Source organism: Typopeltis vanoorti, chromosome 17, assembly GCF_054136105.1.
Source record: "Typopeltis vanoorti isolate ZY-2024b chromosome 17, IOZ_Tvanoo_1.0, whole genome shotgun sequence".
Classification (NCBI taxonomy): Eukaryota; Metazoa; Arthropoda; class Arachnida; order Uropygi; family Thelyphonidae; genus Typopeltis; species Typopeltis vanoorti.
In genome coordinates this window covers 59622411-59910768 of record NC_143565.1, presented here as the reverse complement: position 1 = coordinate 59910768, position 288358 = coordinate 59622411, and the positions used below count along the sequence as shown (strand labels likewise).

The 288358-nt window shown below is 35.1% G+C and overlaps 1 protein-coding gene across 1 annotated transcript; it reads left to right on the top strand.

Moving 5' to 3' along the window:
• Positions 1–198543: 198543 nt before the first annotated feature.
• LOC150097434 (zinc finger BED domain-containing protein 5-like) lies at positions 198544–199050 on the top strand. The gene has a single exon (XM_090406917.1). The coding sequence runs from the start codon at positions 198544–198546 to the stop codon at positions 199048–199050; it is 507 nt and encodes a 168-aa protein (XP_090263043.1).
• Positions 199051–288358: the final 89308 nt, after the last annotated feature.

The following is a 288358-nucleotide window of genomic DNA, read 5'->3' as shown; positions in this document are numbered from 1 at the left end:
GCTGCATGAGCAGTGCATTTTGGATATTTCTGGAAAGAAATACTTCCCTTGTTAGACCTTAAAAAGCTTTGAAGTTTCTGAACTAGGTTACAGAAGTCTAATCCCGCGTCTTGTGTTATAGAAGGGATGCATGTCAAGACCTATTTTCTATCATCAGCATAGTAAAACGAAGGGCCTTGTACATTCCATGATGCCCTTTTTTTTTGTATTACAATTTAGAAATATCTTGTTTTCATTGGTATTAAGAGAGAATCAGTTTTAGAGAAGGTACATTTTTTATGTACGGTTTTCTCCCAGAACGTAAAGTTATCCATTTTAGCGTAATAGTGTCCAACGTTTGTTGTTGAGGATGACAAAAATATTAAAGAAACTGAAGCGTAAACGAGTATGATTAACTTTGATAAAGTTATCGTTAGTAGTCGCCAACTTTTTTTTATTGAAATAATATTACGAGAAAGGGAAGTTATTTCTTTTATTATTTCAATAGTAAAAGAAATAACTTCCCTTTCTCGTAATATTATTTTAATTTTGTGTTGGTAACCATTAAGAAAATTCAAAAAGTTCTTCAGCGGTCCCGAAGTACACAAAAAAACAAAGTCCCTGCATCTCTAACATATGGATGGTTCTCAAACATCTTCATAAAGGAGAAACTGCTTTGAAACGATAAAAATGTGCCGTCGCATTTCTCCATGCACAGGTTAGCAGCGGGCGCAGGTGGTAATAAATAGGATTTACTGAGAGATTTGTTGTGCCTTGCTACCTTACGACAGGAATGCAATATTTTCTGTGAAATCTTACTTAGTTGTTACTACACCTTATAATGCTAAGTACATTTTTGATTTCATTCCCAGTCTGCATTACTATCAATAGAAAAAAAACAATAATAATAAACGAATATAGCGAATTTATACCTCCTGTCCTCATTGCTCCACTGTAATACTGAAGGAAGAGGAGGACATCAGTTCAAATGTTTGCATCCATCTCTCTCTCTCAGCAAGAATCTAATCAATCAATGGCTTCAGCCCCAAACCTTCGGCTTTCCAGCCATTCACATTCACTGCCACCACTACCACCACTCACCCCCGTGATTCCTTTCGTAAAAAAGAGGGTTCCCTGTCGTAGCGAGTCACTCTAACAAAAGAAAGCTGTGGACTAAAAAGCTAACTTACTGACCAGAGGAAACCAATAAATCAAAAACGTGACCGCAGACCTGCCACTTATTGATATGTTGCAGTGACCTCATCTACCGACACAATGACCCGGAGGAGGCTACCATGACGACATCTTGGGTGATTAGGCAGTGGGGAGTGCAAGAAAAAGTTCTGTACAATGAGTCATGTGTCAGATGGGATGCGAGAGGACGAGCCCTGAGACTTAGCGTACATATGCTTGAACATCTTTTTCGCTCTTGTCATACAGGCTGTTGATTTGGGGAAGTGCATTTGAAACTGAAATGTTACGTTATGTGAAAATTCTCAATATTTGGTTTGCTTGTTTCATAAGTGTATGACACTTCTTCCGCTAAGTACCATCTCGGATACTTTTATCAGAGCAATTGCATTTCTAGTGGATGGCGTTCATATACCTGTTGAATAAATTTAGGATTTTACTCATATGCACCTAAAATATACTAGATTAAATGGGAAAATTTTATTTCTCTTAATTGACATCTAAAACTATCATTTAATAATAAAGAAATGGGTTTGGATTTAAGCATTCTATACATAATATATTAATTTCAAAGAATGAAAACAGACAAGAATAACACCAGAAGGAAACGTTTTCTTCTTTAAGTTAAGGGATATTACATCCCATATTGTTTCATAGCCGAATAAGAAACTCAAAGAGTTTCATGCCAAATATAGAAACTATATAAAGTTCGGCGAGTCCAAGCGTAAGCAAATACCTGGATAGTGCAACACATAGTCCATTTGGTAGTGCAACACTGGGGAAACTGTATTACTGTTCTACATTATGAGAGAAAGTCACTACTCAGACCGGTTTCAACCTTTATTGAGGTCTCATCAGTGAGTAGGTAGACCTAGATAATACCAAGTTTGTAGCGAACAGAACTTACATACGCTACTATAAGAATTGCCAAGAAGGTGTCACAATAAATTACTAATTGTATGAAGAGCCAAAGGCTTCAATTCCGAATTCAAGAATTGAAGAATTGAAGGCTTCAGAATTGAAGCCTTGGCTCTTCATATAATTAGTAATTTATTAGGACACCTTCTTGGCTATTCTTATAGTAGGGTGTGTAAGTTCTGTTCGCTACAAACTTGATATTATCTAGGTCTACCTACTCACTGATGAGACCTCAATAAAGGTTGAAACCGGTCTGAGTAGTGACTTTCTCTCATAATGTAGAACAGTAATACAGTTTCCCCAGTGTTGCACTACCAAATGGACTATGTGTTGCACTATCCAGGTATTTGCTTATGCTTGGACTCGTCGAACTTTATATAGTTTCTATATTCGGCATGAAACTCTTTTGAGTTTCTTATTCGGGTATGAAACAATATGGGATGTAATATCCCTTAACTTAAATAAGTTTACGTTGCCGAATTGAAGCCTTTGGCTCTTCATATAATTAGTTTTCTTCTTTGTTTAGTAAAAAAAAATCTTAATGCGGTCACGTCACATTCGTTTCGCATGCGACTAGACGATAGCATATCTACGTAAATATTTTTACCGGTTAATTTTATTTTACTCTCTTTTGGCTGGTTATGCTCTGTTGGAGTTAAGTCGAATATCTATGAAGCCAATGGAGTTTAGTAGAAAATATAAAATCTAATTGCAATCATCATAACTTCAAATTGCAAACATCATAGAAAATACATAAAAGAAAAACTGTAATATCGAGTGAAGCGAGATGGTAATCGAGGAATCATGAATGATCAGAGCGCCTTCGTTATGAAACAGAAATGGCGTTCGCAGAAAAAAACTTCTGTGATTATTGTGCGACATGATAGAAGTAGCAACAGAAAGAATGAAATCATTTGGTTATATTATTACGGCTTTTCATATCTCAACGTATATTTACCAGTTAGTATGATCTGTATATATATATATATATATATATATATATATATATATATATATATATATATATATATATATATGAGTAAAACCTGGTTTAAAATTGCTTGGTATTTTTAACATATATATATATATATAAATATCAATCCTCCTCCGTAAAGTCTAAATTTCAACACGACTTTAGTGATCACAAATTTACTGACTTCTCTATTACCACTTACAATATTTTTTTGAGTATTTAAACAAGTCACGTGGCTTCTCACGTCACTCTGAAATGGATTTCGAGCCTGTTTTCAACATCCTGAAAAAACTGCAAGTTAAAGGAACGAAAAACGTTTTTTTCCTGAACATATAATATAACACAAATGTTATTCCTTGTTAAAAGAAATTTCTCTCTGGAATAACTTAAACTCCTGACTTCCCTTGTTACTGATGCATGTATAGCTTCCTCGGAACATAGAACGTTAAGATTTCTCTTAAATAGCAGATAGCATTTTTATCCAGAACTAACTCCATCTTGCAATAGTTCTTATTCAGATGAAGACCTTTTTAGTCGCTTGAAATCAGCGATTGTCGAAAACTGAACAGTTTCCATTATGCACAGTCGACTGGAGTTAGAATAACAAATTATGAAATTGTAGCGACAAGACTTTATGAATTTTAAATAAAGCAGATATTTAAATAACACAGATATTCTCTTGTTCAGCTGTCGACAGTTTGATTCATGAAACACAACTTCGAATTTATTACCAGTTTTGTCAAGTGGAGTTTTTTCTATTGCTAACTTGTGATAAATTTTTGTTGAAATGCTGGTGATAACGATGTATAGACGTGAGTTTCGAGTTACAACTAGCCTTCATGCCAAAGTATTATGAAATTAAGAGACTCTACGGTTTAAATTAAGTGAAGTACCATTGTTTGCCATAAAGTAAAAATATTTTACTAGAAAATTCAGATGCAATAATCCTTAAATGAAGAAAGACATAGATTAGTAAAAGAAGTTGCTTGCCTAACCAGCGAAATCCCTACGGATTCATAAAACATCCTTGTTTCTTGTATCCATAAAGACGAGCATGTAGTGCTAGTGGATGACGTATACTCTACTGTTTGACCCATTTAATGGGTTATTATTACATTCTTTACTATATGGAAATTGATATGTAGAAAACGTTTTAACAGGAAGAGAGAGAAATGTACGCTGGAATGGCAGTTCTTGATTTCCTTAGCGAACAGTTTTACGATATCCCGCTTTAGAATAAAATGCTTTAGGACAATTGAGAGTAGAAATCTCAAGTGTCACCATCTAGTAAAACACGATTACGATTTTGGAAACATTTATTAGATGCCTTACTACTACACAGAGACATTCTTGCTTACAATACTTTCATGTTACTGAAAATGTTTTCTGCCTCCGAAGCAGCCGTTTTCTAGTTACATGAAATGCCACGTAGAACTTTAGGCGGTACATGCATTTCGTCTCCTGGTGATACACCACTACCTTGTTTCTTTGGAGTGGCCTGTTGCAACGTTTGTCCTTAAGAGCAAAGGTTCCGTTTCATGCGTCCCTCTCTTCTCCCATGCAGTGCAAATGACACATTTCAAGGATATGAAAATAAATAAATGTAGGGACTGAGCCTCTCAGCAACATTTGAACACTAGTACTTCCATAAATAAGAGAATTCTTGCAAAACGATGGTCAAGGATTTTAAAACTTGTAATAATCTGTCAGTCATCCTTCCTAACATATTCCAACGTGTTTTGTAGTCTAAAATGAATCGTAGATATTTCCTCACCCTTTATTTATTTTTTTTTTCCAAAATAGAACAATCTTTCTTATACTGATTGGTTTTAGACTTCTCCCATCTGCCTTCAACATTCTCTGTTGAAGGCTTCCCGCTGCCAACCTTCTTCAACCATCTTCATTAGATTACCTCTCCGTGTTCTCTCTAGTCGTCCAGACTTTCGTACTTTTGTGTTTCATCTGCGTAGTATGTCCTACCCATTTCCATTTTAATTTTAAAATCTTTCTCTTGTAAGCAACACTTTTGCTTGTTTTCTTCTATCGCCAGTCCTTATTTTCTCTTGAAGTCCGATGTTTATCATGTCTCTATAGTTTGCGTTTGATTTTTCTCATGCTGCCCAGCATTTGTTTGATATTCCACATTACCAGAATCTCATTCGTTACTTTATCGTATTCAGATTCAACATCGACTTCGTTGTGACTTTCGCTACTATTCATTGCATCCACTCTCTTTCGATTTTTTTCGGCAAAAAACGCTTATCACAACACAATGAAATGCGTGGTTGTAACCCAGATGTCCGAAAGGCTCGCGAAAATTTCCACATTTTTCATAACTGCATCGTCATCAGTAGTAGCAGTTACATCTCTTTCGAAAAAAAATCTTTCAAATCTCTAATATTTCTTTAACTAAAGAATCGGCATTTCCTGCCCAGCAATTCTATGAATTCTTTCTTATTAGAACAAGATATAAAACGAACCTTCCTTTTAATATATTTAAAGGTTCGTGTATAATCAGTTTCTTTTTCTTTAAGTGCTATTTCCTGACGGAATTCAGTGACCATCTTTGCAAATTTACTTCTGTCTTTAGTGGCTCTGATTAAGGGATCTGTGTTCAGTTTAGTCCAGTTTTTTATATAGTCTAGCCATGACAGTTTTCTTATTCCAGGTTTTCTCATTCTATTGATTTAACCTTCTAGTATTACCTGAAAAATGTTATATTTATGGTTTCTCATTAGATGTCTTAAGTAGGCAGTTTTTCTTCTTTTCACAGTATTGATTAACTCTCGATTTTTATTTATTCTTCTCAGTACTTATTCTCCACCATTTCTGTCCACGGGATCGTGAGCATCCTTCTAAATATCTACATTTCAAAGGCTTCCAGTTTTTTTATTGTATTTGCCTTTAACGTCCATGTTTCAACTCCATATAGTAAACTTGACCATACGTAGCACTTCATCATTCGTACTCGAATGTCAATGTTCACGTCTTGCATAAAATAGGTTTCATGTTGACCGTCTTGCAATTTTAATTCTTAATCTTATCTCCATTTCACAGTCCGAACTTTTATTTTGCCAGGATCCGAGGTATCCGAATTTGTTTATTTGTTCAATTTTATTTCCATTTAGAATTAAGCCAGCTGTTAACGAAGGATTATTGCTTATTATCATAAGATTTGGTTTTCTTTATTGTTAAATTTTAGGTTTATTTCTGTGTTTCTTTGTTGACGCATTCTAGGAATAGTTGAAGGTCTTGAACATTTGTTGTAATTAAAGTAGTATCATCTGCATAGCTTAAGTTATTTATTAATTACCTGATTATAATTACTCATTCCTTGACAAATAAGACTCCTCTTTCAATTTTGATATTACTTGTCCTAATGTCTGTTAGAATAGCAGCCTGGCCCCAGTAGAGGTTTTTAATGATTCTAACATCCTTATCATCTAGGTCTACCTGTTCTAAGATGTTTATGAGTTTGCTATGCTGGACATTATCAAAAGACTTTCCGAAATCAATTAAACAAATATAAAGGTCAGTTTGCTGTTCTCTGCATCTTTGTGCTAAGTAGCGCCTTAATGTATTCAGTCTAAACTTGTTCTTATTTAGATATTTCTAGGATTAACTCCTTCATTAGTCCTAAGTAGCATACGATGTCATTTTTTCATCAATCCCAAGAATTCATTAATTTTTTTGTGAACTGAACATTGAAGTCATCATGTTTTTGTAGTTCCTCAATTTCATTACCTTTTTATTTCATCCAGTTTTCTTTGGTTTGTTATATTTTAGATTTTATCTCGACCTGTATCTTTTTATTTATGCAGTGTGCGTTGTCCTATAAGCAGTCATCCAATCCTTCTGCTTCTGATATGTACTGTAACCCAGTATTTCTGTACTTATTTTTAATAATTCTTCTTTTAGTTTTCTCCATAATTCATTTAATTCTAGTTCGTCATTATTAGAATTCCAAGCAATTTTTCTATTAAGTTCTAATATAAGTTATTTTTCCATTCTAGCGTTATGCAAGTTTTTTAAATTTAGGTTTTTTCATCAGTTTTGTTTTTTGGATTTTCTTTAGTCTTAATTTGAGTTCTGCTAGTGGATTATGGTATGAACAGCACCAGGATATGTCTTTACACTCCTTACACTACTTTTAAAACGTTGATTGACTAAAATGTAATCAGTTTGGTTTCTGACTATACTTTTGATATTGCGAAGATTTTCATGTGTAATCTTCTGTTTGGAAGTTCAAATGATGTATTTGTAATTATAAAGTCTTCTTCTCGACAAAATTGTATCAAGATATCTCTAACATTTCTTATCCCAAGTCCAAACTGACCTACTATCCACACGTTTTCGTTATAGTCTCTATCGGTGATGTTTCTTTCGTGTTTCGGTGCATATACTTGTATAAATTTGGTGTTGATTGCTTGTCCCTTGAATTGTAGGAGCATGGAATAAATATCGGAGAATGGAATAAAGTTGAGTACACTTTCGAATGTTTCTTTACTTAATATTCCTACTCCAAGTCGGTGAGTATTATTACTGCTTCCAGAGTAATATTCATATCGGTGGAGCAGCATTTACCTGAGCTCTGCCATCTTATTTCACTCAGGACTAAGATTTGTATTTTTAGTCTTCTCATTTCTTCAATAATGTTTCCCAGTTTTCCGGCTTCAAATATAGTTCTAACATTCCATGTTCCTATTTTGATTGGTTCGCCGGAGATTCTTAGCACCCTATCCCATTTAAGGGACGCCGGGAACTCGGGGCTATTGTTCTTTTTATTTGCCATGGTGTTTGGTCTCGGGGACAGGATTGAATGTAGTAGTTTGCCCTCTTTCTTTCTGCATCGCAGTACTATGGCCATTAAGGAAGTTCTAACCATGCCCCTAAGTATCCAATCTTGAACTTTGATGATGTCATTCATCTTCAGCCTCAAGATCAATAATGGTGTGCGCTGGTGCCTGCATCCATGGAAGTTGATTCGCCATGTCTGGCTACTCTGACTTAGTTTTGCCTGTGGGTCGACACAGTTGACCGGGGTGTGGCTGCCACCTGGTTGCTTCGAGAAGCCATAAGTGAGAGTTGGGTGCTTGGTAGGAACCAATCCTCCTGGGCTATCCTAAGATGCTACCGTCCAAGATAGAGAGGTACTATCCTTTTTTATATTTTTTTCATAATAAGTTTATGTTAATACCATAGCAGATGATGGTAACTGGGCGTCTTTAAGAAAAATTTTCGCGCTTTCTCTTTACGACTGAATTAACAGAAATTCCATCTATTGCTGCAAGTTCAGCAACAAATTCATCTACTTATAGCACGTGCTGTTTTCAATAAATAAATAAAATAATTATTTAAATATTTTTTTTTTTTTTGGAAGTAGATGGCACTCTTGCGCATCATCTCAGCTTTCTTTTCATATCATGGATATCTTCGAGATAACAACGAAGTCCACTTGTTGATAATGCTTTATAATGTAATGTTTTGAAACATTTTTGATGAAGAGGTCTGATTTTTGTCTATTTTTAAATACTGCGAACATTCTTAGTATGTTTTACTCCTTGTTATGAATAACTATAGTACAGTAGACGAATTAGTTTATATTCAAAAATATTTATTAATAATTATTTTACTAAGCTCAATTTCACAGCGCATACGAACATATACGCATGAAAAAACTGGGATTACGATAAGATCGGTCGAGATTATTAAAAATAATCGAAATTTTTCAGAGTATTAATCTCGAATTTCTTGGTAAATATTTCTATCCTTCCGATAATTGGGAATGTTAAAATTACGAATTTTCCTACCGGAAGAAACCCTACTTGTAGTTACTGGTCATTAAAAGCCAGGCGGTCTATAATTAATGGATCTATAAATTCGTATTATCTCTTTGCTTCAATGCGTCGATATTTTACCAAAATACGATCATGCCTAATTCCTCGCAAGAAAGATGTCCCTTCGCTTCACTTTTGATGGCAGTTTGATATCCAAACATGATCTGATTTCACTTCATGGGCTGACCTGCACCTGAAGCCTTTAACAGCACAAGCGCATCTCAATCATGGCTTTTTTACAGCCAGCCAGACCACTGAGTGTGCGTTTCCTCGCAAGATCACCAATACAACTCTTAAGACTGCATAAATCAGAAATCCGTGCAACTATGGAGTATTGCTCACATACTTAAGGTAGTGCACATAATGTCTCACTCACTAAAATTGCTTGAGGCTATTCAGAAGAGGGCGACAGTTAGAATTGACCCCCCCTCTCTCACACACACACACACTAAATACCTCTCTCACATACTTTGGGTTTCTGCCTTATACCTCTTCTACACATACCTTAATGAACAATGATCTGCTGAATAGGCCACTATCATTCCTCCACTTTCTTTCAAAACTGTACAAGCATGAGTAACTGCTGATCAACAACCATTTACGATTCAGACTTATCTTACTCTTTTATAACATCTATATCCCTGTTCTGTCGAACAACATCCCTTATTCTGTCTTCCTCAAAGACTACTTCAAAAACAAATCTAAGAGCCCTTTCCTACACACATGATGTTGATGTGCTATAGGTATTACGATCGTTCGTGTGTGGGTCAGATTAAAAAACCCTAAAAATCTGTCTTAATTCGTTTAGCGGTATCAGATTAGAAGTGGTACTTTAAGTCAGATATTTCAACAAATATATGTAGTTCAAGATATTTTGGAGTGGGACTTTTTTTTTTTTGCTACGATCACGGACATAAAAAGTCTGAACGAAATCACCGGCGAACCTTTTGAAAGCAAGTGACAAAATGTGACAGGGATGAAAAAAAGTTACTTGTGGATGGAAATGCTTAACAGAAGTTATTAATTCTTAGAGACTAATGGTATTATTTAATATAGTACTGTTGGATTATAGGTTACACTTAATACAAAATTATTAGAAGGAGAGAATCGAAATACGTGAAAGTTCTTAGTTATATAGTTATTTTTTTTATACTACTGATGCAAAATTATAACCGCAAATGAAATGAATGCAGATAAGTCTCCGAAAGCATTTCCAAAAATTAATAATATATCAATAATGCTTTAAAAGTCATAACCAAAAATTACAATGAGCAGGGAGAATCTTTTTAAATAACATAGAAATGTGACAAAGCACATAAGAACTGAACTAATGACTACTGCTAATCGTATTCATTATTTAAATTCTTTAATGTTTACAAGATAACCGCAAGACAATGCGGTTATGTTGTACGACATCGTCAGAATTCCAAATGGTCTAGCAGCGGAGCTGTCAGGCGTACGAAAACTTTACTTATCTTAACATTGATAGAAAAATTAGCTATAGTCGTATACGCTACATACCAAGAAAATACTTCAGTGTCACGGGTTCGCCGGTCCAACCACAGGTGAATTCGTAGTGTGAGCCAACCGTACAGCTCTGATTTGACAAAATGAGAACTTCATTCTGGTGATGAAAATGATCTTTCCTTACCTCCTCTAGTCTGCAATAAGAAAGCGGATCTCGCGTCTGCCAATGAAAATCATCCATATCTCTAAAGACACGCTACATTTATACCATGATGGGATTTGAATCTACAGTCAGTGCTATTCACTCTCAAAATGTTCTTCTAAGTTATTCACTAAACAGCCCCTTAACTCTGTTTACTGGTTATAACAGTTTTGGCTTTATACATTTTATAAACCGCGATAACAACAGCCGAAGGTTGAGATTTTCTCAGTTATGAACAAATGTCATTTCCAGAAAAAATACCTACCGAAACATAAATATGTAAAAAAGGGACAAAAATAAGTATGAACAGAAAACGTTTTAAAATTAGAGATATAATCAGGAGAAAATCGTGTCACAGTATAAGAATTTGTTTTCAAGAGCCTTCTTACCGTTTCGATGTGTCGGTGATTTCTGGTTGATGTGTGAGCCTATCTAATAATTGCAATTTTCAAACCTTGAGATTTTTTTTCTTGATTAGTGAATACAGTAAGGAAACTTCTTTCCCTGACATGATAAAAGTTGACTAAATGATTAGTCATTTTCACCAAAAGTTTCTATAATTGAACAAAGTGTCGCTTTTGGGTAAATTAGACATCGATTATTGATACAAAAGTCATATTCCAAAAATTACTAAAAATGACAAAACTCGTGCACTTTTACTGCTCTCCAGAGAAATATTTCCTTGTGAATTTATGCAGTCGGAAATATTTATAATTTCCACGTTACTGTTTATATGAAGAAAGCAATTTTCGCAGATGAATGCCTTAACCCGCTGTAAGATATGTCTTTTACGGCTTTTCGTCTGTCACTCCCGTCCTTTGCTTTCTCTTTCCTCAGTTGCATCAAGAGAAATAATCCTAACTTGGAATATATTGCAGAGTATATTCCAGTATATTCATATCTTACAGCGATATTCGTTTACGACTGATCAGCACCACCGGAAATTAAATCCTTTAATGTTAGCTTAAACTAAAATAAATGAGCTCAGACTTCTGGTAACCACTTCGCTCTACATTTCCTAAAGGCTTGCGAAAGACATTTGTTCGAACTACGCAAGCTTTTGTTCAGTATTTAAAAATATTATTTGTTTTTTAGTCTCAGTCTCCAAAAGTTAGATAGGGCTAAATGGCCTCGCCTACTCCCGTATATACGGGAATAAAAAGGCGTTAGCTGATTTTTTTTTTTTATTTGTTTTTTAAATTAATATTATTTATTATTTTTTTAAGAATATTATTTCCTCATCTAAGGAGGTGGAGAAAGATGATATTCTGTTTCTTTCCATCATTAAAAGTAACTGTGCAGTTTACTACAGAGCATCGAACTGTTTGTACGCTATTAACAGCTATGTTTGGAAAAGTCATTAAACAATATTTGAATTAGAACTTAAGGGTTTTTTAATGTTAAGAACAAAATTATTACTATTGGAAAATGAACTTACACTTCTCACCTGAGAGAGCAAGATTGTTAAGCAGGTAAGTTTTCCAAATGGATAATATTTTAAATCAACGTCATTTTATGTGGAGATCTCAAATATGACGTTTTGTGATTTGTGCAGTTCAAGAACACATTATTTTTCGTTCCTGAAATAAATTATTATTTGAAATAGATTTTGAACGCGAAATCTGAAAAATTTTAAAGTAAGTAAATTAATTAATTTCTAACGAATTTTATTCTTTAAAGGGAGAAGCGAGCAAAATAATTTTAAAACTCGACGGGCATCCGATATCCACCCAGATCCGTCACTCTAAAATTTGGCTCATGGCTCTCAATGATTTGATTCACATTCGGGGAGAAGAACTACGATGGACAACTGCTGCCATCTCGTGGTTTTAACCTGGATACTCGTATTATTATAATAGTCGGTAACAATGTGTTCTTGAAGCACAAAACGTCATATATTTGAGATCTCGACATAAAATGACGTTGATTTAAAATATTATCCATTTGGAAAACTTACGTGCTTAACAATCTTGCTCTCTCAGATGAGAAGTGAAAGATGGCGCTAATAACTTGTTGGTTGGAACAAAACAATGAATATTAGCTGACGCTGTTGATTTTATCCACATATGTTTGAAACGTATATCTATTTCTGCGATTTGTAGAATACTTTAAAGTTCAAATGATTTCCTTATCACTAAACTCTGTTAGGCGGCTCTCTTACCATAATCAAAAATCACTTAATAAAGATAGTAAAACAAAGGAATGAGAAAGGGAGATTAAGTTCCAATCGGTCAGTAGGCTGTATTTCTTACAGTGACAGTCAGTTTTCTCTTCGAAAATCTGCTAAGCAATCCGTTTCGCTATTTCAACTTTCAAATATGAAGCTCAGGTTTTCCTATCAATGGCGTTATTTCGAAATCCCAATTCTTAAATCGAAGCCATTTTTTGAAGCTATCTACTTTGAGTGTGTGCGTGTGTGTGATGGTTCCACGAAATATACTCACATAGAAAACGCCTTGTCCTGTGCATGAATTGTAAATCACTCTCCATTATGTCATCAGAGTTACTTCATGAAGAAGCATATCCGAACTTTTTAATATGAATCTACCCACGAACGTCTGTCAGCCTGCAGGAGATTAGCCTTAACACCATTGGTGGACTAAGGATTAAATACTCTCGAATCCTGCACTACAACCAGACATGGAACTTTTCAAGCCACGTTAGTCCTCTAATAAGCAACGATTGGTAAACTGAAATATTTCATAAAATATTTAACAATGCTGTTAAAATATTGGGAATTTTAAAAGTTGACAAACTTATCGGCATCGAACGTAAGTCGTGATCAAAGGACATGTGTTCCAGTATCACATGGAACGAACGACGTAATATAAACAAGAATGCTGTACATACATTAAATAAGTGTATTTACGCGATTTTAATCTTACAACAATATTCTGCTGCTCCTGAACTTTTTCCACTAATTTTTTTCAGAGATTATCAGCTTCATGATGAAACTAATAACACTAATGATAATTAGTATTTCAGAAAAGAGTGCTTGTTTTTATCAGTAACCTGTATTTCTCTCACACACGTATCTTCTACATTTCTCTGTCTAAAATTTAAAGAGAATTTAGGATTTATGATAACTATAAAGCTGATTTATTCCCATCTCACAACGTAAAATGAGAGAAATTTCTGTAGACTTTTGCAACATAATTTTCGTACATCGGCTGCTCTTTCTCTGAAGAACAGAATAAGCTTGTCGGCTATTTCCTTTCATGTTACAAGCCATCCCCGTCCTACAAGAATAACGCAAAGGAGAAATAGCACGAAAGCTCTTCATTCTTTTCCACCTCCTTTGAAAGAGAACGCCCACAGTTCAGGTCTGCATTGCTTTTAAAACAGACTGCAAACCTCGATCACCCAGCGACCTCTGAGATCTATGTGTGTACGTTGTATGTTGTTTACAGAAATCGAAATGAAAAACGATGTTGGTGTCGCTCATATTTTGAAGCAATCTACTTCGTGTGTGTGTGTGTGTGAGAGAGAGAGGATACTCCCATGAAAGACAACTCAGAGAAAACGTCTTGGCCTGTGCATAAATTGGGAAGATGCTGATTCTGTCTTCGACAATGAATAGCACTCTTAGTCATAGTACCGTAGCCTCATGAGGATGAAAATAGCGCTATAGCGAATAGAAATGATTCCTTTTGTCTCTTGAACACGGACAGCAGAATTTTTTTCGGAGAAAATGAACATGAAAATTGTTGCTCTAGCACGAAATTCACGAGCTTGATACTCAAGACATGATTATCTATAGATAATTTATTTATTTTCCTGATTTGGTATCACGAAATCCTGATTTGACTAATACAAGCATTTTTCAACTTAAAGTCGATATTTGATATTTCGATATTTTATGAATTTTATGAATAGTCAGTTTTGTGCTAAAAATCCAATAGGATAATTTTTCTTAAATCTAAAAGTTCTTCTGAAATGAAAGTGACCTTTCCATTTACCTTAATGTGTGAAAACTTTGTTCTGAATACGCTCATTACTTCCAGAGTTCCAGACTCTGGAATTCTCAAGTACGCAAAGCAGAATTGTTATTGGAGATATTTGTAATCTTGGTACGTTTATCTTTGGTTTTTAATATTTCTTTTCTCAATGTTCCTGGACTGCTTTTGGCTATAAGAGGACTTCTAAATTCTTTATTGAATAAAGCTGATAAATTTAAAATGTATAGTCTGTGGCAAGCTAATGATAGAATGGATAACATAGGAAATTCCGTTCATACTATTTCTGCCTCATGCTACTGTGCTGGCTATGCTTTATTTTTTCATTTAAAATTCTTTGAGTTTAGTTCATTTCTATGAATATCGTTCTTCATTATTCTCATACTATTAAAAATTTCAAATGGCAGTACATGTATTTTTAAATTATTATTATGCTTTAGTTTTCACGAGAGTCAATCTAAATGGAAAGGCTACAGGAATTCTAATCTTTTGCTTACCTAGTTGGCCGATTCATAGCATTTCCGACTTCGACGAACCAACTACAAGTTAGAAGTTCAGTGTGGGCATAGATGTCTGTGAATATATTTAGGTTGTAGGTGAATTTCACCGCTTACCCTGCCTCATTGAAAGCTGAAAGTGACTTGAAAAGAAAGTACCATGTTTGATTTACTCCAGCAGGGATTCCCGTTTATCTTAGGCTTAGCTGACCCACAGTACTACATACCGTTACGAGAAATATGCAATGCGTAGCAGCCATTTGTTTTCAATGACTGTTTGGAGGTGACTGGAAAAACTTATATTTGTTGTGCTTAATGGCGTGTAGAATCGTAGGTGAGCAGACTAGATTTACAGCTAACTATAGGTTTTAAGCCAATATTTACCTCGAAGTTACATGAAAATAATATATGCACTACAGGAAAATGACTTGTCGTGGACACTTGTTCACGTTGACTTATCCATGTTGACAAAAGTATTTGAAGTGCCATGCAAATTTCAGATCCTGTCACATGCAAACATTCAGCACGTGTCTGCGTAGGTCTGGTAATAGGTGAGATGTGCTGCATATTTTGCGCCGTATTCGATATCAAGATTCCACATTCAGCTGAACTGACACTTTCAACGTGGGATTGTAGCTGAGTGTCACATCAGTGGCCTTTTATGTCCGTGACATTGAAACCCGCTTCAGTATATCGAAATCAATCTTTGTTTATGTCATTCGATAAGTTTTTACTATGATAAAAGGGTTAACCCATTTCGTCGTCGTGTACTATAGTGCTACTCTAGTAAACATTTGTTTTTATGAATGGATAAAGATTTTCCTGGAGGACATCTTTCGTCTCCTTGAGTCTTGCTAAGCCGTCTTCAGTTGAAAGTTCTTAAAGCATTGAGGAAGAACTCTAGCTTTTTTATTACTGACTAGTGGTGGTTTCTTCAGGATGGAAACGTAAACAAACAATTTCAAATTAAAGTTTATCTGAAATAAACCGTTAGAATTGTAAGCGTCAGAAAGGGACATAAGCGATGCGTAGTAGTCATTATTTTCAAGGGCTGTTTTTGACTGGAAAACCTAAATATGCTGAGAGAAGTGTTTAACGGAGTGTAGACGTTTCTAACGAGTCTCATCATATGAGACTCATGATAGCAGTGTATTCCTTGAATTCTCTGTCTAGAAGACGAATACGTCTTCCGGGAAAGGAAAGCTGTCTTCTACTCAGGGCATGGTAGCTAAATTTCAGTTGGTTAACTTGCAGATAACTCATGTAATCCATACCAGATGAGTTATCTGCAAGTCTAGTTTCAATGGATATTTACTGAAGATCAACCCACACTCAACGTCTTCAGGCTTAATCTCCTCACCATTCTTTTCAGAAAATGAGCATAATTCACACACTAAAAACGGAGATAGACTAAAAGAACTCCAGTTTATCCTCTGCCAGTACATCCATAACGGATATTCTCAGAACACTGTTCAGAAATTCTGTTTTCTCATGCCGCAAAATCTCGATATTGAGTACAAAGCGTTTCCATCCCATACATCGGAAATATCTTCAAGTGTGTGCTGCTCTGCTCAAAAAAATTAACTCCAGAGTGGCTTATAGTGAACCAGATTATCCGTAGCCTTCTCAAGTCTCCCCAAAACTATAACCATTTCAAAGACATTCAAGTGTTTATAGAATTCTGTGTTCGTAAGATCTATCATAGATACGTCTTCTTAATTTCATTTTAAAATCTGCATAGAAATCAAAAATTGAATCTCTTCTCATCTTACATAACACGTCATATGATTTCTATGATTCTGTGGGATAATAGCTCTGATTCACTCTCGTCATTTACTTTGAAGAAGTCACTTGTCTCTAGTGCATGAAGTTAGCCAGTTCATGATCCATGAAAATGCTACCGGCTGATTCAGCAGAATGTTTTTTTACTAACTAATCTAGCAGTCGTAAATCTCATTAATAAAATGTCCTTAATGCATGTTTTGCAGGTCATGAGGAGATTAAATCTCGGGTATTTCTGATCATTTAAAATGATCCACCAATTTTAGTAATAAGCGCCTCCATAGAACCATTTTCCATAGAACTAAATATATCCACAGAGATGTGGATATATTTAACAATCTTTTACTATAAGTTATACAGTGATGGGCACTGGTATGTGGAACTTCTTCACCGGCGATTACAAACTGTTTCTTCGTGATGATATTGCGGCAGTAACTTATGATTTTCGATTTTCCAGTTTTTTCGAAAGTAAATATTAATAATTAAAAATAATTATTTATTAAATTATTAATAATTAAATAATTAAGGATAACTAAATTACATATTAATTATTAATGTTAAAACCTTAAACAAAATGATTAATAGTTTTAGATTTTCAAACTAACATTTTTAGCTACAGCACTCTGAAAAGTGTTAGTATCATTATTACAATGGAAAGCTTGAACTGTTAATAAGCTGACATGAGAATGGACAGACTTTCTTTTGTTAGTTTTTTTTTTTTAATTTTACAAAATTTTAAAGCTTTTTTACCAATAGCATGTGCAATTGAATTTAACAAAAGAGGAATCGCCGTATGCTTGGTGAAAATTAAACTTGTATGCTTGGTCAAAATTAAACCCACTTTAATTATTTGCAACACTGCTTTGTTTTACGACAATTAAAAATCAAAGAATTCAAAGATGCTGTAATTTCAATGGCAAGCCATTTGTTCATTTTTCTCAATTTATCATTTCCAATGCCATTAGTATCTTTTTGTTATACACCGCTTGAAAAAAGTCAATAGACACCATAGTGTGAGGAACAAACAGCCAAGGCGCCTACATTAATAAGTTGTACCGCCTCCTTTCGCTGCGATGACTGCAGCAATCCTATGGGACGTATTTTCCACAAGCGTACGATAGTGATTCATGGGAATTTTGGACCATTCTTCCTGTAGTGATGAGGTCCTGGATTGTTCTGGGGCGAACGTCCTTTGACTTCACCCGAAGCTCCAGTTCATCATTTCATCCCACAGATGTTCAAATTTTAGGAATGATATATAAAGAATTCGCATTACTAGTTAATGGAATAATTACAAAGAATTTAAGCACCTCCATAATTATCTAGTTCAGGTTGAGAAGAATCTCATTTCCCCTACACACATTTTAATTTTCTTGGTGGTAGTAGCAGCCGAACATTTTATTCATTTGATGTGAGTAGTAGGGGGGTGTCACTTTGAACAAGATCAAGATAAGATAAGGATTCGTGACGTCATTGGCTGATAAGATCAGTGACGTTATTGTGTGATTAGATAGGTGACGTCATGAGTATGGAATGCTTGGAATTAAGCTGGGGGATACATCTGTCTGTGACGTCAAGTTTGTCTTTTGGTTCGCGTATGGAATTCTGGGTAATTGTTCGCGTACAGAATTGTGGGTGATGGTCAGAGATAAGATAGAGTATAGAATCCTTGGAATTTCCCTGGGTGATGCACACATTAATGACGTCATGTTGTGTCTTTGGTTCTAGTATGGAATCCTGGGTTAATGGTTAGAGTATGGAATTATGACAAGACTAAAATGTTGATAAGATAAGAATTAGATAAGTGACGTCACATTGTGTCTTTGGTTCGAGTGTGCAATTGTAGGATGTAGCGGTATTTGTTAGTGACATGAGATGAGTTTTTTTGTTCGCATGTGGCATTATCGGTAATGATTAGAAATTGAAATTCTGGGAGGATATTTAGTCAAGTGTTGGGTCATTGGCTCCAGAGTGGAACTATGGGAAAATATTTGCCAATAGATAGTAGTAGACATTTTCTAAAATAATTAACTACTGGATATCAGTGGTGTCGCGAGCGCACACACACACACACACTTTTTATCTTTCATGTTCACATTTTCTAAAATAATTAATTACTGGATATCTGTGGTATCTCACCCACTCAAACTGGACTTCTGACAAGTGAGATGAGTATTTTGTTCGCGTGTGGCATTATGGTTTTTTTCCCATTCCCAGCATTAATTTCACAGTAGTGGTATTTTTTTTACTCACATTATGTTAAGTATTTTTTCCAACACAAATAATAATTATTTATTAATATTTCAACTGAATATTAGGTCTGATACTATAATTACAACTGATAACCACAGAGGTTATCAGTTTGAGATAAGTGACATCACTAACTGATATCCATAAATGGAGAGGTCACTCATCTCCCTTTGACTGAGCAGGCCTCTTATGGAGGAGAGGGGGGTGAGGGGGGTCATTGTAGGGAAGACAACCATCACCCTCCTCCATCTAATCCTGTTTGGTTCCTCTGCTCATTACAACCCTCTGATAACTGTAAAAATGGAAGAGGAGTAAGCAACCATATGAAGTTGTTCATTAATTAAAAATCTACGACAGTTTTTCACATAATTATACCATACATCAGATGCTATGACTTTTAATAAAACCAAACAGTCGCAAAATATAAAAATAAATACTTAGAAATAGATTAACTAAGTCTAATTTCCTATGAACTTTCGTTTTTTTCCCATCCCTACAATTTCTGACATATCAGTGACATAACTAGACATGCAAAACATCAGAAGGCTGGAGGAGCAAGTAATAGGAACTCTCGATGCTGTTTTCTAAATTAAGAGAAGATACATTTTCTTTTCTTTTCACACAGTTCTACATGATAAAAGTTTAAAATCATGTGGCCGCCAGTCAAAACGTTTTCAACTCCTACTGTTCCACATGCAGAACAAAAAAGGCAGAGGTGATAGCTAATAAGCAATGTAGCTTTTTTTTTTAATGAAAAAAGTACCAGTGAATTATTTAGTCATGTCAACCTTCAAGTATTTCAAGAAACTGTGTTAACTTCTTTCAAAAAAATAAAATAAAATAAAATTTCAGCTACAGAAGTAGCTTTGAAGCATAAGGAATCGGAGGTAAAAGCCAGAAGATACAAAAAGTTCATCTCCAAAGCATTTTCTGAATGTCAACGAAGGAGACTTATAAAAGTATAATTTGAAAAGCATATTTTGAATTTTTTTGGTCTGTTAATATATAATAAAAGATTATTAGAAACATAAAGATGTCTGTTTAATTGTGCATGCGAAAAATGTTTTACAATTGCAAATTACCAAGTCGTAGTAGTGCCGTCTGTTCACAAATTAACAGAACCTCGCAAAAAAGTTTAATGGTGATTTTACAGGAGAGACAGCACTTTACCAGCAAGAATACGGCAAGAAAGCAAAGAAGGAAAGGAGACCACTCTCCTTCTTTGGTTCATTTCGTTTAGACACAACTGACTGTTGCCCCTCAGATAAGATAGAGTATCTTGTTTGGAACTCGTAGCAGAATATTTAGTATGAAAAGTATAGTATCAGACCTAATGTTCAGTTGAAACAATAATAAATAATTACTTTATTTGTGTTGAAAAAAATACTTAACATAATAAGGATAAATTCTATAGAAAACCATTGGAGGCACAGAGATATGCTTTGCCCTATGATGTCACAAATTAAGATAAAATCACATCAACGTCATATCCACCAGCATGTGAAAACATACCCATGAATTCTCGGCACGAATGTTACATTTTGAAGAAATGGTCAGGGTAAACACTACTATAAGGAATAACACATTAAGATTCTTTTACGTGACCAGCTATTTTGATGTAATGTAATCAAGAAACAGTGAGTAACGAACATTTTTTTTTATTAAACTCATTGGAAAATGTTGAATGTAAACTAAATCTTGTGAAATATTTGTAGGTAATTACATGTTTCCAATTATTCTCTGTGAATATACTTGTAAATAATATTTCAGCATAATCTCATCTCACCTTTAAAAAGAGGAGAAAAGAGGGGATATTAATAAACCCTCGTCACCTTGTGGTGTCGAGGGTTTATTAATCATCGGACCTCAAACCATTCACAGGATAAGGTGGACAGCCCTACATCACGGTGTATCCTATGTCTGTAGTGTTGAGTTCTCAAGGCTGGTTTGCCTGCTTTGCGGGATGAAAAACCCCAGGGTAAACTGGGGGAAAATCCTACTGTCCACGCCCAAGACTGGCTCACTTGGCTATGGCTGAGGAAGATCCTTCAGCTCCTCACGTCACCGACGGTAAATCGAACCTAGGATATTCCTTCCCCAGGCATATGGTTGCGAAGCGCACAGCCACTAGGCTAACTGCACGGACTATTTAAGCAAATTAAAATATGCATTTGTAAACTTAAATGAACAAAGTTTGATGTCAAAAAAAGAGTTAACATTTAAATAGGAAAAAGTTTTAAGATCTATAAATTGACAACTATACGAAGACCATTTGTGTATATTTTGTGGAAAGGAATCATTAACACATATCACAATATTGGTTGAGTTATATATGTAAAAAGATTATTGGAAACAGATTTCTGCTTAGTTATGCATGCAAAAAAAATTAAGATTTGTACTCAGTTATTCTGTCAGAAGTTGATATATCAATTCATAATTTCATCCCTTAATACAATTCTGGCACTAAAAACCAATAGGAATCATGGTAAATAAATGGGGCTGGAATATCACTGTCATCCCTGTCTGTTCTTATCAGATGTAGATATAAAATATTACACACCCTAAAATCACCAAATCGTACTGCCATGTGTTATCACTACTATGAAATTAATGCAGGGAACAAAAGAGAGAAAAAGTGGGGAAAAATGATATCTAGTAATTAATTAATTTTGTTTTTTTAACTGAAAACACTAATCGTCTCCTTAAAATAATAGAATTCAATTCTGAATTGCTCGGAGTTCTGTGAACTGATAAAAATGACACCCTTTTTTGTCACTAAGAACCAAATAGGAGAGGATAAAAATCAAAATTAATAGGCAAACCTCTTCATGAAAAAACGATATTGGTTGTCCATTGTATCCTACTGTAAACATTTCATTAATATACTCGAAAACCAGAACTGATAATCTCAATTAGAATGTTGGTGTCATTAGCCTCACAGAAGGACCAAGCAGAAACATCAAAAGGGAGGATATGAGTTATGATTTTCGACACCATTGACTTTTAGACTCACATAAAGATAACACTATAGTCTGAATTTTTAAATGTTTGGAACTTAGTAACATAAAAATTAACAAAGTGTACTACAGAGCTAATATTCAGTTGAAATATTAATAAACAACTATTTATTTGTGCTGGCAAAATAAGTTTCTAATAAGAAAACGCTAACGCAGAGTTCAAGCTTATATTTGTCTGATTTCCTTTAGTTAAAACTTACTAATGGTAAAGAAAAATGCGGCAGTTCTAAAGAACTGCCGTAACTTTGGAAGTTGTAACAGAGGAATTAAGTTGAAAATTATAGTATCAGACCTAATATTCAGTTGAAATATTAATAAATAATTATTTATTTGTGTTGGAAAAAATACATACGTGAGTAAAAAAATATCACTACTGTGAAATTAATGCTGGGAACAGGGAAAAAAAAAACACTGCCACACTCAAACAAAAAAACTCATCTCACTTGTCAGAAGTCCATATTCTAACCATTACTCAGGATACGATACTCCGACCATAACCCACAATTCATCACTTGAACCAAAGACATAACATTACTTCATGTATCTAATGTTATCTTACCAACATCTCAATCTAAGTATGGAATAGAATTTCATACTCGAACTTTTACCCACAATTCCACACTTGAACCAAAGACACAACATGACGTCAGTTATGTTGTGTCTTTGATTCAAGGATTCCATACCCTAACCATCACCAGCTCGATGACGTCTTATCTTTATCAGTTATCCATGTCTCTAACCATCATCCACAATGACATACATTAACCATTACTCAGAATTCCACACTTGAACCAAAGACACAATGTGACGTCTATGTCACCCAGGGAAATTCCAAGGATTCCATACTCTAACCATCACCAAGAAATCCATACGTGAATCTGTATCCACACTCGAACCAAACACACAAAGTGAAGTCACTTATCTAATTCTTATCTTATCAACATCTGAATCTTGTTAGAATTCCATACTCTAACCATCATCCAGAATTCCATCACCGAACCTTTACTCACAATTCCACATTCGAACTAGACAATGTGACGTCATTTGCATTGTGACATTGTGAAACATGGACACTCCTAAACGAAAGTAGGCCAAATAGCCATAATGATATTAGATAAAATTACTACTGCTGAGTGTCATCACTGGGTAAAATGATTGACTGATTTGGCGTTTCATGGTGCAAAGACACGGATTGCAGCGGTATATAGGGTGTTGGTAGGTAAAGAAATAAATAGTTACAATTATACTATTCACTATTTTATCAGAAGATAAAATAGTGAATAGTATAAAATATACAATAATTGTCCAGACACTTCAATAATCGATTTGATACCAACAGACGAACTCTAATATCGAGTATGTTCATCTTGAGCTTTGATCATCGACTGCATCATTTGAGGAAGGCTTTCCAACAATGTGCCGTAGACATCAGGTAGAATTTTCTCCATCAAAGCACCTCTAAGTTCAGCTGTAGATCAAGAACGTGCTGTTCTTATCTCAATCGCCGCTCAATTTCGTCAGGAGTCTGGGCTGGCAGAGAAGTCGTTTTACACCCATCTCTTCATACCATTCCATAACAGCTGCAGCTTTGTGGTATTGGCATTGTCATCTTGATAGTAACACGGATTCGTTCAATAAAAACCAGTGTGGGCAGCACCTGATTATACAGAATATCAAGGTACTGAGTTGCGTTCATGGAACTACGACAACAACGACCAGTGGTCCTACTTCAAACCAGCTGAATGCACTTCACACCATTACTCCTCCACCACCAAACTTTACCGTGGGTAAAACACACTGTGGTAATAAGCGTTGACCAGGCTGCCTCCACACCCTGTAATCAGACTGGAAAAATGTGATCCTTGGTTCATCGCTCCAGAGTCTACTGGTCAGTTGTCTAGTTCACACGCTCTTCGTACCATGATTGTATGATTGTGTGACTCAATGCACTTTGTACAGAAGCTTAATTCTGCTTTCTCTTGTTGCTCTTTTAATATTAAAAATTCGGGAGAATATGAGGCTGTTGCTCTGTTGCTTGTGGCAATGTGTTTCGCCCAAAGTATCTGCAATAGTTTGGAATCCACAATAATACATCCATTATGTTCCAAGGTTATACAACTGGTGTGTTCTGTATCAAACTTTCATCTTCCGTATTTTATCCCAGATAGGTTTTTCACTGATTGTTTGATTAAGCAATGATGAAAATTGGATCCAGGATTGTTTTTGATTCTGACGTCTCACACGACGTGCTTTGACCCGAGCACGTTTAAATGCTATTACGTTTGTTGTGGTATATTATCTACGAAATATATCCCTTGCTCTTTCTAGATCTATTTTGGCTGCTTGGCACTGTGAGTTCCACCTAGGCTTTGCATGATCTTTCTGAAAATATTGCGGTGGCTGCATGGACAATACAATCTATTCCATGCATTACTCCTTCATTAATAGGTGTTTGGATGACTGCTTCAGTATTAAATTTCGCAAGATGGGAAAATTTGTCCTAGTCGGCCTGGTTCATTTATCTCATGGGCATCCGGGAAGGAGGATATGGTTCCTATGAAAACAGTTCTGGTGAGAGGAAAATGATCGCTTCCATCAACATTCCATGTGAGCAGTGGGAAAAAAAAGGCAGGGGAATAGACTGTAAGATCGAATGCTGCACAAGCTGGTAGGCATGTGGATGAAGGTATTTACTCTGTTATTAATAAGGGAGCGGTCATGGTTGTCGAACATTCGCTCAATGATACGATCTCGTCTATTCGTGTTGGCGCTACCTCACAGTGTTATATCCATTAAAGGGATGAGGCAGTTGCATTATGAGATTGTTAAGTTCCCTTTTATTTAGTTTAGAACTTGGTGGTAAATATATCATGCATACTGTGATAGGCTACCCCACAGCTAGGCAAGTCACTATCGCTTCCAGAGTAGTGTTAAGCAGAACATGATAAAATGGCGTATGACTACTCATGAGATTAGCTACTCCACCATGTGCAGGACCATCTCCAGTTCTATCTCTGCAATATAAGAGTGGTATTCGTGATGGTAGCATCCTCTTTGGGTTTTAAATAAGTTTCCTACACACACACACACACACACACACACAGAAACAAAAATGTTTGTGTTTCTGAAGCAGGTACTTGATATCATCGATATTATGGCGAAATCCAAGTTCCATTGTAAACATTTTCCTATTGTTTAGTTAGGCTTCGTAGATTTGTCTGGATTCCGGAAGAATCCAGACAGGGTGAGGACTTAATTTTGTTTAGATTTTGGGAAGTATGAACGACCCGTATCCATCTCCTCTGGAAACATATCTAATATATCAGGATCACCGGGTAAGTTCAAGTTGCTTTCAGTGGATACTGAAGTATACAGTTTTTCTATGGAAGGGTCGGGTAGTTTGTCTTTAAGTAATAACTTTGCTATAATTTTTTTTCACAAGTAGATCCTCATCGACTGGAACCATTTTCGGAGGGGCTCGGTACATCATGCGTTTGATGCGCTCAACAGGAAAACCGTCATGATCGTAAAGTTCAGAGATAGTGAAATTATCAAACGGTGGATTAGGGATGCGAATTTGAGTTGCCATTCACATTATCTTTACTGTTATCTTCTCAGCATAAGAGGATATCTCAGATCAGTCATGGTGAGAGCTAACTTTCTTCTTGCATCGTGATATGCTCTGTGCTGTTTTTACTTTTTTGTATTTCTTTCTCATCTTTCCACTTCTTATATGCACGGGAGTATGCTGGGTGATCTTCCTGACAGTTTCCACATTTAGCTTTATTAGCAGAGCAAGATTGGTTTTCATGCTCTTTACTACCACATTGAGCACAGGTAGCTGAGCCGCCGCGACAGACAGTTTGGGACTGTCCGTATTTCTGGCATTTGAAGCATCTTAGTGAATTAGGGACCTAGAGTCGAACAATACAATTGCGATACCCTGCTTTAATAGATATTGAAGGCTTGGAGTATAAATGTAAAGATATTTCTGGTTAGAACCAGATGATCATCCCTATCGATCATGATGTGCCTCATACCCGTAACCTCCTGATCTTTTAACTCTGAATATGTTTCCTCCTCAGGGACATCTAGGAGATTCCACTCTGAGATTTCACTCCTTTACAGGAAATTAGTGATTGTTTTATAGGATGTAACTATTATTGGTATTCCACCCATTGATGTTGCTCTGAATAATTTTGCAGATTGTTATTGACATTCAGCAAATTCACCGTTGGCAGAAAGTCGGCCACCTGTGCTCGATGTGGTAGTAAAGAGCATCAAACCAATCTTGCTAATCTTGCTCTGCTAATGAAGCTAAATGTGGAAATTGTCAGGAAGATCACCCAGCATACTCCCGTGCATATCAGAAGTGGAAAGATGAGAAAGAAATACAAAATAATAAAATAAAAACAGCACAGAGCATATCAGGATGCAAGAAGAAAGTTAGAGCTCACCATGACTGCTCTGAGATATCCTCTTATGCTGAGAAGATAACAGTAAAGAAAATGTGAATTCTAAGAGATCATCACCAAAATGTAGTTTCTTAACTGTTTTTGGGAGAATCAGCTCTTCTATACCCTTTTGAATGAAGGTGAAATTTTCCCTATTGGCGTTTCACATGTAGTAGCACGGATGATTAGAAAACTGGTGCATTTATTCTGGTATCACTTGTCTTTTGTTTCTCGCTTCTGTTGCCGAAAGGTGTATCAATGATATAAATGCTTGGTTGGGGCTGTTAGGGTACCTGAAACGATTGACGATGAAGGATTCATGCTCGAGTGGTGTTTATTTCTAAGCGCCAGAGCTCACACAGAGCCACACATGGATGCCCACTCACCAGCAAGCAATGACTGTTCTCGGAAGTGGAAAGCCAGAGCCTCATTGAACACTATGCCAGTACCACAGCAAGCCTTGTGTCCCAATTCTGGACCACTGGGTGAGAGACTACTGCAACATCTTTTGGTCCTTGCGGACAAGCCCACTATCAGATCGATCCTGGCCTGGCTATCCAGGACCTCCCGCCTTGAGGAAGCAGAGGCTAAAGTGCAAGGCAAGTCTTTGGATCCCACCGTTGGCAGTATGGAAAATAGGATATAAAAAAATTGTGGAGAAGTAGAGTGAAGAATACGTTAAGAAAAGCAAAGAAAAAGAGGATGAATGAAAAGGACCAGTGGCATCACTGCGAGATTCCCTCCATCACGAAGAGGTGCCTTATTTGGAGGTGGGTAAAATGAGAATGGAACAGTGCAAAAAATAGTCAGTAATGAACACGGTGCAATACCGACGGGGCCTTTTTTATCGAACCTTTTCGCTTCTTCACGAAAATCGAAACATCAGTTTGGTATGAAATTCAGCAATAAAAAGGCAGACTATAAAATTAAGCAGTGACATTGAAAACGCTTAATTGCACATAGAATGGAGTACTTATAGAATAAGCATAAGATTTTCAGTTATCTAAAAAGAATTAGAGACAACTTTGCAAATTTGTTCCTTTGCAATATTGTGTGTATAAATTGTGTGTTTAAATATGGAAATAGACAACAGAATTAGCGAAACTGGTGTGATTGGAAGTCAACTGAAGAACTTTAAATAACTGCATATACAAGGCGGTGTTTGAAACAGTTTTAACATATGGATCTTAGAGGGCAGTGACTGGAGACCACAGATATGAAAGTTCTGAGAAAGATTAGTGGAATGAACAGAAACATTAAAAACGAGGATATTATGACACTGACACAACAAAACATGCAATTGTTGCCAGGATGGCAGGAAAAAGACCTAGAAAACCACCAAGATCTAAATAGACGGATAGTCTGAAATATGACAATACTGGAGTTCTGATAGACAGCAGATGAATTCTGATAAAAAATGTTCATAAGAAGTTAGTAATGCTGTAAACGTTGCATGTGGCACTATCATAACATCCTGCATACCCAGATAAATCAAACAATTTTTTGGCATAAGTGAATATTGCATTTTTGTAATTTATCGCAATCATCGATCTCTCTTTTTCTCATGCACTGATTGAAATATTCACTCACATGAATATCATCGATAGAATTATGACTTTCGCAAAGAATTTCATGGAACCTGAAGTAGAATGCCAAACACTTTTTTATTATTTGTTAAAAAAGTTCTCACGATTGTTCCTTACTTTCAAATTACTTCGAGTACTAAATTATTTTTGGGCATTTTCCAATGACTTCTGTTATGGTAATTCATTTTCATTCTTCTGAGCACAAGTGAAAGAGAGAAAAATAAATAGACACAGATAGTTGATCATAAATCTATCAGGTGATAGGAGCCCTCTTAACATTTGAAAGTTTACATAACGTTAACACTGAGGTGCCTTTGGGATGTTTTATTATCTTAAAAAATTGAGATGCACGCTCTCTTCAGTACCTCATGAGTAACATTTTTTTCTGCAGTAATTTTCTATAGTTTTAATCCACTTCATCACGTGAAATTGTGAAGAGAATGGAATAGAACGAGCAATGTCCTTCTTTAGATGACCCCCCCCCCCCCATTTATTTTGTGTATTTTCAGCTATTTTTAAATAGATGAGTCGCTGTACTCTTTTTGTACCGAAACAGACATCAAACAATTAGAACTGCACAGGCTAAATACACATGCATGTAGAAAAGTGTACGCAAAAATTTATTTATTTTAAATGTATCAATGGAAGTCAAGGGGAAGAAAAGCTATAAATGCACCGAATCGTAATGAAGTGATTAAGTTTTATTTTTATAATCTGAATAGATTATAAAAATAAAACGGTTACTGCACGTTGCATATTCTGTTTCAACTGAACTTAAAAATCTTTTTTCGGTCTTTCAAACACTCTAAATGAAATCAGAACATCATCTCCTTAGACGTGTTTAGAATTAATTAATGTAATTAGCAAACAGTCTCTTGTTGACTCTGTAGTTTACGCAATCATGTGAACTGCTGTAACAACCCACGCTGGGGTTAAATACCTGTGTTAGCTGTTGTCAGGAATTTTTGTACTTACAGAAGCAATGCAATGATGAAACTGATCCTTCAGCATTTAATTCCAAATATCTCATTAATTTCTAATGCTGAGTTGAGAGGTTCCCACAGTCACTGGATTAATTCACCATAACTGAAAGGTAAGTTGATATTTCCGTGATAGTGATTCATTATCGTTCATTCATCCCCGTGCTTCTTTGTCTTAACCAATGTCATTACGAATTCTTGCATGCTGTTTCTGTTGTGAAATGTGTAATACCGCACTGTTCACCTTTCATTACGATTTAGAAACTCGCGCATTCCACCTGTTGGTTTCTCTCTTTTTCCGCTGGAAATTCAGAGACGCTTCAGATAATGGTGTCTGTGTTGATGGAGCCCACTTGGTTTCAAAAATGTTGAAATGCAAACAAGATATGACCGAAGCAGTTCAAATATTCATTCTGAAATGAAAAGCGATTTTATGCACTTAACCTAAGCATAAAGGATATTAATACAACATGGATAAATAAAAATGCTACTTTTATTAACTTACCATGAGCTTAATAAATTAAAGACTTAATTCTGTATATTAGTCAAGTAAATATTAGTTTAATATCCAACGTTTCACTGACTGATATCTGTCAGCCTTTTCAAAGGAATACACTGGTAAGCAATAGAAAGTAACAAAAAACTAGGAAACAAACCGACAATTCTAAAAAGTATATAAAGTTATCACTGTGCGTGATACAATGATATAATACGCGTGTCGCAAGCGCAACGTTTTATTTGTTGAGATATTTATTTTAATTTTCATGAAAGTTCATTTCTTTTTGGTTAAATGATCTGATTAGAGTTTTCCATATATCTGGTAAGATTAGGCCTTGATTCTTATTTAAGTTACCTGTTGAAGAGGCAAAGTTTGGTAGAGGCAAAGTGTGAAGAAAGGCCTGCTATATCCTGTCTGTTATTTTTTACATAGCCTATGTGTTCTTTCTTTCTTGTATCAAAACTTCTAGATGTCTGTCCGATGTAATTAATACCGCAAGAACAAGGTATGCTATAAACTCCAGAGTATTTGATACAAGAAAGAACACATAGACTATGTAAAAAATAACAGACAGGATATATCAGGCCTTTCTTCACGCTTTGCCTCTACCAACCATAATATTGAATGGGATATGAGTCATATGCCCTACATAGAAGACAACTACCATTCCAGAACATTCAAAGATGTTACAGTCGCCCGTTCAACAGGTAACTTAAATAAGAATCAAGGCCTAATCTTACCAGATATATGGAAAACTCTAATCAGATCATTTAACCAAAAAGAAATGAACTTTCATGAAAATACATTAAATATCCCAACAAATAGAATAGAACGTTGCGCTTGCGACACGCGTATTATATCATTGTATTACGCACAGTGATAACTTTATATAATTTTTAGAATTGTCGGTTAGATTCCTAGTTTTTGTTACTTTCTATTGCTTACCAGTGTATTCCTTTGAAAATGCTGACAGATATCAGTCAGTGAAACGTTGGATATTAAACTAATATTTACTTGATTAACATACAGAATTAAGTCTTTAATTTATTAATACTAGTAGTCAAGAAAAAGGTCATAATATAATTACCATGAGCTTATTGCTACTACGGTTTGCTATTCGTGTTTGATGTTTAGAAGAATAGGCAAGCAACTATTAACACTTTTTTTCTCTTCTATACGAGTGAATGATTGAAGCCAAAACAGTCTGGTTGAATTGGTTTTGATGAGATTTGATTTCGAATCTTTATTGATATTTCTTGAGTCTTCTTGGTTTTGATTGCAAACAATGCTAGCTAGGTAAACGATACAAAGTGTTACAAACATTAGAAAATACTACACTACACCAGAAAAGTATAAGAAACACCGGAAAACATGCAGCTATTGCAGTAAGCATTAGCACTACTGAGTAATTATATTATGGTGTTGTTGCACAGTGAACTGAGTACCAGATTTACCGTAATTTTGGCAAAATCACTTCAAGTTATAAACATATTGATTGTTGCATTACAAGTCAATGTGACATAACTGTGAGGTGACTACAATACATACTTTTTTACTCGATAATGAAGGCACAAAAATTCATCCAAGAATTTTCTTTCTGATCGTTTCTGATCATTTCCATAATTCTCCTTTTTTTGATTTCTTTGTAGGGAGACTAGATAATGTAGTCTCCCCAGAAAGTAAAACAATATCTAGTCTCCGTCTTAGACGGAGATTAAAGTGTTTTTTTTATCCACACTACTTTTCAATTTCAGTTCATTTCTCTCAAAAGAGAAGTGTCCTTCGATCTCATAGGATTCGTAATTACTTATGGAAAAACAAAAACTACATGGTAATGCACATAAAGGCATAATTTAACTTTGAAATTCTCCGTTCTTTATTATTACCTTGTTGTTAAGATGAGTAACTAAATCAGTGTAATAATAATAATAATCTATATTACTTACAATGTGTAATATAGATTATTATTATTATTATCTTAAGCTTTTCGAAAAGCTCTGGTTTGCTACGAAAACCAGAGTGGTTTTCGTAGCCGTAATTTTAGGTTAAGGTGGTTATATGCCAAATTATATATTCTTCTGTGTGAATTGCGTGCTCTCTCCTGAACGGGTGGATGTGGGAAAACCCTACCACTTTCGTATGAAACCGGTTAACTCGCCTTCAGCGGAAAAGACCAGATAAAGCTTTTCGTGGAACAGAAGAATTTGAACTCAAATCTCTCCTATGCAGATTCTAAAACTAAACCCATGAGATAACAAAAATTGACACGTTCGAATGAACTGTATTTCACAGCAGATGAATTCGGGCCCTTTTGAAATGAAAAGCTTGACAATGTCATAAAATAAATGAACATTCATGGAAAACAGTACTATTGTTCTCATCAGCAAATTTATCTAAAAGGGTAATGTTGGAATCCACTTAATGAGTGTATAATTTGTATAATTTTACGTCGCCGAAGGTAAGCCTTTTTTTTTTTAGCTCTTTATTTCATTATCTAAAAGGGTTTATTTTACTGCGGCTGTACTTATACGTACTTCCTTCCCACATTGCTGAAGCACGTGCTTTTGCATTGAAGGGCCATATTATTATATTTTGCCTCCTTAATATAAATAGCTTATTTCATCTCGAACCATGCAGAACCAACTGCATACTGTTGGGTTGTTAGTGGGTGTGTTGGAATGAAATGGAAATTATTAATTCGAAATTCGCAGATGTTCCAGTAAGAGAGTCTCAAATATCACCGTTCGATCTTCTGTCTAGTTTTTATGCAAATAAGGAAAATTTCTGTAGGAATATATTTTCGCACAGCGGGCGTAGGGAGGCAGGATAATTCTTGAAATATAACTTAAATGTTTAGTTGGTGCTCGTTAGGTAGGGTTTTAATTACATGAAACTCGATGCAGAATTCAGTTCCACATCTTGATTGCAGATCTCCTCACGCTTTAAGATATTTTATTTCAAAACGAAGAATTAAAAATAACTTTCGGTTTTATTTACGCTATTCATGAATAGTCAGTTACTGAAAGCATTTAGGGCTTTTACTTTTCCACAGTAATCTTTCTCCTTAAAATTGCTTCTATCAGAAAAAGTGGAAGGTTTAGGAATTCACTTTAAATTCCCTTCGGAACTGTTTCTACATCGAAGAACAGGAATTTGATTAATGAAAAATACAACTCGCTTTCAGCTTCTGAAAAGCAGTTGTACCGAGACGACGGCATGCGTACAAGGTAGCTTGTGTTGTGTCGTACATCCTGGCTTTGAATCCGCCATCTTGTTGGAACGTTATTTTTTATTTAAATTATCCGTTTTTTTTATTAATTGTTGGTTGATTACTGATCCAAATATAGAGAAATTTATATTATCCTGCGCCACCCTATTCAGATTAGTCTATATAATATAGTGAAATCAATCATCAACTAACTTTTGCAATCTCACTTTTATAGGCCGAGGTTAATATTATCATTTACGGCTTCCGCAAGGTCCGATAAACTTTATGAGCGGTGCAATGAAAGAGAATCAGGCAAACACCAAATTGGAATCAATAAAACAAAACATTTAATGCAGGGTTACATAACATGTACATTAAGTATAACTTTGAAAACAAGATAATGCAAATCAACTTAGTTCAAATACTCATAACAAACATAAAACATTAGGCATCAAACATTCAGCTGTCAATTCTATATTCTTCCGAATAATTTAAAATGGTTCACACAGTTCAGTGTTCCAGAATTTTACAGCAATTATTCTTAAGGTAGAAATTTCTAATTCTCTCTTAGTCAACAAACACAATTTAATTATGAGGCAGTTATCATTTCAAAGGGGAAACACTTTCAAGCTCCATACTTTGGCTATTTTTAGTAGAACGCCACAGTGAATGTTAAGATATATCAGGCGGAGCTAACTCTTATTTCTTCACATTGAAATACAAAAAGGACTGCTCTTACCGGGTTACACCTTTCTCACACTGGATTTACTATAGGCACAATTAAAACTGTAGTTAACTATTACTTTGAAGCAACACTATTCAAAAGAAATATTCACTATAATAACTGAAATATTAAACATAGAGTTTCACAAGTCTTGACGCCCTCGTTTTAGGTAATCTACTTATTCCTTATTTTCTTCTATGCATTAAATTCAGCTTTGTTCTATTCTTCCTCAAAACAATTGGAATCCGTCGTAATTTTAGAATTCCGTAGAAATATTCCGAATTGCCTATTAATTTCCCGATCCTTTCTTAATCTATTTACGGCATTTTCCCAAATCTCCTTACTGCCACCCGTTACTTTACTCCTTGCTGTCCTGAACGCTTCTCCCCTATTTACTTTCGTTTTCCAATTAAAATCGTTCATTCTTCCCGCCAAAATCCGGTTCTAACCAGTTCAGCTTACATCTACTGGCTTCACTCCATATCACAGCCGTTCACGTTCTAAACACGCGCTGACTAAAATTAACTCCGTTCCCTTGACAACAGCCAATCAAATCTAATCAGAAGAATTACATAAAATTATACCTTACATACAGAAACAAAATAAAAGGATAATTTACGATGGGAGTGACGATTTTGATGAGAACGGACGTGTTACTTTAGACTGAGCCTGATTACATTGCATACAAGGTTTCTCAGTAATCTCACATTGCACTGGTGCTAACACAGTGCGATTCCTACTGTCTCCGCCTCTGCACGAAATGTGCAAGAGGTTAAATGGCCAGCAGGCCCCACCCGCAATGAGGACCAGTGGTGGTATTAAGGTTTTATAGGGAGTTAGGTTTCTAACTGTGGCCAAGTGAGATACTGATACTCCTTTTCCCAAACCAGTAGGTTCTAAGAAGACTTTGCTAGTAGACTAACTCAGTTTACAGGACATTTGCTGGCAGGCTTCAAGCCTTGCTGGATTATACATTGCTAGTAGTCCGTCTAGGTCTACACGATACTTTGCTGGCAGGCCCCCGGCCCTGCGGAATTATTATACGCTTTTAACCCATTTCTGCTGGCAGGAAATCGCCACTTTGAGATGGACAACATCAAAGATCACATCCAGATCCTTAACAAGGAGCAGTCTCTAGAGGTACTCAAACTTATAATAAGCAAATTAGAAACTGACTGGCCAGGATTTATAAAAGTGTGCATTCACTCTAATGATGGAGAGGAGGAGGAGAATGAGATCTCACAAGAGGATCTCATTGCTGCTCTGTCACCAAAATCCCCCTGTCAAAACATCTCTCAAGGAGAGCACTCTAACAAAAGAAGAAGAACCGTAGAAGACCAGATGGATGAAGACACACCAACATTAGAAGTCCCAAGGAACACCGAAAAGGTTCCACCAGTAATACTAAGGGACAAGGACAAATGGATCACTGTCACAACAGCCCTTAGGGAACACAAAATTGCATATTCCTGGGCAAAAAATCACGATGAAGGAGTCAAAATCCAACCAGCCTCAGTCACTGACTACAGACAGCTGACAAGATTAATGGATAACAAGAGTCTTCCATATCATACTTTTGCTTTACCTAGTGACCGAGGGTGTCACCTGTGAAGAAGTCACCACTGATCTTATGAGTCGGAACCTAACACCAGTGAAAGTGAGCAGGATGCTCAGGGCAGATAAACGGCCAATGCCACTGATACTCGTAGAAATTGATAAGATACAGAAAGAGATTTATGAATTAACAGTGATATGTGGCCTCAGAATTTCTACTGAACCACTAAGGAAGAAGTCGATAGCTGGGCAGTGCCATAGGTGCCAAAGGTTTGGCCATGCCCCAAAACTTTGCAAGGCAAATTACAGGTGTTTAAAATGTGGCAAGGGCCACCAGACTGTCATGTGTACAAAACCAAGATCCACTCCAGCTAAATGCGCCAATTGTGGAGGACGTCCCCCCGCAAACTACAGGGGATGCATTACACACCCAAATAACCGAGGGTTACAAAAAACTACCCTTCCAACACAATTCAGCGATGCTCAAGACAGCCGTGATAGTCACACCTAGCCCAAACTATCTCTAGCTCAACAACTCAAGAAAGGAAACAAATGCCTAAAACTTATGCAGAGGCAGCACGAACAAAGGCTATTCCATCTCATGACTATGTAGGCTCAAATCTAACATCAGTACTAATTGCCTCACTAGCTACCATGTTACAAGAATTCAGTATGACGAATCCTTCGTCGTCCTCCACGAAAAGATTCCTACAAGGTATCCACTCAATTCTGACAGCCCTCAACAATGTATAGAAGAAAATTACATCCCACCTCTCTCATGATCACTGCATGGAATGCCAACGGACTCAGCAATAAAACTCTAGAACTACAAGAGTTCTCTCACAGGCATAATCCTGACATAATACTGGTAAACGAAACACATCTCAGACCAGCAAATAATCCCAAATTACGGAACTATACTATGTACAAAACAGATAGACTAACCGGAAGCGGAGTTGGAACAGCTATATACATTAAAAACTACCTAAGCCACAATGTTCTGACCAATCCCCAAACCAAGAACCTAGAGATAACAGGCATTGAAGTTAATACCAACAATGCTGGCAATATCAAAATCTATGCTGTATATAATCCACCCAGCATTCCATTGGTGGTATCTGACTTGGACTCCATTCTCGGCTTCACTGACTCCATCATCATGGCTGGTGATTTTAATGCCAAACATACAGCCTGGCATAGCTCCACAATCAACGAAAGGTCGAATTCTAAATCATTACTCAATGCAAAATTCTATTGTTGTAACCGGACCCACAGAGCCCACCCATCACAGCTCAACTGGAAGTTCAGAAGTACTTGACATAGTTGTCCTCAAAAACATCAGATACCAATATCAGCTGGAAACAATAAATGAACTTTCATCAGATCACAACCATATTCTGCTTCAACTTGGTACACAAGAACAATTCTCCCCTCCCCACTCTTTCATATCTTGGGACAAACTCTCCAGAATCCTACCTGATCACATTGGCCCAGTCCCTACTATTCATACTAAAGAGGAGATAGAAATGGCTGCAAACAACTTTATCAGTCAAATCAAAAATGCAATAAAGTCAATTACCCAAACTACAGTCTTTCACCCTAGTGGACGGATCTCCGAGGAAATTATAGATTTAATTAGAACCTGAAAAACAAAACCAGAAAGAGGTATCATAACACAAAAGCCCCTCAAGATAAAGCAAATTTGAATAAATTAAACAGACAAGTACGTGAAGCCCTCCAGACACATCGAAACCAAGAATGGGAATTAAGCTAACAAAATTAAACCCTGAGGACAACTCCATATGGAAGTTTCTGAGAACCTTCCCCACCAAAAGACAACTTTTACCCCCAATTCAAACCTCGAAAGGAATAGCTCACACTGATAAAGAAAAGGCAGAGGCTCTGGCCGACAGCTTGGAAAGTCAATGCAACCCCTCATATGAAAATTTGAGCATCAATCTCATCTACAAGATTCACCGCCGAGTTAGGCAGGCCATAACACAACAAAAAAGATGACCTAGAACCTCTCACACCCACTTCTCCAACAGAAGTTATAAATATTATAACCCACCTGAACAACAATAAAGCTCCAGGCTCAGATGGAATTACAAACAAAATAATTAAACTACTCCCCAGAAAAGCCATTGTACATATAGTCAACATAATTAATGCCATCCTCAGACTCCAGTATTTCCCTTTAACATGGAAAATAGCAGATGTCACACCAATCAAAAAGATGGGAAAAAACGCTCAACTCCCTAAAAACTACAGACCTATCAGTTTTCTGTCTAACCTTGTAAAGATTGCAGAAAAAGTAGACCTTACTAAGCTTCAATCACAAACGGACCAACTACATATAATCCCAAATGAGCAATTTGGATTCAGAAAAAACCACTCCACCGTTCAGCAGATCCACAGGCTGATCGAATACATCTCCAAAGGCTTCAACCAGAACCTTCATACAGCTGCAGTCTTTTCAGATGCTGCAAAGACTTTTGATAAGGTGTGGCATCAAGGTCTTCTCTACAAGCTCATCACATTCAATATGCCTACTAATCTAGTTAAAATAATTCACTTTTACCTCAGAGACATATATGCAAGTCAAAATAAATGAAACTGTATCAACCAGACGCAAGGTTCTGGCGGGAGTGCCGCAGGGCTCACTCTTGTCCCCCTTGCTGTTTTTTATCTATATTGCTGATATCCCTCAAAACCCAAGCTCAACAATCACTGCATTATATGCTGATGACACTGCATTATTAGCAAGGTCTCTCAGCCCCAAACTAACTATTAAGAGACTCCAAAGCAGCATTCACACGCTGGAAAGATGGTTTATGGACTGGAGAATTCAAACCAATCCACAGACTGTTCACTAGAAAAAAATCCTCAAATCAAGGAAGATATACATTTACTAGGTGTTAAAGTCCCATGGCAGAATACAGTCAAATATCTTGGAGTAATTCTGGATAAAAAACTACAATTCACCAACCATATAGAACACATAAGTTCAAAGACATCCAAAGCAATAGCGCAGCTCTACCCCATGATCAACAGAAAAAGTAAATTCGATACTCAGAACAAACTGCTCATATACAAGATGGTAATACGCCCAGTCATAACTTATGCATCTCCTGCATGGAGTCATACTTCGGAAACAAATATTCAGAAGCTGAAGAGAATACAAAACAAATGTCTGAGAATGAGTTTGGACGCTCCGTGGTTTATCAGAAACTCCCAAATTCACAGAGACGTCAGCATTCCTACATCACATCTCTTCTTCATGACCTAGCTGAAAAGTTCTTCAATAAGACAATTAATCATCCGAACCCACTGATCAAGCAAGCTTCAGACTATAATGAAGCAGATTTCTGCAAATACAAGAGACCCAAGTCAATTCTATGCTCAGCTGAACACAGTTAATCTCACTGCCCTTTCAGGGCGAGCTTAAAGCTCAATAATTCTCCACCCAAAGAACTTTCCTTTTCAGATGGAGGGGAATATGAAAAGCATTTATGCTTCACCCATCAAGTCAGTACCGTTATGCATATAATATACATTTAAATTTACTTACACACAGTTTCTCATAATAAATTTTACAGAATAAACTAAATAAAATGAATGACATTTTAACACAGAGTTCTTTCATTACTAATACAAATGAGTCTGTCCTCCCGCGATCAGTCTTCGGACTCCATGGAGGTGTCACGAATTATAATAATATCTCAAAATTATATAATTAAACAATAATAAACAAACTCAAAGTAATTATGTGAATAATAATTTACAAGCAAGAGATTGACATCAAATAATATTTACAAGTCTTGCTTAAGTTATGGCAGATTATGTTAAATATGAATGAAGAGTTATAATTCCCAAATATCTTCATTCACAATTTAACACTTGGACTAGAGCAGGGGTCGCCAAAGTAATTTGCCCGTCGACCCCTTCAAGCGTTTCTTGACTTTTTATCGACCCCCGCCTATATTTTACTATTACGTAATTATAATAGGAGACAAGCAAAAAAAAAAAAAAAGAGCTTATGTGAGTTTTTAGATTGTTTATTTTATAGTTAGTGTTTATTGTATGTATAATATAGTATATATTATTATAACTATCACTAGTAATATCACTGGTATTACTAGTGATATTAATAAACTACTGGTATTAATATCACTGGTATTACTACCAGCGCGCTCAACTCTTCAACATAGAGAAGTTTAGTTCGTGAATGAATAACGATTGAATTATAATATGTATGTTGATGAATTTTAGAACATTAACGCTCACTTGTATGTCGATGCGCAAAAATGAGACTGGGATCGAATCAGAGTGACCACCCAGCAAAAATATTTTGTACTAACTTATGAAGGAAAAAGGTACTAGATCTGAAAAAAAAGTACTAAATTGTCATTTACTTTCTTGTCACTCTATTTAAGACATTTTACGATATTACATCATAGATGAACTCAATGTCAAACCGATAAATTAACACATGTACAACAAAAATGAAAAGAAAAAAAGTCAAAACTCACCTCACTGTATCATCTATGAGTCCAAGAGCTGCAGTTATCAATCATCATAACAGAAGTCCCAGTTGTAACTCTAGCACTTCACATGTGTATTAATTTACCGTATAATTTTTAGTCTCATTTTAGTGTTTAAAATAATTTAACATTAACTTTTCAGTTATTTATTATGCTATTTACATATATACAGGGGTTCCCACCCACCAGAAAAACACTGAAAGTATTTATTCATTATTTTTATCAGATTTTGCTAAATTAATTAACTCTTCAGAAACAGTAAAATCTGTAGCTGATGAATCTTTCCATTTTTCTTTTGTCAAAAGGAGTCCATTCATCAAAGGAGTTTTTTTTTTTTGAGATTTCGTTGCGTGAATCTACAACCAACGCATTTTTTATAAGACAGTTACATTTAGTGCGTCCACACTGTATTTTCTTAGCAATTTCACTATCAGGAGCAATTGTTTTCAATAGAGTTGGAAGAATATCCATAAGCCACAAAAGCAGATTGTGTTCGGCATCCAGGGCTGTTCCGTGGGTTTGCGACTCCTGATTGCAAAATTTTTGTGCCCCCCCCTTTCCATTAAAAATTAAAGGATCCTGAAGTACAATAACACGTTACGAATCATTTTATTATACTGCACATTAAGAGGAATGTATATTAAAATAAAGAAAAAACACAAATAGTAAAAAAAAATATTTTATATAATAAACAAACATACTCCTATAATGTAACATGGAACACGACAAGAAAAGAAGACTCTCAGAATAACTCAGCGTGCAATAGAACTTAGGTAGAATTTAGGATTTGTAACATCAGCAAAATGGAACATGTTAGAAACACGGAACTAAGAAAGAGATTAGGCTTAAAAGATATGGTAACTGCAGTATATGAAAGCAGAATGAGATAGGCAGGTCATATAGCCAGACTCAGGAATAACAGATGGACATATAGAATATTCAACTGGCAAGGAATAAAGAGAAAACCAGGAAGACCACCTATAAGATGAGAAGATCCACTAGTGAAATCTATGGGTCCAAAATTTCGTTGGAGGCATCTTTGTAACCTGCACTCATGGAGAAATCCTGAGTAAAACACAGGTCCATCAAGAAAAAATCTCAAGAAACTCCTAAATATTTGTTCATTCTGCTGAGAGCAGTGATTAAAGTAAGTTGTGTTGAATTCGTACTATTTATTTAACTACCCAGCGACTCAGCTCCCCACTGAAATCCCTCACATTGGAATGTTACAAATATGCACAAAAGTTCAGTGTATTATTCATTCCATATTTTTTATGAACGTGTTCAATTATTTCGCCACTAAATTGTGCCACCGAGGTTCATTGTACTCTTTGCACCCCTGAACGGAAGGGACCTGCCTGCATCATATGCACATAATCTTAATTCTGCCTCTTTAATATGTTTTTCCGACTGGTATTTGGAACTGGATTTAAACAATGACATTATACCTGGTGAGCTTCTTTTAGATTCTACATTCTGCTAGTGTTTTGGAATGTTTTCATAACGAATCAACAGACATTTGCTACCATTAATGCTTATATCACAAAATTTACATTAAGCAGTGTATCCTTTACTTTTACTTGAATAAATCAAGGATTTAAGAATGGGATCCTCCAACCATTCTTCTTTGAATTTTTGCTTATATGATTTTTTCATCTTTGTAGATGAACCTTGTAAACCTGAATCTGAATCATAACTATTATCACTTTCTCTTTTATCTGAATTACCTGTGTCAGAAGTGGTTTCTTGTGAGTGGGAAGGGCTGGCATTGAGATCTTCACTTTCAGTGGTTCGTTTATGTACTTTACTGACTCATGCACTACACGTTTTTTTCCCCTGAGATTTAGAATCAAATTTAAATTTAGAATGTTTTTCTTGTCCATGTTTAAAAGTAAAATCTAAATAATAATATTTTCGATGAAGAATTAAACTAATTTTTGTTAATAAAAGTAATAAAAACACTGGACTTCTTATAACACGTGAGAAGTGTTTGAATAGCGAAAAATATATTTTCATTGGCTCATGTCAGTCGGATTGTGTGAGTGGGGGGGGGGCGAGAAAAGACTAGCGATAGGAAAAAAAGAGAAATCATTCTTGTGTCACTGAATGTGACACATGGGGAGGTGAGAGAAGAGAAAAACATTAAACTCATGTGTCTAACTCTGATGTTGTTGTTGTTATTATTATTATTCGGAAGGAAGAAAGTACTAGATCTGTTGGTGAACGTACTATAACACTAAAAATTTATAAAACGTACTAGATCTAGTACAAAAGTACTAGATGTGGTCACCCTGGATCGAATACTTGTATCAGTAAATAAGAACCACGCACGTGTTGCAATTTCGCTCCAACTGCGCCAGCCGGCAGGAACCACCAACATCCGTTTATTGGTAAATACGTCATTTTGGCCTACTTGATTGGCCTCAGCAACTATTTTCATGACCTTACTCCATCTTACAGGTCCTATTCATGGACCTGTAAGATGGAGGTACTGATACCACGATTTACTCTTAATTGCGTTATCATTACCTCCATGTCTTTTGTCATGGAGGTAATCCAAGTTAACCGAATTAAATATTACCCATACAATGATGTCTTATTTTTCTGTCGACCCCTGAGCCCGAATCGACCCCTAATAATGTCATATTGACCCCAGGGGGTCGATATCGACCCCTTTGGGCGACCACTGGACTAGAGTTTGTGAACTCCCGCAGACGTCTTTGGAAACATTTTCAGTTTTATTCCTTGCCACATTTATCGCGGAAGATGTCTTGTGGCAAACTGCGAATTTTATGCTAACAGATGTCTAACATATTACTTTCCTTAACGTCTGAGTAATCAAAGTATTTTCTTCATAGCATAATGACCGAGATCATTATTGTGACGATTCCACATTAAATAAAAATGATAAATTTTCTAATAAGAATTGGACTATTCAGAAAACTCAAAGAAATACAGGCCTGTTTTTTTTTTAATATTTCTCAAGAATATGGATCTCGTCATAATGAAGTTGTGTTTTGATATATGGCTTCTTGGCTCGATTTTTCTAGCAACGGCAATGTACGTGTTTAACAGCGCTAAAACTGCATTAACATGATTTGATTGTAACAGTGCCACTTTTTCATGTCGTGTGTTCCTATGGTTACAACAATTTCAGTGAGTTTTATTCCTTCACTCGGTACACTCTTAGAGAGAGACGCTTTATTAAAAACACGTTGATTTTTCGTGAGAATGAAAACCGTCAGCAGAACGTACGATGAACGCGAGCAACCAGTATATCGTGAAATTAGAGAAAATCTAATAACACGCTCTGTCTTTGCCAACAAATGTTCGTTTGTTTTTCTGTGTTTAATCATATAATCAGGAAATATTGAAGTTGTCCAAGTACTTTATGTTCTTAATGTTCTTTTCCTTCAAACCTTTTTTTTTTCAGCCTCTCCACACAAATTTCTGTTCTGGCAGTAACGTAATAATTAAGTTTCTCTTAAATTTAAATACTGTTTCAGCCTGTTCTGTTTTTTAGTACTTGAATAAGTACAAGTAAATTATAATTAATCTTGAATAAGTAATGCGCGAGCGCGCGCGCGCACACACACACACACACACACACACACACACACACACACACACAGAGAGAGAGAGAGAGAGAGAGCGGATAATCGATTCCATCCGCTTTATCTAACTTTAAACGTTACAGATTTTTCTTTTTGCTTTGAATCGAAAGAAATTGACCGGCAAACTCTGAACGTAGTTTAAAATTGTCTTATAGGTCTCCAGTTTTTCATTAAATAAAATTACATGTTTACATTCTAATATGTACTGTATTAGAATGTGTGTGTCTGTGTGTGTATGTAAAACTCTTCATGTTATCGGAACCATTTTCTCACCTCTGCTTTGACTTGCTCCTTATTTGAAAAATGGATGCCCTCGAGATGTGGTTTCAATGGTGAATAACGAGAAGGCCAATGGAGCCAAGTTCGGATCGTAGAGAGAGAGATGATTAATAACTTCGCATGAAAAAATGGGATGAAATCTGTACTTTTATTTCAGATTTTAGTATTAATTAAAAAAATTGGCAAATTATCTGTATTGTTGTTCTTTTGCGATTAGCTGGAATTAGCGTTTGCAACAAATTCTGCATTAAATCATCCACAATCAACTTTAACGTGACCTTGTTAAAGGACCTTAAATAGCGAAAATGACGTCATGGTTAATTAACGAAAGATTGTCTTAAGCCGATCTCAGAACAGACACTTAACGTGAAAGGAAAGAAGATCTAAAAGATTTAACCTTAAGCTCGGCCATCTGGTGCACTTCGGGAAGCTTTAGTGACATTCTCAGACCCGAGAAGTAAGACGCTCCAACTTTTCGGTCTTGTTTTTGTGTGGTGCACTCTCAAGGGTGGTCTTTTCGACATAGAATATCCATTGTGCAAATTAGAAAAGCTTAAACTTAAAATATTCATTTTGCATTTCATGAACGCAAAGCACACACCAAGAGTAATAAATTATAACGGGGAAAAAGGGTTGTGCAGTAAAACACTTGAACAGGAGGAAAAATCGTCTTCAAATAATTAACTTTGTCGAGTACTGAAGGACATTCACAATCGTCCAGTACACGGTGTATCTCGAACCCACAGGTTGTGACTCGGCTGACCTCAGCTAATGAACATTCACACATTTCACATTAGAAGAAAAGATTTGATTATCTTACTTATAGGGTAACGTTTCTGTTATTTATATGAAACGATTTAACGATTTGCTGGTCTAGTGACCGAGTAGATGGAATCTCCGCTTGACGAGAATGTGATAAGAGGAAGAATTTTATCGTCAGATATTAGACCACCACCTTGCTTATAGTAAGTCCAAAATGGTCAGAATTTGCAAATTTTCTTAACCCATAGTCCATATCCAGTGTTAATGTACGGTAGGTTTAACGCCTTTCCTCTGTATATGCAGGCGCCTTCATTTTTTTTTATACTGCAAGCATTCCTGTTTACCATTCCTTTTATAGGCAGACGAAGCCTCACGCATTTCAGTGTTAGAGATTTTAATGTTACTCTTAACTATTTGGTACATATTATCTTCCAGGTGCTTTTATGAAGATATTATCTTCTTTTTAATAACATTTAAATTAATTCTCACTAAAGTTTATTCAGTCGTGCTGCGAAAGAACCACTGGTTTATAATTATTATAAAGAAATATATATTATTATATATTTATTAATTATTAGCGACACAAAATCCTTGCCTGGAAGATATTTTCCATTTAATCTCCAGTGAAGCAATACTCTCGAATGCGCTGGATATCACTCTCTTATCGACCCCCTAGTACGAATGATGTTCATTATCAATGTACACATCTTTTCAAGATTAATCAATTTCTTGCCCACTGCGGTTCTCATCTCATTGCGTTTAGTGTCTGTCGGCTAGCAAAGTGAGGCGTATGCCGTAGAAAGACTCAAAGAGCACTATTAATAGTAAGTATTAATAGTAAGGTTGGGTATGTAGTTTTATATTTACTAAATGTCTGTTACAAAAGGAATCGATACGTTTTTAATTCGTATCATCTAGGAATAGATTATTTTTGAACTGAAAATGTTGTCCTGATCTTTGCGAGAAGTATCGAATAAATTAAAATTTTTATTTTTGAATGAAAAGTGTGAGTTATAAGATGAAAAGTGAAACATTTAATTCGCAAGGCTGAGGTTGGAAAGAAATGAGTTAATATTCTGAAAATTAATAATCCCGATAAAATTTTACCAAAGTTATTTAATTAATATAAATTCCTGTGACACTGTAACAGAGAAAGTAAAACCTTACAAACTACTTTGGAGTGCTCTTTAATTATTGATACCACAGCCGAAACATCTTCTAGGATGAGTACAAAACCATATAACCGCACTTAGAAAAAACACAGAGAAGTGCCTGATTGCATAGAATAGCATGAATCACAGAGGAGTGTATGAGATACAAATAAATATAAAATACTTTTTGTGTTAAAAATAACAAACGTGGTATTTTAATACCCTACAGAAATCCTGTGAGCAATTGATCAGCATTTCATCACCTGTAAATAACTGTAATAATATTTATAGGTGATGAAAATATCTACCAGATAAAGGTTTTCACAAAGACTTGTCTTGGTGGGTGTCAAAATTGTCGCTTTTTGGTAAGAAAGTAAATACGCTGTAGATTCGGTCAACCAGGGCGGGGAATGTAATGAAATGAACAAAAAAACTTAATTTTTCATTATTATCATTATAACTCAATTCTCGCCAGGATTCTTTCGGTCGCCATTTCTGCAATGATGTTCGAATAAGCAAGGGAAAGTAAGTGTGCAAAAATCATCCATGCATGTGAAGTTCTCTTATCTGGTGTAGGAGCAAACATTTTGATTAATTCTTCCTCCTTACATATATTCTTGTTCATCTCTCCTTCCGTCGTTCAACTAACCAATCTACGGAAAGGGTTTCAGTTTGCACCGACTTCCCTCCCCTTTAATTAAACAGTGTTAATTAAACCCCCCCCGCAAGTGAAGGCACATTTCGTTATCAGACGACTTAATTAAACAGCTATTACCTAGGAAGGCTACAAATTTAAAACCGTTCTAAACCGAAACATGGTAATACTGGAATGCATTTTTATCAATCTTCTCGTTTGAGAAAAGCGAAGCCATCCGTCCGTCTATGCTCTGTTCGCCTACTCTTCCTGCGCTTCATTATTTACTATTTCCAACTATCAAGAATTTTTAAAAAAATGTGAAAGAGTAGCATTAGAGTGCAGATGTTTAATTTGTTGATTACATCATTTGGTATATCAGCCTCGTGGTATAATCGCGTGCACTCAAATGCTTTGATAGAATGGAAATAGCAAAGGATAAAGCTTTAGAACACAAGAAGGACATATGAGGAGAATTCAAATCTTGAAGAGGGAAGATGGATAGAATGGAGCAATAACCGGCGGAAAGTTGACATTAGTAAAGGGAATTGAAAATAAACAGTTTGTATTCTTCCACACACACACACACACAGAGAGAGAGAGAGAGAGAGAGAGAGAGAGAGAGAGAGAGAGAGAGAGAGAATGAGTGAGTGAGTAAGCGATGGGATGAGGAGCAATGTTAGGTTTTTAGAAGGAGTTCTCATTCATCTCTATCTCGTCTTCCGTAGTTTGATTGTTTATTTCGATTGATTTTTAATTGAAATCAGTAGTGATGTGTTTTAAGATGTTTTTGCAAAACATTAAGTAACTAACTTAATAATATGCTTGTCTAGGAACAAGTTACTCCACTGTGCATATTCATCTAATTTCTCTCTCATTTTCCTTTTACCCTCTTTTACCTTGCGGTGTCGAGGGTTTATTAATTATCGGACCTCAAACCGTTCACAGGATAAGGTGATCAGCCCTACTCTCCGGTATATCCTATGATCGTAGTGTTGAGTTCTCAAGGCCGGTTTGCCTGCTTAGCGGGATGAAAAATCCCAAGATAAACTGGGGGAAAAAACCCTATTGTCCAAACCCAACTTGACTATGGCTGAGGATATTCAGTGTACATATTCAAACTCAGGCTACAGGCAAAGACATCCATTAGGACAAAGAACTAAGAAATGAATTGCACCCTAATTCAAAATAATTACAAGGAAGTATAGTATATAGGTGAACAAACTATATTATCGATTATTATATAATAAACTAGTAAAACTCCTTACTTCAATCTGTACAGGTTCTGAAAGTGCTCACAACAAGAACTGAAACTGAATTCTTGTGCATGTCAAATATGACATGCACAAGACATGGAAGACAATTTCTTAACATGTTATAAGGATAATGGGCTGCGCTCTGATCGAATTTAATAGGAAGCAAGTCTTCATGTATGGCGTATGAAATCCGCTGATTAAATCATCTGATTTATAAGCCTCAATTATCCCCAAATCAGAGGAAGGCATTGTGAGAACGTCGTCGTTTGCACAAAACTTTCTGTTGTTTGTTATTAGTTTGCCATTTTAATGTATTTCTCTCCTCCTTCCATCTCGTTAATTTTTGTAACAGTTTTCTGTGATACAGATGAAGCTAACAGATATTTGGTTATCGGAAGTTGTTAATAGTATTCTATTCAATTATTAACAGTGTGGGTTTTAAAGATTTGATCTCTGCGGTTAAAATTTCAATGTGATCATACGATTATAGGAACATCTCACGCTTTTGCGCGATGTTGTTTTTAAAAACGTACATGAACAAGTATTTCACTTGCATTTTCAAATGGAGTCAAAAGTAACAGATCTCCTGAAGAAATTCGAGATCCCAATTCATAAAAATTAATCAGTATAATTTCTGAAGAATACGCAAAATAAGAAAGTAGGAACGTACTGAGAAAGTAGGACATTGGCTGCAATTTACAAGCAGTTACTTGGCTAACAATATTTTTATAGTGAATTTGTTGTTGCTGGAGGTCAAATTCAGAGTGCAACTACCATGTTTAATAATGAAAACAATTAATGTCAAACCAGATGCTATCAAACCAGACTACCAATGCAGCCAGACCTCCTACTTTATAGATCGTTGGCTCCCATTTGTGTGTGTGTGTTATATGTTTTTTGAGATGACATCCTTATTTTTAGGCGATATACATAAAACAGCCTTCCATACTTCATGCAAGATCAAGCCTTGATTCCTATTAAAAGTTCCATCAGAGTGAGCCCTTACTATATTCCTCCAAGCATGCTATGACCTGTGGAGGTATCTGCCGCGAAGGGAAGGGAGAGGTAAAAGAGCTTTCTTCGCTATATTCAAAGGTTGTTATTTTCCCCATCATTAATTAGATGAAACAAACAGTTTAGATTTGACACCCTGTGGCTTACTGAATTTAGTCTATATCGATTAAAACTAATAGATGGATAATCTTCAATTTAGAACCGAATTCGATATGTCGAAGTTTGATTCTGATAATAGTGGTAACGAGCGTAGTCAGTCGTTTACTACACCTTGGAGTAAGCTTCCCTTCTATATGGTCTACTGTTCGTTGTAGAGAGACACGACCAGAGAGCGGTTCGTTAAGTTAAGATGAACAGCATGTAGATAGTGACTAACAGAAGCTACACGTGCACAGTTTTAAAGGAAGGTTGAGGAATGATGGCGGCCAGTTAGGCCGAACAACACTCATGGAAATATTAATATGAAAAAAAGCATGACCAAAAACATATTGTTTTCTGTCTGCTGTAAATGCCTTCCGGTATTTTAAGTGTTCTTTTTTTTTCTGTCTGTAATTTACTTTGAACATCTCCCCAAATACGAATATTTTATGGAGTGTTACGAATTATAAAGTATCAAAGTGACTGGAGAGAAACGTGAATTTTTTCCCCTCTTCTGTTTGTATGGGTATAATGTAAAGATGATATTCCTGGAGGGGACCAGTTAATATTTCTGTGTATTAGGCTTACAGTTGTCACCCCTTAATTCTTTAAGTAGAATAAATCTCGTCTGGAACATTGAGGCAGTCCTTCTCTGATATTAGTCTTTGATAATAGTTTAAAGTTTATGGGAAAGTATCATAATTGTCTTATATCAATGGATATTGCATGAAAGAGGCGCACAGAATGTTTCCATGTCATTTCAATAAGGACATCACTTTAGAAGGATATTTCTGATTTCGGAAATTATGTCAACCTCTCTGAATAAAGAAAGGCGATTTTTCTCCTTCAGACGTTAACCTGGCGATAGAATAATTAAGACATGTTGCGTAAACTCAAGTAATTATTTTTCTTCTTTTATTCTCTGGTTATTCAATGAATTAAATGAAGTTAAACTTACACTGTTGGGCTTCTCGTCCATCAAAGTCACACATAGAAGCCTACTGTCCGACAAGAATTAAATGCACGCGGAGTTCGAGACGTTGGACGAAGCAACTAGGGCTATGAATCCACTGCGTTATATATGTTAATGAAATGCATTCTTCCGTTCAGTTTTCATATTTTGTGGGACGAAAAAACCTTACCATCTCAGTACGAGTTTGCTAACACTTTCAGATGAAAAGCTCTTCTAAAAGATAATCGCGTCCTAGAAAATAGAAACCCAGGCATTTTCATCCAAAGTGCATTTTCTAAACCAACAGAGCTACTGCAGCTCCGGTATTTACGCAATATACTATACTAGGATTCCTTCAAGCCTGGAGTTATGTTTAAGTCACGGGAAAACTCATTACAGCATTGTTGAACCCTCTAGACAAATCTATTAACCGACCGATCCTGACTAGGCAATTCTGAACGCAACAGCGACCAAAACAGTGCTTGCACACCAGGAATCCCTCTTTCCAGATTTCAACGATCACACAGCGTGCGAACACGATTACTGAAAGTTGAATCCCACTGATATTTAGTAGTCTGGAACAATGACAATAGTTGATAGGAATAGATGGGGATAGATATCAGTTTAATAGGAGTCACGAAACGATAACAAAGATACACTATCCGATGCCTTGCGATCTTCAGAGAATGATAACAACAGAAAAACTGGGTCGTATTGAATAGCTTAGTGACTTTTTGGCCTCACTAATGCTCTTCTGGAAGAATAGAAAGTAATTACCATAACAACGTATACCAAACTCTGGTGGAAAGAAGATTAAAGACTGTTTTAGCAGCAAAGGGTAGACTAACTCCATATCAATGTCTTTCATATTAGACTGAGAGATGTGATGAGCAGGCGTCCTGATTTCTTTTGATCAGATATTGCAACAAACGAGCGTTGTTTTAGTCAATAATGAAAGGGATGTACCTTACAGTTATGGTTGCAAATTTTCACACACACACACACACACACACACACACACACACACACACACACACACACACACACACACACACACACACACACACACACACACACACCACAGCTGTAGATTTCACCTGTATTTTAGAAATTAAAGTTGATTACATGTTTAACATGAAGTTAAAACAACATAGTTCATAGAAATAAAGTAAGGGTAACTCATCTGTGCATTATGATTTGTATTCATTGAGATTTTCTGGTACTATTATACCAGTTTATAAAATGCACATTTGATATTCTTTCACAATGTTGATGTTAATACCATCGTGGCCCGAAGTTTAGTTGTTTTTAGGTTAGCTAAAACACTTTTGATTTCGTTTTCACAAGTGGACTCAGATATGCGGAGTTATCAGTTCTTTTGGGAGTGAAATCCAGAAACGTGGGTTTAACATCGATTAGAATTCTTTCCCGATATGAATGCAAAAATCGGAAGGGGAAAGGAGGAAGATATTGTTGGGCTCTATGGATTGGGAGTGAGAAATGAAAGCGGAGATGTGTTGTTGGATTTCTGTAGAAAACATGATTTGGCAATTATGAATACTTGGTTTAAAAAAAAACATCCAAGAAGATTGTATATGTGGAAAGCCCAGGGGAGGATATAAATAGTAGAAGAAATCAGATAGATTATGTTTGGATAAACAAAAGATATAGAAACAATATAAAAGATGTGACAGCATATCCAGGAGCAGACTGTAATACAGATCATATATTGTTATCAACCAAGATGAAAATTAATTAAAAAAAGTAACTATAAGGAGACAAAATAAATCATGGAATATAGAGCAGCTGAAAATATCAAACACGGCTAATAAATTTACAAAGAAAGTAGAGGAAGAAATGAAGGCGAGAAATATACAAGTTATGATGTAAGTGAAAAATGGAAGATTCCGAAGAAAAGCATAATTACTGCCTACAGAACTATATTTAGACAAAAGAGAAGAAGGAAAAAAGAAAGAAACCATGGATGACGGAAAATATTTTGAGAAAAATAACACAAAGAAGAAAGTTAGTAAAATAGTAAAAGTTAGTTAATAGTAAATCAGAAGAGGAAAAAAGCAGTATATAAAGACTTGAGTAAGGAGATACAAGAGAGATAAGAGAAAAGGAAGAATGGTTAGATGAAATGAGTAAAGACATAGCAACAAAGGCAGAAAGAAATGACATAAAAGGTGTTTATAAAAACATTAATATGATGACAGGAAGGAGAAAGATGCAAAGGATTGGAACAATCAAGAATGAAAGAGGTATAATTCTGGTAGAAAAAGATAAGATATTACAGAGATGGGAGGAATATGCAAGTAAATCGTATGAAGACAGAGGAAGAGGAGGAAATCAAACGAAGGGGCAGAGGTTATACATCATGAGAGTGGTTATGGCAGAAAGTGATATGGACTACAACAAATTGTTCAAAGAATTGAAAACTCTTGTAAAGAGAATGGATTAAGGATTAACAGAAATACGACCAAGGTAGTGATAATGGGCAGAAAAATAGGAGATAATATAAAGATATTGAACTTAGCAATTCAAACGATGAAAGAAGGAAAATCCCGTGGAATGGTATGCAGATAGAACTTATAAGGAAAAAAGGGTGAAAAAGGTATGGAAGTGTTATGGCAAATTATTAATGGAATTTATGAGGGACAAGAATTACCACAGGAGTTTAGAAGATCAACATTTATCCCCATTACAAAAAAGACGGGAGTCTTAGACAGTAACAGTTTTAGAGCGATAAGTCTCATACAGCAAAAATTCTGGCACAAAACGTTTTAGAGAGAATTAATAGTAAAATGGAAAAAGAAATGAATGAAGAACAGTTTGGTTTCCGAACCAACAGAAGAACTAGAGAGGCTATAACTTGTCTAAGAATTATTGGAAAGAAAATACTAAACCATGGAAAGTTGTTTTGGGGATTTCTAGACTTTGAAACGGCATTTGATATAGTGAAACATAAAAGGATTTTTGACATTCTAGAAAATATTGATATTGACTGTTATGATTTGGAAATCTAAAAAGAATATATTGGACACAAACAGCGTCAGTAAGTGTAAATGGAGAGGAAACAGGAGAAGTCCCGGTGAAGAGAGAAGTTAGACAACGATGCAAGTTATCACAATTATTGTTTAACGTTTGTAGTGAACAGATACTTAGAGAGGCAGTTGAAGATGTAGAAGAAGGAATACAAATAAATGGAAGAATCATAAATAACGTAAGGTATGCGGAAAGAATTAATGCAATTGAAATGTGGTGCTATAAAAGGATGGAAAAGATTAGCTATACAGCGAGAATAACAAATCAAGAAGTTTTAAGAAGAGTTGGGATGGGAAGAGCACTGCTCAAGAACATTATGCAAAGAAAGACCAAATTTGCAGGGCATCTTCTGAGAGGTTCCTCAGAACATCTGACAAGAACTATATTACAAGGGAAAGTTGAAGGGAAGAGAATACGTGGAAGACTAACTAAAGAGTGGTTTAATGACATTGTGGAATAGACTGGTTTAAGAATGACGTAATCAACAGACCGTGAGAAACGGAGAAGAGTGCTCATCTACTGCAACCCTCTTTCTAGAGGATGCTACCAGACGACGCCGAGAATGATTTCACACACCGTGACAAAGTGATTTTAGAATCCGTCAACTAATCTCTTCGTTTTCTCCATTATATATCTTTAAGTGGGTAAGTGTTTGTTTACCTATATCTTTTGCCGATTAAGTTATTCACAAACTTGCATTGTTTTCTGGAGTTTTCTTGGCATTTTAGGCATTCATTTCTGTAGTATGAGGTTCTACTTTCTTTGAATTTTTAATGTATTAGATTTCTATAGTACTTGAAAGTGTGTTCATAATATTGATAGTATGAGTATTTTTTAAACGTTGTATACACTTTATCTCTAATTTTTATGTAGGGTGTGATTTCCTATGTAATCCAGGGCTTAGTTTCTTTCCTTTTGTGTATTTTTTTAAACTTTATTTGAATCTTGAATTTTACTGTTTAATATATCAACAAACTTATGATACGAGTTATCAATATTTGTTTCCGCCGTTATCTTTTCCTAAGAGACAGTGCTCAGTGGTGTTTCAATACTCTGTAATCAACTTGAATAAGAGATGTTTTCGATTGTACTGTCTTTGAGCTATAATTGCAATTTTATACCGATTGGAAAGTGATCCGAAAGAGATTGACGTATAACAGCTGCTTTAATTTTGTTTTTACTTAGTTTTACTAAATACACGATCTAGGTACGATATATTACCATTGAATTCTCTCGTGAGGTTAATGTCTGGTTGGAATCTATACATGAAAAGTAAATCAAGATAATCTTGAGAGGAGCCTATTCCTCAGCAGCTCAATATTCATATCCAGAATATTCATATACACTCGAGTTCTTGCATGAAGTTGGATTCTGTATAATTGTGACCTATAGATAGCCATTATATATATATATATATATATATATATATATATATATATATATATATATATATATAATGGCTATATTTTAAATATAAGTTGATATTTTGAGCTGTTTTTAATTTTTATGTTAGTAATATTATTAATAGATATAGAGTTTCGAATAAAGATAATCAAACCTCCAGAATTTATCATTTCTACATTGATTATATTTTTTAAATTCCGCTTAAAGGGTACAAATCAATTTTATATTTAAACCAGGTTTCTGTTAATATCAGACATCTAGCCGATAATACCGTAGTTAAAATTGTACCGTAGTTAAAATAGAACACACAGATGTTATTATATGTGTTCTATTTGATCTCAAATACTTCTTATATTTATATGCAAGATATTTAAAGTATTTACAGTGTCTTAGGATAAAACATTCCTTAATTCTACTGAATCATGACAAACTATACACGTATGAAAAGCAACATCGCAGTTATATTATTCACATCCGCGATTATTGTTCGTAAGTCAGTTTTTACTCACTGTTTCCTGAGAGTTTGAGGTCTTCTACTCATCTGATCCGCCATATTTTTGATGTGTCATCTCATCTCATAAAGAGTTTGCACTCTTTGACCCAGAGATATTTGTGATGTACTACTTCTTTATATGTCATGGCAATAAACAGTAGATGCTTTAGATTTCGAGTCAGGTGCTTATTTATATATATTTTACTGTCTTTAAAATGGTCACATTGAGCAGTTGTTTACTCGTTCATATTCTTGTGTCCGCCCATTCATTTGTTTCTGGTCTCTTTTGATTTAAATTTTATGATTATAGACATTGCTTTTTTTCTGCACAATAGGAAGACATTGCATAGCCAAAATATCATCTTAAGAGAACATTATAATAGTATTTCACAAGAAAATAAATGCATTTATTACTAAAGAATGAATTGTTTCTCCAATGATTTATCTTTCGAAGGATTGTTATTTGATTGTTTTAATTCAATGCATGTTCGTTTATTATTATTTTGATGAGTGATTTTCCATGAATTTATATTGTAATTTTCTTTCGAAGAACTGACGTTCATAAGGCTTCTTTCAACGATCTTTGTCGATGGATTTTGATATATTCTTTGGATTTTTTTTTAAACGTGCGAATTCCAGCTGATATGATTTCATGAAAGCGTGATAACAATACAGTGACACAGAGGAAAAAGTTTACTGACAACATTTGAACCATTTATTATTTTTTAAAGTGCGTTTAAGCAGTGAGATGAATTTCGTCGACCGAAGTGACACCATCGCCTTCTTATAGCAGACCTGGAGTGGCTGTAAACAGTTCCATGTGTGTTCATAGTCCGGAATCTCTTCTGTGGTTCCCACAGAAGAGTTTCCGGACTATGAACAAAATAAATAATATACAAATACTAAATGTATAAATCTCAGAAAATTTTATCTTACTCTCAACACATGCACGGTACTCAGTATTAATATACTATAGATTCACGACGTTTTGTGGGTAGGAGTCACGTAAAAAAGTGCTGAGGTTATAGAATAGAAATAGTTGTTCTGAGTATTTATTTCTACCTCTTATCTTCTGCATATGTTCCTGTATAATACAGTAAATTGGCCTAGTGGACGACTAGAGCCTGAATCAAAAAGCTGTGTTGTTCGAACTTGTATTTGGATAAACATCTTTAAGTGGTAGATGAGTTCGCTTTATGTGAAAATATCTACCAATTATTTGGAGGCATCTAGTAGCTTTAAAAACGTTTATTTCGGTCTGTAAAGCAACGTTTTCGGATTATTCCATTTAATCGCATCCACAGCACTATTATTATTATTATTCAGAGACTCATCGAGGGAGGCCACATATTTCACACACCAGCCATCACGCTTATTCTTGAATTCATCCACACTGCTTGCACTCAAAACATCCAAAGGCAATCCATTCCAATCACGCACCACGCTCTGAGAGAAAAATCTAGCCCTCACACCCTTCTTGGTGGCCTTCATTCTCAGCTTCCAAGGATGCCCTCTCATCCTTCCCCCACCATAAATAAATCTAAAAATGCAATCAATTGAAATCCTGTATCACCCTTTCAGGTTTGTAAGTCTCAATCATATCAGGCCTTCTTTCTCCTGTTTGCTAGTGTTCTTCAGTCTACAAATTTTCAATCTGTCTTCATAACCAGTCCTGATATCATTTCCACAATCCTGATATCATTTTTAACACTCTCCTTTCTCCTTTGTACTCTCTCCAATATATCAGAATCATAAGGGAAACCTGGAGACCAGACCTGCGCACAGTACTCCAAGTGAGGTCTTATCAAGGCCTTGTAAAGAGGCAAAATAACATCCTTATCTCTACATTTGAACGTTCGTTTCAGCATTGCAATTATCTTTTGAGTTGCATTTGCAATCTTTGCCACATGGCCCCTGAACTTCAACTTCCTATCTATTAACACTCCAAGATCCCTAGCCTCATGTTTCTTTTAGCCTAATCCCACCAATGTAATACGACATTGGATATCTAATCATGCCGAACTGAATGATTTTACATTTACTGACATTGAACTGACACCCATTTCCCATGTCCATAATTCCAGCCTATTCAAATAATTCTGCAAAGACTGCATGTCAGCAACATTCCTGATTACCCTACCTATCTTTGTATCATCAGCAAATAACTATGTCGCTTGTCAAATCCTTCCCAATATCATTAATATATAGATTGAATAACAGTGGACCAAGCTCTGATCCTTGTGGTTCACCACTTGTTACCTTAAACCTTGAAGACTCAGATCCCCGTATACCACTTTTTGATATCTGTTATTCAGCCATCTTCTTATCCATGCTAATATTGTATAACCCAAACCCATTTTCTCCAATTTATGCAACAGTCTTCCATGCTGTAATCTGTTAAATGCCTTAGCAAAATCCAAACGTATCATGGTGTAGCCATCCCCCTTGTCTAACATGGTTATAGAATGCGAGCAAGTTGCTAAAACATGACCTTCCCTTAGTAAACCTATGTTTTCATCGAAAAGTAGAGATTCACTGTTAACCCATTTCTGAATGCTAGCCATAACCAATTTTTCCAAAATTTTCACCACTCCTCCTGAGATACTAATTGGTCGATAGTTAGATACATCGTACTTTGCACTGCCTTTATACAATGGAATTACCATACATTCCTTCCATTCCTGCGGAATCTTCCCTGTTCTGAGACTCATTAAATATCCTGGTCAAAGGAATGGCCAGTACAGCTGAACAATCTTTTAGCACACGTGCTGATATTCCATCACTCCCTATTGCTGAATTCTTATTCAATTTGTGAAACAGCTCTAATACCTCGGCCTCACACACCTGCGTTTCTTCATCTAGTGAAGAGGTAAGAATGAGCTCAATGTTGCCTTCACCAGGTTGATAGCTTTTAAAGAAATGTGCACTCATTAACTGAACAATCTCTTCTGCATCTGTAACCCTCACGCCATCTGGATTTAGAAGAGTTATTCTTTCATATTCATTCTTTCTTTTACTTGCAGCGTATCGACAGAATTCTTGTAGGTTGTCTTTAGCACGCAGAGACAGTTTCTTTTCATACTCAGACTTTGCTTTCTGTACAACAGTTGTGACTATTCTAGCCTGCTGCTTATAACGTTCATAACGGACGTCATCCATATGCAAACGGTATTCCTTTCACATCGTCCTTTTCTTATGAATCTCTTGCTTAATAAGATTACACATCAATTTGACTCCTACTCTATTTATTCTTCGAACTCTCGGGACGCATTCTGATATCGCATCATTTAAGTATTGTTTCAACGCTTCCCATGCACTTTCTATTTTCTTTCCATCCAGAAACCAATCCCATTCCACTGAACTCAGTAAACTCCTCAGCTGGTCATAATTTCCTGCTTTGTAGTTCATGTAACAGCATGTAACCTTTTCTGAATGGAGCATTCATAAACGCAGTCACTTCCCAAGTTAGTACCGCATGATCACTGTCACCAACTGGAGGCAGAATAGTTACATCTTTAACTGATACGCCCTCTGATAATATAATCAAATCTAACAGTCTTTGACCTCGAGTTCCTTCTGTCACATGCTGCTTGAGGAAGTTGTCCCGCAACAGCTCAATATATGCATTTCATTCTTCTCATGAATTCTACTGCTACCCAATCAATATTTGGATAATTAAAGTCTCCCATTATGATTACTCTTTTCGTGCTCATCTTTTCTATTTCGCGATGCATTTCTTCATCACTTGCAATCGATTCACCAGGTCTGTAACAACACCCACTATGTAATTTGTCTTGTTAGATTCCACCTCACACCAGATGACTTCAAACTTCATGTGGTAGGTTTATCCTACCATTCATAGGTCTACAATCATATTGCTGTTGGTTTACAATCTTTGAAGCTTAGATTCAGTTGAAAAAGAACTATAGAAACTCGGTGTATTTCATTTATGGTATAATGATGTAAGATGCCATCAGTATAATATGGGAAATGCTTAATTTCTTAAGAAGCACCCTCAAGATTTTCAGAAAGATGGCGTGTAATATAAGATGTCTTTTGCTAGCCTTTTAACTATTACTTATTAGTTCTGCTCGCAACTATTACTTATTAATTGTGAGCAGTAACCAATTTTATGAGTAATTTATATAAAAGAGAACTTAAAATGTTTTTCAGTATTTTACAAGAACGGTTTCTTTCTTTTTCATGTTTGTAATGATCCTACTACAGAACTCCTACTGTCACCCACTGTTTCACTCAGCATCAAATTATGATCACTAAAATCCCTTCTTTTGAAATCCAGTAAAAGTATTAAACCAGGAAGAATTTAGTCTAAAAGTAATTATAATGCCTCATGCTGATATGTTGTTAGCTATCTTACTTTATTCTTTGATTTTGGTTTTTAAGCAGACCAAGCGATCAGACTGACCGCTCTGAATTAATAGTTTGCTAACATAATTACTACCATAATTAAAGTAAACTGGCTCAAAACTTAGCATAAAAGAACTGAAATTTTCAAACATTTTAAGCTCTTCTTTGGTGCTTTCCGAGTAAGGAAAACCCCATACTAAACGGTTATCGGCTTAGGGTCAAATCCTGCTAAGGATATAGGAAATTTAATTAATTAGTCCTTTCTGGTGTCAGGAAAATGCGTCTTTCGCTTCCCCTTTTGCAATTCTTTTCTTTTTGTTTGTGATAATAAAGCAATTGAAGTCCATTTATGCTTGCTTTCTATAGCAGGAAACATAATTATCCGACCCCAGCCCACTCATTTTACTAAATTGCGCTGTAAGTTTGCAACAATTCCTGGATCTGATTCACATAAGAACTTTCACACTCACTCTTCATATCCTGTGTTAGGAACGAGTTCCTATTCAACGCTTGATGTTCCTGTCAATATTAGTTTATCATAATTTTAAGTGATATTCTTTAACACACCTTACATGTCTTTATATTCTCGCTGCAGCAATGTCCAGTCATGATATTTCCATTCTGTCTGAACATTTTTCCCCCCACGTGATTGCTCTTCAGCATCAGTATCGTGAATACTGTAACAAGTGTTATACGGCATTATTGGAATGACTACTCTTTCAATACTTTCTATTTTTGTCTTTAATGGAATTATTTTACTTACGCTCATACTTTCCCACTTAAGTTTCTACTGTTTTCTTTGAAGTGAAATTCTCAGAATAATGTGCATCTAAACCTCTTCCAAATCGAATATTTTAAAACTATTACCTTATTACTGCATCCGCATTAGTTTGATGCAGATTTTTATTTTTAATTTTGGGCTTATTTGTATATTGTTTTACAAACTGGCTTATAATTCATTTTCTCTTTCTGATGGCTAAAAAGTACTCGTTTGTGATTTTATGCTAATTTTGTTTTAATCAATATTAACTTACTGTAAATGGTCAAAAGAGTCGAAATAACAGGCCCTGTAGACAAACGTAATTTACGAGCCAATTCTCTTCTAATGTGCATTGTAACCAGCTGAGTAGAAAATTATCAAGTCTCACTGTAAGTCTTATTTTCAAACATTTTCAAAGTCTCATCTGAAAACGAATCAAGCACCTCGACGTGATAAAACCATTTGGCAGTTCGTGTCCCAGTGATGTTTTTACGTGCAGTAACAAGAGGTGTACAAAGTCGAATCGGATGACGCAAATCCGACGATCTAATTAAAGAGAAGTGTCATGATACCGTGGGAAAAATGATGGTGAAGTGTCCACCGATGCGCGGAGTTGTTCCTGCCTTAGAGATTACATCACTAAGTAATAATCCTGTCCGGTCGGTAAAAGAACAGCTATAAGCCAATCGCCTTTTCCGAAACGTATAATTCTATCGCACAGCCAGCTTTGTACAACTCTGCACTCAAACAATGCCGCTCTCATAGAAGGTTTCGTTCTCGCTCTCCTTAATGCTTGATACGTGTGCTATTATCCGGTCTGCACACAGTAATAAAGCACAGCAAAAATATGATTACACCTTCAGCTTTCACTGCTGGAGAACACGTTACTCCTGGTTCTAAATGTAAATACTTATCTGGAGCGTGCTACCATTTCCTTTGTTATGAAAACCACGGCATCATTAAATTCCTGATAAGTGCCCTCACGGGGATGAAGAGCATATTATGATAGTACTAACTGAAAAGGTTACATCGCCATTAAATTCCTATCGATAATTTTCCTCCAAATTAATCTGTTATATGTCATATCTATACGGTGTTGTCAGATATTTATTTCGGACTTCTAAGACACTTCATACTATATCAATTCACAGAGATATAGGTTGCCTCTGGGCCTTTTTCCTGCTATCCTGAAGAAGAAGAAGAAAAAAGAACAACAAGATTAGCAAAAAAACACTTTTGCTAATCTTTCTTCTTTTTTGAATGCCATCTCTCACCTGAGGCCGGCGACCACCTTAGCAAATTTTGAGTAATCTTCAGTCATTTTGAATAGTTTTTCAGAGTTCATGTCAATCCACTGTCTGATGTCTGCCAGCCAAGATCATCTTCGTCTTCCTTGTCCTCTTCTTCCATTTATCTTCCCTTTTATAATCAATTAAAGTATGTTTTTCATTACGAAGTAGATAACAAAGATATGCATTTTTGCTTCTTTTTATGGTATCTGAAAATTCAAGTGATTTCCCCACTTGTTCCAGTACTTCTTGATTGGACGATTTTGCTGACCATGGGATTTTTAACATTCGTTTGTATAACCACATCTCAAAGACTGAGTTTTTTTTTTTTTTTTATCGATCTCTTCAAGGTCCAGTTTCTGCACCGTGCACCAGTACAGACCATGGTTAAATGCATAGCATTTAACCATGCGTATTGTAAGCTCTAAATTTAAATTGCTGTTACAGTGTTGATTTAATCAGGAACATATTGTTCTTGGCATTTTTTCTTTCACAAAGTTTAAACGACATCACCACTTGAGGTTAGCTCTGCTCACACATTCCTGAATGCTAACAATGTCAAATTCCTTAATATTCGTGTTGTTAATATGATCCATCCTGGTACCTTTAATTGGATATCCTCGGCTGCCTGCCTTTCGCATTGCAGTAGAATCTTTAACACAAAAGATCGATTTTTAAGCCAGCAGAGAAATTATTGTTATTCTAGTTTTGCAGCAGATGAAACTTTCATATATGCTTATTTGAATTATTATTTTAACATTAAGAGATTCAGATCTCATATACTGCGTTTTCGATCTAGCAGAAAAAATTTTGTAACATCGGTGGTTTGAGTGCCGACACTGAAAGGACTACGTTTGGAATATTTGATTATGCACATCTACCTTTTGGAATGAAACCAGTAGAATGCCCATGATGATGATTATGGAAATGGTCATTAGCGAAAAGGTTGGGCAGTATACTCATCGTGGCATTCTTGAGAGTAGCCTATCTCTGCTCTTGGAGAGGAGGATCTACATGCATTTACAATAAATGCATGTAGATCCTACAAAATTCACAGTTTTAAGATCTGTAATCTTTCCTGCAATGTAAATAATCATTCGCTGATATTGAAGAAATGGAGGCAGTACTATATAAAATAAGTTTGAAATATTGTTGGCATTTCCACAGAGAGAAAATAGACAAGTGCATCCCATTTTTACCAAAACTCGAGGTTTCAGCTTGCCAATCCTTAAGGTGAAACATGTTGTCAATACATTCTAAGTCATTTTCGAAGTCCAGATGTGATGTCCATTGAAATCTTCGGCATACTAATCAAGTATGCCTAGTTTTCTCATTACCCTGTTTAGAGTTCACCAGCCACAGAGGCACAGTTCCAAAAGCTGTACACTGCAGAGTATTGATATTACAGATTTCATTTTCTTTTTCATTACCGCGATATTTTGCAGAACTCTCATATCTGAGGTCTCCGAGCCTTGATCAAGTGTTTTATTTCTAACTCGGCTCTCATATCCATTAATTTGTTAAATTTGTTTTGAACGCTGATTTGTATACTACTAGTTTAGTGTTTTGAATAATTTCTCATATTAGATATAGAGATATCCCAATTCTCCAGGTTGGGGGGAATTGAGCAAGAGGCTGCCAACCCCCTCTAGTAAGAAAAAACAAACAAACAAATAAAGATACACTCAGAAGTATTCAAAGAAGCAGGACGGGTGTTTACTAGAAACGATAACAGCAAGAAAAATGACAAACGATTTGGAATAACGGATATATTACATATCTCCAAATGGAATGTTAGGGGCTTAGCTAGGAAATAAACAAAACTCAACAAACAGTTAAAAGAAAAAAAGATAAATATAGCAGTAGTAACTGAAACTAAGAAAGAAATCAAAAGAAACTGTCGAAATGGCAGGTTATATAAATCATTATATAATAGTGATTATATAATTATATATATAGTGGGATAAAAGAGCAAGCAAGCTGTGGTGTAGCTCTAAAGACAGATCAAAAGTGGAAGACCTGAATTAAGAACTACACTTTTATTAACGAAAGAAGAGGAACTGTGAGACTGAAATTTGAGAGGCTACCTAACAGTAATAGGAATATATGCTACAGAAGAAGGAAAAATAGAAGAAAGTGAAATATTTTACAATGACTTAGAAAAGCCGATGAAACACTGTAATAAAAAATGATTATTTAAAAATTGCAGGAGACTGTAATGTTAGACTAGGGAACCGAGTATAGTACAGATTATAGGTAGATATGAAGAACAACATTTAAATAAAAATTAAACAAATTGAGAGATTTCCCATTATTTTAGTAATTAATAATCACACAGTTTTTAAGGAAAAAATCCATAAATATATTTGGAGCGCCAAAAGACTACAGTCATTAATAAACTATATAATAGTTAACAAAAAGCTACATTCACAAGTAAGTAAGAAAACAGTTTATAATGACAATGATATGTATTCAGATGATTATTTGGTAGTCTCAAAAATAGCAGTATAAGAAAAATGGAAATCACAAAAACCACGATTATCTAAAAAAAATGTAGAAAGAACAAAACTTACCCCCCAGGAAGATGGTATTTGAAATTTATATCAAAACCGATTGACTCAGTACTAATCTCAAATTCCTATTTCTTCTGCCAAAAATAAAGAATAGATAAATATAAGCAAATTAATAAAAGGAGAGATTCTGTTCTTGGGATAAAACAAAGATCAAAAGAAAAAAAAGACTGAAAATTTGGAATGATGGAAAATTTGGAATAGCAGCAGCTATGGAAGAAAAACAAAATGCTTACAAACTACATTTGCAGAAACAAACACAATCATTAGAAGCTTATAGAATTAAAAGAAATACTGCAAAAACATTGAAAGAAAAGCTCGCCAAGATTCTTGGAATAGATTTATTAGTAATATTAAATTATCTACGGCCACTAACACATTGCTTATGAATTAATGAAATATTTGAATAAATCAATCAGAAAAGATGTAGCAGAAATTTCATGAATCTCAAAAGAATGGATGCAATATTACAAACAATATGACACAATCCATCGTTCGGTAACGGAGAAATAGAAAATAAAAATGTAAGTTATACAGGAGTAGACTTATTGTAGTTGATGGAATTGGAAGAAGCTTTATCAACGAAAAAAATAGAAAAGCAGAAAGAACAGATAGAATTACCTCAGATAATTAAGTACATAGTGATATTTATTTTAAAATAAGATTCCTCAACCTATTAAATAGTTTTTTGATTACCTTCATTATATTGAGAGAATGGAAAAAAGCTGAAATAATATCAGCTTTTAAGAAGGAAATAGAAGTTTATGGGAAAATTACAGAGGTATTAGCTTATTAAATACAGCATATACAAATTATATAGCAAAATTTTAAATAAAAGGATTGCTACTATTGCATAATTCGTTATTAGAGGAACAGGATCGATTTTGGAAGGGTAAAAGTTGCATTGATGATATATTCACACTGTGTATTCTCTGAGCACTTGCTGAGTTACCTGCTACTCTTGAATGCTTCTTTCTTCCTGTGCCCACTATGCTGTTAAGACTTCTCTGGCCTTCCACATGTCTAGCACATTCGATCAAAAGATTCTTCAGGATCTGCCACTGAATCGCGAATGTTTGGTTGTTGTTTTCAAACTCTTTCAATTTTTTCTTCAATTTTATGCTATTCAAAAGCAAATGGAAATCAATTCCTATTTCAAATCCTGTACTCATGTGTCCTGAACCAGCGTGAAAACATTACTGTCAACGATAACTCAGGCTTATCTTTTGATGAATTCTTGATGGTAAATTTTATTTTTATTATTTAATAGTGGTATACCAAAAACATAGCCGTTTAAATATCTTTATAAGAAATCCAGAATTATTCGAATGACAGACAGGTTCACTCAAATGAGGAAAGAAGACAAATCACAGAAAAACGAGTCAAAGTTCAATTTTATCAAAATAAGCTGATTACCTGAATAATAAACTTGAAGCAAATATATATCGATAATAAGTTATTTACAGAAATAGTTGATATTTATGAGCTGTAAACCATAGGTAAAATGCCTCATGGGAAAAATATAAATCTTTTAAGAAACTTTGAGTCATTTTGTGACATATACAGGTATCTTACACACATACGAGAAATTTGACACTAAATGGGAAAGAAAGGGCAGATCCTGAATAGTAATATAATTCAGTGGTTATCAGCTCTTTTCTTTATTCGAGTATGTTGTAGATCCAAAAGTTAGAAAATCCAAACGTTACGCTGAAGGAAATATTTTATCGCTAACCTGCTAAAGCATGAGGGTTTATTGGGAAGGGAAGAGTGATAACTTTCATGAAGGAGGAAGCAATCATTGTTCTGCCACTGTCGTAAGTTAGATTCATAAATAGCCATTAAGTTAAGAAAGGGAATTTATTTTCCTGAAAAAAAATATATAAAAGAGTCTTGTCTTGCACAAACTACACTCCCGAGAGAAATATGTCATATAATTCAAATATGAAATATCGAAGACCGTTTCAAAAAATTACTGCATCATCTTCAAAGCTGTCTTGATAAGTATAAGTGATGTCTTAAATTAATAAAATTCCTTTAACTTCTGTATTCATTGTTGGAAACTAATATCAACATTTTTTTCTAGAAAGATTAAAGGAGGAGACATCAGATGGTAAATAATAAAGTTGTTTATTTTCAGTTATAAGAAGCGGAATGTTTATGGTACATTTTTTGTATTGGGGACTAAATCAACTTCACTTTATGAAGACCAGAAAGTGTGTAATTTTAATGGATTGGAACACTAGTTTTTACGATAAGGAACTCGCACATATTGAAACCACTAAGAACGTAACTGCCACTTATCGAAACTACGCCACTTGAGTATTGCTGAATGGAATTGAGCTCCGGTATAATAAGGATTTTGCAATTCAGCTTCACCTAACTGAAAGCTCCGTTTCTCTAACATTCAGTTGCTTGAACAGACGCACACAGTTTCTGTTCATTATTCTTATTGCATTATGTAATGTTCTCAGTCCTTGAGCGAGTTATTACGATGTTGCCAGTAACCTTTGATACATTTATACATTGTTATTTGTTTTACGTGGCTCTATCTACGAAAGGTTTTTGTAGACGTATGGTATTCTGAGAGGACGAAGGATTTTTTAAATTAATTTTATATATTTTAATAATTTTTACACAGTCCAGAATCCCTGCTCTGGATACCAAACGCGGAATTAATTTTCAAGCCACTTGAGACCTCCAATATGCAGGACAGTGGCCTCCATCTGGTAATAAAATTCACCTTCCACCAAAAGACGATTATAAACATCCATCTCAGAATGTGAATTATAATTTATACTTATAAATTATAATTCACGCTTGCGGATTTAAGTAATTAAAATATAAAATTATGCATATGCAAATCGTTATGTCTATTTCAGCTAAATGAAGTTCAAGTTGTTCTTGAAATGTAAAACAAATGCCTACATTTCTGTTAATACAAAAATGTTAAAATTCTTATGAATTTATGTTAATGAGTTCATTGTTATGTAAAACATTTCTGTTTTAAATATTGAAACAGAAATTGTTATCAGTTTAACTTTAAAATCATCAGCACACTGTCATTAACTGCTGATTAACTAACACTTTCATCATTTACTAATATAAGCAAAGAAAACATTGTAAAAATGTCCAGCAAAACACTACTTTTAAATGAAACTTGACTCAATGAAACTGTCTCCATGGGAAAGATATGTCTTCATATCTTCTCAGCAAGTTATATAGTACACTGTATAACTCGTGTTATATAGTGTACTATATAACACCAGTACTATATAATTTCACTGCAGTTTTATAAATGTGCTTAATGCATCCAGTTAGCACGATTATGTAGATGACTCCATTAACTCAATATGCTTATTGTAAGCCATTCAAGGAGGTACCAGTTGACTCCAATCGCCTGGTACATTCAGTTGCTGTTTTCGAAACAGCCAAATGGTTTTTGGAGAATGTTTATCAGTTTCGTTCAAAAGGAAAGCGGCTTAACATATACAGTAATCCCTCGATTAATGCGCCCCCAATTAGTACGTTTTCGATTAGTGCGTCATTTTTTTTCGATACCCAAATTCGATTAGTGCGCTTATATATACATCTTAAAAATAAATGTTACCGATTTTAAAAATTTTCTATCTATACATTTTTATGGCTAACTATTTTAAAAAATCACTCACCAGAATGAAATAATTTAGTTACCGATTTAAAACATTTTTAAAAGTTATATTTAATGGCATACTACACTACTTCCATGTACCCTATGTTCCAAATTTTTATCGCCAAAATTTATGTAGTCTGCTATAGTACACCCAAAGATTTGAGACCCTTCGACACTTCTGGGATGAGTTGTTTATTATTACACGTCAGAAAATTAACTTCTCTTTTATGATCATTGTGGTTTTTAAAGTGGTAACTATTTTGCTTACATAACACTTGGGAAATTTTATCTATAAAGCACGTGATTTCGCGTGTTGGCGACCAATTAGTATGCCCTACATTTCTTTCTCCCCTTCAATGATAATGTCCAAGAGTTAATTAAACCTCATTCTGAAGAATTGAGTGATTCCGACCTGCTAAATTTAGATGCACAGCGGGAAGATCCCGAAGAATATGAAGAAAATTTAACCACTGATAGTTAGCCAAAAGAGATTTCACAGAAACAATTTGAAAATATTTTTCGTACAATCGAAGTTTTTAAGCAGCAATGCTAAGAGACTGACTCTGATGAAGAGAAAGCAGTAAAATTTGCAGAAGAGTAGAAGAAGCAATTGGGTCATACCGTCGGTTGTATGAAAAAAAGAAACAAAATGCCCGCCAAACTACGTTAGCTCAATTCTTTGTTAAGAAGTAGAATAATAAATTTATATTCTGAATATGTTTTATTGTCCTTCAGCTAACCTGAGACATACCCTAATTCTTTTATAAAAAAATTAAGGGTCAAAAAAGAAATCTGAGGAACGAATTATACATTTTCCCATAGGTTATTATATTCGATTAGTGCGTTTTCGATTAATGAGTCTGTTTTAAAGAACGCATTAGGCGCACTAATCGAGGGATTGCTGTATTCAGCATTAAATAAATACCACCCAAATTTATTTACTTTCCTGTAGTACGTTACTCAAATTGCTTCGATTCACTTATTATGGGGACATTCATGTGGTGTTAGATAGAATTCGATGATCATTGTTTAGAAAATATGAGGATATTCAAATAATACTAAATTTAACTAAACCGAAAAGTGGTGAGGAGGGAACTGTTTCTTTTCGTTGAAAATTGCCAATTCCATTTTCTTAGAGATAATGCAACTGACATAGATTATTCACTCTTCGAATCCTACATACCCTTTCACGATATTATTGATAATTCGTGTTTGGCAATAAAACTGACTGGCATTTTATTAGGTAATCTTATTTAATAGCGAGTATCACCACTATAGTTTTAGCTTGACCTCACCTAAACTCCAAGAGATGACAAAATTGTTTAATAGGGTGCTGGCATATTCAGACTCAGGCTACATTCAGATTGGAACGTATCTATTTTCAGGCGCGCGCACATAAATGGCTCCACATTTCCCCCAAATCCTCAGTTTAGTATAAGATACTGTGAGTGAGCAGGACAATGAAGCATGAAAAAGTATCCTTGTGTTCAAGTTATCAGCATGGGTACACAACAGAAACTTGCCGAATCTATTGTATGTGATGTCGTGTGACCTTGATGGAAATAACCATTCTGGTGGGATAACGATAGCGATCCCTGGCAATTTAGGTTTCTTGGTTACAGACTGTTTTCTTCTTGACGAAAATACTTTCTGAACAAATCAGAAAATCACTTTTGCTTGTGTTATTGGATACATTCGTAAGTTTTTTTTGTTTTTGATTTTTCAGTCAGTTTGATGCTAAGCATTGGCTAATTTATATTCCATTCCGTTTGGTTCTTTACTCGGTCAAATTGTCAAATATAAGTGGTCAACATCTTAAGATAGAAGTAACATTAAATTTAGTACAACCTGTATTAAATATTCAAGCAAATAAATGGAAATTATTCAAGGTATGACCTCTAACCGTTATTAATTAATAACGTTTAGAAGTCATACCTTTGACTTCTACATTGACATTTAGTACGCAATATTAAATGTAATAATGCGTACTATTTGTCACTTGTTCTTGTTATAGCCTACAGCAGGGTTTCTCAAACTTTTCCTACAACGGAACACTTCACAAATCCTGAAATTTTAACGGAACACATTGGTTAGAGTCGAATATCATTGGTCTCGTATTCAATGTAAAGCTAAGCGCACACTATCGCCGCAGCAGGCTGTATCGCATAGCAAAAATGCGACAGCACACACACTACAGACGTGCCGGATATCGCATCGCATTGACCTTGCATGTGACCGCACGTTTCCTAGAAAATATACCTCCGTGCTTCACTCACACTTAGAGGTGTCGACAACCTCGGGCGGCTGTCAGCCAGCGCGCGCTGGCCTTAATAGCACAATCCACGCGCAAAGTGCGGAGCGCCTGATTTTCAAACCTGTTTGAACTTGTCGCAGCATTTAAAACCATTCCAGGCTCATATTCATTTGGATAATTTTTCACGGAACACTAGTGTTACGCTGAACATAGTTTGGGAAACGCTGGCCTACGGCATGATTTCAGCACTAGTTGAAATAAGGCTAATAGGTCAAGGAATCGAACGGTAGACAAATGACTCCTTTGTTTGGATGAGCAAACACTTAAATTTCAATAAATCGCATTGGATGAATTTCTCAATGGTAGACAAAGGAGTCCAATAAGTGGGGAAGTGGTCTCACACCAGACGATGCTATTCATCTTCCATTTAAAGACGATCACAAGTATCCATGCCGACGGCGAAATTCGAACCCACGACCTATTGGTTGGAGAGCGGTATGTTAGCCGCTCGGTCAACAAGGTAGGCAAATAATTCAAAACATTAAATTATCTCTAAAGTGCATAAATCAAATTTGTCTTCGGCTATACTGCCAGGACACCAGTACGCAGTAGGAACACTTTAGTGTAGGTATTATCAGTATACTTCTATAAATTAAATTATTATATTTGCAAAGCCCTCAAAAATGCAATCATATGACTTGTTGAAATTTTTCAAGTTTTTTTCAATTTTTCATTCTGCTGTTCATCCGGTTTCAGATCATCGGAAGTTGCGATGAACAGGAGAACCTATCCTGTATGCCTGATGTGTGTTTGTTGTACAATTGTACAGATGTAGTGAGGAAGCTTTCACCGATACTCAAACTACAGAAATTAAAAAATACGAGGGTGTTCGATAAGTTCGCGCAAAAATGAAGAAAACATATTTTTTTTGGGACAAACATTTTTTATTTTTCAACATAGTGTCCTTTGAGGCCTATATACACTTAATCCAACGATGCTAGAGTTTTTTGATCCCGTCCATATAATATGATTTGTCCAGCTCTTCAAAATAGGCAGTTGGTTCGGCAATCACCTCATCGTTTGATGAAAATCTCTTTCCTGCCAGCCATTTTTTCATGTTTGGAAACAGATAGTAGTCTGAGGGAGCCAAATCTGAAGAGTAGAGGGGGGGGGGGATGCGAGAGGACTTCGTAGCGTAAAATCGAACAATTTTGCAACAGTTCACAAGTTGATGAACTTGTGAATATTTGATCCAGTGTGAGCAAACGCGGAACCCATCTTGCGGATAGTTTTCTCATATGTAAATTGTTCATGTAAAATATTATGTAGGCGGTCGTTTGAGATGCCCACAACCATAGCAATTTCACGTACCTTCATTATTCTATCATCCATAACGATATCATGGATATTTTCAATACTTTTTGGAGTAATGACCTCAACAGGGCTTCCAGAATGTTCAGCGTCACTTGTGCTCATATGGCCACTTCGAAAGTTACTAAACCACTTATAAACTGTTCCAATCGAAGGTGCCGACTCACCATAATGTTCATCAAGCTTAACTTTGGTTTCCTGAGCCGTTTTACCTTTCAAAACGTAATGTTTAAACACTACACGAAATTCTTTCTCATCCATTTTTCACAAATCACGGTACTTGATCGATTCAAATGAACGCCAAACACAGAGTAATAGATCTATCTGGCTGAAACTTGTGTGATCCTCCAACAGTTGCCAGCAACTAAAAATAACCTCGATAGGCACTAGTGGAGCCATGTCTTAGACTTTGCACGGACTTATCGAACAGCCCTCGTATTTCAACAATATAAAAGCGCATTTAATGCCTCTACCTTATTCGCAAGCGCCATGGAATCCTTTTAATGTTTTAATGTCGATACTAGAAACTATTGTACTTTTTTGTGTTTTCCAAATTATGAGAAACTTTATATGTCTTGGCTTAGAAATTCAAGCAGTATTTCCATAAAAATAAAACAAGCTCTTCTACACCAGTCATCAAATAAAACCTCAGTATCACGAACAAATTCAACTATGCAAGTTTCGCCCACTTCCAGTATTTCTAAATATGATTCCGATTAACGGAAATTACAATTATTTGACTGCTATGAACATTGAGATAGTACAGGTATCCCTTGATATATGCGGCTTTGATTAATGCGGTTTTGATTAGTGCAAAAAAAAATTTATTGTGACCATGAACTTGATATATGCGGTATCAAATTTGATTAGTGCGGCCCAGAAAGTTTGAAAATAAGCAAAGCGTTAGACTTGGTCAATGAAAGCGATCAGATCACATGGTACGAGTCGTGCTCCAACGTTAGTAACTCACTCTCAGTGCTTCAATTTATCACCAGAGCTTGGCCGGTACAGACGTATATGTGTGTATGTATTACAGTGTACGCTTATGGCCTATCCGCATATCACGTACTTTTCAAATTATGTAAAGCATTACCCTCCGTAACCATGGCTTCAAAAAAAGTAATAAACGAAAAGTTATTACTTTGGATACTAAAATTGACATTATTAAAAGGTTTGATAACGGAGAAAGCAAAGCAAACATCGGAAGAGCTCTAGGCTTTGGTGAATCCATTATACGAGCCATTTTAAATAAAGCGACTGAGTACTGCGAACAAGGCAAAGTGGCATCTGCATCTTTGAGTATGCAGTGTACTAGGAACAGAAGCCCATTAATGATCAGAATGGAAGATTTACTATTTCTTTGGCTAGAAGATTATAATCAGAATCGTATTCCCATCGACAGCAATAATCTTAGGCTCAAGGCTTTAAGCCTTTTTTCTACACTTAAAGAAAACAAATATCAAGATGTGACTGCAACATTTTCTGCAAGCAAAGGCTGGTTAGAAAATTTCAAATCTCGATCTAGAATGAAAAATGTAAAATAGGCGAAGCAGCAAATGCTGATAAAGATGTTGCAACCAGATATCCAGCTGAATTAAGGAAAATAATCGAAGAAAATGGGTACGACGATCGTCAAATATTTAACGTAGACGAAACTGGCCTGTTTTGGAAGAAAATGCCAACAGAAACATTTTTAGCAAGAAAAGAACGAACCACGCCTGGTTATAAAGCATCCAAAGATCGCTTAACGAAGGTGATTTCAAATTAAAGCCAATGCTAATTTATCAAACAATGAACCCAAGAGCTTTTAAAGGCAGTAACAAACAATCCCTTCCTGTAATATGAGAATCAAATAAAAAGGCATGGCTTACCAAACATTTGTTTGAAGAATGGTTCACTTCGCATTTTTGTCCCGCAGTTGAAAAATACTGAAATGAAAATAATTTAGCTTTCAAAGTTCTTTTAGTATTGGATCATGCCCCTGGACATCCCACCTCACTTAATGATTTAAATAGTAATATGCAGGCTGTATTTTTACCACCGAATACGACATCTTTGATACAGCCTATGGACCAGGGAGTCATTTCTGCATTCAAGGTTTACTATATTAGAAAAACTTTCCCCCAGGAAATTCAAGCTACAACTGGAGAAGATCCAATCACTTTAGAGGAATTTTGGAAAAAATACGATATTAAACAAGCAGTTATAAACATTCACGAGTCTTGGGAAGAAGGGACAGCCAACTGTATGTCTGGAAGAATCTTTGCCTGAATCTGTAAATAATTTTGGTAGTTTTATTAATCCCGTCAACGAAGTTATCGATAATATTGTTTTGATTAGAAGTGCTTTTGGCATTGAGAATGTCGATTCAGAAAATATTCGGAATTATTGGAATCACATTCGAAAGACCTAAGTAACGAAGATCTTGGAATCGAACATCAACAGGCATACGAAGAGGAAGAAGAAAAGCATATTGTTCTGCTTCCACCACATAAATATATTGCGTAAAGCAACATATCCATAGTTAAATGCAGATCCTTATGGTTTCAGATGACTTCCCGTAATATAAATTTGCCGTGATCACCCATAGATTGTGGACTAGGCTCAACCTACGTTCTCTCTTGTATTATCTTTCTTTGATTAAGTACTTACATGAATCTTACCTGGAATAGGCAGTAAGGTGATCTCTGCAATTCTCAGGTATAGTTTACTTCCCCTTTTTTATAGACGGGTTGTGAGACAGTTCCAATACAATAATCCGAAATTCTTTCATCTTATTAGACCTTTGGAACTACACAGTCATCTGTACAGCTTTTGGATTTCCTTATCTGGGCATATTTCTTCGAATAGCATTACTCTAGTTGCTTTTCAGATAGCTTTTAATCTCTAGTGTGGAATTTACTCGGATTAAATTCCCCTACCGGATTCGTTTTACTACTGTTCTATCACTTTTTTTATATTTTTTCGGAGCAATTTTAAGGTAAATCCTAGAAATTATAGTACATTAATATTATAATATAATTATAATACATCATGGAAGTATCATCATTCCATCAGGGATGGATTGATAATCAAGAAACCTTGTTCTAGACACAAACAATGAACATTTCAAGCTACTACAGGCCTTTATTATAAAACGGGGTAGGATCGCATACAAAGCAGTGACATCCTTTTTCTTTTAGGATATACAAGAAGACATAATTAACGATCACAGCACAACTATTCTATTGTGTTTAGTTTTTTCGGCCATTATTCTAACAACCCAACTCTCTTGGATTTGAGAGTGGCAACCCGAAAACTCAGCCAATCAAATCACTGGTTCCTTTTTACATACTCTTTTTTTTTTTTTTAATTTCTAGGCATTTTCAAAAATCTCCAGAACATTTAATCTGTATATTGATGTAGGTTTACGAAAGAAAACGGAAATGTCATTCCTTTCAAATACTATGCACCATATCATAATGCAAGGGTTTTTGCCACATGATTCTAGAAAACATGAAAAGAAAAACCGACTGACTGCATAGAAACTAAACAAAAACGAACCGAAACATTGAGTTCAAGCTAGATTAGTGGATCAAACAATAACGCATGAACATGATGAAAGAAGAATAGTCCATAATACTGCCAGCCTGGTTTGCCGATTATTGTACCTGCTCTCCAACCAACAAGTTGCAAGTTCGAATCCGGCCGTGAGCATAGATGTATGAGATCGTCTTTAGGTGTTAGATGAAAACCACCGCCCCGCTTACTGGAGGTATAAATTCGCTCGATAAACATACATGTTTGGTCTCTAGAGCAGGATTTCCGGACAGGTAAAATGAATCAAAAATACAAAAAAATTATAAAAAATTGATATAAATAGGAAAAATCCTTAGCCCACCCACGGTACTAATGTAATCTAGGTTTACAACCTTTTTTGTGTATGGGATTGATAAAATAATAATACCAAAGTATGAAAAAAGAGGAGGTAAAGAACCGTTATCAGACGAAAACAGACAATGCTGTTGATGTTTCTCCAGTTTTTGTTTCAGTCTATCAATATAGTACAGGTATCCCTTGATATATGTTCTGCTTCCACCACATGACTGTGTAGTTCCGAAGGTCTAATAAGATGAAAGAATTTCGGATTATTGTATTGGAACTGTCTCACAACCCGTCTATAAAAAATGGGAAGTAAACTATGCCTGATAATTGCAGAGATCACCTTACTGCCTATTCCAGGTAAGATTCATGTAAGTACTTAGTCAAAGAAAGATAATACAAGAAAGAACGTAGGTTGAGCCTAGTCTACAGTCTATGGGTGATCAAGGCAAATTTATATTACGAGAAGTCATCTGAAACCATAAGGATCTGCATTTAACTATGGATATGTTGCTTCACGCAATATATTTATGTGGTGGAAGCAGAACAATATGCAATTAAACGGAAATTATACAGCCTTATATTTAAGTTAAAAGTTCACATTGAAGGATATACAAAAAACGGTGATATCAAACAAGGCTTAAAGTGGTACATACTGTTCCTAAGTGGATATACACTGTTTGGAAAGAAGTCAATGGACATGCACATGGACAAGGTGCATCGTCCCAAGTCACGTGTTTGTAGCCTGCATAAATTGTTAGAATATAATGCTCCCAGGTCAGTGCAACTCTGTCCGGATGAAATGGCTGCGAGAAGGGGAACTGACGAATTTTGAAAGAGGCGCTGTGATAGGATGCAATGTTGCAGATCTATCTGTTCGGCAAATTGTTGAAAAATTGGTCCATCCCAAGTCAATCAGTGATACCATACTGAGATGGAAGTGAAGGGAGTCAGCTGCAAGTGCTACCCGCAGTGACGATCCACACACTCGCTGAAAGTGACCGTAGGGTGCTACGAAGGATAATATGTAAAAACCGTGATTCGCTGGCCAACGACATTGAATGCAGAGTTCCAGGCAACGACTGGAACACGAATCTGCACAAAAGCATTAAGAACTGAGGCTCACAACATGGGTTTCCATGATAGGACTGCAATATACAATCCCCACATTACCTGAACCATGCAGATTGTCTTGAGTGGTGCAAAGAGCGTGCACAGCGGGACGTGGAATCTTGAAAAGCTGTGTTATGGAGCGACGAATCATCCTCTACCGAGCGGATAGACGGGTGTGGTTGATGCTCGGTGAACGTCTCGTACCAGAATAATACCAACTTTTCGGAGATGGTGATGTGATGGTATTGTCCTTTTTTTCCTGGTTTGACCTCGGACCTCTGTTTGTTGTGCCACGAACATTGAACAAAGTAGGAAGCATTGAACAATGCAATGCTTCCTACTTTGTGGCATTTTTTACGGAACTGATCATTAGTTGGTAGATCATTAGTTAAATTGAACCAATATATACATTTTCACGGTTACTTCTGATATTTCCATCCACTGCTTGTATGAAAATATTATCAACGAAGTTTTACCGTACACGTGCAATTTTTTCATCATTTTAGTCGTTGCTTAAGCGCACGCTTATGCAAATAATACTAAGTTCGTCCTATATTTTTTCTTTAATTTTCATGCGTTTTCCAGCTTCTGTTTGTCTCTGTAGCGGAGGGGGGAGACCCGGGTTACTCATTATTAAAAAACGAAAAACAAAAATCACACTTCTCTGCCTGAGGTTACAAAGCATTATAGCATAGAGAAATACTCAAATGAACATTGTGTTAGTTTTTCTTTTTCTGTTTTGAACGAAAGACAAATAGAATATTATAGATTATGCTCTGTACACCATTCTGGTTTTGCAACAGGCTATGCACTATTAATGTTTAATATAAAACCTTGTTATTTTGTACTCATTCTTTCAAAGATTCTGCGTGTGGTGGTAGGGTTATGATTCAGATATACTGATATTTTTGGAATTCCTAAAATGTTGGCGAGAAGCCCTGCATTGCTACAATTATTTTGTTTATCAGTTCTAATCATGCAACCAAAAAACACATCTCATTCACCTTAGTTAGATAAAAAGTGTATTTTTAACTGTAGTTTCACAACTCATATTTGTTTTTGACAATAAGAAGAAACATATTTCTTTCAGTTTCACTCTGAGTCTTCAAAGAACAAACAGGCCTATTTTTTCATAATTTTCTTTCTTTTCTGGCTTGATGGTATCAAAGAGGACGCGTTGTTGTTGTTATTATTATTATTATTGTTGTTGCCACATAATACCTATATGGAGTTAAAAATTCATCCCGGGAGACCAAATCAAGCATATGATATATATTACCCTGAACTCATTGACTGAACAGACAAAGCGCGCCCACAACAGACTGGAAACCTATTCTTATCACTCACTGCTCTCCAAGCGGAAATCTAGTCCTCACCACCCTGTCGACCACACTGACTCAATTTCCAGGGATAACCATTAATATACCTTCACTTTAGTCAGGTTCTTAAATATTTCCTCGGCATCATTACTATAAATCCTTTTAATAACTTAAATGTTACCAACATATCCCCGTTTTTTCACCTATCATCAACAAAATATTTCAACCTACGAAATCTCAATTTGTCGTCATATGGAGTATTCCAAGAAACCCATGTGATCAAAGACCTGAGCATAGCATCCAGATATGGCCGTATCAAGGACTTATGAAAACTAATGAGAACTTCCTTATCTGTCACACTGCCCAATTATACATATCCAGCAAACAACTGAATAGAGTCCATCAGATCATCTCCTATATTTTATATATACACTAGTGTCCAAAACCAAAGGAGAACGCTGTTTCTGAAGATTACAACCGCAAATTCAGACTAATCAGCTTGAAGCAATTTGTAGAACTGACGATTTCGAGTAAAAAGCGGATACACATTTTTGAATCGCATGCAAAGGGGGCCACATGGTAGCATTCCCAAGATAAAAGGTCAAAGGCTTCGCTGAGCGAATTGTGTTGGAAGGAAGCTCTTTTCGTGAAGTAATAAAGTTGCAAACTTGGATGTCTTGTAATGTCTCAAAGACAATCTGCATGATTTCCCTCAAAGAAGAATTATTGGAAAGCTTGAAGGCCGCAGAATTACTGATATTGCTAGAGAGTTTGGAATCTCGCATATCGTTGTATACAAGCTTTGGGCAGCATTTAAAACCAATGGAATGTGTACCAGACATTTGCGAAGAGGTCATAAAACAGCAAAACGTAATCTACGAGCCACGGCAGGTCAGCTTGTAAGTCGGTTCCATTTAAGCAGAGGTGCACGGATATATTTGACAATGTGGCACTTCGTCTGGAACAAGTAGGCCTGTACGCAAGACCGGATTTAGACTTGCTGAGGCCCTAAGCTATACAAAACCCAGAGGCCCCCTACTGTTTTAAATTGCATCAGCTGGTCTTTTTGTTTTTTTTTATTTGAGGCCCCGGCAGATTGCGCGGCCCTAAGCTGTAGCTTTTTTAGCTTATACGTAAATCCGGCACTGCCTATACGCCCGAAGGTCTGTAGTCTGCGTCCCTTTATCTACAGCTAATCGTGGAACACGTTCTCAGTGGAGTTCTCCATAAAAATTGATCAACACACCAACGAGCTGATGTACTCTTTACAGATGAGTCGTTTTAGTCTTTGGTCCAATTATAGACGACACTTGATCCAGCGTGAAAGTGGTACTGCATTTACCATCGTGAGAATGCTTTTGAAAGGGATAGATACGACTGTGCAGGAGTCATGGTGTCGGGAGGCATTATGTTTAATGAATGCATCGAAATACAAGTGCTGGAAAAGGGGACTATGACTATCGAACGATATTGCAACGAAGTTCTTCAACGTCATGTTCGATTATCCCGTGGTGCTGTAGGCGAAGAATTCATTTTTATGGATGACAATACCACATCACATCGTACACGAGCAGTGGAGAGACTACTCAAGACCGAGGATATTAATTGAATCTAGTGGCTTTCACGCTCACCAGATCTCAACCGTATAGAACACGTTTGGAATGCAATAGAGAGATGTTGCTGCTCGAAATTCCTCTCCAAAAACAAACAAGGCCTTATCCTTGCTCTGAAAGAGGATTACACCAGTTTACCTCAAAAACGTTCTGAATCACTTGGTGCTAAGCATGGTACGACGTTGTGAAAGCTGCATCACTCTTCGGGGTAGATATATTCCATATTGAAATGTCTTTCCGCATAGTTGTCTGTAAGTAGTGTACATTAATTCCTTAACTAATGTCCTTAGGAAATTTGGAGTTTTGACAAAAAATGTATAACAATTTAATTTGTACGAAATTTATAATATTTTTGTTTAATATAATGTATTGGATGCTGGTAATAAATTTGTCCACATTTGGTAGAAGTCATATACAGGTAAAAATGTATTCATCCTTAGTTTTTTGAACCAGTGTAGTGTATTATTGACCAACAGTCTTCTGCATAAAGGTTTCTAATTCAGTTGCCCGTATGTTCCGATTTTCTGATATTTGGGGGAGGGGACTCGATTAACTGGGTAGTAAAGGAGGAAATAAAACGACACAACCGTATGAGTCTTACTTATTTTTCAGTAAAAATTCTTTATAAAGATTTCTTGAATCATACCGATAATCGAACCTTGCTTGTTCTAGAGCATATGTCACGACTCTACAAAGCCTAATATATAAACCACCTAATTATTTCATGGGGGGGGGGAATATAATGTTGGAACGTTCGATTTACATCATGGAAAGTTGTATATAATGATGTACAACGTTTTCATAGCGACTCTACAGAGCCTCTAATGTATAAACCACCTAATTTCATGGGAGGAGTAAATTGATGATGACGTACATGAATCAAATTCCTGGCGAATTGTGAGACATCGGTATTACAAGATATATATATATATATATATATATATATATATATCGTGTTCAAATACCAACTGGGATGAAAGGAATATTCATATTTATAAGCGTTTTCAACTAAAGATGAGTAATTCCGATTTATACGGAAAATGTGCGGTTTTTAATCCCACAAATCAATTAAAACCGGGCTGAGAGCATACACACATTCACAAACATAATAGATTATGCTCACAGAATTAACATTCTATTAGGTCATTAATGAAGTCTATATCAAGGTAAATTACTTAGCTGAGGTAGGCTGCTAAGTTTGATGAGCCTAAAACTTTAAGAAGATGAAACATTTCCGAATACAGCCCTAATATTATAGTTTTTAAGTGCGTTTCGCAAAATAACTACGTATAAGGCAGAATTTGTCCGTATACTCGTTATTGTAAGACGAGTATTTGTCTGCATTTTACTCCCTTTAGCGCAGAGTCCTGTAACCAAAGAAAAAAATGAATTTAAACTCTGGTGCAAAACCTCCGTTTCGACTTGATGGAATGTTTGCGATTGATGATGTAAAGTAAACATATGTTAATTTGATTCAATTTGTTTCAGTCAAAATTTTAAAACAAACAAACAAACATTAGAACTGATTAAGAATAATGTCGCACCTCCTGGCTGGAGTTTAATGAAACTTGCCATTGAAGATTTGTATTAAAATTTGTCGACTCATTTCTATTCTGGTTTCAATCGGACATTTGCAGTGACAAAATTACGTGAAAAAATTAAATGTAGACCCTATAACCCCTATAGAGCGCGTCCCCTGGGTGGCGGATAGGGGAGCCCACCATGTGTGCGTGTGTGTGTAATATGGTGGGGTGGTCCGAATATACTGAATAAGGACTCGTGGACCAACAGGGCCATATGGGACAATCATCTTCATTCTAAGGGAAGTGGCACTCCCATGGACCCCTAGCTGGATCTATCCTCTCCTTCTTCTACTTTGAGGAAGATCCACTTACTTTAATCTTTCCTATATGGCCTTATCAGCCGACTCTTCTTATTTTATGACCCTTATGTTATTAGAGTACTCGAGGGTCATGGGATCTATTCATTTCTGGCCTTACAACTATGCCCTCTCTATAAACCTTACTATGATTCTTCTATAATCTACTCTTTCCCCCCTTCAATATATCCTATTCCTCCCATGGGTTTAAATTCGGAAGAAGGGTAGTTCAGAAGCCTTAAGGTAGTAGCCCTACCACTGAACTATTCCATCGTCAGGCTAGTCCCCTGACGTGGAGAATAAAACAAAAATGGAAACGACAAAATATAATATACATAGCAAACTGGAATGTAAGAGGAATAGCATATAAAGAAATAGAATTAGACCAACTATTAAATGAAAGAAATTTTAAAATAGCAGTAATCACTGAAAAAACAAAAAAGAAATTAAAAGGAACCAGGAGAACCGAAAATTTTAATGTGATATACAGTGGAGTTGACAGAGACCAAAGAGCACAAGCAGGAGTCATGATTTGGATTCATAACTCCCTTTCAAAACAGTTAAAACATTATAAATTATGGAATGAAAGAATAATAAAAGCTACAATAAAAATAGATAGAGGCTACTTAACAATAATTGGCTTATAAAATCCCCAGAAGAAGGAAGAGAACAGGATAATATTGATTTTTATAATCAGCTAGAAAACATATATAATAAAATAAGTAAAAATGATTACGTAATTTTAGCAGGAGACTTAAATGCAAGAATTGGAAACACTAAAATTAATAATAATATAGGAATACATGGAGAACATACTCTAAACAGGAATGGTAAAAAATTGATTGACTTTGTAGTTTATAATATAAAAATAATGAATTCCTTCTATAAACATAATGACATACATAAATATACTTGGGAAGCAAGAGGATGGAAATCAATATTAGATTATTTTATATTAAATGAAAAGACATCAACATTTTCACTAGATGTCAGAGTTCACAGAGAATATGAAATAAGCAGTGACCACTTCCTTGTTAATATAAAATTAAGATTACCACCTAAATGGCTACAAGTAACAAGAACATAAAGAAAATTTGAAACATTTGTTTATAAAACTAAACTATTGAATGACACAAATGTACAATGGCTATATGAACAAAGAACTAACCAATATCTAGACAAAATAAAACAAAATTAAGAAATAGAAATAGAATGGCTTAATATAAAAATGATACTAAATGCAGCAGCAAATGAAAGCTTAGCAAAGACCAAAAAATTCAATAAAAGGAAAAATCTGAATATCTGGGATAATACAATGAAAGAAATAATCAAAAACGAAAAAAAGAAGCCTACCACAAATTATTAAGCAGTAGAAGATTAGAAAATTAAATAGAATATAAAAGAATAAGAGCCATAGCTAAAAGAGAAGTCAGAAAAAGACATAGATAATCATGGAACAAATTTATTTCTAATTTAGAACATAATTTATATAAGATTTTGAAACACTTAAATGCAGATACCAAAGAAAACATAAAATTAAACACCGAATTGAAATTAAAAGAATTTCTAAATTACTACACAGAATTGTGGACAGACAAATATTTAAAAAAAAAGACAAACTGGCAAACAATTAAAGAAAATGAAAAGGAAATACTAAAGAAGAATTAGAAATCAGCCTGAAAGAAACAAGAAATGGAAAATTACCTGGAGAAGATAAGGTAGGTTCAGAACTATATAAATACGCAGGAAAAAGATTCAAAGAAAGACTCTTATTATTTCTAATAAAATTTATTCAACTGATATCCCCCCAATAGAATGTAAAAAAGCAATTGTGATTCCTATCTTTAAAAAAGGTAATAGAGATGACCCTAAAAACTATAGAGGTATCAGTATACTAAATTCGTGTTACAAAATATATAGCACAATCTTAAATAGAAAACTAACGAAATATTCCGAAAACTTTATTTTAGAAGTACAGAATGGATTTAGAAAAGGAAGATCATGTATAGACCCGGCCTTTTGCCCAAAATAAATAATAGAGAAAAGAAGAGAATACAATTTAGAAACACATATTGCATTTATTGACTTGAAAAAGCATTTGACAAAGTTAAAAGAAACATATTATTTAACATATTAAAAGAAAAACAAATACCAAAGAATATCACAAGTATATATGAAAATAATCAAATACAAATAAGATTAAATCACGAGCTATCATATAAAAGAGAGATAAACCACGGGATCCGACAGGGGTGTCCACTCTCAGCAAATGTTTTTAATATTTTTTTAAATTAAATAATAAACTGGAATAAATCTTTACATCAAGGAATTAAATTTTCTCCTACAGTGACCTTAAACACTCTCCTTTTTTTCGACGACCAAATAATAATTACAAATTCTGAAGGTAACTTACAGAAAGCAATTTTAGATCTTAAATGAGGTAGCCAAAGATTATTTTATGATAATATCAACAGAAAAATCAAAACCTATGGCCTTTAAAGGACATGATCCCGCAAGAACATAGATAGTAATAGATAACAAGATCTTAGAACAGGTGAATTCATTTAATTACCTAGGATGTATGATCACGTATAAAAAAGAAAAAGATATAAACCTAAAAATTGCAAAATATTTAAAATAACAGGTGTAATTAACTCTATATTTAAACCAAACCTAGTTCAAAAACAAACCAGACTAAAAGTATGCAATACATTAACACTACCAGTCTTATTGTATGGAAGCGAAATCTGGACAATAAAACAAAAAGACAAACAAAGATTAATAACAGCAGAAATAAAGTTTATGAGAAAAACTGTAAAGTATACCCTATTTGATCACAAAAGAAACGAAGAAATTATGAAAGAATTAAACGAAGAACCAGTAATAGGAAAAATTAAAAAATATAAACATAAATGGATGGAACACGTTCAAAGAATGAAAACAGAAAGATTACCAAAACAAGCCTTAAAGTAATTAGGAAAAAGAAAACCAGGACGTCCTCTTTTACGATTCAACGATTACTTCTAAGGCCGGAACAGACCATGCTAGGCCTAAATTCTTGATACGCATGGTGATGATGATGATATAGTAAAATACATAAGTCCCACATAATTGAAGTTTAATAAAAAGCATTAATAACCTGACAATGCTTCGATATGTGCAGGAGGATTTCTGCTAATAAGTTTTTGAAGAACGTACTTTGTTGCAGATATCGTGATAAGTTGATAAAATAACAGAAAAGTCGATGACTGAACATTTAGATGTGAACCGTTTGTAACAGTACTCAGTATCATATATCAAAAGATGGTTACTGTAATGTGTATTTAACCATATTGGTATGCTGCTGGGAGGTAAAATGTTGCTTAGGTTCAACCGGGACGCATAACCCCTTCTATTATTATTCTATTTTAACTGTCAAACGACGTGAAATGACAAATAATATTTTTCTTTAAAATCTGTCCTTGTAACTGGGACGTTTTTATTGGCAAAACAATTTGAAATGATACTATTAATACATCCTTGGCTCGGTAAAAGAAATACGGTATTTAGAATCTCCGTTAAAGTTTGCCATCTCATCACGACCATTTTATTGGCAAAAATTATGAATGTTATGCGCTACGCATAAAATAGTTCCAGGTTGACTCCACTTTTTTTTTTATTATTATTATAGTCTGCATCATTTCTTTTCTTCTTCGTTTTTAACATTATTACACTTTTTTGGAGAATTCGTGAGAGTTTTCGAGATCCAAAGTTCTGTGGTCAAATTAACTTTGAAAAGAAAATGACAATGTTCACCTTACATAAAGGTAGGTAAAAATTGCTTCGGAATCAACTAAGACTATGAGTCAGGTGCATGACATCAGTTATTTAGATATCTTTGGCTAGTATTCCTGTTTAGCGGGAAGTTACATTTCAGTTTCAAGGAAGAAAAATCCCTCCACCTTTATGTTACCAGCTAGTCCCCCTTCGGTTCAGAATTTCGTATAGAGATTCCCCGCGTCCTAGCCGACAGTAAATAAATGATTAAACAACACAAAATAACGGAATATTAAGAATTAACAACCAAAACTGTAGATGGAGTTATCGATGACCTGCCAAGTTGCTTTCTTTTTATCTGACATGATTCGATTTTCAGATTTTAAGTTTCTGTTCGAACTCTCAATTTCCTAGGCGTTAATTAAGAGACAGATAGTTATAATTATTACATCGCTTATAACGGATTTTCATTATGTATTATTCACCGTAATTTCATTAGTTTCATTGTTTGAAAAGCAAATAGCCATCCGCTCCTTAACATTGTAAATTTTCTATTCATCTGAGGTAATATTTTAAACATATCATCGCTGAAAGCATCTGTAAATCTAGAAATCATCGTTGGAGATCTTCCTCGAGAAAAGATTTTTTCCAGACAAAACACACGGCCCAGAAGAAAATATACAATAAACAAGAGTAATAGGCTTGCCTCATAGATCGTAGTTGTGCAACATAATATGTTGTCTGTGATTTCATCTGGAGAAAAACGATTATGTGTCATTAAAATGTTGTTTTTGTTTTGCATATTCTATTTTTTTTTAAAATAAAGATGGAATTTTAATAACGTTCACACTCCATTCTTTTCGCTAGCAATTACTCTTGTTATATTACTTCACTGTATCATTTAGCGACCGTAATTGTTATCAACGTCTCTGTTAACTTGTTTAATGCAAATCCAATTCATATGATGAGCTTTTCAATTGCTGTTCATTATATCTCTATAAGCGACGCACATGTTTCGTTCAATGCTAATATCTGAATAAGACGCGTGCACAGAAAAGGATAGGTTATTTAATATTTAGACTATTATTCACGCATGATGAGGTTTATTTGCCTAATTTTTGCACTGTAGCATGTAAAGCGGTATTTAAATCTGTTGATACGCTGTATATCTGACCACTAAGCGCAAGTTATCATTTTTAATCATTATTAAAGTAACGTGAAATTGCATTTAAAGCTGTGCAAAGAGAGAATAGTGTTGTATGCTCCTATTTTTATCGACTATCATGTAGAACAACTTTGTGTGTGTAACGGAAGGAAACTTTAGGTGACAACCGATTTTCTTTCTACCGTTCCGGTGGTAATCTTGGGGATTAAGACGTGCTCATTATTAACGAGCCTTTAAAGTTTCTGACAGGAAAGTTCAAAGGTTAATTACTCTATTTCCCCTTATAGTGTTCAGCGGAAGCGCATGGCGTCAACGGTAATCCTAATATCTTGACATTAGCAGATGTTTCATCTTAAAAGAGTCACAAATCCACAAAAAGTCCCACAATTATCGTCATTGCAACAAATTGTCATTTACGAAATTCTGAAACAATTTGGCAGATAATTTCGTATTTCTTGAAAGAACACACCCGTGAGGTCACCATCTTCGACCAGAGAAGCGAAAATCCTCTCAGAAAAATCTACAATCAAATACAATCAAGGAGATTAAAATATTTTCGAGTACTTCTTAACCACAGATGAGTTCGCTGGCCAGAGACGTAGAATTTTCTCTAGTCTGCAGTGGAAAATATTCTGAGTATTTTCCCTTGAAAATCGCGAAACGTACACGAAGAATATACTCAGATTGGATTCACAGGCATATCGCACTTGTGTTTATGGATTGATTTATCTGAGCTTTAACTCCCTAACACACAAAGAACAAAAAGAAAAATTTGAAATACTCAGAGATATAGACGTTGCTGGCAGTTCAAATTACCAAAGAGAAGACCAACTCATGTCATTATTCCAATGTTCTCTTTGCTAAATCTGTATACTTTTTGGTTGGTTTGTCTGTTATGTGGAGTAAAAAAACAACAACAAAATAAACAATCATCGAATTTAAGGATGAGCAATCCTACCATCTGCGTATGAAATAAGTTAATTCAACCTCTGTTCAGAGCCATAATAGTTTAATGCTCCCGATCTTTCCAAAAGAAGAGAGTTGTTACCACTGATTTGCGTTAAGAAGGCACAAGACGTAATACTGCATGGTTCTTTCATCGAAGTGTGAAGCCCATGCAAATACTTGACTAAATGAAAATGAACGGCAGGAAGAAAAACGTACAAACATTCAACTGAAAGCTAGTGTTTTGGTGAAAAAGCTTTGCACAGTTTTCATGACATTCGAGCTTATCAGATCCTTACAACTGTGTTGGGCAAATATATAAAATTTGTAATTTTCGTCGTTGTCTGCCTTGGCGATTCCTGCTTTACACGATTCAGCATTTTTTCCTGCTGAGAAGAATGACTTCCTAGTTGATATCTCTATTCAACAAAGAAAGTTAGAACACTGCTTGGTTTTCGAAACATAAAATGGAACTTAATTGCACGTAAGTTCCATTTTAAGGTTCCATGAAGTGCAATTAAGTATATTATAAGCTAATATTTCACATCCACAGAAACTCTTATATAATATAGATTTTTCTTTAAAAAAAGAGAGAGAAACGAGCAAAAATTACAACAAAGCGGAAAAACTAGTTGCACTGTTGGTCCTTTTATAAAAATCGAAATTCTTTTGGATTCTTTTAAGAACTGATGTGGATTTTGTGTCGTTTTCCAGATGTTCTGGCGATCAACGAAATGAGATTTCAAAATTGTAGACTAATATTTTTTTTTGTTTTCTCTAAAAATATAGGTATAATTACTTGTTCGGTTTATACGTTAGATCAGGGTAAATAAGAAGACTTTACTCTCAAACCAACTTAGCTGTAATTAATATCTAGCCAACCACCTGGGCTAGATGGTTGACTAGATATTATTACTGGCCTTTGCCGGCTTGGTTGTCCGAGTGGTTAGCGTACCCACTCTCTAACCAGAAGGCTGGAGGTGTGAATTCCGAAGAGGGCATGGATATTTGTGAATCTTTAAATGGGAGATAGATTTCATCGCTCGGTGTGAGACGCCAAGCGGCTTATTGGAGGCCTGAAGTGGCTTGAAGAAGTTCCATGTTAATCGTAAAATAAAAAATCGTAAAAACCAAGTAAAAAATAAATTAAAAGTACAAAAATGTATGAAATCAATAAAAAAAGAAAAAACACTTAACTCACCTAGGATATGAATGTACTATAGGTTTAATAGCAACCTTTCGTGGCTTGGATCCAAAAAATGTATTCTGTATCGGTTGATCATCCGTCGAAAAGGGCATCAACACCGTCACAATACTGCCTGCTTTCCTTTACTACAATTTTTTTTGTGTTTTAGCTCATATTTTTAGCTTTCGTAATCTTTAATTCTATTGTCTTCCAGAATTTGTTTTTCTATCTGCATCTTCATATATCGTTACTTATGTATTTCGTTTTCACATTACACAATCACATTAAATCTCATTATTTTACGATTAGTTTTTTTTTTTTTTTAATTTCATCTAAATATCACTCTCATCCTGATCATAATATCTTATAAGTCTGATTTATTACTTTTCAAAATTGAGCTCGAAATTAATAAATAACTAATGTGAATTACTAAAATATAACAGCCAAAAGGCTTCAGTTCGGCGATACAAAATTATATAAGCAAAAGTGGATATGAGATCCAGCATTATTTCAAAGCCGAATGTAGAAATTATGAAAATATCGTAAGGTAAGTTGACCAGAGAGCTTACGGGAATACAATCCTCGGAATTTACGAGTTGCCTTAGTGCGGACTACTTAAAAGACATATGCGCCACCCAAACGTCTGTATATATATTCGCTAATGAAATATTCCGAAAACTTTATTTTAGAAGTACAGAATGGATTTAGAAAAGGACGATCATGTATATACCCGGCCTTTTGCCTAAAATTAATAATAGAGAAAAGAAGAGAATACAATTTAGAAACACATATTGCATTTATTGACTTTGAGAAAGCATTTGACAAAGTTAAAAGAAACATATTATTTAACATATTAAAAGAAAGACAAATACCAAATAATATCCTAAAAGCTATCACAAGTATATATGAAAATAATCAAATACAATAAGATTAAATCACGAGCTATGATATACGAGAGAGGTAAACCAAGGGATCCGACAGGGGTGTCCTCTCTCAGCAAATCTTTTTAATATCTACTTAAATGAAATAATAATAAAATGTAATAAAAATTTACATCAAGGAATTAAATTTTCTCCTACAGTGAACTTAAACACACTCTTCTTTGCCGACGACCAAATAATAATTGCAAATTCTGAAGATAACTTACAGAAGCTATTTTAGATCTAAATGAGATATCCAAAGATTATGGTATGATAATATCAACGGAAAAATCAAAAACTATGGCCTTTAAAGGACATGATCCCGCAAGAACATAGATAGTAATAGATAACAAGATCTTAGAACAGCTGAATTCATTTAATTATCTAGGATATATGATCAAATATGAAAATGAAAAAGATATAAACGTAAAAATTGCAAAATATTTAAAAATAACAGGTGTAATTAACTCTATATTATTTAAACCAAACCTAGTTCAAAAACAAACCAGACTAAAAGTATACAATACATTAGCCCTACCAGTCTTAATGTATGGAAGCGAAATCTGGCCAATAAAACAAAAAGACAAACAAAGATTAATAACAGCAGAAATGAAATTTATGAGAAAAACTGCAAAGTATACCCTGTTTGATCACAAAAGAAACGAAGAAATTATGAAAGAATTAAACCAAGAACCAGTAATTGAAAAAATTAAAAAATATAAACATAAATGGATGGAACAAAGGATGAAAACAGAAAAATTACCAAAATAAGCCTTAAAGTACAAGCCATTAGGAAAAAGAAAACCAGGACGTCCTCTTCCTCTTTAACGATTCAACGATGACCTCTAAGGCGGAACCGGCCATGCTATGCCTAAATCTTGATATGCATGATGATGATATATTCGCCTTTTATTAGTCCATTTTGATAAGGTTTCACTGGCCTGACAGCTGTTTCGAACTGGTTGGTTCTCCAACCAGTTCACTAATTATTGCTAATACTTCATAGTTTATCCTCTTTATTATTACAAAACTGTTGAAGATTAATAACGGCCTATTCGAATATCTTTATTTCGCCATATGTTTAGTTCTCAGTAATTCTGCCATACGTTTGACCATATTTGTCATACCTGTAGCCTACAGTTGTTGACCAATTCCTTTACTTTTATTATGTTAAGATCAGTTTGAACACGGTGCTATATTCTTTGTTAGCTTGGTGTTTTCTTTCATTTTTTTCGCATTCCATAGAAATTTGCTTCCTTCCACACTAAGATACTTATTATTCAGTTCCATATATAACTTCTTGTGTGTTCGCTAAAATTCATTACAGTCAGTTTGTTTCCTTTTTCCAGCCAATGCTCACTTTTTTTTACTGCTGATTATCAGATCAAATAAGATGCAGCAATTATTTCCTTTCATTAATAATGTGATTTTTAAATAACAGCGAATATGATTCATATCTCTTCTTTAAAATAGAATTCTTGTGCAAAGATTACATGGAAATGGTTTGATAATAATCTTCTTTGTACATCCTCATTTAAACTATTTTCAGTCACGATATACTTTTTTGGAATCAGGTACAGATCTTTATTTTCGTAATTTCTAGACAATTTCCACTGTTAATCAAATAAAAATCTCGCATCAACTGACAATCCTTATTTTGGTGTAACTTTAGCTTGTTCCCGAGCAATTTTCCCACAACGAGTTTTTTAAAAATATTCATCTATATGAATCTTTCTTGGGAAGAAATTTTCTCTTAATTCTCGCATTAAGTTTATTTTAAATATTTTTATAAAGTGGTATACAATGAGAGTTTTAGTCTATCATCGAGATAACCTTCTGAATCATGCGAATTAGGCAGTGCAGTCGTGAGCTTATTTAATTAAGTAATGCTTTCTTCTGGGGTGTTAAAACAGTCGCTGATCTTGTTTTCAAACGTTTACTTTTCTCTCAATAATATTCATGTATTCGAGAGCACAGTTCACAAACAAAAGCTGTTGAACCTCCATTGTTTTTAAGAGTTTGTACATACTTTCTTTCCGATATCACATACTCGGCAGGAAATGTTCTCCTCAAATCCCCTATTCATTCTTCTATCCTGGACCAATTTAATCACTAAACAGTAAAAAGGAACTTCGTGTTGTCTCTTATTCATATTAAAACACCATTTACTAGAATCTAAAAAAACAAACAAACAAACTTGGCGTTCTCTTCAAAATATTTTCAATATAATATTATTAATTTATCGATAACAAGGATATGTGATCAGATTTTCTGTGTCCCCTCTAATATTAGGAATTGCAGTATCTGCTTCAATGTCCTTTCCACTAGAGGGCTTCTACCGTGGTTGTATCGAACATTGTGCACTGACAGGCACTAATTACGTTGTTTGTTATATGCTGTACAGAATTTGGTGGATAATTTCTTTTTTATTCCGCCGAACTTTAACATTTTACGTATGCTATTGAAAGTAAAATCATCATTTCATAATTGTCATATACTGTGCTTTTTTCGGTTCCTCGCATATTTTATATCACACCGCACTTTAAACTTCATCATAAACTGATTTCAATGGATCATGTGTGTTTTCGATTAGAAGGAATACTGTTATCACTACTTCTGGTAAAGTTATTGAAAAATGTAATTAAAATAACTTCACCTTTGCAAGATATGAATATTTGCAATGCCAAGTATGAATATCGTCATGCTTGATAGTATAGAAAACTTGGTAATTAACGGCTTTAAATAATTACAACTCTGCTTTTTGAACATGGCACTTTATGTTTCATAAGCAGAATATCAATTTTCTATTCCATGTAGGAAAGACAATTACCTCCCTTGATCTCTACAAACAGTTGCTACGGCGATTTGAAAGAAACCTGTCGCTGTTGTCAGGTTGGAAGAGACCCGATCACTTTCCATTGCGGCCAGCAATCAAAATGACAGCATCGTGTTTATATAGATAACTGAAATAATCGATGCACAGCTGGCTTGGATCTAGAAATTCGTTTGTTTCTTAATTTGATAAACGCATATCACGAGCATAACCTTTGATACTATTTCGGATTAAATTTAATCTCTTAAAATGTAGTATTGAAAGCAAATTGTACTTTCCGTAAGCGCAGATTTTCGTTTATCGATTGGTAACTTACCGTAAATAAGCAGCCTAAATAAAGCGGAATTTAAATGCGGGTACATTTATTGGGAAACTGACATTGTTAGCAACAGACCGTGCGTGTAAAATAACGTGCCAGCCATAGTAACAATAGCACATGCAACGAAACTGGCGTGAAACAACTTCACGTCATTGAAACTGATTACTCACTCCGTTGCACGAGATAATGTTATTGATAGTTCGCAGTGGTTTCTGAAAGACTGCGAATATCATCTGTTATGAGTAACTCGGGGATCTGTAAGTGAATTCAATGAATGGACGCATTTGAATATCTTTAAAAACAGAGCGCAGCTCATCTTCTAGCATTAATAGAAAGGAAATGATAATTTAGTAAATTTCATGAAAGCGAAACGTGTTTAGTATGATGAAGCATAACGATGTGTTTTGTTTATGGAAACCTTTCTACTATCCGAACGCTTCTTATTTATGTAAAGAAGTGAATTAAATTCTCTCTGTCTGTAAGTGCATATAATTTAGAAGAGCTTTAGGAAGCAAATGTTCCACTAAATACAGGAATAATGTAAATAGAATTACGTGTTCTCTAAGCGAAGTAGAATGTAATCACGAACCTGAAATGTAGTTATTGAGAGGGACATTCCTCGTATTAAAGTTATAATAATGCAAATTTATATCTCCTTCATCATAATATTCTAGATCGCCTACAACTCACTTTGCATTTCTAAAAACCACAAATGAATTCTTTTTACTTTCTCATTTTAAAAATGCTGACTTGGAAAAGACGTTCGTACTCATTTTTTTTCGTCGGTTATATGATACGGAAAGGAAACAGCAATGCCGCAGGAAATATTTCTTTTCTGATATTCATAAAAGCGTTCAAAGAAGTAGAAATGCCGAGACGCTTCTTTCTCTGAGAATCAAAATCTTCACGGTCTATCGTTTATCAAAAACGAATTCTCTATAGACGTCCATTTTCTCTCTCACCTACTCAAGTGACTGCTGTTATTCACTTTAGGTTAGATAAACAGCAACTTTCGTTCACTCATCTCATAACCATGGGAGAAATGACTTATTGTAGCATATGTAATCTTCAATAAGCGGAACTTTCTTCCACGATACCCTTCAAATTCATGAAGGGTATCGTGGGTGTGGGATCTATGACGCCAGTTTCTTTGCTGTTCTCTCTCTACAAATAAAGGCAATTTTATCCACCAGTCTTTGTGGCTAATAAAGTTGACGTATAGAATTAAACTAAAGTTTGAAGGTGCATAGAAATGTGTAGTTCTCCATTCCATCAAACACATGAGAATCGGGCCCCTATTTTCAAACCACAAAGTGCATCCTTTTTGAAAGGTTTCACCTGTCAATGGGCAAGACATGATAAAACATGAATAACCAAGATCCGATACCTGATCTTTTTTTTAAGATTGACAAGGAGGGCTATGGAATCAATCGCTTTTGCTATTTTTTCGTGAAGAAAAGATCTATAAAAGTGATAGAGAACGATATTATAGAAAACGGGAGTGAGAATGGCCTATCAATTTGTATTTGGTATTAGTAAACTAATAATGCTTAGTTTTAGTTTCACGTCTAGTTTTGGTTTCGGATCTGAGTACTACAGTACGTCTCTGTAATATGTTCATTATTGTTCTGTTCAGTTTCGCAAATAGCTTGGTAAATCAAGAAAGAGAGAAAAAGAGAGGAGTAGTGGTAGTTCTTTGCAAACAAAGACTCTATTTGTTTCTCGCAGCACCCTATGCAGATATGCAGTACATTCCGGACGTTATTATTTGATCCCACAGTTTGATATCGTTCACAGATTGACTTAGTCGGAATATTACGCCTGAGCTACTTAAAAGACTTTGAAAAGTTTGCCAACAATTAAGAAATAAAATGAACAGTGAGTATGTGGCCTGCTTCCCAGCTATTTTTCCCAAAAGGGGGAAATTATCTGGGAATGACTTTAAAAGGTGATCTATACTAATCTGTTAGTTTCTTCATCGGAAATGACGCTGTTGTTGTGTCGAATGAACACACAGGCTTTCTCAACGCTTCATCCTCGTTAATGGATTGGCGCTTGGATCGTTTCTCGTTAGTGATACACTTGTGGTTGTGTATTATGCGAATCCATTTGTGAAGGTTTCGCTGAGGCAAAATCCTTCGTCGTGCTGTCCTATGCTATGTCCTGATAATTGTCTCCATCCTCTACTCTTCAGGTTCACAAAATGGAATTAGTGCAAGCTATTACTGAATGTAGTTAGATTAGTGATATTGTTCTCTATTATATTTTATTTAAATACCGAATGAAATTTCATGTTTATCTCTGCACAGGCATTCATCTGTGAGACCAATCCCAGCCTGGTTGGCCTAGCGGTTAACGTACCCGCTCTGTAGCCAACAAGCTTCAGGGTTCGAATGTGCAGATTTATTAATTAAAAATTTAGGAAGGTGTAGAGTTTTGAATATCTCCATATTCATTTTTAAAAACGAAGATCTGATTTTAATATGGTAAATTTAGTTATACTTCGTCCATGAAATATAAAAAAAAAAACCTGAAGTTGTTGTGGTGCTTGATTTTGTACCATGCTGGCTTTGCGTGTAATATATGTGGGGTGCATGAAGAAGGAAAACGCCCTAGGGCAAAAAGGCATACAGTGTCTATTGATATATGGGATGAAGGACCTCAGAATTATTTTCACAAAGGAACAAGAGGGAAAAGGCAAACAGCTAATGGTGGGTCTCGAAATCCCACAGTTTGAATATTAAGAATTACTGGCAAAAACAATTTTTCGTTCTTACGCCAGAGAACTGGAAGAAGACAAAGAACATTGCTTCAACTATAAAATGACGAACAGTACTACGAGCACCTTATCAGCTAAAGTCCAAAATTTTCAAACTTTATATCATGAAATATTAATAACTTCAGAATTACTAATTCAAAGAAGAACGAAATGCATTCCGAAGAATGTAAGTGAGAATGACGTTTTTTAAATTTTCATCTTTATCAGTTCAACTAAGAAAAGACAATTAATGGGATTAGAACTATATCTTCCTTTAGATCGAAAAAATATTTCATTTTTCTCTAAAGGAAGATATTTGAAAGGACACCAGCTGGTTACATATAAGTGAAGGGAATATCAATTTATATAATTCTAAATAGGGAACTAAGGACATTATCTATGATTGACAGAACGCATCTCAGTTTCCAACTCCAACAATTGTTTCTGCACAATTTTCTATCCCTGCTTGTACACCTCAAATTTATCCTAACATATATGGCTGTTTAATTTCAAGCTTTATCTTTGAATAGTAAAAAGTCGAACCGCTCTTTCACACCTTTAGGACGACTATAGTTCGTCCTAAATTGATTAATGCATAATCACTCATCTGGCCAATTTTCCTGCTTCTCACTTTACTTTTTCTCCAGTTCTTGTTCTAATGAGATTTAGGCTCCATTACTAATACTTGACAATTAATTATGTTCTTGTTTTTAATCCGTTACCCGAACTTGAAGAAAGAAAGATTTACCTGCGCAGTTTACCTTCATGACAAACATTTGTATATGGAGGCCGTTGACTTCACATCAACTTGCTTCAGTATTCCCTAGTGGCATGAACTATCGGATGGATCACTTAAACCAGTTTTAACCTTTATTAAGGTCTCATCAGTTGGAGCTAGACCTATGGAGATATTGAGAGCTAAATAAATGAAGAAATCATTTTCCATATATAATTAACAAATATTTTGTATTAGCATAATATTAAAATACTCCGATTGCTACAGCCATCTTTCACTTGGAGTATTACTAAAATACTCCGAGTGAAAGATGGCTGTAGCAATTTTTTATTTGGTCAGAAAATAAAGAATGCATGGAAAAAAAATTCGTACAAAGTATAATTTGCTTTCTGACAAGACAAAATCTTTCTCAAACAATCTCATTAAGTATTTTCGATGTTCCCGCACTCAAACATCACAATTCACAATGCTTTCGTTGATTATTTTGCCAAAATGAGATTATAATAATCTTATTAAATTAATATACTAAAAACGTCTTCTCCCGATCCTGATAATCCTTTTATCCTTGGTCCATAGTAGTTGCATGCACCAGAGTTGAATATTTATCGTCCTACTTGAAAGTCTATATCCATCCTCTTCCTAAGAATGCGACAAACCTTCATCATTGTCTCACTTTGCTATTTCTCTAGCTTCAATTCTAAAGTAATAGAAAATTCCACCAATAATCGATATAGGGGAGAATTGCCCAAATCGTACTTCTTAAGACATTTTTGACATATTTATTTCCCAATATGCTTTTAAATGATAAATCATGTTTGTTTCTAGAAATTGATTCCTTATGCATCTCATGTCTGTATTTTTTAGCACGTTGTTTCCTTTTTTGCAAGTGTTTTAAACGTTTTTTATGACCCTGCAATCGGTACCATTTAGGAAACCCGGTGCCTAAATCGTACTGGCCTGTTTCCAAAATTGTACCTAATAATTGTGAATAAGGAAATAACAGTAATATGAGCTTACGCTAGAAAGTCAATTTATTTATAAACAAAATTTAAAAATTACAAAATGTTTAGGGATTTTTATAAATCGCATTTGAGGCAGTAATATATTTTGTCCTCTTTCAGTACAGCACCACAACTGTCATGAATCCATAACTTGCAAGTAATACATTGAATCACATTTTCTAAACGTGCTTGTCGACAAAGGAAGCAGAGCCACTCTTCTTCATTTACAGATCATTAATTTACAGATTATTAATTGCTGGAGCGGTACTTGTTGATGGAGCGTTAAAATGAACTTTATCAGAACTCACAACTCCGATGTTTTGAAAGTCTTTTGGAGGCATTATTTAGATGTTGCAACTTCTTGCTCATAGAATAAATCTTTGCTAGTTTCTTTTCCTTCAGAGCTTCAACTAAATTTTTATGAGGGCTACTAGTGAGTACGGTTGCTGGTTGACTGCTCGTCGGTTCTTACCAGTATTTGTTGGAATCGGTGAAATTTCGCCAATAGGAACTTTTAAAGAAGAACTAGGTTGAACATTCCCTTTTGATTCACCCATCTCATTAATTTCTACAGTGCCGGATTCAATTGCTTAATCTGAGGATCTTCAGTTTCAGTCTCATTTAATTCATTTTCGGAAAACGCAATATCGTTTTGAGAATTTTTTTCAACATATTCCTCACGTGTTAAAAGATTACTAGGAGAAAACTCTGCATCACCAAAAACGAGAGGATTAACTGGCCAGTATCCACTACTTTTAAACGCATTCACTGCATTTCCAACAGATGAAGCTCTATAATAAGCTGCAGTTATAATTTCAGTTATTGAGTAATGTTTTGGCCTGCATGATTTGTTATCCACTGGTCAAGAGATTGTTTGTAGTATGTTTGCATGGGACCAAACACACCAACATCCAGGGGCTGTAATCAGTGTGTGGTATGTCCTGGTAACTGTAAAAGGGTTACGTCATTTGCACGTGTCAAATTTAATGCCCCTAAATTTTTTGTATGGGTCGTGTGGCCGTCGAGTAATAAAATAACTTTTCTGTTCGCATCTGCTTTAACAAAATCAATAAAGTAACCATTTCAAAAATAATTCGCTGGTTATAAATCCATGTTCTGCAACTTCAATCAAGCTACCTACCGGTGCTCCTTTACCAAGTAAAGGAGCACCGGTAGGTAGCTTGATTGAAGCTTCATTATTTGTTTTTGCTTCATTTTTTCCACTCTTCCTATTCTTTTCTTACCTTTCTGTCCCACTATCTTTCCACATTTTATTTTCTACTGTGAAAAAATCACTTTCCTCAACATTATAAATCCTTTGAGCATCTAGTTTTTGTTCTTCAACTATTTTTGACAATTTGTGATAACTTAAAAAAATTATCGACGGCTTCCCTATTAAAACCTTTAGCACGAGCAATTGAAGTGTTTTCAGGTTGTCTAACAGAAAGATTTGGATGGCTCTGCATGAATCTATAAAACCATTTTTTACCCCAATTTGGTATTGCAATTAAATTTATGTTCAATATTATTTTGCACTGCTATTTGATATTCTAGTCGTCGTATATCTGTTATATTTAGGCCAAAAATAATGATTCAAGGTAACGAATATGATTCCCAAGTTCATCTTCTACAGCTGGAGGTAATACTTTCAGAAGAACTCCATTTCATTTTGGTGCTGACAAAGCTCTCTTTAATTTCCCATCTAGATGCCTTTTAAATGTTGGCTTCGGTACACCAAATCTCTGGAAACATTCATTAAATCCGTACGTTTTATTGCTGTATGCTTCCATGGCCTTTTCCATTCCTTCTGGAGTCCATTGAGCGTATTTTCGTTTTTCCATGCTGTAAGAACAATGAAGAATTTTTCAAAATAATAGAAATGCACGTGTAATGTCCTAAATCGTACCAGTACGATTTTAGAAACACTACAGTGGTACGATTTAGGAAACTCTGCATTTCGTTTAAAAAACTAACATACCCTTAACAAGAGTTAAATGGTTTTTATAAAGCAAATATTGAAAATAATATAACAAGTCTAGTATCAAAAAAACTCTAGTAACGTACTGTGAAATGTTATTATTCGATCAATATCATCTATATAAATAAAGTCAAAATTTACATTGTACTTACATGATTATTTTCGACCTTAATAACTCATGATAATCAAAATGTAACCTCTCAACTTTTTTCCTACAATATAGACTGGTCATTTAGTTTATATGCCAGCCGCTTATATTAATTGGTTTATGAAATATACCTAAAGTACGATTTAGGAAACCGGTACGCATTAGGCAACTCTCCCTTACGGCTTCTTGAATCTATTTAATGTAATAAATCAATGTCGGTGTGTACTTCGCAACTGTGGAACTACAGAAATGTTCTTGTTTTTTGGACAAATACCACAGAAATGTTTGCAGATACTTCAAAGCAATTGTTCTTGATATCCTTCATGTAAACAAGCGAATTCTGCAAACAGGGCTTATTAATTAAGTATCCGTCTTAAGAACTATATTCGGAGTTTTGAAAATGTCACACTTCTCTCTGGTTGTCATCACGATCAGAGAGAAAGCTTGGAAGTGAATTTGGAAGAACCTTTGACTGCAAATCCAGCCCATTGGCAATTCTCTCTCTCTCTCTCTAGTTTGTTTTACATTCCATGGCTTTCAAATGAACAAAACTTAAACAGCTACTTCAACAAATTCTGATTTTTAAGTATTAGTCAATGGGGTTATGACGTTTTTAACTTAAGTGCTTCCAGTCTTAAATGCGTATAGCAGAAAGCTATATAACTGCAGAAACCTTGGTATGTACATAGAAAGTAAACATCAGTCAACCAAAGGTTTGACAAAAAAAATAGTTCTCTCATGATTCGGTATCTTATCATTTAAACTTACAAGAATCTTATGACTTCACAAAATACATCGGGTGTAGTACTATATTCATCGGAAGACTCACATATCGCTGGTAATATTGGACAAACAAGGATTTCATGGTTGAATTAGAAAAGGATTTCATGGTTCATGAAATTCGTTCTTGTGCGAATATCATATTAATAATTACCTAATAAATTTCTGTTCAGAACATGGACGAGTCCTTACTAATACCATGTCCCAACACAAAAATATGTGCACAAATTCACATGGAGAAGAAACACGAAATAAGCCTCATCGCTTCTTCAGGACACGAGTACACAGATGATTTCAAATAGGAAGTGATCATTATTTAGATTAAATTGCATATAATATTAATAAAAGTATGCAAGAAAGTTTTAAAAAGAATCAAATTAAGATGGCTTTCGGAGGTGAAATGTAGACTAAATTACACAATTATTACTCAAGAAAAAATTAAAATGTTTGAAAAAGAAGAACTTCGGCGGTAGATCCTAAAGAAAACAAAGATTAATTCGGCAAGAGAGATATAGTGAGGGTATCTGCAAGAATAGATAAACCAGAACTGAGTGGTGGACAAGGAGGTTAAAGAAGCAGTAAAGGAAAAAAATGGAGAAAGCGTATCGAAAATGTCGATAAGCAAGTCTGCTTCTACTAAGGGTCGCGGGAACACGTTTGGATAAGAACACAATATCAGTATATTCTGGAGAATGAAAGAGGTTAAAAACGTAGGAAAGAGACTTTAAAGGGAATTATAGATGACAAAGATGATTTGTAAACTGAAGATATTCTGGAGTTCGCGAGTACCTTGAAATATTATTAAATGAAACAAGTAATCATAGCACTGGAAAAACATAAAAACATGGAAAAAGAGGAATGCAATCAGGAGAATATATCAATGCTTGATAGAAAGACCCCCCCCCCCACTCCATCAAACCTGAATGTGTAAAGCCATCTAGAATATATCGTATTCGAACAAAAATGCACATATGTAGAGGTATGTAATTTTTCCATTAGAGGGTTAAATTCGAGATGATTAGAGTAAAGCATTCATAGCACTCTGTCGATAAAAAGGGAGATAAAACAATGCCAGAATTACAAAGGAACTTCCCTATGAGGATATTGTATGCAAGAATATTTGAGAAAATGCTAAGTAAAATTGTGGAAGTTGAACTTGAAGGAGAATAAGCTGGGTTCAGATGAAAAATAGGTTGTCAAGCTCACATTTCACTTTAAGACACATAGTTGGAAATCATTGGAATATAACGACGATATCTGTATTTACGTTCGTGGATCTGAAAGAGAAATATGAAAATGTGACAAGCGGAAAGCGATTTAAAACAATACAATTAAATGAAGAAATGGAATATTATGAAGAGCAATCTACAGTTAAGTTGTAAGTCATGAAAAAAAGTGACTATAAACCTGATATCAAAACTGGAGATATTCAACTCGGCTCTTTATGCCGATGATGTTATTCTGTTAAGTCCAGCAAAAGATTTAGGATGTATGAAAATCGTAATACTTTCTTTTTCTCGAAAAGATGTGAGTTAAAATCTCGTATAGGATGCTCAGAAATATAAGATCTTTTAAAGTTAACAGTTAACCAGTCTTATAATCTCTTTTTGTAAATCGCAAGTTTTCGTGGTATCTCACGAAACTTGGGATTTTCAGCCTCTACAAAAAAGAAAATCTGGAACACGAAATTAACAAATAATAGTCTGGCTCCATATCATTAGGTTTTGCAGTAATTCTACCCAACCCTATTCTAAACTAAGTACACAGGAAAGAAAACGAAATTCTTCATGTCAAAACACGAAAGTCGGAAAACGACCTAACTCCTACAAGGAAAGAAGAGGGCATCACGAGTTTTGGGGATTGAGAACGTGTTACGCGGAATTTAGCAGTCATATCGAACTCTCAACATAGCTTTTAACTCGGTTCAGAAGTCGAGTTAACATCGCATATGAACTAATTTCGAGTGACCGTGTGTGTGATCTTGGATGTATTTAGATGTATTATATGTTATCAGTTAAATTATCAACAGATAACTCGTGTTTATTGTTGTTGTTTGTTTTTGTTTCCTCACTAACTGGGCCTTTTTTAATGAGAAAGTTACTCATTACAAACATGTCTCCGTTTGTAGATAAATAAGATGCCAAAATTCTAAACTAATTATTAGCAAAATCTAAGTTCATAACGTCAGAGAAATAGTTGATATTGCCTTATTACAGTGATGCTATTTTATAATATCAGAGCAATAGTTGAATTATTTCACTTTATCGTTGGGTTTGATTATTTTTACCTTATTATACGTTATTGAAAAGCATATGAGGTTTTAGATTAGTATAAGCAACCTCCTCCCTGTAGCTTGTGTACGTCAGACACGCCAAAAGGTTGTAAATCTATCTTGTATTATCGTATTTTTATATTACTGTGAAATATTAAAAATATAAAATATTTTATAGTATTTATTTTTACAAAACTGGTTATATAGGAATTACATGGAAGGTCAATGCATGTAATGCATGACTAAATATATTTAAAGTGTAAAGTGACCAGACAGATAGAATTTAAGGAGGTGCACAAAGATGGTGTGTTGTTTTTACTACTAAACATTAGGTATAAAACAAGAATGCACACTATTCTCATCTGCAACTGCTTGGAAAGAAGTCAACGGACACCATAGTACGAAGAGCAAACAACCATGACGCCCACCTTAATAAGATCTAGGGCTTCCTTTTCGCTGCGATGACTGCAGCAATCCTACGGAGCATACTTTCCACAATCGTACGATAGCGATTAATGGGAATTTTGGACCAATTTTCCTACAGGGATGTAATGAGATCCTGGACTATTGTGGGGCGGGCCTCACCCGAAGCTCCAGTTAATCCCACAAATGTTAAATAGGGTTGAGATCAGGGCTCTGTGGATGCCAGTGAAGTGTGGTGACGTTCATGTCCACAAACCACGCAGTTACAGCAGCAGCCTTATGACACTGTGCATTGTCGTGCTGAAAGAGACAATGGTCAGTTTCGTAAAAACGCCACAAAGTAGGAAACTTGCATTATGCAGAATGTTCAGATATCTCTCGGAGTTCAATATTCGTGGCACCAGATACGGAGGTCCGAGGCCAAACCTGTAAAAACTAGTACCATACTATCACACCACTACCTCCGAATTTCATATTTGGAGTTATGCCCTCTGGCAAGAGATGTTCACCGGGCATCCGCCACGCTCATCCATCTGCTCGGTAGAGAGTGTAGCGTGATTCGTTTCTCCATAACACAGCTTTCGAAACTTTCACGTCGCGCTGTACACGCTCGTTGCACTACTGAAGCCGCCTCTGCATGTTGTATCGGATAATGTGGGGCTTGCATATTGCGGTTATAAAATGAAACCCGTGTTATAAGCCTCTGTTCTTAATGTTTTTGTGCATATTCGTGTTCTAGTCGATGCCTGGAACTCCGCTTTCAACGTATGATCCGGCGATTGGCGGTTTTTACATATCCTTCATAGCACCCTACGGTTACGTTCGGTGAGTGTGGTTAGTTGTTCAGTGCGGACAGCACTTGAAGCTGATTTACTGCGCTTCCATCTCAGTATGATATCACTGATTGTTGACTTGAGATGACCGAATTGGTCAACAATTTTCCAAACAGATAGGCCTGCAACATGGTAACATATCATAACGCCTCTCTCAAACTCATTCAGTTCCCTTCTCGTAGCCATTTCACCCGGACCCAGTTGCACTGGCTTGGAAGCCTCATATTCCTCCAGTTTATACCGGGTATAGATATGCGACTAGTTAACGTGGCATGATGCACTTCGTCCATGGCGGCGTTCATTGACTTCTATCCGAGCAGTGTTCAGATAGCATTATGAAAGAAAGTGGTAATAAACCCGATATAAAAACTAGAAATATGCAACTCAGCTGTTTACTTTATGCACATTAAGTTATGCTAATAAATAAATCCCGTTCACACGTCTTCTGGATTATTTTATCGAACCGAATAACTTCTGGAACATATTTGATATAGAACTCAGTAAAAAAAAAAGAAAAAATATACATAAAAATAGGCAGTGAAAAGTTTAATTCCCAACTGACAAACTATGGAATAAGTAAAATCTTTCAGCTATTTAGGCACAGTTTTAATGAAGTTAGTCAAGTATTTGGAAATAAACAACATAAAAAGATATAGTGTGGTGCGAATAAATCTGTATAAAATCAGAGTAAAATCACTCTAAACTAATGGTGCAATCACTAATACATGGTAATGTTCACATCTTAAATTGAGGATGGAATTAAAAATAATACAGTTTATCAAGAACTAGAGACCTAAGATACAAGGTGAAAATAACGAATGAACAGAGACCATCAATGCTGGAATCATAAGTAACATGAAGATATTAGGGCTTGACCTTATCATTCATAGCATTCAAGAATTGTGTGAGCAGAGCTAATCTAAAATGGTTTGTTGACTTAATCAGAATTAAAGAAATAAACGTAATGAAATCTTTTTTTAGAAGGAAAGAGACTTAAAGAAAATGACCAAGGTCTAGATTGTTGTAGTCAGAATATGACTAAAATATATTAACAGGCGACACTGGAGTTCTAACAAATAACAGATTAATTTGATAGTAATAACTGTTTATTCTATAACACAGTATTACCATGGTATTCTATGCATCTCTTGAGTATATGTATCAATAATTTATCTTTATGTAGTATGATGCAGTTTTTTTAGCTGTTGAAATTACTCCTAAGATAAAAACCTTTGGAATTTTGAAGCTCAACTTTATGTACTTTCATGTGTTTAAAATCAATTCTTCATACTATAAATCTGCATGTTGATCACGACAATTTTCTATTTGCTTAAATAGGCGAATATATGTGATAAACATGAAGGAGAGAAAACTGTCTGTTCTATACTACACTAAGATAATTAATGAAAACTTGAAATAAATAAATACAGCGATCAGACAGAAAGACAGAATGCGATAATAAACAGACAAAAACATTAACCATTGAAAATAAAACGAATATCTGGAAAAATCTGCAAATGCGAATGGAATTAAATACAAGGTGAGAAAAGATAGTAAAAACTGATTATACACCAGCATGATGACTGTGTTGAAGCAGAAAAGAAATAACGTGAGTTACATGAATAAAGATAGGCGTCTTTTCTGAGCGACAAGAAATAAATAAATGGAGAATGTTATGAAGTGCACGTTTCTTTTCTCATAGTTTGCTTACTGTCTCATGTGCAGATTGTAAAATTGATTTGATTCAATACGTGATTCGTTGCTATGGTAACAAGATACATTCTGGAGATAATTTTGTAACGACTGTTACGGATATGGCACTGTTCGAAAAAATAAGGTTAAAGGAAAAAGTTTATTGTATCGTAAACTCAGTGCCGGAATGGGTTGGTGATTTTTACATCTTTCCTTCATTTTATCCCCTGTTCCTCTCGCGCATAGATGTTTTCTTGAAGGAACAATTTTAGACATTTGAGAACGTAGTGCATTTTGAATAACCCTGTACATCATGCTTCACCGCGAAACGCATTTGCTATGCAGGTGTGCCTCGCTTTGCAGCCGTTCAATATACAACCAAATAACTTCATATATAAAATCTACGTTTTTCTGTATCTTCCCGTCTATCTTTTATTAGCTTTCGGTGTTATTCGATTTGCCTATTCTCTGGTACTTGAGTTTCTGTATTAACATTTCCCCAATATATTGGCAAAATAGAACAACATAAGACTTTTAAAGTTGTTATGTATGTACAGAGTCAGCAGAGACAATTTTATGTTAGGCTCACTTTAAAATAGTTAGTTTTATTTTTTCCATTATATATTAGATCATGTATAATGCATCAACAGTCAAAAATCTTATTATCTGCTAAACTATATTTGGCTGCCTCTCAGAGCTCCTAGGTGCCTTTTTGTGTTTATATTTCAAATTTCAAAAAAGTAAATTTTCGACAGCATTACTTCAGCCAGCTTACTCGTATAATGCATTACAAGAATAATGCGCAAACACCGAAATATTTCATTTTATAAACGGCTATATTTATTTTGAAGGAAATGTATACGATTTAAGGAGAGATTTGAAAAGCAAATGGCTCTCTCTCTTTTAAGATATATTTTACTTATGCGTAACGCCGTCTCACAGACATGAAAATTATTTTCAAATCATTACATGCACTTGTGAAAGAAGTTTTTTTAAGTCTGTTCTTTTGTCTTATGTAATATCGGTGATAACTTGGAATCCTACTACATACATTGTTCTGGATAATTTTAATATATATTTCATATTTTATATTCTTCTTCTTCTTATTATTACTTCCCTTCTCTTTTACCTTGAGTGTCAAGGATTTTCTAAATTTAACCTCTACCGTATCGAGGATAAGGTGCAGTTGTTCACGGGCTGGTTTGCCTGTTCTTGGGGACGAAAAACCCGAATTTTCGTATTTTTATTATATTTCTTATTTGTTGTGTTTTCGGTTTGCATTTTGCTCTTTATTCTCTCACTTGTTCTCCCATATTGTATAATATTGAAATATGAAGGATTGTACACTTTAGCTAATGAGCTAAGGGAATCGTCATCATTAGCCATTTTCTGTCCACTGCTGGACGAAGGCCTCCTCCTCCTCTATTCATTCCTGTATTGAGCCGTTCTATGCCACTGAGTTCTTGCCATCTCTTTAATCTCATCCTCCCACCTGTAGTTCTCGTTCCATCTCTAGGATTCCATTCTGATATCAATTTAGTTTATTTTTGAGTATTACTTCTTGCAGTATGACTTTCCCATTGCCATTTGGATCTTTTCACTGCTATTATAAAATCTCTCACCATAGTCTGAGCTCTGACTCAAATTTTGCGCTTTCTATCTAGAATGGTAATACCGAGTAATGGTCTTTACACTTTTCTCTGTGTAATCCTCCACTTGTTGGTAAATTTTTTAGTCGAAGTCTATGTTTCACTTCCATGTGGCATGACCGGAAGTATACATCTGTCGAATATTTTTCTTCTAAGGAAGATTTGGATGTTTCCTTTGAGTACTTCACGATGTTATCCAACCAAGTTGAATTCTATGTATAATTTCTTTTTATAGTGACCCTCTAATGTGATCTTTTGTCCTACTAGGTAAACATAGGGGTTGCTATATCAATTTCCTGCTGTTCCATTTGTACTAGCTTTTTGGTAATGTATTTATTCTACATTATTTTTGTTTTGTTTTTGTTTTTATTTAACCCTCTCTTTTTACTCTCTGCATTCAATTCAGTGAAGGGAATCAAAATAATGCTTACTCAACTCCTAAAGTAACATTAGTTTCATGGGCGTTTTCCAAATGTTTCTAAATATAAGACAGTTAAGGATTAGGCTTATTTTTCAATTTACTATCCAATACTTTATTTTTCGAAACGAAAGTTCCATAGAGCAGTAAGTACATATAACTTAGATCTTTACTTACTTTTGGTATTTATGATTTGATATGTTTATTAGCTATATATTGCTCATTGCTTCGAAATGGCAGAGTTATTTAATTGTTGACTTTTTCAACAGTGGAGTACCCAACGAAAAACGAGCAGCTGCGGGTATAGCCTTCATGACCAGCAATAAATGGAAAGACAAAATTGAATCATATAACTGGATCTCTGAAAGAATAATAACGACTAGACTTCAATTAAATTTCTTTTTTCTCCTTCTCCTTTCCCAACCCCACCACCCATATACCGTACTAACGTACTATAGGTTGACCAGCCAACCTCTCGTATATGATCACAATATAAAAAAAAATAAATAAGAAATTTATTACAATCATAGGAATATATGCACCCGAAGAAGAAGAAAAAATCTGAAACAGAAGAATTCTATAACAACCTCTAAAACGTAATTCAGAACACAAATAAACAAGATTACTTAATCATTGCAGGCGATTTCATTGTTAGAATTGGATCAAATACATTTAAAGATTTAATAGGTAATCAAGGAGAAAACATAATAAATAACAATGGAAGAGAACTCAGGGAATTTGTGGCCTATAATAGTTTGAAAATTACCAACAGCTTCTTTAAACATAAAGATATATATATATATATATATATATATTTATTTATTTATTTTTTATTTATTTTTTATTTTTTATTTATTTTTTATTTTTTAAATAACGAAACCTGTGGTGAGATCATAATTGTCTTACTTTGTACAGACAGGTAGGTCTGTTCAGAAACGCATCTCGGAACATGAAGACCACATTCGTCTTTTTAAACCGCAGAAATCTGGCCTCTCTCAACACTGAATTGAAAATTCAAGCCATAGGATCCATTGGGAAAAGTCTAAACGTTTTACATAGATCTTTATATAAACCTGAAACCTGAACGTTTATATAAAGAAAGTTCTGAAGCCCTACTACACAGACCAAATTTAAATCGCAACGACGTTCTTACTATTCCTAAAGTATGGGAAATTGTCATACAAAATTGTGTTAAATAATTAGTATTAGTTTTTTCTTTTTCTTTTTCTTTTTTTTTACTTCTGTAACATGTTACGCACGTTTAATGAGATTCTATTGTAATCATGCGCCCTAACTGTATGTTATTCGTATTATTATTTAAACTACTGTACTGATGATGTCCTAAATACTTAGGATGAAATATTTACAAGTAAATAATTTTCACTGTGGTTAATACGTATGTTTCTTTTAATTATAATTAATACATAAATATACATGGGACGCCAAAGGATATAAAAGCATCATTGACTATATAATAGTGGGGGGAAAACTAAAGAAGTTGGTAAGAAACTGCAGAGTATACAGAGGATGTAATATTGACTTATACCACTATTTATTAATCATTACTATTAAGATCCCAAACAGAAACAATACAAGAACACAAAAACAAAAGCAGAAGAAATTTAAGATAGAACTGTTACAACAAGATAGTATCAGAGAACTATATCAAAGAAAACTTACAAATCATACAAAGAAAATAAATGAAGATACAGATATAGAAAATGAATGGCAAAACATTAAACAAATAGTAAAACAAGTAGTATATGAAGCCATAGGAACAAAACTGCGAAGAAAAAGGAAAGGACTAAGAACCTGGATCCCAGAAATAGAATCTTTAATAAGAAAGAAAAAAGAAATCTACCTTAAATGGTTAAATGACAGAACCATAGGAAATGAAATAGAATATAAAAGAATCAGAGCAATAACAAGAAGAGAAACCAGGAAAATCAGAAGACAAGACTGGGAAAATTTGTATCAAGATTAGAGTATGACATAAATGGACCTCAGCTAAAGAGCTATAAAATCATAACAAAAACTCAAGAAACAAAGGATAATCTACAATTAGAAGGCTCCTCCACAAAAGAATGGACCAATCACTACACCAGCTTCTAAACAATAATAATCAGATTGAAATAAAACAAGTAATAAGTCAAGAAACAAATGAAGAACCAATACAGTTGATAAATATAAATATAAAAGATCTAAAAGAAAATATTTGAAAAACTAAAAATAGAAAAGCTACAGGAGAAGATGGAATAAATTCAGAACTATACAAATACAGCTCTAAACTATTTCAATTACGATTAATTAAATTTCTAAACAGAATATGGGAAGAAGGAAATAACCCACAAGAATGGAAGACAGCAATAGTCATAACTATATTCAAAAATGAAACAGAAAGGATTGAGGAAACTACCGAGGAATATCCTTATTAAATACATACTATAAAATATATCTAGATATAATTAAAAGTAAATTAAAACCATGGGCCGAGGAAATTATTGGAGAAGAACAGCGCGGCTTTAGTAAAGGAAGATCCTGCACAGATTCCACATTTACACTCAAACAAATTATAGAAATAAGAATAGAATTTAATCTGCCAACATATATTGCCTTCCTAGATTATGAGAAAGCATATGATCAAATCAACAGAACAAAATAATGAATATACTGTATGAATTCAAAGCTCCACCTCAAACCACAAAAGGAATATCAAAAATAATGGAAGAAAGCTAAATTAAAATTAATAATGAAACAACCGACAAACTTAAAACCAATACAGGTCTCATTCAATGAAGTGGATTATCACCAATACTCTTCAATATGGAAAAAATTTCAAGAGAATGTAGGAAAAACAAAACCATAGGAAATAAAGAATTAACCAGCCTTTTGTGTGCTGATGATCAAGTTATTTTTGCTGAAAATGAAGACCAATTACAAAAAAGTCTACACATCTTGAACAAAACAACAGAACAGTATCGCATGAAAATCTCAATAAATAAAACGAAATCAATAGCATTTCAAGGTAAAGAGATTAAAAGATGTAAACTAGTCATCCACAACAAAGTAATAGAACAAGTGAACAAATTTAAATATCCAGGAAATTACGTAAGCCCCAATGGAGAAATCGACACTGCATATAAAAAGAAAAATTCCTAGAAGTCATTGGAACTTTGAATAGACACTTCAGTAAACATATGTCTAGAACAACCCAAATAAAACTATATAAAATAATAGCCAAACCAATTCTGAAATATGGCAGTGAAACATGGACTTGGGGAGAACGAGATAAAAAAAAACAAGTGAAAGCTGCAGAAATGAAGTTCCTAAGACCGCTCGCAGGTTATAAAAGAATAGACAAGATAAGAAATGAAGAAATAAGAAAAAAGTTATCCATAATTAGCATAGCAGAAGACATCACAAACTATAGAAAAAAACTGGAAAAATCACATAGAAAGAATGAATGAGGACAGATGGTCAAATATTGCTTGGAAATATAAACCAAAGGGACACCGATCAAGAGAAAGGCTCAGGAAGAGATGGGAAGAAGATTTTTTAAACCTTTGAAAACGTTACAGGCAAACCCTTGTCTAATACGGGAAGTCAAGAAGAAGAAGAAGACTTTTGCAAATACTGTATGCATAGCTTTATATTTAGGAAAGTCCACAGACAGAGGATAATACATTTCACTGAAAGGAAGCGATCTTATAAAGGCTTTTAACTATCTCCCTATCACAACTTTTGGTTTTAATCCAATAAGCAACATACTAGTTGCATATCCTTTCACGGAAGACAGATTCTTATCCGACACATTTTGCTAAAATATTTAGTAAACTCATGCAATAAGTGTTTATTGCATGAGTTATAATACCTCGTCATACATTAACCTATTAGGTCCAACCAAATTGGAGTTCATAACTTTAATATAGGATATTATGGTTTTATAATTTGTTGTTCTGATGTGGCTCCCGTATTTATTTGAGTGTTTTATCAGATTTATTTATTATTATGTTTTAAAGTTTTAAAGTTAGCAAAAGTTTTAAAACCACTGAATATTTTTGTTGCTTTTCAACCGTTTAGAAAAATCTCCACTTTTCTCACTTCTCCTAAGGACAAGCTTCCACATCTTAATCATCCAGGTGTCTACCAGATTCCGTGCTCTTGTGGATTATCTTATTTCGGACAAACGGGAAGATCTGCCTCTATTCGGCTAGAAGAACACCCATCTTATATTGAATACTTTAAACCTGAAAATTCTGGACTTTCTGAACATGCCATCTTCACTAGACACAGAGTTCATTGGAGAAAGACAAGAGTTCTTCACAAAAGTCAGTTTCTCATGGAACGCCTTTATAAAGAAACATGTGAAACTCTACTTCATTCTCCTAACTTAAACAGATCCGACGGCTTACGTCTATCCCCTTTATGGGAGATAGTACTTTACAAATCAGCTAATCTTTCCTAACTTTTTATTGTATTAATTTTTATTTTATTTATTTTATTTTTATTTTTTTTGAGGAAAGTTATTGACCTTTTTAGTTATCTTACACCAGCTACTTAGGTGGCATTTTTGGAATTGTCAGTTAGTGTTTAATTTTGAGCTTAATGCCTGTGACACACACACACAGGCGAAAATTATACTATTAAATAATCTTTCTACGTGAGTTTTTTCCGTTATTTATTTTGTATCGATATGTCTACTCACGGTTTACCTCTTTTAAAACTTAAAGTGGTCTAATCACGCTGACTTCAAAGATAGGGTTAGTTTTTATTGAAGACAATGGGCTTATCATATACTCTTTATGTAGTTTGGTAATTTTCTGGATGGTGAGTAGATATTGGATGTTGTAGTTCTGCGATATCTGAAGTGTATGTAAGTGATGAGATGCTCTCTCTCTCTCTCTCTCTCTCTCTCTCACTCACAGCTGAACCATACGAGTTGTGCGTAGAGTCGAGTTAGGTCGTGTTATGCGATATGTGTCTGTTGTTACGGTAGGTGATATTGAAATAATCTCTTAATAAAATAGGTAATGCTTTTATTAAAAATTATTTTGTGTATCACTATGAGGGGTTAGGTTATTGGCTGCTGTATATTACACCTCTGAAGCACTTTGAGACAATATTTCTCTGATTTTTCTAATCTGGATAGATGGCTGTTTGCAGTGTTTGCGTAGACTGTTATATGGTATCTAAATATAGATGGCGCGATATGAGTTTATGTTGTTATGAGTACGGTTTTAAGTTTTTTACTCGTTTACTTGGAAGCATTTTGCTGCAGTGACGGGGAGTGTGGTATGTAGGTATTCTGCAGGTTTTGTCCATTTGAAGTTAGTCTATGTAAGGCAAAGGTATTTCGCTGTGTTACGAGAGTGATTTCGGGAAAGTGGCAGCTGTGCTTGTTGTTAATTCAGTGGTATGTATAACAGTGTAGTACAATTGGTGCAGGGCGCATAAATTTTGGCTATTTATAATTAATATCATTAATTAGTATTAATAATTAATTTTAACGCAGTTATAGTTAACTTGTAGCAGAAGTAAGCTGTTATTCCATTTGGGTCTTGTTGGGCTTTGGAGAAAGCAGAGTTGATGTTTGAGTGAAATGTTAGTAATGCGGTGTCATCTGCCTCTTAGTATATTTGACTTAGTGTGGCGAAGATGTAAATGCCATTAATAGCGCCTTGTAAGATTGTGTTTAATTTGTATGCCCGAATATGATTTGTTCTATTTTTTGTTGTGCAATATTTTTAATCATTCTCCGCACACTTATAGGCCCATTGTACATTAGTACCGTGAGTGGGTTAAGGATTTTTTTCTATTTTATTTTTTTATAATTTTTAAAATTTTATTTTTACATAGACCTGAAACCTTGAACTAGAGACCAAACACGGAACCTTTTCAAGCTACTTCATGCCTCCAATATGCGGGGTAGTGGTACTAGCCAATAGATCACATAGGGACACGAGATTCTAAATGCCAGACGTTTCTCTCAACTTTGCGAAGAAATGGAAAGTAATCATACACAGCTTCTTTTTCATGCAGATGTTCGGTTGGCTTTCTCGTGGGAAAAGTCCTTACTCGTTTATTTGAACTTTGGAATGAACTACAAGTTTTTCTTGATGAAAATTTTGAATTGAAAAAAAAAAAAAAACATTTACCTAAGAAATGGCTCACTCAATTAGCATACCTGGAAAATATATTTTCTTTATTAATTAATCTAATTTGTATTTACAAGGCAAAAAAAATTCTATATTTTATGTCCAAGATAAAGTGAACGTGACATTTGCAAAGATGAAGATATGGCAAAAGTGGGTTGGTAAGAGAGAATATGACGCGTTTCCATCTCTTCATGAATTTCTTGCAAGTTCAAATAAGTAAACTGATGATGATGATGTGAAAATCACTATCATGCAGCATTTACAAAGCTTACAAATGCATCTAGAAAAGTATTTCCCTGAATTGGGCATTAATATTGAGTGGATAAGATATCCTTTCAATTTCAACAAATCTATGCGAAAGAGTCTGTCGCTAAGAAGAACTTCTAGAACTAGCTTCTGATGGTTTCCTAAAAACATAAATATAACGAGTATACGTTATCATTATTTTCAATACAAATACAGAATGTATTTCCTGAATTAATATATAAAGCTCTAAGGTTCATTTTTCCATTTCCACGTTCATATCTGTGCGAAGTTGGATTTTCGGTCCTTGTAGATATTAAGACGAAGAAGAGGAACCGCATTATAGATGTCGAACCACATCTGAGATTGAAATTAACAACTATAGTTCCACATTTTCCTGAAAATTTATCCCATTATAAGCAATTTCACTCCTCTCATTGATGATAAATTATTTAAATTAAATAAAAAATTTATAGTATCTTTATAAATTTTGTTCTATTAAAAAAATCATATATTTTGTTTACATGTACATCTAAATTCAAATAAAATAGACATTTACAATGAATATACTTTTTTATTTATTATTATTTGTTGTTATTATTATTATTATTATTATGATAAGGGAAAACCTGGTAATGAAAATTTAAGAAGGATTACGCGGATATCTGAAGTTTGAAAAACACTGGTAGGAGATATCTTCTAATAAGGCGGTGGTCCTTTTTTGTTTTCTGGAAGCAGTTTTGTGAGATGATATTGTAATTCTGTAAAGTAGTGTATGTTACTTTTCCAAATATTTTGGAGATTTCTGGTATGTTAGCTATAATTCGGTATTTTTGATTTAGAGGAATTTAGAGTTTGTGTTTTTATCAGGTTTTTGGCAGTGCTCTTTTACTATGAAGTGGATTTGAAATTGTCTGGAGTTTTGCGATATTGTTTAGCGTATTGTTGACAGCCCATACGTTGATGTGTTGTACTCACTTTAGTATATCAAGATACTATTAGGATGAGCAGACCAGTTGTACGGTTGTCGATGCACTTATCCATGTTTATAATTCGTGTAGGAAGCTAGGTGTGGATTTTCGTCTGGGGGTCTGTTTATTATCTTTATCGTGTATTTCTGGCTCTGCCTGTCATTATTAAAGATTTCGAAATCATTAGCCGTGATTTCCGAAACTAGTGTTTCCACATGTTTGAAACACGTTTGTTTTTCAATGATGTTGTGTTTTCCTGGATAAATGCAGTAATGTTGCCATCTCTTTCGTTTGGTCTACACAGAGTGTAGGGATGGTAATAGTTAACGCTGTATGCAGAAGCGTCTGTGTCACTTAAGACAGAATTAGTACATCCGTATTTGTTAAGGTGTTGTTCAGCAGTTATCAATGTAAGTCAGTGTTTCTTTATGCTTCTCATATTTGTAAGATAGTGAGTTTGGAATTTGTGTAAGTGTTGTCAGTCTACTTGCTCAAAGACTCAAAACCTTGAAGTTACATTTTCTGACGGGATATGTTCGCTCATATTAACATTACCGTGCTATAACATTCAGAAATAATTTTGAAGCTTGTTCTTAAGGTGAGGTTAAGGTTCTTAAGGTTAAGGTGTTGATGTACTGTATTGGAAGACTGATTACATTAGCTTCACCTATGACCCCTTAGTCCATAGAAACTTTTTTCATGCCTGATAAAGCAGGTTTCTTGAAGTGTGGGTACAGATATCAGTTATGTAGATTGGATTTGGGCATTTTGTGTTAGTCAGGATCGATGTTGCCGTCTTTGCTTGCTTGCTGCTGGAATACAGTCTGTCATTTTTGCTGGCAAAACGAGCGATGATTGGTGGCAGTCTCTCTCGCTCTCTTTTTTGTGGTCCTCGATTAACTTAGGTGTCTATGGTTGAGCCACTCAATGGCACGAGAACTTAAATCTTCCGTCTTTTTTGCCGGTATGCCATTAATTTGTGGTTAATTGTTATTTTTTTTTCGTTCTTTTTTTCAACAAAAGTTCCATTTGACACGTGAATATTTACTTCTTTTCGCAGTTTTTAATTTTCAATCTTGAGGTTTTTCTGTGCTTCTATGGCTACCAGTAGTTTCAATTTTATATTACGCATTGTTCCAACTTCTAGACTAGCATTAGTTCAATGTAGATAATGCTTCCACTCTTGGAAAGTTTTAGTTGATTTGTTCCGTGTGAACATTAGGTATTTAACAAAGAGTTTGAATGAATCTAAATTGTCAGTAATCGTAGGTACAGAGAGGGGCTTACCTTGCTGTCCAAGGTAAGTCCCTTTCGCAGCATTATTTCCTGTATTGTAGACTGCGCCAATCTGTGCGTTTGGCTATCATATTTGCATTGCACATGGTTTAAGATATTCCGTAACACTGGCAGTGTAGCCCTCGCCCACATCAAGAGCAGTGTCATCCATCTCCTTCGTCGCATAACAACTGATTGTACTTATTGTGTATATATATATATATATATATATATATATATATATATATTCATGAGTATTGACTACGTTACTTTGATACATTTAGAAAGATATTTAATGACTAAAAAACCGATAATTAATTAAAAGATTTAATGATAAAAAACACAACTAGTTTCGGCCTTCTACAGCCTTCATCAGGTATTTTTTTAGGAAGAGGAAAAATAATAAAAACTGAAGATTCTAAAAAACCGAGAAGCACAGATAAATTGCAGTACATAATTGAAATAAAAAACGTTGTATTAACATTCAATTTGTTCTATTTTACGTGCCATTATTTGTTGTATGCGTGGTATCAGACTCTCGAGAACGCCAGTACTGAATAACAGCAGTGTGGCTATCAGGGATGTTATAGCTTAAATTGTTGTTTAAATATTCAGGATTGAGGAGGATCTCCCTGGATTCCACTATCTTTCTTTCAAATTCATCATGGCAGCGGAAAATGTTTTCAGATCTATCCCAGGAAATTGAGTGACCTTGAAAATCATCATGAGGATTGTTAGAGAAGAGAATATGGCTGGATAAGGCACTGGCATGTGATCTATTATAGGAGATGTCTCTTTTATGTTCCTCAATACGAAGTTCAATAGACTTATTAGTTTGACCATAATAAGGAATATTACAGTCACACCATAGTTTATATACACCAGGATATTTCAGATTGTGATGCTTAGGCTTAGGATGGGTTATAAGAGATCGGATTTTTGGAAGTGTAGTGAATAACGCGCTGGTATTGTACTTCTTAAGGACTTTATCCAATTTTTGGGAGACCGAACTGATGTATGGGATTGAGATGTTACCTTTAAAATTAGTAGTTTCTGTATTGCGGTGCCTAGGAGGATCTATAAGAAATTTCTCAATGTTTTTTTTTTTATAATATCCACTTTGTTCAAAGACATGTGATAGGTGATTAATTTCTTTTTGAAGTTCATCTGGATCGTTTAAAAGAAAGCGTGCTCTGTGTCCCAAGGTGGAAATAGTTCCGAGTTTGTGTGGTGGAAAACGATGAGAAAGATTGTGAAGATATCTATTAGTATGTTGGTTTTTTGTGCATAGAGATTCTAAATTTTCCAGAGCAGCGTGAGAGTTTTATATCCAGGAATGGTAGAGAGTTTTCATGTTCTAGTTCGGCTGTGAATTTTATATTTTGATGTTGGTTATTGAGATGATGTAGAAAATCCATGAGTTTTTGCCGTGACTCCATATAATAAAAATGTCATCTACATAACGCTTCCAAACTTTTGGTTTAAACGAAAAGGACGATATAGCTCTTGTTTCGAAGTCTTCAAGGTAAATATTCGCCAGAATAGGGGATAAAGGGTTCCCCATCGCCAATCCCTGGTTCTGTTTATAGATGATGTCTTGATATCGGAAGTAGCCAGATTGAACGCAATGCTTGAATAAAGCAAACGCTTTTTGGATAATTTATCCTTTATTAATATTAATACTTCTTTAGTGTTTCTAAATGTGTCAAAGTATCCGAGTCAATGCTCATGAATACATTCATAGCCTACACGACGAGGCATCTCTAAATAATATAAATAGAAACTTTAAAAAAACGTTGAATAAAATAGGACTGAGAGTCAACAGGTTAGTATTCCTAAAACGTAGTAAATTTCATGGTCTTCTCGAATTTTATCTCATTTAAAGAAAATATAACTACTGCACGCGCCAAAAGAATCTATTGTAAAGCCAAGTTAGACCTACCCAGTGAAAGAATTTCGAATACAAAAAGTAGTCTGGCTTTTTTGTTCAACGAAAAAAAGATCTTTAATTGAAAAGCTTGAACAGTTTCTGGATAATGATAGCTTAAATGAGTTTGTTTCTAATGGTGAAACACAAGCAACACAGATACAAAATAATAATAAGATTACTCTGATCAGGAAATTTGAGAATCTAAGAGAGTACGAAATACATGTGATATTACAAAAGCCCGCATCAATCCAGACAAAGTGGTAATAAACAAATCCTCTCATATTCTTACAGATGCGGAAAAAGATATTCTCAGCAAAGGCCTTAATTTCATTCCTTCACCAAGATTTATTCTGTAAAATCTCTTCTTACTAAAATGGAAAAAGCTACTTCACTTCTTCCTACTCATTTGGCTAAACTTCTTCGTATTGAATCCGTCTTTATTATTAATAATGCAAAACCTCCAACAGATAACATTTCTTCAGCTGAACGACAAGCTATTGGAAATCTAAAAAGAACAGAAATATAATAATTTTACCGGCAGATAAAGGAAATTCCACAGTTATCCTCAATTCTGAAGAATGCCATAGTAAGATGCGTCAACTTCTTGAAAATGATACAGATTCAATATTACAGGAAGATCCAACACGTGAACTACCAAACCGTACTAACAATCTACTACAGAATACAAGTGAATTTCCTCGCAATATACGTCTTTCTCTACGCTCCCTACATCCACTTATACCACGTATTTATGGAGTCCCGAAAATACATAAAGAAAACATTTCTCTTCTCCTAATTGTGGAAGGTATTGACTCTTCAACCTACAAGCTCTCAAAACATCTTGCAAAATACCTCAAGCCTTTCTCTAATAAGTCTTCATCTTTAATCAACAACACCATAGACTTTGTATCACATATAAAAGATATATCCATCAACTAGAATGATATTATAGCCAGTTTAGATATTATTTCATTATTTACAAATGTACCAACTGAAGAAGTATTAATATTACTAAAGAATAAATTATCCAAAAAATGTTTGCTTTATTAAAGCATTTCGTTCAACTGGCTACTTCCGATATCAAGATATCATCTATAACCAGAACCAGGGATTGGCGATGAGGAACCCTTTATCCCCTATTCTGGCGAATATTTACCTTGAAGACTTCGAAACAAGAGCTATATCGTCCTTTTCGTTTAAACCAAAAGTTTGGAAGCGTTATGTAGATGACATTTTTATTATATGGAGCCAGGGCAAAAACTCTCTCATGGATTTTCTACATCATCTCAATAACCAACATCAGAATATAAAATTCACAGCCAAACTAGAACATGAAAACTCTCTACCATTCCTGGATATAAAACTCTCACGCTGCTCTGGAAAATTTAGAATCTCTATGTACAGAAAACCAACATACTAATAGATATCTTCACAATCTTTCTCATCATTTTCCACCACACAAACTCGGAACTATTTCCACCTTGGGACACAGAGCACGCTTTCTTTTAAACGATCCAGATGAACTTCAAAAAGAAATTAATCACCTATCACATGTCTTTGAACAAAGTGGATATTATAAAAAAAAAAACATTGAGAAATTTCTTATAGATCCTCCTAGGCACCGCAATACAGAAACTACTAATTTTAAAGGTAACATCTCAATCCCATACATCAGTTCGGTCTCCCAAAAATTGGATAAAGTCCTTAAGAAGTACAATACCAGCGCGTTATTCACTACACTTCCAAAAATCCGATCTCTTATAACCCATCCTAAGCCTAAGCATCACAATCTGAAATATCCTGGTGTATATAAACTATGGTGTGACTGTAATATTCCTTATTATGGTCAAACTAATAAGTCTATTGAACTTCGTATTGAGGAACATAAAAGAGACATCTCCTATAATAGATCACATGCCAGTGCCTTATCCAGCCATATTCTCTTCTCTAACAATCCTCATGATGATTTTCAAGGTCACTCAATTTCCTGGGATAGATCTGAAAACATTTTCCGCTGCCATGATGAATTTGAAAGAAAGATAGTGGAATCCAGGGAGATCCTCCTCAATCCTGAATATTTAAACAACAATTTAAGCTATAACATCCCTGATAGCCACACTGCTGTTATTCAGTACTGGCGTTCTCGAGAGTCTGCTACCACGCATACAACAAACAATGGCACGTAAAATAGAACAAATTGAATGTTAATACAACGTTTTTTATTTCAATTATGTACTGAAATTTATGTGTGCTTCTCGGGTTTTCAGAATCTTCAGTTTTTATTATTTTTCCTCTTCCTAAAAATATATCACGAAACTAGTTGTGTTTTTTATCATTAAAGCTTTTAATTAATTCTCGGTTTTTAAGTCATTAAATATCTTTCTAAATATATATATATATATGTATATATATATATATATATATATATATATACACGAATATATATATATACACGAATATATATATATACACCATTGCATGTTTCACTGTGGAAAACTTGTTTTTAAGGAGAACGCAGGCACATTTGTCGACTTACTGGTACTCTTATCATAGAGCTGCGCTTTTAATAAAATCTTTATTGTCTTTGAGAATAGTTAGAAAATATTACAAATAATAAAAATAATATCGTTAAATATATCAATATGAAGATAAGAAATGAACAATAGGACAATATATGATCTGCGATAACATCTGCGTTGAAAATATAGTTGAATTTCAACGTTTGTATCGGAAATTATGCAACTAATTTTTACATAAACAGTATTAAAAATAAAATTGTTACTCAAAGTTAAGTGGATATTGAATACTACATTATTTCTTAGCCGAATAAGAAACTCAAAGATAGGAAATCTAATCTAAGAGCTTCATGCAGAATATAGAAAACTATTGAGTTCGGCGAGTCCAAGCATAAGCCAACACCTGGTAGTGCAATGCTAGGGCGACTCGTAGTAAAGGTGAATAATTTTGAATAATTTTACTTCGCCGAAGTGAAGCCTGTTGGCTCTTATTTCACTAATTGTATTTGTGCACCTTTTGTCGACTCGTACAGTAAAGAAATAAGTTCTGACTATTGAAACCTTAGTATTACATCTAGGTCTACCTACTCACTGATGAGACCTCAAAAAAGGTCGAAACCGGTCTGGGTAGTGACCTTCTCTCATAATGTAGAACAGTAATATATCTCCTGGGAGCTGTGTTTTACATTATGGGAAAATATTAAGGACAGTGATCGGATCTTACTCCACCTTTACTGCGAGTCGCCTTAGCATTGCACTACCAGGTGTTGGTTTATGCTTGGACTCGCTGAGCTTTATAGTTTTCTATATTCTGCATGAAACTCTTAGATTAGATTTCCTATCTTTGAGTTTCTTATTCGGCTAAGAAATAATGTAGTATTCAATATCCACTTAATTACTTCGCCGAAGTGAAGCCTGTTGGCTCTTATTTCAGTAAAATTGTTACTTTTTTAAAGTTTGATAAAGATCAGTTATAATTCGTTTACAACATTCATTGTATTTAGATATAAACAATTAACTTTTTATATTTTTGATTACACTTTTATTTGTATGATTTAAAGTATGATTATACTTTTAAGTCAGTACAACATAAACTGGCTTAAACATAAACTCCCCAACAAGAGAAGAAATATTTAACGATTCATATAAACATACAGGCTCCTATTATCACAAGCACGGCATCAGTAATCACCACCAAAATCACTCACCGCTACTTTTTCGCAACTTCATTTCGCAATACCACCTTTACATCCCCAATACTCTGCAAAATCCCACCAAATAAACCGCATTTTACTATCACAGTAAATTGCATCACTGATAACTTAATAAAAAAAAAACCCCATAAACTGAAACAAACTACTTAATATAAATGATCAAATAACATTATACAACAGCCTTAAATTTTTGTTTACAAAACAATATACAGACGGCAACAAAACACTCAAGAAACAGGAGACATGCACTAAATATTCCATGGATAAATGAGGATATCCTTAACAGCATTGGAATAAAAGACATTCTATGGAAGAAAGTAAAAAATTCAGAAACAACTAAAAACCGCTATAGTTACACCTTTTTACAAATAGGGAAAAAGGAGTGCCATTTGGAATTGCACACTTATAGCTAATTTGCCTCTCATCTCTAAATTTCGTGAAAAAATAATACATACAAAACAGGAAAACTGTTACAGTAACATAATGCAATACAATACGGTTTCCAAAAAGCGAAAAGCACAGGCATGTTATTAGATGATATTATAAACGCACTAAATAATTCCCCCACTATATACTAAGCCCATTGGAACACATCTTCTGTCCAACATCCTTTCACAGTATACCTTAAAACCCACACAAGTTTCTTCTTCAACTCTGATACTGCTGTACTGTGGAACAGTCTTTTCCCTGACGTATTTCCCAAGGAATACAATATACATGCTTTTAACTCAAATGTAAGCAGGTTTCTCGTTTCCCAATCCACTACACATATACGGTAATAACATACTACAGGTTGATCAGCCAATCTCTCGTGTATAGGCCCAACATAAAAAAAAAAAATAAAAACGCTCTGCTTATTCTTCTTGACCTAACCAAAGTTTTACACACTTGAACCCAAAATACTGCTGCCCGAACTATACTCATTCGGAATAAGAGGTACACTGCGTACCTGGTTTAGGAATTATCTCACAGACAGAGCACAGATAACAAAAATAGGAATAAAAAACAAAGCATGGAGTCCCTCAAGGAGCAAATATTATCAGTTTTCCTTTGGCCCACAAAAAAACACAATCCTTATAATATTAGCCAAGAAAACTTCTTTAATTACAATGGAATGCCTCCCACAATACTAGTTTCGAATAGAAATCTGTCCATCATCTCAAGTAATAACAATAATAACATTATTATTTAGACAAAATCAGATTTATAAAAACGCAAATTAAAAAAATAGCAAAAACAAATTAATCATTGTAGAAAATGGACAATATATAAAGTACTTCATGGCTGAATTTTGTAAAACACCCTGGAGTGTTACTGAAGACTACATATGTAAATACTGCAAAGATCAATAAATAATAAATTTATATGAGTAATAATACTACCAGTAATAAAATAATAGAATTAAGTATAACAATAATAATATTTACAAATGCGTATTTAAGAAATGTATACTAAACACATGTTAACATGAATTGCAAGCATATTATGATGTGCAGTAACATTAGCTTTGGTGTAGTTGCATTTCAACATTTGTATTGCACAAATTTCGCAATTAATATTGACATTTACTAAAGTTAAAATTGTTATCGCACATCATATTTGAACAATATATTTCAACTGATTTGAACTATATTTCAAATATAGTTCAAATCAGTTGAAATGCCGTTATAAATGTTTATGCCGAGAACTGTTTTTTTCCCAAATGATTTGAACTATATTGAAGGACTCCACATGTTTGTTTCATATGAGCAGCTATATATATTGCTTGGAAAGAAGACACCACACATCTCAAGATGTGCAATAGACATTACGCGGGTACGAGTCACGTGTTTATAGAGGTAATAAATTGAGGGAATATGATACTCCCAGGCCAGTGCAACTGTGTCCGAGTAAAACGGCAGCAAGAACGGAACGGACGGAGTTTGAAAGAGGCATTGTGATAGGATGCCATGTTGCAGGCCTATCCGTTTGGCAAATTGTTGAAAAATTAGGCCATTCCAAGTTAACAATCATTGTTATCATACTGACATGGAAGCGCATGGAGTCAATTGCAAGTGCTACCAGCAGTGGACGACTCTCAATACTCACCGTAGGGTGCTGCGAAGGATCTAAAAACTGGACAGGAACACGAATCTGTACACAAACATTCAGAACCGAGGCTCACAACATGGGTTTCGATGGTAGAACCGCAATATGCAAGTCTCACATTATCTGAACTAACATGTAGCGTCGTCTTCACTGGTGCAAAGAGCGGGTACGGTGGGATGTGAAAGCTTGAAGGCTGTGTTATGGAGCGACGAATCGCTCTACGCCCTCCACAGAGTATATGAATTGGCGTGGGTGTGGCTGATGTCGGGTGAACGTCTCTTACCAGGCTGCGTAACCTCAGTTAGGAAATTCAGAGGTGGCAGTATGATATAGTCCTGGTTTGGCCATGGACCTCTGTTGTGCCACTTGGACCTCTGTTGTGAACTCTGAGAGGCATCTGAACATTCTAGACAATGTAATTCTTCCTACTTCGTGGAGTTTCTATGGAACTTACCAGTCTCCTTCAGTAAGATACTGTACATTACACCACAATCGACTCCACAGAGCCCTGATCTCAACCTTATTGAACATCTATGGAGTGAACTGGAGTGTCAGGTGAGGTCAAGGGACGTCGCCCTACAACAATTCAGGATCTCATTACATGCCTACAGATAGAATGGTCCAAAATTCTCATTGATCGCTGTCGTACGCTTATGGAAATTATGCCCCGTAGGAGAGTTACAGTCATCGCAGTGAAAGGAGGTCCTACATCTTATTAAGGTGGGCCCCATTGTGTTTGTTCCTCAGAGTATGGTGTCCGTTGACTTCTTTCCAAACAGGATATAATCTTAAGCAATAACGTAGAAAGTATTTTACCTTGAGTATAATAAATGTTAACGAAATGTTAATATTCACTGATGAGACCTTTATTGAGGTCTCATCAGTGGGAGCCAGGCTAGAAATATCAAGATTTTAGTAATATAGAGCTTATAAGTATTTTACCAGAACAAGTTACCATAAGGTGTTTTCACCTTATTAAATAAAAATCTCAGGAGGAGATATAAATGTAGAAAGTATTTTACCTTGGGTATAATAAATGTTAAAGATACCAAGCTATTTTAAACTCCATTTTTTTACTCCATTTCCCAAGTAAGCAAACAGACAAATTAGTCAAGTTTGCGCCTGCACGTAATGCAAGTCTAGCTGACCCTGCAGGTAGTGCAAGGTCGAAACCGGTCTGGGTAGTGGCCCCTTGCCTTTAATACAAAGCATCATACATCTCCTCCAGGAGATGTGCTTTGCATTATGGGTAAATATTAAGATTAGTGATCAGAGCTTATTCTACTTTTACCATGAGTTTCCTTGGTCTTACACTACCTGCAGGGTCAGCTAGACTTGCATTATGTGCAGGCGAAAAGTTGACTTATTTGTCTGTTTGCTTACTTGGGAAATGGAGTAAAACCAGGTTTAAAATAGCTTGGTATCTTTAACACTTAAGCAATAATGTTTTTGGAATGAGTTATAACAAGTGAGAGGAGATGTGGAGTAAACGTCAGTAAAATATTGCAGTAGTTAAATGCATCTATGACTTCATTATAAGTTTGTTGTCAAGAAATTTATTCCAAATTATTTCATTATTTAGTAGGATTTTGTATACAATTCTAGATTCAATAAATATCTTTGAAGGCTAAAATAAGCTACATGTGATGAAATAATAGCTTATCCATTTCTTCTGGGTAACGCGTTTTGAAACATCTTGTTATTGCACACGTATCATAAAGAATTTCGGTGCCAGTCTTTCGGAACTATAATTTTGTTTAAGTTTTTTATGTTATTTAGACAGCATTTTTACCCTAGGTTACAGCTTCCGATTTACAATCACTCACGTTTTCCTCCAATGAAGTTTATCTATTGTTTACACCCTTTGTCTGTGTCCCTGTTTTATCTTATTTATCCTAGCATTCGACATATTTTAGCCAGCAAAGAAACGTTGTGTGTTCGTTCCGAAGTGCCATGGTAATCCTTCATAAAACACGAGTCATCATTCTTTCTGAAGGCTTAGGGGAGCAGTAGAAGGCTGTGCTCCCCTGTGGGGATGAATGAGGGAACATTTTCTTAAATCCGTGACTGTCCAAGGTTGGTATGCTCAGAAAAGAGAAATCTCCAGTAAAGTCGCCTCCATTAATCACTACGGCCAAATATTAAGATGCCATTTATCTTAGGGAATGACGGCAGAACGGGGTGTCACTTTGGGAAGAGTTACAGTTGCTTAAGCGAACAACGTAAAGATTGACATGACTGCAAAAAATGTAGCTTTAGAGAAGAAAGAAACATGGGATGTAACGGGGTAATTGTCTTCCATAATTGATGTCCGAAGTCATATTATACACAAAACAGAGTGCTGATCATGATGGTAGAGGGCGACACAGTAGGATGGCTTAGAAAGCAGAAAATGAAACCATAGAAAATCACAAACAAAAGTAAAGTATTATTATTATTATCCGAGACCTGCAGGGAGTCAAGGACTCATCGAGGGAGGCTGTAAATTACCCAACCCAGCTAGCATACCTTCCCTTAAATTCATTTACACTAGATGGACTCACTACCCCTAAGGACAAAGTATTCCACTCACTAACTGCTCTCTGGGAGAAAAACCTAGCTCTTACCCCTTTGTTGACTTAGAACAATCTTGACTTCCATGGATGCCCCCGTGTTCTCTCCCCGCCTTCCATATAACGAAAAATTTCATCATTTGAAATGCTATAATACCCATTCAAAAGTTTAGAGACCTCTATCATATCAGCCCTCTTTCTCCTGTTAACCAGAGTCTGCAATCCACATACCCTCAATATGTCCTCATAATCTAAATCCCATAATCCGGATATAATCTTAGTAACTCTTCTTTGCACCCTTTCCACAGCGTCTTTATCCCCTTGGAACCCGGAAGACAAAATCTGCGCGCAGTAATCCAGATGTAGTATTATCAAAGCCTTATAAAGAGGCAAAATTACTTCCTTATCCTTACATGTCAAGGTTCGCTTCAACATAGCAATTATCCTCTGAGTTGTATTTGCAACTTTTGCTATGTGACCTTTGAACTTTAAATTCTTATCCACCAATAAACCAAGATCCCTTGCCTCTTCAGTTTCTTGTAGCATACCCCCCGCTAATATAATATGCTGCTGGAGCTCTAATCACGCCAACGTGCATAACTTTACACTTACTAACATTAAACTTTTGTTTGCCCAGATTTCCAGTCTATTCAAATCATTTTGTAATTGTTGAATATCAGTAGCATCCCTGATTGTCCTGCCTATCTTCGCATCATCAGCAAACAATTGCAAATCTGATGATAGACCCTGTTTGATGCCATTAATGTATAGATTGAACAATAATGGCCCAAGGACTGAACCCTGAGGTACACTACTTGTTACTTTAAATCTGTCAGATTCACACCCACTGTATACCACTTTTTGATATCTGTCTGTTAACCATCACCTGATCCAAGTCAATAGATTATATTCCAATCCCATATTCTCCAGTTTAGCAACAGCCTATCGTGTGGTATCCTATCAAATGCCTTAGAAAAATCCAACATTATCATAGTGTATCCATTCCCTTTATCCAACTCGGCCGTAACATTGTTACAAAATATGAGCAAATTGCTAAAACATGACCTTCCTTTAGTAAAACCATGCTGTTCCCTGCATAGTATAGAATGGTTGTCTGCCCATTTCTTACCAACTTCTCTAAAATCTTCACTACCACACCAGAGATGCTAATAGGTCGGTAGTCAGATACATCAGTTTTTGCACCCTCCCCCCCTTGTGCAATGGAACTATCATACATCCTTTCATTCCTGTGATATCATTCCTGAGCTGAGACTCAAGTTATACAAATGTGTGAAAGGCTTAGCCAATTCAGCTGAACTTTCCTTTAGCAAACCGGCTGATATTCCATCTGTTCCTATTGACAAATTCTTAACCAGGTTATGCAACAGCCCTTCAACCTCATTTTCATGAACCTCTAACTTTTCATTCAACTTAACAGTAGTACTATGCACATGCTACATACACCTGGTTGATATATCTTAGCAAAGTGAGCACTCATTAACTGAACAATCTCCTTAGCTTCCTACACTCGTGTGCCATCTGCATCCAATAAAGTTATTCTTCCACATTCATTCATTCCTTTGCTTGCAGAATGACGATAAAATTCTTTTGGATTGCTTTTAGATTGCATGGCCAATTTCTTTTCATACTCCGTTTTAGCTTTTCTCACAATACTCGTTACTTTTCTGGCCTGAGCTTTATAATTTCATAACTCCTCTCACTCTTATTCTCACTATATTCTTTCCACATCATCTCCTTCTTGTGGATCTCTTGCTTAATAAGGCTGCACATCCATTTCACTCCCAACCTATTTATTCTTCGAACACTAGGGATACATCGAGATACTGCCTCATTCAAGCACTTTTTCAAAGCTTCCCATGCATTGCTGACAAGTTTTCCATTCAGTAACTGATACCATGGGACCAAAGATAGTATTATTCTAAGTTGATCATAATTTCCAGCTTTGTAGTTCAGCATGTAGCCTGTTTTAATCGAAGCTTCAATACAAGTAGATACTTGAAAATACTTTTGGTGACCATTGTCACCAAAAGTATCTTCAAGAAATGATTACAAAATACTAGAATGAGAAGAAATAAGTGATATCAGTAATGAAATGATTAATTAGAATTAAATGTTTTGATTTAGAATATTTTTCTTATTATAATTCTTACTCAGTTTTAAGCAAATTCACAATTAATTACATCTGTAATATTTGCTTATAATATTTTATTTCATAAAACTTGTTTTATTTCATAAAACTTGAAATGAAATGATAAAGTGTAACCAATCAAATTAGAACGGTATGTAGTCATGCTTTTCTTATGTTGAAAGAATCACTTCCAGTGATGCCTTCTGTACGATTAGTTAAAGTTAACTAATCGGAATTTATAACTGGAGGGGTATTAAGCTGGACAGGTTTAACACGTTCTTCGGGAAAACATTCTTGCATTTAGCTTGTGTGTGTTTTCATATTCATTTAAACAGTGAGAACTGTGGAGTATAAAGAACAGGATGATGCTGAAATCATCTTTAATTTGGAAAGTAATATAATCAAATGTTTTCTATACAGAAACATGTCGCTACTATACTTTGATAAATTAATTGACATTCACATAACGCGTGAAATAAATTCTTGTACTTATCAGGAGTTTAAGCGTCTTGCTAGCAGCTTTAAATGAAAAGACCCGACTTCTTGTCTTATTCATTGGCATGTAACTATTTCTTCGAGGCATTCGTATACTGCCGTGCATACATTGTTATGCCGTTTTCATCTTGTATGTTCTACGGACATTGGTCCGCCGTTATTTCTATTAGTGTAGCTGTGCAGAATACAAGAACATAGCTATAAAACTTCAAATGCTTTCCCGCACCACTGAACGCTAACTTACCATTTTCCTTGTTTTATCTCACCAGCAGTATACCTAAGTAGGCCGCAAGCGGGATGTGATGACCTTTCTGGCGAGCTTGAGCGTCCTTAAAGAATGTTGCACTGAAATGAAACGCACTTGGCCAGGTGCAGACACGGAGCCCAGAAATAGAAACTTCTCTTCTCATTCTTTGAAGCATCTGGGACAAAAAGAAGGCTTAGTAGAGGTCTAAGCCGCTGCATTTCCCGGGCATTAATCCTTGTCTAGCAAGCAGGAACTACGCTGAGTACACCGTGCAGGAGTAGACCAGACCTAATGAATTAGAATTTACTCATTACAACTAAATGCCACGTAAACAAGATTGATGACCAGACTCACTTGTCCAACACAGTCTAGTGATAGTTCAAATGATCCTTTAAGGTAATTTATCTGGACGTTTATAACTCTTGGGTGGTTTACCACTTCGTAAAGAGAGAGAGATTCAGTAGTTCCATTGAAAAAAAAAAAGCACACTAATTTCTTAATAGTTAATGCAATCAAAATTTTAGATTGTACATTTCAGCTAGACGATTCTGGAAAACAATTAGGCATTCTTTCTGAATAATATATACTGTATTTTTGTTTGTGCTTTACATTCGAATTAAGGACTTGGTTTGAAATACTTTGTTTTGATTAGGAAACTGGAAACTGACAAACTCATTAGTTTCTTCAAATCTATAAAAGTTAAATGAATGAAGAAATACGGCAAAAACGGTTAAAAAGGTAAAAATATATGTACACTAACTAGTATTAACTTATCAGTTGATGAAAACAGGATATAAAGAAAATGTTTCATAATAGGTAGAAAAATGAAAAGCACTAAAACGAATAAAAAGCAGTCATTTCAGATTCGGAAGCAAAAATAAGAAATAAATAATAAATAATATAGAAAACACTTTTTTTTACATGGTCTGGAAGAAGAGGTTAATAGAGTTCGAAATAAGACTATTTATGATTTTAAAAAAATGAAAAGTAATAAATAATAAAGCGTAAAATGTAATCATGACAACAATGAGTGTGAAGAAATCGAGCGATCAGGATGTTAGCTAGTGAAGAGGGTTGGAACTGAAGGATTCCTCATGAGAAAGAGAACAAAAACAATCCTAAATAGGCCAAGTTGTAATATAGTACTTGACATCCGCTCATTCCGACGACGCCCATTGATATTAAGATCTCGACCGTAGCTGTTATGCACATGATACAACTGTCATCCAGGAAAGGAAGGGAATATCTCATCGAATGTGCGGCACACCCAGAGATCACGCGAGCTGATGCAACCTCACAGGTGTCTGACGTCTATCTTTAATGCCGTCCGGATCTGCGAGTGATTAAGCTCTCACTTCTGCCCGCTGCTTGAATTAAAAGGAACTCATTACAAAATCGCGAACTCGTTACGTAACTGTCAGGCCCACCGCTCGGAAAGTGCATGAGGAAATCCAAGCAATCAGATAGCCTCCTCCGCACAGTCCGCTGTAGCTACAGCGTTGGATGGCCGAAATTAGATTGAACCTTCCGTGTCGGAGCTGCTGTTTTTCTGTCAGGTCGACCGTCATTTGTCTCCATTTCCCCGGCCATCTAATTAGAAAGCCGTGTTCCTGTCGCAGCGACTGTCGGCCGTACATAAAAGAATAATCGGAGGCGAGTTGCTCACAAATGGGGATACGACGGCAGCGCCACCTGATGTAAACACTAAATATTATGTTAACGACATTAAGAAAGTGCAGTTATCGCACACGAAACTGTCTGCGCAATTCGGTGTATAAATCAAGCTCTAAAGTCAGCCTTCTGAGACTGTCACTCCAGAAAAATTGCTGTTTGCTTAGAAATACTCTCAGAACCTTTTAAATGACTGAATATTAACAGGCATGAAGTTATCATCACTATCCATTGGAGCTTTTAATTCGTGTGAAGTGATTTATTCGCATGAGCTGTTCTGGCTGCATATATAATGCTTAATATTTTTCAAAGTAATGTATTATTGCTCGCCAAAGTATACTCATTGCAGTAGTATGGTGGGAGAAACTTAATTGGATGAATCGCGATTATCTTATTTTTTCAGTATCATCAGAATGACTCATTCATGAAGACTGATTTTATTAGGTGCTCAGCTTGAACAATTCGGAAATCTTCATATAATATTAATGACTAAGATGATATACAAGTGGTATAATGGTAACTCGCTGTGCTTGTGCGTGTTTTGGAGAGAGAGAGAGAGAGAGAAGAATCTGAAGTTAGAAAATCGATAAAAAAAGCTAAGGGCATTGCACAAATGACCTAAAAAGTGGTGACAACACTCGGAATAGCCTTTATTTGCTACTATAAAAGAAATTAGAAGACAGTGACTCCGTACACCCTTTCTATCTCAGATGCAACCGGAGCAAGAACCATTCTTTATCAATGGTTTCCAAGGTAATTTTATTTATTATGCGGTTAGTGGCTCGTTAAAGCATTTCCTCATTTCGGCTTTCTCGTTGGTGTTAGCCTACTACCGCAGGAAAGTCCTGGATGGACTAATAGCTGTTTTTTGAATGCTTTCTGACTCTGTCTGTAATGAATTGGCATTACTCCCCCCCCCCCAGGGTCAGCAAGACATTTACGGCAACGTTGTGAGAATTAGTCTACTTTACAGACTTTTGCTGCCTTCCTGATATTTTAAAAATGCTTCACACACTTATGATATTCCTGCGATCGATAAACAAAGGAGTATTTAACATACGAAATTCTGAAAAAAAAAATGAAGATAAATTAGTCAAACATGAATGATGGGATGCATACGGTTGCGTTTCTTACTTTCTCTCTTCCTTCTGTATGGGTGATCTTCTTGATGAAAGCACCATTCACTCCGCTTTCCTATCTGTCAATTCTTGACACAAAATCTCTAGAATATCCACTTCTCCAATCCTAATTTCGGATTCCCAAACAATTTGTCTTTCTGATTCTAACCTTCTCTTCTTCAACTTAACAACTTTGTCTTATTTCTCTAAGAATTCTTTTCTTCCAGTCTTACTTTTGTCAACACCTAAATCTCTAGCGTGAGATATCAATGATGTCTTTGTTTTGTAGCATACTCCCACATCAGTATTCTCTTCTCGGTATTAAAGCAAGCAACTGGACATTCTCTTTAGCTCCCGAAATTACTTTACCTCTGAAAAACGTATGTCTATAAAAATTAATAAACCATTCAACCATTTAACACACTTCTCATATTTATAAATGGTAAACCTCCAAAAAAAAGCTTAAAAATCCTTTCTGAATTGTGGTCATTGGAATTATGTTAATTAACGATCCATCTCTCACCGATTCGAGCTCGCTTTTCACCAAGTGCATTTTCTTCATAATATTTTCATTGTCATTCATCGTCACGATTGGCCTCTTTCTCTCACTTTCCTCTAAATCTGTTAAAAACGCGCAGCGACTCTTGTACACGCCATCGCATTCAGGCAAACAGGTAAACCGGTCATGTACACTCATATCTAGAGATATAGGATGTTGACTGCGTGAAAGAGATTAGCGCCTCACCATCTTATCTTGCTACTGCACTTTATGGTTCTCAGGTAGAGATCTCTAACAGTCAGCCTCCTGGATGGAGATGACACTTGACAGGACAGTCATATAACTCACCTGCGATACGAAATTTATGAGGTTTACAACCCTTCGTGGACAGTGTTCACTTGAAAATGTAGATGGTTTATTGAAACATAAAGTACACAGGTGTCATATCGTACTGGAAGGCATGCAAATGACTTTCTGTCTCTGCCTTTTTCTTAGTTTTTTTCATATTAGAAATATTCAGAGTTTCTATCCTTTTCTTCTTTAGTCCAAGCAATTTGACAGTTACAAAGAAGTTAATTATAATTATACATGAGGAATTAATTGCTGATGTGATAACATATACAATAAAATTTCTGTTAAGTCACTGTGTTAAAAATTGGGATACAATAAATTATTAGGAATGTGCCTTTCTTGAAAATATGTTTACCATACGTTCATATACTCGTATTTCTTCAGAGAAGATGAAAAATACAGTCAGACATGAAAACTATTGTTAAGTTATTGTCACAGCACAAACACACCTCCTTCCTGTACTGGCGACTGTTTTGCTAATGCCAGATTGTTCTAAGGAACCTTCTAGTGATTACAAACCTTTTTTCATCAAAAAAACAATCAATTAAACCTATAAAAGAAGGACTGATTTCCTTCCATGGGGAAATTGCTATTGTTCTCTATTAGCAGCAGCAAATAATCCGGCAAGTAAAGGTTAGTGTTCGTGTATGTGTGTGAAACCCAGATTCCAGCATGCCATTACACGTCTTTAGCCCAGTCTGTTTCGGTTGTTCACTACATTCATCACTTTGTGCGTGTCTCGTTATCTCACACGTGATTAATGACCCTTCAGAGTCATCACACAAGTGCACACTTGCCGTCAGTCAGGAGAATAGTCACAACAGAGTGACCCACAATCTACTCCCACCCACATCTCTATGGCCTGTTGTTAGCGCCTTTGACTACTGACCTCTATCATTCAGGCATGACGAGAACTCGAGGACAACTCTGCGACCTAACGAGTATTGTTGACAGCTTAAACAAACATGGCGTCCTCCCTTCATCAGATGATAGGGAGAGTGTCGAAGTCCTTCATGAAGAGTGGGGTCAGATTCTCTCAGAAGAATAGAATCTGGCCCTTACGGTTACAAGACGTGTTTGCCAAATACACGCCACATGAGGTCAACTTCGTACACCAGGAATCGTATTTCTAATGTATCTAGCGTAACGAGGTCTTGACATCCCCGAATTTCCTGTTCTTAGCTAATTTTATTTACTTTCCTCTTTGACGTTTCCGCACAGGAGGAGGGAGACACCGCTGAGAGAAGCGCTGTCATTTCTTCTAACAGAAATGATATCAGTTTCTTGTATTTTTTAAAAAAAAAAACGTTTTGAATTGAAAACATTGAAAATAAGCTTATTTGCTTATTTTTTCCTCGCAATACGACTCGCGTACTAGGACAGGAGAGAATGCAAGTAGGAAATTAGGCTTCAACGCAGATGTTTCCTATGTGTCTCTTGAAAATACTCATTAGAGGGATAAAAAAAGCGTTGCACATGCATGATAAGCTTATTTTTGTGTGAGGAGCTGCTTAAGTGTGTAGAGAAACTTCAGAAAAAAATGAGTCGATTCATATTTTTCGCATATCACTAGTTGACAATCCCCTCCCCATCCAAAAAAAAAAAAAAAAAGCATTGCCTTTTGAAAATTACTCAGCAACACGATTAGTCAATGCTTCGCATCCTAATAGTACCAGAATACAAGCAAGCTTCATAAATTCTTTTCAAACGAAGTCGTTTTAATGATCTCAGGAGATAGCAGGAAACTCCTGCCAGCAAAATACACAAAACCGGAAGGAATCGTATGCATGTGATAGCATGCATACGATTCCTGTCGTATGCATGCAATCACATTCATTCATATTGCATTCGTAATACAGCATTCATATTCCGAATTTAGGGACACAAAACACACATGTTGAAATGATTATTTTACTTATTGTTTTATTAATAATAAGTAAACTAATCATTTCAACACGTGTGTTTTGTGGTCCTAAATTCGGAAATAGTAATAACGCATTTGATTACGAAGATTAGATCTCTTGTATGAATCTGATTATGAAAATTTACCTACAGCACGATAATAATTCAAGACGAAAAAGTTTGATATTCACACTTGTACAGTGCTGGTGAATGCAAACTCCAACAAATAACGATTCCAGTTTTGATTTAGATTCAAGCATTTTAGAAATATCGATTCTGGTTTCGATTTCATATCATCATACTCGTGTTTTCCCATTCAAGTTATTCTCATCGATTTCAGTTTTTTCTATCAGTATATTTCTATCGATTGTAGTTGATACTTATCGGTTTCGATTCTTGTTTCTGTTGCCATCATAGTTTCTGTTGTGAAATGATTCTGCATTATCATTCGAAATGAAATAGTTGTGCTACTGAATATCTTTATTAAAATCTAATAGGACGAGACTCTCGTCTAAGATTAATATTATACCTTTAAGTTTCTCCACTGGCTCTTTCAGGAAACTCTTTCGCATCATTTTACCTGAAGCTCAAACTCCACTTTATTGCATTGATGTACTGCTTAGAGTGGCAAATTTCAGATGGTGAAATCCCGGGTTCGCAACTACTGGGAATCTGCCGGAAATTACTGGGTAATTGGCAGCAGATTTTGGCGGGAGTGAGCTCTGAATGTAATGCGAAATGCGATATTACTATTACAATTCTTGGTTGCTTGAAATATGATCCCATGAGAGTCAGTAACTAATATTACCCGTGTGTGTGTGAGGGAGGAGACGGATGTTATCGTCCTGCTGTAATTATAGGATTATCTCTCAATTTCGGTTTAATCTGATATGTTTTAAATTCGCATCAACGTTCTTTCATTTATTTATTTTTTGGATTATGGTCCAAATTTCGCTTTAGATTTTTTAAAGAAATATCAGTTTATTTTTTTTGTTTTTTGTCAATGTAAGTTAAGTTCAAAAAATATTCTAATCAATAAACCGATAAAATAGATTTTAGCGGTTTATTGATTATAATTCTATTCGGTTTCCATCTGTGGAAAAACATAAATCTTAGAAAAGATCACCCCTCGTTTAATAGTACGATTTTACGTGTTCTTCTTCAATTTTACACATTATTAAACCTTGTTTTATAATGTGTAATTAGGAATTATGAGTTGCGTATGTCGAGACGAAGTTCGGGCAGCATTTTATTCTGAAAATAGGACCAAAGTAAATTCATCTATTGACTGGAACAAAAACCACCAACGTTAACTACAGTCTCCCTCCGGAATTCCGCTGCGTTCAGATGAAGGAGAAGCAAGGCAGTACTAGAGAAGGCGGTGGCTGTCACGGAGATTACGAAGTGGCTGTGATTGATGGGATTTAAACTATTGAACGGATTGAAAATATGTGGGAAATTGAAGAACAAATCTGTTCCAGAAGTCTTCTCAAGCATTGTCCTCCTTTCCATTACAGAAATAGAGAATAGAGAATGGGATATAAAAGAAGACTGATATACGCGGGGTGGAGTCCCACAAGCTGGGTGTTGGGAATGCAGCAGATGGTTCCTCAGCTGAAATGAATCATGGCAGAGAGGTCAGAGAATTTGCTTCCGAATATGTCGATTTGTTGTATTTCGAAACATGCTGATTCTACAGAGGACATATTGAAAACAGCTGCCTCTCTTCCGTATTGCGTCTACGATTAAGAGTACTTCGGGCACAGGTAACAGTGGGATGTCAAAAGAAAGAATAAGGAAGCCATGAAAGCTTCGTACAGCTATTTGGAGTGGAAAGGAAGTTAGATATCGTGATAATTGAGAATTATTTCATGGCACTTAAGGTAACATGTAATGATCATCATCTTCAGAATCTGAAGATTCAGAGCACTGTTTAAATTTATTTAAAATTATTCCATCAAAGTAAGCCCATGAAGCGAATGTATGTCCGTCAAATTCGTATATTCACCAGTACGTTTGTCAAAAGGCACATGCACTTCTCTTAAGCGCCAATGGATGCTTGACATTAGTAAAAGCAATCAGTTCGATACTGCGATTTGATATGTTCCACAGAATGGACATTTGCTTAATTCTGGTTATGAACTGTGTGCTGTGAATTCTTTGTTATACTCTAACTGTTATTATCATGACAAAAATCACTAATTTTAACGGCAGAAAATAAAATTAGGTATCTGCAGATTCAAGATATTATGAACGATTTCTATAGTTCTGCGTCGCAAACTTTTACAGTGAAGGCCAGCAATAAATAATAAACTCTTTTAAGTATATGGAACAAAAATAATTTGATGACTTAAATTTCATCTATAAAAAGCTGATCTTTTACAACTCAACGATTTTGTAATTAATCTCTTGGGAAAATGGTCCATATGGAAATAGCGCGCATAGCACCGGAATTGGTTCATTTGATTCAATTGATTCGTTCATGATGTTTTGCCATTTTTCTACTTCTGTATATGATCGAAAAACATTTTAATATGAAACCGGCATTGAAAACTCGATCAGCATGACATTGCAGTTTCCTGATAACTACTTCTGTAAATCATTTGCCTTTTATTTTTTGTATCAAATGACTGACTTTTGTCAATAATGCGCAATGAAAGCGTAAATTCTGATGGCAGTTAAATACAAGTGAATTTTTCAGCTGTTATTCCTCAGTATTTTATCGGTTCTGTGTATTAGTTAAATTGTTGTGCAATAAAATCCAAAACTGAGTTAATCGTCGTTCTTTATTCTTATCAGCCTAATGAGCTGCGTTCATTAAATCAAGAGACGGTTCATAAACCTCTGAGAGTTCTATTAAAAAGAGCCTACTCGTTGCCATCTGAAATCCGATATTCAAGGCACATTTCACAACCGTGATGACGACAAATGTTTCGTCTACCTATCCGCGAGTAGCGATGCCTGCACAAGCTTAGCTGACCTTTAAATAGACGAAACACGGAGTTCCATTATTATCCTCACCGCATGTCTCTTTGTATGTTTGCAGCAGCGTAGAGAACATGCATATACTCTCCCATTATGTGCATTATAAGATAATAGCTTTTCCTTTTGTGAACGTTTTAGGTAGTTTTATACAGAAAACAGGTTTTGCACTTTCTGCTAATGGGAACCCTGTATCGTGTTCATTGATATTTCTAGTTGCCTTTTCCCTGGAGAGAAAGAATTTCGTCCTCCAGAGAAAAGGAGACCTTTGTATCCACAATGATGGATAACTTCTTGTTTCTCAGATATGAGGGTGTGCTTCCGAATACTGTGCCTTAAAGTGGGGAGAATTATGGGAATCCGAGCTTCTAATCTTTTGATCCTGTAATTAATAAACCATCTGTTCTTTTTGATTAAAATACTCTATTCGAAAACTATTCACAAAATAGTGTTCAACAAAAAAAAGAGACACGTCTGTCGACTAATAAGTTTCTGTTCATTAAATATCGAATGAGATTCCAAGTGTAAAAAAATATGTAAAGAGTGATATTAACATAACAAATTAGGGTATAATCGTTAAAAAAGTACTATCAGAAGACAGTACTAGACGATTCTTGAAGTTTAAACATGTATCAGTTTTTTTTTAATTATACTATCGCCTAGAAAAATTTGGTAACTGGTAGTACGAGTACATTAAACCTATGCATGAACCGAGAGTTAGATCCATTGAAAACCGCTCAGCAATCTAAACATGGTCTTTACATGCCAACGAAAGATTTCTTTAACCGAGGAGATTTTGGTTTGGTACCGCGTCACATGAATGCTTCATTAGAAGCATTTATACTGTAGTGGAAATCGACTCAAGGTCTTTCAGCGTTTGTGTAGCCCCTGGGGAAAAAGAACCTAATATTAAAATAATGGCATATTTAAAAATACTTTCAATAATCTCTCTCTCATAGATAAAATATTTAAAAGGCATATGTTTTCACAAGCGCCTTTTACATATGTCGAAAATATTCGGCAACACATCATAACAATCCATAAGCAGATATTAAAGTTTCAATACATCATATGCAGATTAAAGACAAATGTGATGTGTTTTTTTTTTTTTTTTCCTTTTCTGAGTTTATAAAAATCACAGATAAAACTAGGAAGATGTTATATAGAGATGTGATAATTCAGTACTGGCCTTACGTTTCATATGAGTCTATAGATCAATCGTTATAGATGATGCTCCTTTGTTGAAAAAGATCTAGGTTCGAATCCAGTATAAGACAAAAATGTTATAGGTCTTTTCAAGATGAATCAGCCAGTTTCATACATAGATGAAAGGATTTTCTCTCCGGAAAGAGTGGTTTTTCTCCTCGCAAATTAGGCAAACTGTGTAGGAGAACACACACGGTAAACTGCATATGCAAATACCAACAATGAGAACATTTGTTTTGCCATGAAATACATAATTTCGTCTGTTGGTGGATCATCAAAGTGGTACACCGATGAAATTTGAAAGGATATTTCTTGGGCTACTCAGGTACTGATATAAGACGTGAATTTCAAAAAGACCAATTTCGCAGTGCGAAAGAAAAACACCTTTTCGTTCTTTATTATTTCATAGTTTTTTATTTTTTTATTTTAGATTCGTATATTTTAAGTCATAAGCATTCCACTCATTATGAATGTATGTTTTACCATTATTTATGTTATTGTATTTTGATTTTCAATCCGCATTTTCCATCTAACATTATCATAAATTAGTTTATAAATAATTGGTCTAACTTCTTATAACTGAAGAGAACCTCTAGAACTCGATCATTTTGACGAATCGTTAAAACACCTTAAGTCAGCTGGTCTCGTACCGAAGTGAAAAAGTATTTTCCTCCTGAAAATTCGAGTTTTTCTTCCCCAATTCGGCAAAGAGGAACACACGCAGTTTATATACAAAAATATATTTCGGCAGAATAGTAACCACTAATTTATCCTAAAATTATAATTAGGAAAGCAAATCTAAGCCAGTTTCAAATCATTAAAGGTTTGGAAATACGGCAGTATTATTATAACTGGAACTAGTTCTGACGTTTTCTTCAAAAAACGCCGGTAAGGTAAGGGGGAGATTCCGTTGATATACAGTGATGTAGATGCAGAGTGAAAATATGACCAGTAAAGCCTGATGAGTTGTTCTCCTTTTCATTATCCTCATCTGTGCATGCTAGAATCGGTATGAGAATGCCGTACATTTTTACACTCGTTTATCGTACTTTTGTTCTATATATATTGAATTTGAGTCACTGTCACTAACAAGTGGTATAAATTCTTAATTGCATTTATGTCATTTGCTAGTATGGAATTTCTGTATTAAATATAAAAATGCAATACTAATTAATGACTGACGTAAATTTCGCTTAGAAGTGAGTGAATTTCAAAAGCCAAATTATAATAGAAAAAATTCAGAATATAAATAATATCAAAATTAAAATTTTATTCAGAATTGTGCTTACACTGAGTTATACTAAAATCTAAAAAATATTAAATTATATTTTTTAGATTTAAAAAAAAATTCCACTATTTGTAGATTGTTCGAATGAATCCAAAATTGAAAGAACTCGAAAAAAGTTTAATAGCGATCCTAAAGACCAAATTCAGTAAACTGTAAATAATGATAGTAAATTATTACTATTAGTTTGATGACGTTTGCCAAATTTTGTTATAATTCTGGTTCGCACCAAACCATTTTCTTGCACATTTTCTAATATTCATACCACATACCAGAATTTATTAAATCTCATTGCTTTACAAAATGCTTGAAACCTTTCCCCCCCTTGGTGGCACCGCAAATGCTCCCGCTGGAAAAAGATTTCTCCAGTTGGAAAAGATTTCTCCACTTGAATTCCCATACCGAACAGTACAATCTTTTCAGTAATAATATGCGTATGGACGGACAAGCAAATAAAATGTTATGAATTTTCCATAACACGCGGAGCATTAACCATAAACTTCGGCAACGACTGATCGTAAGTTTACAGGTTTTTAAACGATCCCTTTTCTCTTCAAGAGCCACTTCATCAACTTTTTTTACACTTGAATACTCACGTGCATCTCATTTCTGAAGTCCAAACAATATTTAGAAAACTTTGAGTATTTATCACGGAGCTGTTTTCGCGATTAGATAGAAAAACAAGCCATTAAAGAGATTAAATAAATAATTAAACAAAACTGTTAATTATAACATTATGGCTAATTAGCCCTCGAGAAGGGGGATGCAGTAAGTGCTAATTAATTAACAAATATTTGGATTGCCCTAAACAACGTAGAAAACATGTAATCGCACCAGTGCATGGCGGACACGATAAAAAAAATATGACGTAGCAAGAAAAATAATCAATTAAAATTTAATTAAATCTCGTTCGGAGACTAATTACTCAATCTTACATAAAATGTAGGAAATGCCGCTGTTGTTATTTAGAGCTCGGATTCTTTTCCGTTTCGAAGTCAGCACCCACCTGAAAGGATGGATGCAGCTAATTATTTGCCTAAACGAGCATCTCGAGAAAAACCTTCTCATCGCGGCAACGTCTACATTTGGTAAGCAAGTGGCGTTTTTCTGTTGTCTTATTGGCCTTTGTTTTTATTCGGGGATCTGCTGGTTCACTTAACCCTAAAATAAGCTTTCGACAAGCGTGGGTAATGAAGTGTTCAGTAGCGCATAAAGGTAACTTACAAAACTAATCAATGGAGTAATTATAAATATGTAGTTATTTTCTATTATAGAATGTCAATCACTCCAAACTAATGGAATTATTCCAAAAAAGAAGCTTTGTGATCAAGCAGTATGGATCAATGAATGTACTGTTCCCGATCGATTTCCCCCGCCCCTCCAGAACTATGTACCAGAAACAACTTTATTCCTTGGAAGAAGGTACAAAGTTTTTTATTCCTCCAAGTCGGTTGTTGATTTGATTAATTCCATATATATATATTAAAGATACTAAGCTATTTTAAATATAAACTTGGATTTTTACTCCATTTCCCAAGTAAGCAAACAGACAAGTCAGTCAAGTTTGCGCCTGCAAGTGTTGCAAGTCTAGCTGACCCTGCAGGTAGTGCAAGTCAAGGCAACTTGTGGTAAAGGTAGAATAAGCTCTGATCACTATTCTTAATATTTACCCTTAATGCAATCCTGAGATTTTTATTTAATAAGGTCAAAGCACCTTATGGTAACTTGTTTTGGTAAAATATTTATAAGCTCTGTATTACTTAAAACTTAGTATTTCTTAGCCTGGCTCCCACTGACGAGACCTCAATAAAGGTCGAAACCGGTCTGGGTAGTGATCCCTTGCCTTTAATACATAGCATCGTACATCTCCTCCAGGAGATGTACTTTGCATTAAGGGTAAATATTAAGAATAGTGATCAGAGCTTATTCTACCCTTACCACGAGTTGCCTTGACTTGCACTACCTGCAGGGTCAGCTAAACTTGCAACACTTGCAGGCGCAAACTTGACTGACTTGTCTGTTTGCTTACTTGGGAAATGGAGTAAAAAAACCAGGTTTATATATATATATATATATATATATATATATCCCATGCATTAGATTATCTTCACTTACACCTTATCGAATATTAATACTATCAAATTCTTTACTGATATTTTTCATTTTCAATGATCCTGCTGCTGATGCCTTTATGTTCACTCCTAATGTTTCTTAGAACTGTCATAAATATGGCTTAGAGTCTTTGGTTAATTGTTTTTTTTTCTAATTCAAATGCATATTTAGGAATTTGTTTCAATACTGGTCTTCCGGCTGATTTCTCCTTTTCCTATACAAACGTATTTAATCCACTGTAAAAGTTTTACTTATTATAGTATATATTTTCCTTTTTTCATTTATCATCTTCACCAAGATTAAATCCTATAATGCTTAACCCCTTAACATACAAAGACGTCTGTGACACGTCTTTTGTTTATTGCACCAAAATTGATTTTGAATTTTGGTTTCACATATAAATACAACCCAATATAGACGCTAGACCATCTTGTGCCTATTTCCTTTCAGCCAAGAAAAGTTGCCAACGGCGTGTATCGACTATTTCGTTTGCGTTTGCACAAATTTATCATTAATTTTCAAATAATGATGAATTTGATCCAGAAAATCACCCTCGCCCAAAATTCGCCTAAAAAATTGGCAGAAAAACGACCGCTTTCTGATTTTTAATTGGTACGTTAAGGGATTAAGGAAGTATTTAGCTCTTTTGACATGAAGCCTTTATCTACATCTTTAAAACGAATTAACTTGTTTTACAGGTTCATTATTGCTAAGAATGCATGAGTGTTTCGAAACCGGTCTGTGTACTTTGCTGTGATTATTTCACATCATTGTTGAACTTGTTGAAGTTAGCTCGCAGGTGATAATATCATCGCCACAGTAAAGAACAAAGTTGAATGTATCCTGTTTTATATTAGGTTTAATAACAATTGTTTTATAATTTATTTAATATCAAAATATGTAGAATATATTAAAAGTAATACAAAGCCGATGAATCAACAATGTATATACTGTTGCTTTTTCAGATGTCCAACATCATTGAATCAGAGAAGGGATTCAGAAATGCTATTAATGAGAACTAAGGGCATGCCTTAGCAATCATATCTCTCTCACCCATAATAAGAGAATTTTCAATATTTTAGCGGGCTCTGAGTTCCGAATCTCTAGGACATATGTTGAAGTTTTTAGGAGACAGTAGTGTATGGAACTGCTTTATATGATTTCATATATCTGATGCATGCAGTATAACGGCAGTTATACTACACAGATATATCAGATCTGCACTTAAATATTCAAGACACAAAATTTTAAAATGTATAAATATGCTCAGAATGACTCATCTTTTACTTATTTACTTATTCGAGAAAAACACGATGTTAAAAAGATTCTGACTTGCATGAAATATTGGGAATAAGCAGCACATTCTGAGATGAATGCGTATCCATTTTCTCTTCATTTCATTAATAAATTTGTCAATAGCATGGTTCGTAAGATGATACTTTTACTGATTTGCTTTTCTACCTTTTGGGAAATTTGTCTGTTCTTGTTTCCTATTGCTTTCGCTCATCTTTTTATTTGATTCCCAATATCTTAACTATCAAAATAGGACATAGATAACAAATCTCTTAATCTTCTAGAATAACAAGTTTGCCACAGTAAATTTTTATTATGTAAATATTTCATGTTATGTTTCATAAAACATCATCAGAATAGCACAATTATCGAAGAGCAACAGGAAATGAATTCAAAAAACAGCAGTGCGCATGCTTTAATTGGAATCCCTCTACGTATACAGTCGCGTGTTCATGAATTAAAGCTATTGGTTTTCCAAATTTTGGAACAGTGAGAAAGTCGTTCTGATTAAGATTAGGTGCTTTACTTCACAGACCTTCAACGCTAACCCCATTGAATCATGTGGTTAGCGTTTTCAATTCGATGTTGTGCAAGGCCACATTGGTGAGGATTGATAAGGCAGATGTGGGCTTGATTATTACAAGATTCAGAGATACGTTTATTTATAGATCTTCCTGTTTGTCCAAAGTAAGACAAGTTACACGAAGATAGTACTTCGTATACGCCAAGTAGCATCACTGGTGAGAGTTTGTCTTTTAGAGACGGTAACTAGTTGTGAATTTGGCTGATGAGTTTCTAAGTAGCAGTGCGTTGCGTTGATATTTTTTCATTATTTTTACCAGACGTTCAAAGATGCCTTAAATATATGATATAAGAGTCCTATAGGCGTCTTCTTGTCTAGGTTGATTCGTAGGAGAGTGGAAATTATTTTTTTGTTTTTTTTATTGGATTATATCCAATTAATTTGGCTGTTTCTTTCATAATTTCCAATTCTTGTTTTAGAAGAACAAATCACGTGTTCTCTGGAAAATAAAAATTTTATGATGCTATATTTTTGAGAAGGATGATGAGCTGATGTATTTGGATATAACGATCTGAAAAAGTTGGTTTTCGGTGGATGGAAGTGGAAATGCATCCATCATCTTTACGCTGGATGTGCACATCAAGAAACGAAATACCTTTGATAATTCTTTTTCTAGTGTTAACTTGATAAGAGGATGCAGGGTGATGATTTTTTTTGTAGAAATGAGTGTAGTTCAAGGTCTGTGCGATCCCAAACAGCAAACACGTTATAGACGTAGCATAACCAAGAAAAAAGATGGCTAAGTTATGTGATAAGGGTGAGCCCCCATTGCTGTTCCTTCCTGTTGTTTATATATTTTATCTTTCCATGTAGTAACCTGATGTGATTGCAAATTTGAATAATTCCACTATGTCTGGTGGAATATTTTGGGTTAATAATTCTATTATTTCTTTGTGAAGGATATTAGTGAAGAGAGAGACAATGTCAAAGATTACTAATATGTCTTTATCTGCTAATTTAATGTCGTTTATCCTTGTATGAAATTCTATGGAATTTGTTATCGAAGAATCTGAGCAGCCTGTGTAAGAACGGAGAAAGTTAGACAGAAATCTTGATATTTTATATCATTTTATATTTATGTCGTTTATCCTTGTATGAAATTCTATGGAATTTGTTATCGAAGAATCTGAGCAGCCTGTGTAAGAACGGAGAAAGTTAGACAGAAATCTTGATATTTTATATTTGACTCCCTATAGAATTCACAATAGGTCTAAGATAAAAAATAATATTTCACCTACACTGCACATCATTCCCTCGATCCTATTTCGCCAAACTGTTTTTCGTAAGTCTTAGAGATTTAATTTCCGTATTTCCACTAACCTTTCTGTCCTCCCCATTTAGTTCCGTAAACCGATTCATTTTCCTATTTAATTCTAGATGTTCAGTTATTTTAAAATTCCCTTTTCTGGTACGACAGTTATTTTTTACTCTTTCTTCTTTTTAGTATCCCATAGTTTGCTCAATTTCTTTTCTCTTCCGGTTTTAATTATTTTTAATCCTCGTCGGGCTTCTTTCTGAAAGAGCGAACGAAGTATAAAAATATTTGTAAAAATAGTCTTGTGTCTTACAGGAAGTCTTTGTTGTCCATGAATGTTACTGATCTAATATCATGACCTAAAATTCAAGTGGTTTGATAAATTTCATGTGGGTGACATCCATTATATAAAATAAAGATTAAGCGGTTAATAAAATATATTATTAACCACTCAATAAAGATTTCCCATGGAAATTTCGCATACTCCAGTGTATTCAATGAACTCAATTGTTTTACTTCTCTCCACGACTTCTCTCATCTTCCAGTTCAATTATCAGGCTCGAAGTGAAAACTCCAGGTTTAGTTTTTGTTTATTTTAAACGAAACCAAACCATTTCCGTGCTTCTCATATCGTGAATAACGGAAATGAAGTTCTGCACAGAACAAAAAAAAGATTTCTTTTAAAAATCTTATCAAATGAAATATCCTTTAATGACCTTTTTCTTCTTACGACAGGTTAGAGCCCCCCAATGTACAGAAAAGTAGTCGACAAGTAGATAGCCAAGAGAATAGCACCTCTGCTTAATCTGAATGTTGAAAACAGCATAAGTTCAAACTTTTCAGAGTGGGATTCACATAAAAAAGTCAGCGTGTATTTTCTTATCTAGAGTATACATAATATTTATTGAATCTACGTCCATTTTAGGATGAAAGTGTTCATTGTACTGTTTCACCAGTGCTAAGAGGACAATGATTATATCTATAACCAGCTGTGAAAGGATTTGGCAGCATATTTTCTTCTCAGCCCCCAAACACAAGTTGATTTTCACACTACACGCACGCAATTCGCACACTTTGAGTTTTTGTTTTGAATGAAGCTGCGTCGCCTGTTTCGCCATCCTCCTCCTCCCCAACTGGTGGCCATTCCAAGATGGATCTAATTGCAAAAGCGTTTGACATTCCATGCGTCCTTAACTCGTCATTTCTGTCTTTTGAGAGGTATGTCCAATCTGGTCATCCCTTTCACTATCCTTTTTTTTTCTTCTTCCATATCCCTTTATCTCGTCTCACGTGCCGCCACTTACACACGACACCCTAAACTAAAGCGGAATAGGGTCTACGCTCACATGCACGTATGTGTACAAGAGCGCGCTTCCCCCCCCCCCCGTTTCTCTCTCTCTCTGCATTGGTGTTCATTTCTGTCACAGTCTGCGGCTTCTATTGTGTTACGAATGGGTATTGAACGTTCGACCGCTGCTGGGAAACCATACGTCGGCCAGCACCGTATCATTGTCCATTTTTCTAATCTGGCACTTGTAGGGGACGGGAGAGGGGGGCTGAATGAACTGCGGCGGCTAGGGACCGAAGGCAACAGACTGGGAAGGGGGGAATAAAGAGAGGTGCTCTACTTCTGCTCTGTACGTCATCAGTGAAATGAACAACTTCTGTTCGAAGGACATATCTATTGTCTCTCAACAGCTGCGGACCGCTTGCTCGTGACAACTGGGCTCCCTCTTATGTAAATGATTGTATTGTTCGGTAAACGAAGAGCCACAGCACTGTGACCGCTTGATTTCTAATGGAGTTCTCTCTCTCTCGCTCTCCTGTCCCATTCTCTCTTCCCGTTATTCCATTCAATCTCACCTCCCACCCTTCAGCCATCTCTCTCTCTCTCTCTCCCAAAGTCCTGCCTGAAGTTCGAGATAGGTTAAGATAATTGGATGTGTTCTGCCGATCGCTGCGCAGTGACGGACTTAAAGTACATTTAAATTAGTTTGTAATGAACGCAGTCAGGTCCCCCCCCCCACCAGCAGCAGATCTGAGTGGATTAAGAAGTGAGTCGACACGGGAGAAGTGGGTATACCATGCAAACCTGCTTCGTTAAACAGTGCCTCTCTTATTTATCCGAAATGAATTCAAATAACGTTTATTAGTAGCAATTAAATTAGTTTTTGTCACTCTGAAGCTTTTTGCGTTGTTTTGTTTAGTTTCTCCAGAGATCGGCACCGTTGCAATAATAATAATACTAACTGGCCATTGACATCCTACACTTCTTGGTGAAACTTCGAGAGCGCCTTCAACTTTCATTTAGTCAAATGAAATTGCTTTTACAACGTCGTTAAATAGGCGAATTATATGCTGGTAACATGCCAGAGACGTGCTGATAGTGGAAAAGCATATGGAATCCAAATGTCATAACAAAACGTTGTAATATAATTACTGTTATATTCCAACATTTCAAGTTGACAGTTTTGTAATACAAAATCCCATTTCCGTCATATAGCAGTTTTGTTACATTACAGTAGTCGTTATGAAATAGTTTTGCAATTTGAAAATAGTTTTATATATGTTGCATTATTTTACAGGCAGAAATCTTATTTAAAAAAAATTATGACTGTTGGTATCAGATTTACATAGCCAGCATTTTCAGAGATAAATCGTTGTATATATGAATGTAAAATTTGCCAATTAGAAGTAGTTCAATTATATGAAAAGGTTTTCATTTTTGGGCAGAATTCAATTAATTTAAACATCGTCGCATTTCTTCTTCAGAACTACAATGTTTTATTTCATCCGAAATAACGGATTTCGTTTGAATATTTAACAGTCATTGTGAATATTACATTTGAATTTAAAACTGCCACCAGCCTTACAGGCTTTCACGAGAATAACTCGCGTGAAGATTTAAGGATTCTTGAAGCTGATTATTGAAAGCGATGCACATAATTCTGAACAAACCACTCTCCACTGAACAAGAGTGTCGAATTTATCAATTGAATGAGAACGAAGATACGAGTTTTAGAAAAGAAGAACATGGATACGTGCGCATGCGACTAGCCGATTCGTTCATTTGAAAAAACTCTTAAAATTCTTCCCATTCTAGACAGGATTCAAACCAAGTTTTTCAAATCAAAGGGTATTTTCGATACTGACTGAATGATCTACAGAGGAGCCTTAGTAAGCACCATTGAAAATAACACGGGAGTCTTGGTGCTGGGCATGTTAATTGCCTATGTTCTCATTTCGTCTGCCAAAGAAAGAATGGGAATTTTCGCAAATAAAATCCTCTGCAATTCTGCATCAAATTGACCAACATAGTTTGAATTGAAAATTTCTACTTACGGATTGGAACTCAGTTAATTTAATTCTTTCCAATTGAAAATGTTTTAAGTTCGAAACTTAGTCTGGTTGAATGAGCAGTTAGCGTACCCGCGCTTCAACCAACAGGCTGTGGGTGTTTTATGAAGATCCACAGGTGGTGAATGAATTTCCTCGTACGGTCTGAAACCGCTAATATACTTCTTGGAGGACTACAGTAGCTGGAAAAAGTTTCATATATAGTCTCTAAAATAGGATTTCAGGATTAGCTCACACTTCGCCTACCCACGGTACTGGAAACTAACAGTCATCGTTGATAGATTCACATCAAAAATCCAGCAGGTAGGGGAGCGAATGAGAGTTTTTTTAAAACGTTTTCGCATTTGAAACGGCGTTATACTGGGAAACTATTATGTTGGACACTAATCACTCCTCCATGAGAATGAGTTTTCAGAGATAAGACAGCTATTTGGTGTAATCAAGGGAATATACCACTTACTTTGCCACTGCTTTCCCGGATGTGCTAGGATCAGGTCTACGAGTGATAAAATATTTACCCCTTCTCTCTCCTTGAAAAGTCTGGTTTTATTTCCGGAGCAAACTACTACTTACCACACGTACTTTACCAATGAAAAGCAGCAACGATTACTGCTGAAGTAATCAAATTAACTCAACATTTAACCTAAGCGAAGATGTATCGTATATGCAGTACTCTCTATAAAACACTACGCTTCAAGAAATTAAAAAATATCTACAATTACTCCTAGATTTTAAATCTTATAATCCGATGTAACAGTAAATTCTACTACAACATGATACTTAATTGCATTTGCTTAGCACTGATGTATGTATCTCTTTCTGTATGTACAATGGTGTACATATATAAAAGGATAAATAAAAATATAAAATTGAATTAGTTTATTTTGTCTTGTTTAGCCTTTAAACATTTGGACTGTTCTAATGTTGTTCATTAATGTTTTTGCTCTTTGATTTATGGAAAATATTTTCCCTACCACCTACCGTTTACTTTTAAAGTTCAAGTGTATCTTTTTTTTTTCTTGCTTGGCTTCCAAGAAAACTCTTCACCATTTTGTTAGAAAGGGCAGCCGCATATGAGTAATGAGCTGAGACTGGTTCTCTTGAATCGATTGCTAAACTTTATTCTCATATATTCAGGAGAAAACTGCGTGTTAGGCATATAGTAAAACATAGGTCTAATAAGTGTGCTAATGAGAGACGATCAGAAAAACATGCATTTTGTAATCATTTTCATGTTGATATCTTTCGTTATTTTAGCAAATAACCATAAGTTGAGATCTAATTTGTTAAGTGCGTAGGCTCTGCACTAATACATACTTCCCAAGACAAAGTCAGAAAATGTTAGGAATCATATGCCGACTATCACTTCATCATGCCAGGCAATTATGGAAGTAAATTATTGCAATAAACTCCCTGATAAACAGAACTGTGTTGATCATAATGAGCAATGTCTATTAAAGATAAAACGAACATTTCCAGAATATAGGGATTCAATCCCTATTCTGGAAAGAAAGGTTATTATTAGCTTCTTAGCAGACCGCTTTCCATCCAATAGGCTGTAGGTTAGAATTCTAGGTTAGAATGTTCGAATTCCACAGTATATATGAATGTTTGTAATATCTTTCAGGCGGAAATCGCATTTCTTCACTTTGCGTGAGACCACGGCCATACTTACTGGAAGTGGCTCGAAAAAGTTTCAGCTTACGCTCGGTAGACTAAAGGTTCGATTTACACGGTAAAATTTGTACGATTTAAATGTAATTCAACTATGAAAAAAATGGTATCTTAATGAAATACTATAAACAGTAAATATCCTCCAGATTGTATTGCAATTTTAAGAGTTTTTTTGTGCCATTCCCAACTTTATCAGTTTGCAGTAGCCATAGCACTACAAATATTATTGCATGTACTGAGATGATTCTTTTTGTTTGCAGATGATTTTAATCGCAAGGTATACGACTATTTCCCAGTTTACTGGAGGCCTTAAAGTAGCTTGAAAGAGTTGTTTGTTTGGTTTCTTGAGCAGGTTTTCCAGATTATCTATCCATTGTCGTACTCAGGGTACCAATGTATTACAAGTTTATAAATTTTCTTGGGTGATATTTATATAAAAAATGGGAAAGCACACACGAAAGTTTTTATACACATAATTTTACTTTATTTTTATTGTTGCATCCTCAATATACTAGTACATTTGCTATAGAAAACCAATAAATATTACATGTGTAGGTAAAAAATAATGTGAAACTGATTATATCGTTCATTTAGTGAAGTTGTTTAATGACTTGTGATATTTATATTTTGCATATTTTCACGAATTTCTTTTCTTCAATTTGTTATGACACGTGCACTACCCATTATTGCACCCGCTCGTCTTCCGGATACTGTCGGAAGGAGGATAAATGATTTTTTTTGTGTGTGTGTGTGTGTGGAAAGTCCTCGGTCCAAATCTTATCTAGGAATATCTATAAAGGATTTCAACATCAGCTGATTTTTCCTCTCTGCTAAGGTTTTTGACAGAATACAGCATGGAAGAATGTTGCATAAATTGGAGAATATGTGGATTTGGATTATAAAATATTAGCGTGGTTAAGAGGATGGTTGACTGACATATATTAAAAAATGGTATACGGGGATGGGTGTACAAAATTTAAGGTAACTAGTGGTGTACCACAAGGATCAGTACTTGGTCCATTGTTATTCAGTCTGTACATTAATGATGTTGGGAAGGATTTGACAAGCGACATACAGCTATTTGCTGATGATGCAAAGATAGGTAGGGTAATCAGAAACGCTGTTGATATGCAGTACTTGCGGAATTATTTAAATAGGCTGGAATTGTGAGGATGTGAAAACGAATGTCAGTTCAATGTCAGTAAATGAAAAGTCATGTACTTTGGCGTGATTAGATATCCATTATCGTATTATATTGGTGTGATTGTGCTAGAAGAAACTGATCGGGCTAGAGAACTTGGAGTGTTAGTAGATAGCAAGTTGAAGTTCAGAACCATGTAGCAAAGATTGCAAATACAACTCAAAAGATAATTGCAATAATGAAACGAACTTTAACATGTAAAGATAAGGATGCCATTTTGTCTCTTTACAAGAACTTGATAAGACCTCACTTGGACTATTCTGAACAGGTCTGGTCTGCTGGTTTCCTTTGTGATTCTGATAATGGAAAGAGTACAAAGGAGAGTATTAAAATGATACCAGGACTGTGGAATTCTAATTATGAAGACATATTGAGAATTTGTAGACTGCAAACACTAGCAAACAGGAGAAAGAGGGGGTGATATGATTGAGATTTACAAACTTCTGAAAGGTTCATACAGGATTTCGGTTGATGAAATTTTTCATTTTATGGAGGGTGGGGAAAGGACAAGAGAGCGTCCTTCGATGCTGAGAATGGATGCCGCTAAGAAGAGGGTGAGGGCTAGATTTTTCTCTCATAGGGTTGCGTGAATCGAATGGATTGCCATTGGATGTTGTGTGTGCAAGCAGTATGAATGAATTCAAGAATAAGTATGATAGCTGGTGCGTGTAGTATGTAGCCTCGCTCGGTCTCTCTTGATAATAATAATAATAATGCGGAGGTAGTGTTTTTGTCCTGTTAGTATTCTTTTTTCATGTAAAGTAGAATGTAATCAATGAACAGCTCTAATATTCCCTTATCATGTCATTATTCGATTGGACATACAAAACCCAGATCTGGCTTTTGGGATAATCTAATCGTACCCCACCCACAGTACTAATATTAATGTATTTTAGACTGACTGGCTTTCTTCGTAGAATTCATATAAAAGTGGCACATTTGAGAGAGGCATGAGAGGTCATATTACAAATTCCAAGTCTTTCCGACTAATAAAAAAATCTGTAAATGGAAACCTCAATTTGCCAGATTTTACTTGTATCTAAATGTGTTTGGAGATTTTGTTTTATACGAATCTCATCCACCAAAGTTTGGTAACATAATTTGTGGCTGTTATGGATAAGGCATGGGTTAAAAATCCCGGATTTCCCTCCTTGGAAATCAAATAATTTTTCAATCTCTTCGTTCCTCCAAGGAAGATTGGTGGTCTTATACAGGATGGCAAAATCATCCACCATTATGTGACTACAAGAAAATTATTATTTAACATAAAATTCTATTGTGAATATGTATTTTTCTTTCTTTTTCTTGTGTGGTGATATTTTAATTTGGATTAGCAATATTCTGTGTCTTCGAATATGATGGAATATATTCGCATCCATTTAATTCGCAAAATAATTAAAATAAATTAATAAAACATTAAATTTTCAGTGAACAGTTTATGCTGTAATAAATGCATCGCCACTCTCGATCTCAGGCATTTATATCCACAACTGAACAAATTGCATTATCTGTTCATATCTAATCAATGCGCTATGCAGGTAACGTAACCAGCTTGCAATCAACTGACTACCTGTAGAGACAATCAACTGACATCTAAGTTAATCGAAGTTCTCGTACGATCAACTGTTTACTGGAATAGCAACAATGATAATCACTTTTTTATCATAATGAATGCATAGCAAAGCAACATGTAGTCTCAAATACACTATAAGAGCTAATCATGACCGTGATTTGCCAAAGAAACCTGATTAAATCTGACCGACAACACTTCTTATACAAATTATGTTAAGCGGAGACAAATACACAGCTGAATTCCTCTCCCTCCGGTTTACTAAGATAAAACGCTTTTAGCACGGGAACAGGAGAGATTCAGTTTCACCGGTATCTCTTACAACTTTCCCAGAAAACTCATTAATAAAATATGGCTACATGCTGATGATAAAAGGGGGGGGGGGAGATGGGAACAGGCGCTGATGGCTTGCTGGCAAGAATGCAAGAGGGATTAAGTTAATGGCAGTGACTACAGTGGGGAGCACTCCAACTGCTACAGAAGTGATGTTACTTACTGTAATACTGTCCATCTCATTCATATAATACTGTATAGTGCATTTGTTATTATTAATGAATTGCGTGAATATCAGTGAAGAAAAAAAGAACTGTGGTCCTGTTTAAAGAGAGTTTCCCTATATAATCACCATTTATAGCATTTCATGTTTAAAATAATAATTTACTTGCGGAAAAAGGGCTTTACGTGTAATCTACTAATAAATTGATATTTATAATATCAAATGAAATAGTATTTAAAGTTTCTTTATTTAAATTAAGGGGATATTAAATCCTACGTTGTTTTAAAACCGAATAAGAAACTCAAAGATTTCTGTTTTCTCAAAGATTTAAAGTTTCTGTTTTTTCAATCTATTGGAATCTGTGGTGAAATTTCTTCAATATATAATCCAATTTCTAATATTTTAGGGCAGCACGAAAGGAAGATATTTTAATATCTATAAGAAATGTTTATTAAAGAGATAAACTTTGGAAACTATTGAGAAATATGAAATATAATGGAAGCATCTGTTTTCATCAGGGAACCTGAACGAACAGTGAAAAGTCAGCAACTGCTTTCAAACTTAACATCAGCAAAATGAAGATAGGCACAGTCAACTTGAGTATAAATGAAAAGAAGTGTAAATAGCGGAAGAATTAGAGATATACACTTCGATATAATTAGTGTTTCCGAAACTGAGAAAACGAAGACCATAGAAACGGAAAAGTAGCTGTAGTATTCAACACGAAGCATGACAGTAATTCAAATGAATGGCAGCCAATATCAATTAGTGATGCGGGCAAACCACTAATGGAAAATAGTACAATGAAACTTATTTGTGCCTATGGTCACGCTGTGCTACAAACTAAGAAATGGAGGAATGAATTTTTCTTGCTATTAAAAGGCAGCAGATATTAAGAAAGAAGGAAAAGCCGGTCCTTGAGGATATATAAACAGTAGCGTAAGAAATGAGTACCAGGAATATATAAACGTTTTGAGAAAATTTATAAAAAGAGCAGGCTAATAAAAATGGAAGAAAACAACGATCGATTCAGTCAGTGAGGTAACTGATTAAGTTGTCTGCAAGAATAGAAAAAAATCAGAATTCCATGGTGGACTCAAGAAGTTAAGCGAGAGACACCCTTGGGGAAGATGAAAGCATATTGAAAGTTGGTAAGAAAAAAGTTACACACACACACACACACACACACACACACACACACACACACACACACACACACACACACACACACACACACACACACACACACAGAGAGAGAGAGAGAGAGAGAAAGAATATACAAAAAAAAATTCAGCAGCATGTCAATGTTATGAGCGCTATTGAAAAACCTTAGAAATGGAGGAAATATTCTTATAAAAGGAATCAGAGATGAGATGATAAAAATAACATGAATACTAAAGATAATGATATTACAGATATCTGGAATAATTACCATGAATGACACAAGAAGAAGTGTTAAAAGGAGGAAGAAAATATTCATACCAAAGAACATACAAAACTAAATATGGAAATAGACTACAGAATTAACAAAGATGGTATGCTGTAGGGAAGCTAGTGAATAAATGTATGTGGAATAAGAGAATAAGTATTCAGAACACTAAATTAGTTATATACAAGACAGTGTTAAAGAGTGGAGCCCACAGATATATTCGTATGTGTGTTCTTAGAAAAGAAGCTATTGGAGTGACAGATAGCAGGAGCGACATCGGTGGTACCGATAGATAACATACTAAATGAAATGTAGATTGTCAATAGGAATTTAGTTTTATTGTACGCTTTATATGTCATTATATACCGTACGTCCTTTGAAGTACAAATCAAGAATTTGAATGACGGAAAAATATTCTAATCAGTGTAATGAAATTGAGTTTGTAGAATGCAAACCATAATTTCCTGCCATCAGAATGAGGTAGCCATTTCGAAAATTGAGTAGATGAACGTTAAATCGCATCCTTGAAGAAATTCATTCCTATTGTTCTAATTCGAAAGGTAAAAGGTGGAGATGTTCCTTCCAAATAGAGAAAAAAAGAAAGAGTAGAGAATATGAATAATGTGTCAATGAAACAGAAAATTCTCATTCAAAAATATTTGTAGTAGCGAACTTTACTGTTTCGATACAGTAAATTAGCCATGTCAAGCTAATTTCCTATTTTTACTTTCAGTCTCAACGAACATTTCATTTTATCTTTAATATTCGTTTATCGGAAGCAGCGATATAGTAGTTTTCAAACGTAAGCTGAAATAACCAAGAAATTAATTTATTGTAGTACATTTTCGGTGTCTTTCCGTTGAAAAATTGTTTCTTTTCAACAGCGAAGTCATTCCTGTGACTGAAATGTTGAAAAGAGACAATTTTCCTCCATATTAAACGGATAGTTGTCAGGTTTTCAGTACTGTGAGGTTTTATATTTGTCTTATAAGACGCTTCTTATTATATCATTTCACCTTGATCTTAGTTTTCCTCTGAGTCTTTCCTACCATCCTAGTACCAAATACCCGTTTTACTAACCATTCTTCTCCCAATCTGCTTAAGTGCTTAATAATCTCAGATGGTATACCTGAGATTATTCCTGGATAATATTAACAATGTTAAGTTCCTTGCTGATATTTTCATTTTATATGATTCTGCCACTGATGTCATCTCTGTGTGATTTGTTTCTAACCAGCTCTCAGATTCATAACCTAAAATAGATTTCATCACCATCTGATATACAGCTAGTTCTGTATTTTGACCAATTTATCTTACTTCATATACATTTCTTTAGCTGACTTCCTACTATACCAGCTTTACATTTCCCTGTTTAATTCCATCATTTTAAAATTTGTGCCTAAAATAGCTGCTGAAATGTTTTACTTGTTCTACTGATTCTCCAATCAAGATGCAATAATGTCGGCAATATTATTTCCTATTTTTCATACCCTTTCTCTGTAATTGTTGATTTTCATACCAAGTTTATTACACAAGTTATTCCATTTAGTTAGAGAATCCTGCAGACTTGTACTGGACGCATTTAACAGTATAAAATTATCTACATAAAGTAAGGCGTTGAGATGAATATCTCCAATTTTGATATCAGGTTTAATGCCATTTTCCTTCATAATATGATCCATATAGATGTTCACTTTATCTTACATCTGATTTAACATCAAAGCTTCTTCCTCTATTTCATTCAATTTCATCTGCTGACGTACACATAATGTATAGACATAAAACACTGTATGAGTGAGTGAGAGAGAATTTTGAACAGCTTTCTTCTTGGCACCTTTTCATATACTTTTTTTCGATTTACAAAACTTAGATACTGATACGATTTCAGCTCTTGAAACTCTCAACCTGACAACCGTTATTTGGCTTGAATACAGCTTGTTCTTCTCCAAGTTTCGATTCTACTTCGAGTTTTTAGCCTTTACTCACGTATTCTTACATAAATCTTAACTAGAAACCACTCAGTAGAGAAATTCCTTTCATTTTCATATTCCGTTTTATTTACTTTTTTTAGATTGGTATTAGGAGAGCTCCGATAGAATTATCTGGAATTTGGCCATCTGAATTATTCAGTATAGCAGCCACTATAAAACTCACACCTCCATGTTTGTGCATTTCTAGCCATATCAATACTTGAGGGAAAAGCCATCAAAATGCTGAATGTGAAAAGGCAGCTGGAATAGATTATATGTACTCCTGATTGCGTCCTTCTTGAATGTTTATTAACACAGTTCAGTGACTTCTTGTTATATTTATAATCTTTCAATGTAATTACTCAAGAAACCTAGAATATCATTATTTTCAGTTTTCATAGTATCCTTATCATCGCCGATTCTTTTTACAGTACCCTTTATTTCATTTCTAAGTTTCTTCAAAAGCATTAAGAATATTTTGTCATCTTCCGGATATTTATTTATTCTCTGTGTTCTTACTATAACTTTTGTTTAGTTAGTTTTACACATTACTTCGTTTTCTTAAAATTTTCTTTATATTCTATGAGAGCACCTGGTGACTTACTTTCCAGAAACTTTCGGTATGCTTTCTTCTTTTGCTTGTGCTTCTATAATTTCTGGGTCCACTATGAAGTTCTGATTTTTCTTTCCTTGCCGACAAACCTCAACACCCGCCTCTTTGTCTGACTCAATCAATGTTTTCTTCGATACTTTCCAATGAGTCTCCAAGGTTTGATTCCTGTTTTCAAACTCCTTCATTATTATTTTTTTCTTATGAATAATATATGTCTATATTTCAGTCTATAGGCAACTTACAGCCTCTCAACTATGATTAATTTTAACTGTCGTAAACATTTTTCTTTATAATATGATATTCAGTTTTATCTTGCTCGAAAATAAATCGTGATTACATCCTTTTTCCAATCCTCTGTATACTAGTGTTCTGAATCACCGTGAATATATCGCTGTCAACAATAACATAATTAATAGGGCTTTTCTTATTTCTTGCGTCTTCTCTCCATGCGAATTTGTGCACATCTTTATGCTGGAACATGATTATAATTCTTGCCGATGTTCTGAAGAGGAATTCAGCAGGTACTCGCTTTATTATTATATTTTCTATTTTCTCTAAGTTTCCTCCAAACATTTATATATTCACGGCAATCATCTCCTAAAAAAAGGAAAAGAACCATCTTTTCCTTTTTTTTTTATTTGGTCTCGGTTGACTTCTCTAGTACCTCGAAAAATTCTTCCATTTCTTCTATTATTGAATATTTTGTGGCACCATTGGCAGAAATAAGTCTCTTTGTTCAACTCCTCGTTCCGACATTTGCTCACATCATTCTATTCGATATTTGCCTGCCATTCAAGGATGATAACTCTTGCGTTTAGTGTTGCTATAGCTGCTCCTTTTCCATAATTATTATTTTCTGAATATAACATGTTGTATTTGCCATGTAGAAGAATCTCGCTTGTTGCTGCATTTATAATTTATGTGATACCAGTTCTGTTGATTTCTGCTAGTTTTACTTCTTTTATGTTAAATTTTTGTTGAATTTTTTTTCAGTAGCTGATTTTCGATTGTCCTCCCCGGTTCCTGGCGAAATCAGCGTTGACCTTGTTTAACACGTTCATTGCCAATCACGTGATATCACGCGACGCGAGTTCTCACCAAACGGCCGATCACGCGTTATCGCGTGGACGTCGCTAACTAAATAAAAAAAATAAAAAAAATTTGGCTACCACACGAAATTCCAATTTTCAGCTTGGCAATGAAAGTGTTAATAGTGAACCATACTAGCTGGCATAAAATTCCAGTATGTTGTGACATTTTATTTTGGTTTAAGCCAATAAGAATTAGTACACGGTTAGTACACTCCGTTAATTAACGTAGTGTACCACGAGAGAGAGAGAGAGAGAGAGAGTAAGGGTTGGACATTAGGTCAGAAGCTCGTTCAGTTTAGCACATTCCTTAAAACGATGGCCTTCTCCTGCTTACTTATCTAGCTTTGATCCTTAAGCGATCCTCTTTATAGTTGATTAATGTCTTATATTATGTCACATAAAAATTAACAGTCTCTGCGATCTAGTTTGGGAAATCATTTTAGCTAAAGAAAAAAACAGGTTTTTCTTTAGCTTATGTGTGCCATTTTTTAAACAAAAAATCACACACAATTTGAAATAATTCTTAGACAAAAAAGTATAAATATGGTAAACTAAAATTATGATTCCATTAAGAGTTCATTAGATGAAAATCCCTTATTTCTAAGATGAAGACATTTCGTTTGTAAGATAGTTATTCCATTCCACTCTTGCAGGAATTTCTCTAATCGTTGTTAGCTTTTCAGATGATTGGTCCTCAGCTACATGCAACCGAAATCTTTCATTTTCAGATAAATTAGCAAGAGCAGGAAAAATACCAAAAATTTATCAAGATGCCAACCCTTAACGATACCCAAAATAAAGCAGTTGTAACGTTAATGGAAGGAGGCGGCAGTTCTAATAGAGGATTTATCGAAACTATATAGTCGAAGGAATTTTTCCTGTCATAATAAAGAGCAAACATTTGTATTTTTTTTTAAATTCCTGGAAGCAACACTAACTAACAAAAGAGAAATTTACTCCACAAGACCCGTGGGATATGGTAGTCAACAAATCTGCCATATTTTGATGATTCTTTGATTATGATTCTAACAGTTTACGGCCCGTTTATTGCTCAGTTTAAATCGCGTGTAATCCTTTTTTGGAAAATATTTTCACTGATGATGATGTAAAGAGACCTCTTGCTAAACAAACTGACACGCACACTTACTCCTTTACCACTCATATCTAAAGTAGCATAGACTGTATAGTATTACTATAATTAATAATTAACTTTTTAAAGTCGGTACATTTAAAATCAATTTTACTTTTTGTAGGTAGCTGTCGTTATACAGCTATACACAAAACAGAAAATGGTAGAAAAATAATTGAACATGCAGACCACAGATGGTACAAATCGAAAATAGAAAGGTAAGCTAACAATTAATGTACAAATTATCTAAATAAGCAGAAAGAAAATGAAATAAATGGAATATATACGCTGCTTGGTAGGAAAGGAAAATGATTTCCATTGTTGTTAATGGAGCAATCATGCAGGCGTTACTGTTTCAGATAAACCATCAATCTATTCAGTTTTAAAAGTTCCCCACAGAGCAGTTTCCATTGTAAAATGAAGAGTTGCTCGTTTGTATTAGAATTTATGTCGCTTAACTCCAGAGCAACAATTATACCGTATCCATAGTTACCATCCATCTTTATCTTCTCCAGTACATTATTTTTGTCATGGTTAACATTCACGGCGTCTAGTTAGCGTATGCAGTCCTAGAATATGAATCGTTTAAAGGTCACCTCCCGTAGGGGTCCACCTCCATTATTCGGGCACAGGGAGGAATCAGTTCTCATGCACTGCTCACCTTGGGATACTTGGTGTGGCTATTATCCTCCATCGGCACTGTCCTCCTTCAGAAACCGTCTGTCAGATGGGAGGTGGAGTTTGATTGATGCGTTCACTGCAACGTTATATCACCTCGGAGAGAAAGAGAGAGAGAGAGAGAGAGAGAGGACGAACTGTTGACTAGAATCGATTATTTTGGGCACTCGGATACTTCACTCACATTACGATCGTTATGTTCCTTCGGGAGCGCAGCGTCGATCACCGAGTCGTTATAGAGAGAGAGAGGGAGAGAGCATCATTGCCCGGATAAGCAGGCAGTCAACGGAGGACTCATGAAGAATAAGGGGGAAGGGAGATAGGGATGGAAACATAGGGGAAAGAGTTACCGAGAAGGGATGCTGAAACGAGGATGTATAACTCCGACGAACTCTCGGATGATGCAGATTAGGACGATGGAAAAGTAAGAGATGAAGTGCGGCGATCGGCTTCACAGAGACTCTACCCGCTTGACGCACATGTCTCTTGGGTGGTAGGAATAGGAAGTGCACGTTTTCACGCGCTCTTCTTATGCTAATATCTCGTTCTAAGGCGGGCTTCCAACTATTGGCAGCAGTGCGTAAGCGGACGTATATGAGGTACAGTGTTTGTTCCCACTAATGAACTTACGTGATAGTTTCCGATACACGAGCCTGCGTCATGTGCCACATTAATTTTCGTGTGGTGTAATCTTTGGTTCGTGAAATGAATCAGTGTTAGCGGAGCGGTGAAAGGATTACGTAACTTGGGAGCACATATGCACGGATAGATGGAGAGGAATATTCCAGATGTATTCAATAGACAAAAGTCTACCAGTATTCATTCTTGTTTATATTCTCAGAATACACAGGTCGCTTCATTAGTAACGTATTGGAAGGTGAGGCATCTTATTCCTAGAGTGACTACTTGATTGTCATTCATTTCACACCGGAGTTATGAAGAGGTGGGAAAGAAAGCAATACTAGCTTCAGTATTATACTAGAATCAGACTCTTTAAGAGGGATTAAGATAATGTTTAAGCGTTGTTCTCCTTCCTTATAACCGCTTAATCCATCAGCTCTTTCACTTATCTGTTTCTTGGGTGTATAACAAATACGTTTATGTATTAAGTGCACAGGATTTGGACTACAACCTTTTACAGGTAGAAATAGCTCTTAATATGTTTCCTATATATGTATATACCGCAATTTAGTTTTGACAATGCGAGTGTACGTTGACTTCATGTGAAGATATTCGTTTTTTCGTACTGAAAACAGAGGAGACGACAAGCTTGTATTTCTTTTAACACATTAAATAGTGAATGACTGAGCGATCCAATGACATTAAGCCTAACAAACGCAACGCAGAATAACATGCCAGAACTGTGTTATTAGATGATTTTTTTTTTTTCATATTAAAGTTCCCTCGCCCCTCCATGTTTATATTGGATTAAAGCGTTTACATCTAGGCAAGCATACGCTTGCGCATGTGTGTGTTTATGTTTCAGAAAAAAAAGCAGTTTTGTTTAACTATATTGATCTGAAAGTCTCTCTCTCTCCACTCATACACGCTCTTTCGGTTGAGGAAATATATCCTTATCCCTCATATTTATGCTGGATAGTGAGAAATGTGAGGGGAGGGGGAAGAGAGAGAGAGAGAGAGAGAACGGAAAAATATAAACTTCCTGTTCTAGATATCTTTTGCTTTCACCAGAAATGCAGAAAAGGGTAAATGATAGCAATTTTTCAGCAGGAACGGAAAAGAACCGCTTAGCTTCTCTCTCTCTTTCCATAATTTTGTATCATTCATACATTACTTTGAAGAGCATAGTAAATAAAAGTAGTAATATGGAAAATGCCGAATGAAAAGTATTTAATCTCTTTTACTGCATCGCAATTTCCATTTGTAAAGCCATTTTATAAAATGTTTACATAAATAAATACTTTTGAAGCGATTTTATTCCCAACTTATACTATTCAATAAATATTAAATAAGATGCAAAACTATGTTGCGAGAATATGGCAGCCCTGTTGAGATGATGTGTGCTCCTTTTTGGTTGGCCGGGTGATTAGCCTATCCGTTCCCCTACTAATAGGCTTGGGTTCGAAATCTTACCGCCAGCATGAATGTTTGCGATTCTCTTTACGTGAGAGATGAATTTCATTTCCTACCTTTCATCCACGCTGTGAGACTATGGCCATGGTGCCGTAGTCTCACAATGGAGGCCAGAAGTGGCTTTAAAAAGTTCCATGTTTGGTTTCTAGACCAGGTAAAATTGAATTTAAAAAAACATAGAAAAGTCCGTAATATGCTATAGGTTTACAACGTTTTTGTAGTGGGAGTCACGTAAAAATAGGATCTAACTAAAATAAGTTATGTTTTTGGCAACCAGATTACAGCAGCTATAGTTAGCATGCCATACAACATGAAATGTTCTTATTAAAGAAGGAAGAAAGTCATTAACTGGACTATATCAAGGTTGCGTAAGAGGTGGGAAGTCGGATTTATACACTGCATTAACGGAAATTCATTAATAAGGCGCTTACACCAGACAGTGCATTATTAAAAAAAATCCCTACACTGTATACCTTCAGAGATAAAGTTTTTTTCTCTATGATGACCTGAATAAGAACCAAGGTCTTCATACGAAATAATATCCAACACTCTTAGTAATTTAGATGTATCACTTCAAACAGCCTTCTCCATTTAGCGTTTCTTAGGTACATGTATTTTATGTTACGGTTCTGAAAATAATCGTTCTTAAAAAACTTGCAGTCCTGTTACTTTCCTTTGATACAAACCGGTATTAATATTAGATGTTTTAAGTTTTAATCATTTGCAGTAATCTGTATGCAAATCAAATACGGATTACTACCAAAAAAAAAAAAACAGTTGTATATCCCTCCCCTCAGCATGGGAATAGAAAATTCTATAATGCTTAGAAAAAATACATTTTTATAACTAGATCATAAAAGACAAAAATGCCACGAACTAGAGTTAAGCCTTGTCGTACTGAAAATGCAGGAGACGACAGACTCATTCACTGTTTAGTGTGTTAAGAGAAATACATTGTATTTCTCTTAACACACTAAACAGTGAATGAGTGAGCGATCCAGTGATATCAATAATAACAAACGCAACGCAGAATAACATGTCATAAATAAAAATTAAAAAATAAGAGTACTGTTTCCTTTCATTTCATTTAAGATGATTATTAAGTAAACTGGATCAGATAGTAAACTAATAGCACGGATAAGAAAGCCTGATTTTCAGGTGTCCAGTAGGATCCAATTTCTACAGAAGATCTCTCAATTCTTGAACTCGAGCTGCTGTTTAATTTGCATTTTACTGAAATGCTAATGAATGACGAGAGATATGCATTTGTTTATTGATGACACCAAGTTGGAAAATATAATTGAAAAGTGAATATAATACGGAATATTAAGGAGGATTTCAATGCATTGCTTTTGTGTGAGATTGATTGTCAATCAATGCTATTTCAAGGTGTATAAGAGTGACTTTACAAACGGATTATGATGATGAAGAAGAGCTGGGACAAACTGTAAACTGTGGAAGTAATAAACAGAGAGTAACCAAGATAATAGCAAAATTGTAGCATGCTGACTATAAGAAAAGGTTAAGGGTATGCGGATTATAGGTTTGGTATAGAGAGAGAGAGAAGTGAGAAAGACACTCAAATAAGAGATTGGTTAACAGACAGCAGAACTGAAAAACAAAGTATTTCTCCTGGGATAACCTTTCAGAATTACGAGTATTTCTATTTTTATCATGGGAGCATTATATACGATTAAAAAATATTATTACTTTTAGTGTTAATAAATTCAGCACAAAAAAGTAAATTATTATTTTTTTTTTTAGATTTATACATAGTACTACTCTTTCGAATCCAAAGCACATGATTTATATTAAGATATTTGAATGTGTTCTTAAGATACATAATGCTTATTATTCAGAATCATGATAGTAGTAGTAGTAGCAGTTTGTAACAGATGCTGCACATTGAATTAGTATAGTGTTGTTATAGATAATTGTTAGCTATTATACGAAAATTGGCAATTAAAAATCGACAGTTTTAAAAGTAAACCAACATTTGTTAATGTGGCTGGTTTGGGGGTTATTATGCGAATCCCAGCAACCAAAAGCCTGGTACATTAGTAATAATTACAATCGTAATTTTTCAGTGGCGTAATAAAATTGAAATTGTTCTTACAGCACAATTGGTAGGAATTATGACAGTGTTATGTATTACAGTTTCAAGTACAGAATGAAATGGAGGGCAAGAGGAAAAAGCGAAAACAGAAGAAAAAAATCACGAACAAATAAAGATGAAATACAAATACACCAAATATTTTACTTATGGTGCAAAATAAAATGAAAGAAAGAGTAAATATAAAATATACATAAAGGTTAATTCTCCTAGGTTAAATAAAAGTAATACGAACAAAGGTAATATATAAACGAAAAAATAATTCAATAGATGTAACCAAGCGTAAAGAAGCCTCTGTGTAGCTGAGCCGGTTTCGACAGAGTATTTAAGTGGAAAGGTTCGAATCCCGTCAAGGATCTAATAATCTTTATCAGTGCTTTTAAACTGATGAGTTAGCCATTGTCATACGCCGGATAACTCAAAACGGGACATTGGGGTTTTTAGTCCTAGTTGCTAAGCAAAGGATTGTCAGATCGTGGGCCTGTAAGTACCGTAGATTATTATTGATTTACCAAGAGTGAAAATTACTCTGGTACTTGGCTATTACTATTAACGATATGAATGATTAGATATTTTTAATAGACTTGGTAAAAATCAAACATATATACTTTTGAATAATTATAACAACAAAGATTTTACAAATACATGCGAGTATAAAAATGAACAAAAGTAATTTTAATATATGTAATAGAAATATGTCAAATCACAAGAAAAGTATGGATATACTTTTTCATAAGATTCTCATAATATTCTCTAGTTCAGAGGAGGGCACCGTATAATTTCCACTCTGCGCTGAATTGAACTAGAGATTTAGTTCTCTATGGATGACATTGTCAAGCGACAGCGTACCTTCCTGCTAACGCATGAAGTATTGCTCGATTTCCATAACTGATGGGACAGATTTCACCTTGTGTTCCTTAGGTAAATCTTGTAGAAGAAGTGACAGCTGGAATTTGTGGGTAAGTTGTACCTAAAAACCCAGAGTATGTCTTCTCCTAGTTTGGCACAAATAATCTTGCATGGGAGATCCTAATAAAAACTGAGTGACCTGCGTAAATACGAAAATGAGAATGACGATCTAGATGCTTGGGATAAAAATTAGACTGGATGCATTGACTTCAAGAGGTGGTTGAAGCTAGCAGATTCAAGTGGTAGACGCACTGACCATTAGGAGAATTGTGTTGAGTCCTCTGGTAGACTCTTTCAGAATGAGTTAAAGTTGTTTGTAGATATGAATGGCAGTGTCATTCACAGGGTGAAAAATTATCCTAAAAGATGCGATTCTATTTTCAATAGGGAATGGGCTTTAGCCTTCCTTGAAATATGGAATGTAGTGTGCCGAATAGATTATCTAGTAGATAATTTTTGCTAAAGGTTTTGCTTCATACAAAATGTGATTGATTTCTGCAAATGATGGATGAGTCTTCAGAGGGTAGGGGATATATTATTAATTTGAGATGCCCAAGATCATTAAGTGCAGTCCGGCTGATGACTTGAATTCTCCACTTAAGTGAAGAATTTCGTATATATTTCATTGCTTAGCACCTGTTGAAGCGGTTGCACAAGTGTCCATTTGAGGGATTAATAGATTTGAGTATTGCAGAGATGGATGCCTAAAATTTTTGTTTTTCACTTGACTAACACCATTCGACTAGGGAATCAGTTCTTGTTTTCCATTGGCCTGTCAACAAGCGAGTAGTTTCTTCATAGTTTAATTGGGTACTAGAGGATTATGCATAATAATTTGTGTTTCATCCGATTGGTTTCATTTCTTTTCCATTGTTTGTGACAGTTGTCACCCTATAAGCCGATAGGGTTATCTTCAGACTAAGTAATCTTTGTATACGACTTTATTCGCATTTTGATTTCTAGAAATATTCAACGACTAGCATAAGTACAGTAGTTGCCCAGAGAGGCGACACCCTTGCTTATCCCTCTGGATTCAGGTGATATGCAGATGAAGAGGCTATTTAAAACAGAAAAGTATAGTATAGTATAGTAGTTGGACTCTTGAAATAATGACAGGTCGATATATATATTAATTTCAACTTGGTTCAAATATTCACAATATATATATATATATATAAATAAGTTTTTTTTTTACCTTAGGAATAATGTATATTAGGGTTACCAAGTAATTTTATAAACTTGGTTATTTTACTCCTAATCCCAAGTAAGCAAACAGTTAAGTTTGCACCTGAGCATAGTTCAAGTCTAAAGGTGGTGCAACACCAGGGCAACTCATTGTAAAGGTGGGTAAAGCTCTGATAACTATTCTTAGTATTTTCCATAACTCACTGAGGAGACCTCAAAAAAAGGTTGAAACCGGTCTGGGTAGTGACCCCACCCATAATTTTTTGCAGTATACATCTCTTAGTGAGATGTGCTTTACATTATGGAAAATACTAAGAATAGTGATCAGAGCTTTACCCACCTTTACAATGAGTTGCCCTGGTGTTGCACCACCTTTAGACTTGAACTAAGTTCAGGCGCAAACTTAACTGTTTGCTTACTTGGGAATAGGAGTAAAATAACCAAGTTTATAAAATTACTTGGTAATTCTAATATATATATATATTAAAATTACTTGGTAATTCTAATATATATATATATATATATATATATATTGTGCATATTTGAACCAAGTTGAAATTAATATATATATCGACCTGTTATTATTTTTGACATCATTATTGTGATTATATATATATTCAAGATACCAAGTAATTTTATATAGACGTCGTTTTTAATCCTATTTCTTAAATAAGCATACAGACAAGTATGTCAAGTTTGCGCCTGCACGTAGTGCAGGACTGAGGCAACTCTTGCAGGCAGTGCAAGACTGAGGCAACTCGTAGTAAAGGGTGGTTTTAACGCTCCGACCACTTTCCTTAGTATTTTTCCCCTAATGCAAAGCATATCCCCTTGCGGAGATGTATGATGATATGCATTAAATGTAATGGTCACTACCCAGACCGGTTTTGACCTTTGTATAGGTGAAGCAGGCTCTAAAATTTAGGCGATCCTGAAAGATCGCCCATCTCAGCGTTGTTCCACTCAGTGATAGGCTCACCCCGTCACCGAGAACTTCTCAGCATAGGCTGTACCCAGTGGCAAGCTCACCCCAACCACCAAGCAGAGCCATAATCTCAGCGGTGGCCCCACTCAGAGACAAGCAAAAACTTATCCCCAAGCAGAGCCTCTCAGAACCCAAGCCTAACCCGCACTCACCGGGTTCGACCTTTGTATAGGTGAAGCGGGCTCTAAAAATAAGACGATCTCGAAATATTGCTCAACTCAGCGTTTTTCCACTCAGTGACAGGCTCACCCAACCGAGAAGAACTCAGCATTGGCTCTACTCAGTGGCAGGCTCACCCTACCACCAAGCAGAGCCATAATCTCAGCGGTGGCCCCACTCAGAGACAGACAAAAACCTACCCCCAAGCAGAGCCTCTTAAATCAGAGCCAGAGCCGTGATCGAGGTCTCGTCAGTGGGAGCCAGACCTGAAATACGAAGGTTGAAGCAATGCAGAGCTTATATGAATTTTACCTAAAAAAAAGTTGCCACAAGGTGCTTTGACCTTATTAAATAAAATCTCAGGATGAGAGATAGATGTAGAAAGTTTTTTACCTTGGGTATATTATGCATTCAAGATACCAAGTAATTTTGTACAAACTTGGTATTTAATCCACCTTTACCACGAGTTACCTGAGTCTTGCACTACCTGCAAGAGTTGCCTCAGTCCTACACTACGTGCAGGCATAAACTTGACATACTTGTCTGTTTGCTTACTTGGGAAATAGGATTAAAAACTAAGTTTATATAAAATTACTTGGTATCTTGAATACATAATATTCACAAGGTAAAAAACTTTCTCTCTCTCTCTCTCTATATATATATATATGTGTGTGTGTGTGTGTGTGTGTGTGTGTGTGAGACTTGTTTTCATATTTCAAAGTGCATATCTTTGAAATATACTGTATATTTAACACGAAATTTCTGAAATAGCATGCTGCTTCCAAAATGCTTTAAGTAGTAAAAAAGTTTACGGCGATAGAGCAGACCCTTTGCATTAATAGGGTTTTAATTGAAGGATATTAATTTACATACATGTGTAAAAGTCTTGAAGATGAAGATGAAAAAACTTGACAAAAGATTGGATTAGAGTCGAGAGGGTATGCAATTAAAAGTGATGAGCGACAAGATAGCAAGAACTGAGTGCAGAAAATACATACTTTATTGAATAGTGGACTGCTGTATAAATTTTCTATGAAAGGCAATGCGTCAATGAATGCAATGTTCCTGAGAGAGAGAGAGAGAGAGCCTTCATCCCTTAAGGTAAGGTTTTAGTGACTCGCACCCACAAACACTTGCAAACGTATAATATATTTGGTACCGTGAGTCTGTTAAAAGATTTTTTTGGTATTAATAATTTATTTAATTTTTACTTAATACAGAAACCCTTATCTTTTGAGCCAATTCCAGCCTCCAAGGGCCTCTTCCCCTTGGAGGCTGGAATTGTTTACAGCTCTGAAAATAATTCTGCGTTACTGTAGATTATAGAAATTGTTTGTCGCAGCCCTGTCTAATATGCCTTCTTGGAGAGGAGCCTTGCAAATGGCGTTGTTGCAGATTGTGGAATGCACGGAGAAAGATTCTTCTAGCATTTAAAAGAGGAATGATTAAACTTGACCACAGACGACCTGATCCGAGAGTTACAGGCTGTTTACAGCTCTTCTAGAGCAACTGCCGGTCTGTTTAGCCAAGTGGTTAGCATATCCCCACCCCAACAGGCTGCGATTCGAATGCCGCTAGGGCATCCTGTCGGTACTTATATTACTGTACTTCAATGTACAGTAAACCTATAATATATTAAAAAAGCACGGTTTTTCTAGACTTCACTGAGTGTCTTGAAATATTCTCGTGGCTATTCTACACCAATGATTTTCAAAATTTTTAAAGAGTTGTCCTTTTTTTAATAAATCTAATTTCCCTACACTTTTCATAAAACAAGATTGACCTACGGTTATCTTATCATGTATTTTATTAGTTATTTATCATCTAGTAATCTAAGATGTTCTTACAGTTTTTGATGGTGCACAATTTTACTTTAAACCAAACTAAAAGTAAAAGAGCACACAAAGATATTAATAATGGAAGTTACTAGTATTTTTAATGCTATATTAAACTGAAATAAATGGACGGAATATCGAATACATGCGGGAGTTGCACTTGAAAATAGTAATATTGAAAATAAAATAGTAAGAGTAATATTGACCCTTGCATCGCGGTATCCTAGAAAGGATCTAGTCCTTCCCCACCCCCTTATGGGGACGCATCTCATAGTTTGAAAACCACTAGTCTAAGGAGTTCTCTACTGGTTTCTTGGGAGGCTTCAGCAGAGCTGTTAATGTCGCTTGATAATTTCTGATGCTATATCATTTGGGTCTTCGTGATGATGTCATCTTGCAAACGGATGGCTGAGATTCGAATTGCACTATGGCGTTTTGCGTAAAAGTATTGGTAGGAACATTTGATAAGGTTATATTTATGTGCCATGATTTAAGAAGAGGTCCTTTAGCTACATATCCCGAACGTGCGTTGTATGGCCCGAAGGATGGACGGATATTAAGAATTTTTTTTGGGAGATAGAGAGAGGGAGGAGCTGTTGCTAAATTTGCCTATCCCAAATTTCTCGGTTAATTTTCTGGTGACTGTGAAGGTATGTAAATACTTTTAGTTGTTTAAATATAAAGAGCCAATAGGCTTCATTTCGGCGATATAAACATTATTTAAATTATGGGGATATTAAATCCCACATTGTTTTAAAACCGAATAAGAAACTCAAAGATTGGAATCAGAGAGTTTCATGCCGAATATAGTAAACTATAAAAATATCGGCGATTACTAGCGTGAGCTAATGCAAGTAGTCCAAGTACGTAGTACAATACCGGGCAACTCGAAGCAAAGGAGGTAAAGTTCTGATCTCTATTCTTGGTATTTTCTATAATGTAAAAACACATTTCCCTTTGGTATTAATTTGGTCTAGACACTCACTGATGAAGCCTCAAAAAAGGCTGAAACCGGTCTGGATAGTGACCTTCTTCCATAATGTAATAACAGGCATACATTTCCTAGGAAATGTGTTTTTACATTATGGAAAATACCAAGAATAGAGATAAGAACTTTAACACCTTTGCTGTGAGTTGCCCGGTAGTGTACTACGTACTAGGACTACTTGCATTAGCTCACGCTAGTAATCGCCGATATTTTTATAGTTTACTATATTCGGCATGAAACTCTCTGATTCCAATCTTTGAGTTTCTTATTCGGTTTTAAAACAATGTGGGATTTAATATCCCCTTAATTTAAATAACTTTTAGTTATGATTACAAGACTGGATCAAATGTTTCAAAGCAGATTCTGCAAGTTCTTCGGATTTATGAGTAATCAAATCAAAAACTAGAGGCAGGTTGCGTATTTTGGATCGTGCAAGAGCGTATTATTGAAGATCCAGCACTTCGAGAAGATGGAAAGTTGAATTTTAATAAGAGGGATGTGAGATGTTTCCGTTAAAGAAGTACAATATGTTTGGATATGTAATATCTTCTTTTCGAAGATATTACATATCCTAAGCATGTATCACATATCCAGAGTCTGCATTTTGATGTCGAAAATCATCAACTAGTGCATTGATAACTAATACAATGCGGATGTTTCCTAGTGTTCTGCGATTTTCAACACATTGAAATCTGTCGATTTTATGATCAAGAAAGTAATTCAGTTCACCAGCTATAATGAAATGTTCCAAATATTAAGTGGCTTTTTGTCGTCAATATATTCCGCTGTGGTATGTAAATATTGAATATATGGGGAATGTTATGATTCGGCATTTCTATTTGATCATATAAAGCATCGCTTGGCATTTCTGTAATCTGCTGAGTTTGCAGGAAGACTCCACGGATACCTTTGGCTGAACTCGACGCCGTGTCTGGCTGAAAGTTTAGAAGTAGAACTGACGTTAGGATTTTTTTTTCCAGAAGGATTAGACTGACATAGCTGCATCGGATCTGCTCATCATAAACTGTTTTGTTTCAGTGAGCAGAGATACAGCCTATGGCATTTTGAAAGCAGAATGAGATTATGGATTTTAGGACAAGGGAGGGTATAGACTGGATTTTACTAGTACTGATCTTTTTAAACCATGGATTAGGTATTATATCCCCATAGTCTTCTTGATCTTACCTCTTATGTTTACCTACCTCTCAGCCATGGAAGACTGGGGATTTGTTGTTGTTGTTGTTATTGTGGCATCTAGAAAGCATGTGGATGGACATATTTTTCTGTTTCTTCTTAGTTCAAATTGTACATTCTTTGTGACAGTGCAGATTATTTACATTTTAAGTATGATTATTTATGAAAAAGATAATACATATATACAAAATATATATTTTGAATTTTTTAAATTTAAACACATTTTTCCACAAAGCTGTAAAAAGCAAAATTGCTCCCCCTCAGAAAGAAATTTTTCGCGTTTACATAAGGAAAGAGCGATATTTTTCATGCTTCTAGCAGTAAAGTTTTGTTTGAACTACCAGCTAATTAACAAAGTTCTGAGTGGACTCCCGGTCATCTAAAAATATTCACGAGTCTTCTTTGATGTTTAGGTCGATAGAATTCATTCATTGCGGACCGTGTTTGCTTTATATTGGCTCTGTATACCGCAAATTTCTTAAAATGGAAGAGTATTTTAAAGTATTTATTTGGTTGTAGTTAGTTGTTTTCACTAACTCTCTTATAAAGTTCGTAACGGAATGTTGTATGGCAACATTTTTTTAATTCCTTATGCGTGTTATCTTTTAGTGTAGCACTCTTTAGCATAACACCGTTCATTCATGGGTTATTATCTGTCCGTCCTTTTCTGAATGCTTTGATGCTCTGTCAGCAGGAATAGAATACCTCCTATAAAGTTAATGGACCATTATTTTAAGTTTGTGTTTTTATAAGGTTAACAGCAACGACCTTTTTTCACTAATACAGTCATCCCTTTATTACGTCGGGGTTCCGTTCCATCCGGAAGAACGTAAGTCGATACATTAAATCAACAAGTTATAGGGGTTAGGGATTTAACAGTAATGAGTATACTCTCATTTTAATTTTTAAAGCTTATTATAAGATTTTACTGTGCGTTACTGCCACTATACAACAGGAGAATAATCACCCAAATCTTGCACCACAATCACATCATCCATTACCTTCCCTATATGAAGGACCATGCTGCGGCTCTTCTGGTGTAACCTTTTTTTTTTTTTTTTGATAAAATTGTCCAGTATGCTTTGCTTTGCTTATTGCTCTTCTTTTCATTATAAATTTCTTTATGGCAAGCAAACGCAATATGTACTTTCGTTTCTACTAATAAGTAGCGTTCAACATTGGGATCCATGTCTTCAGCCATTTTGAGAACATGCATAGAACCTTTCTTCAAGACCCTTCACTGTAAATTGATCAACTACCTCTTCTTGTTTCTCCTTTCCCTCTTCTTTTTCTCGTTCTTCCTCTTTTACAACACGTTGTTCCTCCAGTTCGACCAATTCTAAGTTGGTCAACTCTTCAGGGGCACTTTCTATGAGTTGAACTATGTCGTCATCATTCACTTCGAGATTGCCCCTTTTTCTGTGATTCTTCACTAGTTTTTTTAATTGGGTGTGTAGGGGCCATGTTGCACAAAAAATTGCGAAATATTGAACGATAAATATACAAATAACATATTTTTCAAGCACAAAATCAACAGAGGAACTGTTGAAGCCAAGTGCCGACTACCGAGAGAGGTTGTCGCTGAATGCGCTTTTGCCATTGCATTGTTGCTAAACAAAAATCTTTTTACTTTACGCTCTCTTGCGTCTTGTTCGAAAGTACAGTCGAAACTGTTATTTATTCTATTATGAGATCACGGACGTGTCTTCGAAAGGACGTAACTCGAACGGACGTAAGTCGAAGGATGATTGTACAATAGAATAGGGTTTGTTTATTCGACTCTTGCAGCGTGTGTGTGTGTGGGGGGGGGGGAACAGATCGTACAGTGGAACGAAGTTACCCTCACTAGTGGTTAACGATTTTGAGGATGAGTATGGATAGGAATCCGTTTGTTGAGATGATCAAAGTATAGCTGTGTCAGTGGATCCCCAAGTATTTCTTTGCTGTCGTAAATAACAATGTAAGACGTTAAACGGTGAATTTAGTTCATAAGCAAATCAGATATTCCATCTCCATTCTTTTGTTTAATAAAATTTCTCCCCAGTAGTTTCATTAAGTGTAAACTTGTCTGGGATGCTGTGATGATGTTGCAGTTTCACAGAGTGCGTCAATGAAATTATGGTTTCTGATGCATAACTGATGGAAAAAAAAAAAGGTGAGGAAGGTATTTTCCACGAACAGGGTTCGGTTTAGTTTATTTACAGAATATCTTATATCAATAAAAGGGAAAGTACTATTTGGACTAATTTGTATGAGCATATTTCGGTGATTACACCACATTTTTTTATTATTCAGTTCTATAAAACACTGAAATAATAGTTCCCGACAAGTTTCGTAAATCGTAGGATTTACACCTTCAGGGGGTAAATAGTATAACTAAGTTTAAACAAGAGAATTAATAAATACAAATCATAACCATCTGGCTATTCATAAAACTCAAATAACAGAATGCAGATATATAACGTTATTCACGTTGAACAATACTGGATGATGTCACGTGTGCTTGTTCTTTCATACAGTCCGAGCTCAGATTGAGGTAGATTTTTTATTAGAGCTGACCACACTTGATGGAGAATTAAACCTTGATTTTTATTGCATTGGGTTGGGTTTTTTAGCATATTAGCAGCTTCTTTAAATTTTCTTACATAACTGTTGTTTTCTATGTATGACATCGTCGTTTTTTGCCAGAGTACATCGTGTCCAGTGGAAGTGGTATGGAAAGCAAGACCCGTTTTTTGTTCTCTTTTGTATTGTACGTCTTTTTGGTGTTCAGCCATGCGTATTTCTCCAGATCTTCCTGTCTGTCCTACGTAGCAAATCCCGCAAGAGCAATGGATTTTGTAGACTCCTGGTTTTTTAAGAGGATGATGAGGTGGTTTTGGTGGATGTAGGAATCTTGAGATTTTCTCCATAGGAAGGAAGGCTACTTTTATGTTGTGTTTGTTCATTAATTTGGCTAGCTTGTCTGTAACATTTTTGATATAAGGAAGCGAGATTGCATATATATACCTATGGAACAACATCGATAGTCTTACATTTAACAAAGCAATAGCGATCTCAGAACAGAAGAAACATACATTAATTAATAAGTTCAACGTACTCCTTCAGAAGAAAGAAATTCATAAAATACAACTAGATCATTCAAAAGTAGTTATTAATCTTTCTTCAAGAGTCCTAACAAAAGAGGAGAATAATCTTTTACTCAAGGGTTTTAACTTCACCTTAACCCCACGTTTCCTTCCAAATATTGATATCATAGCACAAATAGAAAAAGGAATTAGAAATCTACCGGACAACACGGCAGATCTTATCCGTATAGAAAGTACAGCTTTACTATTAAAAAGCAGATTACCTCGTAGGAACTTACCTTACAATGAATACGTTTGCCTTAAAAATTTAAAGGATGACAAAAATATTGTCATTATAAAAGCGGATAAAGGCAACGCAACTGTCGTTTTAAATGCTACAGAATATGATAACAAAATGAAAAGTCTCCTGGAAGATACCAACACCTACAAACCCATAGACACAGAGATCCCACTTGGCCTACACACAAAAAAATAAACGATCTAATAAAAAAAAGTGCCTCTCTGGACGGAAGAACTTAAAAAATGCTTACAATCAAAACATCCTTTGATACCAAGAATATATGGTGTTCCAAAGATCCACAAGACAGATATACCTTTAAGACCAATAGTAGATGGAAGAGATTCACCGACTTCCAACTTGGCGAAATACCTCACCAACATGATCTCAAAACATATAGGAAAAACATCTTCCTTCATAAAAAATAGTAAACATTTCATAGAAAAAGTGAAAGATATACAAATTGGTCCAACAGACATCTTAGCAAGTCTCAACATTATCAGCTTGTTTACAAACGTCCCGAGACAAGAAATTTTGAATCTCCTAGAAGACCTCTTCCCTCCGGACATCTTGAATCTTTTTAAACATTGTATAAACAATACTTTTTTCACCTATAAAGATAGAATCTGGGAACAAAACGAAGGGCTGGCCATGGGTTCATTATTATCACCGGTATTAACAAACCTATTTATGGAAAAATTTGAAAACAATGCTCTTAAGAATTACCATAAAAAAACAAAAATATGGCTACGCTATGTGGACGATATTTTCATCATATTCAGTGGAACAACAGATGAACTTATCAATTTCAAAGAATATCTCAATAATTTGCACAACACCATAAAATTCACTTTAGAACAAGAAAAAAATAAAAAGCTTCCTTTTCTGGATATTCTATTAGAAGTTAATGAAGAAAGTAAACTCTCCTCCTCAGTATATAGGAAGCCTACAAACACTGGAAGATTTCTAAATGCAATCTCACACCACCATCCTTCACAAAAAATAGGCTTAATTAAAACTCTTCGAGACAGAGCATACAATATCTCCAGCACACAAGAAAGATGTAATGAAGAGCTAAAATACTTAACACAAATCCTCCAACAGAATGGATATGAAACAAAAACCATCAAGAGAATAATCCTTAAAATGCCTCCAGCTAAACAACACAATAAAACAGGATTACAAAAATGCAATCTCGCTTCCATATATCAAAAATGCTACAGACAAGCTAGCCAAATTAATGAACAAACACAACATAAAAGTAGCCTTCCTTCCTATGGAGAAAATCTCAAGATTCCTACATCCACCAAAACCACCTCATCATCCTCTTAAAAAACCAGGAGTCTACAAAATCCATTGCTCTTGCGGGATTTGCTACGTAGGACAGACAGGAAGATCTGGAGAAATACGCATGGCTGAACACCAAAAAGACGTACAATACAAAAGAGAACAAAAAACGGGTCTTGCTTTCCATACCACTTCCACTGGACACGATGTACTCTGGCAAAAAACGACGATGTCATACATAGAAAACAACAGTTATATAAGAAAATTTAAAGAAGCTGCTAATATGCTAAAAAACCCAACCCAATGCAATAAAAATCAAGGTTTAATTCTCCATCAAGTGTGGTCAGCTCTAATAAAAAATCTACCTCAATCTGAGCTCGGACTGTATGAAAGAACAAGCACACGTGACATCATCCAGTATTGTTCAACGTGAATAACGTTATATATCTGCATTCTGTTATTTGAGTTTTATGAATAGCCAGACGGTTATGATTTGTATTTATTAATTCTCTTGTTTAAACTTTAAGTTATACTATTTACCAACTGAAGATGTAAATCCTACGATTTACGAAACTTGTCGGGAACTATTATTTCAGTGTTTTATTGTATGAGCATATTTTACACCTGTTATGTTTTTATGGCTTCACTGAAATGATACTGGAATAATAATAACAAAAATGCATAACATTTTAAAAGCATTTTGTGATAGACTTCGAAGAATCTGGAACATAATAAAATCGATATTCTTCATGCATTTATTAAAGAAAGCAGGGGCTGAAATTGGATCAAGAATTTAGCCATGCAACACTACTAGCAAGTGAAATTATCTTGCTCACCTGACCTTGATTTGGTGCATCATGCGGACGAGTTTATTACCGTAATAGAAAATGAAAAGCCGTCTGTATCCATGCGGTTTTGTTGTACTTTTAAAACGAAATGCTCTAACCGAATTGATTTTCGAAAAGGCTCAACATAAGTTCTGTAGAGGGGGGGGGGGAATGTAATTTTAAAGCTCATCATGTTTCGGTGTAATAAGATGTAGATTGGAAAGAGTAGCGAATGGGTAAGATGCTGCTCTACAGACAACTTTCTAAAATACATTCTGGTAAACTAGCAAAACATATCCAATTTCGTTGCCGAAATGCTAGAAGGACGTCTGCGTAGGAAAACGAGAGAGAGAATGCAATATAAGATGATTTATTTCCTTTAGATTAAGAAGTTGACAGCGAAAAAAACGTGAATAAAAAAAGAAAGTGGGACAGTCAGTTCGGAATCGTATTTATTTAAATTTTCGAAGCTAATTTTCACAGACCTTCCAGAAGCTGCAGATCGGCACTTAAAATTTCCGAATAATCTTGAGTATGAAATAAATTTTAATATTTGGAAATTCTTGTCCTCTGTGAAGAGTTTCCTGCCTCATCCACGATTTTAAAGAGGAAGTCACTTTTCCCTAATGCTGTCTTGGAGAAGGATTCGTTTGCACATTTTTTCCCCTTTTCTTCTTCCCTTTTTCAGTAAAATTAGTGCCATTTTCGGAAGATAAAAATAATTTCTAAAACATTAATATTTTATTTATTTTTATATTGTAGTAATGGGTTATAACCTCTAGAGGTAGGAATTTTATGTTCTCTAGAACTATGTGTTCATGGGGCCGGTTTGTTTGTTCTGAAGAACGAGTTTCCCGAAGGGAAAGACCTCCATATGAGACCATTTGATTCAAAAGACCTGAGAATAAAGTTTCTCACATCATAGACACGATCGAACCCGATTCTTTCAAACCAAAGGGCTCATCTATACCATCTGAGCTCTTCTGTTAGTTTCAAATCGAAATATGTGCCAAATTAGTTTTATTCGTACATTCTTATATCTGCGTGTACACAGCATCCATAACGCCAGACGACTTGCACGGATGCTAGATACTTCGACGATAATTATTAAGAACTCATTTCTATTATTATTATTATTATTATTATTAATCTGCCAAACCTGTGGCAGATCATTTTAATATGCTTAAATGGATTCAAACCCGAAACCTGCTGGTTGGAAGAGCCGGTAGTACGTTAACTACTCCACCAAGTAGACCGAAAATATCAAAATAAATATTTAAAAAAATCTGACATTGGAAAATGTCTGGAAAAGTGATATCAACATACGAGGGTGGTCTGAAAAGTTCTCGGCCTTGGCCATAGATGGCAACTCTATCGGCACGATTTTTTTTCTAAGCTGGTACGTCTGTCATAAGCATCCATGTGAAATTGCAAGTCATTCTATCTATCAATCTATCAAATGGCTATCGTGAGGTTATAAAAGTCTTTGTAAAAGAAGGTTTAACGCCAAAAGAATTCATTCGAAGTTCATAAAAATTTATGAGCACTCTTCTCCTTCGTTTTCCACAATTACAAAATTGGCTGCCGAGTTTAAACGTGGCCGTACTAGCCTTGAAGATGATCCACGTGAAGGACATCCAAAAAGTGTAACAACACCAGAAATCATTGATCAAGTACACGATATGGTATTGTATGACCGGCAAGTCGAAGTGCGTGAAATCGCTGAGAATATAGGCATTTCAAAAGAAAGTATAGGATATATTTCGCACGAAGAATTGCAAATGAAAAAGCTTTGCGCTAGATGGGTGCCGCGCTTGTTCATAGCAGATCAAAAACGCACTCGCATGGAAATCTCTGTACAGAGCTTGGAGCGTTTTAAAAAGAATAAAACTGGTTTTGTGCGTCGATTTATTGCTATCGATGAGACTTGGATTCACCATTACACTCCAGAATCCAAACGGCAGTCAAAACAGTGGGCAGAAGTCGGTTGTTAAGTGCCAAAGAAGATGGAAGTCGGTTCCATCAGCAGGAATGGTCATGGCATATATTCTGGGATGCTAAAGGCATTTTGTTTATTAATTATCTTGAAAAGGGTAAAACAATAACCGGGGAATATCATTCCGTTCTTTTAACCAGAATAGACGAAAAAATTCGTGAGAAAAGACTCGGTTTGCAGAAATAAAAAAAAATCATCTTTCATCAGATCAATGCACCTGTCCACATAGGTGTTTTGGCAATGGGAAAATTAAGGGATCTGCACTATGAATTGTTTTAACATTCACCCTATTCCACAGATTTGGCTCCATCTGACTTCTATCTCTTCCCAAAACTAAAACTCTTCCTCGCTGGTCAGCAGCGTTTTTCTTCGAATCAAGAGATGATTGCAGCTGTAGATGAGTATTTTGCAGATTTTGCCGAGAACCACTACAGGGACGGGATAATGGAGCTTGAGCATCGCTGGAATAAATGCATTAGTTTTAAGGGAGATTATATTGAGAAAGAAAAATAATTTTGAAATTATAAATTAGTTTTTTCATTGTTAGGCAGAGAACTTTTCAGACCACCCTCGTAAGTGAAAATGCGATCTATGGTCGTGTCTCTTAAGTAGTGCAAACCAAGATAACTCCGATGCCGGAGGTCACATTCTTATATGATTTCTGAAACAGTTCTAAAGTATGAGAACTGTTAGGTTTATGTTCTTGACCAAAACAAAACTGGATTAATAATATCCTTCATATTAATAACTTAACGAGCTAAATTGAAAGCGTTTAGACTCTGTGCTAATATTTATGTACTTATTAAAAGTAAATATGTTTTATTCTGAATAAATAGAAATACAGATCAGAGTATACTGCAAATCGCCAGTAAAAGTTAAGTATCTTTTTCAAGAATGTTTTTTAATTTACCGAGACAACTTAGTTTGTTAATAAGTTTCTCCTTGTCAAAATGCCATCGACCAAAATTATTGATATCTTACGGGAGAATTCCTGTATCTCCTGATCTCTTTCTGAATTCTCTTCTCTACAAATGTATTTTCTATTTTCTGTCTTATTTTATTGTATGTAATTTTTTTCTGACATGGAATTATTTCATTTTCTAACACTTATATTTCTTAATCTGCATTGTCATGTGCATTCTTCCTTTAGATATCTAAGAAACTTCACTGAAACTTCTTGTACTCTGCTTCTCATTTTGTCACTGTTTCTCATTTTCCGGTATTCAGACCAATACAATTGTTTAGTCATTGATGTTAATTTATAAAATTTAATCTGAATTTATTTTGCCATTCATATCTTTCGCGCATCATTTGAAATATATGCAGTTACAGTCTTTTATCAATATCATTATCAAAAGTTAGGGAAATGCTAAATCCGAAATATTGGATAAGTGATTAGATTCTATTTATTTATAAGTATTTACTTCCTTACAGCGGTATGAATAACTTCAAATGCTGTATCTCTGTTTTCGTTGAAGAAATTCATATCACATTAGTTTTAAAATTTATAATGGTAGTGATTACTGAATCTTGGACGCGTCTTACGGTTCCAACATCCAGTAATCACCGAGGTTTTGAATTTTGTTTTACGACCTTGCAATGAACATTGCATTAACCACGTTGATTTATTCATCCCATGCCAGTATTTTTTTGTAAAGTGATAGATACTGTACTCATTCTTTGCCAGTAGGAAAATTTGAAAATTACAATAATTAAAAATTTAAAAGAATTTTTAAAAAATATTTATTGATATTTTTACTTCATAGTGTGATGTCTTTGGAATACGAATAACACACAGAAGATATAAAAAATAATTAAGTGTATATGATTAACAATGGACGAAGCGAAAATGTAAATTTCATTAATTTTTTAAACTTACTTGCACGATAGATAAACAGGTAAAAAACTACTGAATATTACAAATTTCTGAATCCGTATATCGCACGCCACTGGTAGCAAAGGCGCGGGTGTGTCGTATCGTGGACGTGGATATAAGCTAACCTGACCTCTTAAATTCAGAGAAACCAACAATACTACACCATTACAAATAGCAACGCGATCATCATGAACATGAGACTAACACTAGAAACACTAGACTAAGGACTAAACACTTGGAAGTTGGAACGTATAATACGATGTAATACGTATAATGCGATGTACGATAGTACGATGATTTAACTGATATTAAAAAGTAAAACAACAAAAACATTAAAAAACATAATTCGTAGAAAAAACTGACAAACTACGATAACAAAAATGTTAAAACAATCGTATTAAAAATTACACAATAGAAATAAAAACATTTGGTTCAGAGAAAGTATTAACATACAACCATTGGGAAACAAATGAAAACACTACTTCCGGTGAGATCACTTGCTTCACTATCGGAAAGCAGTAGCTTTATAGCAGAGTAATTAAATAGTAATTTTTTCCCTGAATAAAAATTAGCATTTAATAGATCTGAATGTTTAAAAATCTGGCCGGTAATGAAAGATGAATTCCACAACCTTGTTGTAAAATAGTACTTACACATTACACAATATTCTAAAATGGAAGAGAATAATTATTAAACTTTTCGTAACCACCTAATCATGTTTTCTTCATCTTAAAGAATGTTATGTAATTTTAATGAAACTGTTAAAAATATATTCTCAAGAAAATGTGTTTGGGTGAAAAGTAAGTAATGAAAAATAATTGGCGATATATATATATATATATATATATATATATATATATATTTATTTTTGATGAATCGTTTTTTCATGAATTGCTGTTCAACAAATTATTTTTTAAATGAATAGTTATTTGATGAATTGCTACTCGTTGAATTTTTTATTCAATTAATTGCTTTGCGAATAATTCCCATTCGCAAACTGTCTTTCGATGAATTTTCAGACAGGTCCTGAAATTTTCGGTTTTCTTATTAATTCTATCATTTTAAACAACACGGACAGGATACGCTCCTATTGGATATGATGAAGAACCGGTGGGTAGCTGGGGGGTGTTTTGAATACAGTATACATTCAAAATAGAGAGACTGGTTGACATACTGGAAGTTGTTAAACAGAAAGTAGACTTGTAGATGGTAGCGGAAAAACTAGGAACAAATAGCAAAATTAAACCATTAGGATACTTCAATTGAATGGTTAAGAAAAGCTGAAAAGATAATGGAATAAAGAAAACCAGGGGAACCTTCGTCCAAAATCAAAAATCGCATTACTGTTTTACGGCACAATTCATTTTAATTTTGTCAGACAAATATTTACTGAAGGTGTGTCGCAATGTATGTTTTAACTGCTAGACTGGATATCTGTGATAATCACAGCCCACAAACTGCGATTATCAGGGAGAATCTGAGGAACTACACATCTTGACTAGATAAAAAAACCATTTATGAAATATCAAAAGAAAATAAATAGCTTTTAGACAGTATTCGCCTTAAAAAGATTATAATAATTAATATATATATATATATATATATATATATATACGATTCTGAGGATATATACAGTATGGCGCAAAATAAAAACATTACTGAACTTCCGCATCCTCTTCAGTACACGTTCTATGAGATATGCCTTTCGGCTGCATGCCTATTAATAAAACAGCACGTGTAAAGTATGGCATTACATTTAGCTGTAGCTAAATGTAAATGTAAATATGGAGTTGATAGAAGAAATGGTCCAAGCCTACGACATGTTTGTGAGCACTTTGTTCGTCGTTTCCGTAAGCGTACCCTAAGCAATAGTGTCACCATTGTCTTAATTCAAAGGTTTCTGACGTACTGGGGGTGTTCTGCTGCAATGTGAGGGACATTTGGGGAGACCACGAACTGTTAACACAAATGAGAATCACGGGAGTGTTCTGGAGCAAGTGTTACAGTTTCTGAAAGGCAGTCAACGCCGAACAGCGGTAAAACTTGGGATACAGGAGTGGTTACTTCAGAGAATCCTTAAGGAGCTGGGTGCTTTTTCGTACTTCATTCAGGTGAGTCACTGCTTAACAGCAACGGATTTAACTGCACGGCGGGACTACTGTGCGAGTGTGTTGGCACTGAATGTGAAGATCCGTCCTTTCTCCATAATGTCTGGTTCTCGGACGAAGGTCATTTTCATCTAAGCTTTCATGTAAACATGTTTCTTGGTTTCTCGAGACTGAAATTTGCCCAAGAGAAACTTCTTCACAGCGAGACTGCCGGAATCCACATGGTGTGGTTTCCGACCATTGAATAATTGGGCCCTACTTTATTGAAGAGGGTGATATATCCGTGATCTTGAATAGCGAACGCTGCGCTACATCCAGAATGTGTTGGTTCCATTCACCGAAGATTTGCGTAGGATGTGTTGTGCAAAATATTTTGTGCACAGGTATTCCGCGATAATGGAGCAACTCGTCATATATCACGTGATTATAGAGCCTATTTATCAGAACACTTCCCCAGGAAGCTCATTTTGAGGTTCACAGAATTCCGGTGCCCTTCACGTTCTTCTGATCTCATACCACTTGATGCCTTCTTTTGGGGTATGTTGAAGGAATTGATATTCCACTATGACCGCTTTCAAACCTTGATGAATTGAGGGATAAAATTACACGATATATTTAGCATATGTCCCAACCCTTGTTCTCCAAGATGACAAGAGAACCTTCGCATGAGCAATGAAACCTGTCTTGAAAGACAGTGTACCCATTTCGAGCACGTAATCTACCGTAGTTAATGCTTTATTCGACCAAGATTCCATCGACTGTATACTCGTATGTCGATTTACCGACCTCCTATGACAAACACGAGTTAACCCTTAGTATAATTACGTTAACTTGGACCCTTGGATTCTGAATAAAGCAGAGAGCACGTCTGGGGGCTTGATAGAAGCGAAATAATTTCAACTAAAATATAGTATATTATATATGTGCCTCAGAAGCCAACTACGAATATACTCGTATGTCGATTACCAACCTCCTATGCCAAGCGCGAGCTAATCCGTAGTAAACACGTAATTTGTAAATCAATTTAAAACTGATAAAATCAATACAAATTATAAAATGAAATCAATGAAATAAAAACCAGTTTATTCAAATTACGAATGATACACTTTAAAACAATTTTCCACGCACAATGGTGGTTTTTCCTGGCAAACAGGACAATAATTACGTGTTTCGCGTCGTTGTTTCTTTCGTGTACATAATCGGCATGGCTTTGTCGGCGAATATTTTTTTCTGTAGGTGGTAAAATTTCCAAATAATGAAGATCCCGAATCCTGCTGATATTCTGTGATGCTGTAAGCTCATCTATTCCAACAAAAACGGAGATAAATTGATCTCTAAATTTTAACGCAGTCATTGAGTTTCCAGTAATTATATTATAAAATTTATGCGCATTTTGAATGTATATATCAAAAATGCGTATTGCCAGTTTCTTTGGCCATAAACCTATTTACTCCATAGTAGTTATTCAGTACTTTTTTCGCCATACTGTATAAGAAGTATTCAAATTCCTTTGTTCACTGCGGCTCTCGAAGCAATTTAGAATTTTATTTTTATCATAACAAAAAACAAAATTAATGATACATATATAATATTTTTCATAGACATATACGATATTCATATGTATTTATGTGTCTATATTTATATATAAACATATATTATTCTGTACATTTTATTCTACAGGGTGGCCATAAAATAACTTTCCCTCTTTGGAGGCATCTGTAGTTAAAACCAATAAAAGGAATGCGACGAAATTTTATATTCAGACTTTTGAAGGCATGGGGAGATGAATTCCTCGAAAAAAAGGTTTAATACCAAAAGTCGCCGATATTGGAAATATTGGCGCTAGCGGAGCCAAAATTAAGCGGATAATTACATTAAAGGCAGATAAAATGAAATAATAACATTTCGACGGTGTAAGTGACAGCCGCGTCCTCATTCCAGCTGGATATGTGCCGCGTTACAATGATAATAAGAATAATAATAATTAAACTAAAACAACAACTTGCGAGAGACACAGAAATTAATGTATTGATTGAACTCACAGGAAATAATGTTTTATTCATCAGAATCAGGGTCCCCTGGACCACATATACGACTTTCACTGTGCTGAGCTTTCTTGTGTACAACAAATTGCATCCGGTGTGCGACATGCTCTACAGCTGAGCGTAAGGAGTCGGATTGGATATTCATAACAGCCCGTTTTATGTTCTCTTTCAAGACATACAAGTTGGGAACGCCACCAACGTACACAACGGATTTCAAATACCCCCACAGCCAAAAGTCACATGGAGTGATATCCGGGGATCGAAGCGGCCATCCTTCGAAAAGAACTGACTGATAACCCTCTCATTACTGACATACTGGCGTAAAAGATGCTGTACTGAACGTTCAATGTGTGGCCGTGCTCCATCCTGCATAAAAATTAAGGAGTCCAAACATTGTCTTTGCTGCAATGCAGGAATGGTAAAATTTTCCAGCATTCGTCGATAAATCTCTCCTGTAATGGAGCAGGTTACAGGACCTGTAGGGGTAATACGCCGAAAAAAAGTATGGTCCTATTATGAAATCAGCTGTGAAGCCACACCACACAGTTATTTTTGGAGAATGAAGTGGTACAGGCTGGATCGCTTGGGGATGTTCAGATGCCCAAATTCTGCAGTTGTAAGTGTTGACCGACCCATTCAGATAAAAATGAGCCTCACACCCCACAATATTCTCCAAGCCAAGTCATTGTTGACCTCCATTCAGGCAAGAAACGTTAGCGCGAAGGTCATGAGCTTATCATAATCTGCGGTAGTTAGTGATTGCACACGACTGAACTTATACGGATAGCAGTGATGGTACAAGCTATGGTACGAGCGCTTGGACCAGTACTGGTCTCTGTGTCGTCGAACACCTCAGTTGCAACGTCTGTTACTGTTTCTTCTTGCACTGTTTTCCATTCCTCTGCCAGGTCTACCTCCTAGTGATACAGTTTCTTCAAACTTCTTAATCCTCTTAATTCTCAGTGCTACAGCTGACATAGGACCTGCATGCAGGTTATGAAGCCTTCTAAATTCTCTAAGGGCCGCTACGGCATTGCACTGTTTAAGGTAAAACAACTTAACAAGTAAAGCAGACTGAGGCAAGGTAGGACGCATATTGAGCACAATTCGTCATCATTCGAATAACTGCCTGAACGTTTCCAATCCTTTTAAAGTGGAATTGGTGGCGCTTCTGTCACGTATGCACAATTTTCGGCTCCATCAGCGCCAAAACTTCCCCTATCGGCGACTTTTGGTACTAAATCTGTTTTTTCGCGGAATTCATCTCCCCATGCCTTCGAAAGTCTCAATATAAAATATGGTCTCATTCTGTGTATTAGTTTTAGCTACAGATACCTCCAAAAGGGAAAGTTAATTTATGGCCACCCCATATATTTATATTTAATAATATAATTTTTTAAAAGAAATATCGCTTGTGAATATCTCGAAACGTCTTTTGTGGCTCGTTAGTCTAGATGAGGGTTTACCAAACTGTGTTCCGCGAAAAGTGAATAAGTGTTCCGCGAGAAGTTCTCCTGGAATTTGTCATTTTAGTTTTCTAAGTATTTTTCATGAATAAATATTTTATAGTGGAAATATTCTGAGGAGAATAATATTCGTGAATGTGTCGAAAAGCTCAGACCCAGAACGCCTAATAACATCTTTGTAGCAATGTTAGTGACCAAGCCGTGTATTTTTAAACGTGGAAGTATTCATGAATTATCGTTAATTTTCACACATCGAAACCTTTCAACATTTGGGAAAGGGAATACCACTGTTTATGACCGGTCATAAAAATTGCCTGCAAGCCGATTATGACAATGGGCGGTGTATCCTCTGTTCTCAAAACCGAAGGAAACGATCTGTGTAGCAAATGTCAGTGACCAAGTAGCATATTTTTAAACATGGAAATATTCATGAATTATCGTTAATTTTCACACATCGAAATCTTTGAACAATCGGCAAAGAGAATACCGCTGTTTATGACCGATGATAAAAATTGCCTGAAAGCCGATTACAACAATGGGCGGCGTATCCTCTGTTCTCAAAACTGAAAGAAATAATATCTGTGTTGCAAATATTAGTGACCAATCAGCAAGGAAGTATAAAGAAAAATTTTCCACTAAAATTGAAGATCAATGTAGTCTGTATCCGGTTCTCAAATCTAGTAATAATTCATACTTTCTTCGCAAGTTCGTATTGTAGGGTGAAAGTTTCGAAACAGAAGTGCCGTGATTTTTTAAAAGTAAGAGACCTGCAGATTTAAATTTTAATATGAATAAGAGACAAGGGAATTCGTTTAATTTTAGTATTAAGAAATCTCTTATTGAAGGTGTGTGTGACACGACAGATAGTGAGTCATCCACCACCAGCCTACAAAGCGATCTCCAATATGTACAAAAGGAGGGGAAAACTACCAGCACATAGCAGAAAAAGTCTGCATTCACTCGTAAGTACTTATAATAATATTATAAATTTTTGGTGATCAGAATGGGACATGTCAATGAAAATCAGCACAAATTTATTTAATGATGTTTATGTTTAATTGATTAATTAATTATTAATTAACATTTAATGATGAATTATTAATTAATAATAAAAAATCAGCCAAATTGGTAATTAATTATTAATTATTAATACATTACAAAATAACCAAGCCGTGAAAACTTCAGGTTTTGTGAAGTGTTTCGCTGGTCTAGATCAGTGTTACTCAAAGTGTGGTACTCGTACCCCCGGGGGTACACGAAAGGTCTTCAGGGTTTACGTGGTAATTTTTGGCTATGCATCATTAACGCATGGGATCATTATATTTCTCAACAAATAGCGCAATTAGAGACAGCTGGGATAAAAACGGCACTAACTACAACAGAAACTCTCCCCTTCAACAGAAACTGCTGTATAGACTCAAGAAAAACCATAGGTTGCTGGTTCAACATATGGTTTTGCTTGATACCACCCCATTGTGAACGTGTTAAAACTAAGAAATATATAGTGAATGTGTTTCAGATATTATGGAATTCGGTTGAAGAGAGAATTAGCATTTCAACTGAACTGTTTAAATGATAAGTTGTCTTTGGTTCTCGCAATCATTTGTTAATATCGCACCAATCATATGCACTTCTTCATAGCTGCTCTATATATCTCAAGTCTTGTAAATTACTGGTAATGGTTGCTTGAAATAATGGGAAAGAAGATGAAGCTATTTGGGTAGATGACTTTGACGATGCACACAAGGAAACTGTTCTCGATGCTAAAAGTAGCGATAGCGAGTAGGAGCTTCTTGGTAAGTCACACCATTTTCATTTTTTTTTCTGAAAACTTTAGTTTCCGAAAATCCCCGCATATATCTCGCACCACGATTTTTTAGCTTTAATTGGGAAAAAAGTACAGTTATATTCGAGTAAATACGTTAATTTTTTTAGCTTTCAAATTCTTAAGTATGGATCATTGGTTAAAGATTGGATTTATAAAACCCACAAAAGAGAGCAATATAAGAAATATAAGTAGCTGTAAACAACAAGAAAACGTTGATATTGCATCTGGACCAAATGAAATTGATAAGGGTGTGTCGTCTGACATCTCTAGAGAACCAACTAGGAAGAAGATGAAAAATCTTCGTAAGTATGATATGAATTACTTGAAATGTGGATTTTCATGGACGGGAAACGAACAGGAACCTATTCCACATTTTGTTCTATTAAAAAAATCATATTTTTAATTTTCATCAACATATAAATTCAAATAAAATAGACATTTACAATGAAATATACTTTATTTATTTATTATTTGATAAGGGGGTACTTGGTAATAATGAAATTTTAAGAAGGGGTACGCGGATATCTGAAGGTTCAGAAACACTGGTCTACATCATCGGTTCCTGACCGGTGGTAGCGTAACCCCGGGGGAAGTGCTGGGCCGTTCAGGGGTACACGAAAAATAATCAGTAATGGCGGAAAAACAAGTAAAATAAACAAAATGTAAAACGCTAGTTACGGTACAATAAATGTCAGTATTTAAAAAACAACTATTTTAAAAACAAGGGATACAATTTATAGAAGTTGGTTTAAAAGGGGATACACAAGTGGGAAAAGGTTGGGAACCACTGGTCTAGATGACTACTACGATGACTAGCCTCTGTAAACATTTTCTGTTCTAAATCGGTACATGGTCTCATCATCATTACTTATAAAATATAGTAAATCTGTCGTACATTTTGTATCTAAGTTGGGATAAGCGTTAGATGATCAGTTTCTTCTGCGTAATCCACAACATGGTTCTTCTTCAAGCCACTTGTATATATACACTTTAGGTAGATGATTTTCTATACATCTACCTAAAGACCTTGATAAGTTTACATGTCATGTTGGCGGAATTCGAACCAGAGCCTATTGGTTGCAGAATGGAGACTTCCACTCTAACAACTCGTCCATTTCTGGACAGACAAAAATTTCAAAATCATTTAAAATTTTCATTTGAGTTAACACGAAGATTGCTAAATGAAGGAATTCTCTGTTTGCATATACTGCATGCGATGTTATCTCTAATCTAAAAATTTAGGACTGAGCAATGTTTTCAAGAATCACAATAATATCAACAAAAATGATATCGAAGTAGTAATTAACTATATTTCTATATTCACATCGCTCAACAATTCATAGAGTTGACAATGTGAATTATGGTAATCAGTTTGTTTTGCTAGCGTAGAAAACAGACCTGGAACACGTTTACCAGAAAAAAAAAAAAGGTTAAATATTGAATGTCTGATAATACATAATTATTATAGATAACTGTGGCATATTTCCAATTCACAGAACGTCCGTATCACTATTGATTATTTTTTATTTTCGGAATAAACATAGGAAATAGTCCATATTTATATTGTTAATTGAATTAAACAATGATGGTAATCAACAGTCATTTATTCATTTATTCATTACATCATAAGTAACTAATTTCTCGAAACTTTCCACCTTCGTGGAAACCCTTTTCTTTTTTGTTCTCTACTATCTTTATGCATATAAGAACTAACCTTTTTTGATGAGTCATCTATACGTAATCTACTGTAAAATTAACAATAGTAGACTGATTTGAATGTAACAAATTAGGTTTTTAATCTCAAAGTGAAAGTTCCGCACTAAATGCGTGAATTCTGTTTCGTGCCATCAATGACGTCAGACAGCGCTGTTGTGATCAACTCATATACTACCTCTGCTATACCAGTCTGCCATTACACCATCATTGAGAGAGAGAAATGTTTGATCCCCTGTGATTAGTTTTTGTGAACTTGTGCACTGCATAACTCACCGAAGGGTCAGACAACCCGCATTAGGAAAAGAAATTTCTGACAAGCGATGGTGGGAAAAGAGGAAAGGTGCAACAACAGTGGCAGACAGATTGAATTAATTTGTACCATGATTGGTAAGGGGAGGAATAAATGCGACGCCATCTCAATACGACGAGACTGGGTGAAATTTAGACATTGACAAATCTTGGTTGGCGCGTGTTGGGAGGTAATGCAATGCATTGGGATAGAAGGAAAACCAGGTCCCCAAATAGCTGCTACTTCTATGAGGTAATCGATAATTTTTTTTATCTTTACTTAAGGAGAGATCACTGAGAATTATGACAAAATGAACAAATGATGCACGTGCAGTCAAAAAAAAAAAAAATTGATCATTCACAAACTCCTGGGAAAGCATTCAGTTAAACGCGGCAGAATAGCGCTGATGTATGGTGTGGAACTTCATGAACAACTCGGAGTGTAATATTTGGAGCCATTCTTGTTAGAGCGTGCCTCTTCTAATCACGGCAAGCAGCAGGAGGAGGGAAGAAACGGGGGGGGGGGACCAAATTAAGAACGCAATGAACTACAGTATGGAAATCAACTCAATTCAAAATTGGAGTAAAGTGGGAGTTGCCCTGCTGGTGAAATGTTTGACATTCTCCGCTTAATCTGCAGACAACTTTCCGCAGCGTACACAGCGAATGTATGCATGTTGGGCGGAGGCTGCGAATCGATCGCACTGCCGACTCTGTATCCGTTGTTTTACGTTATTGACACTCGGTAGACGGAAGTATACATACCTAAGGCAATTATAGCTTCGGTACGAGAACGCAGATTCAGTTCATGGCATGAGTAACGCACAGTGTTAAAGAAAGAAAGAAAGACACTTTCCCGCTATATTTGTTGTCAACGCCCTTTTACTGCACTCGTTCAACAAGCCTGCATTGTTCGCGCGACTCATGGCCATTCCTGTGCTCGAAAATGTAGTGTTTCGTATGCTTGTATTGTTGCGTGCGAAACTTCCGTGTGCCGATTGTGTTTTGAAAGCAGCCTCTGCCATTGTTATGTTTAGTCATTGTGTTCGTTGCTAATGAAATGGAAAATTACGTTAATTCGGACGTGCGACGGAATACGGAAGCGACACTTTTCTTCTCTTCAGTGCCTCAGATGATATTTTGCCATTTTCGAATTCATTTGCATTCTGTTTATGGACGAAATCATACCGTACATTTCAAAGCTGAGAGAGAGAGAGAGAGAGAGAAAATATATTTATTATAACTTCTTATTTTAATGCAGATAACTACCTGATATGTTAGTACCGTTTGCGGATTAAAATACTCGAAAAATTTGTTTTTGAGTTAATCGGATTATAAAAAAATTCTGTTTTTGCAAAACCCGATACGAAACATTCAACTTGGTAGATACAGCTAATTTCCCACGCCAATAAGCAGCATTATTTTTGGATCCCATTTACAAAGAAAATTAATTCTCATTTATAAAGTTGGCGAAGTAATAGAAAACAGGTCACCTCCCCGTTCACCGCAAATAAGCTAATGCATTCGACAGGTAATGTTTTGAAATTTAGCAGTGCTCACATAACTGTATCAGAGAAAAGGAAGTGAATAATTTAAATGGCTTACAGGTCATTTAGCGATTTTCTTTCTAATATTCCTCGTCCGAAGCGGAGTAGCTGGAACCGCACCATAAAACATGGTGTCACTCGATTTCCGTTTCTCATCATAAGCTCGAAACCAAATTCTTAATTTCGAGAACGTTTTAAATTGTCCTTTCGAACTAGAGATTATGTTCAGATATTTGGTTAAAAATGTCGGTTGATGGTCCAAACGAAATTTATGTTAATAATGCTGTGAATCAGGAAGTGAATTCATGTTGTTTCAATGCAAAATAAATATATCCAATTCTACTTTTTATATTCATTTCTTCCCTAAAAGTCCGTTAATCGGAAATATTAACCGACTTTGGTGTAAATTGTAATGTTTGGAGAATAATTATTATTCCTTCCTTTCATTTAAAATTTCAATTTGTATATCTATTTTGATCTAAATCGAGGAAAATTACATATAATTAACAATGGCTGAATAATAACGTATGTTGATATAATATACGGTTCGAATTTTTTCTTCAAAATTTTGGTCCTGAGATTTGGTAATTGCTTAAAAACACCACTCTCATGAAACTGAGTTCTGTAATGAACACAGCGTGGATAGGATACCCTCCCCCGTAATTGCTAAGTTTTTAAGGGATATTTTCCCTTTTTCTGTTTTTCTGCTTAACGTATTAACATGAAAGTAGCGTTGCACGTTACACAACTATGCCAAAGGTCTAGCCGGCTGAACATGCCTTTAGCATACGCGCTGACTGATATTCCATCTGTCCTTATTGCTGAATTCTTATCCAGGTTATGCAACAGCTCTTCATCCTCATTCTTAGGCATCTTTAACTCTTCATCCAATGTAGCAGTAGCAATACAACCATGTAACATACATCTGGTTGATACATCTTGGCAAAGTGAGCACTCATTAATTGAACTTCTGATGCAAAAGTAACATCTGTATTCAGTAAATTTATTCATTTTACTTGCAGTAATAATTATAACGATAAAAATTCTTTCAGGTTGTCTTTAGCCTGCATACAATTTATTTTCATATCCCAATTTCGCTTTCCATACAATACTTGTAACTCTTCTGACCCGCGCTTTATATTTTCATAGCGCCTTTCACTCTTCTTGCATGATATTCCTTCTACATCATCTTCGTCTTATGGATCACTTGCTTAAGGCATCCATTTCATTCCCACCCTATTTGTTCTTCGAACTCTAGGGATACATACAGATACCGCCACATTTAAACACGCACTGTTTTTTTGAAACATTCCCATGCAATGCTGATATCTTACCCATTCAGTAAGCGATACCAATGGTATCACGTTATTATCTTTGATCCCATAGTTTCATGATATCAAAGATAGTATATTCTTCTGGGTTGGTCGTAATTTCTAGTTTAGTAGTTCAGCATGCAACCTGTCATCATAGGAACATCTATATAATGAGCTACTTCCCATGAAAGTAAGGCATGATCCCTGTCACCAACTCGTGGACCAATGGTCATATTCTTAGCTTAGATCTCTTTCTGACGTTGTGATCAAATCTAACACTGTTTGATCACGAGTTCCTTCTTTCTCGTGTTGCTTGAGAAAGTTGTTTCGCAGCAATTCAATAAATCCTCTTTATTCTTAGCATGGGATTTCTCTTCTATCCAATCAGTGTTTAGATAATTCGAGTGATCCATAATGATCACTCGTTTAATACCCATTAGGATCATTTTTGGGATGCATTTTCGTTCCGGCTACTGACCCGCCAGGTCTACAGCAAAACTCTTCCATATGTTTCATCCTGTTTCCTCCAATTCCCACTGGATAGCCTCAAACTCACTGTAAATTGGACGTTATTACCATTATTGCTTTCATGTGTTTCTAGCTTAACTAGACTCAGGTCATCAACGATTTCGTGAGTAATATTTCGCTTTCTCTCCTATCGCTTTTGTCGCTCCGAAAAAATACCACACCCTTTACACTTAATCCAAGTTATAACACCTGACTCTGTCAGGTGTTATAGTCAGGTTAACCATAACATATTCAATAACGTAACGAACGTAACCCCTTTGTTCCTGATGTTCTTGGCATTTGTGTATAGATATAACAAATTACCACTTGGCTCTTTTCTTATACGCTATTTGCAAAGAAATCAATGCCTGCAGCAATCCTACGAGGGCATACTTTCGACAAGCGTACTATAGCAACCAATGGGAATTTTACACCATTCTTCCTGCAGGCATGTCATGAAGTCCTGGACGTTCCTTGACCTCACACGAAGCTTCAAGTCATCCTACAGATGTCCAGTAGGGCTCTATGGAGGTCCGTCAAGTGTGGTGACGTTCATGTCCACAAACCATGCAGTTATAACAGCAGCCTTATGACACGGTGCATTGTATTGCTAAAAGAGACAATGATCATTTTTGTAGAAATGCCATAAAGTAGGATGCATTGCATTATCCAGAATATTCAGATACCCCTCGGAGTTCAATATTGGTGGCACTGTAAACAGAGCTTCGAGGCCAAACTAGGAAACTAGGACCATACTATCACACACGCTAACATGTGTGATAGTATGGTCGCTAACTTGGTATGCGTTACACCAACATCCGTCCATCTGCTCGGTAGAGGGTGTAGCGTCATTCGTCGCTTCATAACATAGCTTTGCATGCTTCCACGAACTCGCTGTACACGCTATTTGCATCCCGCATTACCCGAACCAACATGGTCCGCGCGGTTAGCCTAGTGGCTTTGCGCTTCGCAACCATATGCCTGGGGAAGGAGTGTCCCAGGTTCGATTCCCGTCGTAGACGTGAGGAATTTGAGGATCTTCCTCAGGTATAGCCAAGTTAGCCGGTCGTGGGCACGGGCAGTAAGGTTTTTTCCGCCAGTTTATCTGGCGTTTTTCATCCCGCAAGCAGGCAAACCGGCCCCGTGAACATACGCCTCTACAGTCAAAAATATACCCCCTCCCCCAGCGGCAGACCAGACGACAGGTCGGTTGGGAGTAGTACTAACAAGAACTCGCATCTAAGTAACACGCGGACCCTGCATAGGAAGCGGGAATAACGCGTAGTGAAAGAAGAGGATTACCCGAACATTACATTCATTACATTCTCACATTACCCGAACCAACATGCAGACTGCATGTTGGTTCGGGTAATGTGAGACTGGCATGTTGCGGTCCTACAATGAAAAGCCATGCGGTCCTACAATGAAAACCAATGAAAACTTCAGTTCTGAATGTTTTTGTGCAGATTTGTGTTCTAGTCGATGCTCGAAACTTCGCATTCAACGTTTGGCCGAGGAATGGCGATTTTTATATATTATCCTTCGTAGCACTGTACGGTCATATTAGGTAAGTGTGCTGGGGTTATCGACTGCAGGTAGCACTGGCAGTTGATTCCCTGCACCTCCATCCCAAAAATAACATGACCAGTATTGTATCAGTGATTGTTGAACTGGGATATCCCAATTTGTCGCAGTCTCTTTCAAACTCCGTCAGTTTCCTTCTTGCATCCATTTAACACGGACATGCACTGATTTTGTAGAATCGTATTCTTCCAATTTATACCGGCTACAAACACGTGACTAGTTATATGGCACGTGCACCTTGCCCATGAGGGGGTATCTGTTGACTTCTTTCTAAGCAGTGTATTTAGTTCTGGAGTCTGGTTAGTCCTGTTGGATAACTTTCTTTTTGCCGTTCCGGCATACACTCGAAATGTCCGAAGGCGTGTTACGGGAATTAGGAAGAGAAAAACAAGCATGGTTCTAAATAATTATATGCTCTGCGCAGTAACGGAGATAATACAATTTTCTCCTGGGTTAGAATCATGTTTATGCGTTGAGGAATTTCTATAAGGCCTTCCAGGTTGGTCGTTAACCATTCTCATATGATGGTAGCAGAGTTTCTTCCAGGAAACTTTTTTTTTATCGCTTTCTTCGCAAACCTACCAGAGAACATATGACATTAAGATACATAATACATTGTTCTCATAACATCAACTATTATAACCCTCAGCCGACATTCCAAGCAAACAAAGTTTGCGCCTGAATCAGGACTGGGGTAACTCGTAGCAAAGATGGTATAACTTCTCATCACTGCCTTAGTATCTCTTAATGCAAAGCACATGTCCTTGCGGATTTGTATAATGCTATGCATTAAGGCAGGGGTTGGCAACCTTTTCGGACTCAAGAGCCACATTCAACTTTTATTTTTATAATCGGACCGCAAGCGGTTAATTAAGAGAAAATAGTGAGTGAAAAAAATACTTAAGTTATTAATTTTTATTATATCAATCTTAAAAAACACAGAAATATTTAAAGTACGAGATTACGAGATAAAGTACGACATTCTTGTACTGACGTTTAATATTATATTCTTTCATAACAGCAACACTTTTATGACAAATAAGGCAAAGGGACTTATCCCCCTTTTCAATAAAGAAGTACTTGCTGTTCCATTCATCATTAAACCTCCTTCCTTCATCTACAATTTTACTTTTTCCTGAACCAAGTTTTGAAATTATTTTTAACAAATATATATCCTCTGAAAATAACAGTTGATGTTATTGAATTACTAAATTATATTAAAAGATGGACCAGGGAACGCGATTGCGAAAGTGCGCCAAAATCTCGGTTGTCGTCGGATGAAGTCGTCTTTGTTATCCCCACTCATGATGACTTATACGGTTGACTCGCGGCAAGTTGCACGGCTATATCACGAAGTATAGGTATAAAATTATTTTTAATTTATTATTCATATTATAAAATGTATTATTTAAACGGGCCACATGCCATGTAACTATGGTCAACCTTTTATTGCCCACCAACAATTCAAGTTTGGCCCACATGCGGGCCGCCGGTTGCTGACCCCCTGCATTAAGGGAAGGGTCACTATCCAGACCGGTTTTGACATTTATTAAGGTCTTATCAGTGGGAGCCAGGCCCAAAGGTGGTGATACTAAGGTGGAAGTAATGGAGAAGTCATATTTCCATATACCAGTTGCCAAAAGGTGTCACACCTTATTATTAAAATAGTCGGGATTAGAGATAGTTGATGGAAGATTTTTCACTTGTCTATGCTACCAGTTATATATTTGATTTAATCTTTTATCCAAGCGTAAGCAAACAAACTTTGCACCTGAAGTATTTTCAGGACTGGAGCAACTTGTGGCAGAGGTAGTATAATCCCTTAATGCAAAGCACATGTCCGAAATTAAGTATTTTCAGGACTGGGGCAACATGTCCGCAAAGACATGTGCTTTGCATTAAAGGATTATACCACTTTTGCCACGAGTTTCCCCAGTCCTGAAAATACTTCAGGCGCAAACTTTGTTTGCTTACACTTAGATAAAGGATTAAACCAAATACATAATTGGTAGCATAGCCATGTGAAAAAACTTCCATCAACTATCTCTAATCGAGAGAATTTTAATAATAAGGTGTGACACCTTTTGGCAACTGGTATATGGAAATATGACTTCTCCATTACTTCCACTTTAGTGTCACCACCTATAGGTATTGCTCCCACTGATGCGCTTTTGCGCAGAAGTGGTTGTTTTCCCTGAGATGTGAGAGGCTCGTGCTTTGGGGGGGGTTGCCGGTCTTTGTCTGAGTGGTGCCACCACTGAGATTAATGACTCTGCTCGGGGGGTAGGTTTTTGCCTGTACCTGAGTGGAGTCACCGCTGAGTTGGACGGTCTTCGGTCACTAGTTGGGGGGGGGGAGCCTAATTTTTAGACTTAAACCGCACCTCAATAATGGTCGAAACCGGTCTGGGTAGTGACTCTTCCCTTATTGCATAGCATTATACATATCCGCAAGGACATGTGCTTTGCATTAAGGCAGAGATTCTCATCCTATGGTACGTGAGCCACTGCCGGGTTGTACGAAAACAGAGTACAAAATAAAAGGGTAAATTAACATATTTTTTTACTCGCAACATGAGTTGAAAATTAAAAATGTATGTCCAAATATTTAACAGTTCTACTTAAAATATTTCATGCAATTAAATGAAAACAATTAGATTTTACATTATCATTAGAAACTTTTGTATAATAATGTATAAAAATAATACGGAAGTTTAATTTGAATTTAATAAGTATTAATCAAATGACAATGACAGAAAGTAACTCGAATATATTTGATCGGACAACAATGGGAAACAGTTTGTCCGCTGTCGTTTGTTTAGCCGCAGTTACAGTTAAGAAAGTAGTGGTGTTAGATTACTGTCTTTGAATGTGAGATTTTATTTGTGAAATCGTCATATTTATGTAGTTTGTACCAGAGGATAGAAACCGGAACCGGAATAAATTAACGAGAGGGTCCTCAAAAAGATCGAAGGGAGAAATGAGTTTTAGGTGGGGGGAACAATTCTTCTCTGCCAGAAGCCACTACTTCGAATCCTAACCAACCGACGGAGGACATGATTGTACAAGAATTCAACAAAAAGCTCCGTACAGCACAACGTAAATATAATCTTAGTTATTTATCATATAGTTTCACATATATTGGAGAAGAAACCGCACCTGTTCCCCAGTGTGTGATTTGTTATGGGACGTTATCAAAACATTCGATTTAATCGTCATTTTGAAACCAAGCATGGCGATTTAAAACACAAACCTTTGGAATATTTCCAGAAAAAACTGTCCGATTTGTCAGCAAGGAAAAAACAAATATCCTCATTTTCATGATTTAACACGAAGGCTCTGGAGGCATCTTATGAAGTCAGTTTAAGAATAGCTAAGGCAGGAAAACCTCACACGATCGGAGAGTCATTAATATTACCAGCAGCTACAGATATGGTTAAAATATTTTTTGGGGAAAAGACAGCAAAACAACTTGAGATGATTCCATTATCCAATGACACCGTATCACAAAGAATTTCAGATTTGTCTTCAAATGTTAAGGAGCAGTTAAGAGAAAAAGTTCAGGCTAGTAAATATTTTTCCATACAATTGGATGAAACTACTGACATTACCAGCATGGCCCATCTTGTTACGTATATAAGATTTATAGATGGGAAAATAATGAAGGAAGAGTTCGTATTTTGTGAACCACTGCCTTCTCGAACAACCTGAAATGAAATATTTTCAAAATTAGACCAATTTATGAAAATGAATGATATAGAATGGAATAAATGTGTTGGTGGTTGTTCTGATGGAGCACGTTCAATGGTTGGGAAACACAGTGGCATTGTTGCAAAAATCAAAGAAGTACCTCCAGAAGCAAAATTAGTACATTGTAGCATTCATCGCGAGGCTTTAGCCCCAAGAAATATGCCTGTTGCTCGGAAGACTGTTTTGAATGAAAGTGTGAGAATTGGTAACTTCATTAAGTCCAGAGCTATGAATTCACGACTACTTTCCATTTTGTGCAATGAAATGGGTGCTGAACATCATTCTCTTTTACTTCACACCGAAGTTAGGTGGTTGTCGAGGGGAAATGTATTGAGCCGCCTGTTTGAACTTCGTTCAGAAGTGCAGATTTTTCTCTCTGACAAATCCTCAGACTTGAATTATTTCACTGATGAACTGTGGCTTGCCCGGTTGGCTTACCTGGCAGATTTATTTTGCCACCTTAACCAGCTGAACATGAGCTTGCAGGGTGCTTGTACTTCCTTATTCTTGGTACAGGATAAAACTGCGGCTCTTAGAAAAAAAACTTGGCTTCATCATTAAAGAAATCAATACTGGAAACATGTGTTCCTTTCCATTGTTGGATGCTTTCTTAACTGAGAATGAAATTCTTCATAGTGAACTGGAAGTGAATATAAAGAAGCATCTTGGGAGTGTAATCACAGATTTCGAGGAATACTTCCCTGAAAACCTGGCTTCAGAATTTTGGATTAGCGAGCCGTTTTCCATTGATGACATCTTACCAGAAACGTTAACTCCTTCCGAGAAAGGTGACCTGATCGAGCTCTCCTGCGACGTAAGTCTCAGGCAAAACGATCAAGAACAGACTTCTGGTTGGCAAGAAGAAATGAATATCCAGTGATTTCAGAAAAAGCTGTAAAATTTCGTTGGTGTTTGCAACTACTTACCTTTGCGAATGAGGGTTTTATTCTCTCATTTATATCAAAAACAAGTATAGGAATAACTTGAATGTTGAACCCGATTTAAGACTCAAATTAAGCCAGTTGAAACCAGACATTAACAAGCTGTGTTTAGCTCAACAAGCACAACTTTCACACTGAAACAAGAATGCGAGTTCTGTAATTTAAAATATGTTACATTTATAGCTTGTACTGATTGTAAGTTTATTTGAGAACTGGAGTACCATTATCAAGAATATGTGTTTGTCAAAATTTGTTTAGGTATTCACTCATTATTATTATAATTTTTAAAAATTGTACATTTTACAGAACAATCCATTGAATAGATTCAAAGAGTTTCAAAAATAAATATCGGAATAAAATAATAAATAACTCAATAAATCACTATTGTGTATTGTAGAGAAATGCTTATTTTGCCACTGGGACAAATCACACTTTTCCAGAATAAATTTGCTTACTGGTACATCTAATATCCTTAATTAAATATAGTGGTACGCCACTGGAAAAGGTTGAGAACCCCTGCATTAAGGGATAGTAAGGCAAGTAATGAGAAGTTATACCACCTTTGCCAAGAGTTGCTCCAGTCCTGAAAATACTTTAGGAGCAATGTTTGTTTGCTTATACTTGGATAAAGGATTAAACCAAATATATAATTGGTAGCATAGCCAAATGAAAAAACTTTTACCAATAAGTGTAGAAGTTTCCAAACTGACCAGAGAACGTATGGTAATAATGCTCTTCTATGTCCGAATTGCCCTGGTATTGGCCGTACTAAAGAGAGCCATCCAAAATAGGAAATGAAATGAAAACTCAAACATTTGGGGAAAATTGGGATAAAAAGTCAAAACCAATAAATAATAATAAGCACCTGCTGATTTCTGCTCGTGATATGGAGAACTCATTCTTCACCTCCTATTTCAACATTAAAAATACTGTTGTTGATAGTGCTCTTTCTCATTGGCTAAAAAGCATAAGAGAAAGTACACAGCAATTTGAATAAGAAGTGATCACCTTCTAATATAGAAGAGGATAAAAATGAGTATCGCGCATAAAAATAAATGGAATCGTGGACTAATTTTTGAATCAGAATTCCAACAACTCTCATGAGAGAGATGTAGAATGTGAAGGTATTATTGGGAATTTGGGGAAGAAGAACAGAAAGAAGAAAAAAAAACCGAAAGATTGAAAACCAAACCAAACTTTAGCGAATTTGCAAACTTTGAGAGTAAAAATGATCGATTTGAAGAAGCTTCTGACGAAGAAAAAGATAATCATAAAAAGATAATTAAAAAAAAAGGAAAATAAAAACAAAATATTGTGATGATAATGACAGAGAAATTAAAAGAAGTTGTCCATGAATAGAAGAAATATAGAAAAATTGTAGAAAAAAAATTGTATTCTCTAAGCATTACAGAGAAAAATGTCGGAGACATACGGAACATGTAAAATGGCTAAAGAAAAGTCAAACAAAGATGTCAGAAAGAATATACTCGAAAAATATTGTGAAGGTGACAAATTGTTTTGAAGGCTAGTTCAAAAATGGTGAAAGGAGCACAACAAGAAATCTAAGCTTAAGAAGGCGATATATTATCCGAAGGTGAGGATATTTTGGATGTCTTTAGTAACTGTTTTGTCAAATTCTTAAATGAGGTAAAAAGTGAGAGCAATATTAAATAATATCGAGAAGGAATGAAATCAGGAATATTATCAATAACTGACCTAGAAAAATCCGCGAGGAATCCGAAATGTGAAGCTAGAAGCGATGATATTTCAACTGAAATGCTTACATATTACAGTTTTAGCGTGGTGTGGATAAACTGCATAATTCCAAAGGCTCGATGAAGTTTTACTCCAATCATATGGGACTTTTAACACCCCACTTGCTACAAACTGAAATAAAACGGAACAGGAGAATAATTGAAGAAGGACTAATGGAGAGATCAGACCTCACGTCGACTACCGGAACATTATAATCTGCTTCCACTGTGCGCAGGAAGTTCACGAAGGAAGAGGGACTCAAGAAGGGAGTCGATATTGTTTACAAACACTCCAGATTTGCTCTACAGAGCGACACCAAGCGTGCTCTGATCTGGAGAGAACCAGGGACACGTTATCATCCCTCTAATATCCTTGAAGGAAACTTATGGTGGAGGTAATGTAATGATTTGGGAGGTATCTCGTTAGGTGGTCGCATCAACCTTTATATGCTTCCTAGCGGAAATGTGAATGCTGCATCTTATAGAGACAACGTCCCGGACTACTATGTTCGTCCTACAAGACCATAATGCTCGTCCTAATCTAGCGAAACTTGTGGATCAATATATTCAAGAAGAGAGAATATCCTATATATGGAATGGCCAGTTAAATTTCCTGACTTTAATCATATTAGGCACGTCTGGGATGCCCTAGGTAAACGAGTTGCTTCATCCACCCACTCCTCCCTAAAACTCTGAAGAACTTCGGAGATCTTCGTAGGAGCAATAACTGAGCTCCTGGACACCATTATAAACAGTATGAAACATCGTTGTGAACGTTGTATTATTTTGCGGGGTGACCACATTCCTTATTGAGGAACTATTGACAATCTCATTTTGATTTCTTGTTTTTGACCATTGTTTCCATGTAATTAAATTATTGTGGGTGTTAAATTTTTATGGGTGTTTCTTTCACATCACATCACTGTCCTGTTTTTAACAAATTATATAAAAATCATCATACAGTTTTTGAGTTGATTTTTCTCTTTGTTCCTTAATTTATGGAAATCAGTGTATTATGTCTGTTAATAGCTTCTGTTTCTTCTGATTAGTTTTCTGATAGCGATATGACAAATCCCATTTTCAGAAGAGAGAGAAAACTCACAACCGCTGCATAAGACCTGATAATTTCCTTTCAGAAGAAAATAACCTTCGTCGATACTGAGCGTCTAGTATATGAAGAAAAATGGAAGAAAGACTCAGAGGATGATCGATATATACTTAGCTTCATGCCATTAAGAGTGCTTTTTAGAAGTTCAAAATGAAAAAAAAAAAAAGACCAAAGCTGAGATATAACAAATATATCCGTTTGTAAGAGAGTTGTTTACAAAAAAATAGACATGAAGTATTAATTTTGTTGGACTTTCATGATATCTGGGATGCCCTTTCAGAATATTCACGAGAAAATGAAGATACGATGTTGGTTCAACTGCTGCCGAGGCTCGGTTTAACGGACTGCATGTGCTTTTAACTAAAAGACTTGGATGAAGCTGATTGCGATTCGAAAAGCCTGGTTTTTCTTTCTGTACAGCAGCTAAAAACAGCTGGAAAATACGAGCACAAATGAGATAGATTACGTACTCGTATGTGTGCTTAGCTACTTCGACATTTAGTAGAATTTACCGTGTTAACGACGCCGAACAAGCCATATTAAATATTTCTGTGAAGTTCGCCTCCTATTCTTTACACTCGCACATCTCGTACATAATGTTATTCTTAGTACTTAATACTTACGTACTTATTCTTAAAGATACTTAATATTATCATCAAATAGGAAAGTGGCATTTCTCCCATCCCATAGAACCACAAAGGAAAGTCAGCAGCAAACATATGCTTTAGTTCCCGTTTTCTTCATCTCAGACCAATCATTTCATTGATAACTTGCTTACAGTGGAAATTTTAGTATAACCAATGAATAAATCATACTTTCCATTTCAACTTGATTACGTCTAGTTTTATTCAAGTTCTTCATTAGTCAGTTTAAAAATGGGAACTCATGAACTTTCTAACTTCAGAAAGGGAAGAATAAAGAACTTCAGATTTCTTCTTATGAGTGAAACACCCAGGAGTTTAATCGAAAACAAATAATAAAAAAGACGGATAAAAAATAAAACTAGGTTATTGCGTCTTTTTTTCTATAACCTCAGAGAAGTGTCGTTTTAGACTCTGCGATTAGCATAAATCAGGGTACGGCGGTATTCGTGAGAGAAGCTGAAATTACGAGGCTGAAGTGAAATTATGCTTAGGAGAAGGAAGAGGAAGAGAATTGTAAGCTGGGCGACTTCGGCTTACTTCAAGCACATTCACACTGAGAAAACTGGACGAAGTCCCTTATAAATTTACCAAAATACCAAATACATAACCTACAAGTATTTCATTATATTCGAGACGTTCACAGAACGACTTCTCGTGTATTCCAAAGTTGTCACATTACAGCGAGACAACCGTTTCGTGTCTCAAGACCTCCGAGCCAAATGACCAGCAATGTTGGCAGATGATACGTGGTGGTTACCATGACAACGCAGTAATTCTCACGTCATTCGGGTAATCGAGTAAATTAGTGAAGAGCAGCTGGATGATAGGATGGAGGGGAGAAAGTACTTAGGGCCGTGTTCCAGATGTCCCTGTGATCCACTACCGTTGCTGGCGAATCGCTAATTTTCTTAAGGAGTTTTCTTAAGGGAATCTTTCTAGGAAACGCAAAAAGTATCTGAAGCACTTCGATAGAGCCTTTTTTCCTTGCTGTAGAATTTTTTTTTTATTCATGTACGAATGTTAATCGATTTTAATACTGTGTTCTTGCAAACGTTCTCATTCTTTTCAACCTCTTAAAATTTATATTTTTATTTACAGGACTTTATTTCTTGCCCTTATTAATTGACTTACTTCACTCCTTTCCCCACAAGTGAATTATACGCATTCTGCGATTTCTGAAAAGCTGCCATTTGCAATTAAACATTAAGAGGGTTCTTGCATTTGAACAATGCCGCATAACATTTCGTTCATTAAAATAATGCAAAGATGCTTCGAATTTTTTACGACAGGTTTATGCTGCATAAGTATCTGAGGGTGTTAACAATTTCTTCGCGATAAAAACTAATAAGAAACTTCAAGAAACTAATAAGACTTAAGTCATCACTAAATAAAGTAGTGGTTTAATTCTGTTCTAATTTTAAGTGAATCAATGAACTTTTATGAGTATGTAGTAACTAAGAGATGTTGCCAAACAAAGAAAGCTGTTCGTAATACGCCTAGAAATAATGGATTTCTACGCATTAACAATTCCCATACCGGTGGAGTTCATCTGGTTTATGAATTTGAAGACATGGTTAGTAACGTTCCAAAGACTTGATCGTCATACTGAAAAACACGAATCTTCATTTAAAACTCCAGCTTGACTTCAACAATATCAGTAAAGTATATAACAATTAACACCAAAATAAATGTTTTTCTTTATTTACTTGAGAGAATCAAAATAGATTTCTGATGGAGTTAACACATTTTATTTGTTTGTTGTTAACACATAGATTTTGGTGATTATCTGATTTAAGAACCTAAACTGATCTGTTCAGACGTTGCTCGATTAATCGAGCAACGATTAATTTACTCGATTAAATTACTAATCTATCATTCATGCTGAAATTCTAAACAAGAAAATAATTAAAACTCAATACCTAATCACACATTGCGTTTTATTATTACACTGAAGGCTACGATACTAATACTAAACTTTCATATAAACAAATATGAATGTTAGTGATTTCCTCGTCCAGTAACAAGTAATTACTTCTGAGTACTTAGTGAGTACATCTTCCGGTATTATTCACGTTTGCATCTCGTAATCTTCCAAAATGTGTTCTTTGTAATGTTTTCATTAATTTCAATGTTTTAGTATCTCAGCAAATGTGCATATGTTAAATTCAGATTCTGAGAAAAGAAAAAACTTTTGCCTATGCTTAGCCTATGAATTTAAACGCATAAATCAGTGCATCTTATTTTAATCTCTAGGCATAATGAATTCATTAAGTTCATCAAAAATGCATTATGCTGCACTGAGGGATTCTTATCATGAAAGAGAAACATCTACTCGTAGGTTTTTGAAGAATATAGATGACTCACAACAAAGGAGACCCGAATAGATAATCAATATATTATGCAAAAGATGCAAATCTGTTGGTTCGCCTAACCTGAGAGGACACCTCCACATAGCCTATAGGAAATTCAGAAAATCAACTGGGCTTCTCATCCATCTCTCTCTCATGTGGTTCTCCCGTTACTGGTTATCCACCTGGATTCTTAACGAATAAGGATTAAGCAATTTTCTGGCAGTTTTCAATTGGACGATCACTTGGGATTCTGTATTGGTTTAAACCACTACCTATTTTTATGATGCATCATGATGAAATGTCATGCGTGCTGGGCGTCGCCTGGTTAAACTAGACCCCCAGCTGTTTTCATCAGGGAGCCGATGGACAGCGAAAATCCAGCTAATAGAACAACATCAAACTCCACGGGAGTGAAGAAGCTACTCTTAACAAAAGAATTCCCAATGGGAAAGTGGCAGAGGAATTACAAAAAATAACATGTCGATATAATTTGGTGTTACTGAAACAAAGAAGTTGAGTAAGCGAGATACTTCTAAGTAATAACTATAAGATATTATATACATGTAGAAATGCTTTGAAAAAATTTAGAATGAACGATAAATCTAAAGATATTAATTTAATAATTACGATAAGCAGTTGCTGGATTTCTGTTAAGGGCAGGGATCGATTACTAACACCATACTCCAACATAAGGATGTGCATGAATCCATATCGTGATAAAGTCTTCTTGAGTATGTTGAGAGTGATATCTTCATACTCGTTCAGGATGCAGGAGATTTGAAATAGGAAGCTTTCGTATAAAGTCAATTAATTTCAATATAAAGTTATTTGTACGCTTTACGTATTTACGTATTTGTACGCCCTAATAAAATAAGAAAGTATTGTCTGTTGACTTAAAATTGAAGTTTCTCTCCTGATTTCTAACTAGACGAGTAAGGATGGTAGTACTTAATTTTGGGTTAGTATTTTCGTTCCATCCACTAGCACTTAAACATCAATTTTTCAGATTCCACATTATTTTATCTGTCATTCTCATGTTTGACAGCGTTTTGTTTTTATCTAGATTCACTATATACATACTTCTTAGTTTACTATACTTCCTTTTCTGCTTAAATGCAGTCCATCGTTACTCAGTATTCCAGTCCTCTTAAAAATAAACAAATTTTATCCTTGAATAGTTACCTTCTTCTTACAAAATAATACACTTAATAAGTCAAGGTTCTTTCTATTAATTTAACCCATGAACCTTCTGATTTAATTAGCCTTCTGATTACAGAGTCACCCGCATGTAGTGATCACAACCTTGGAACTGGATCATCCATAGCTCAGCAATTAACCACGATATCGTCTGATTGAAAAGAACTGGACTCGCTTCCCGTCTTAGACCTAAAGAGTCTTTATAACTCACCTTCACTTTTCAACTGAAGGTGAGTTAGTCGGTCTCGTACTGAGGGAAAGTTCTTTTTCTCCCGAGAACTCGGGTTTTTCATCTCACAAGAGGGAAAAACTGCTACATCACAGGAAATGAACAGATATAATACACTGAAGCCTAAAGCTCTTGAAGTGGCTTGAAAGAGCAACGCATTTAATCTCTTGTGCAGAGAAAGTGAACTATTTCACCCTTAGCCACCTCTTATCAAATGTACAAATTGTTTTTACGCCCTTTCGTGGGTCGAAAAAAAACATAAGTAACAGAATAACATGAATAACAAATATGAACGTAATAAAATAATAAATTCCTATATTGTGAAGGGCTGATTGTTCAGAACAAAGACAAAATAAGGGCATTTTAAGATCTGTATACAGCAACGTCGAAATAGACTTCATGCATGTGATTACAGATGTTACATCAAATAAACGCATTTCATTAGAATGTGCTCGCCTTTATGATCATATTCACTTTGTGTCTGTTATTGCATATTTTTTAAACTCCAACAATAAACTCGAGGACCTGAGGTATCAGTACAGCTTGAATGGTGCAGGTTTGTATGACCAGGTACGTTATTCAGTATATTACTGCTCTAAAACCAGAACCAAGGCAAAACTGCCACTATTCTCATTTCATTTTGGTGTGTTTCATAGGGACCGTAATACCTCCCGGCAGTCTCGAGAGCGCATTTTAAAGATAAGGTTATTCCAGTAATATAGACTATATACAGTTTGAAGTTTTGTAGAAGTTTGAAGAATTTATATCAAAAATAGCATAAAATTAAACAGTTAACTTTTTTTTCATCTGACCAATCTCGACCAAAGTAAAATTCTTCTGTAAGATGTGAAAAATAAATTGAATTCATCACCATTCTTTTGGGTTTCAATGTCCTCTTGGGAAGAAGACTAAATAAGCACACGCCTATTAGATAAGCATCGTCCCTCACCATCTTACACTAATAAGTACTACAATCAAATTAACTTAGACGTGTTTAGTATAAGCCTTTATTAAAATTTTGCTAATTTTTTCAGCATATAATTTTAATTAGTTATTTAAATTTCTCCATCTTAATCATAGTTTCGCCTACATTTTTAACTAATCATAGTTAAAAATGTACTCTACATATGCTAAGAATTTTCTGACACGTTCTGCAGCACCGAATGCGGTAGTTTTACCTCATCCGGTTCTGCAGATATTCTCGTCTGAGGAAATGATGACAGTGAGCCAGCTGCTAACAATTTAAAAGTGGTTCATTCAAGTTTATCAGGCAGCAATAATAAGTCCATTTTTCAGCTTAGTTCATCATCGTTCCTTTTTGTTTCTGAGGAGATGAAGTAGGCGCTAAACTATGATTAATCCTCCCTGACTTACTATGTATGTGTTTCTTCACATGAATGTTTATCTCAGGTATCACCGCGAGGCTTTCGAAAGAGATTAAGACCCTTCTACAAAATCAATAATAATAATAATAATAATAATAAATACAGTACTTGCTTCCAGGCATAGACAAAAAATAAAACGATTAATGCCATATTAGATCTTCAGTACTCTTCAGCTTTAATGCGTTAGTAACACTGTTTGATTTCCTCTGTAGTTTAGCCAAAACAACAAGAGATCTTTAGTTTGAATCCGATCAAGGAAAGGATACTTTCTAAGCATGTATTTTTTCCAGTGAAGCTAGCTAAGACAGAAAAAGCAATGGCTGAATATTTTTTCGCTGATTTATTTATTTACTTTTCATGCGTAGAATATGAAGACTACACGCAATTGATAGACACACTACTCTACTGCTTTCATTCGAAATATGAGTTTGAAGTTGCGATTAGAGTAGCTCTCCCAGATGAATCCCTTCCTCTTGAGCAGCGCAAGAAATTTGTAACAAAGACCAGATTATTTGTTGAACCGTCACGGTATGTGATTTGAAAAGCTTCAAACATGGTCCTTCTCGGCTGCGCTTGCAGAAGCTATTTCTGGACTGAACCTGTCTGTTTACTACTGGTGCTCGCACAAGTTCCTAATACTACAATTAACTTTCTAGTTGTTATCCTTTTAAACTTTTACGTAAAATGATTCTATTTTTAGGTGGTCGATAAGTGCTTTCTATACAATTGTATAGAAAGCTATTCGAAAGTAATTAGGAAGGAAGACTCGTTATGCGTGTGTGTTTCTCAAGATTTGCTTCAGCGACACAGCGAATTTAGTCGGATATGTTTGTAAGCAGCAAATAAATAAACGAACTGCAAACCGGCTGTATGTGGTTCTAAACGGGTTTTGTTCGTTGAAGTTCGTTTTTGCTTCGCTCACTGGCATATGTTGTGAGGCTAATCTGTCTGCTTCATCAAGCGTTAATGATCTCTTCTACTTCAACTGGCCCTGGCCTTTTTTATTATGTGAATCTTACACCACGAAAGGTTAACTTATGGTACATTACTCGTAGTGGTTTAAGTGGGCTCAGATAAGTTAGTTCAGAAATGGGTTCTTGAAAACAATGTGTAACTAACTCTTTCAAGCCGCTTTAGACTTCGTATAAATAAGGCGGAAAAGAAAGTCATCTACCAGTTAAACTTTCATAGATATCTCCATGACTACATTCAAACCTATGCAATCTTCTGAATGGAGAGCGAAGGTACTTAGCCAACTAGGCCCGGCCTGTTGTGTAACTATGCGTAAAAACGCTGCCTGTCGAATGCTTATCAAGGTATAGAGTTACAAACCGGTTCACAGCCAGAGAGAGAATTTTCCTAAAACTTTTCATCAAAGAGATTTTCGGATTCCAAAACAAAATAATCTAAAGCAGGGATAGAGGTGGAATAGTAAAGGTTGATTATGTACTAATCGAAATGTTTAGTAATTTAATTTTGATTTAATTCTTATTTGGTTATATTTTAATTTTTTGTTTTACTTAGATAACCATTTGTTTTCATTAAAAAACTCTTAAAATATATTTCCGTTAAAAATAAAATTTAATATTTCTCTTGTAAAATTTTCAGATCTCTCGAATTATGTTTGGTCTCCGAAGTATGAGTCTCAGTTTATCTGACTCTTGACTCACTCGCCATAACAGTACACTGCAGGTTATTAAAACTTATGGAGGATTCCGTCTAAAAATTATATTTCGCAGAATAAAATATAAAAATGAATTTCAACTATTTCAGACCAATGTGGGCAAATTATACGAATATTGCATGTTATCTTCTCTGCTTTCCAAACTCTGACATCGACATGGGAGAATAATTGCTTTCCAAAGCAATTATTCTCCTACCATTGGGTAAATGTGAGAAATATTTTGAGAAATTGATAATATATAGTTTTTCTTTATCCTCAGAGAACTCCTGTGTATCCGTTTCCTGTATATCTTCAAAAATAGTGTCTATGCCAGTCAGGAATGTTTATTCATGCTCTCTATATTAGAGTTTTCCAAGTATCTAAGTATCTGAGACTCTTAAAATGAATTTCCCAGAACTCCAGTCATCAAGGAAAGTGTTATAATTAAATGGATAACTTTGTTTCTTTATTTCTGTGGGTTACTTAATATCCTTTTCAAATTGTCTCCAACTTTTTTCGTATCGTTGTTGAATCTTTTAAGGAAATGATTACATATGAGTTCCTTAAGAAAAATGGAAAAAAAAAAAAAAAACACATTCTTCACATTTTTATCTAATTTCATCCTTAGCTTGGCCTTGTTAGAGTTATCTGATTTCCTCATTACATTTAGCTCCCGGTAGTTTCTTCAGCAAGTGGACATAGCTCTTGAGTTTCATAGAAAAATGACGTTCAGGTAATAAACAAACAAACAAAAAAAAAGCTAAAAAAAAAACATGGCAACATAATACTGCAATGACATTCAATGTAGCAATATTCAAACGTTATCCATTATATAAAGTAATGATTACTGTCATTTACTTCAATAACGGATGTCAAACATTTGGCATGCGATTAAATCACAATTGTTTTATTAGAATATAATTAAAAGGGTCACAAATTTGTCTGTTTCTTTCAATAGCATAGTTGAATTAATTATCTTTCAATATAATCTATTTTAATTCAAATGAATATCCGTAATCCCACATCTAGGAATGAAAAAAAAAAAAGAAAGAAAAGAGTAGAAGGAGAAAAAGGGACTGAAAATTAATTACATAAAACTAAGCTGAAGAGCCTTGTGTATGTGTCGAACTCCTCAGTTTTTAATACGCCATTCATTATTTGCTTGCTGCATAACAATTAGATTTCAGCATTGTTGTTAAGGGACTCGATTTTCGCATTAAATTGAATCATAATACGCGTAAGAAGGGTTGCGGTTTTCATTTACCTTGTTACTGCAATGTGAGCTGAAAGAAACGAGAAAATCGACATTATTTTGGATCACGTGCTGATATTAAAGCGAATATGCTACCGGCGATCTTCATATATTGCTGGTTATGCATCGTTAAAGAAATCGCTCGTTTCAAGTTGGCACTCTACAGCTGACATTAAATGTACTGTGTGGTGCTTTTTTTTTCCTACATTTATAAAATGCGGTGTTTTTATTACACCAGGAAAAGTACTTTGGGTTATTTAAAAGTGCACGAGACGTACATTAAGTTCTTACGTGGAAGGAAATTATCCGTTTTTCAACTTAATGCAGACTACAGCTAGTTTTATAATGACCCACCGTTTTTGACATGTACTTATACATAAAATACCACGTTTGTATTCCTAACACCAGCTAGTTGTGTGATTTAATAAACTGCGGTGAGGAATCATTATTTATAGGAAGCGAGTGGGGGAAACAGTTCATTCGAGGGGGGGGTTAAAAACATTATAGCATTCAGATAAGAATTTTGAAAAGAATGTTCAATGTGCGTATAGTTTAAAAACAAAAGCTAAGTTGCAGACAGGAAGTCAAGAGTAGATGGCGGCCATCTGGCTGCTCAGAATTTGCACACTCACTAGAAAGTTTCAACCTCATAAGGTTCCTTCCTTTTTTGCACCATTTTGCATCTATAAAAAAAAGTCATCCGCAACAGAGATAATGTCACCTGTCTATAGAAATATTAATACATAACGGTTACTTTTTAGGTAAAAATTAGAGTGAAATCTGAGGTTCATTTAATTTACAAACTATTCTTCTGATAACATTACGAAATTTACAAATTTCGTAATGTTATCAGAAAAGTACGTTAATATACTCACAGAAGTGCTTCATTTCTGTATACATAATAAAAATAATAAAATCTGGTTATCCTCCACCTGATTGGAATCTTCTAATGCCGTAAAGTTTTCACATAACAGTGAATTGCCTTGACTTCTAATGCATCTGCTACGTTCTTTTAAAGTAGCAGACGGGTAGATGAATATGAAAACTTTAATCATCCGTACCGCTGTCTGAAAGTGACATCTCCAAATCTATACAATGCTTACCAGTTGTGACATAAAATTGATTGGATTCACCTATTACAATGCGTCGTAACTACACATGCCGGCCACTGAATTAAAAACTTTTATTTTATATGTAAGCATGCAGTAGCATAATTCGGCGAAATATGGGGTCAGGAACAGCCTACAATAAAAGTTAATTGCTGCACACAGAAAGTTTTTTCTTTTGTTGATCCTCAACAGTCTCCTGTAACATCACATCTGAAAAGCAACTATCCTCTTCCTACAGACTTCTTTCGGTTCCATGTTTGACATTCATAATCGAATTCATAAAAAAAAATGCATTCCAGAATTCTCAACTTTGTCCTGCGGAGACAGACCGATCCTTACAGATTTTATACAAATTTCTGATTGTTGTTTTAATCATATCTGATCTTCTTCTGAACAGAAATTCTTCACATTAACGATGGATCCCAAGTCCTTGTATATGTCTTCTTGAAAAAGCTTTGTCTTCATGAGGTTAAGTTTAAATCCGCTGTTCTTGCTGATCTTATTAACTCTGTCAAATATTCTTCCTATTCCTTCCATGTGATTACAAAATGTACTGCGTCATTAGCCTACCTCAGATTACTGTTCCATCTGCTGCCTATACTAATTTCTTCCTTAAACTCATCCAAAGCTACACGCATGATTTCTTCGATAAACATCTAAACAGGTGTGTGTGGAGAAAGTAGGAATTCTTGCCTAACTCACCTGGCTAACTGAAGCTAATCAATTAATTCAACACCAGTTCTTATCTTAGCTTCTTGATTAGGTTGATAGCTAACATGGCCACTGTACATGTTAGCTATCGCCCTGATAATGTCTTGAAAACAAAAAAAACATTGTTTTCATTCTTCTTCTTCACTCAGTCTATGTAGACCTTTGGGGCATTATAAAGTTGACAGTCCAAACATACTCTTACCACGTGTTTCTGTCTTGGGGATCTCCTTATCGAAGTGAAGAACGAAAGATTAGTCCATTTTCTAATATTATCTATCCAGGTGATTCTAGGTCGTCCCCGGTGTTTTGTACCAGAAGTCAAGCCCACTAATGCTAATTTAGGTAAGCTACATGATCTAGCTATGCGGCCCAGCCACCGGGCTGTTTTGGATGTATTTAATGACGATATTTTCTTGTATTCTAGCAATGGAGCGGATTTACCTTCTAACCTCGTCTTTTGTTACGTGCGTTGTGTATACTATCTTCAAAATAGACCTTTAGGGCACTATAAAGGTGACGGTCCTAAAATACTCTCACCAGGTGTTTCTGTCTTGCGATCTCCTTAACAAAGTGGAGAACAAAGAATTAATTAATTTTCTAATATTATCTATTCAGTTGATTCTAGGTCGTTCACTTAATCTCAAAGGCCAATAGTATTTTCTCATCTTCTTTAGCAATATCCAACTTTCACATCCGTATGATAAGACGCAGTTAGCAAGGACATCGATGAGGGAGTCTTGTAGTTAGCTGTATTTTATGGCGCTTCCAAAGTGGCTGTAGCCTCTGAAGAGCAACAGTTGCTTTAGCAATGCGTGCTTTAATGTCATATTTAGACTAGCTCTCTTTATGTTGTATGCTTCCCAAGTAGGTGAATCTTTCTACTTCTTCCAATTTTTCATCATTAACTGAAATTATCATAGGCTTATTAGCTGAAGATATCGTTTTGGATTGTGAATGCTGATTTTTAATCCTTAATTACAAAGTGCCTTAGAAACTTCTCCTAATTATTGCAACTGATGTTCATTCTCTGCTGGTAGGTCAAGGTCATCGTTGAATCTTGAGAAGGCTGATTTTTTTTTCTTTTCTTTTTGCCATCCACTGTAATTCCAATACCACTGTTTTCCAAGCTACGTTTATTATATATATTCCAAATAAAGATTAAAAAGCATCGGAGAAAGTATATGCAGCCTTGATGCACACCTCCTTCCATTTTAAAAGGTTTGCTGTTGTTGCCATTGATTTCAGTTAACATTTCTGCGGAATGGTAAAGGGTTTTAATTAGGCGTACTATTTTATTATCTAATCCATACTGGTTCAGTATTCTCCACAAAGCCTCATGCCATACTGAATCGAAGGCCATCTATCTATAAAATTGTGACAGAGTTTTTTTATTATGTTCAATATATTTTTCTCCTATGATATATATTATAAATAAATGATCTATTGTACTCTTTTTTTTACGGATTCCTGATTGGTTCTCTGAAGGTATACTTTCTATTTTCCTCTCAATTCTAGATAGTGAGATGTTTAGGAAAAGTTTGGTTAGGTGGATGATTAAACTGATAGTTTTATAATTGTTACAGCTTGTACTATTCCCATTTTAGGAGTAGGAATCAGAACAGAGGTGCACAATCTTTAGTCCATGATTCATTAATCCACACATCATGGCAAATTTTGAGCAGGACATCTATGATAGGTTTCTCCCATGCTTGCAATAGGTTAAGTTAATCTAACTTTGTGTGGCGATTTTCCCATCATGAGATAATTAATTGCTGCTTCTATTTCTCTTAAAATAGGGAAGTCCTCTTCATTCAGTGCCATTTGTATTATGTCTTCAAGGTATCGATTATTAAGTCTTCTGAGAAAAGGTAGCTGAAAAATTATGCCCAAGCTGCAAGATTTCATTCCTTCCAGTCAAAAGGCTTGCCATTTTCATCCTCAACTTACCAATTTGTATTAGGATTTTGTTAATCTCTTTATCATTTGGAAAGCCCCTATCAGGTTGTTTCTTTGTAGTCCCTCTTCAATCTTTCCACATTCCTCCAGAATCCAAGTTGGTTTTAGTTTTTTTTTTGTGTGTGTTCCTTATTATTTTGTTTAGTTCGTTATATTTTCCCCTGCTATCGTTATCCTTGTTTATAGTGGATTTTAAGGTTCTCCTTTGATCATATAGTTGTAAAATTCCTTCTGTCATCGAAGGTTTGAGTATCCTGCGAGACTCTTGCTGCACATGTTTACTATAATACCATTCATAATCATCGCCCTTCTTCTCAGCTATTAAACCTTACAAATAAACGAACAATTCTTCTGTCATTAGACATTTAAGCTTCTCTAATAACACATATTCAAATTTCTTGCTACATCATTTACACAACCCAGCAAAATATTCCTTCCAACTAACGCGATCAATTCATTTGCACTTCCACCTCTCTTCACTGCCTCAGTCGTTCCTAACTGTATCGCTTTTCAAACATATCTTCAGCACTTGTTCAGGCTTTACATCCTTGACAATCGAATACTCAAACAACACTATTATCTCTCTCCCTATGTTATTCCAAACATTTTGCTACAGTCATCATCTACAAAAGTCTCTCTGTAAATTGTCATAACTCATTCTATGTCCATTTCACTCCTCCACTCCTCATTCTAATAGTATGAACCTAGATCTTGTGTAAGATCTAGTGCCAAAACTGTGTCCCTTACATTATAAACATTTGATTCTTTTCTAAAACCATATGGAGGGAAGTCGATTTTTTATCCTTCAACTTTCCCGCTTGAGTAGAAATCTTCATATCAGATATGAAGCCGCATATCTGATATACTCATAGAGCTTCATATGATTGGTTTTCGTGGCATAACATTTGTAGCTGACCTCACCCTGATGTTGTGACCTGGACCTACAAGGATAATGAAATAAATCATGCATCTTCTCCTGGGTGAAATTCAGATTTTTGCTGATCATGATTACTTTGCCCAATGACAGTAGCTGCTCAGGATGTATCTGAATACATCATGGAACCGACCTTGATATGAAGGATCGGCCAAAAATGGAACAGGAGTTTTTCAAATAAGACTGGGACGCAAGTTCCATGTTTTATTTTATATTTCAGCAATTTAGCTTCAACAATTTGAACGAGGAACTAATACTTGCCTATCTGCGCATGACCGTGATTCTATTATGAGGTTGAGTGTCAACCAGTAGTAAGAACTGACGGCTTATTTGTAGCTGGAATTAAAGTAGCATTTTGGCACATGCTGTCAGGAGATACAAACATACAATGCTATCTATTGCCTGTGTCTGTGTAATTAACTGAGATTCCTCTATTTCAATTATTATATCTTTCCCAGGTTGTGAACACTCTACTATCACTGAACTCCGCTCTGACGGAACGGTGGTGCATTCTTGAATTTGTATCAAAAAGCTGAGTTAGCGGATACTTAGCCGCTGATAAATCTGACCTTCACTTGTGATTGTCTGTACACTATCCACTAATATTTATTGGTAAATTTCCTGCGATGGAAAAGTTGTCTGAGAAGTAATAATTGATTGTTATAGATTTTCAGGTGCTGAGTTTCAGAAAAAATAGTAAAAAAAATTCCATCACCCACCAATTTTACCCAATTTCTAATTTTACCGTTTTTACTAGTAGTATTTGGATTTAAATTCAGCGAATTAATATTTATTTTCATTATCCTTTATTTACAGCTAATTAGTTGTATAAGTGCTTTATTGAGGTGCCCTTTTGTAAATAAAGAAATTTTTAAGAAATTTCTCATTCTTAAGATAGGAGAGAGGCATGCAGATAAAAGTGCAGGTGGCTACTTGGAATCTGATTCGTTGAGATAATGGATGACTTTCCCGTTGTTAGAGACACATTTTCTTGTGTGATTCTTTAGTGAACTTTAGTCGTTGACCATTAAGGTTATATTTCTAAAAGGTGGGTGGCATATTTCCTAAGAAAGAGATTTTCTTCCTTACGTTTCAGAGGAAGGTGATTTAGTTTACTGTAGCGATATTCCAGGACTGATAAGCAAATTCAAAGTAAAATATGAAGTTATCGATTAGAAGTTATTTATCGATTTCTCAAAAAGAAGCCTCAAAGTTGTACTTCTCCATAATCACAATAAGTATGCTTCAGTACCAGAAGCACATTCCGTGCATTTAAAAGAACCATACGAAACTTTTGCATTCATTCTCAGCAAACTAAATACAATGATCATGGATGGACAGTTTGCAGTGATCTTAAATTCATATCTATGATTTTGGGACAACAAAGATGATACGCCAGATACCCGTGCTTTTCGTGCGAGTGGGACAGCCGAGATCGAGATCAACATTGGATCAAGAAGGAATGGCCAGAAAGAAAAAAGATCACATTAGAACCTGGAAGCAAAAATGTGTCACACGAAATTTTGGTTGCTCGGGAAAAAATCCTTTTACCCACCGCTTCACATAAAGTTGGGATTGATGAAGCAATTTGTCAAGGCTTTGTCGAAAGAAGGAGAGTGTTTTAAATACATCTGTGCAAAATTTCCGGGATTATCTACAGCAAAATTGAAAAAGGTATTTTTATCGGTCCGTACATCAGGAAACTTATGAAGGATAAACTATATGAACTAAAAATGGCAACTGTTGAGAAAGAAGCGTGGCAAGCTTTGAAAGAGGCGGTGACCAAATTTTAGAAAATCTCAAGGACCCCAACTATAAAATGATTGTGGAAAACATGCTACAGAAACTCAAGGATTTGGGATGCTCCACGAGCTTAAAAGTGCACTTTCTCAACTCTCATTTAGACTACTTTCCTGAGAATCTGGGAACTGTCAGCGAAGAGCAAGGAGAGCAATTCCACCAAGACATCAAGGAGATGGAAAAAAGGTATAAGAGCAGGTGAAATGTCAACATGATGGTGGACTATTGCTGTATGTTGCACAGAGATGACTCGGGAAAATAATTTCACAGAAAAAGTTCAAAAAGAAGCTTTGAAGGAAAATGAAAAAGACTCCACAACGAAATATAAACTATGTACTAAAGATTAATCTTTAATTACTTTAATTAATTTTTGTTTTCCAATACTTTAATTCCAAAAATGTTTACGAAAAATTTTAAATACTGTTATTTTACTTAATATAATGCGTTTTGAAGCTATTTACTGTCATATTGAGATCCATTTCGTGAAAAATCCTTACGTGATAGAGAAAAATGGATGGAAGAGGCTTTTGAAATCAGCAGTCAAAAATAAATTAGAAACAGTTAACAGTTTCCAGACACTTTTCATGACTCCAATTTTGCAGGCCTGTGTAATTGTCCAGGCGGCTCTGTTATTTGAATTTATGGAACATACATTCCAGGTTTGTTCATAACATAAAATCTTCTGTACAAATAGTAGGAAGCAGTATTTCATTAGCAGTTGAATACGGGTGGTATAGGAACACGATGTGAACTCAGTGACTTCGAGCGAGGTATCATCGTGGGCTGTAACATTAGTGGCAAGTCCATATGTGTCATTGTTGCTCAACTGGAGCATCCAAAATAAACGGTTAATTATGTGATAAACAAATGGAGACGTTCTGGTATCACTAGTGCAGGAAAACACCCAGGGCGGCAGCCGAAAACGAGTGACAGGGACAGGAAGGTGTTAAAACGGATGACACGAAAAAACCGGCTGCTATTGGCACAGACTATCCGTGATGAGTTCCAGAGCGACAGTAACACCATGGTGAGCACTAACACAGTACGAAAAGAACTCCATTTACTGGGTTTTCACGGAAGAGCAGCAGCACACAAGCCAAACATCACAACAACTAACAAGGCCGCTCGCCTGGCCTGTTGCAAATAGCGTGTGAACTGGACAATTGACCAGTTGAAAACGGTACTCTGGAGCGATGAATCAAAGTTCACCTGTTTCCAGTCTGATGGCAGGGTGTGGGTATAGAGGTAGCCTGGTGAACGCTTGTTACCACAATGTTGTATCCACAGTAAAGTTTGGTGGTGGAGAATTGTGTGAGATGCATTCAGCTGAACGCAGCTCAGTACCTTGATATTCTGGATAATCAGGTGCTTCCTACACTGTGGAGTTTTTATGGAACGGACCCGTGTTACTGTCAAGACGACAATGTCCCATGCCACAAAGCTGCAGCTGTTATTGTATGAAGAGATGGGGGATTAAACGACTGCTCTGGCCTGCGCAGAGTGCAGGAGGTGATCAAAGACAAAGGCGGACATACCTGATATTAGGGTTCACTTGGTAGTGTCAATTAAATTGCTAAAATGTCCGGGTATAAAAAAAATAAATAATGTATACAAAATTGGTGGATGATGTACCTCCTCACCGATATGTACCTCTTGTGTGGATTCTTGATGACACGTTTTTCTTTATACCTTTACTGTTAGGAAATCTTCTACTAGGCCTTCCTCTTGTGCATCGTTTTTTTTATCGTTTTATCATTTTTACTGACTGCTGGCAAACTTGTTTGCCTGGAAATCTAATAAGATGACTCTTTATCATAGTCTGGGATGGTAATTTAGCCATAGCCTGACAGAAGTTTATTATGTATGGTTTTTTTTTTTTTTCAATCATTTTATTTTTGGCAAAACAATACACTTCTGGTTAAGGAACGTGCTTTTAGGTGCCCTTTCTGACTAGTCCTTTGCTGTCTGAAAACCTAAGCTAATTTTCGATCGTTTACAGAACCATTATCCTAAATATTTTCCTATAATCTTTATAATCGCATCTGGAATAAGAAGAAAAATAATCTGTTTGGGTCGTAAACGGTGTTTTTGTTTCCATTACTTTCTCCTGCAGACATTGTATCCCCATATTCTCTTGGAATTTCTCTCATATCTTTAAAAAATCCTCTTTCAAGCCTTCTGATTTCCCCAATTTGTTTAACACCTTTCGACTCTTTGCTAAATATTCTTATGCCACCTCCTTATTTCATCAATGGCCACAGAGTTCTTGAAAACACGTGTATACAAAATGTGTTGTATCTTAAAATCGCTAGGAAACTATGTAGAGAAATACAACATTTGGGTGGGGAAAGACTGAATATGCTAGTGTAAGCTGTTCTTATGTGGTGAGTAGCGGGAGGCCAGATGACAAATATTAAGACTGCAAGTGAAATTATCATAGAAATTTCTCTTCCTCGGTTGGTACGTCTTTGAAGATGTTAGCCATCGAAAGTGCCGATGGTCTCTTATAGAAAATGCCTGACCTGGAGAGTTGCATTGCTGCTAGATGCTATAGCCTGTTATGGATATTGATTAGTGGATTTCATATAAGCTAACACCACTTATTCTATTTCTTTTATTCTGTTTTTCGATAGTTCACACATAGCCAAAATTCCATATTATTTTGAACAGAACCTTCGTGGTCATAAAAAAAAGTCAGACTTCGCAATCATCTTATTGAATTCCAAGTAAACAATTTCGCTTTACAATTATGACGTTCAAATAGGACCCATGCATATATTTCCTGTAATTATTGCCGCGCAAACTGTACCAAGCCTGAATAGTTTGCGTTTTATTTCAGAAAAGCAGACGTTTAGTAATGAATTCTGATTTCTGTATATTACGGTAAAAAGTAAGAAGAAAATATTCGGTAACATTTAAATACAATATACAAATAATAATTGGATGGCCTCTAGACGCTACCTGAAACCTAGAACAGAGTGAACCAATGCACGTCAATGAAGTAAACGTCCCCTTTAACCCCCATACATGAAGTGGTTTCTGCCATGAAACCACCCGTTTGCCGATGTATCGTTGATCGATCTCTCGCAAGATATCAAAACGGTCAGATTTATGGAATCGACGCCCTCTCAATCTTTCTAACCTGCAGTACGATGTGTGTACGCTACGAATAAACAGGAACTTGGCAGGCGTGAAAGATTAATGGAAATTAAATGAAATGCAAAGAAAAAACCATAGCGGTACTTGGCTAACAGTTACCTTTCTATTTGCTTTGAAAGTTAAGTCGTTTCTGAAAAGGGCGCAAAAAAATAATATTTGTTGATTCGTTGACACCCGCTATCACTGTGCTTTCGCGGGAGCTTAAAATATTTCGCGCGAGACTGTAGATAAAAATAGCAGTAGGAACAATTCCGACGCGGAAGCTAATGAAAGCAGCTTAAATGAGATAGTGACAATGCGATAAAGGAAACTTCTTTTTTTTTTTTTGCTGGCGAGCCGCCTTTTTATTGTTGTCATACAAAATAAATGTCTGGTGTCGTCAGCGATAATTAAGTACACAAGATAAATCGCCCGCTTCATAACAACGGTGTTTGCATCGCCCATGACTTCCTCACAAAGCCACAGATATTTGCAGCTGAATACTGTTGCGATGAACTACATAACCTCCGAATCCCTGAAACGATTCTTATCATGGGTATTATTAATATAATAAAGTCACACATAGCTTTCAATTGCATTTTCAGTTTACTGAATATGGGTAAATCTTCCGTTATCGATTAAAGAAGATTCCATAGTCAATATGTGTAATCCAAATGAGACTTTATAAAAGGCAATGGAGATCACTTGCACACACATAACAGAGAAGAAAAGCCATAACACAGACTTTTGATCTCTTAGATTTTCGAGGGATTAAATCTGATGTCAGGCATTTTTTAAATCTGCGAAGATTCCTCTCGGTTATGATGGCGAATATGTAGAAGAATTCATGACAAGATGCCTACATGAGATATTGAGTTGTTTACGTATTCGTTTCTTTGTCAAAAGAAAAACAACAATAAAAAAGTGGCTGTGTAGCTCGTGGTGATGTCAACGACGCTAAATCACGAAGTAAGCACAGCTTTAATTCTTTAATTCTAGTTCCTTATTAGAGTAATTTTTTTCAGTGCCATTTTAAGCCTATTGTAGAGTTATATATTTGGAAGGAGCAGGAAAATTGGGCTTTCGTATGGGAAGTAACTCCGGTTTTTAACGTAATAATTTAGAAAAAGTCGATCGCAGAACTCGAGCAACATTCACACAATATTATTAGCCAAGATTAGGAACAAGTGATGGTGGCAGTTGGCTGATATGACACTTTCGTCTATGTACGCCAATAATAGCAGTTACGAACCAATTTTCAAAAAAAAAAAAAAAGCTAAGGCTAAGGAGTTCTGCCTGCTCCGTTTTGAGAATGGAAACCCCCGTAGGAAATATTTATTATTCTATAACAAAAATAAAATAACTCGAGTCCATGGAAGGAAATATTTATTATTCTATAACAAAAATAAAATAACTCGAGTCCATGGAAGTCTTGCCTCTAGAAGAAGAAAGTTATTAAATCAGATTTGCACTTTCCACTGCATATCCAAGAAAGCGTGAAACAATCGAATATAAAGTATAATATGCTTTGTACTAGAAGTTCTCGCAAGCACGTTCATGACCATTACCAATTATCGCGTGATAGTCTTATTTCATTACATTTACGCATTTTCCCCTGCAGTTTAGTGAGTTACTCATCAGAGAATACAAACATGTAAATATGTTAGTGCTTTGAGGATGAAGGAATTAATTCGGTGCAAATTCTATAACTTGGTTCTATATCCTCCCTTCATGCGAATTAGAAGAGTTCGAGTGGCATCAGCTTCCATAGCTCAGTCGGTATTAATGATGCACTTTGGGTGGAATGATCTGGGTTCGAATCGCGTTTAGGAAGCGAAGAACCTTCATCGAGGCTTTTCAAATGAAGCTGGGTTAGCCTCATATATGCAGGTGGAAAAGTGTTTTTTTTCCCCCAAAAAAAACTCCGGTTTTTCATTCCGCATAATAGGCAAACCACATTTTAGAAGACATACAATTTACATACACATCACCTCATAGCTTGAGTTGCTTCGACCGGAAATAAAAAAAGAAAAAGAAAAGTCGAATGACATCAGAAACGAATAAATACCAAAGCTGAACTATTTTCTATTCCTTCGTCGGCGCACCTCATTAACTAGTGCTGTCGACTTCCTTTGTTTTCTACATTATAAAATAAGTGTGTTTTTGTGCAGCTCGTCTCATTTGTTTCTCTGCTAAATTGCGCTGCTCAATTACTCATTAATTAAAATTATAAGCCGTGTCGTGCAATTTGAAAATAATTCGTTTAACTCTTTTCATGTCTCTACGATTAGCTGTAAGTCTCTCTCTTGTCTTCTTCCCGCTGTCTCGCCTGTCCTTTCTTTTTGCGTGCTTTTTACTCTCCCTTGGTGGTGTCAACGTGATGCTTGACTCCGAGACGAATCTCGGGACACACGTACACTTCAAGCGACTCACTACAGTGACGGCAAAGCAGCGGATGGCAGTCGTACAGACGGGGAGAGGGGGGGGACGTACTTCGTTCGCTTGACCTGTTTAATCCCTCCTTCACAAAACGTCCTGTCATGGTGACGACACGCGGATGGGTTGCAGCTGCACGGGGGGATTTACTCTTGACAGGTCGGTAAAGTAGTGAGGCTTGAAACTCGGTCTCTTCCTTCCTATCCCCCAATGTAGCCCGCTTAAGGGACACGCTTTTCACACGATACGGGTAAAGATTTTGTGATGTTGGGATAAATCTTTGCCTCCGTCGCTCTGATTTATCTGGAAGGCGAGAAAAGCAAACAGAATCAGTAGGAATAATGACGACGCAAAAACAAGAAAACAAAACAATGGGAGCTGCTATGACGATATTACGACCAGAGGGAAAATGATATTCAGGAAATTCGTGATTGGATTTCCTTCATAAAACGTGCATTCAAACAACGGATTCGTCCTTCATTGGATTTTTTTTATAGTTTGTTTGGCGTCAAATTAACACGTTGCGATTAACAGACTCCTCTCAGATTTATTTTCCATAAATTGGCGAAATCTACAAGTCATTCGTGTAAGTAAATGGTCAAAGGGAAACTGAAAACGACAATTTTAAAATATAACTTACTTTAAATGAAACGCTTCCACGTTATAGTGTGTGTGTTTGTGTGTGTGTGTGTCTGGGGGGGGGGGGTTGACTAAAGCAGAAAGCCAAACTGTTTTGCACTGTCAGTTGTTCATGCTTACTTCACGAGGTTGTCGATATACGAGTGAAAATGATAAGGTATGTCAAAATAGCGCTTGGAGTTCCCCTACAACTTGTGGAGTGATACTGTTTCTGCTGTCTCTCGACGCTTTGCAGCGATGTGGATTGTGGCAACATCCCGCAGAGTAAAAATTTGGAGAGTGAACATTCTCAGGCACCCTCCTTCACATTAACCGGTTGCTGTCTGAACAACTGTTACTTCGGATATTTTTATAGTAATTAATAAAATAACATAACAAAATAAACAAATTGAACATTTCGGTTTGAAGCGATGTTACGCGGACAGATATCCAAATCGTTTCATGTTGCATTCGTGTACCTTAAAAATGTTACATTAATGCACAATTTTTTTAGACATTCGTCTATTGATTGTACTTTTCTCAAGTTTCTTAGGGAAAATATGCGCACATTCTTCATTTCTATCAATTCAAAGGCTGTAAATTTATCGCTTTCAAAACTTTTGAAGCTAAAACTGGAAAATGTTAGAAATTAATCATAAATAAATAAAAATCTTTCTGTAAGCAAAATGTTGAATCAAACGGCAATTAAGTATTCGAATTTTGTTAAACCGAATATTTAAAATAATGACGAGTATAATCATTTTAATCAAAATTTCATGTAAGTAGTGGTACTTTTGCCGTGGAGATTATGCCTTGTTGATGTTTATTTAGAGTCTTGTTCGTTCTTTTTGAAATCGTTTTCTCGGCTACTGGGCAGTTTCGTTCCTTAATCTACAAGAAACTTTGTGTGCAGATAAATTCCATTTTTCGTCGCAGTCTAGATCACCTCCTATACAGAGAACATCATCGAAACCGATTACAACATTCAGTAATCAAAATTTGTAACGCCTAATCGGTTGATTTTTTTTTCAAAATAAAGAGCAGTACAAAGAATAAAAAGGATTATACATAACTTCAAAATGTGTTACACGCAGAATGATTTTGGATTGGAAAGAGATCCAAAAATTTATCATTAAGAAACTTTTATATTTAAAATATACTTCACGTTATATAAAAGTTGTCTGTTATGGCCCTTTGGGATTCTTTAATTAGATTTTCTTCCTTTCCTAACAGCATGTTAGCCCTGTATACCTTTCAAGGAACGATTATTCACATTAGCCGACAATTTCACCATTTTTTCTTGAAACAAACATTCTCATATGACAAACACGCTTGGTGATACCTTTAGGAAATGTTTTCTTTTAAAAATGCTTCATTTTTATAATTATTGTGATGTCTTATAAGGTTTAATAACACCTGGACATCGTAGTACACGTAGCGTCTACCTCTGTGTTATTTTCTAATGACGAGCGTGTGTGTCATGTCATGTGAATGTGTTTCTTCTTGATTAGCCAAATAACACATCGCAGGCACTTATTTTAACACATCTCAAGGTTGGTTGTGAGTTTGGCGTAAAGGGGAATAAGCAACCACCTCTTGTTTGATATTTATGAACATTATTACTTAATATGGATACTTTAATTTTTAATCCTATGCGGATGTATGAGCTTGTCTGTCTTCAGGAATAGTGTTTATTCATTAAGTTTCATGAGATCAGCCGGAACCAATATTTTCTTTCTGAGAAATAATTCTAAGAAACTTCTTATTCCTAAATGCAAAACAGTGCAAGCCAGCCTGGTTGGAAGGTTCTGCAGCGCTTTCGCTTTCTAATTAAAAGGCTGTGGTGTTCGAATCCCGCTACGAGAGACGATTTTAAAATTTGACCATTAGTTTGTTATTGGAGGCCTGAGCAGCTATATAAAGTACCACTAGATTGGAATTTCTACCCTGATCTCTAGATTGGAATTTCTGGATTATTTAATATTTGGTTCCAAATATGATGCCGGTTAGCAATTTTTCGTAGTGTGAATTATTAGGAAATAAATTAGGAAAAAAATATGTAGTAAATTAGTAAAATGTGGGAAATACGGCAACTGTAATGATGCTGTCGGTTCTATGAGGTAACAAATGTAAAAGCGTTTCACCAGTCGAGTTTTTTACATCATCCTCGAACTCTATTCGTAGCACTGCACATCGAATTTTTTTGTTAAAAGTACTTGCTGGAACCAACAGCGGTTGAACATATAGAAAAATTGATAACGTATCCTTATTCTCGAACTAACAGAGCTCATTCAGAGAATATTTTCCCTAGTTTGTTAGGATAAGTTAGGATAATTTCAGAATAATTCTGAAAGAAATTATTCTCAAACAGATAGCATTCCGAGTATATTCATATTCCTTGAGAAAGTACTGTTAAAAGAATATAGGCAAAAGTATGCATGAATGATACACACTTTGAATGAAGAAAATAAGAATAAGTTGTAGTGAACACTGAATTTAAGGAGTAAATCTGTTATTAAAATATCAACTCCCAAGGATAAAAATTAGGCTGCTCTTTCGGAAATTCATCGGTGTATACAAAGAGAGAGAGAGAGAGAGAGAGAGAGAGAGAGAGATCGCAGTGATCGCAGCTCAAACTAAACGCTACAGGAAAAAAAGTAACATGAAAACAAGCCTTCTTTTCCATTTTGGTTTTTTAACAAATCTATCTCGTTTCCATCATTGTTGTTGCCCATTTCCTTTTGCAATCATATGTGCAAATGGATGTTCTCAAGATATCCGGTGATTCATTTTGGAATGGAAATCACCGTTTTTTTTCACTTTATTCTGACTAACCAACATCGAAATAGTTTTGTCCAATCACTTCACTTCATCATGACTGTTAGTATCGTTTGTGATTGCCTTCAGAGATTTAAGATTTTTTTAACAGACGTGGTGATACAAGATGGTCTGGACTACATGAGGCTTTTGTAATTCTGAAAGAATTTTTCTAGAAATATTGTCATTTGTCATGAGTTGTTGTTTTTGTTTTATGAATTTCATCTGTTTTGCATGCTTGCAAAACAGATGAAATTTTGCCCATATTTTTGCCCATATTTACAATTGGAAACAGTGTTGACGATCTAATGAATGTCCCGTTTTCTGCCAGAGTTTTGTGGATTACATGATTGTAGTCGAAGGAGGAGGCAAGCCTCATCCTCCTCTTCCAAATTTACTGTTATATTTACACCTTTGAGTAATTCAAATATACCAACCAAATATAGTATTCTCCTTCATTATTGTTTTTTAATATATCTTAAACAAACACACTGTCCCCAGCTCTACGCGTATTTGGTTACAATTAATTGATAAATTAAAGTATTCAAAATTATCCTAATTGCATTGGGCCAATTGAGATGAGTGTTGATGCGCTTATGCACTCTTTCATACATCAATAAAAACGCAATCAAATGGTCAAATTGACATGAATTTTGTAGCGCGGGTTGCATAAGATACACGACAACACACCCAACGGAAATGGGCACGCGATGCCACTGATATATACATTAAAGCTGAAAATTGTAATGCGTACAAATAATGCCGGGATTTTATTTATTTATAGTAACTGTATTTATCTTATGTTTAATTAGAAACAAAACTTTGTCAGTTTTCACTGCTGGATTTTACGTTTCTTTTCCCTCGCTTTTACTTTGAATCCTTTCAGACTAAATAAATTATTTCTCTCGCTGAATGTGACAGGCATTTAATGTTTAAACATTCATTAATAAGGACATTCTTATCACTGCATACCTAACTTTGCTATTTTTCCATTTATAAGAGAATGCCATTTATAAAAATGATAAATAGTTATGCGTTTGATAAAGTACTTGGAGTTAGAATATAGTCCTAATATTCGTTTCTAACAATGTTCAAGAAGAAAGTTTTATTAGAAAAATTAGCATATCAACGTTTAATCTCTCGCAACGCAATCTCGTGGGATGTCAGTTTCGCATCATGCGGTAACGCAGTGAACACAGCTGCACCATTGTTAACTCACGAATCTTTCCATCCAGCTTTTAAAAGACGTCAAGTTTCACATCACGTGAGACAAGAATAAAATAAACGACGTCATGGCAGAGCGTGTCACTTGCTGCTGAACAATGGTGCTAACTAGCTGATTGTAGAAGCGGTCATTAACACTAGGGGCTGGTATTTACATAGTTGTACTGCTTTATTCTCCTTGAGCAGAGACCCGATTAATGCTCTCCATGAGGCCGCTATTAATTAACGGATGATGACCATCGTCACCGTCAACTTCCTTTGTTCGAGCGTGTATCATTAACGCACTACTTAGAAGGATTGGGTGTAAGTTAGTGAAAGTACTAAATTATCTGGGAGAAGTAAGGGAATTAAATTATTATTTTTAATTGTCTCGGTACATTTTTCACGGTAAATAAGCAACCTCAACGTGCTTTTTAAACGAATACTTTAGATGAAAGATGAGACGCCCTTGTGTGGTAATGCGCAGCAAGAAGCAATGAATTTCAAAAATGCATTCCTTCAGTAACGATATCTTCTGATGGGGTTAATTATTGCCACTACACTTTTTGTCTTAATGGGAAAGAGGATACAAATCTCTCCGCCAATTACGTAGCCAGTTAAAGCACGGCTATAATGTTCGAGATCTTATTTGTAGAAAAATAACGTATTTCAGCAGAATTATCCATCCCTTGGATGAGATTAATTATTCTAATTACCAAGTTGTTTTCTTTAAGGAAACCCTTCTGAGCTCACTCGAGTGAGTGTTAAGCGAGTTCTTTGATGTAGCGAGGAAAGCAATAAAATTTGAAGTTGCTGGTGGATTGAACAAACAGAACAAAAGAGAATGAAACAATTGCCTTCGTTTTTTTTTTTCTTCTTCTTCTTTTTTTGATCGTTTGCTTATGCGCAGACGTAGAAACAATAATTTAACGATTTCAAAGTATAAGGTCTTGGAATATCTATATATGTAATGCATGCGCCAGTCGACATTTTTGGCACTAATTGCAAATTAATTAATCTAAGACTTCACACGTGAATTAATATGCATGAATTAATACTAGAAGTAGTAAGTTTTTTTTTTTAATAAAAATAAAGGAAACAGGAATACTGAAAATAAAAAAGAAATGAAAAACGAGATCGTAACGTTGGAAAAATTGCGTTTCATACAGCACTGCAGAGCTATAAAAACTTTCGTCAATATTTTTATGGCATTCATGAAAAGTTGGGATTTTATATCACACTAGGGGACTCCGCCCCCTGACGCCTACGTCCCCCCCCCCCGAATTCCGGACTCGTAGGCCGGTTCTCCTTGAATTCTGATGACTCGAATTTTGAATTCCTCCCCCTCTGGCGCAACCCCCGAGTTCCGGACTGGTAGGCCGGTTCTCCTTGAATTCTGTTGACTCGAATTTTGAAGACTCAAAAGGGGGTTCCCCCCCCCCTCCTTCCGAGTTTTCGGCGCCCAACCCCCCGAGTTCCGAACTGGTAGGCCGGTTCTCCTTGAATTCTGATGACTCGAATTTTGAAGAGACGAAAAAAAAGGGGGGGTTCCCCCTTCCCACGGCGCCCAACCACCTGAGTTCCGAACTGGTAGGCCGGTTCTCCTTGAATTCTGATGACTCGAATTTTGAAGACTCGAAAAGGGGGAGGGGTTCCCCCTTCCCACGGCGCCCAACCACCTGAGTTCCGGACTGGTAGGCCTGTTCTCCTTGAATTCTGATGACTCGAATTTTGAAGACTCGAAACTCAGGGTAGCCCTGAGTTTCAAAACGTTTCAAATAACTTGACAAAAAACGTGGCACAAAAACGTTACAAAAAAGCCTTATCATTTTATATTATAGAGTAGATGATATAGAATCAATCTCGGCCACCTACTGTGGGTAGCCAGATTCGCACTCAACGCATGTCCAGATCGAAACAGAGCATTGATTGTTGAAAGGAAAGAAAAACACATGTGATTACTGATGATATTTTAGAAATATGCAATAAAAAAATGAATATGTGTTAACCAGCGGTAATTTACTTTTTCACATTAAGCAAATTATTTGAGTTTTATTCATGTGTTCTTTCAGCAGCACATAATCTATAAAGTTTTAAAACAAAAAAAGCAATTAGCTTGTTGATAATTCTTTTCTTAGATATTTCGACAATATCCAATAAATCCCATAAGGCAGAAGACGAGAATTCTCCTTGCAGAAAGATTTGAAATTAAACTGTCTAAATTCTTAGCCGAGAGCACTGCAGCAAAATCTCCTGTTTGTTAAATAAATGCTATTTTTTAGCATTTATAGGTAAACTGATAATTGTGAATCCATCTTTATGGGTGCAAGTGCAATAGATTGATATTATCAATCCTTATATTAACCTACCAAGTAAGATGTCGTTGATACAACTATGTAATATATGAAATGACTCTGGCATTTATTAAAAAAAAGTGGCAGCCATGTTCTGTTAAAGACGATTTAATTATAACTGCAGTAGCTACATATGAGTGTAAACTATTTCATTTTTAAATAAGGAAGAGTAAATCCATGCATACAGCGGTTACATGAAATATTAATGAGTTATTCATGCGTCAAAAGTTTTATATTTATAACCGTATAATTTGTATAATTTCCCATATTTATTTAGTTAGTTAGTTCTTCGAATGAAATTGAATCAACATCAATATTGAATTCTTCATTATTCTCTATTGCCAAATTTGGATCGTAAAATACATTGTTATAACTTTCAATTCCTTTTTTTTTATAATATTGATTTGGATCTCTTTCTCTTTTTTCTATTTCCTCTGTTTATTTTTGACGAATCGAGGTATACGTTTTTTTTTTTTTTTTACTTTTATAGCAAATTATCTTTTTTGATAATTTTAATTATATTTATTTTCCTGTCCAATTGTTTCATAGGCAACCTTATGAATTATCTGAATTAAAGTTTTCATTCTTCTTTATCTTCACGTATTTTGTCTTCATTTAGATGAAATATTCATAATCGCGGAATATATAATATTTGATTCATTAAAAAAAGGCCAAAGGTTTCATTTCTGTGATGCTAAAATACATAGAAATAGGGGATATTAAAGATCCATCCTTATTTCACAGCCGAAAAAAAACGGTTCTCTGATAAACAGCAACAATTTCGAAACAACTGTCAGGCCAAGTAAAACTTTATCAAAACACTAATAAAATACGATTACACGAACGCCTGAGTAGCGCTCCTCTCTTAAGTAGTGCAAACTAAGGCAACTCAGATGGAGAGGATTGTGTTCTTATAAGCTCTCTGGTCAAATTTTCGGAAAGTTTAAAAAATTTTATTATTTGTTTTCTCTTTTTGCATATTTACTTCTAACAATTAAGGTTGGTTTATTTCCTATTTGCATAAAATTGTTCAGAATCTTCTTTTCTGTCTTCTTCAATATCATCCCCTAATATTTAAGTTGTTTCTACTTTTTGGCTATTATAATCCGGCCATTTTAAAAGTATTTTTGCATTCTCTTTATCTATTTTTATGAACTAATGGCCACCTTGCTCATTGAGTTAATATGTTGGTCTGTTCCACTATATAATATAAGATACAGTTTGTTCCTTTTAACTCCGTTTTAGATTCTGTAATCACTAATGTAATGCATTAATATATTTTTGTTTGCTTGTTTGTTTTTAAGTTGTTTTGCTACTTTTATTTCATTTATCATTATACTTCTTATGTTCCAGTAAGCTGATTTTAGAATGTCAGATTTCTTGTAATCTGTTATTTCTATCCGACGAACTTCCTATTTTATCTTAAAACGTTAAAAGTGCGTGTATGGCATGATAACCAGCAAAACCTCCCGACATAGAGGATCAAGATCTAGCACCTATTCTCTTTACATAACCACGCTGCTTTGTATGGCCTACCTACATGGTTATGTAAAGAGAATAGGTGCTAGACCTTGATCCTCTATGTTGGGAGGTTTTGCTGGTTACCATAGCTGTTAGGATCATCGGTGCACGTACAGTAAGTGTCCTTATCACTTTAAGATAAATGCGATGAGTACAACAAGGAGGTCTATATTTATGTAAACTGAATAAAATTGTATGAATGATATTTAATTTTTATATTAAAAGTAAGCAACATGAAATAAAAACTAAAAGCATTTAGCAAAATGACAGATGAGCATCATTCGTCAACGTTCAAACAGCGCTGGAATAAACCTTTAAACACCTTTCATACAGTGTATCTCTACTATCCACCTAATTTTCAACCTAGCAGTGTTTCTCTATGATAAAACTTCTATAAATTCTAAGAAGAGTTCTGTAAGGCAATAAATATAGAAGCATCTGCAGATACACAAAGTTAATAAAACCCAGACTGTCGGTAATATACATCTTCCATCACTTTACGCAATTGATGCTCATGAAATTTCTAGCGTAAAAGATGGGCGATATTCTATAAAACAAACATATAAAAACTCGCTTTCTCATTTTATAAAGAGTTTTAAAATTCGTGATATCCATATCCTTCATATCGATCGAGGAATATTGCCTTCACAAATTACCATACTCATAATGTGTGTGTGTGTGTGTGTGTGTGTGTGTGTGTGTGTGTGTGTGTGTGTGTGTGTGTGTGTGTGTGTGTGTGTGTGTGTGTGTGTGTGTGTGTGTGCATATGTGCGCGCGCAAGCGAGCTAGTGTTTGCATGCATGACTTACACTCACGTTTCAAAACTGTATTTCAAATCACTTTTCTCTTAGGAATATCTTCGCGCGTAAGGAGATTTTAAACTATGCAACCAACAAAATTATTTCAAGTACTTGGATATATTAGCAATTAAAAAAATAACTTTTGCATTGAGAATAATAAAATGACATTTATTTTGTATGTATCTTCATTTTCATTAGTCAGAAACCCTCCATAGAATAACTGCATTTTCATTCACAGAACATGCTTTAACAGCTACTGGTTCACGGTATGATTTTGATGAAATTTCATACATCGGATCTTCAGGACATGTGTCGAGAGGTTTAATTTTTTACTTAAATCGAGCGACAGTTAGTGTCAAAACATATTTCTAAAACAAGATTGTGAATTAAAAGCAGTTTTTATAATAAAGGAATGATATTATGGATGGATGCTATATTATTACCGTCATATTCATATGACCCGATTAATGTGACGAAAAGGTTAAAGTTTCGTAATAAAAGGAAACGGAAGGAAAATAAAAGGAAATAAAAGTTTCGTAATAAATAAAGAACCAACTGTGGGCGGCCAGGAGCATCCGCATTTTATTTTGTTAAGTATTTCCTGCCATTTACTTCTGTAGCTTTTTTACGAGAAAAATCGCTCCGCACAAAAGCAGAACAACAGAGTTGGTTTGGTGGGCACTTTTTTAAGGGTCTCATTTCCTGAACGAATTGCTCATGGAGTGAAAAAGCTAAAAATAAAGAACTAAGCATTTAGGTCCCTCTGGAATAATTTGCTTCAAGTGAATTATTACATTTCCTACCAAGAAAAAGCGACCAGGGAATCAAAAGATTCGAAGATGAGTTAGCCAGTCTCATACAGGGATACAGGTTTTTTGATTCCCACAAAAATGTACTCAGGCCAGAATTACGCAAGCATTTAACAGACAAAGTACTTTCGCCTCATAGTGTAGTTATTTCGGCCACACTTCCAAAACTGTCCACCTTAATCTTTTAATATGATTAATATACTGAGAATCCTTGTTGATAAATTCGTCCCTGTTGTCATTTTCGTTTACAGTAGTATGCTGTTTAGTATAATTATTGAAAAATAGCACATAGGCATTGCTATATTCTTTAAGCTTTCCCTTTTAAGGAGCATTAAATTCCTTGTTTTCATTCTAAGTATTTTATTTGCTGTAGTTATTCTCTGTTTCCTTATTACTTCGAATAAACATAGCGCTTTGTTATATTTGCTTTGAGTGTCGATTCCAGGGTTCATACAATTTCCATGCATTCCACTTCCCTCCTCTATCGTCTCTCCTCGTGGAACTTTGCAACAGTTATTGAGTCAGAAATTTTATTGTTGCTTTGGCTTCGATATTAGTACATATTATGAGAGAATATTTTTATCGGTTTTCATTCCATTCTTCGGTTTTCTTCCGAGAAAACGAGTTAAGATCAGTTTTTTGAAACCTCCCTACTGGCGATGTAGATGAAATAGTGAGACCAAATGGCACTTCTTATCCATGTTATTCAATGAGTGTTACAAATGCTTGTATTCTAAGCGGGTACACTAGCCACTCGGCCAACCAGGCCGGCAACTGAAGTAGTGAGTTTCTTTTGGCAGAAACTCCTGTTTGTATCTTGCATATAAATATAACAAAGTATTCGAGATTAAATTACTTCTATACAATTTGAATTAATAACTTGATATTGACAGAAATCTAAGTTAAAGATGAAGTTGATTTGTACCATTTAAGCGGATTTAATATCTGAAGCGGAGAAAATATTATCAATGTAGAAATTATAACAAATCTGGTGGTCTAATTATCTTTATTTGAAACTCCATATCTATTAATAATATTATTAACATAAAAATGAAAACAGCTCAAAATATAAATTTATATTTAGAATATTATAATATATTAACTTGCTGAGGAATTGCCACTCTTCTAAAAGTTATCTGGATTTACTTGGCATTTTGGACGCAAACAACGCATTCATATCCCCGCAAGAGAATTCAATGTTAGTATATTGTGCGTAGATCACGTATTTGGGAGAATTTTAGACAGAAGAAAAATTCAAGCAGTAGTTCTGTGTCAAACTCTCACGGATCACTTTCCAGTCAGTATTAAAGTACAATTTCAAGTACAGCACAAAGAGAGAGTACAGCCGAAAACATCCCTTAGTCGACTACAGAGTATTAAAACACAACTTGAGGACTGTTTCTTATGAACAGATAACGGCGGAAACAAATATTGATAACTAGCATCATAAAATTGTTGACATATTAAACATAGTAAAATACAAGATTCAGTTAATATTGAAATAATAGACAAAATGAAAGAAACTAAGCACTGGATTACACAGGAAATCAGACACTACATAAAAATTAGTGTATAAAAGTTTAAAAAAATACTCACACAATCAATATTATGAACACATTTTCAAGTACTTTAGAGATCTAAAACACTGCAAATTTAAAAGAAAGTAAAAAAAAAACTTATACTACAGAAATTAATTCCTAAAATGAAAGAAAACTCCAGAAAACAACGCAAGTTTGTGAATAACTTAATCAGTAAAGATATACGAAAACAAATCCTTCCACCACTTAAAGATGATGGAAAAACTGAAATCAAGATTAGCTGAAGAATTCTAATTTCACTTTGTCACTTTCAATGAAAGCATTCTAATCGATGTTGATCCCACCTTTCTGAATTGCACTCGCAAAAGAATTGATATCTCATTGTGAAAGAATGTCAAATGTACATTACGGAAATCTTAATGTATATTTTAAGCTTGTCACTGATGACAGGCACGCTTCCATTGGATTTTAAGAAAGCTACAGCAGTACCAGTTTATAAAAAAGGAAACAAAACAAAACTTGAACAATTATAGATCAATTTCTCTCCTACAGGTGTTTTCGAAAATATTAGAGAAATTGATAAAAATTAGACTCATGAAATTTTTGTACAAAAATAACTTCTTTTCAAAGAATCAGTTTGGGTGGGGCAAAAGTTTAGCAAAGCACAGAATGTGCTTTTCTGAACTTGAGAAACAGATTCTACTTCACAATATAACCAAAAATTAACATTATCAGTGTGTTTAGATCCACGCCAAGCTCAAATTCTATAAAATGAAATTTTATTTAAAAATTAGTCATAGGAATAAGAGGTACTTCCTTAAATTGCTTCAAAAATTACTTGAATGCTAGATCAAAAATCGGAAAAATAAGCAGCAGCTATAGCAGTTCCAGAACGGTAGACTGTGGTGTACGACAAGGATATCTTAGGATCAACTTTATTTAGTATTTATATCGATGACTTCTGCAATATTAAACTAAACAGTGCGAAACTAAATTTTGCGAATGATATGGTCCTAATTTTCTCTTTGGACACAGCCAAACAAAAGCAAACCATAGTGAACTGTAATCTTTTAAAAGTAACAAATTGGTTCCAGTCAAATAAACGTAGTCTGAATGTCTTGTCTCAAAAACTAAATATGTAAATTTGAACTTGTGAAATACAAGTAAAATGAAATTCGCGGCACAATTATTCTTACATTATTGAAATTACAGAACAAATTCAAACTGCAACTGTGTGCAAATAGAAAAAAATCAATGTAATAATTCATTTGGGATTAAAAAATGATAGTAATTTAATTTCGAACCCGCACATCATCGATTTGCGGGTTCGATGTTATTAAATAAACTGAGGATTATGTTAAACTGAATTCAGTGCTTAAATAGATTCTTAAATTGAAATATGTTACAAATATATTCTGCATGGATGAAAGCACGCTACAATATGGTATTTTAAGTTGGGGAGGAATCCATCGTACTACACTGAAGTTTCTAGTTTCGACTCAGAATAAAGTAATTCAAATCTCAAGTAGAAACAAATACAAGGATATTACAATCTGCAATAAATACACCATACTAAATGTACTACTCCTTAAATATTTATGGGGGATGAAAAGTTGTGATAATAACTATGAGTGAATTATTATTATTACGATTTGATAAAACATGAGGTTAAAGTGTTTAAGGATATGTTCTTTCTTGAGATTATATCAGTTGCTTTAATATCATTTATTTTTCTAGATGTTTATCAGAACTTTTCATCCCTCTCGTATGAGTTTATAGGCTACTGTTGTTCATAAAATACGATAATTAATAGTAAATATCAAACAAGATTTTCTTTAGTAGACATTAAAACATTTACATTTTCACATTTAACGTCCGTAGACGCCGTATGGTCACTGCTGTACCTCACATGGTTTTGGCAATGATGTCTTCTGCTAGAATAAGTGTATGTAGTCGCAGATTCCCTTTCCACACAAAGTTTGTAGGACAATCACAAACATCGGGGAGATTCGAACCCGCATCCTCTTGGCTGGAGAGCGAACATACTAACCACTCGGCCAACCAGGCCGGGGGCATTTTTTTCTCTTCTGAATGTAGTAGACATAGGGCATAAAATATATAGTTCCGAAAGCAAATAAAGAAGCAATACACAAACTTTACTTATTTAACCCCAAAAATATTCAGTACGCCACCTTTAACAATATCGATTTAAATTAAGCATATTGTTTCAAGTGACGTGATAAGCGAATAAACGCCAACATGGTTTATTGATATAATCAAACTAAGTTCTTTACTGACATGCTGACCATGCAGCGATGTCGACACCTTCTCAGTGTATACGACGTTAGTGCCGATAAATTCCCTTCCCGACTCGAACTTCAAACTTTACTGAATTGAAGGATACTTTATTGCATTACGATATTTTAATTGCTGCAGCTCATGAAGCGGTTTGTTTTTTGTCTGGTGAATATTACTTTTACTTTTAACGTCCTCCACTAGTTAGTTGAAATCCGTGTGATTCTAAATATGAGAATGTATTTCTATCTTGGATACGAAAATTACCTGTCCGCTGTTCCTTATGTTCTATTTGCATGTTCTGCTTCCCTTCTCTCTCTTTTGGAACTCTTAAGATCATTAAAATTCTTTCCATTTTAGTATGTGTTTGTGTGCGTGTGCATTTTTTCTCTTCTGAATGCTTCTTTAAAGTTTGTATGAAAGAGCAGCACACTTTTTACTCTGTACTGTTGAAAGTGAACCCAGACGAAATAAATGCTACATTCCGCAGTTTTAAGTGTCAGCAGTAACATTTTTTTCCTTTGCTCAGCTGCGTCCAAGTTTACGATGAAACACGACTTGCAAGAAAATTGCGTTCAGCCAATTATTTCGAAATGTTTGAAGCGATTGATTTGTTGGTTTGTAGGGAGGCACTTCACTCACGCGAAGAGTGAATAAAGTTCTTTATTTATATGCGATTTTGTTTCATTTACGTCACCATTTAAGATGTTACCATTAACACCTTATTTATTATTTTTAAGTCGTTCGATTGCTTTTATTTTTTGGTAAGTCTTGTTCTTATAGATAACAGTTCAGTGGTAAGTAAATCGCCATAATCGACAAACCAAATGAATTCTGGTTATATTTGGTCTCTTGGGAAGTAAGTCCAAATCCTTTATTTATTTTGCAAATCTGTCAACAAAAGGTTGTAAACGCATCACCCATTAGTACAGTGGTACAGTAAAGTTAGATAATCCGGAAACTATGCTGTAAAGGAGACCGAACATCGAACTTAATGAAATCAGTGAGGTCTTCAATAAGCAGGCAGGAGGTGTTACAATGGGCGATGAAATTCTTCTATAACTTAAAAGAGTATTCTTTATTCACTCTACTGAACTGATTCTCTAAAGTGTATTATGTCTGAGGCAAGGTGGAAGTATATTTTACAGTACCGTTTAGAAAACCGTTACGAGCATTGCATTAATGTTAGCTCGGAGTTTGTCCTTTAATCAAAAACATGCTATTGCAAGTATTTTTCTGTGAAATACAGATTAATATAAATTAAGAAATAGAGATATTAATGATTTTTGACACACGAACTATAGGAGAGAATAAATGACTACTATTTGGGATTTTTTTTGGTCAAATTTATTTTAAAACAAAGTTATACCAACTAGTTTCACCGACTGTGGCTGCTGGCTTCATCAGGGTAAAATATATATAAAAATAGCAAGAACACTTAAATGCTAAAAACTATTAACACTAAAACCATAAAATAAATCGAATACAATTGTATTTTTTATAAAAGCAGAAGAACGCGTACATCACACGCATAGCGCGTGTATGATCTGCTAGTTGTTGTGTAGGAACGATTTGTAGTTGGCGGCAAAATTCAGTTCTAGCATGTTGAAAGATCTAATAAGGGTCTTCCAGTTCTCGGACAGAATCAGTCCTTGGTTTCTATGAAGGTTTTGTTCTGAGCGGAGAACTGTTGTGGCTTCTTTTATAATTCTGGAGCGGAAGTCCTCCTCTAAGTAGGGTATTGAGCTTTTATCCCATTCTACAATGTGATTAGTCCTAGCAAAATGAAAGGCTAACCCCAATTTGTCTTCTCGATTATTATTGACGTCTCCTATGTGCTTCTTCTTCCTGATTTCAAAACTTCTTGAAGTCTGGCCAATATAGTTCAAGCCGCACGAGCAGGGGATGTTGTAAACTCCTGCATATATAAAAAATTGATGACTCTCTTCTGGAGATCGTAAAAATTGGCGAATGGCCTGTGCAGGTTTAAACGCTACTCGTATACCGTGTGGCTTGAGGAGTCTGGAAATCTTTCCCGGATATTGAATGACTTTACAAAGAATGGTTTTTCTAAGAAATTGATCAACAAGATACTTTTCTGACCCCCCCCCCCCTCAATGACAACTTGAAGATATACATTATAATTCTACCGTTGGGATTCCGTTTGTAGGGACAATTTCTAATAAGATTGCCAGACTCCTCAAGCCAAAATAAATAAATTTAAATAAGCCAAAAAAAAAAAAAAACCAAATAGTAGTCATTTATTCTCTCAAATAGAGATATTATTTTTTATTTACATATTAATCGCTGTGGAATTATTTTTCATTTCACTAAGTTATCATCTTCACAAACTATCACAGTGAATAATCTTCTTTCATTATATTTTTTCATTAATTCACATAACAGATCACGGTAACTTATAACAATTAATGTGGAATTCAAATTGAACAGCTTTTTCACAAGCATATTGTTGGCGTACAATTTACATTTCGGCAGACTGTAAAACGCATATTTCACGTTCTAGTAAAATAAAAGTGTAGGATGAATCATTTAAATTAATCAGATACAAGATCGTGTTAACTGAACTTGCAACACGAATGCACTGGCATTTTTTAGACATTTCTAGAAATGTTCACGAGTAGTTGTTATTTAAAATAACTGGTTTTTTTTAGGGATTAGGAAGCGGTGGAAAAGATTTAGAGGCAAGCGACCAAGATGGTAAATGGTCAGTGGAATGTTCTCTATGAGGATATATTGTGTGTAGATTGCAGAAATTGATTATTAGGAAGAAAAGAGGGGGATAAGATAGAAACATTTAAGTTGCTTAAAAGGTTTTATAGGATTTATGCAGGGGGGGAATATTTCAGCACTCAGGAAGAGCCAGAACAAGAGGTCACCCCTGAAAGATGAACAAAGGTGTGGCTAGTAGGGACGTGCGGACTAGGTTTTTTTTGCTGGGAGAGTTCTGAATGAGTGGAACGGGTTGCCACAGTAAGCTGTGAGTGCTTTGTCTGTTAATGGCTTCAAGGAGAGGTATTTTTTTTTATGATAGATTATGTGGGTAGTTTGGGTCTCCCATTATGAGTCCTTGGACTCCATGGAGGTGCCCGCATAACAATAATAATAATAATAATAATAATAATAATAATAAAAGGAGCGAGTAACCTTAAATGCAACCACCATGCAAGTAAAATTCGGACTTGTGATGAGTGGTAAAGCTGGTGAAAGTCTTGATCATTACGCAGAATGAATGCTCGCTTATACGTATACTTTTAGAACACATTCATACGCATTTCACTGATGTAACTCTAGTGATGTTATTTATTTCTGAAAAACTTGACACAAACTTGCTTTACAAGATTCTTGAAACTACAAAAACATTATAATTTGCCTTCAAACACTAATGTTGTACTTATTCTTTCACTTCGGGCACATTTAAAAAAAATGGATACCACACACAGCGGAAACTTTGCTAATCAAGTCCTAAGCGTCGTCTGCTTCTGTCACGACTGCAGCGCCTCCTCGCCAAAGTACACAGTTTTAAAGAGAATTCGCAAGTCTTTGTGACAAAAATCTTTACAGCTCCCTTTGGGGGAAGCACATCCGTCACAGGAGTGTCGATGTTGCATCTAAAAAAAAAAACTCAGGCGAGTAATTGACTCTAAAATACAAGAAATGAGGTGAGAGCTTTATGGTGCGATGCAGCTCCCACACACAAAAAAAAAACTATATAATTATCATTAACTAAACATCAAGAAAATATATAATCATTATTAAGAAACAAGCCAATAGCATTAATTAATTATATCAGTTTTTAATCTGGAAAGGGCATCAGCGTTACCGTGACGACTACCCTTTCTATATGTAACAGTCAGATTATAACGTTGTAGGGCTAAAGCCCATCGGGACAACTTGGCACCATGAGGGGCACTTTTAGTTAGATAGGTCAGAGGGTTATGATCTGAAATTACCTGTATTTCAGCACCAAATACCCATGTGTCAAACTTTTTCAATGCCTCCAAGACGCAAAAAGCTTCCCTTTCAATGGTTGACCATTTCATTTGACAGGAATTTAGTTTCTTACTGAAGAAAGCAATGGGCAATTCTTTTCCTTGTTCGTTGTTTTGAGCTAAACATGCGCCAATTGCTGTTGCTGATGCATCCGTATACAACTGGAACGGCTTGTCGAGATCTGGAGTATGCAAAGAAGGCATTTTTATAAGCTCTTCCTTGAGTTTCGTAAAAGCTTCATCAGCATCAGTAGTCCAAGGAATGTTGTTTGGGACACTTTTCTTAGTCAGATTTGTCAGTGGTAATACAATTTGGGAGAATTGTGGTATGTAGTCACGGTAGTAGCTAGCCAGTCCAAGTAGACTTCTTACTTCCTTCTTTGTTGCTGGTGTCGCTAAACCTTTTATAACCTCGACCTTCTCTGGGTCTGGAGAATGTTGACCGGATCCAATCAAATGACCTAGGAACTTCACTTGATTTTTCCCGAATTCGCATTTTTCTAGGTTTACTGTTAAACCCACCTCTCTTAATGTTTTGAAGACTTCATCTATGTGGGTGAGATGTTCAGACCATGTTTTAGAAAATATAGCCAAATCGTCGATATAAGATCGGCAGTATGCCTTATGAGGAGCTAGTGCTTTATCTAATGATTTCTGGAATGTGCTTCCAGCGTTCTTCATTCCAAACGGTAAGACATTCCATTGATAGTGACCAGAATGCGTCACGAATGCGGTGAAGGGCTTTGCTTCCTTTTCCATAGGGATTTGCCAATATCCCTTGGTGAGGTCAACTACAGTGATAAATCTTGCTTGTCCTACCTCAAATAATAAATCTCTAGCTATTTTCATTGGATAAGCATCTGGAATAGTAAAACTATTCAGCAATCTAAAGTCAATGCATAGTCTGACACTTCCATTTTTCTTAGCCACACAAACAACGGGATGAGCCCATTCACTGACACTTGGCTCAATGAGACCCATATCTAACAGTTCTTTGACTTGTCGATCTACTTCCTTTTGTAGAGTGATTGGCACCCTATAGGGTTTGAGTCTCTTAGGGGAACAGTTCTCTGTAACTTTGATGGAGTGTCCATCAACTTTGGCATGACCAGGTTTGGAACTAAAAACATCTGCATATTTCCGGAGGATGTCAAAAAGTTCTTGTTTTTGTTCTTCCGTCAAGAGAGCCTTCATATCCTCAAGGTGTTTCCTAATATCTTCAACTGATTTATTCATCTTGTCAGCAGGTGCATAGTGGAGTGTTCCGAAATCTTCATCTAGTTCGAAAACTAGACCGACATGATTAATTCTTTGAATATATGGTCGAAGCTTATTTATGTGGAGCTCCCTGATACTTCCATCCTTCATCTCAACCTTCGCAGAATGTGGTCTAGTAAGTTGGACGACTGTAGCAGGTCCTGTCCAAGTATTTAGAAGCTTATGAGAGGATGAAGGTAACAATACTAAAACCTTTTCACCAACCATGAAGGATTTTTCTTTGGAACGAAGATTATATCTGGAGGAGTATTGTTCTTGAGACCCTTTGGCATTCTCGGATGCAATTTCATGAGCTTTTCTTAGATTTTCAAGAAGCTCTTGTAAATAATTTTCAACCGAGCGAGAGGCAGCAGTTGGGATGACTCGTCCACCAGTCCAAATTTCTTTTAACAAAGATAAGGGGCCTGGAGGTAATCTTCCATATACCAACTGGAAAGGTGATAACCCAGTAGTGCTATGTGGTACTTCTCGGTATGCGAATAGAAGATAGGGAAGATGTAAATCCCAGTTTCTTCCATGTTCCTGTATATTCTTATTCATCATCTCTTTTAAAGTTCTGTTCCAACGTTCAACAGCGCCCATACTCTCAGGATGTCCTGGAGTGGAAAAACGTGGAGCTATGCCTAGCAGATCTTCAAAAGCTTGAGTGAGTTTAGATGTGAAATTCGTACCTTGGTCGGTACAGACCATTTTAGGAAATCCAGTCTGAGTAAATATCCTCATTAGAACGTTACATGTAGTTTTAGCACTTATTTCCTTGACAGGTATGGCTTCGGCCCATCTAGTGCATAAATCAACAGCACATATTATGAATCGATGTCCTCTTCCCGATGGGGGTTCTAACGGTCCGATACAATCCACGCTCCATACCTCAAACGGAGCTTCTGGTCTGACGATAGGTCGTATGGGGATTCTATCTCTATATGTAGCAGTCCTTCTCATTTGACATTCCTTGCAGCTTTCGCAATATTTTTTCACGTCTTGTTTAATGGTAGGCCAAAAGAATGAGTACTTGATTCGCTGACGGGTTTTCTTTTCGCCGAGATGGCCAGCAAGAGGGATTTCATGTGCCATCTTTAAGACATTCTCTCGTTTCACACGCGGTAGCACTACTTGTCTAATATTCTCGCCACAAATATGTTCATTATGAAGCAGAACCCCATTGTCAAACGCATAGGAATTTTTCTGTCTTTTTGCCCATTCAAAACACCTTCGAAGCGTCTCATCATCCTTTTGAAGTTTGCCGAATTCGAATTTTGTTTTTTCTGGTATACACTCATTTTCTTCACCTGGTGGGGACTCTATCGTACTTACTGCCAATGCTGTACTGGTTATTTTCGAAGGCATGTCTTCATCTTCATCATCTTCTGACCGTTTATCGCTTAAATCTTTTGATTTCAGAACCGGTGTCTCCCAATGATGACTACTCTCATGTAGCTCGACGCTTTCGACCAGCATTTCATAGGCAGAGGAGCTCAGTAGCAGATCGGTAACCAGTTTTCTTGAGACAGCACATGTGAATGGAACATTACCATGTAAATTATCATCAATTTTCATTTCAAAAATCCTTAAGGGTGTTATTTCATTTTCTCCGAAAGCAGAAGATATTTCTATCTTACTTTCTCCATCATGGGGCGTATCTGCCACTAAATCTTCGCGCACTACCGATATTTGCGCTCCCGTATCTATTATTCCATTTAAAACCCTACTTCCACATTTGATTTTGACCACCTTCAAATCATCTACATTTCGATCAATGTCCACTGATTTGGATACTGGAATGGAAATTTTGGCAGTCAACACACCTGATTTATCGTCATTCCCAGTGGTAGACGTTTGAACTAGGTTACTGTGTGCTGTAGTAGGAGTACCTTTTGATTGACTATTTTTCATACAAAACTTGGCAATATGACCTTCCCTTCTACAAGTAAAACAAGTTGGTTTGTAGTGAGGCTTGTATGAATCATCATTTCGCCACGGCTGGTACCATCTCGGTGGACTTTGAGAGGGAGATAACTTATTTTTGAATGTTCGCTCAGCAGGTGGAGTATAAGGTCTAAACTTTTCAGTAACCTTGTCCTTCGGAATAGCTCCGATGGGCTTCCTTGATGTACTACGAACACTGTCGTATTCGTCCAATCTGTCAGCTAACTTGGTTGGAGAAACGAATTTTGTCCAGTCGTCTAAGAGATGTTCTCTCACTTCATGTGGTATTTTCTTCTTCAGTTGATCCGTAATAATTAGATCTTTTAACCCTTCAAAATCCTTGATATCAAGGCCACCAATCCACTCTTCGAAATAATTAGTTATTTCATAACAGAAATCCCTCCAAGATTTTTCAGCAACCTTTTGGTGCATCACAAACTTTTTTCTGAAACTTTCAGGATTCAGTCTAAATCTCTTTAGTAGAATTGTTTTAATATATTCATAATCTTCGCAATTTTCTTCTGACTCTCTACCAATTAATTGGACAATCTCAAATGGTAACAAAGTCAAGAGACATGATATCCAGTCTTTAACATCTATTTTTGTTCTCTTAGCTTGTCTTTCAAACAGGGATAGGTATATCACAATGTCATCCTCTTGTAATCTAAACCTAGGCATTAGCTTAATTAGTTCAAGACAATATGGTTTATTGTCACTGGATACTGGAGTTGAGGTTGGTTGAACACGCGCTTCAATTTCCAGTTTCTTCAACTCGAACTCCATTTGTTCTCTTTTCTGTTGGGCCCCCAATTCATCTTTCCGGCATTGGGCTTCTAGTTCTTCCTTCCGCCGTTGAGCTTCTAATTCTTTCTTCATCAGTTCTTCCTCGAGTCTGGTACTAATAATCGTCTCCAACATCCCTTTAACAAATTCTTCTTCATAAAATTTACTTCCCGTAATAATCATTTTAAGATCTATCACTTTCATTTCAACAGTTGGCTTCTCTCCCAATTCTTCAGCCAATTTACGTAAATCTTCCTTTCTACCTTTGGTTAAATAAGTCATGGTGCTAAACAATAACTCTCTTTACTGATAAAAAAAAATCACCCTAAAAAAAAGAATCAATTGCACTTTTTTTTTTCTTTTTTTTTTTTTTTAAAAGCCCAAAAAGAGATGTATACATTTGGCGATTATGGGACTCATAATTAAATTCAACATATCATTTGTAAACATAGATAAATCTTACAATATTATCAGATAAAAACTTCAACTACACAATTTACTACACTTTCAAATACACAAATATATATATATATATATATATATATATATATATATATATATATATATATATATATATATATATATATATATATATATATATATATATATATATATATATATATATATGTGGATATATAAAAACAAAACAAAAAAATAGTTCCGATTTTACACCTCTACTATATAATAACTGAAATCTCGAAACAGAACTATCAAAACAGTATGCAAAAATTAACTATGATAACATTGTCGTGTTCTTTCTCTGGCGAGAAATCACAAGTTCTGACTGTTCCAAGATGGAACTAACATGCAAAACAGGACAAATCGGTAACTGCAGAACAAAATAAATTTAAAATGAAAAAAAAAAAACAACTATTCTGAACTATCTGGGACGAAAATATAGCTTGAACACTGGCGTGTTTTTCATTTATCCAAACTGTTGTACTACTGTTCCAGGATGGAACAAAATTTGAATACTGACGTATTCTTTCTCTGGCGAGAAATCAAAACTACTACTGTTCCAGGATGGAACAAACTACGAACACTATTTTTTTTTTTTTTTTTGTTTTGTATTAGAACAGACTTTCGCCCAAATAATCAAAATAGAACTCTAAAACATGGGAGCATGCATTTACATAACGAATTGCTCTCACCTTGTAGATCCTGTCGACTGCGCCAGTAAAATTCGGACTTGTGATGAGTGGTAAAGCTGGTGAAAGTCTTGATCATTACGCAGAATGAATGCTCGCTTATACGTATACTTTTAGAACACATTCATACGCATTTCACTGATGTAACTCTAGTGATGTTATTTATTTCTGAAAAACTTGACACAAACTTGCTTTACAAGATTCTTGAAACTACAAAAACATTATAATTTGCCTTCAAACACTAATGTTGTACTTATTCTTTCACTTCGGGCACATTTAAAAAAAATGGATACCACACACAGCGGAAACTTTGCTAATCAAGTCCTAAGCGTCGTCTGCTTCTGTCACGACTGCAGCGCCTCCTCGCCAAAGTACACAGTTTTAAAGAGAATTCGCAAGTCTTTGTGACAAAAATCTTTACAATGCACTATACATATCCGGTTGTGAGGTTGTACATGATTTTATCAAAAATCCTTACAGAGAAGGCAAATTTTCTTTTTACTATGGAGGCTAGGGCAGAAACATTTTATAGCATCTTCTTAACGAAAGTTTGTCGTATTGGTATCAGAAATTTACAAATGATCCAGAACAGTTTCAGAATAACGGATGACTTTATAACAAACAGAATTTTCATCTCTCAGTTATTCGCATATTCCTTCATTCTCAGATAGAAAAATTAGTTTTTTTTTTTTTTAATAACAGCACTAATTAATGTATCGGATGATTATAACTGAAAGACAGCTTTGAAAACGCTACCGCCTAGATGATTTCTTTCTACTATTACTACTTAATCACTGCATATCAAGACATAAACATGAATAGTTACTGCAAAATAATGCATTTACGACACTAGGTGACACATCTAAATAAAATTTCAATATTAATTGAGAGAACCGATTTAGATTTTCAAGCAATTAGATAAATCTTATTACCAGAAGTTACAGAAGCCATCTCAGTATCAGAATATCCTCTGTATCAGAATAGTTTTGTTTCTCGGGCACAAAAGACGGTTCTCTGTTATCTGTTCGACTTCAAATTAAAGTGATCTATAATATCGTTCCTTTCAGAGAGAATTAACAGTTCAGTCAAACGAAAACTTGATCAATTTGCACAGACGGAGTCGAAATTTCAATTTTAGATACCTAGAGATTCATCAAAATGATTTTTTTTATATTCATTTAATAATGTCCCATTAAATAAATAAAGAAATGTCAGTAGGAGGCCTGTGTATGTTTGTGATAACTTTTAAAGTCTGCAGAAGAAAAGCCTCATCAGGATATAATTCAAATTTTAATCGCCGACTAGAGAAGGGAACTTTTTTCGATGCCTCTTTTTTTTTTTTTTTTTTTTACCCGATTCCAGAGTTAGATGATCTTTGGAGCAATTGTCAACGCAAGTTTTTTTTTTCTAATTTAAACACAAGAGTGTTTTAATCCCAGAAATCAGCAAAATCGATTTTGGTCTCTAAATTCTAGAGTGCTATGGGAATGCATTAAACCCTGTTGATGATGATAGAGATGTGGACTCCTGCTTGCTACTATTTTCCAAAAAATAAGGCTAAAAGAGCGCCACCTATTCCCTTTGGGGAATGAAAAAGACATCAGTAACATATATTGTTTTATAAATAATAAAAAAAGTTCCTCGATCAACAATTAAAACAATCCGTGCAAACAAAGCAGCCCCTTCTAAATTAAATTTAATCCATTGCAGCCACCCTCACAGTCTCGGTACTTTTCTCTATTTTAAATATGAGAAAGAATGCGATATTTTAAATTAATCTCTTGACTTTTTATTAAAAATTGGACTGTCAGTTTTTCGTAACATGGATTTAACGTAATTTTGATACTGAACAAAATAGCAAGATTTTAATACGCCACTCAGTAAACATTGGAATCAATATAAATTTAATCACGGAATGTCTCAAAATGAATGAATTATGCGTAGCTTGTAAGTAAATTAAATATGATAAATGTGACTTTTCCTGCACGTGTGGCATTCTTATATTATTGAAATTATTATAAACAGTCGGTGTCATAGGTCATGATACCGACTGCTTGAAGACATAGTCTATGTTATGGGTCATATCTTAAATGCTATTGGACGAACACACACTTAGTGTTCAAAAATACCATATCGACAATAAAACCGCTATTCCTTCAATTATCTGATACAAAACTAATTCGTTGATTAAGAATAGTGTTTCAGCAGGATTCTGTATGATAAATAGACTGATGTACTCCTTGATTATGATTAAATGGGGAATGAAGAAAATGAAAAAAAATTGAATTCTGGAGAAACTCTACTACAGTCACCAAGTATTAGAGCAGAAGCGACTCACTCTTATGAGATTGGAATACGAGAAAGCGTACAATATGGTTACATAACTCCAATTCTGTTTAATCCTTACTCCAAATATATACAGTACTTTTAAATTGGGGCACAATGGCGAATAGACAGTATTAAAAGAAAGGCAATTCCAATTTATAACGTAGGCTTGGATGGTAAAGTAAACAGCTATCCGCTCTTCAACCAATAGCATGTGAGTTTGAATCCGCAATGGACATGAATGTTGGACAATGGCTTTAGGTAGGAGATGAATTTCATTGCCCGAGTGTAAGATAGCCTACTATCTTATTGGAGATCTGAGGTGGCTTGAAAATGTTCCATGTTTGCAGCATTGGTTTCCGGCTCTAGCGTTATCTAATTATCTAACGTTATTCATACTATGGGTTTTCAAGATATCTTGGGCGGTATTTACATGAAAAAATGGACATCGTTCATTCCATAAAGTAACAGGGATAATGAAAATACAAAGAAATAATATAGAGATTAATACTGAAAGGCAGCTGAGAATTTTATTACAAAAATTGGAAATGGTACTAATCTAAATACTTGGACACATCGCTAAATCACAGCTAATGTACATGATCGTAGGAAGAAATAGGAAGTTATGGTTAAGAAATACAGAAGAATGGGTAGGAATAAGAAATGAAAGCCATACTTAGGCTTGCTGACAAGAGTACAGCATAATGTCATCTAGAAGACCTTATATTTTGAGTGTTTGCCAGAATAGGTAATATCTCGATTCTTCAATGAACAGGCTATATATAATCTTGAACCAGTTTGCATTGAATGCCAGAACCCTGCGTATTTATAGATTGAATTGGCAATGAAAAACTTCTGTGTTTAGTTTTAGAAGATAATCTCTTGATTTATCTAATCAAGAAATCCGGATTTTGAATATTTTAATTTAATACCAGTTACATCAGAAGCATATTTCCAACTTGTTAGTCCGTTCTTGTGATATGCTCTTCAACATTTCCTGAGTAATTAGAATCTACTACTTGTCTAATTCTGTCCTTAAGTATAACACTTTACTTCACATAACACACCACAGGAAAAGAAAAACCTAAGCTTTCCAGGCAATGGTCATTTTCTGCCACTTATTCTTGAGAAGTTCTAGGGCATTCTATACTCTACCAGTTTTCAACATTGCCATTCTCTTTAGACTGGTACATGCATTCCTTTACCACTGCTTGATACATTCATCATGAGATGAATCAGTTTGACGAACGAGAATTCACTTAAATTCTTGTTCTAACACAAATCGCTGATTAAAAGTTTCCATGAAGCATACTGAGATTTTTGTTCTAAGTTTGCTGTCTTGATACTCATTGATAGAACGGAATGGCTTGCAAAACTTTTTGTGTAGCTAAACAATTCGATTTTTTGTGATAATCTCCAATAATACTTGGTGATCTATTAGTGAGCTAAAGGTTAGATCATTCATTTCTTTTCAACTTGATATGAAACACGATACTTTTTCGAAGCCACTTCAGTCCTCCAAAAATTATAGAAGCGGTCTCTGACATGAATAAAAATCAGCTACCACTTAAACACATTCACCCACACCTATGTGGGTGAATGCCACCCATGCCACTTGTGGGATTCGAAGCCAGTGGCAGAAGGAAGACACTGCCACAGGACTATACAAGCCAGCATATGAAAGAAAAGAAATGCTAGAAATCTGTCAATATTGTCTTATAATAATTCCTTACAGAAGAGTTCGCTTGACATATGATATATAATTATTGCAAACGAGCAGAAATTGGGTGGGGGGAACCTGTTAATTGGATTTGAAAGCATTTAAATTACCGGGCATTATTAAGTGGAAATTCTTCATTCTGCAGCTTCCAAACAACGATCATTTTTAGATCAACAGCAAATTATATTATACCCAGATATATAAACCGATTTAGGAAGCTCTTCTAGGATTTCTCACCGGATGCTATACTGTGTTGACTGTTCTCTGTTGAAAGTAGTCCCTTCCTCCCACACAGATGCTCGATTTTTCATCTTGCCTAGTCTCCATATCAATAATAATAATAGAAAAAGTGAAAAGTAGGCTCATCAAATATTTTTGTTACATTTTTGCTTAACTAAACAACACAGTTCGATAAATTAATGCTTTTGTTGCCTGAAGATAATATATCTGTGAGTACTCCTATCTCAACAATTTCATTATTGATATAGTTTACTTCAGTTTTTAAAAGGCGTCTTTAATGCTCGCTTCTGGATTTATAACGTTATTTAATTGAGTGTCAAAATATTCTGCATTAATAACTCTTTAAAATTTCCCTCTTAATTTTATTATCACACTGTGGTTGACAGTTGTTGATTATATTAGGCATTCATCCCAAAAACCGATTTTTATCAAATTACTCCTTAAACGTTACTTAAAAAGGCTGTCATATTAATTCTTGCTCATGTTCATTACTGACTAGTATCTACGTAGGAAAATCATAAGGTTTAAAACACTTGGTTTGATTTCCGTGTGTACGATGCAAAAAAAAAAAAAGTTTTAAGGGCTTTTTATCTAAAGCTAAATTATGCAGGCTCATATAGAAATATAATTTTTTTTTCTCCTGGAAACTCGGGTTTTCCATACGCAAAATAGCCAGATAAATGCACTCACTTAACAGACATAATAAACTCCCCTCAGCCTTAGTTGCTTCCGCAGTAATTCCAGCCAAACAAACCGAATTCAGGTAATGTAGGAAATTGTATTCATATCTTATCGCTTCAGAAACTTCTCTCGTCTGAAATTTAGAATCAGGCACTGTTGGCATTTAGCTGATAAAAGAGACCTTAATATATCAAGAAGTATCCGCTTAAAATTCCTCAAGTAAGTTTAAAGCATTTTCTTGCACACAGCAATAGAAGGGTCGTTTTGTATTTGCTTTCTTGGTGATATTCATATCTGTATTTATCATTACAACTAATTTTTCAACGATTAAAATACCTTCCATTGGATTAATCTGGAAGTAAATTATGCTGTTTTACAACGTCACTCACCATTAATCAACTTCTGAGCAAACAAACAGTTGTTGTCCGCCAAATAATGATATTCGTCCGAATAAAAGAGGTGCTTCCAAATCCCCAACGTGAATGCATCATATGTTATAAAATAAGGCCAAACGTTACGAATACTTTATAATTTGAGCAACACGCATTTCTGCCATTAACACTCTACTTGTTTGTTCAATGTAATATACAAATGCAATAACAATGACTACCTACTTTTCTTATAATGTCATTCCTTATTCACGTTGGATATGATTGAAGTCTAAACATTTTTTTTAAAATCGAAGGTGGAAGGGTTTTTCATCCTACAACGAGACAAATCGGCCAGGAGATCACACAGTTTACTCATAAAAATATGTATTTAAGCATGACTAATGCTTTCGAAAACCGATTTTGGTTACGAAAACCGATTTTGCAAATTGTGTACTTACTGGCCTTTAATTAATGCATATTATTATTATTGTTGTTGTTGTTATTGTTATTATTACTATAAAAATATCAAAGGTACACCAGTGACGAAAAAGTAATACTTGCTTATAATAAAGTGAAGTAGAATATCACTTCAGTTGAATAACCTGCACATTATGACTTTGGTGTTAATTTGTAATTAACAGCACACTTGCATACTCATATGTGCAGGATATTGGATCTAATCTGCATTAGATTGATATATTGATATAGTATTGTTCCAGTGATTAAATAGTTTGATATTCCCACAAAATATAGTTTCTTCAAATAGTCCTTTAATTAGTTTCAGTCTTGATGATGTATGTATTCCCTCATTGCTACTATGCTGGAGAAACAATGGTGAAAAGCAATCAGATCGTAGTCATGATGACCGTTTCACTGTTTATCTCTTTCCATATAGACATTTAGCGTAATATTACTTTGTTTAGCTTCAGGGAAACATTTATTGCAGACATTGGCACTAGAAGTTGTGTCGTAACCACAAATAGATCATTAAAGTTGGGAACGCCTAGAGGACAGACGAGTCTAGTAGAAAATAGATGCCGTTCTAGTTTGTCGCATCAGCAAGCGTAGACAAGCGACATAATCGGAAATGGTTAAGCGATGTGGCCTTGCTAACAATAGACATAATGACCTTGTTATTTTATATCTTGATTCAGGATTCTCATCATATACAGAAGAAGAAGAGGATATCAGTTTCAATGAGTGAATTATTCAGCAATGAAATCAATAGCTGAGCTGAACGATGTCACAGATGGATGTTTGGGTATTTTGAAAACTGCTGCTTTTGTGGCATTATATATGAGCGGAAAGACTTGACAGAATTTTTTTCTACATTCTAATGCTTAATCAGACCATTATCTTTCCATTGTGTTTACAATAGTCTCGCGACCCGCAATGTGATTTTAATATTCACATTGTTTTAATAATTAGAAAACCTTATTCTGTTTTTTTTTAAATTTTTTTTTTTATAAAGTATGTATTACGCTATGACGAAAGTAATAAAACTGGTTTAATATTTCTCTGTCGTTCTAGAACATATAAGATTTCCACTTAGGATGTGTACAGTGGTAGTGAAGAACATGTTCCTACACACGCACACATACTTTTATTCCACAAGGGACTCAGGAAAATACATATAATTCATTAAAATAGAAAATTTTAACCTTGGCGGATGAAATCAAAGAAATAATAAGCATAAAAAAGAAACATTCCACAAATAGCTAAGCCGTAAAAGATTAGGAAATTAAATATAACGCGATAAGAAAAAAAAAATAATAAGAAGAAACGCCATATATATATGATGTTTCATTCATTAAATGTTATATCTCATATTCGCATATTCAACCGTGATTAATAAGTCGATACAAAGATATCATTGTGAAGACATCGACTGCGATAAAATTAAGACGGCGAGGGGCTTTTCTTCATATTAATAAAGAAAAGCCTCTAAAATAGGCGATGAACGAGAGAATGATACTGAATAAAGCGGGGTGCTTGAGCGTGTGTATGTGTGCGCGCGCGCACCACTTACTATCAACTCTGCGTATTGCATATCATTTCTGCATATATTTCATATTATCAAAAAATACATCATCATACTCACAAATTCTCTTCAAAATTTTGACTTATGGATCCGCGTGGTCGAGATTAGAATTAAAGTAATTTTGAATAAAGGATATATATATAACATTTTGATTTTAATGGCATGTCACTTTGCTCTGTAGCATTCATTAATTTTCCGTATATAGAACTTTTCTGCCCACTTGATTCTCAAAGAAATTCTACCAACGGCATTTATTGAGTTTGTGTTGCACTCAAGTAAGAAATAAATAAATAAAATAGAGTAAACATTAAATCTCACTTTACGTTCACTTTTGAAATCCTATCACAGCAATGAAATTCAGTTGCATAGAAGAATGTGTATCAAAACGTCGTGCATATATTATCAGTGGAGTCGATACTAACTTTATTCTTTACAAAGAAAGAGGGCACTTCGAACGAATTAACTAATCACAGCTTTATCTAAGCACACTAAACGATGACAAGGCAGAACAGTTTTCTTTGATCAACAAATAAGATTTGGCTACTTTTAATTAACGAGATTGTTTTAGTCAAATGTTAGAAAATGGTCTGATATTTCAGAGATTGGAAATTCAAGTGCAGATGCTGTAATCACTCCAGGAAATTCGTTCCTTCCCCTTTTCCAATCCCTTTGTTATAATGATACTTGGCAAATTTTCTTTTCCCCCTTATCTTTCTTTCTTTCTCCGTCTCTTCAATTCCTTTTCCTTGGGATCTCCAAATTTGAAATTGGGTCTTTTTTAGCTTGATCTGAAAAATAAGAAGATTTCAAGTCCACAAGCACACATCTATACACTGTCATATTTGCATTAAAAGAACGTTTTCTTGGCTAAAGCTGTCCAATAATACTGCGTCTCTTCGAGCTTCTTCACCTCAGCTGTTTTCAGTTTTTCAATGGCAATTAGAATTTCAATTTGTCAAGATGATCGCCATTTTGTGTTTATGCATCTTCGATTCTACTATCCTAACCTTCATTTTAGGCTGCGACTTTTATAAGTCGCTTCAACATTAATTTTTAATATTGAAGGGTCATCTGTTAAAAGAAATTCCACACGTCCTCTTTGGAATAAGACGAATTCCCACGGTCTGATTTGGTTGAATCACGGCTAAAACCACTTCACTACCTTGTTCATTAGCGTGTAATGTAATTATCAGTTCATTAATAATGTAATATAATTAGCAGTTATAGTACAGTATTATTCACTTAGTATACGACAATAATGTATTAAATGATTCAGCTTGTGTTTAAGTATTTGCGTAAAAGACTATTAGATATTGAGACATCTCAAACCAATAAGTAAATATTTAAGCAAAATAGCGAACTAAATAAGTTTATATATTTATCGGATGCCTGAAATGGCTTGAATTTCCATGTTTGGTCTGTAAAGTAGGGCTCCGGATTATCCAACAGCTAGCCTACAGTACTATATGCTGCAGCATTTCATGGGGTGAACTTCACGTCAAGTGCTACAATTAGTTATATACTTGAGATTGTTAACTGAAGGCAACGGTGTTGCCCAGCGGAAATGGCATTTATCTTCGTAGCACTATACCGCCAGAAGAAAGTCATGCAGATTAAGAGTTCACTTACGAAAAATAAATTTTCCGACATGGAATTTCTACGGTATTGAACACGGAGTTTTTGCTCTCTTGTTTCCAATTGTTTAAGTTGAACATTTAGAAATTAAAGTTCAAATTGCACACCAACAGCTACGAGAAGGAAAATATGCGGAATTTTAGATTAATATCTGACATTTCTCACACTAAAAGAGCACTACCAAATAAGTTGGTTGTTTCTTATAGAACCCCTTTTAGTCTGCTATTCTTCCTCTATTTAGGTAAATGAACGTGTCATTAAAGAAATTCGTCAAGTACCTTTGGTAAGCGACAATCTCATGGTTTGATTTGTTTGGTTTTGTTAGAATTATGCCCTTATTATTAAATATGTTCTTCTGTTATTCAATAGAAAGATAAAATATTAGTTTAAAAAAGTGCCATATCCGTATCCATCTTATTGCTTTTATATAGTATTATACGCTAATTAATTAATTAATGATAATTGAATGCATTTTCTGAAGAGTTTGTCCGTTTCGCAAAAACGAAAAACTCGAGCTTCTTCGAGAAGATTCCTTCTACCTCTGTACCTTGCCATACCCCTTTTTTGTACTAGAACGCTGTTCGTTTTTCCAAGGACTGTTGTTATTGACGCTTCTTGATTGTCATTCCGATCTCTGATTAAGATAACTAGATGGAATATTCTCATTGCTCTCATCACATTCCAGTCGGTTATGATCAACGCAGTAAAAACATTATTACAGTATAATCAATAAAACAGATGAATACTTCCTTCTGAAATTAACGTGTTCTTTCAGTAATTCATCTCATGGTCGCTGTCGGATCTCTAGTTCCTTTGCCTCTCCGAAAATCTGCCTGTTCTTCTGCTATTTATCTATTCACAATATATTCTAGCTTTTTTTTTTTTTTTTTTTTGGGAGGGGATCACTTTCAACATAACTTGACTTGCTTGAAATTAAAGCAATGGTTCTATAATTCTTACAATCTCTGGGATTTGACAATTTTGGAATTTTCTGTTAATATATTCACTATATCACACTCAGCTGCCCAGAACAATTCCACTGACACATCATCAGAGTAGTAGTGCAGACGCTTTGAACAAGATCAAGATCAAGGTAAGATAAGGAATCGTGACGTGATTGGTTGTTCATTTGATGACGTCATTTGGGGCGTGACGTCATGAGATCGGAATGTTTGGAATTTCCCTGGAGGCATATGTGTGTGACGTCACGTTGTTTGTTTTGTTCGCGTATGGAATTATGGGTGATGATTAGAGATAAGGAATCATGTCGTGATTAGTGGGACACTTCTAACAAGATCAAGATCAAGATAACATAAGGAATCGTGACGTGAATGTTTGTTGTTATCAGATGAAGATAAGTAACATCATTTGTTAGTTGTAAATAAGTGACGTTATTGTTTTGAATGGAAAAGGGAGATATATTAGTGGATAAGGAATCGTGTCGTCATTGGTGGGACACTTCTGACAAGTTCTGAATAATTTAATTATATGCTAATGTCACTCAAACATACATTTGTTTTCTTCTATACATAGCTGTACTAATTTTCCAATATATTTAGGGGTATTTCGTTCCTGTCAAAGGGTGGGAATTGTTACAGTAGAGTCGTGATGGCGGCTGAGATTAAGTTTTTCTGAATAATTTAATTATATACTGGTGTCCCCCAAATATACACTTTTTTTCCCCACAGCTCATCCGTATTTTCTTCTATATTCATATTCTAATTCAAATTCTTATTTTATTCATAATTCTTCCGAATATTTTGATTTGATTAAAATTAAGATCTTAAACTTCAATAAATAAACAAATCGTGTGTAAATTCACGGCGATTTCGAAAGTGATCTTACTTAAACATACATAACATACCAACGACAATGTTTGTTCTTTTAAGTTTACACATTTTATTGCACAGATATTATTTACAATGCAAAAATAGGAATTTACAGACACCACCACTGTCTGTGAATGGAATTATGGGCGATGTTTTTGAGATAAGATATCTTGGAATTTTCCCAGGGTGACACACATCCATCATTGTTGTCATGTTATGTGTTTGGTTGTATATAGATGGGTGTACTAATTTTCCAATACATTTTGGGATATTTCTTCCTGTTAAAGGGTGGGAATTCTTAGAGTAGAGTAGAGTCTAGTGGAGGGTATGTTTCGAGATTTTCTGAATAATTTAATTATATGCTGGTGTCTCTATGGCATTTCAAAATAAAAATAAATGGACAGTTAAATGGATTACAAAACCTTTTGTATGTATTCTAGAAATTCTAATGATAATTTAAATTACTTACTATCTCTCCATAATGGCTCTTCTAAATGTGAATATTCCAATATAGTTGAATTTTATATCCACACCACAACACAAACACAAAAACCACAAAGAACGAAATTTCTGTAAATACTGTAACCTGAAATAGTGGAGTACTTCTTCTTTTAGATTTCAGCCATTAGAATCATGCTATATTATCGTCATGAGTAATAACACCAAGCGAGCGGTTTTCTTCAAAGGGGTTTTTTCATGAAGATGACTGAGTCATATCTGTAAATTGCGGTATTGTTCAAAAGTATCATTTTCCCAAGTATGGATGTTTCTAAAATACTTACATGTGAGTAAGTGATTAGCATTCACATGATTGCGATGACACATATCCTAAATTTATTCATTTCTGATTAAGGATTTTATACAGTTATTGTTTTCAAGTAGATGGATTCTTTGTTTGTTTACATTTTGTGTAGCTAGGAAACTGGAATTTATTTCAAACGAATATTAGCTCTGTAATCTCTCTTATCTGGTCGCTAATTCTGTTGTATGTAGGTGAGAAATCGTGTGTTTAGGTTAGACCTTTTTGTTCCTGTGGGAAATTATTGCTGTAGTAAATTAATGCTTGCATTTATTTATCTGCGATTCCTTGTGCTCTTAACCTATTTTAATAGCTGAAATTTATTATTATTTTTTTTTCTTTAGCATTAGTAATTTTAAACACCCATTTAAAAGTTTTGAAATTCATGCACATATTGTTTTCATCATTTGGTATCATTTAAATAAAGAATAGGTCTGGCTATTAAGTTCGTTAATGTTTTTTGATTTTTCTCTTCCAATGAACATTATTTTTTGATATGTGCATGTTGATTAACTTGTTATCTATATGCTACGATACCTTTTTATTTATACAACAAACGTTTTAAGAGTTTAGTACCTTGATGGGTTAAAATATCTAATGTCCCTTAAATAATGTAAATAACCAAATTCTAACAGTCATACATTAAGTACGATTGTTTTTTCTAGTCAATTGGAGTATCTGCATATATAATAAATAAATTGTCACTTTTCAGGTGAAATATTCTCCACTAAAATTCTGCCTATTAATTTAATACCCATTTCCTTTTGCTTCCAAGAGTTGACACAGTTTCATTGAGTGGATTTAAAAAAAAAAAATTCTGCTTAGTTTGTGGCATGAAATTTTACAAGCAGAAAAATAAAAATGTTATGGTCTTACTTAAATTTCTATAACACATCAACGACACCCAATTTGTTCATTTAAATTTACACATTTTATTTGAATGAAATATTGTTTACAAACTGTATTTAGTGAATCTAACATACAGAAATTAAATAAAGTGAAAAATAGAATCTATTTTTTTTTCTTCCTTAATCTTCTTATTTTTAATTTTGCACTGTTCTTCAAATGTTTTTCCATGCTTGTGGAATTGTCATCATGTGTTCTTTGACATTGTAGCTCTCATCTGTAAGTTAATTTTCATTTGGTGATTGTTGGGAATTTTTTACTGCAGTAAAATTAAGGGTTGAATATTTATTATTTTGAAACCTATGCATATATTTCTGAGAATTATTAAAAGCACAGAATCTTTTGTTATGTTTCTAAAAGCATTTAAAAGTACATGTTATGTTTTACCGTTTTGGGCATCAAATTTCATTTAAATCAAGAACAGGCCTCCCTATTAACCTCATTAATGTTTTTGATTTTTTTTCTCTTCCTTTGGCGAGTAATATTTGATATTTGCATGTTGATTCTATCATCCAATTTCTTAGGTTGTCCAGAGATAATGAACCAATTTCCCACTTCAGCTGATGGTTATATTTTATTAACCAAAAATTCTGCTTTTTAACTCTTTCAGGTAATTCTTTCCAACTACAATGTAATTTTGTCAATGCATATCTTACAATAATTCCACCAGAAATACAATGTTTTAGGAAATAAATTTGAAGTCTTATTGAAAAGAAATTGACAAATAATTATAGCAATGATCACCGAAAATTCGTATATTTCATACACTGTTGATTTTTCATAATCGTTTTCCTTCATTCTACTTCTTAGATTACTTCATATGGCACCACAAATAAATAGTTATTTAATATTATTATTACTATTATTACAGATTATTAGCTCTGGTCTTATATTTTATGTTAACTTTCTGTTACAAAATTCTAAACAAGTAGTACTTTTCACAAAGAAACTTTCAAAACATTTTGTTGCTCACCCGTTATTTTTTACATTACGAAACACAAAACACCACAACACAAACCAGCAGCTGCAGTGGATGAACAATTATCTTAAGTCCAACGCCACTTGACTCTATGGTTTTTTCTTATAGTACTATTTACCCTTACTATATGCCCTACCCTGACCGTCCCTTCAAAAATGAACCTTTTGCACAGATGACTCAATGACATGCTTTCACATATTGTTGGATATACTGTTGGTGTGTTTTTATCTTAATTTGTGTGGGGAAAGGTATAATTTGTGTACGAATTGTTTTCAGATAACTCAAACAATGTCAATAGGTAGCATTAGACAATTTTTAAAATAATCAATACATCGATATCAGTTTTCAACACTTTTCTCCCGTTTCTGGCATTAATTTCACAGTTGTGATTTTTTTTAAAATAATTAAATAGAATTGCATTAAGGTATAAACTTGTGGATTTAAATATCAAGTTCTAATCAGAATAACTGAGTAAAAAATTCACTTGGGAAAAACACAACAGCAAAAGCACACATCTTTGTTCATTTAAGTTTACAAATGCATATTTTATTTTGCTGAAATACTATTTACAAGTGTATTCACTGAGAAAAATTCGAAACATGTAATTACCTAAAAATATTTCACAATATTTAGTTTACGCTCTTAACATTTTCCAAAGATTTTAATGAATAAAATTTTTGTTACTCTCTGTTTCTTGGTTACATTACATCAAAATAGCTGGTCATGCAAAAGAGATTTTAAATCAGATACCATGGTAATCACACCTCCAAACATTTGATATTGTGTCAGTCTGGAAATGACACCATGCCTCCCTTAACATTCTGCGTATTCTTTTGTCAGCAAATATATGCAAACAGTTTTCGTAAAATGTGCATATGTGTCCCAAAATAAAGAATCTTTATCGAATTGGATAAAATCTTGAAAGTCTAATTTTACCATTAATGAATTTAAATGATTAGCAATACTTTTTCCCATGATACGAATAGCTGGTAATTCAGTTTCCAAAAATAGAAAATAATTATCAATGTCAGACATTTTTGGTGAAAATCTATTAGCTTCCTCACAACTAATAGAAAAAAACTTTACTTCCATCAGCTCTTGTATCATCAAGTATTAGTTCCCCATCTTGGCATTTCAGAATATAAAACTCACTGTGGTCCATTTCATAGTCAATTCTTCCCTGCAAGTAGCCAGGAATATCAGGCCACTTCTTGCATAACTTTTCCCAAGTGGTCCTGGAAATAAAAATAAAAAAATGCGATTTTTTATTTTTTTTCCCTCCAAAGTTATCAACATCAGTTGGAAGTGACATCACTAAAAGATATCTGCAAAAGATGAATGCATTCATCTCCACTAGCCTGAGCAGACATCCTCTGGCAGAGAGTGGGAGAAGAGGGCGGGTGAGGGGGGCATTGCAGGGAAGACCTGTGTCACACTCTTGACTATCCTTTCACTTCCACCAGCTAATGCTATTTTTTTTCCTCCAAAGTTATCAGTATCAGTTGGAGGTGATATCACTAAAAGATATCTGCAAAGGATGAGCTCACTCATCTCCACTAGGCTGATGAGACATCTTCTGGAGAAGAAAGGGAGAATAGGGGGATGATTGGGAGTTAGGGGTGGGTGGGGAGCATTGCAGGGAAGACCTCTGTCATCCTCTTGATCACCTTTTCACTTCCAATAATGTCTCAAAGTAAGATAATCTCACATCAACATCATATCCAACAGCATGTAGAAACATGTCCATGAATCATCTGCATGAAAGATTCATTTTGGAAGGAAGGGTCAAGGTTAAGGGTTAGGTAAACAGTACTATAAGGAAAAATAAATGAGTCAAGTGTCTTGGCAGTTAGAGCAATTCGTTCATCCAGTGCAGGTATCGTATTGTATTGTGGTGTTTGGTATCCAGGAAAGTAAAGGAAAATAATGGGTGAGCCACAAAAGTCATTGAAAATTTCTTTCTTCAGGAAAATAGCATGAGACAAAACTCTTCACATAGCTCTAAAAGGATGGAAACCGATTATTATTTTAGAAGACACATACATTGTGATGTATTTATCCAGGACCACTTGGGAAAAGGTACACAGGAAATGGCCTGATATCTCCAGCTACTTGCAGGGAAGATTTGACTATGAAATGGACCACAGTGAGTGTTATATTCTAAAATGCCAAGATAGGGAACTAATACTTGATGATACAGGAGCTGATGGAAGTAAAGTTTTTTCTATTAGTTGTGAAGAAGCTGAGAGGTTTCACCAAAATTGAATGACATTGATAATCATTTTCTATTTTTGGAAACTGAATTACCAGCTATTCGTATCATGGGGAAAATTATCGCTAATCATTTAAATTCATCAATGGTAAAATTAGACTTTCAAGATTTTATCCAATTCGATAAAGAGTCCTTATTTTGGGACACTTACGAACATTTTACAAAACTGTTTGTGTATATTTGCTGACAAAAGAATACACAGAATGTTTAGGGAGGCATGGTGTCATTTCCAGACTGACACAATATCAAATGTTTGGAGGTGTGATTACCATGGTATCTGATTTAAAATCTCTTTTGCATGACCAGCTGTTTTAAGTAACAAAATTTTATTCATTAAATAACTGTTAAGCGAATAAACTAAAAACGAATAAAAAAAATGTTAAGCGAATAAACTAAATATTGTGAAATATTTTTTAGGTAATTACATATTTCGAATTTTTCTCAGTGAATATACTTGTAAATAGTATTTCAGCAAAATAAAATATGCATTTGTAAACTTAAATGAACAAAGATGTGTGCTTTTGCTGTTGTGTTTTTCCCAAGTGAATTTTTTACTCAGTTATTCTGATTAGAACTTGATATTTAAATCCACAAGTTTATACTTTAATGCAATTCTGTTTAATTATTTAAAAAAAAATCACAACTGTGAAATTAATGCCAGAAACGGGAGAAAAGTGTTGAAAACTGATATCGATGTATTGATTATTTTAAAAATTGTCTAATGCTACCTATTGACATTGTTTGAGTTATCTGAAAACAATTCGTATACAAATTATACCTTTCCCCACACAAATTAAGAGGAAAACACACCAACAATATATCCAACAGTATGTGAAAGCATGTTATTGAGTCATCTGTGCAAAAGGTTCATTTTTGAAGGGACAGTCAGGATAGGGCATATAGTAAGGGTAAATAGTACTATAAGAAAAAACCATAGAGTCAAGTGGCGTTGGACTTAAGATAATTGTTCATCCACTGCAGCTGCTGGTTTGTGTTGTGGTGTTTTGTGTTTGGTAATGTAAAAATAACGGGTGAGCAACAAAATGTTTTGAAAGTTTCTTTGTGAAAAGTACTACTTGTTTAGAATTTTGTAACAGAAAGTTAACATAAAATATAAGATCAGAGCTAATGATCTGTAATAATAGTAATAATAATATTAAATAACTATCTATTTGTGGTGCCATATGAAGTAATCTAAGAAGTAGAATGAAGGAAAACGATTATGAAAAATCGACAGTGTCTGAAAAATACGAATTTTCGGTTATCCTTGCTATAATTGATTGTCAATTTTTCTTCAATAAGACTTCAAATTTATTTCCTAAAAAAATTTGTATTTCTGGTGGAATTATTGTAAGATATGCATTGACAAAATCACCTTGTAGTTGAAAGAATTACCTGAAAGAGTTAAAAAACAGAATTCTTGGTTAATAAAATATAACCATCAGCTGAAGTGGGAAATTGGTTCATTATCTCTGGACAACCTAAGAAATTGGATGATAGAATCAACATGCAAATATCAAATATTATTCGCCAAAGGAAGAGAAAAATCAAAAACATTAATGAGTTTAATAGGGAGGCCTGTTCTTGATCTAAATGAAATTGGATGCTCAAAATGTGAAAACATAATGTGTACTTTTAAATGCTTTTGGAAACATAAAAAATAAATATGCAATGCTTAATTTTACTACTTTTATAATTTCCCAACGATCACCAAATGAAAAGCACCTTTCGTATGAGAGTGACATTGTCATAAACACGTGATGACAATTCCACAAGCATGGAAGAACCTTTGAACAACAGTGCAAATTTAACAATAAGAAGATTAAAGAAAAAAAATAGATGGAATTTTTCACTTTATTTAATTTCTGTATGTTAGATTCAGTAAATACAGTTTGTAAACAATATTTCATTCAAATAAAATGTGTAAATTTAAATGAAAAAATTGGGTGTCGTTGATGTGTTATACAAATTTAAGTAATACCATAACATTTTTATTTTTCTCCTTGTTAAATTTCATGCCACAAACTAAGCAGAAACTTTTTTTTGAAAATCCACTGAATGAAACTCTGTCAACTCTTGAAAGCAAAAAGAAATGGGTACTAAATTAATAGGCAGGATTTTAGTGGAGAATATTTCACCTGAAAAGTGACAATTTGTTTATTATATTGATACCTCCAATAGACTAGAAAAAACAATTGTACTTAAAGTACGACTGTTACAATTTGGCTATTTACAAAGGGACAGTAGACCCATCAAGTTACTAAACTCATAAAAAGTTTGTTGTATAAATAAAAAGGTATCGTAGCATACAGAAAACAAGTGAATAATGAATCAACATGCACATATCAAAAAATACTCTTCATTGGAAGAGAAAAATCAAAAAACATTAACGAACTTAATAGCCAGACCTGTTCTTCATTTAAATGATACCAAATGATGAAAACAATATATGCATGAATTTCAATACTTTTAAAGGGTGTTTACAATTACTAATGCTAAAGAAGAAAATAAATAAAATAAATAAATAAATTTCAGTTACAGATATAGGTTAAGAGTACAAGGAATCGCAGGTAAAATTAATAGTCAATATTGGTTTTAAAAAAATTAATGTAAGCCTTAATTTACTACAGCAATAATTTCCCACAGTAATGAAAAGTTCCAACCTAAACACACGATTTCTCACCTACATACAACAAAACTGGCGACCAGATAAGAGAGATTACAGAGCTAATATTCGTTTGAAATAAATTCCAGTTTCCTGATGACACAAAATGTAAACAAACAAAGAAGCCATCTACTTGAAAACAATAACTGTATAAAATCCTTAATCAGAAATGAATAATTTTTGGATATAAGTGATCACAATAAAGTGAATGCTAATCACTTACTCATATGTAAGTATTTCAGAAACAACCAAACTTGGGAAAATGATACCTTTTGAAGAATGCCGCAATTTACGGATATGACTCAGTCATCTTCATGAAGAGACCCCTTTGAAGAAAACCGCTTGCTGGGGGATATTACTCATGAAGATAATATAGCATGACCCCATGGGCTGAAATCTAAAAGAAGTACTCAACTATTTCAGGTTACAGTATTTCATTCAAATAAAATGTGTAAATTTAAATGAACAAATTTGGTGGTGTTGATTCATTTAACTGTCTGTTTATTTTAATTTATTTTTAAATGCCGTAGAGACACCAGCATATAATTAAATTTTTCAGAAAAGCTCGAAACACATCCTCCCCTAGACTCTACTCTACTCTAAGAATTCCCACCCTTTAACAGGAAAGAAATACCCCAAAATGTATTGGAAAATTAGTACACCCATCCACAGACAACCAAACACAAAACATGACGATAATGACGGATGTGTGTCACCTTGGGAAAATTTCAGGGTATCTTATCTCAAAATCATCGCCCACAATTCCATTGACAGACAGTGGTGATGTCTGTGAATTCCTATTTTTGCATGTTACATTGTAAATAATATCTGTGCAATAAAATGTGTAAACTGAAAAGAACAAACAGTGTCATTTATGTGTTATGTATGTTTAAGGAAGATCACTTTCGAAAACGCCTTGAATTTACACACGATTTGTTTATTTATTGAACTTTAAGATCTTAATTTTAGACAAATCAAAATATTCGGATGAATTATGAATAAAATAAGAATTTGAATTAGAATATGAATATAGAAGAAAATACGAATGAGCTGTGGGAAAAAAGTGTGTGTTTGAGGGACACTAATATATAATTAAATTATTCAGAAAAACTTAATGTCAGCAGCCATCATGACACTACTCTAACAATTCCCACCCTTTAACAGGAACGAAATACCCCTAAATGTATTGGAAAATTAGTACATCCATCTATAGAAGAAAACAAATGTATGTTTGAGTGATATTAGCATATAATTAAATTATTCAGACTTGTCAGAAGTGTCCCACCAATGACGACACGATTCCTTATCCACTAATATATCTCCCTTTTCCATTCAAAACAATAACGTCACTTATTTACAACTAACAAATGATGTTACTTATCTTCATCTGATAACAACAAACATTCACGTCACGATTCCTTATGTTATCTTGATCTTGATCTTGTTAGAAGTGTCCCACCAATCACGACACGATTCCTTATCTCTAATCATGACCCATAATTCCATACGCGAACAAAACAAATAACGTGACGTCACACACATATGCCTCCAGGGAAATTCCAAACATTCCGATCCCATGACGTCACCCCCCAAATGACGTCATCAAATGAACAACCAATCACGTCACGATTCCTTATCTTATCTTGATCTTGATCTTGTTCAAAGCGCCTGGACTACTACTCATCAGCTCCAGGAATTTTTCTTTTTGGCAGCTATTGCCCAAGTTGTTTCTTTTTTTTTATCATAGGTTACTCAACAAATTCTCTCCATTCAAATTCTCCTTCAATATTAATATCTTTCTTCTACATCCCCAAACATACTCTTTCGGTCTTTCTTTTCTCCCTTTTTCCATCAAACCTTTTCCGAATAACTTTTCATTATTCCAATCTATGGATAAACTTCCCTGTGTCTTCATTTATCTTTCTAAACAGATCTCTTGTATTGAGTTTTTCTCATTCTGCTTCTTTGGTTTAGATGTTTTTCTTTATTTTTTCTCTCTAAAAATCTGCATTCAATCGCATAACCCTTTCTATTTTCCCTAAAGTTTATTTTTTTTCTACTGAAATCCATTTACAATCTTTCATTCTCTTTGATTTACTTTGAATCTATTTTGATTCTATTTCTATATATTTTCTTTCTTCTGACAGTTTTCTAATTCCTTTCATTTCCTATCCAGATGTTTCCCTCCCCCCAACTCCTGCTTTAAATTTGATTAATATAATTTAAATCAAATTTGATACGGTCTTTTTTTTAGCTCTTAGACTCAATTTAACTTCAACTATTCATAATTAATGATTCATTCTACAGTATGCTCCAGGTAGGGTTTTTATTCTTTTGAAGACCTGATTATGGACTTCTGACGATGAATACAAAAGTTCACTAATCATTCAAGTTCACTAATTCCTAAAATATTTAATTTTTCTCATTTCTTTCTTTACTAGTTCCAGTTTTTTTTATATATATACATAATTCTTACATTTCGTAATCCTATTTTATGTAGATCAGTGAAGGGGAGGCATCTTCTCCCGAAATTAACATATAATCGGAATAATAATCAGAATACGAATTTCTCCACGACTTTAATCCAGCATCATAATTTTTATTTATTTCATTGAAAGATCCTCTCCTCTACTCTTTCTGAATAGCCATTATGTTGCCTTCTGACCTGGTATTCCATCTTCCGGCACCACATCTCAATAACTTCGGCCTCTGTTCATAAGATTTGTTTCAAAAACTATATACAGAAGTGGTTTGCCTTTGCTTTCTATATTTCGGGTGAAAGTTGGTCTTCGGGATCACTGCCTGTTTGCTATGATAGTCAGAGGTTATTACAGTAGTGTAAAAATTGTTAACAATATAAGTTAATACATAATATATGAAACACTAAGCCAAGGAATGCGGTATCTACATACAGGGTGTTCGGGATAAATTTGACATATTTATAATTAATTATATTTTTCCGTAAGTTACATGTATTAACACACACTTCTCTTCATTTAAAAGGTTGGACCCTTCTTCATTCATATACAAGATGTCAGAAAGGATGGATAGCTGGAACCCACCTGAATCATGGAAGAGAATAACTTGTATCATGATGATTCGTGCCGGCAATCAAAATAAGGATATTTCGACTGCTGCCCAATGCTCCCTGAATACAGTAAAAACAATCAGGCATGAACTAGAGACTTGCAATGGTGACTACGAGGATGTAGCAAGAAGAAAGATCCCTAGCAGACGATCTGATTGCGTTCGTACAGCAGAATTCCTCGCAAATCTTCCAAGAGGGCCTCAGGTTGACTTCAGATGGCTACGTGGAGTTGCTAAACACTGTAGTCAAGCCCTGGATAACAAGGGTAGCCAATGGTAGGCCGTATGTATGGCAGCAGGATTCGGCCCCTTGCCACACCTCTGGGAAAAGTCAAAAATGGTTGTCTCAAAATTTCTACGACTTCACCAGTCCAAATGTTTGGCCTCCAAACTCCCCAGACCTTAACCCCATGGATTATTTTGTATGGGGCGCAGTTGAAAAAGACACCAATCGCACTTCCAGTAATACAAAAGCCCAGTTAATGGATAAAATTAAAACAGTTTTTGCGGCCCTTCCCAGGGAGACTGTAGCATCAGCTTGTTCGAGGTTCCGAAGCAGGATTGAAGCTGTGATCGATGCTAATGGTGGTTATTTTGAGTAAATCTTGTTGATAGTATTGTAATTAACTCTGCCTGTAATGTTTTTTGTCAATTCATTAAATTTAATAGATACAAAGAAGATTTTCTTTTTCCTTACGAAACTGTCAAATTTATCCCGAACACCCTGTATATATGTAAAATGATAATAGATGCCTTTATAGCAGTACAAAAATAGGCAAAAAGGAATTATTATAAAATATGCATGGATGAAAATTAAATTTAGCAATGCAGTGCAGTATAAACAGAATTTAGCAATACATATAAACAGAATTACTAAAACGTACACAAATAGGTAAGATGTCCTACATCATTACATGATTATTCGAAAAATAAAGTAGTAAATAAGATGAATACACAAATGTATGTTAAGTGATGCAGTATCTACATATAAACAAAATTACTGCAAAGGTATCAGCAGTACATAAAGAGATAACTGTAGGTTAACATATGTATATACAAAACAAGTCAAGGAAAGCAGTGTCTACATCTAATAAGATTACAACAAACATTATTATACTAATACTTAAAGAGTCAGAAAGTAATTATTATACAGCATTGATGCATAAAATTTAAGTTTAACATTATGGTATTTACATATTAACAAAATTACAGCAGGGTGATACAAATATACAAGATCAAGGCCTATGGAAATACATAATTGGTCAGATTTAACCTAATGAATAATATGTATGTATGTATAAAAGTTAAGTTAAGCAAAAAAGTATTTACATATAAACAAATTTATGGAAAAATGTGTTTATACAAATTAATTCTTTCTAAAAAATTAAAAACATCGTGCAATTTGCCTAAATCTGCTAGTATACCCCTGAGTGCATATGGCTTGGTTAGATAGGTGAAAATTTTATTCCTTTCTCGTGTAAATTTTTGACAATCTACCAGAATATAATGAATATTGAGATCTGTGTTGCATTTTTCACATATGGGAGGGTCATTAGCTCTCAGTAAATGAGAATACATAAGGTGACTGTGACCTATGCGGAGCCTAGCAAGGACAACCTCCTCCCTTCTCTTTGTACGTTGATTAGAATGCCAGTGTCTAATTTTAGGTTTAGTTATATAATTTGTTTGTTGATGCTTCTTGCCATATTAACTCCCACTCAGCAATTAGCTTTGATCTTATAAGTTGTCTGTAATCTGTATATGGAACTGTCAAACAGTATGTGGAGAAGGTATGAGCTGATTTAGCAGCTGCAACTGCAGCTTCATTTACTTTGATTCCAATGTGGCTGGGAATCCAGCAGAACTGAACATCGAAATTAAGGATTTTCATTTTGTGAAACAGGTGTAGCACCTCATAAAGTACTGGATGTGGATTATACATAGGAGAGGAGATAGACTGTAAAGAGCTTAATGAGTCTGTATAAATTATACACTTTTGGTAGCAGTTTTCTTTTATATGCACAAGTGCAAGCTGAATGGCATGTAACTCTGCTGTATAATTACTACAGTCTGGTGGGATCTGATTTGAGATAATAATGTCAGGAAGCACAGCCAACAGAGGTGTTAGTTCTTGAACCATCAGTATAGATGGGTAAGAAATCAATCAGCGTGTGCTGCTCTGTGTACATTAAACAATTGCAGGTAAATGGATGATGGGGTATAAGATTTCTGTAGCTGACAAAGTGAGAGGTTGCAGGATGGTGTGCAAACCTGACATGGAGGAATGCTGTTATATTTAGTGTAGCTAATGTTGTCAACATTTATACTAACAGCTAGCACAGTTTCTTTAATACGCATCCAAAATAGCAGTTTGATGTGTGTGATATTGAGCTTCCCAAATGCAGAGGGAAGATACTATTCCGTGTAGGGTGATCTGGGAGAGATTTTATTTTTAGGGCGTAATTAAGAGACAACTGTTTCCGTCGAAGTGATAGAGTCGGTTTATTTGCTTCAACATAGAGACTTTGAGTGGGTGAGGTGCGAAAGGCACCAGTAGCTATCCGTATACCCTGATGATGGATGGAATCCAACCATCGTAGGTTACTCTCTCTTGCCGAACCATAGACTTGGGACCCATAATCCATCTTTGAACGTACAAGTGCACGATAAAGATGGAGCAATGAAGCTCGATCAGCACCCCACTCAGCAGATGATAGAGTGCGAAGGAGGTTCAAAGTTCTTTTGCACTTTTCCTCTTAATTGACGAATGTGTGCTAGAAATGTGAGTTTTCTGTCAAAGATGAGTCCCAAGAACTTGGTTTCTGTAGCTACTGGAATAACAGTATGTCCCATTCTTAGTTAAGGATCTGGTTGATGAGTGCGTTTTCGACAGAAGTGTATACAGACAGTTTTTCTGTTGAAAACCTAAACTTATTATTAAGAGCCCACAGAGAGATATGATCAATTGCTTGCTGAAGTTGTCTTTCAATTACCCTCGTGTTACCTGAGTGACAGTAAATTGTGAAGTCATCAACATATAGCGCATTGTCTATAGTGGGAGGAAGCTGTTTAATGATTGAGTTAATTTTAATAGCAAAAAGGGTTACACTTAAGACAGAGCCTTGGGAAACACCTTGTTCTTGAGGCTCTGTTCCAGGCTGTGTCATAGGCGTTTTCCATGTCAAAAACAAAAAACAAACCTGATGTCCTCGCTTCAGAAATGCATCTCTTATACAAGTTTCTAACCGAACTAAATGGTCTAAAGTTGATCGATGTCTACGGAAACCACATTATGTATTGGAGAGAAGACTGTTGCTTTCTAAATACCAGAGAAGTCTGTGATTAACCATTTTCTCTAGTATCTTACAAAGACAGCTGGTCAGAGCAATGGGTTGATAATTATTTGCTTGTGTTGGATCTTTTCCTGGTTTTGGGATAGCAATGACAATTGACTTATGCCAAGAATGTGGAAACTCTTCCTCTGCAAGTATTCTATTGTATAATAAGAGAAGAAGATCCATAGAAGATGATAGTAGATGTTTTATCATTTCATAATGGATGTCATCAGGTCCTACTGCACTAGGGTGAGATTGTAGGAGAGCTCTTTTTAGTTGCTCCTTTACAAATGGCTGATTATATGACTGAAGAATGTTGGTAGAAAAATTAAGCCTTTATTTCTCTTACTGCTCTTTCAGTATTATTCGCTCAGCAGTGGCGCACCCCCTCTCTGGGTGCGCCACTGCTGGGCGAGGCATTCGAATAACTTTGGGAAACACTGACCCAAAGCGAACTAAGTCGAGTCCTGCAATGACCAGCAATTGCTCATCCGTGAGGATTTTATTTTACCCTTCCCTTAAGAATCTGCGCATGCTCATGCAATAGCCTAATGATTTGCATCGTTTTAGGCTGGCATCTATAGATTAATTATCGCTTGGTATTTATTAACCAGTCTTTCTTCTCAGTCCGTTTTCTAGGTTTCTTGTTCTGACCATCCGGTCCCTTGAAGCTGCGTTGAGGCCGAAGGAAGAAACTATCAGTTTCTTCTTTGGAATTCCTTTTTCTTCTCAGGTAAATCGATCTGCATTTCGCTGCAAGCAATAATAATATTATCAATGGATAGCAAATCACATGCAATATACTTCTCCCTGAACTTGGGAGCCTAAGCCTTATGGGTGGAGGGAATGGCCTCTACTTAAACTAATGAAAGGAGGTCAGCTATCTTGAAACTTTTTTCTGTTGCTTGTTTGTTGTCATAAGGAAGTGGAAAGGAGCTGAGTAGAAATCATGTTTTCCACAGTGAAAATAGCAAGTGAGAAGTAATATTCCAAACATAAAGTGAGCATATGGCGACTAGGCCACGCTAATGATGAAGCTAATTGTGTGTGCTACACGTTTGTCACGGGCGCTTCTAATTAGCGTTGTTTCACATAAGTGCTGTGTCATTTCGCATTACTGAGTTACAGGCCACGCTTATTAAACTCGGTCCGATGACGTCATCATTTGTCAAATACCTTGACTGTGCACGTTAGGATATTAGTATAACTTTTGGTATTTTTTTTTGGTAATCTCCAAAGATAAAAGCTTTCTTTGTATTTTCTTTAACTTTTTCGATACCATAGCGTACGCTCTTTAATGTGTCTAGACAGAGCAAGAAGAAGAAGCTGATGATGCATTAACAGCAAATGCAAACAGTTGCAGTTTCTCTCTCTCAGTAATTCCGTATTGAAAAGGAGCAATCGACCGGTTCTCTACCTTCAGTAAACAGTTCGTGGTTCAGGCGAACCTTTGTGCACGCCAGTACGGAAATGCAGGGAAATCGAAAGATAACATTAATTACAAGAACGCAAAAAGGGCGTGCACTTTTGTGTGTAGAGATTCTCTGCGTAAGAAAAGGAAGTAAGAAGAAATTGGAGGGGATAGAAAATAAGATTTCTCCCATTCTGTTTAGAATTTCGAGTTCTTAGACGAAGTGTCTTTACCGCGATCTATTTTAAACAGACTTTCGTTTAATTGTTCGTATCTGCTGCTATGAAAATGAAACACTTCTAGCGAAGTGCGTGTAAGGCGCCGGAATGCATTTCGGTGTGCCACTTTCCTTCCCTTGGTTCTGTAATGTTGAAAACTTCTCGCTGTTTAAAGTAATACGTCGTTAGAAGGATCATTCGTCATTCCATATCCCCAAAGCATGCACACCATATGTCTTTCCTATTTAGAGGGTTCATTAATAATCCTTTGCTTGGTGCGTGCGATGTCTGACAGTGCTAAGGGTAGTTACAGTGTGTGACAGTTGGCCGCTCTTCGTCTTTCTATTCGAACAGAAGTCCTGGAGAGGGATAGACGGGGGGGGAGTATACGATTTAGTTCTAATTTACTACCGACAGATGACGTCCACTATCAATATCGTTTATATTACCAAATAAATTTCAGTACCGAATTTGCGGTGCTCAGAGAACACTCCCTGAAGATAGCCATATTCTCTCGCTGCTGTTTCTTTTCCAAAACTATCCTGAAGGAAGCCGAGAAACCTGATCCAGTTTTTTTTCTTTCTGTATTATCCGTTTTAAGCCGTTGTAGAATAGTAAAAATTAGTGCGTCAAATTAGAAACAAATTCATTACAGTCAACGACTTGACTAATCTCGTAATTTGCATTTGTCAAAATTTCTTGTCGGAGAGAGAACCAGTGTATTTTAGGGGATTTTCCTGTCACACAGTACTTCTCAATACCATACAATTTGAAAACTGAAGTCAATGTTGAATGCCGCTGAAGAACTCTTTTTTATTGTCCTTGGAAAATAAATAAATAAAAAATTCAGAAAATGAAAGCGAAGTGCAAATTCGGATACTGTTGGACTTTCACTTATTTTCCGTCTCTTGCATTTAAGCCGATGATCGAAACTCAATGATCCTGTCATAGGAATGCCTAGCGATTGTTAAGTCACTAATTATAAAAACGAATGAACTGCCCATAATTCTACAGCAAGAATTGTTACTGAATGTTTTGCGTATGGAATTCACAAAAAAAAAAAAAAAAAAAAAAATCCTTTTACCTCGGCATTGCTTTAATCGTCTCTGCATTTTCACTTCACTATTATCGTAAACGGATATTTCAGATTGTTTTATTATTAAACTTTTCAGAATTCGATTCATTTTTAGTTTGTGAATAAACAAGAGGAATAATTTATAAAAAATTAAAAACCGCCGCCAAAACACTACATTAATCACAAGAGAGAGAGAGAGAGAGAGAGAAATGAAATTTTGAACTATTTACAACTCCAACTCTCTTTTCTGTAGTAGCATCTTAAAGACTCGGTTCTTGAAGTCAATGTGTAAATAGACTTTTACATCATTTTTTAACCTTCAATTTATAAAAATTCCTCGCAGCTTGAAAGAGAATTTACGAAACCCACAGTTTGTCTTCTGCATTTGATATTTTGCAGTCTTTTTAATGCACATTTGGAAGCTCTGTTGGAGGCAAGCTTAACGGGATAAGATAAGTGTGGGATGTAAGTAACAATTAACAAAGTAAACGAAATCTGAGTGTTAAAAAGTAGCAGCATATTCTGTTACTGGAAACATGTTTGAATACCTTAAAGTTGCACATAAATATTCTCACTCACGCGCAGATTTGTAAGCGGCCAGAGAAGCAATTTTAATCGCTGAACAAGAAAAGTCGAGAACAAATTATAATTATGCATGGCTCTATATTAACGAAAAACTTAAGCAAAGTATAATTGAATGTATAATAAGACTCTTTATATTCTTTATTACAATTAATCGATAACCTTTTATCCATTAGAAACTAACTGCTACTGGCGACGAGAATAAAGAATATTAAATACTCAGACCACGAAAACAAGAAAAGTAAATAAAATCCCGCCTCTCCTCCTCTCTCCTTAGTTCTATACTTTAGAATCAAGGTTGTTCGACCTTTATCCAGATTTAGTATGATAATTGATATATTTGAAATAGATATGTATAAAATAAAGGCAAGAAATTTAGTTATAACATTCTTAGTATAATGTTGAGAGATTAAGAACACATTAATAGACAACGTGAAACTTTATATTTTTCACATAATCCTTCGACATCTAATGTTAAGTTAATTGCAGATATTCGTAAAATTTCTTCAACGTGTTTCTAATTTGAGAAAAGTTGCTTTTAAGGCTTTATAAAGTTTAAATTTGTGAAAATCGTATTTGAGTTGCGCTTTTTTTTTGTTTCACTTTCCCCTAAATACTTAATATTGATTTTATCTGTCAAATATATGTGTAAAATTTACCGGGAATGTTTTTCATTTCAGCGTAAATAGGTCGCGGTTTGCAAGTGTTTGTTATTTTTTCTGCTATTTCCAAGTTGAAAAGAAAAAAAAATTCATTTGAACAATTGTTTGTAGTAATTGAAATTGTATGCATCTTACTTAAAGTATTGTATAAGTAACAGTTACTGTTTGATTTAGTTATAATACATTGCAGTATACGGAATACGAATATAACGATTAACATTTTAGAAAAACTGGGATAACCACACTCCATTTATATGATCTCAACCTTCTGATTTAGTCCTTATTACTTTTCATCACAGTCTTTTCCTGATAGGGAGAAAAGTAAACTCAATTCAAATAAAAAGAGCCCACCTTCTTCTTAGCTGTTACTGATAACTGGGCTCATGGCGATTTTGAAGACATAGGGGAATATGGAAGACAAATGTCCTCGCGTTGTGATCCTAACCCGTGTTGATGTCTGAAATGGAGGAAGGTAACGAGTTTGATTTCACCAGTGTCTTTAAGCGCTGCTGTTTTCTAATTTGAAAAATATCCAGGTAATATAGGTTACCCTTAGAACGAGCAGCGGAACTGTCATTCACTTTTATTGGTCGTTTGTTATCCTAAGGCGCAAATACCTTGACGTTGAATAACCGGAAAATGTAAGTGTGGAATTCGATTTCAATGCACATTGAAGCGACGGTGGTGTTTATATGATCATTTTCTGTAAATGTTCCTATTCATAAGGTATGCTTCATCTATCTGATGCTAAGTTCATCGGTTTCAGGATGAGTATGTTGTGGTTTCTTTCCGTTGAACAGGACAGTTTTTTACTCTGAACATCGGGTGTATACTAATTTAAACAGTCACCTGAGCGTTTCATAAACATTTGTACTTCATCGACCCACCCATTTGTTTTCAATATTACAACCAGTGGTATTCTAGGTACAGTTTCAACTAAAGCCTAAGGGACAGAAAGAGGTGCTTTGGCTTATTCCTTCATCGAAATATCAAGCAGATCGTATAGTAAAGTTAGCGTGTTGGTCTTTCCCACAACTGATGTTGTGGGGAAAGGCCAACGATACGAAATGTGCTACCTCTTCGAAAATGTGTTCAATAGCTCTCAGACAGTAAATGTAATGCCAGCTTACATTCATTTACATATATAGAGGGCTATTACATTAAATGTAATAGCCCTCTGCGCTTCAGTTTCATCAAGCTATGTTACCGCAAAATGGTGACATGGTTTTCAGGAAATCGGATTGACATAGTGTATTCCACAAACCTACCAGAGCGTAAAATGTTTTTCTCCATAATGTCAATCAAATGTTTGATATTTATTTTTACGGGCATTATAACCAAGGTGTTTCAGTCCAAACCATGAAACAATCCCCCCCCCCCCCGTGATCATAATACCACGGCTACCATACTTAAAGACAGGAAGGTTAGATTCTGATACCAAACGTTCTACTGACGAACGTTATGTAGAAACACACAGGAGATCGATCATCCGTTGCTTTTTCCATCCTCTTCAGGGCTGGAAAAAGAGCCTGAAGAGGCTCTGGTAAGCAGCTTAGTGGTCTTACACAGATGATGAAATTCATCCATTAAAGGCATTCCTAAACACCCACGGTAGGAGTCGTTCTCGGATATTCTTCAAACACAGGCACTATTGCGCAAGCACCTGTGCAATAGAACGATGTTTATTTTCCTATATAAATCGCCGGCGGTAGTACAACAGACACTGAAATATGAGGGATGTTCCTAAAGCAATGCCTTTTCCAGTAGCTTCAGACTAAAAAAAAAAACAAAAACAAAACAAAAAAAAACATGTGAATGAAATAAGAAGTAGAAGATAATTTTAACCCCGAACTTTATTTTCATCCCTTCTCAACTTAATCGGCCTTCTTTAAATGCATTTTCTATAACCTTTAACAAGTTTTTCAAAACGATTGTCGTAATAAAACCTGACAGATTGTATTTCAAGACGGTTTTCTCTCACTACTTTGATTTTTTTGTCATTTTCAAAATGGATAGATAACCTTCAGATGTGTCTTTAACTTAGGAAATAACCAAGTTCGATGGAGCCAAAGCCTGGCTGTAAAGACAACTCCAAATCCGAACTTTCTTTCACAACAATTGAGGTAAATGACCTTGTGGCAAATCATGGCTAGAACCGAAAGTTTTAATAATTGGAGTTTTCGTTATTTTCTAAATTAGAGATGCGTCTCAACAGTATTTATTTTGAAAATAACAAAATACGCGGTGGAGGAAATGCATTGAAAGGGGCGATTTCTGATCTCCAGATCCTGTCACAATGGAAACATCACTTTCGAAACTTCCCTCATATCTCATGAAATACTTTTCTGCATGATATTTAACAGCTCCGTTAATGTTAAAACTACTTCAGTATCTTAAACTTCTCGTGAACGTTTTGACAAAGAACCTCTCCTCTTCATTTTCGCATATAGCAAATTTCAACACGACAGATTATTCATTCATTCATGTGCCGTCTTTTCGTAAGATTGGTTGTCATGGTTTCTCTTTTAATCCTATCTTGTTTGTTTCCAACATCTGGATGGTATTTTTTTTTTTTTGTCCAGTGTGCTATGTTATTCATATAATGATGCCTTGAACTATGCCTTCTTCATTGTAAATTTCCTTTTTCACATTGGCCAGTATGATATCATTCATTAAGGTTTCTTTCTTTTTTTTTTTTTTCATTTGCTCTTTTCAGGTACTTGTCATACAGCTAATCCTCATTATTCGCCTTAGTAATGAAAAACTCCAGAGCCACCATTCTTCCCACCGATCATAATTCTTTTCCAATAGTTCATATTTCTAAGCGGTATATTAGAGAAACTGTTCCGGCTATAGGTTTTCTTCTTTTTAATGTTAATACTTTATATTATAATTGATTAGATTTCTAGATAAATAAATCTGTTTACTTGTTCTATGCAAAAGCCTTTGAAAGTTACATTTAGGTTTTATCCTTCACTTTATTTGTGATTATTATTATTATTATTATTATTATTATTATTATTATTTCTGTTTGGGGTTTGTTTTAGTAGTAATTCGTCACAGTTCTCTTTGTTATTATTTATTAACTCTACTTTTCAGATCCTCTTCATTATCGGTGACTACTACTATATTGTCTACATATTTTAAATTATTTTTTCATCCAACTGAGATGCCTCTTTGTGTTTCTATTTCTTGCACGATTCTTTCTGAGAAGATCCAAACAATGATGGTGATACAGATTCTCTTTTTATATTTATCCGCTGTAAAAAGCGCTTGATTTTTATTATATATTCTCAGATTCCAATATACGTTTATTATTATTAGTAGTAGTATTATTATTGTTACATTGATAACACAGCTCAATTATACCATGATAAACATAGATGCGCTAATTCTGACCGAAGTTGCAATAAACGACACAGAAATTTACTTCAAGGTCTTTGACTCTTCGAAGAAATGGTCAGACAACATTTCCACCAACCCTAACTTCACTATCATACACACAAGCATAAGGAGTATAAAAAAAAAACACTGGCTTACATTGATAACACAGCTCAATTATACCATGATAAACATAGATGCACTAATACTGACCGAAGTTGCAATAAACGACACAGAAATTTACGCATACAACATAAATAATTATCAATCAAGAATTGCGGAAAGAAGTAAACACACTCAAGTGTCAAATGGAACACATGCTACAAAAAGAAAGAAAAAATGAACTTCAAATTGAGGGAATAACGAAAGAAAATACAGAAGACTTAAGAAACATAATGCAACTGATCAGCAGCAAAATTGGAATTCAAATCGCAACCACAATATCACCTATATCAACCGAGGCCCACAAAAAAATAAAGAGAGACTGCTACCAATCATCGCTCGTTTTACCAACAGAAATCTGAGAGACGCCATTCTTACAGCAAGCAAGAAAACAAGGCCGACAACAACGATCCTAACTGATAAGAAACTCCCAACACCAATCTATATAACGGAACACTGGACTCCGTACTTCTATACCAGGCAAGGAAGACAAAAACAGAGAAAAACTACAAGTTCCTGTGGACAAAGAATTCCCAGATATTTTTGAGAAAGAATGAAAACACTCGAGTATACATAATTACAAGTGAATCTGACTTACACAGCCTACCAATATAAAATACTAACTTTTCACAACTTTAAGAATAAGATTAGAACTCATTTAAAAACTATATAATGGAGATCTCAAACATAGGCGAACATATCCAGTCAGACAACATAAACTTCAAGGTCTTTGACTCTTTGAAGAAATGGTCAGACAACATTTCCACCAACCCCAACTTCACTATCATACACACAAGCATAAGGAGTATAAAAAAAAACACTGGCTTACATTGATAACACAGCTCAATTATACCATGATAAACATAGATGCGCTAATACTGACCAAAGTTGCAATAAACGACACAGAAATTTACGCATACTACATAAATAATTATCAAACCTACAACTTATGTAGACCAAACAAAAGAGGAGGTAGCACTGTGGCATTTATCAAAGAAAAATACAATGTGACAGAAAAACAAGCTCACTTCGAACATGCGGAAACACTAATTTTGGAACTCACAAATAGCCACAATAGTATCAAATACACAATAAACACAATATACAGACCCCCAGATAACAATCCACTCAGTTTTCTTCACGAGTTAGAAACATGGCTAAGCGGATCGTACAACACACAGGCTCATCCTAATAGGAGACATTAACATAAATACTCTTAACCACGCTTCTTCAACCATCAACACATATCTTGATATACTAAGTCAGTACAACATAAACCCTACCATTAACTCCCCAACAAGAGAAGAAATACTCAATAACTCACTAACACAATCATGCATTGATCATATCAACATACGGTCTCCCATCCATACATATACATCATCAGTAATTAACGTAAAAATTTCCGATCACTACTTTGTCTCAACTTTGTTCTATTACGTTTCCTACTCCCCCCCTCCCACCACCACAAAAGTGGACAAAACTCGATCATACTTAAGAGCATTGTCGATAACCAAGTAAAAAATACAGACTGGAATTCCCTACTTAAAATAAACGATCATGTAACATTATACGAGAATTTTCAACTAAAGTTCACAGAAATATACAAAAAAGCAACAAAACCTACACAAACGAGGCGACAAACAGACGAAAATCCATGGATAAATGACGACATACTAAATACTATTACTGTAAAAGAAAATCTATGGAAAAAACTTAAAAATCGCCCAGTAACACACATTTACAAACCTTATACAAAAACACAAGAAATAAACTAACAACAAAAATTCTTAGGGCAAAAAGACGCTACTATTTCCAAAAATTCAAGGAATATAACGATAACATTAAGCAAACATGGGCTACACTCAACGAACTAGTAACCCGAAAAAAGAAAACTTCAGCACAAGATTTTATTGCAAAAAGCATCGGTCAAGACACAAATTAAGAGGAACTAGCAGACTCATTCACCCATACTTTCACAAACAACATTACACAACTCAAAAAAGACAAACCACCAACGATCAACAAAAAACTACCGACACAAAGTCAACAACAAACGATGTATTTTCCACCCATAACAAAACAGGAACTGAAAGAAGCAATCCTACAACTAAAACCAAAGACCACTCCAGGAATAGACAAAATAAGACTCACAGACCTTATAACACACTTTGAACAAATAAATCCAATACTTTTGAAACTCGTGAACATAATATTGGACACAGGCATTATTCCACAACAAATAAAAACAGCAGTAATTACGCCAATATACAAAAGATACTCAGATCTACAGACCAATAGCTACACTACCAGTCATCTCAAAAATTCTAGAAAAAATAACACACACCAGACTACGGAACTATTTACAGAAGTACAACATCATCTCACAAAACCAATACGGCTTTCAGAAAACAAAAAACACCATTACTTTATTAGAAGACATCGCCGACACAATAAACAAAGCTCTCGACAAAAACAAGTACTCCGTCCTTATACTGCTGGACCTAACCAAAGCATTTGACACACTTGAACATGACATACTACTCACCAAACTATACTACTCACCAAACTATACTCAATAGGTATAAGAGGAACACTGCATACATGGTTCAAGAACTACCTCTCAAACATAACACAAGTAACAAAAATAGGTACATGTCACAGTCGGAGTATACAAGTAAAACACGGTGTACCTCAAGGTGCCATATTATTACCCACTCTATTCAACATATACATTAACGATGTTCATAACATATCCATAAGAAGGCAAATATTTCAGTATACACATGACACTGCACTACTAGCAATCCACACAGACATCAACACGGCTTTCTGCAAAGCACAATAAGACCCAAACGAAATCACAACATACTTCCACTAAAATGCAATTCTAATCAACGGCACCAAAACACAGATGTTGAAAATACACAACCCAAGAATCATACGCCCTGCATCACTATCGATACATTATCACACATACCGCTGCATTAACTACAAAAATACATGCCAATGTTCCGAAATCAAACCTGCAGCACATGCAAAATACCTCGTTCTCTATATAGATTTCCACCTTAAATGGACAAAACATATAGAATACCTACACACCAAACTCCGGATCATCGCAGCAAAACTCTTCCAAGTTAAAGACATTATTCCACCCAACATAAAAAAACTCCTATATCACGGTATCTGCGAATTCCTACTTAGATACGGAATAACAGTCTATGCAAATACATCAAACACCCACCTAACAAAATTAGAAACATTATACAGGAAAATCGTGTCAACAGTGATCTGGACACCTTACACGCAACAACCAATATCCGACAAGCACATGGCGATACACAGAATTCTGAGCATTAAAAACCTGAAACACTACATGACATTAACAATAAATTACTTTAACATCACCTATCGATACAACAGAGACACATATCGTATAACACGACCTACAACAACTCTCTACATCCCCACACCCTTCAACAACTCATACGGTTCTTTTGTGAGATCACATCAGACACCCACGCAACTCAACAACATACCAAGAAAGTCAAAACACGTAGATAACTACAGAACATTAAAAAACGAACTCTGGAAAATATACCAACAAAGATAAGAAACCATTAACACTAATATACACATCACAAATCACTAGTATCCAATGCCTACATCCCATACATAAATAGTAGCAACAACACAAATAGTGAAGGCTAAATCCTACTCTCTTCATAAAAGCTAACCCAAGCTTCGAAGTAGGTGGGATTAACTTGCCTCACTCATCTACAAGTAATCCTTACAAGCAAATGCAGAAATTTGTATGTATAATAACTCTTATTATATACGCGAACCAGTATAGGTCCACGAGCAATCCAGTCGATGTAGTTCCCCACAGTAACAAAAGAAGAACTATCACTGGCAATTCAACAAATTAACCCTAACAAAGGACCAGGGATAGACGGAATCAGACCAAAAGACATCAAGAAACACTCAACTAACCTACTTCCAGTTATACAAAAACTGTTAAATAAAATTTTCGAAACGGGACACATACCTGAAACACTGAAAACTGCATTAATCACACCCATACACAAACAGGGAAAAAGAAACATTATAAGTAATTACAGACCCATCGCCACGTTGTCTGTAATCAACCAAATCATGGAGCGCATCGTGCATCAGAAACTCTCCACATACGTTGAAACATTTCAAATCATACCCAAAACACAATATGACTTTCAAAAAAATAAAGGAACAGCAACACTCCTGGAAGATTTCACAGATCTAATAAACGCTGCATTAGATAACAACAGAATAACCTTAGTGGTATTCATTGACCTAACAAAAGCATTTGACACACTAACACACAAAACCTTGTTAACGAAACTAACCCATATCGGAATTGGAGGTCGTCTACTCCAGTGGTTTAAAGCATACACGAAAAACAGAAAGCACACCACAGATATAGGATCAGCATACGGCAAAGAGGTACATGTAACCTGTGGAGTACTGCAAGGAGCTGTCCTATCTCCCATTCTATTTAACATATACACACACGACATAAGCCAACTCCCCCTAAAAAGTAAAATCTTCCAGTACGCAGACGACACGGCCATAGTATCCATTCACAACAATGTAAATATCGCTTACAAAAATATGCAACACGACATCAATCAAATCAATAACTGGTTAACCGACAACGGCATATATATAAACTCTGGAAAAACAAAGCTAATGGTATTCGAAAACCCCCAAACCCTGCCTATAGAAACTAAATATCTCACTTAAGTATAAAGAGCTAATAAGCTTCATTTCGGCAATGAAAACATTACTTAAATTAAGGGGATATTAAATCCCGCATAGTTTTAAAACCGAATAAGAAACTCAAAGATCGGAATCAGAGAGTTTCTTGCCGATTATAGTAAACTTTATAGTTTATAGTTTACTATAATCGGCAAGAAACTCTCTGATTCCGATCTTTGAGTTTCTTATTCGGTTTTAAAACTATGCGGGATTTAATATCCCCTTAATTTAAGTAATGTTTTCATTACTTAAATTAAGGGGATATAAAATTAAACTATAAACTATAAAGTTTATAGTTTATAGTTTACTATAATCGGCAAGAAACTCTCTGATTCCGATCTTTGAGTTTCTTATTCGGTTTTAAAACTATGCGGGATTTAATATCCCCTTAATTTAAGTAAATATCTCACTATTCAACATTCATCCTCCTATACACAAAGCGCAGAACCTAAAATCACAACCATCACACAGGTGAAAACAACACGCTATCTCGGACTTCACTTCGATGCTGATCAAAGTTGGAAATAGCCATACAAACTACCTACATACCAAGCTTAGGATAATAGCAAGCAAACTATACATATTAAAAGACATTGCCCCAACCCACATAAAAATACTAATCTATAAAGCATTATGTGAAAACATTTTAAGATATACAATCACATCAAACGCATTCTGCTCAGACTACAGACTTAACAGGCTATAATGGTTGCAAGATAAAATGGCAAAACTTATATTCTGGGAACAACCAACCCACTCTTATGCAGGAAGCACGGACAAAACACAAAATATTTAAGGTGAAACACTTATGCCACTACACAGTCATGTTAAAACATTACTGCAGCCCAACATATAGAGTAACCAGAACAACATATCAAATTACAAGACCACAGTAAACAAACTACATAACATATAAGTACAACAATCACCACGGCAAAGCCACCCGAAACTTCTACGTACCTGACATGATAAACAAACTGCCGTTCGACAACAGAAACCTAGGAACATACAGAGAGCTGAAACAGGCGCTATATAAATATTATAGCGAGAATGAAAATTAGAGCAATTCCTGTTTCTCTCCCCCCACACACAAACCTATATATATATATATATATAATTATTACAGCATCTATGTATGCAATTTATCTGAGACATAAAAATAAAATAAATAAATAAATAAATTATTATTATTATTATTATGTATATTCTATATTCAACAATTCTGTATAATCTTTATTGTTAATATTAGAAGAACATGTGTTGTAAATACATAATATAGAGGCAAAAAAGTATTTTTAAACATTTTAATTGAAATCCAATGTAGAAAATGTAGCACTTTGTGCTGAATTCTGTAAAATTATAAGTTGCAATGTCACTCAAGATGTTTATTGTATGTGTAAATATCTTAGCAGATCAATAAAAAATATTATCATAAAAAAAATTCTTCTTCTTATTATTATTATTATTCCAACTTTCCAGTAATGTTCACAGAAATATACAAAAAAGCAACAACAAAGCCTACACAAACGAGGCGACAAACAGACAATAACCCATGCACAAATGACATTCTAAACAGTATTATTATAAAAGAAAATTTATGGAAAAAACTAAAAAAAATCACCCAGTAATACTCATTTACAAGCATTATACAAAAACACAAGAAATCAACTAACAACTTCGTAGGGCAAAAATACACTACTTTCAAAAATTTACAGAATACAATGAAAATATGAAGCAAACACGGGTTACACTTAATGAATTACTAACTCGAAAAAGGAAGACTTCAGCACAAGATTTTATTGTAAAAAGCTTCGGTCAGGATATGAGGAACTGGCAGATTCATTTAACCACGCCTTCACAAACAATATCACACAACTCAAAAACGATGATCTACCAACAATGAACGAAAAACTACCAACACAAAGTCAACAGCAAACTATGTATTTTCCACCTGTAACAAAACAGGTACTGAAGGAAGCGCTCTTACAGCTAAAACCAAAGACCACTCCAGGAATAGACAAAATAAGACTAATAGACCACACTTCAATATCCAGTACTTCTGAGATTCGATTCGTGAACTTCGACACTGGCATTATTCCACAACAACTAAAAACTGCGATAATTACGCCAATTTAAATGGCAAAAGAAATGATACACAGAATTACAGACCAAGAGCTAACCTACCAGTCATCTCCAAATTTCTTGAAAAAAATAACACATACTAGACTAAAGGACTATTTGCAGAAGTACAACATTATCTCACAAAACAAATGCGGCTTTCAGAAAACAACAAGCACCATCACCTTATTAGAAGACATCGCCAACGCCATAAACAAAGCCCTCGATAAATACAAGTTCGCTGTCCTTATACCTGACTTAACCAAAGCTTTTGATACACTTGAACCTGACATACTGCTAACCAAACTATACTCGGTCGAAATAAAACGAACACTGCATGCCTGATTCAGGAACTGTCTCTCAAACAGAACACAAATAACAAAAACAGGCACATAGGCATATTACAGCCGCGGTATACAAATAAAACACGGTGTCCCACAAGGCGTCATATTGTCACCTACTCTATTCAACATATACATTAACAACATATAGTCAAATATATCAGTACGCCGATGACACCGCGCTACTAGCAGTCCACACAGACATCAACGCGGCTCACTCCAAAGCACAACAAGACCTAAATGAAATCACAGCTTCTACCAAAACTCAGTTGTAATCAACGACACCAAGAAGCAGATGTTAATTATACATAATCCGAGAATCATGCGCCCGCGCCACTATTCGCTAAACTGTCACACATACCGGTGCATTAACAGCAAACATAGCTGCCAATGTCCTGAAATCACACCCGTAACACATCAAAAAACCTTGGCCTTTACATAGATTGCCACCTTAAATGGACAAGACATGTAGAATAGCTACATACTGAACTCCGCATCATCGCAACAAAACCCTTCCAAGTAAAAGACATGGTCCTATCTAACATAAAAAATAAACTCCTATATCATGGTATTTGCGCACCTCTACTCAGGTACGGTATAGTAGTCTATGCAAACAGCCACCTAACAAAATTAGAGACATTACAAAGGAAAACTGTTTCAACAGTGATGAAGAGGCCTTATATAAAACAGCCAATACCAGAACCGCTTATGGCTATACACAGAATTCTGAGCATTAAAATCGGAAACACTACATAATGTTGCTAAGGATTTACTTCAAAACCTATCGTAGCAACAGACACATATCGCATAACACGACCCATAACAACTCTTTACATTCCTAGACCCCTTTAACAACTCATACGGCTCTGCAATGAGATCACGTCATACTCACGCTACTCAAAACCTACCAAGAAATTTAAAACACATAGACAACTACAGAACATTAAACACGAACTCTGGAAGCTATACCCAACAGTTAATATAGAATTAACACCTATATACACTTCACAAATCATCCAACAAATCTTCCAGCATCCAATGCCAATATTCATCAATAAACAGTACCAAACAACATAAATAGTGAAGGCTAATCCTACTCTCTCTTCATAAAAGTTAACCCTAACTTCGAAGTAGGTGGGATTACACCGCCTCAATCAACTAATCTTCATAATCATAGACTTGAAATAATTGTAACGTATATGTAAATACCGTGTATAATAATAATAATGATACTGTTATGAACAAAAAATGTGCATTTATATTCAAAGAAAAAATATTAAGAAGAAATTAAGGTACTCTAAACTGTGCACAGAAAATGTAATGTTTTAATTGTTGTATATATGTAAATAATCTGTATGATAATAATAAAAATATTATTATTCAAACAATTATTATTATTAATCTTTTTCAAAACAATATTTTCTAAGATTTGTACATGATTACCCTGAGAAGCTGTGTCAAATACTTTTTCGAAAATCTGTGAGCAGAGGCAGAACTGTTTTTGTACAGCAAATGATTTTTTTGCATATTATTCAAGAGTGAAAAAAGTACAAGCGATGCAAGTTTAATATTGGGTGCTTATACTTTTTCACTCTGAATCCATATTGTTTCTCACCTATTATTTTATTCATCTTTTAATATCTGTACAATATTTTCTAATAAATAATTAGATAATTAGACATTAAACTAATTGTTCTGTAATCATCAGAATATCTCAGTGAATTGATTATTAGATTTTTTTCAGTTTTAGGCAAGACACCCGTAATCATATAATAAAGTTTTTAAAAATGTTACCTAGATAATATCTTTATATTTTATATTTGTAATGAAATATAAATCAGTGCTTTACGTTCCTTAATTTTTAAGAGAGAGAGATTTCCTTACTTCATATTCTCGTTATGTGCTATTAAATTTTCACCCTTTCCTGGATATAAGCCTTTGATATATTTTTCCTACTGTTCTAGGACGTCTGTCTCTTATATCAGCACATTCTCCTTTTTGTAAATTAACTATTTTAGCAGTTTCATCAGTCATCCATCCATGTTTCTTAATTTGCTTTATGGAGGTATTGTGCCTTTTAATTTTGGGCATCATTTCATTGAAGTCACGACAAGTTTTTATTATATCAGTTTCACCTTCATTTTCCACCATTACTTTGATTCCTATATAATTACAAAACCTTTAACGTATGTATACTGCTGTCCATTTTTTATCAGTGACCATGCAGTCTTATAAATTCAAGTTCGCTGGGCCTCTTAAAGTGTCCCAGATGGCGTGAAGCAACGCGCATGCAAAGATAGGGTATGGCAGCACAATTCCAGTTTACCTGATGCCACCGTGCATTTGTGTGTGTGTGTGTGTGTGTGTGGTGAGAGACCGAATTTATGAGCAATTTGAATCGAACTTTTCCTTCATATCCTGACTCATCTCCAGTGGATTCTCTTTTTTGACTCACCTCTGCTTTATTACGTACAGAACGAATACTAAAAACTCCCGAATGCCTGTAGAATCGATATAAGCATTCCA

Coding starts and splice junctions, on each gene's coding strand:
- LOC150097434 (XM_090406917.1), top strand. CDS start 198,544: ATGGTTGGGAAACACAGTGGCATTGTTGCAAAAATCAAAGAAGTACCT.